Source organism: Pelecanus crispus, chromosome 3, assembly GCF_030463565.1.
Source record: "Pelecanus crispus isolate bPelCri1 chromosome 3, bPelCri1.pri, whole genome shotgun sequence".
NCBI lineage: Eukaryota > Metazoa > Chordata > Aves > Pelecaniformes > Pelecanidae > Pelecanus > Pelecanus crispus.
In genome coordinates, this window is record NC_134645.1 from 7,730,804 (window position 1) to 7,987,724 (window position 256,921).

Consider the following 256,921-nt stretch of genomic DNA (forward strand, 5'->3'; position numbering starts at 1 on the left):
AAACAGCCTCAGAGTTTTTAACCGTGTGAAGAGGTGACTGGAACTAAAACTGCAAGAAGCTGGCCCAAATGCCCTGCCATTTGATCAGACTGGTGAACTATCCAGAAAAAAAAAATACCACCAGCAGCTTCAATAGCAACAATAAGCCCACACATCCCACGTTCTAAGAGAATGACATTATGCACAAGAAAATGCACTGGAAATGTATAAACTGTTATGTGATGTAACTCCATAAAATGAACATCGGTTATAGCCAGTGCACCAGAAAGATAAAGTCTGAGCTTGATCGGCTGGGGCTATGTTGTTATTCCATGGCGCTTGCCCCTTTTTTGTACCAGTCTTTCTAAAGCCTCCCATGAGGATTTGTGTAGGGTTGCACCACCTCCCGAGGACTGGTCTCACTGCACTGGGATGTTATTGATAAACAGAGAAGAAAAATCTCAGTTGTTGATTAGCAGTAAATAACTGTCTCAGGCAGCAAGGTGGAGCTCCAGGTATTGCTTTTTCCATGCCGTTTTGTTTCACACTTGCTGTTGTCTTCAAGGTACTGGAGGAGCAAAAATCTCCTACAGACAGGTCAGCTGCCTTGAATAAACACGTACTTTGATCTTCAGTGATTTCCTCGGTCGCGTGTACCAGATTGCCGCACGCTCAAACTGTTCTCCCTCCCTCCCTCTCTCACAAGTGCTGAGCACTGCTGCAAACCCGCTGTAGCCATGTCAAGAGGAGCCTCCAGCCAGCCCAGCCCTGTGTCTCAGCCGACCAGAGCAATTTCTCCAAGACTTCTGCCTCTGGCAGGACCAGGAAAGACATTCGTGTCTTTTCCCCAGGCACCGGTGGATGCTCTCTCCCCTCTTCACTGGCACGCACCAGGCGTCAGGTCTGCTGCAGAGGCTCTCTGAGCACTTACCTCCAGCTTACCTCTGTGCTCTGACCACCTCACGCAGATCCACTGAGACTTTTACCATCCGACTGTGGAGAGCAGGTGAAGCTGTTGCTAGCCAAACTGTGCTTGAGAGCACCAGCGACGTGCACATTTGTTTGCCAGACACCATGCTTGAAGTTGGGTAGCAGAGAACGTTTTTTCTTAGCATTAAATACTTCAGATGAGAGGCACCAGATTCTCTGTTTTCTTTCTCCATTACTTTATTTGACATAATATCATCCTCCTTTAAAGGCACTTTTCAAATGATTCCTGTCCACTACTGCCTGGGATGTTCCCCAGGGACTCTCTCACTATTTGCTATTATGCTTATCGTTGTAGGTGCTCGGGTATCGCAACCATGGGCACCTCTATGTTAAAAGCTGTACTAAGGGAGGACGCTAAAACCAGCCTGCACTTCAACACTGTGGGAGGAACATCGAATCCAACTGCCCATCCTTAGTCCAGCACAAATGAATTTGAGACCTCAGCGACTTAATAAAAAACATTAAGAGAAGGGACACATGTGCTAGTTTAAATGATTTCTTCACCTGCAGTAATAACTATGAGCCTATTCCCGCTGTTTCCTTACAGCGTGCCAAATGGCTGTGTAACAGATATGCCTTCACCGAGCACGTTGTCACAATCCCTACAGAAGGGAGATTTACTTCCCATAAGAGCTTTTTTCCTGCATCTCAGCAAACATATATGTTTTAAAAGACTGTTGCAGATCATTCAGACATCGCTGCAGGGAATACAGCATTTGTCATCAGGCCCAGATTTGGGGTACCCGATGGGCCTCAGAGAAAGAGGTGAATGGCAGGGAAAAACCTGCCCTTGCTCTCCATGTTTCTGCCACCTTTGTTGGACAAAGTATCTCTAATGACAGGACTGTGGCATTTTTCCACTTGCTTCGGTACGTGGTGTGGAGTATTTATCTGGAAACATTTGCTGGAGATTCCGTTATGGAAAAGAAGAGGATATTTATCACTAATACTATTTAGCTCCTAAAGCACTGGCTCAAAATTGAGCTGAGAAACCTCAGTGTAAATTCAACACTCTAGTACTACAGGCATTAGAATATGCAGGTTTCGAAATGGAATGTTTCATTGATGTGGCATGATTTTGAATTGACAAAGCACTGCACAAAGACACTAGGAAATCCAGCGCATCAGCTGTCAAGTAGAGGAACTGATTTAGGACGAACAATAAAATAAAACCCCTGAAGCCCCTAGCCAGGAGGCATTACTAGACTTACCTATGCCAGTGTGGCAATGCACCAGCAGGAGTCTGAGCCACCTGGCACAGGCTGTGCTGCAGCCGTGTTAAATCACCCAGGTGAAGCCAGGTGACACTTATCACCTGAAGCCATCAAGAAATGAGCTATATTTTCTTTACCTTCTCTGTGTGAATGAAAGCATCCCTGCAATGGAGACAGCTAAACTCTTTTTTTAGGAGACAGTCAGCCCTTCATCTCGGCCACCATCACAGCATTTTCTGTGAAATCTTGCTTTCCTTTACCTGCTGCAGAGCTGTCCTTCAGCCACTCAGCTGGCTTTCTGATTCTTTTTTTTTTTTTTTAATTAAGTTCCTGATCTCCAGAGTCACAAAAGTAGTCTTGAAAAAAAGCCAATTGCAAGCCAGTAATGCAGTGTTTTCCCCGAAGGCTTGAAAACCATAGGTGTGGAAGGTGTGAATTGCTCTGTTTATCTTTATTTCTTTATTTTTTTAGCTACCAGAAAGGCTGCTCATCTGCTACACTGCTGAACATAGGACAAGACTTGTCAGAAGTGATCAGCCAACTCAAGCCTCAAGTCACACAACCACTTACAGTGATTTACAACTTTTTCACCCATCAGCTGGGCCAGGGCCACCTCCTCACTCCGCTCTTAGCTCCCACCAGACAGTGCTCGTGTAAAGCTCCTCCTGCCATGCACCCGCAGACGGCCTACATAGGTATACAGAGGGTGAGCTGCCACATTATTCATTATTATACATAATAATTTAAATTTAATGATAAATTTGGCTGAGCCAATTTAACGGATGAGCCGATTTAATAGCTCACTGCTGCCAAAACACAGGGCTGCCTCCCTGCTCCAGGCCAGGGGGCCAGCTCTGCCACATGGCTGGCACCGCAGCCAGAAAAACCACGAGGAAAGCGCTCACCTCAGCTGATGTGCTGCAACTCGCTGAACCAAGGTAACTCAATCAGGTGTCTGAGCCTTTACTCCGTTTGCAGCACTCGTCTCAGCTCAACCAACCCAGGAACTTCTGCAGCGATAAAATTGTGTGCAGAGGAAAGGGGTTTGCTGGTTTCACTGTATTTCTCTAAAGAGGCAAAAATTGCCTTGTGGCAAGCTCTTATGAAAGTCAGCAGAATTTAGGCTCTTTGGGCACTTTTGAAAAATGTTGCCCAGCGTGCTGATTCCCACAGTCCCATACTGCCGCATCTTGGCAAATACTACAGTGCAGTTGCACATCATCAGTACAAAAATGTGCAGCATATTGAAAAGTGAAAATGTGGAGGAGTGTAAAATAAACAGAATTCGGTATTAAAAAGAAATAAATAACAGGCGGGAAACTGGGCTGGACTGTTTTCTCCATTTCCATATTCCATAATTCAGACTACTCATTATACATTTCCGCTTTTGCTTCAATTTTTAATAAAGTGGATGCTGAATTTCCCGTCTGTCACACAAGGCGCTGCAGAATTCAGAAATCTTGACCCAGCCGTTAGGCCCAGCTGGTGGCAAAATATGTAGACGGGAAGGAAAGCACCAGTCTAGGAGAAGCAGGAAAATGGAGAACTCTAAGCTAATCAGTTCTTTTAAAAAGAGGGTGGTTACTATTCAAATTGTAATTTATTGAGATAAAGGAACCATGCATCACAGAAAGACTTAGGTTTCCTGCAGGGGAAGGTTATTCTTTTTTTTCTTTCTTTTTTTTTCTTTTTGAGAAGACCCTTGTGCGTGCATTTGCAGCTTATAGCTAAGAGGTTGGAGCTAGAAGCTAATCAGCCATTCTGTCTCCTATCTGCTGATCTGCTGGCGTTGGGGGAAGGGGAATGTGGGCAAACAGGCATTAAATTCCACCGGCAGGCGACGGGAAGGTATTCCTTGATAAGCAGCATCCAAGATGATGAGCCGTAAAGCAAAGCCCCTGTGAGGAAGCAGGGGAAGAGGCAGGGAAAGCTTTAGCCATCTGTCTTAACCCAACCTTGCTCAATGCTCACCAGAGCAGAGGTCACCACCAACAATAATAACCCTCGACAAGCCAGACGTATGCTTTCCATTCACCAATAATCTACAAAGCGTCTTAGGGTGAAATCCTGGCTCTTCTGAAGTCAATGGGAGCTTTGCCAACAACTTCAGTGGAGCCAGGTTTTCATCCCAGATAATTTTAAAGCAACCCCCAGGCTTAAAGATAAAACAACGGCATCCTGGGAGTAGGTGCAGGCAGGAGTGAGCTGAGGAGGGCAGATGGGGCTCTACCAGCCACACTCCTCTGAAAATCTATCAATCTTACAGACAGGACGCCTCCACAGTCCTGGAGCAATACGAGGGTTGACAACAAAGGGGTAAAGTGGACAAGCAGATAAGCACCAATATCTTTAACTGCTGGGACAACTGGGGTGCAGGACCCAAGTGAGCCGTGGTGCTCTGACACAAAACCTAGTGGCGTTCACGCCAGTTAATCTATTGCTCCTACCTCTACACCCTCACTTCTGAGGTAAAGCACGTAAAGTGACTTACGTTGTGTTATATCATACTGTATTTTTTGTCTCCACCCCTCCCTCTCCAGCAATTCTCACACTGGCCTTGAAGTACGTCACCTGGCAGCACTCATCCAAAATGAGGATTTTTACACTTGAGCAGGTACAATTGACGTACTGTTCATTTCAGGCACTAGTACCACCCAGACACTGCAAAGTGCTGCGTCTCAGTTAGGCAATGCTTCATTTTTCAGGACTCATAACACCAAGTGTAGGTGCCTGCATGGCAATGTGGTGGGGTCAGTACATGATGTGGTCAACCGAGGTGGCCACAGCGGGAGACAGGAACACCACTAGCAGGACATGCCAGTGAGGACATCGCAAATTCAGCCCCAGACACAATTTTTCAGCCTTGAGCACTGAAGGTGTCATGGTGGCCATGGATAACTGTTCTGCATTTTTGTTGACAGGCTCGTGTAAAGGAGCCCATGGGGCCTTTCACCTGGCAGCACCATGACTAGAGCCAACAGATCCCTAAAACACCTCCCCAGGAAAGAGTCCTCACCACCTGACGGAGGCTGTGACATGGACAGCTGTGCAATGAGGAGAGCAGGATCTGCGGGGCTCGAGAGAGGCAGGACATCAGATGATGAGCTACCATGGCTTACTGACTCCTCATGCACCAGCTGAGCTACACTACCTGACTGTGTAGTGCGCTTGTCGTATCACAAACGCTGCATAAAACGTGTGGATGTAACCCTCTTTCGAAGAGCTTGGGCTCAATGCGTTTCCCCTGGCAGTGGTGAAGGGCTGGGAGTGAACAGGAGCTGAGTCTGCCTTTATCATCAGAGGGAAGAGAAATGGAAGGTATAAGCTGGGGGTGGAGGGGTGAGGTGTGAGCTGTGAACCTTCACAGGGAAGGAGCTATCAAAGGAACACACCTCCCTTACCCCAGCACCACCGTCGGACCCACTTGCTGATTTCCCTCCCTGCTGGCTGCCCATAACCACATCCCAGGAGCAGCATCCCCCCCTCAGGGTACTGATGGATCTCCTCCCCTGGGCGGACCCTGGCTTCATTTTCCAGGGACTGGATGGTAGCTGCTGCAGCAAGTGTTTGCCCAGCCGGGAAAAGCGACCTTTTCTCTTTGCTTTTAAGTCCATCTCCCCTACAGGTTGCGATTCGTTTGTCTGGATTCATCGATGAAGTCATCTGCTGATTTAACAGTGTTTGTAAATTTAAATTGGCATCTACAGTGCACGCGTGTACACACTCTCCGGTTGTTCTCGGCGCAGCCATGCAGGCAGTATCGCTGTACCCAAGTGCTGCTTTTACGCTGACTTTTTCAAGTGGAAAGAGGCTTTGGTTTCTTGCTGCTGTCCACTCGCTGCTAATAGTAGCATCACTCTGTCCCTCGCTGTCTTTGCACAACAGCTTAATGCATAAAACTTAATGTCCCACAAGGAAATGCACACCAGTACGGGCCCATCTCATCTGGATTAAAGATGTCTTTTTGGTTCAGTCTCTTTCATAAGGCGAGGGAGAACTTATATTACCCAGAGCCCGGCGGCAGATCCATGTGTGTGTTTTTCACCAGGCTGTCACTTGGACTGTTTCGCATTACGAGCCTTCAGTCTCGCTCTGGCTGTCAATTTGTACTATTAAGCTCCGAAATACAGAACTCACGTGCCAAGTTTCCACTCTTCTTCAACAGCCGGGCTCCACCAACAGCCACTAGGTAGGGCCAGACTTTGGCAAAGCGGGAGGAAGGCTCTCCTGCCTCTTCACTGCCCATCTACCTGAGCCTGCCTCCTAAACCACCCTGTTTTGTGCCCGCTGCCGCTGGCATGCCTGCCCAGGGACGCAGCCGCCGGCTGCCGGGATCGCAGCAATGGCGGCAGGAGGAGAGCCCAGGCCGAGCGATGACAGCTGAAGTACATCAGTGTTTTTATCTTCTCAATATTTTGATTAGCCCAAGGAATGTTTGGGTTAAAAAAAAAAAAAAAAGCGCACCACATTTTTTAAAAACCACGTGATGGTCCCACAGGCTGTTACAGCTTTATGTAATATTGAATAGCTCTGTGTGATTTGCCGCGTAACCGAGAGCATCGGTGCGATATCAGGTGTTTATCAGCGAGTGATTTCACGAGATGGAGGGGCTAGACCTCGCTGTAACGCATCCAGGGCAGCCCAGCAGGAGCCCCTACCCTGCACAACCATCTGCGCCAATCGTTCCTACTGCAGCGCTAATACGGAACACGTTTGCAGGTTAAAAATCCTTAAATCTGAAGGTTTAGGTTTTGTGGCTTTTAGTCACATCTTTAACAATACTCCAGTGCAATTATTTTAACCGTATTCCTGCCTGATGGTTAATCATTTACAGTGGTTATCACTGGAAGGGAAACCTATCTGACTGGAAGGGTACAAGACATCATTCTGACTCGTTTGTGACCGCAGCCTTCAGATGCACCAAGACCTGCGGGAAACCTCCCACGAACTCCGACTCCCCTCGTGCCCCAAATCTGCCAGCTGCACGGGTCAGGCAGACCGCAGGCAGAGGCTCCCATGACGCGCCTCGGCCCCTGCTGGCACCGCACGCTGGAAGCACAACTCACCTTCACGGCGCAGGAACCCTGCTGAGGACATTGGTCTGAGGCTGAAAACATTGCGGATGGGGAACGCTTTTTCCCCGATTTGCCCATTTAGACATTTTGATACCAGTTCAGCCTGCCAGCTGTCACACACTCCCACAGGCCCTGATCGGGTGTATCCTCATTTTTACACATAACATGCCCAGTTGTGGAAGAACGACAACAAAGATTCCAAAAGTCTTGGGTTTTTGTTCGGTGACTTTATGTTTCAAGTTTATTTGAGCTGCGTTTGTTCTTGTTACAGTGAGCTGCATCTTCAGCGCTCAGAAAGAGGTTTGGCTCCATCAGACCGGATGCAAAGATATTGATTTACAGCAAGTGATAATCCAACCCTCATTTTCAAATTCACGTTAATTTTACATTTGGGGGCCTCCCATGTGAGAGAGAAAGTTTTTTTCCGCTGTACTTACGCAGTCAGCAACCAAGAGGAAGGGAAACGACAGCGAGGAGCACAAAACCCCAGCGGCCCGAGTCCTGCCATGCCTCGTACCCTGCCGGGATGCGGGGACCGGCCGAAGGAGGTGACACTGGAGTGCAGCTCCGTCCCTGCCGAGCGGCGGTGGGAGTCATTAGGCGAGGTGCAGCCGTGAGTGGGATGGGGTGCGGGTGCCGCGGCGGGGTGCCCCGGCCAGCCAGGGCTTGCAGAGGGGCAGGTCGGCACAGGGAGGAGAGGAGCAGGGCGGGGGGGGGGCGATGCTCGGCTGCGGCAGGAGCTGCAGAGAGGGAGAAGGGAAAGGGGGGGAGCGGGGGGGGGGGGGGACACGACAGCAGGGGAGGGAGGCAGGGCAGTATAAAAACATCCGACACGCACCTCTCCCGACACAGAGCGAGGGGGCGAGAAAGTTGGTCTGGAAGCAGGAGCCAGGAGGAGCGCCGGCCGGTTGCACACACGCACGCACGGTGGCAGGAGAGAGTGCGGAGCTGCCCCTGCCAGCCCTAGGGCCACTGGAGGGAAGAGAGAGAGGAGAGATGGAGCCAGGTATCCAGCTCCGACGGAGGGCAGGCAGCTGAAGCTTTTTGCAGCCCCCCGCCCCATTCCCCACGGCCGAGCCGGGGGGCAGAGAGGAGGAGGAAGAGGAGGAGGAGGAGGAAGGGGGGCCGGCGGGGAAGCAGCGCTCTGCCCCTCTTCCCCCCGGGGAGCTCGCAGCCGCCCCGTCGAGGGCTGGCAGCCGGCGGGGGCCGCGGGCGGGGGTGGCGGTGCGGCCCCGCTCCCTCGCACCCCCGCCGCGGGGGGACGGGCCGCGGCCCGGCGGGGCGGGCGGGCCGGGGCGACGCCTCGACGGGCGTCTGAGCGGAGGGGGGAGCCGCGGGGCGGGCGAGGACACGGCGGAGGGGGGAAAGCTGGTCCAGGGGCCACCCCCATCCCCCGGCGAGGAGGGAGGCGATAGCCCCACGCTCTCTCCTCCCCTCGGAGCGTCCCGGCTTCCCCGCCATGTGAGAGTCGTCCCCAGCCCCCCCCCGCCTCTCCCGCCCTCCTCCCTCTCACTCGCACACTCGCTCCCGGCTCCCCCCCGGCCTCGCAGCGTCTCCCCGTCGGCAGCCGAGCCGCGCTGCTCTCCGCCGGCCCGCGGCTCCCCGAGGCGGCGGGGGCTCGGCCCGCCCGCTCCCTCCCTCCCTCCGACGGCCCACGGTGACTCTGGGTTGCAGGGCTGCCCGCAGAGACGCCGCCGGTCCGCGGCCCCGTCGCGGCTACCTGCCGCCCCCCGCCGCAGCCGGGCAGCGCCGGGATTTTCGCCGCCGCCGCCGCGGCGTCCCGCCCCGACGTGGCTCCGCCGTGGTGTGGCGGCCCCCGCTGCTGCTGCTGCTGCTGCTGCCGCCGCTGCCCCGCGCCCGCCGCCCGCCCCGCCGACGCCGAGAGCGGCGCGGTCCCCGCCGCCCGTCCTGCGGCTGCCGCGGCCGGCCCTGGGGCCGGGGACGCTCCGGCGGCGGCGGCCGCGGCCCCGGCGGCGGCGGCGGCGGCGGCGGCCGCCGCGGCTCCTCCTCCTCCTCCGCCTCCTCCACGGCCGCCGCCGCCGCGGGGCCCTAAAGCCGCCCGGCTCAAGAGGATGGTGCGGCTGGCGGCCGAGCTGCTGCTGCTGCTGGGGCTCCTCCTGCTCACCTTGCACATCACCGTGCTGCGCGGCGGCGGCGGCGAGCCCCACGCCCCCACGGGCGCCGGCAACCAGAGCCAGCGGCAGGTGAGTGCCGCCCCGCCCCCCCCCCCCCCCCCCCCCCCCGCGCGCCGCCAACGGCCGCCCCGCCAACGGCCGCTCCCTCGCGCGCGGCCAACCGTCCCCGTCCCCCCCCGCCATCGGGGGCGGCTCGGCCCCGGGGCTGGCGGCAGCCGGCGCCCTGCACCTGCCTCGGCCGCGGCCTCCGCCGCTCAGCGCCGGCCCCCAGCCCGTGCCGCCGGGTATCCACCCGCTCCAGGGCTTGCCTCGCCCGGCGCCCCGCGGGGTGTCTTCCCCCCCCCCCGCCTTGGTTTCACACCCCTTGAGGGGACAGAGGTGGGAAAAGGCGGAGCTGCCCCCCCCCACTCCGCGCCACGTTTTGACACCGCGTTGGAGGCGTCGGGGCGGCTCCCCTGCGCGGTACCGGCGCGTCGCGGACGGGTCGCGGCACACGACGGCCGCCTCACCTGGGCAGCGCGTGTAAGGGGCGGGAGGGGGGCAGGCCGGGCCGGGGCAGGCGCAGCATGTCCCACCCAGGGCCCCCCTTGTGAGGGCGCAGCGTTCCCCGGGGCGACAGGGGACCAAATGGGTGTATGGTGTTGGGAAATATGGGAACAAAATGCATGGCTTTCCTTGGAAGGTGTCAAGGGACAGGTAGAGCTACCCAGGCCTGAAATAGCCAAAACACAGGCTGATAGATGCTTGTGACCGTGAAGGACAGGGCTTGCGACCCCACCAATCTGTTCCCATCTTCTGATCCCACGAAACTAGTCTCCAGCAGAGGTAAAGGACTTTTTTGTTCTGTTTCCTTGTTTTTTGCAGGTGGTTCTTTTTTATTCACTATCAGGTGTTGCCATTCACTTAAAATGGTTAGAGACAGTGATAAAAGCTGCTGAATCCTCAAAATCCCTGGGGCAAAGCCTGTAAATCTCTGCTCAGTTGCATGTGCCCTGACCAACTTTTTTCCCCTGTACCCAAGTGTTAAAGAAAAATCAACTGCCAAATCGTGCAAGGAACTGACAGAAAATGTGTAATTATTATCACCATAAATTCACATAAACCCCTTTATCCTCTCGGAAAGAATCATAGTACCAGCAGAGCACATTTCTATAAAGCATGAGGAAAAATAAGGAGAGCGTGGGCGGTAACACTCACTGTGTTTGCATGGGATCCCCGGCTGGTGGTCCACAAAGTGAAACCACCAGCTACAGGAGGGAGCCCAGATCTGCGGACTCCAACGGCCCAGTCACAAACTGGAATCGGGTCCTCTTAACTCAGAAAACCTCCCGTTGAACTCGGTGGGAGTCCTGCTTGGGAGTGCTCAGCCGCGTCCTTCGGGTAAGGCCCCACGATGCTGTCTGTCTTTGAGCTGCACTTTTATCACCGGCTTGACATTCCAGGATGGTTTTTTTTTTTAATATCTTCAAGATTTCTGGTAATAATGTTTTACAAACGACGCTTTCTTTCCTCTTGGGCACTTGAAATGCCTTTTAAAATGATGTTCCTTGGAAAAGTAAATTTGGAGAGGTTTTTTATGAGGTGTTTGCTATCATTAGAATAACCCTGAATTTGCCTTTTCTTGACAGGCTTGTAACGTAATGAGGGAAACATCTGGGCAAGTGGGAACTCTGGGTGATGCCATTTCCCCGAGGAGCTCTTTTTAGAGCACTGTTGTAAGGTTAGGGTGAAACAAGAGGAAAGTCATCTTCGGATAATTATCCTAGACTATTATCATTGTGGCTGGCTGTCTTGTGAAAATCTGTTGATTGTTGACTTCAAGAATTTTTTCTGTGTGGTGATTTTTTACAGATAACGAAACTCTGTGCCTTTAAGCATCATGATAGCTTTAGCAGTTCATATTTTCATCATGTTTTGCCATTTGTAGAATCAAATTTTTTATATACTTCCCAACTGAATTGATTCTGCAGTTATGTATTTGAGAGAGTGTGTCTGTACAAGACGTTATGGGAGGAAAGTATATTGATTAGAGCAATCGGTTAAACAGATGGAAATCTATCAATTTTTTGGTTTTATAACTTTCAAGGATTCTGTTGCTAGCTGGAAAATACTGTAACCTGCTTTAGAAAATTGTACTCTGACAGGCAGATGCTTCCATTCAGAGCGTCACAATACAGATCTTGATGGCAAGTTTGCACTGGGATCTTCAGATTTTGGGGTTTCTTGGGCTGTTAGCATGGCACATACTGAAGTGAAACGCAGAATCCTGGCACGTTGCATTCCCAGGTAAAGAATCAATGTGGAAAGCAAAACTGCACAAACACAGATTTGTTGGTGCAAGCAAATAGAAATCTCTCAGGTTGCTATTGCTTATGCTGAAAAAAACCCTATTGTTCTTTCTGTCTTGGTAGGTCTGTGGAGAGAAAAGATTGTGAGAAGTGATTAGGTCAGTGTTTCATTTGATGAAGTTTCATTTGACGAAGTCTGTTGCACACGTTGCGGCAAATCCGGGAAAGAGTAATCTTTGCAGCAACTGTTTATAGATGTATTTTGACAGGGCAAATTTGTATAAAAACAAACTGGCTATTATCAAATGCAGGGTATGGTATTTTAGGACTTAAGTGGTCTGTTTGCACAATTACAGCGGCCGTAACGTGGTCCTGTGTGTCTGAAAGACAATCTGAAGTGTTAGTCTTAGTTCCAAAAAAAAAAAAAACCCACAAAAACCCAAACCCCAAAAACTTAGCACATCCTTGACCCTTTTTGCATAAAACGGATTCAGGAGGAATCCTTAGTAATCTTAAAATATTGTTGGAGACTTAAATAGTCTAAAATACAGACTTGTATGCATTTGAAGTCTGATTCGTTAAGGGAGGAAGAGCTTCTCTTTCTCCCATCCCTTGGTCCTTCAAATGAAGGAAGGATTTTGGAGGATAGGTTTTGATTTCTTTTGGTCTCTCAATTATGTTAACCCCTGCAATTAATTAGACTGATAGGTGGAAGAAATCCAGAAAAAACTCCCGTCCTAAAACTAAACAAGTTTTTTCTCCTACCTCTTATTTTCACTCGTCGTGCCCTTCCCCATACTGTGTGTGTCTCTAGAGTTCCCAGATGCCTGGGAGCATGTTGTGCCGCTGTGACTGGCTGTAACGAAGCAGCGGTGAGGAGAAAATCCTGATGTACTTCGCTGGTCCTCTTCGGGATGGGTGAGATACAGGCACAGGTTTCCTCGGTTCACTGCTGCAGAAACAGGCACTGGCCCTCTGCATTGCTGCAGTTTCATGCTGCTGTTAGAATTGCTTTGTGGTAGCGTAAACTAATGCAAAGTGGGAAATCCAGATTGGAGTTGTAAAATATCTCCCAGTTCTGAGTTATGAGAGGGAATCAGCCTTTTGTTTCTCAATCAGATTTTATTCCCTCCTTCCATCCCCCCCAAAGAAATAAAGGAGAACTGGGGAGGGGAGAGATTCTGTTTTTACTGCCGAGAACCCTATTGGGTATAAGTTAATTAGCATCCAGAAACTATTGTGGAGCATATTTTGGAAATAAATAATTACAACCTTTTGCTTCTGAATAAGAGCAAGTGAAGCTATATTAAGAGTGAAAAAATGCTGCTTGGGTATGTTTTTATCTTTTTACATAGTTCTAAAACAAAGGGAAGGCTTGAACATGAATTTTGAAGGACATTCGTAATACTTTACGATGCTCTAAAATCTCTGCTTTCATTCTGAGAGAAAATCTTTAATCAAGAAGTTTATTCCCATCACTTCTAATTTTTCCATAGCAGGCCTTGCACACCAAGAAAAGCAGCGTTCCCACACCAAGAAAAATGACCTTGTAAAATGTAGTAACAGAGCCACCACCAATATATGCCATAGCCCATGAAGTCAGATTCTCCACTGCGGTACTCGCAGCAGTATTACATTAGCACGAAACTCAGTAGTTGTGCATAAAGCTGGAGCCGTATAAGAGAACGTAATTTGAAAAGAAGCACAATGCTGTGAACAGCTTTTTGCTTTTAATCTCCTTGCTCCTGTCCTTGCCTCCCCTCCTCAATAAGCATGCAAGCAATTACAGCGTGTCAGAAATGTTCTCTGAGCCCTACCAGAAGAAACATATTCTGCTGCTTGTAAACAGTTGCACGAGAGTCACTCTCCAAGCCGTGTGAGGAGTCCTTTCCAGGGCTGAGCTCTTCATTTTCTCCCAAGATCCATAGCTCAACACGATGAGAAGTTCAGAAGTGGTGTGCTGTCTGTTACCTTTGCTGAGGTGCGTTTCAGTCTTATTTAGGTCTGTGCATTCCTGCCGCCCCTTGTACTGCATTCAGGCAAATGGCAAAATGATCTCCAGTCAGATACAGTGGTGTATTTCAGCTTTCTGGCTTTCTCAGTTTCAGTATGACTCAAGCTGTTTACTCTGGGAGAGTTTTAGCCTGAGTTTTTTAAAGCTTATTCGAGCTCTGGAGCTTTACATTTCGCTAGTTCTAATAGGAACTGATCATCTAAATCATCTTTGAAAATCTGTCAATTCAACTTTTTGCATTCATAGTTTCCAGACTGTCCTTAGCCTATATAAGGTGCCAATAAGTGGATGTACGTCATATATTTAACACGAGCACTAAATCCTTCTCTGCCTTAAGAGCAGTTTATGCATTACACAAATAACTTTCAGAGCAGGTGGCTTCTGAATGAAGCAGGCTGATTCTCTGAAAACCAAATTCTCTTTTGGTGAGGTTGTTACTCATCACAGAGGATGTTGTTTCGTGCTTTTTGACAGTGACAGTAAAGCCTGCCTGTTCTCAGCAGGCTCTGCTGTATAGGTTCTTAGCTAAAGCTCACCCTTACCATTAGCATATGTTCCTCCAGTTATGCACTAAGCTTTACGAATGACTTACACCATGTGCAGTTCATTCTCTCCTCTCCCAAGGGAGAGAATTATGTGTGCTCTTTAGTGGTTTTGCTAGTGGGCTGTGGCTTGTTCCAGGATCTAGGGGGAAGGAAGGGTGATTAGCTTTACGTGTGCTGCTGCTGCTGCGTGCGTGGAAGCAAAGGATAAAACGGGAAACAAGGGTGAAGGAGTGAGACTGCTGCTCTGAGCAGAGGAGCATTTGCTGTTGTCCGTTGCTCCCAGGAAAGAGTCGTCCACCTTCCAAACCTGGCTTCAGGAAAACTCTGGAAAGTATTAATGAAGCTTCTCTTCATACCTATCACTTCGATTCATTTCCTATCAAACTAAAGCATCTCTGGTGTAAAAGAGCTACCACACCTTCAGGGTAGGACGTGGCAAGCTTCTCAGTATCTAAGACTACTGCAATAATTTCAAACAAGGATTCAGGTTATACTTAGTTATGGCTGCAAGGAGCAATGTCAGGCAGGTACAAATGTAACTTCCTACATTAGATTTGACCAAGATGTTTGGATGGAGGCTTATTTTGCTGAGTGTCAGTTCAGCAGCTAACAATTACTGTACTGCTCGTCTTGGATCATCACTGATAAATACCTGGCATTAAACCACAGGGTGCCTCTCAATTTTGTCTCTGCAACTACAGCTCAGAGCAGATTTCCTGGTGCCTTATACAGAAGAGCCTACTGGCGTACTTTATTTCTGTTTTGAGCAAGGTTTAGAATAATTTTCCAGTTCCTTATAGTATTGGGGTATTTGTATGAAAAAACCCCCAGTGTATGTAATCCTAAATTCATTCTGGGCTGTCATGGTGGCTTTATGTCTACAGACACAAATTACATAGACTACTACAGGGCAGAGGCCCCAGAGCCATTCCTGCCTTTGCCTTTCTCTACTCGCAGTCCATCCTTGCCGGGGGGTGGGGGCAGAGTGGTTAAAGGGAAGCCTGCTAACGCGTGGTTCTGAGCCCTGCGGTGGTCGGGTGGCTGACTCAGGGTAGTGAAAGGAGTGGTAGGTTTGAGTCTGGTTCCTGAGAAGGTCTACAGCTATAATGATCACCCGTGGTGATAACGAGAGTAGGGAAACAAGGCATGGGTACACAGATCCTGGAAGGAGCTGGGTTGGTACTTCTCATGTTAGTTCATCTAACTTGGACAATCAGCATTTGTTCTGGAGTAGCTTTTATTTTGTAGTCTTCAATGGTCGTGTAAAGGGAGAACACAGCTGGTCCATCACAGCTGTAACAGCAGGATAACAGCGGTACAACCGCACTGCTACTGACCCCTCGCTGTTATCTGATTGGCACGAAAATCTCTCCTTCGCTCCTCCAGCTTCAGTTGTCAGCTCTTGGGTTCAGTCACATTTCCCTGCTGTGTCCTTTCTTAATGCCAGCTGTCCACAAAAACAGGAGGCCTAGAGTTGAAGCTCTGCTGTTGGTCTTTATGACCCCAACAATTTCATCATCATTTTAGTGTCTGGAGCTGGTCACTGTACTCCCTTGTGATTTTAATATACGTGCTTGTCGTGGTTTAGCCCCAGCCAGCAACTAAGCACCACGCAGCCGCTCGCTCACTCCCCCTACCCCGATGGGATGGGGGAGAGAATTGGAGGAGTAAGAGTGAGAAACACTCCTGGGTTGACATAAGAACAGTTTAATAATTGAAATAAAGTAAAATAGTAATGATAATAGTAACAGTATAATAATGATAATAATAATGATGATATACGAAGCAAGTGATGCACAATGCAATTGCTCACCACCCGCCGACCGATACTCAGACAGTTCTCGAGCAGCGATCGATGCTCCCTGGCCAACCCCCCCCCCAGTTTCTATACTGAGCATGATGCCATATGGTATGGAATAGCCCTTCGGTCAGTTTGGATCAACTATTCTGGCTGTGCCCCCTCCCAGTTTCTTGTGCGCCTGGCAGAGCATGGGAAGCTGAACAGTCCTTGACTAGCATAAGCAGTACTTAGCAACAACTAAAAACATCAGCGTGTTATCAACATTCTTCTCCTCCTAAATCCAAAACACAGCACTATGCCTGCTATTAGGAAGAAAATTATCCCAGCCGAAACCAGGACAGTGCTATGACCTGCTAATAGGTAACCCAGCCCTAGTGCTTAAAGCTTCAGCATACTAAGCTTTTCGACACCTTGCTCTGCTGTGGAATTCTTTTGCTGGGGAGACATCTGTTTAACCAATCCAGGTTACATGAAATGTAAATTGGGAACCATGTTTTGAATTCAGCAGTTGTTCTTTTGTCTCTACTCATATCTACTACATCTGTCTATTAATAATTGATGCCTCACTCTTCCAAAATGGTGGAAAAATCTTCAAAGAAAACAAAGAACAATGAAAGAATCAACTGGGTGAAAACTCTGGCTGTGCTGTGTCGCAGCATCTGAAAACTTCACAGAAAGTGAGGTGCAGAAGACAGTAGTATTGATAATGATCTTTGCCTGCCAAACTAATACATAAATGTACTAGTCATGTCTGAAAAGCTGTATAATAATATGTGACAGATAGACACGACTTCTGAAAACCCAGTCATTGGTACGTAAAGGTGCACAGAATGCAAGTAATGGTAGGAAATTATTTTGCCGTGCATTTTTTATGCTTACGTTCTTGTGAGTCATCATTTTAAAATCTTGAAATGCACTCATACTTAAAATATATATGCAGACAATTTAGATGTCTCCTTACACAAACATGAACTAAAAAATTGAAGCAATTTAGTTTTTCTTTGTGCTTATATCCTGAAAGTATAGCGATAGACAAGATTTAGCAGCTTTGGCAGGTTTAATTGTCTGAGTTGGTTGCTTTTCGCTCTTCTGTGTGTTTTGCCAGTCTTCCTTGCAAACAAATGTGGTAGTCCCCAGTTGTGCCTCATTTGTTCAGAGTGTGGTTTAGGCTTGTTTGGCCTTTTTGTTACAATTCTTATCTTGCTGTCTGCTTTAAGACTACACTACTGAAAAGCTCTTCGAATTGACTGAATGATAGTCTCCATAAGAGATGACTTCTTTTAAAGCATTATTTTTCAGTGGGAGCAGAGCTAGCTCACTGATGCATTTTATTTTTTATTTTATTTTTTAAATCTCGACCCACGCTCTTGGTGGTTGAGATTCCGTTGTTGTGTTGTTGCTTGCATACAATGTGTAGCGTAACAGGTCTCCAGGCCTGAATGGAGGCTGTAAGCACTGTCACAAATGAATAATGAAGTGATAACTTAGAGCAGAAAAATACAAAGTGCTTTAGTAAGTTGCAAAAGGAAGCATTAAATGATGCAGTGATTACTGTTGCACTTTAATACCATTGTGCCTCCAGGATACTGATTTTACAAGTTTTGAAGACAGAAAATGCCAGGCTAAATTAATAGTCCAAAGCATAGAGATGAATAACATTTCCAAGAAATAAGAGTAGTGAGCTCATTGATACATCAGTAAGAGCAGAATGTTTCCAGTGTTGGTATTTCCATGTACTTTTGAATTGAAATACCAGAAAAAGAAAGAAAACAAAGTAAAATGTAACTTATTATTGTAATAAGTGATGGCTTGCCACAGCGGTCAGTTGTGTGGCATTATAATACTTGGTCAGAGGAGCTGGTGTGGGCGGTACTGGTAAGCAGTTCCTTTATCCTTTTGCCCTTGTTTTTCAGTGCTTGGAGAACTCATAGCAGTAGGTCATATTTTTTTATTCCTCCCTTTTAGCAGTCAGCAGGATGAAAGCAGGCCTGGAGTTGTTCACCTCTAAGCTCTTGTAGACTAATGGCTATTTGGGTGCTTTTAGTCTCACAGAGGTGCTCATAGAGATGAAAAAGGAAAATCAGAGATGAAATCTTTCTCTCGCCACTCGTGGTGGAGTCAGTCCATGTTGAAAGGCAGGAGAAATTCAAACATCCTTGGCTTTTACGCCTCTATGCTAGACCTACATTCTGAGTGTGTTTAAATTGACCTTGCTCCACTGACTTTCATACAGCAAGACAAGTCAATGACTTGCGTCGGCTGCAGACCCAGCTGAAGTTCCTCTTGGATTTGAATCTTTCACAGCCCAGTTTTTCTACAGAACTGATATGCACATAACGCACATAATCTGGACCTCCAGCCATGAAGACAAGCTGGGTTTTGGCGTGTGGTCTTCTTCAGCTTGCATGAATTCATTTCCATCCATTATGTTTCATTGTTAGTTTTATGCACACTGAAAAATCCTGGACTGCTTTGTTCCACAGTCGCTCCTTTTCCTCTGAATGAATGAAGTTTCCTCTTTGCCTGCATGGTTGTTGAGATCCATACTTCTGACAATACCATGATGAGTACAATGTAAGTATCTATAAAAAACACCCAAATAATGTGTTCCATCTTTTTCTCCCACTGTTTACAGTGCCTCTCTAAAAAAGTAGACTCCTCGCTTTCTAAGGAACAGTTACTGGGTTGGTGGTGTCCATGGGCCAGCTCTAACTTCCAGAAAGCTTCCTTCAGGTGTCTTGCCTTTGCATTCCCGCTGAGTTGGGCGTTCAGGTACTGAACAATTGAACACTATCATTGAAACACCTTTTCTTGTACATGCCTGGGAAGGCTGAATAGGAGGTGAGGTCCTTGCACCAGAAGGTCTGTGCTGTAGGCTGCGATGGAAAGAGGAGGTGACTGACAACGGAGCATGACGTTAGGGAAAGAGCAGTGAAGAGGACCCAGCGATAAGACGCCTATTTTTTGAAGCTAGTGCTTCAAAAATCAGTCACATAGCTTTGGTATCTTTCTCACCTTAGAAGTAACCCAGCAGCAGCAGATTTTGCCATGAGGAAACCATAATTACTCCACCGGAACCAGCTGCCAAAGATTACTATAGATGTAACAAAACATGTATTTGCTTGGTTTCATCTGCTACATATATTGCTGCAGGATTTTAAAATCAATATGGACTTGATCTAGATATAACATTAGTAATCAGGTATTTACAAATGTCTGTTTGCACAAGTTACCCAGAGAAACAAAAAGGATTAATAGTTTAAATAGTTTAAAACAAAAACTTCTCATGATAATTGACATATAATTTATTAAAAAATAAAACCCAAAGCTACCTAGTGTGGATTATGTAACACCCCAATATACTCACCTCCTACATCATATGGGTTGCTTAAACACTATTTAATTTCATAGCAAGAAGTTATTTAGCATCTATTTAGCAACACAACAGCAATAAAACTGTCCCTGTCTTTAACGTCTACAGATACAACTCTCATCTGAAAGTGTCTCTTGAAATTACCTCAGTAATCAGACTGGAGTTATTTAAGATGCAGTGTATATATTGGCATTTTGTGCCGCTGATTTTAAGATTCTCTGGACTGAAGAAGTCTGTAAAGGTTCACTGCACAGAGCAGGCTATAACAAAGCAGTTAATGATTCTTGTGACATGAATGCTGCCATTTCAGTTTATTTGAATGACACTGGCATTCTGCCTTAAATATATCACTTTTTATTAGGGGTTTTTTTGGGTTTCTTGGTGGTTTTTGTTGTTGGTTTTTTTTTTTTTTTTTAAATCAACTAGATATTAGGCATGGGTATGCATCTTAGCTAAACTATAACCTAGCCAGTCCATGCCTTTTGCACTGCAGAGTGCCCGGAGTTTTTCAAAACATGTAACCACAGTGATATTTTTATAAAGGAATGTTCACCTCATGGGATTTTTTAAGGTGTTCTATTTTTTTTTCCAAGTTACAGCTTCACTTTATTGTACATGATGTCCAATAAAAAAGATATATGTCTGTGATTGGACTTTGAAAAAGGGCCATGGTGCCTATTCCATTTAAAGGGAATGAAGTCAAGCAGTAAATTTGCTGGTCGCCCTTTTCATATTGACTGTATCTCGGCCAGCAGTTGGTCTTTGATGTTGTAACAATAGAGCAAAGGCAGAGGAGGAGGAGGATTAGGACCTCCATAATATAAAAACAAGTCTGCATTCATCATGATTTTTATAGAGCACAGTCCATGACTATTGGAGGTTTGCAGTATAGCCTCAATGGTCTGCAGAAGAGTGCAGCAATCTTAACATTTGCAGGTGGTTTACAATTCATCCATCATTACTACTACCATCTCTTCTTAATTCAGAGTTTGTTTAGGTGTTCAGCATTTAACTTTTTCTATCTTCTTATTCCTTCCTACAACAGGAAAACAGATGTATGTCAGGATAGAGCTTCTGGAGTATCATTTTCCTTTACAGGGGTTGATTGTCGTGTTATTTATGAAAGGCTTGCTGCAGCTGGCCAATAGAATATCTATTCCTCATCTTGTGCTTTAGAGTCCAAGCTTTTATTAGGAAAGAATAGAGGGCTTGATATGTATAGGTCTAACATTTGTGAAAATATATATCAAAAGGGAACCTAGGGCAGCCACGCTATGCCTGTGTCTTCAGGCGTACTGGAACAATAGCACTAAAGGTTTCAAATGAACTATTTAGCCTGATAGAGTCCTGGAGCTTTTGATATGCATTTAAATGGTAGCAGTGCTAGCTCTTGATCAAAACTTGCAGGCGGGAAAGGCTCGTCCATTTCATGAAAATGTGTAAGGTACCAAGTTGCACTAAGCGCTGGTGGGAGTAGGTAGACTTTGAATTGTGAGCAGAGCTTGGAAACAGCTGAATAATCTGTAATGCGCTGTTGTAGCCATGTGTGTAACATAGCAGATGTGGAAAGCAGGATGAATGGAGCGTTCCCAGGGACGCGACGATGGCAGCAGCAGTGAGCCCGGTGCAAGTGGATCTGCCCAAAGGCAGCTCTTAGGAGACCATCTGGGGATGCACCGGGTGAAATTGCTTTATTACACCCAATTCCAGTGGCTCTTGCTTAAGGCATCATCCTGAAGTGTCCCGACAAGGCAGAACACCTGGAAGCTTCTCTACCAGACTCCAAGGACACCTGACCCAGGGAGGGGAAGCAGCAGGGGGAGAAAGATGCCAATCTGTAGTCCATTTGACAGTTCAGGACCTGATTTAGGGTTGGATCCTGTGCCTTCTGGGTGTTCAGATTAGACCTGTGAGTCCAAACTCATGAGCAAGTCACCACTTGCCGGTTGAGCTGCGTTAACTCCTTAGATTTATCCCACCTTCATCCCACAACAAAATATGAGGTGATTTTATATTTATCAGCAAGTCAGTGCTAAGCAAACAAATCCCGCCCAGGGCTCTCACCAGGGTGACTGCCTTCTGTCCTTGGACAAAGCACTCCACGATATCGGTGTTCGCCAAATGCACAGCTCTTCGGTGAGGGATCTATCCTTTTATTTAACATCTACCATGATGGCCATTAAAAAGGCAACATCTGGTGCAGAAAATGCACACATGCTATTTCTGCGCTCTGCTGTATGTCTCCTTCATCAGGCCCAGATACAGCAGCGTCTTAGCTGTCTCTGCTTTCCCCAGTATGCCAGCTGCTGAAAGCAAACTACGTGAGGCTTAGCCAGTATAAGGTGGGAGTTCTGGCTAGTTGGAGGCATCAAAGGAGTTTGCCCTTGAGGGATCAATAGCTCGGAAAAAGCTGCTGAAATCCTTCAGTGGCAGTGAATTTGATTCTTGCTCTTCTTTGATCTAGCATTCACAGCTTTTTGAATAATGTAAATCAGAGCTGCCTTTCTCACCTACCCATCCCTCCTTCTTCTGTCTCTCTCCTAAGAGGATCATTTTTTCATGTTCTTAGGAATATAGATATGGCAGTCTTAACATCAAAATAAAATGAACTAATTATTTGCATAACATGAGAGTAAGACCAGATTAATACCACCTCTCTGATTTTTTTTTTCCTTTATCCTATTGAAGTCTTCCCACAATAAAATAGGAGTTTGCAGCTGAAATCGTGTGTTTGCACACATATGGACTAAGTGGGGGAAAAGAGCTGTATATGCCAATTCCCCACTACGCGCTGCTGCCATTGATGAAAGGAGCCACAATTACATTGCAGTCAGCTTATAAACCCCATAATGCTCCCATGACAATTATGCAGTTTACTTGTATGAGGAGAAAAGATGTGTATTTATCTCTTTAGCACAGTTAGGTAGCTGGAAGTGAGTTGTGTGCCACAGCCTACCAGGAAATGCTCTTCCAACCTGCTCTGCAGTGTGTCTGCTTTGGAATCTCTCTTTGTACAGAAGCAGCTCCACCTCCCTGGGATCTGGCATATCAGCTAGGGTCTCATCTCTGTTCCTCAACAGAGGAGCTTAGGGTATCTCAAACCTGAACTGCTTATCTTTCTTCTTCTACCTTGCCACTGCGTCTGGCTGCTGGGACTAATCTAAAGATGCATTTGGCCTGCTCCATACAGTTTATTGTCAGTGGCGTCTGGGTGGCTTCAGGCACATGCTAAGATTATAACAAGTTTGAAAAATAAAACCATTTATCCTAAAAATAGCTCAGAACTAACTAGTGATCATGGGGCGGAGGGGAGACAGAAATGAAGATATTTTCTTTTCACGTAAGTGTCAGATTCAAAAGCATCTGCCTTGTTCAATGCATGTATGGTATTCATTTCCTGTCTGCAGTCAATTGGAATGCCCCCCGAGTCGTTTGAAATTGAAAATCGAGTCATGCTTCTTTAATCAGCTCTAGGAAATAGCCCCCCTCCCTTACTGCTCTAAGAAAATTTATCTATACATGCATAGAATTCATAATACAAAAAGCCCACACTTCTCTCCAAGGCAAATCCTTTCTGTCTCCCCTCTTACACAGAGAAGGGTCTTCACATTGTCTTGACACGGCGTACTGCCTATCTGCTCCCTTGCTCTTCTTCCCCATAGTGTCACTGGAGGGAGGCCTTTCTCTTGTGTATCTGCTTCCTCTTGTTCCTTTCTCTTGTTCTGTCATTAGGGCAGTTCATGGAGATGTAGAGAGAGGGCATAATGTCCACTAGCTGATGCCTTGGTGTAAAAATAAGAAGACAGTTATTGCACTGCGTGTACAGATGCCATTTATACTAATGACTTCCAGTTGCCCGTGTATCAGTCTCCCAAGTTTTCTAAATGGAGAGGGTAAAACTGTACACTCGGGCTTGAAAGAATACTTCTCTGCAGGAGCAGAGGTGCGTGGTCCTGGGGCAGCCGCTCAGATTTCTGCTGCTGTTTTGCTGTAAACTCCTGGGTGTAGTAACAGCCCCTTCCAGAGAGCGTTGCGAGGCATGGAGTTGGTGCGTAGATATTGAATGTAAACAAACACTGCTTTTCCTCTGCCTTCACCCTCTTAACTTCCATCACAAGAAAAACGAGTATTGGCAGGGAAGGCAGCTAAGGGAGGGTCAAGTAAGTTATCTCGCAGCAGTTCGATGGTGTGCGTGTTTTGAGCATCAAGGCTCAAGTGATTTGCCTTTTTTCAGGCGCAGAAGTAGTATTGCCAGAAGCACAGGAAACATCATGTTTTTGGAATATAACACTTGTCTGCTTTCTTGCTTTCCCGTTATTAGCTTTTGCTTATGTGATGAAGTCATCATGTAACTTTTAGTCCACAGGGACTAAACACTTTCTAGTCTCTAAAAACATCTGCCAGCTAACACAGCCAGAGTCATAGACACTTTTGAAAGCATAGGGTGGATATTCAGTGGCATATGAGAGGGAGACACAGAGGCTGGGAATAGCTGTTTCTTGGAAACTAACAGCTGAAGGCAACTTTGAAAATTGAAAAGGTTTCAAGTAAGGTTACTCTTTTGGCTAGGGAGAGATGAAAACTTCGTTTATTAAAGCTGGTTCACCTAGTGAAATCCTAGCCGTAGTGATTTAGTGGAATAAACTTGCAAAAGGACCTAGTTTAAAACTCAGGAAAATAATTTCAGATGTATGTTTGTTCTCCTTCATTTACACTGACTTTGTGTGTGCTCACTTGCAAAGCCTGACCGAAAAGTTGTGTACAAAAAGTATTAATATTCTGATTTTTGCTTTTGAAATTTGCTTTTGCGGTTTTGATTGCAGCTTAAGGCGGATTTTCCCATTCTGTTGGAATCCGATACATAAATTATGATGCAGATTTCAAATGATGGGTGAGGTTAGGCTTGTTCAATTAAATTTAGGCATGGTATAAATGGATTCTATTTAAAGCTTTATTATACTGCTGATTTTATGCAAGTGTTTAATAAAGCCTAAAATGAATGAGAACTTTCAAAGAATTTGCATTTTGGCACCACAGGTTATTGGAGTGGAATAGTTGGGCTGCTCTTCAGTTGTACGTTTGCCTGTTCAACTGCTAAATCATTGCGTCCTGTATGGAGAGCTCCAGCCAGGCAGCAATTACAGGGAAGATCTTCAGCGTTGTGAAGAACAACTAAATGTTTACCACCAGCTTAGGCAATTGAAAATATCTGTTAACTACAAGGAAAACTTGGCACTGAACATCTGTCAAAGCCCTACACAATTTTAATTCCGTGCGCTTGGCCATCCCATGGATGGCTGAGTATCTGCTGAAGAACAAAGCACCAGTGTGTACTATGTCAGAAAATTTGCTAAAGGGCCTCTGTTTTTTTCCAGCTATAATCACCACCTTTTTATTATCAAAGTGTTTATACAAACTGGCGGTTCTTCACCTCCAAGCTGAACCATACTGATTGTATTTTCCAGCCGAAGGAAAACATGAAATACAAGCAAACAGAGCATAAAAAAATTGCTGTGCTGTGAAATGTGTGTCCACAACATGTAGCAAAAGGTTGCCAGATCTGAATATAATATGGTTGGTTTTCTCCTTAAGCTCTGAGGAAAAAATACTGCCTGCCAGAGCAGTTCAGATGTGGACTCACTGTTTACTAATGGTGTGGAAGAGACAGGGAGCTTGGTGAGGGGAACTCCCAACCAGAGCCTGAACGAAGGATGGACCAAAGCTTGACGACTGCAAGTGAATGAACAGGCTCAGTAGGGGAGGAATGGTGGCGGGGCTGCCCCGGCACTCAGGATGTATCAGTTCAGATGGTTCAACAAGGCAACAGCCTTCTCCTCCACTGCAGAGGGTCCTGTCGTAGGGTTGGCCGTGTGCCTCGAAAGAGTGGTCTGGGACTTACTAGACCTTAGATGTGAAGGGGGCCTCAACACTACCACCCTAGGATCTCTGCAGTCGTAGCATGTCCTGGCTATATGTGTTCAGTTCTCCAGATCTTCTGTGTAGTTATGAGGGCTAGAAGTTTTTAGTGTAAAAAAACCTAAAATGCAAAAGCTGTGATTCTGAGATAAGTGTGCCCAGATGCTTTCAGATTCTGCTTCTGCTGTATGCAGCTCCTGATTGCTATTGCAGCATACGGCAGAAAATCAGCTGTGGTGGGCTGGGTATGTACTTGGGCATCCCAAGCAGCTCACTGCCTAAACAGTGCTGCCACTGGCACCCAACATTTAAGCTGTCTACAGAAGACCTCTGCTCCAACAGTGACTGCAGATTGCCATGTCTGCTCTGAATTTCTGCTGTCCTAATTGCAACAGTATTTGTGACTCTGTCCTATTCTCCACAGAAACAAAATCACTTCAAGAGCCGTACAGCCCCTGAAGCTGATGTGTCCCATTGCAGTACCCGGTGGGGTGACTGGGTTTGGTCTTCGCATAGCCGCTCAGTCACACATGCAGATGTACTGCAAGTTAGAAAGAACTGGATATAATGTCATTTTACTAATTTTGCAGGACTAAATAGAGAACTATTAAAAAATAGACCCTGATAAACAGAATTCTTTTTCTTTACTACTATTTTTTATTACTGACTGTAATCAGTGATTCATCTTCTGTTTACGCAATGTTTAAAGCAGATGCTATATTTTGGAGTCCCCTAGCGAAAACAATTGTGTACATGCAAGCCAATGTAGTCCATTTTAAATGATTTATGAACAGTGATTATCTAAAACATGCTATTAATTATCACAACAATTTGTGCAGCTTTCTAAAGATGAGTGAGGCCTTTCACTTCATTAATATATGTGAACGTGAGGGACAAGCACATTTTAAGGAAAAATGAGCGTGTCTCAGTAGCTGAGTGGTTGATGTGACAGCCCCCTGGTCTGACTTCTTCTGGAGATAGTCAGTGGCTCCTTGGCGTGAACAGGAGCTGTGGGGCTCAGTACCGCCACATGCTATCAGCTAGTCACACAGAAATTAAATGGGAACCCGAGTGATTTGCCTGCTAAATGAGAAAGCCAGGACTAGAGCTAAGAACAAAACGAGGGTCTTCTGACTGCCTGGACTGTATGTGGCATTCATCATACAAGAAATTTTTCTCGGTGTATCTGATAATACTTTTCAGCTGTTAACTTCACGTGTCTGCTTACCCAACACTGTCCTCATACCTCTTCCTGCTAGGTCCTGTGCTGGTTATACTCATGATAGACAAAAAAATAACTAAAACCCAGGAATTAGATCACCCAAGTTCATTACAGATCTTGGATCTGCAGAGGTGAAAGTCTCATGTAGTATCCCGGTGTGTTACTCAGCCTCCCCAGACCGGTTAATTTTAAAGTGATCATTTAGCACTAACCTGGAAACACACGACAGCCTTCAAAATCAAAACAATCTGTTTAGGCAGGTGGGAAATGAAACCAGTCCTAATGGCTATAATGGTTTTCTGTGAAGGCCCCAGGCCTCATTTTGTCTCTGATAGCAATATAATCTTTTATAGCGTCTGTGAAGTTTCCTAATAAATAAACGTTCCTTGTTCCTGGTGGTTGAAGATGCTGTACAGGTGCATCATGAAAGTGCATTGACAGACTGTCGGTTTTCAATTCAAGACCTCTTGTCAAGATCATTTTACAAGATATTTCAAAGGAGTATACAAGAAATAAAAAAGCAATGTAGCTGCAGCAGGGATTTAGTAATAGATTCCCTTGCTGTCTGGGACCTGTTAGGGATATAAGTTGCATCAGTTTTCCCAAATTCTTTCAACTCCATCATTAGCAGTGCTTGCAAATGTGCCCTTAGTTGGGCAAGAGGGGAGGGAATGAACGAAGGTAAGAAATGTGAGGGACAGAGAAGGAGCAGCTGGTCCAGAATATTTTCTGTAGCTCCAGTCATTCCTCGCTTATTCTCTGTCTTGGTGGTTTTTCCAGAACTGGAAATGGGATTAAAATAAGGAAGAGAGGAGGGAGATGGATTCCTCACTTGCTAAAAATGCAGAGAAATTCCCTTTTTCCCTAGTTTGGTATTTTTACAAGTTCCCATTTCTGTTTAACTTCTCTGGGGAAGAGAAATGGTACACTTCTCTGCAGCTAATCTCTCCTGTGACAGAGGGAGAAGCAAAAGAGGAAGGCAATGGAGGGAGTTAAAATACCTATTTGATTATTGAAAAGTTAAACTGCAGCATCAGGTAGGAAATTTTTCCTGCATGCAGGGATGTCTCTTGGTGCCTTAAGACCTGCCATGGTGCAGTCCCACCTGGATCGCCAACATTTAAAGTTATCCTCACAAAATCCCTGTGCGTTGCTCTTCTTCCCTGGTTTATAGATGGACACAAAGACATTGATATGTACTGAACCACTGCCCTCCCTTTTTCAGTGATGCGTGTGGCAAGGTGTGTTATTCTGTAATGCAAACAATAGGGCAGAGTCTCTCGGATTTATTTCGTTGCCTTGTCACACAGCTATGAATAATGCGTTCCTGCCCTTATAGATTGTCCACACTTGAAATACTCAGAAAAACCAAGCTGGTTTTGTATTAGGAGCTTCTATAAATATCTGATCCTGGGGGGCAGCAGAACTGTAGCTGACAGCAAGCATGAGTAACCCTTAAAATCATCTTAATGGAAAGTTTAAAAGTTGTGAATAATCCTGCTAAATGAAGGGAAAAAAGTGATTTATCTTAAAATATTTAGAGCAGATGCATCGTTTGAGTAAGAAACCAATGTGCCTGAATTAGAAATGTCACAACTTCAAAGAAACTGAGTCAGTAGTTCAGAATGAAGTGACATAGCTTTTAAAGGAAGGCAAGCAACCCTGCTTTCCCAAAAGCAATTGGGAATACAAATTGTGTACCCCTAAAAAAAAATAGTATAAACATGTGAAATAACATAGAAATAAGAAAAGAAGAATATATTTCCACCCCCCCCCCCCCCCCAAAAAAAAATTAAATTTCATCTGTTAGCTTTGGAACACAAACCCTGTTTTCTTCAGGAAGGATGCTGGCATTGCAGTAAGGACACACTTTTTCCTGCTAGATTGGCCTTGGAAGATCCTTTGCCTGAGTTAATGTAGTAGAAAAGAGTGAGCCCATATTCTTCTCTTTCCATGCAGTTCAAGCTCACTTTTTATTGATGGCAGCCTCTTTTATCTTTTCACCAGAAATACACATTTCTAATACTACTGCAGATCAGCTTAGTCACTACACCAAGAATTATCTACCTAAAAAATAGGCATTCTATTCATTTTAGTAACTGGAAGCAAATGGTCTTTTACTCATGGTACTATGGGCAGATAACTGAAATGGTCATGCGTATTGAGCGTTTCTGTTTGCATATGTTGCAGTATGACACAGATGCCCCAAGGAGGCATAGGGTGGGCTTGTCCCAGCGTGAAAGGGACTGCAGGAGATAACGCTGCTTTTAGGCGGAGGACACACTATTTCACCTGTGTCATTCCTGCCAGCCATTAGGCAGCCCTGCTCATAAAGACAAACTCCACATGTCCCCCCCCCCACGAAGTCTGCTCTCGGGCTTGGCTGTCACTGCCATTAGCAACGTGTACCTAACGTTGAACCGGGGTCTTCTGGTCGTGTCCACCCTGAGCAAGCGGAGTGGTCCATTGCCTTCCTCGCTGCAGCAGCCTTTGGTATAGGGCAGTTATCATGTGTCCCCCTCTGTTTTTCTTTTTAACGTTAAACAACCCCAACTCATTCAGTCTGTAATTAATGACAGCCCTGCCCCAAGCAGCTTGGTAGTGGGCCCGATCAGCCTGATGTCATTACTTCACCATGACAATTTTCTAACTAACTCCATGTGATATTCCATCTGTCTGACACTATTAAAAACTTTTTATATAGCCCTTATTATTGTAGTTGCTGAGCTCCCCGCAAACATCACAGTGAGGAAGGGAAGTGCTGTTATCCCCACCGAGGCACAGACGGACCATGACCTGCCAAGATCACACAGCGAGCCTTATCAGAGAATTAAATGTAGGTCTCTAAAGTCCTTCGCCAGCTCTAGCTGTATGGTATGTTAATGTGGAGAATCAAGATGCTCCTGAAGTGGCAAGCAGATAGGGAAAGTATGAAATTGTATGTGAGAATTTTATTATTTTTTAATAAAATCTCACTTTATTTTTAATAAAGGTAAGATTATGGGCATGATACCCCAGAAAAAAGTAGTTAAGTACCACATTTTTTTTTTGGTTCCTGTCTGAAGTAACTTAATAACAGCACAATTACACCTTGTTGTTAGTCAGCCATAACTGAGAAGCCATTGAATCCTCACACGCCGAGAAGTTTGCAGTTAAATTCTGTTTGATAAGTGTTAAGTTACAGCACTAGCACATGGGTAAGGAACCTAAAGTTAGATGAGTGGCCCTTGGTTTTGTTTCCCAGAGCTTGCTGCTGTGTGATTTGCTTTCTACTCTATATTGAATAAGGGGTGTGTTAATGGGTGGCCCACCAAAGGCACCTGAAAGCCCTACCTGGTCTTCAACAAAGAGAAGCATTCTTGGTTTAGCCTTCAAGCAATACAGACGGTCTGGAGCACATATATTTTTAGCTCTGCACATGTACGCTAACTCAGAATGAACCTTTTGCATCTGTGCTGTAGATAGATGTATAACACCTTTTTGGCACTTTCAGAGTGCAGCCATTCAGATCATGAAAGTAGCAAGACAACATTAATTCTGCTAAACCTGATTTTGCTCTTTACAAATGCAGTGCAGCAAGAAGGGGAGAGGAGAACCACCTTAGTGTTTGCTTGAGATGATTTCACTTAGTCCCAGATTAACTCTTAAATCTTGCTTTATTTAACTCACTGAATATTTTCCTGTAATGTGCACAGATTATAGTGTAAAATCTCTTCAAAGGTCAATTTAGAACTTTCTAAGCAAATAAACACGAAATAAAAGAAAAGGCATTGGAACTGTTATCTATCTGAGAGCTTAACAAAAGGTATGCTAGCTTAATTTGAGCCAGGGGAGCTGGATGGAGATTGCGTTTAACCAGAAATGCTGGCAAAAATATGCTTCAGTAGAGCCAGAACCACATGTGGCCATTCCACTTTAATTGTGCTTGTTTTAAAAGATAGGTCTTTAACATTTACCCTCTCCATGCTTGCTGTCTCTTTATGAACTGAAAATGAAAGCTCCCCAGGCAGTCATACTAAGACCTCAAGCCTAAAATTTTTCAGCTGAGTCAAAAGCAAAACCTGTGCTGAATATGCCCCACGCATTTTTTGTAGCCATAAGAAGATTGGGCTTCTCTGCTGTTTTTTTGCCCGAGTCCCCAGGCCAGTCCTAACCCAGGGAGCAAGTATTTTGATATTAAATGTCTCTCCTTGGTGAGGTCAAAGGCAGTGGCAGCAGTGCTACTGGTTCGAAGGCAGCCTGCTGTAATATACTACAAAACCCGAAAGTACGCTCAACAATAACAAAAGCATTAACCGCTGACCCACAACTTGGTGAAATTCAATCCCACCATTAGGCAAACATGAAAATGAGATCCCAGAGGAAAGAAGGTTCAGATGTTCAAGACCAGAGAAATTGGGTGAGGAACACAGACAACGAGATGGAAGTTGTTGCAGGCTGAGAGAGAGGGGGAGGTTGCCAGTCAGCGGTAGGATCTTCTAATACCATAAATTTCAACATGCACTTGGTAGTCAGTGTTTTGGAAGAAAACAATTTGTAATAAAGATACCTTTCACCATTTTAGGGACACATTTAATGTGATACAATTTGATTTCCCAGGAGTTGCTTCAGAGCTTCATGTTTCCAGATTTGCTTTAAGTTAGATGCTTGCGTCAATGCGTAGGTGCTCACTGCAAGCCTGGAATGTTACAGGAACCTGAAAGAGCTAAGCGCCCAAGGCTGACTCAGGTTTATCTTGCGTCAGATGGTTACGGCTTTGCACCACTGTAACTAAGTATATTTCAGTGAGAGTCAGATGCCAACCTCATGAGCACCCTAGGAAATACCAGTCATAAATCCTGCATGTTTCTGTAACGAGCCGTGGGTCTGTGTGCTGTAAGGCTTTCGGTACGCACTCTGCAGCCGTCATTGGCAGGAAGCTGGAGACGGGGGCACAGGCAGGACTGCACGCTCTCTCAGTTGTTGTTATAGTGCGTTGCTTTTTTCCCCAGAACACACTCACTGCAGATGACCGTTCTCCTGAAGACAGCTTCACCTTGAACCCTGAGGACAGAAGAGAATACCCTGATCTCCAGGCTGCCCACCGGCCGTTCCCTAAGCAGCGATTCAGGCAGGAAAACGGGCATACGTCCTTGCAAAGAGATGGACCCAGATCTTTCCTCCTGGACCTCCCAAACTTCCCTGACTTGTCAAAAGCAGATATCAATGGGCAGAATCCCAACATTCAGGTACAAATTTATGATAACGTGATTTTTTTTATGACCCGCACGGAATTATTTTACTGAACCAAGAGAACTTTCAGCCTGGTTTCCATGACGTCCAGTCAGAACACCCTGTCTCTCTATCAATAGCACCAAGAGAGAATGAAAATAATATAATATAATGAAAATAATATAATACATAATATACTTTTTGTATTAAGTGAATGCACAGATTTCAATTTTTTTCTGAATTTCTCTTTGGATAGCATTGATTGCATAAGTGTGGGTATCAATAGGGACCTATATTATGATACTAAAGCCATCTTTGCTATTGCCATTTGAGAACATATTCTCTTCGTTGATACTAAATGGGTATTTTAAATCCTGTTTTCAATTCTCTGTTGCAAAATTTGTCTGTGAACACATTCTCTTTTAGTATGCTATTATAAAATGCAACCATCCCCAAAGGTTCTAAGAGAACAAGTCTTTAAGTTTCAGTTCCAAATGTGGTCCTCTGTATGGAACCGAGACTTAAAGTTAATTTCTGCAACAGCTGCCTGGAGTAAAAAAAAGTCTGCAAGAAACTTTGTTATATGTTATTCCTGAAACTGTACTTGGGTTTGGAATGGCCTCTTACAAGCCACTTGCATCTTGAAACTTCAAGGATTAGAAAGAGGAAAAAATGAGTGATTTGTTTTTAATTCAGAGCCTTAAAGCAAAATTGGCATTAATAAGCAGTCTTTTTTAACCAAAACAATAAATTGAAGTGTTGTTCTGCCTAAGATGTGCTTATAAAAACAGTACACTAATAGAACTGTTTTTCTGGTTAAATTAATTCCTGGCTTCTTATAGTCCGCCAGCCCACAAAATTACCATCTTTTTGATATGTCTAAGAAGTACGTACGTAAAGATAAAATAGATCTGTTGGTGAGAAACCAACATGATCGGGCGAGAACAAGCTGTCTCCAAGTTGACACTCCATTATGTCATAGATGGCTTGCAACTTGAAGAAGCCTAGCAGATTTGGATCGAGTGCGGGGCCAATACTTGACGGGCCAAGGTAGTAAACATGTTCAACATGTGGTGACTGCACACATCCCTCACGCTAGGAGAAGCCTCCCAGAAAGCCTTAGGAAGGGAAGGTAGGGAAGTTATTGGGGCCCCAGGTTGTGGCGTGAGGTAAATAGTGTAACGTTGTTTGAACAGTGTGTAAACCGCAGAGGAGGACAAGAGGAAACAAAAACCTTCTCTGATTGATAACAGCATTTAATGTTTAGACCTAGGGAACAGATAAATGAGATGGAAGCATTTCCCTGGCTTGTCTTTATAGTAACTGCTTCTGCTGTGACCTCTTTTTCCACCACCTGATCTTGGAAATGTGTCAGCCAACTATGTTAGCGGTTTTGCTGTACTCTCAGAAGCCTGGTCCTGTAAACTGGAAAACATTGGGCAGCATGAATCCACAAGGATCAGCTCTTTCAGAAACAGGCTTCCTAAGTTCTGCATTATATTTAGTTTGCTTACTTAGGTGCATAAATAGGGATGTACAAAGCTGCTTTAAGTTCCTGGTTGACAGTCCTGCAGCAGGTTAGGCCTCATGGAGATAAAACTCCCGTTAATTCATTACAGAGTCAATGAAAGATTATTTCTTTGCCTAAAGGTTGTAAAAGCTGGCCTACTCTTTTGGGAAAAACAAGATTATGGGAAATTCTTGCTCGTTAAACAGTACCGTACTGACCTGAATGGAAATAATGACACTTGTTGACTTGCAAATTTCTCATCAGCTGTTTGGCAGGTGAGAGCAGAATCGATATTCATTTTTCTTCTGGCACAATGGCTTCGGGCTCTGTAAGTTACAATTCTGGCGGCGTTAATTTGAAAGTCCTCCTAGGACAGTGAGGTTGGAAAGGAGAAAAAAGCCTGTGTGTGTTAATCTAGCACAATGGCCACATTTACTTCTCAAAGACCCACAACTTTTTTTCCCTTCTACTAGTACAAACCTGCGTAGACCAAAAATAACATTTTTAAGGGAAATTATACCTGGAAATTTAAAAACCCTAATAAACAGACATAAAACTCAGCCTGAAAAAGCAGGTCAAAAAGATACTCCAGTGGGTTCTCTTTATGGGCATTCCTTCTCTGGTTTCCTGTGAGACGGCAATTGCTGTATCATGCCCTGATTTTGTGCTCTTTTCAGGGAGAAAGTGGTGGATATCAGAACACCATCGCAGGGATTCAGAAAATTAACATGTCCCCAGGTACTACTGTATTTATCAGGTGATAATCAAATATAAGTATAGTGGACCATCTTCTGGAAAAACCTCAGAAACAACAGGCGGAGCTGCAGTAATCCAAATGACTCTCTGCACACAAGACCAGGATGACACTTACCGGTCTTTCTAGCCTTGTAAAATCTCCCATCATTTTAAGTGGCATTTTTTTGCTTTAGCATTGCTTCCACGCTGGTTGTTTGAGAGTAACTGCAGTAGCTGTTGTTGAGCAAAGGCTGGCTGTTTGGTTTGGGGTATTTTGTTTTCTTCTTTTTTGTCATTTTAACAATTCTGTCAATGCCTGGAAGGCTTCTGGATGAGAAGGTGATTACAAAAAGTGATCACACATTTTCTTTGGATTTCCTTTCACAAGTGGAAAATCCCTTCTGTGTAGGTTTGCACTCATTTGGTGAACTAGCCGGGGGATGCCTATGCAGACCTTGTACTTGGGCAGGGTTATTATTCAGAGTAAGACAGAATTGTTCTTGCCCCTGAGTAACAGAATGAAGTCACATGGGAGGTGTATGGGAACCTGCTTATTTTCCATTTCTGATGGGTTTTTCTCATCTGTTCCAATCAGCCTTCTACAACCTCTCAGCTCTTCTCTGCAGCTGATCCTCTGCTTGGAGCCAGATGCTTCAACTTGTAATTGAACTCTTGCTCTTGTCCCTCCCCTTTTCTTTTTACTCCTGGTTTCCCAGGCTTGTGTGCTGTAACAGGTAGTGCGCTGCGCTGCTCTCTGTTGTCCCACGGCTTTGCTGCTTTCCTGGCAGTGCTCGACACTCTGACAAATGAGCAGGAAAGGGAAAACTCCTTACTGTTTGTCAGGCAAGGGCATTTTGTTGATATTAATACTCTTCAGAGAACTTGAATCTTGATCAAGCTTCACAACCAGTATACCTGAAACACAGCTGGGCAAGTTCCAGTTGCAATGTATGTGTTAAACATTTTAGATGAGGTGACAGGTTCCAAGTAGAAACTGTGCAGAGTTAGGTAGGATTCCTGTCCTAAAAACAGGTTGATGTGCCCTGGAAAACTGAAGTAAATCAGTACATGATTAAATGTGTTGCGATTATTATCCTTGCGTTTTGTTGCGGGATTGGTAATAATTGATAGGAGTGATTGTAAGCCAGAAGAAGTTAACGCTGCCTGCTTGGTGATGTGTTTGTCTTCATCATTTTGCATGAGGTCTGTGGGCCATATCCACCAGTCATGCCACTCCAGTGCTGCTGTGTTAGCTTTATTTATTCTCTTTGATATCTATTCAGTTTCTACCTTCTCTTAAAAAAAAAATCTATGCAGAACCACCCACTCTAGGAATGTGCACAACTACAGAGAAACAAGACTCTAGGATCTGCTTTTAAAAAAGACCTGTAGACTTCAAACCAACTCTTCTCCAGGTTCATCCATGGCCGTTTTCCTCACCTCCATCTATATCACATGTCACTTTTAACACATTTTATTAGGTAGCATTTATATTTGTCACTTGAAGCTGCTGGTTTCACTGCATTGGAAAGCAACACCCTCTCGGTACCGTCACAAAAGACTCAGCAGTATCTGACCAGTATGTCTGATCCCTAATCTAGTACAGTAGGATTTGGAGGGCTCCAGAGGTGCTTATTTCTTGTAATGCCTTTAAGGCTTAATAGTTTAAAGTAGTAGCAAAGCAATTGTCCCTGACATTAAATTAAGACCCAGAAAAGCAGAGAGCACATGTTCATTTTCTTGGCCCTTGGGCTGGGTCCTTGCCAAGGAGAACTCCCTGCTCCCAGGACCATCTCCCCGGTCAGTATGCCTGCGGCACCGAGCTAGCTGCAGCACTGGCAGCGTGGCGTAGCCGTGCCGGGAGCCAGCTAGTCCTCCTAGCAAGCTGGAGAGACTGGTCTAGGCAGAGCAGGGTGCCCCAGGGCCGCAGTGAAACCACTTTCAATAACCAGGGCTGTTCTTACCTCTGCACTGATTTCTTAATGTCGCGGTGTAACGAGAGCTCACTGCAGAGTGCAAAATTCAGAGCTGGGTTTCGGACCAGATTTTTAATTCTAAGTTCAGTTAGGCCCATCAGAGAGTGCGGCTAGAACTGACAACATTCAATACAAATTTCAGGTTTTGAGTCACGTTGTTTTCTTTGCTCCCAGCAAATTTTGAGGGTCCTTCACTTTTCCTTTCATCGGGTCCATAAAACTGTTCTAAGTGAGCTGTCATGACATAACCGGAAGTAAATTGGTGTCACTGCTGATACCATTTTAACTGAAGTTGTTTTGTGGGGTAAATCTAAATTTACCATTTCAGTTTCTTATAATGAACTCATTTCTGTTCTGCTATTAAGTTACCTCATTGACGACTTGCAGATACCCACCTTATGGAATGGCAAGTTCCGCATTGCAGATTTGCATCAGTTGCATGAAGGAAACGGGATAGAAATGTCATGGAATCCGCTGTATTGCAAATGTAGTTCTTCCTGAAACATAATCTTCCAGTTGCTTAGGGCAATGTTTACACCATTGAAGTGAACTCAGAAACATTGTCTCAGTAAATAGGACAAAGTACACAGCGCTTTTTGTGCGCTCCAACAGGCGGGAAAAATATTTATCTTCTGTGTATTTTTGGCCAGGAGAAAACTGGATGTTGGTGTCTCAAGACATCTGTGCTCGATACATTTGTTTCATTAGAAATTGACTGCAAATCTGTTCTTTTAATGCACCTATGCCAATTGTTCTTAATAATTTTTAGAGGAACATCCTTATTTATAGCTCATACAACCATAAAAGAAGTGGCTTCATTTTAGGTTTGAATACTTCTGGAAATGATTGTGGATTTATACAAGAACGATGTTACCACAGACATTTTGGGACGCTTGAGAAAAAATAAATAATCTTTACAGTTTTGATAATCACTGGAAGAAGAAATCAGAGAAAATTAAGTCTTTAAAACAGTCTCCAAGATAGAAATACTAAGCCAGGTCTATTTTTTAATTTTTGAGAGAATGTGTTTTTGTTGGAGTACTCATACAGCATGAAAGCTTTTCCAGAGCTGCTTTAAATCCCCATTTTTAATGACTCTGGTTCTAGATCTGATTTCTTTTTTCCTTTTTATAAACAAACTCCAGTATAGAAACAGATCAAACAATACATGTTTCTGTATCATGTATATGTATCATGTATATGTGTATGTCATGGGCTAATGTTGTTAAGGCTACCTGTAAGTACTGGGAAGAATTTGGCGAAGGCTGATTTTTCACAATTTTAGACTGGGATAGGGGAGCAATTCCTCACCCAAAGCAGCAGCCTCTTCTCACACCTCTGCCCTAACTTTTGGGTCATACCATGGAGGGATTACTAGGATTACTCACTGATTTTCTCCCTGCCTCTGGAAGGTCCATTACAGTTAAATGGCCTGGGCAGAGCATAGCTGAGTCCCTGAAAGCAAACAGACCTAGAGTCGACTGAAGCTGTCTTTTTTTTTTTATTTCCAAGAGTGGCAGTTCAGACAATCCCAGGATTCTTTATAGAATTTTTCACGCCACGTGTTAAACAAACAACTTGGTAATCAAAGCTTAAAACAGCAGAGAGCGGAATATAGGTGTGTGTCAGACTACCACACTGGATTTTGCATTTGTTACGTTCAGTTTTTAAATAGGCTGTGTGTTGGAAAACTCATTTTAAAGGCCTTTGTCATAAGCCTCCTTGGTAGTAAAAACAGACTGAAGAGGGATATCTGATTGCAGGGGCATGTCTTGAAAGTAAGTTAGTGGCAGTGCTCTTGGAGGTCTCATGAGCCTGGAAGTTTGTGCGTACACCTGCTTCTCGTCCCCAGCGTAGCACACAGCTCGACAGAAGTTTCTCTGTCCCTGCAAACCCTCTTTTGCTTAAACTGACTTGGCACCCCGAATCAGTATTTTAAATCAAATCCCTATGGTTCTTCAACCTGTACCTGGCTGAGATAATGCGAGTTCATTCTGACTCACTGTCTTATAACTACCGATTGCCAAAGCAAATGGAATGATTATCAAGGGCTCCCTGTCTTTTTTCATGAGATATATTTTTCCCCACTTTGCTGAGTCATTCCTTCCAAAGTTAATGTGGTCTTAAAAATACTTGCCACTAAAGTACTGGAGTCATGCTATTTTTCACATGGGCAGTACTAAAGCCCTGCGACTGGCCAGCAGCGCAGTGTTAGCCGCTCAGTAACACTATTTCCTTTCACTTATTGTGAAAACGCTGTTTTGCTTGGATAGATGCAACAATTTTGAATCCCTGACCTAACCCCGATGTTTTCAAACTTATGAAATCCATTTTAATTCCTGGTCTGTAGAAGCTGAGGTTTAATGAAGTAATCATTCCAATTCCATATTTAGTCTGGGAGTAAAATCTCTCTTGTGTAAAGATGCTATTAGGCTGACAACTGCACTTTCCCTCGCTCTTTCTCCCAGTGGAGCTTCTTAGTAGCCTCAAAGTTGTTTCATTTCAATGGCTTGGTCTATGGTCAAATGCAAAGCACGAAGCAGATGCAAAATCTCCTTTCTCCAAAAAAGGATGCGTGGGCATTGTCTTGTCTGCGCAGCTGTGGCTGCAGCTACGAAGCCGTGGCAGCAGTTCTGTTTCACTTCCTACATCACACTCCTCTGTGCATCACAGGTAGCTGAAGAAATGTGGACACGCTTTTCTTCCTTTTTCTTGTGTGTGTCTTGTGATTTTACTAATAACAACTGTATAAAACTAAACCTTTTATCCAAAATGCAAATCCATAGAGCCAAGACTTTTAGCATAACAGTACATTATTCTGGTTTTCCTGGTTTTACACAAGCCAATTTTCAAGGAGTACTGTCTTGAAAGACTGCTTTGTAAAGCTGTAAAACGTGAAGAATACCTCCGTACCAATTAAACATTATCGGTGTGTCTGATAGTCACTTCTGTATCATGGTCATTTAGCCAGCCCAGTGTAATCACTGAACCACATTAGCATGAAGCATCAGAGCATTTTATGATTTATCTGTGGCCACGCAATGCTTGCATGACTCACAGAGCCAAGGTTTCTGGTGGCCAGTTCCTATTTCTACCTAAGTAGGCACCTATATGCACACACAGTATTTATTCAAGAGTTTCATAGTTACACATTGGTCAGCACAGAAAAGGAGTAATCAGGGGTTGTTCCTATACGGAATTATATTTGCATTCATGATGTCTGTGGGGGAATTGGGCAGCAAACTTTGAATCTTGGCTCTGGGCTTCTGTAGAAACCGTAAACGGGTTGTATATCATTATACTCTCCAGCACAGAAAGAGGACCTACTTCAGAGGGCTTAGGAGCAAGTGACTTAACTCGGCGATGGTTGAAAGAGCTGCTGGCTCCCATCGCTGCAGTGTGGTTTCACATAGCAGTGACGGCCCGCGCGTTGTGTGACGGAAACACTGGTGCTGTGGGGAGGCCGTGCGAGGGGATGCACCTAGAGGGCAAGGCAGAGACCCCGGGCTCCACGTCTTCCACCTTGGCACTCGTGGACTTCCTTAGCCTTCTGTTGAGTCAGTCCAAGTTCTTGGAACGGGCTCTGCACGCCGATGTGCTTCATGCTTGCCTCAAATTCAGCCTCAGTGTAATTAGCGTAACAGATTTGGTTTTCTTTTTTCTGGTCATATATGTTTGGGTTTAAACATCTTTTCCCCATAAGGCAGTTTCTGCTTCTGCTGCAAAGGTTTTAGGCACAGCATGGGTTATTATTTTGTGCTGGATTTTTCCTAGCCTTTGTTCCAAGGTCTGATTCGGCAGAGGTAGCAGAAGGAATCATTCAGCCACTGCGTATCTCTGGGCTCGGTAATCCGCATATGGTTTACAACATGCGAACCCTACGGTATTACACAGCCCCTTTGCAAGGCAACACCAGTCATTTGTCTTCGCCGTGTAGAAAGTTCCCCACTGACTAGGAGGGGATACTGACGGGCAGGCTGGCCGATTTTGAATCCCGTAGGTCACCATTGAAGTGGTGGATGGCCCCGACAGCGAGACAGACAAGGACCTGCAGAAGGAGAGCAGCAAGCCCAGCTGGCCAGTCCCATCACCTGACTGGAGAAACTGGTGGCAGAGGTCCTCCACCTTGACTCGCATGAGCAGCGGTGACCAGGACTACAAGTACGACAGCACTACTGAGGACAGCAACTTCCTAAACCCTCTCGGTGGGTGGGATAGTCATGCACCCAGTCACCGGACATTTGAGTCCAAGGAGCAGCCGGAGTATGGTAAGTTTGCGTTCCAGGCCTCTTATGGGCATCTTGGGATTGTAAAAACGAGTTTGGGGGAAATGAGAATGGTGAGGCATCGCTGAAAGTAGGCCAAGCAAAATAGAATTTTTCAACATGTGGCTTTTGTTCATCAGCTTTTAAATACAAATCTGTGCAGATGCACAAGCTGTACTGTGGTAGCTGCATTCCACTAGTAAGTCTATAATCTTGAAAATCATACCAGTTATCCCATAAGAGGGCCTTTTTTTTAGTCCTAAGCGTACTTTTTTTAAAAGCAAAGGAAACAAGGTTTCGTATTTATTTTTAGAGTAAGGATAAGTACAAATTTAGAAGCGTGCGGTGGTTTGGGAACCAAAATATAATTATTGGATAAATAAGCAAGATCTAAAATGTGGTAGTATTTGGTGGATGCACAAATAAGATGAATTATGTTAGTGCATGTGTGGGGAGTGGCATATGCAGCAGGAACATTGTGTATTTGCGTGTGTAATTCTCTTCCAGATGTGTCATGGCGAAAACAATTGTTTTCAGCTTGTTGTATGAAACAGTTGCAGAAACCAAAAACAGAGAGGAGCTACAGTTATTCACTGCCCCAACGGGCTGTAACTACCCTCATGGCAATGACTCAAGGGAGGTGAACTGATATCATAGAATCATATATATGTGCTCACAGGTAGCTCAGAGCCTCTCGGGTTTAAGTTGCATGTAAATACAGAAGATTTTTAGTTAGAGCAGGGTTTCAAAGCCACAGTACTTTTACCCTGGCACTTCCGTTGCGTTCCCTAGATACTGCAGGGTGGCTGTCAGCTACTGATTCAGTCTTATTTTTCCAGTTTTGGCTAACTTTAAGTCCTAGAGCCTTAACAACTGGGAGAAACTTTTCGTGGAATGGTGTATTTAAACACATACATGTGTATTAAATTTTGTGGCCAGAAGATTGAAGTCTATCCCTTCTTTTTGCACCTGCATTTATTTGTGGGCACACTTTATTGCCAAGAATTCCTATCTTAGGTAATTATTCATTCAGGTAAAATAAAATTCCTTTCACAAATAATTGTGGTAGGAAAAAAAATTAGGAGAATTACAAACATAAAAATGGGAAGAACAGGTTGAGCTCCAGCTGAAAATCTAACGTGGTAATTTAATATTTTGTGTGTTTCACAGTGCAGTATAAACACTAGGTAGGTAGGCAGGCCTAAAAATTATCCTAGAGCTCTCTGCCATACTCTAGAGCACCCTGCCAATTGGAAAAGATTCCTGGCCTTCTGACTAACCTAAAATGTCGTGCACCATCGGCCTTGGCCAGGAGGGTGTAGCAGCAGATCCTGCCGAATGGGGCTTTTATGCTAGTTCCACCCATTGACCTGTTCACACGTTTCACGGCTCTATCTCCCTTGTCCTGCCCCGGCCAAAAAACACCGCATGGCTCTGCCTGCCCTTCTGGGGGCTCCCGGGCTGGGCTCTTGGACAAGCATTGCACCTGGCTCACCCTCCCTCTTCCTCGCCAGCCACGTGGAGAAAAAAAAATCAGAGTTGGAAAAGAGCAGGGAAGGAGAGCAGGACCAGGGAGAGAGGGCAGATCACATTTTCCTGAGACGCCTTATGCCTCTTCAGGCCACTGTAGTGCCCGCCTGTTGGCAAATCCCAGAATCGCGGGTCTTTGTACACAGGCAGTAGCCGTGTTCCCACCCACATCACACCACGGACACCTGATTCAAGCGTGGTGGCTTCCCGATCGGCAGCAGTGTAAGAAAAGCCCACGAGGTCCCTGCCACGAGGAACTCACATCTAGGCAGCTTGCTACGAGGGAGATATATAACCTTCCCATACTCCTGGCAATAAATGTTTAATAGCACCCTGCAGAGTTGTCGTCAGTCATTACATATGGTACAAATCAAGTTACGTGTTCTACTAACCAGCTCAGGAAGCCCACAGACAGCATGGCAGTGGGGGGGGGAACGGGAATCGCGTGTAGCACAGAGGCCGGTGCAGGCAGGGATCTGTCCCTGTGTCTGCCCGTACGTACATGTTCAGCCTAGAGCTATAGCAGGGCTGGCTCAGAGTCACTAAACCCGAATTTGCTGTGCTACCAGGGCTGGTTTAATCCAAGTGAGCAAAGGCTGCAAGTTAGGACCACAGGGTCAGTTAAACATCTCCTCTAGGTTGTAGAGAAATCCATTAAGCCAGACATTGCCTAGCGAGAGACAACACTCTGCTGGGGAAGCCAGTGGGAAGGCAAGAAAACTGGGATTGGTTCATGGACTCCGTTTGGTGGCCTTCACGGGGTGGGGTGTGCAACAGTGAACTCGGCAAACAAAGGAGTCTGGTTCTGAGGGGTCTTAGAGTGGCACCACACCACAGTGGTGCAGACTTGGTATCCTTTGCCCTTGGCTGTCTACCAGAAGAGAGTAAAGTCATATTTCGTTTTCAGAAGGTTCCTGCTAGTAAACAGTCAGATTTGATGTTATTTAGTAATTCACATAAAACGCTACAAACTGCATGTTGTTCTGGGTGCAAGATGCATATGCAGTTCCCTGTATTCATGGCAGTAATATCTGTTTCCTGTTAAGGGACCGAAAAACAAAATTGCAATTTTCACGCAGGACCCTCTGCCTCCCATAGTCCAACATTCATTGTGTCCTAAGAATTAATTAAGTGAATATTGTTGTGCTGTTGCTTGTGTTTTGCAAAGAAGAAAAAGAAAACTTCATTTATCCTGTGCCTGATTAGTCTGCGGTCAGAAAACATATTCCTATATAGAGGGAGATTATGTGAATAGATGTGTACTGTTAGTTCATGACCCAGCTTTGCAGCTGAGGATTCTCAGCTGCCAAAAGGTCAAAAGAGAAAGGAAATATTTTTTCAAATAATGTTGCATGCATTTCCCTGAGGAGCATCAAGTGTGAAAACCATTTAAACAGCAGGCTTACGCCTGGCATTTAGCCTGAGCTTCAGGTAGAGACATCTGGATTCCATTCTTGTTTTGCCTTCTTAATAAAAACCACTACACAGTAGTTTTGGGTAGTAGGAGTTTTGTTTCTTCATTTCCTTCCTCATCTTTGTTCTTACACAGATTACATTGATGGCGAGGGAGACTGGAGCCCGTGGTCCCTTTGTAGCGTCACCTGCGGGAGCGGCACTCAGAAGCGGACGAGGTCCTGCGGGTACGCCTGCACTGCCACCGAGTCACGGACCTGCGACAGGCCCAACTGCCCAGGTGTGCTCATGTTCACGTGAGCTGCTGGCGGGGGAGTGGGGAGAGGCGGGCGAGGGCGGGGAGGGGAGCCCTCCTGGACACAAAGCCCAGGGCCTGATTGTTCCCTGGCCAGGTAAGAGTTTTGGCAGGAGGAGACACGCTGGTTTGCAAGGCCATTTATGAAGCGGCAGGTTCGTTGCTAGTAATAATATGCTGCGAGGTGCAGTCTACTATCCCCTGGGACTTAAAAGACAAATACAGGCTTTTTTTAGGGTACGGCAGTCATTTTTGTGCACAGTACGTTTTGTATTCATTCCAAAGGGTGTAATCTACTCTATTGAAACAAATTTGTATTAATTTTAGCATTTCAAAACAGTTGTGCTGACTGTTACCTCAGCGAGCTCATATTTTGCTGTGCAGTGAATGGGTGTTCCTGTGTTGTGAACTAGTAGCTCCCCCCCCAGTTATACGGCTTTGAAGTTTTGTGCCTAATGTGTACAGAGTTGCTGTAAGACTCCGTGTGTATTAATATGAAAAAAATACTTTAAATACCTGCTTTGCATTTCACTCCAGAGATTTTGGGTGCACTGGGCATTAAGCTACAAAATTTCCTGTCCTAGAAAGTCAATGTTAGGGTGGAAATGTCACCTCTGTTTCATTACACGTTGCTTGACAATTAGAGAATTATAAAACACCAAGTTTGGTCCTGCAACAGCTGTGCAGAAAGGGATGAAGGAATGTATAGTTTTGGCTTGAATGTATTCAGAAAATGTGGCCAAGGAGCCTTACCTTAGCTCCTACCCGTCTACAGTCACTGACATTTAAATGCCAGTAACAGAGGTGTCCTTACTATCATCGCGCAGTTTTCGCTTTGGTGAAAGCAGGGCTGAGCACTCAAACCTAGATTGTAAAAATTTAAAGCTGCTATGGAGAACTTTCCCATTATGTTCTTTAAATGCTGCTGTGTGTTTGGATTTAGGCACGTTTGTAATGCAGTGGTGCAGTAGTTGCCACAATGCATGGGATATGGGCAATTTCATTACTTCCCAAGATCGGAGAGAAGTAAAAACACATGCCGTGGTGGTATGCATTTCACTGAGTTTACTTAATGACTCAGAAAGGCAGCAATTCTTAAACTGGAGGTCAGGGTTTTTTGATGGGAAGTGAAATGTCAGCAGTGCTAGAGAGAAGACTTAGGAGCCTCAGCGAGAGTTGGAGAGAAGTTTCTCACTCGCAGATAGATGCGTGCATCCATTGCAAGGTAATGGCTGCTAGGCAGTTCAGGCGAAAAGTGTTTCTGGATGCTCTCATACATCCTGAAACCTCAGTACTAAGGGGTTAATTCAAGAAGAAAGCATGTAGCCCCCAGTTACATTCTCCAGTATTTATTACCAGCTAGCATCAAACAGTGGCAAACTTGAAAGAATATATTATGTCATGTAACAGACCCCCAACGATCAGCAAGCAAAATATATTCACTCTTTGAGGCTGTGCTGACATTTTTAAAATTACAAGGGCAAAGCTCAGCTTCTGCTGTTTATGATTCCAGCAGTGAATTACTGCCTTGTAATGGGTACTTGGGTATCTATTATTCTGCATCTACTGCTGGAGTTAAGGCAAAACCCTATGATAATTTTATTGAAAAGCTGCCTGAGGCTGTTTTGAAGCTTTGCAAGCCACTATTATGCCCCAGTTCAGGAGATCAGGAGAAAGTTCATTGGCAAGAAGATGGATGGTGAACAGACTTCATTATTAACCGTATAGTTATCACGGATTAAAGAGCTTTCTGCTCTCTTTGGAGGTCTTTAATTCAATGGAGAGGGAAAAAAAAACCCCAAACCTGTTCAAATGCTTCTTCCAAGAGACATTTGCTTTAAGGCTACATGGCAGAGAAACATTAGGGAAACTTGAGGCTGGTAGGCAGACCAAACTAAAGCAGCAATGAAAGGATATTTACGTTGGCAAGATCAATTAATGCATTTTCTGGCGATCCATGTTTCACTCTACTGATAGCAAACACTGAAGTGGAGGTTGTTGGAAGATCCTGATATTTCAAGATCCCGATACTTTATTTGATTGCTGTAGGTGGTGGGGGATAGGATCGATTGGAGAGGTTATTTATCTCCCGCCTACTCACACCCTTCAACTCCCTAGCACTGGGAGAGACCAACAAGCGCCAGTCCTCTTGTAATAGCATCACTCTTCCTCGTACTTCCTGAAAAATGGTTGCCCACATATGGCTATGAACTTATTCGCCTGTCTTCAGGCACGTCGCTCTGTTTTAGAAAGTGGCACAAAGGCCGTCTCCTTTAGACAGCCCATTTTACCCAGGGCTTTGGAGTTTCTGTTAGGGCGCTTGTTTTTATCTTGTTGGTCACTTGTGACACATGCTCTGGAGAAGGTGCTGGTCACATAAAGCTGCCCGCGTGGCTGTTGGTGAAGTGCCTGCAAAGCTCCTACCTGAATTACTGGGAGGTGCTGGCAAGCCTTGCATTGGGAAGAGGAGGAACAAAATTGGTCCCCTTGCTGCTGTCCCTGCACTGGGTTCATAACTGACCAGTTTGTTGCTTAAATATAATCTAAGCTCTAAAACTTGAAAACTTTTGACCTTTAGGCTAAGCTTTATCTTCCTAACACCCCAGATTCCTTGGTCATTTTACTTTGAAATGAACGCTCCCTCCAGCAGCAACTTCAGATTACTTCCCTGCCAGACAAAAGCACCTTGCAGAACTGGGGAAGGAGGGCATGGCAGGGAGACAGTTGATTGCGTTGTGTTTTAGTAGGCAAACACCACCAGCACTAACACGTGTTTGTCTTAGGGATCGAAGATACCTTCCGGACAGCTGCCACAGAAGTGAGCTTACTTGCAGGAAGTGAAGACTTCAACGCTACCAAACTGTTTGAAGTTGGTAAGCAGCCTCGTCAATCTTTCAGTAACAGATAACAGACTTCCTTAGATTTTCCTGGTTTGACTCTCGCTGAGGGCCCAAGATTTTGAGTTGACCATTAAAGATGTCAGTAATAATGGCCATCTTGCTTAAGTTTACGATCTGAACCTTAGCTTGTGTCTGTCATAGCATCTTTCTCCTCTGAAGTCTTAGCTGTGCTTCTTTCGTTAGAAAATGGTGACTCCCTGTCCTAGTTCAGAAAAGCTGAGCTGTAAGGCTCCACACTAATGGAGGGAAAAAAAAATCAAACACTGTTTAGCATTTTGCTGAAATAGCCTCAAATGGAAGATACTATAAAAGCATTTTAGGTACAGCTGTCACATTAAAAAAAATGACAACAACTTTTATGAGCATACATAGCTTTTCTAACTGTGTGCTGCAGTGGGGCCAGCCAAAGCACTTTTATAGGGTATACTCGATACTGACCTATCTAAAACTCAGCCCAACCTCCATAATGTTCTGATTTCATCCCTCCAATGAAACCATGCTGTAGCCACTCTGAGACGCTGGATGCTGGACTAACCGGATAAATAATGTAATTCAGCACCTCCCTCCTACGGTGGTAGAGCACAATAGTTAATGATAGCTGGGATCAGACTCTTTAAGGAGATGGACAAACAGGACACAGATCACTAAGTAAATATTTTGCAAGACTGTTTGCTGTAAGTTTTAGGTCCCAGTCTTCGCCTTACTCCAGAGTCCTGTTAAGTAAGTGTGGAGCAAGATGTGCAGGTTTGTTCTGAAAGCCCGTAGCATGATACAGACACCTTAAATAATGTTTTAGGTAGGAGAGGTTTAACTGGATTCCCCCAGGACTCCTGCAAAATAATAAAGCGCCGGTATTAAATATGCTACTAGTCTATAAATCTCTTTAATCCCAGCTATAAGTCATGGCTCTGGTGCCATTAAATCCTCCTAATGTACAGACACTCTGATATTATGTCACATATGCCCTTTTAGAATCTGAATCAGTTTTGGCTGCATTTACCAGCTAAGATGTCAGTCTCCATGTTTGAACTACAGCTGCTTGAAATACCCCTTTGGGAAGATGGAGACCAAATAGAAAAAAATGTTTGTTAGTTAAAAGAAAAGACTGAATTAGGGCTTAATAATGAACTTCAGAAAAGGTAATCCAGGCCTTGCTTGCCATCTTGGTATTTCTAGCGTCATGAGAAACTTAACCCTTCAACACCTGAGTCTGCTGTTCTTCCAAGGTGAGTGAGTGGACTAGGGCTTTAAACAGGAGACTGGCATCAAATCACTGTGATGTCCCAATTTCAGTTCGGTTGTTTGTAAACCCACAATAGTGTCTCTTGTGCTGTGTGGGGATATCGGCAGCTTAATTAGAATTTGCCAGGTAGATGAGATGTCAGAGATTCTTACTGGCACTATAATGCAGACTAGCACTGCCTGAGGCCCTAAAGCCAGTCACACAGGTGATTTCTTTATCTGACAGCGCATTAACACAGCGCAGGCAGGGAGGCAAGCTTTGACTGCCCGCCCTTTCTTAAGCAAAGCACTGGTGCTGAACAGTTACGCTCCACTCATTTGTTATCATTGATCGTACGAACTGGGATGCTGCATAATGTATCTGAAGTTTCCATCTCCTGCCCTTAAACAGATACCGATAGCTGCGAAAGATGGATGAGCTGCAAAAGCGAGTTCTTGAAGAAATACATGCACAAAGTGGTCAATGATCTTCCCAGCTGCCCATGCTCGTACCCCAGAGAAGTTGCCTACAGCACTGCTGAAATCTATGATCGAATTAAGAGGAAAAATTTTCGCTGGAAAGATGCAAGTGGTCCAAAGGAGAAACTGGAGATCTATAAGCCCACTGCACGATACTGCATCCGCTCCATGCTCTCTTTGGAAAGCACAACGCTTGCAGCACAGCACTGCTGCTACGATGACAACATGCAGCTGATTACCAGAGGGAAAGGGGCGGGTACGCCAAACCTGATCAGCATCGAATTCTCAGCAGAACTCCATTACAAAGTGGACATTCTGCCCTGGATTATATGCAAAGGTGACTGGAGCCGATACAATGAAGCACGGCCTCCAAACAATGGGCAGAAGTGTACAGAAAACCCTTCAGATGAAGACTACTACAAGCAATTTCAAGAAGCAAGGGAATACTGAGAAGATTTTCCTACTCTTCAGACACAAAATGGCATTCGTTTCCTGGATGCCAAAGGACTGATAACGGCTGCTGCATTGTCTCCTTGACAGGGGTTGATCAGTTTCTTTCTAATGAATGTATATAGTTGTAATATAATACATAAGTATTTTTCATAGTGTGTGTAATTTATAAACACATATCTCTCTATCTCACACACACCTATTTTTACATACAGACATACATAAAACTTGTCCTGGTAGGATTTTATACTGCAATAATGTTCATTTAATAATGTGCATTTCATTTTATTCCCCAACTGCAACGTAAGTGTGATGTGGTGGGGGGGGCAGCTGCCATCACCATCAGGCCCCAAGGCCCCAGCTGAGGAGGGCACGGATTTAAAAGTTGCTATAAACAATAGGATTGAAGAATGTACTCTTCCATATGGGAATGGTTTACAAGATTAATGCACCTACAGCTTCAGTTTTCTCAATAATTGATTTCATGACTAGTCATATCTAAGAAAGGAAGAAATTTTTTTTTAGCAAGGGTAATACTCAAAAGTGAATCTAGAAAGTTACTAGCAATTTTTTCTTGGAATTCTTCCTGTTACCTTCTAGCTCAGGTCTTTGCAGTCGGTCTGGGACGTAGGGAGACGTAGCTGTGGTTTTCCTACAGAGCAGAAAAAGTCCTGAGGCAGTGGTTCTGCAAGAGGTACAAACAGCCCACTCCTGGAGACATCGCGGGTACGGAGCTGCAGCTGCCAGGGCTTAGGTCTTACGCAGGGGAGCGGGTCTTCAGGGCAGCTACCTGTAAACAAAGCGTGCCCTAAGTCTGTGGAGGAGTGAGGCCAGAGAAGGAAACCATGTCAGAGGGGGGGGGAAAGAAAAAATCACCATTACTTCCCAGTTTTTAATATGAAGAGTGTTTAGATCTGCTTGTTTGTTTCTTTTAAGAAAAGAAAGAAGTTTATTTTTTTAAAGAATGGGAAAAGCAGGCTACATCTTTCAAAGTTCCCCGAGATAAAGCACGCAACCACCCCTTTCCCCCCATTTAACATATGCTGAGTGCACAGTGTCCTACAGAAGGAGCTGTTCTTTAAGGAAGCTGTCTGGGAGGAACTATTGGTGAATTAAAATGTCTTAATTTTTTTAAAAAGCTAGCATTATTTTTGTAAAGTATTTATTGAATTGTAACAATAACTCACATGTGGGATATGACTCTAACATGAAAGGCTTCTGTAGATGGAACTTGATTGCCAAGAATAAGACTGTTGTCAGGCAAAGGTTTTACTTCCAAATTTTTTATAAAGTGCAAGTTTACATACATAATCCTGTAACTAAGCAGCAGATACTGGCATTCTTATGAAAGATAAAAATTACACCATGGGTAAATAAATACTTACAGTTCCATCCTGTAAAGGCTGTCTTGCTGCAAGTCAATGTCTTCATTTGGAAAACTAAGGCTAAATGTTACTAGAGAAACGCCTATTTTCGGGTTGTGCGGTCTGATATGCACATGTGTGCTGCACGTGGAACCTCACACAGCAGTAAAGCCGATCTTGCGTTGCAGTCAGTCTTAGCTGGAAGATTCAAGACAGCCACGAAAGACGATTCCTTCTGCTATATACATGCACACATAAATGCTGTAAATCTTTCCTCTGGCTCGGTTGGCCTTTCAGGTGCTGGTTGAGAGCGACTCCCTGGGCAGAAGCGTGCACCGTTCCCCCCAGCATTAGCATAGGCACAATAAGTCTGCAGAGTCTGGGAGGTGTCAGGCTTGTTTTGGTCCGCCCAGGTGGTGCAAATCAGGGGATAAAAAAGCAGCCGGGGCCTTGGACACCCGCTCTGCCCAAACGTGTGGTGCGTACGCTGCAAAGGCTCTCGCCGCATCTGCCGGACCTAGTCTGACAGGCTGCAGAGCCTCAGCGCTGGGCTGGGGCTCCAGGTTTCCAGAAACACAGCGGTCCAGGCAAAGCTACTGCACATACGCAGCGGCAACTGATCTGCTGAGGTAACTTCAGCAGCTGGAAATCTTGGCCGAGCCCTCGGATCTTCCCAGATGCAGGCTTGAGTCGGGGGTGGGGGGGGGGGGAGACGTGGATATATTCTAGCGCTAGCTGGTAGTAACAAAACATGGTTAGTTGAGCAAGAGGGTAAACATGGGGAATCGCCCCTTAATTTTTATAGAAACCAGGCTTTGTAAATTCTTGCAAGGTCATAAGAAGGAGCCACTAGCTAGCGGAGCCAGTTAAATTGACAGCAGATGGATGAAAGGCGTAAGCAACTCCAGGATCGGTCACTTAATAGGGAAGACAGGTATTTTCTGCAACATGGGGGAGAAAGCTCTGCTTTTTACTTCACTTAGCAGTGGGGGGGGGGGGGGCAACAACAGTCTCGGGTTTCTCTGGGAGGGCGATGAGAGGGCAGTCACAATGCCCGAAACACAAAACACATCCCTGCAGTTCATGGATTAGTAAATTATGGTGCTATTGAGGAATGCTACTACACCAATAATACTGACCATAACAAACAAAGTGTCAGGGAAGAGGAAAAATTATTCTAATAAATGAAATGACGCACAAAGCTTCAAGTGTTACTAGTCAGAATTTACCAAGGCTAGAAACTCTGAGGGAGCCTAATAACCACTGATCAGGACCCACCAGGTTTTTCGTAGGATGAGCCCTGGAGCACAGATCAAGAGCGCAGTCGCACTTCCGCAGTCTTAAGCAATGGTCTTTATTAAAAACGAAGTCAGCCCTATTTTATAATAAGTAGTGATCCATTCAGGGCTGGGCTCCTTTTTTTCTTTTCTGTTTTCTTTATCTCCTTTCCAACAACTCAAATTGTGCCTGGAATGACTTTGTGTAGTAGTCCTTAGCAAGGTGCTGGAGTTTACCACGGCCAAATTTGGCTCAGTCTCTTGAATGTAGAGCTCTTCCTATTACAATATGAAGAAGGGTCTGTGGTCTTGCGTTTCTGAGTTACCACAGAGCAGGCATATTAGAAGAGCCAACCAAAGGTGTGAGGGGGATTGAAACAAGCAGACCTAAACAGGGCTCATGGTCTCAACACTGAAAAGTCCTCAGAGAGTTCCCCCCCACCACCACCACAGCCATCCTGCTTCCCAAAAGGAAACTTGAGATGCAGGCTTCACAGCAACCTCTCCATCGCTGAGCAGTGCCGTTTACCTGTTTCTCATCAGCAAAGCGAGAGTAGGGTGTTTTCACCTCCTGGCCTCTCGCTCCTCTGCACTACCTTTCTCTTGGACAAACACAGCTGTTTGTGCAGCAAAAGGACCCAGCCAAGTCATCCAAGTTATTTTTAACCCCGATCAATCAACAGATAGAGATTACCGCACGGCTTGAGAGTCGAGTTGGCAGGAACGCCTTAAGCTGGCACTGCTGCTGAGAAAGACGTGTGGAGCAGCGCCCCGGGGCAGCCATAAATGGATTGAATGCGTACCTTTGATCGTTAAAAGGATGAGTGGGCCTGGCTTCACATTGCCCAGACAGCTGCCGAGCAGCAAAATTCCACTAACATAACCCGCAGTGATGCATATGGGTTATAGGACAATATAGCCCAAAACAAAAACATACACACATTCGCGAATCCCCACAGTCCTGCATTAGTTACCAGCTGCATTTTTTCCCCCCGCTGTGCAAAATGGTTAGCACTGTCAACACAAGGCTTGCTTTCAAAAAAAAATGCTAGTGAGTTCATAGGACCGCCTTTTCCATATAGAATTTGCATTGAGATCCTGGGGTCGGTTGCAATGAATAACTGATGCACCTGACACTTCCAATTGAGTGGGGTCAGGCGAGTTGAAGGCGGGAGGTGGGGGGGGAACGTAACCTTGCCCGGTTGAGGCATCTGCTGCGTCGCAGCAGGGGACCGCAGTACGTATGTCAGCCATTTCGCGAGGGGCTGCCCCTGCCAGACCACAGAGCCCTCATGCCGCTCGCTCACCTCTGGTGGTCTCCCTGGCCGGCAGCAGGAGGGCAGTGAGGGAGCGCCTGCACCCTACGGCGATGGCCTGGGCCCACGCGGAACCACCGGTGCTCCCCCCGCCCTCCGCTTGCTCCCCTTCCTGCTTTCTCCCTCAGGGAGCCCCCGCAGCCGCCCTGCAGCCAGCGCGGCTCGCTGCGGTGGGTGCCTGCTGCGCGCCGCTGCCTTGGCTTACGCTCAGCAGCGCAGAGGCGCACGTTCAGCCATCTGCAGAGAAAATCGCTTACGCTCGGGCTGGACAGACTACACAGAGACCCGGCCAGTGCCGTTCCTAGCAGGGTCGGGAAGCTGGTGGGGCAGGGAGCCTGTTTGCAACCCACCCAGACAGCGTTACTCTGCAGGCTCCGAACAGTCACCCACACCATCGCTTCACACCACGCGACGGCGTGGCCAGGCGCTCTCTTTTTAATCCAGAAGAGGAAGCCTGCAAAACAGAGCCGGACAAGCTCAGCTCTCTTTCTGCTGACCGCATGCACCTGCACAGGCACAAGCACGGCCACGTCCCGCCCCTGCTACGCGCGGAGCCCAGAGCGCTGAGGAGGGCGGGCGTGAGCGGGAAGACGACCAGCAGTAAGCACCAGAATAAAGATGACACTTTTTCCAGCAAAGTGGTGTATGGTGCTGCCTGGCTGCATGGCATTTATGTGACAGCTGAGGGAGCATGTGTTTTTCTATCACCAGTCCGTCCCCCCCCGCTTCCCTTTGTAACTTTTAACGGAAAAATGTGTGGGCAGTTTCCATTATGCCTGCACTCTTTCAGACAAATTAAGGGGTTGGCTAAGAAATCACTGGTTTCATATTTCATACAAAATACACACACACGCATATATTTATATATCTATGTAAATTAATTTAGGATATCCTCTAGTCATGCGCTTTATAGCAGGACGTTGCCAAGCGTAGAGGGACCTACAGAAGAGCACGGCCTTTCGGCCTGCACGGGGGCGGGGGGGGGTGGTGGGGTGGGGGGGCTGAGGCCATTTTTGCACTTGCAGGGAGGGGAGAAGGGCCGGGAAGCTGAAACGCCAGCAGTCATTCCTCAGCTCTGCCTTTTACTTTCTGAGTGGCAGGTTTATTAATTTTTCCTTTTCAGCTGCATTGCTAAAGCCACATACGCCTTTTATGACTGTGCTAATTTTCTATCAGTTTAGGGAGTTATAAATTTTTTTTCCTTGTTTGTTCTCTATCACAAGAAGGAGCTGGGGGGGGGGGCGTAGATTTTTAAACACACAGAGAAGCTTTTCATTCAGTAAAATGCACAATTTATAAGGGATTCAGAATGTTATACTCTGGAAATGATAGCAATATTACACAGGTCAAACTGGCCAAACCTAACAAAACTAAGTGCGGGTGGCTCTAGTTTTCAGAGGAGCACTTAGATAATATTTCCTTTTTAAAACGGGGCAAACGACATGACGTGTTAAGTGTCAGTTTGCTGTTTATCACAGGCCTGACCAATGCTTCGCTTAGAGCGGAACAGCACTTCACGCTCTGGATTTCAGGAGTGTTCCAGTATGACTGCGAGACATGCCTGGAGCAAGGGACAGCGTCTGCACACCATGGTGGCAGACGCAGGATGTGAGTCAGAAAGTTTGGGGAGCAGAGAAGGCTTGGGAACCAGCCCCCACTCCAAGCACCACCTTCCGGGCTGGCTCCTGCCTCTGCACAACTGTGCTTAACCCCAAAGCTGTCCCCAAAGCCAAGCTGCAGCCATCCCCCTTCCCCACTTCCCAGGGCAGCACTTGAGGGGACGTTGCCCAGCCGCAAAAAAGACAAAGCCAGGGCATGGCTGGCCTTGGGAAAAGCCCTGTCTGGCCGAGTAGGGCTCTCTGAGTCAGGTGAGAAGATGGCAAAGGTGCAAATGTACTTGACCACGCAGGGATTCCTGTGTCCCGCGGTCCTCGGCAGCGTTCACCATCAGGCAGCCACTGGGGAGCACCTTCAAACCACCGCACAGCCTGGCTTCGTACACCTCCCGCCTGCCGAAGCAGCATGAGGGCAAATCTCAAGCAGCTTACCGGTGCCGCCGCAGTCCCTGTCACCCCCCCAAACAGATCGGGGATCCAGCCTGGCACGATGCCTCCATCCAAAGCCAGCCCCCACCAGGAGGCAAACGCAGGTAACAGGAATGGAAATGATTTCTGGCCAGCGTGGAGAGGAAACAGCAGTGCATTAAGTTACAAAGTGGCTTCATTAAGGGGCACCAAAATTTAAATCAGCGTGTGGGTAATGATACCCTGAAGGAGGACGGCCTCAGAGAGGGGAAAGTCAGAAGGAACAAAGCAAGTCTTGAAAGGGAGCCTAGCGAAGGCAGTGCTGAAGCAGAGCCTACGTCCCCAGCAGGCTGAGGGCTTCCCTTGCCTCGCCATACACTCACAGACCCATTCCCCAACTATTTCACCGTGTGTTTAGTCACCACTAGGTACACAACACCAGAAAAGCCAAATTAAGAGGTACAGCCCATAGGTGTAAGGGGAGGAAAAGTACTGATCCTTTTTTCCTGAATAACAGCCCACATGGCCGCATGCTCACAGAGGCCGCAGCACAGCGGTAGCTGCACCACAGCTTTTAGCTGTCTGCGAGAGGTCGCTGGCGGTGGTTAACCGTGACAAATAACTATGTTTTGCCCTTGCCCATAGTGGCACAGCCATCAGTATTCCTGTAATTTAATGTGGCTTTTTGCCCAAAAGGTCAACCCCCTTTCTCTCACGCCCGTAAAAACCACCCAGGACAGTGGGTTTGCCCTCCTCCCAGCACCACCGGCTGCACAACAGAGCAGGGGCATCGGCTTGGGTCACTTTGCAACCAGCCTCTTTCCCCACAGGGAAGGGGAGACCCCATCCTCATCTTCCTAGCACGCAGAGAGGAGGCACGAAGTCACCAGAGGTGCGCAGGCTGGAGCTGGACGAGGATGCTGACTCAACCTCAACCACAACCGCATCTATCATTGCTAGGTTGGGTGGCCTGGTTAGAAACACAGCACTGTTTTTTGCAGCCGGTGGCACTGCCCCGCGGATTCGCTCCGTGAGAAAAAAAGGGCAGCAGCAGCGTGCTCCATGTCTGACCGTCACCAGCACCGACGGGGAGCAGGAAGGGGAGAAGCCCCGAGAGCTACGTACTTGGGCAGTGCAGCAGATGACAGGATCCAATGCTGCCGAGCTGAATCTCAAGTCCTGGGATGGACACAGCACCCAGCAGCCATTCTGGGAGCTGGGCCTCACCCGCCCCAAAGGGACACATGGGAGGAGAGCTGAGCTTTGATAAGTCACTGTCAGGGGGTCTTTGGCCTGCATTAGAAAGGAGATGAGACCAGATCACCCGGCTGTAGAAGAGGAGCTCTGCAAGGCCAGGGAGTCCCGCAGGATGATCTGGTCCATCGGACACCTCCAGGCTGGTAATTAAACCGTGAGCTGCAAAAGTCACTTTAACCAGAGCTGAAGTAGGGAACAGCAAATTTGATAGAAACTGCGAGATTTTTCCCCTCCCAAGAATATCCACCTGTTTCTCCCACAGATTACCTTCTGCAAAATCTTCCACCACTTTCAGCACGCGTATAGCTGCTCTCCAACCTTTTCAAAGCCCTCCAGAGAGGTTCATCATCTGGCAACAAAATAAAGAAAAGGAACAGCAGCAGCTATCAACCCACAGACAGCTAAATGACATAGAATCATAGAATCATAGAATCATAGAATCATCTAGGTTGGAAAAGACCTTTAAGATCATCCAGTCCAACCATTAACCTACACTACCAAGCCCACTCTAGACTAATCAAGGGTAGACCAGACTAAACCATATCCCGAAGTGCCACATCTACCCGTTTTTTAAACGCCTCCAGGGATGGTGACTCCACCACCTCTCTGGGCAGCCTGTTCCAATGCCTGACCACCCTTTCCGTAAAGAAATTCTTCCTAATCTCCAGTCTAAACCTCCCCTGGCGCAGCTTAAGCCCATTTCCTCTTGTCCTATCGCTAGCTACTTGGGAGAAGAGACCAACACCCACCTCACTACAACCTCCTTTCATCTACCACATCGCTGCACCCCAAAAATGCCAAGAGCTGCTGGGCCCTTCCCTGTACCAGCACTCCCAGTTTTTCTACCCACTGGCTGAGTTTTTCAAGTAAAGCCAGGTGTGGACTTCAGTGAATGCCATTGCAACCAGCGAGGACCATTTGAAAGCCTCCTCTGAAAGACACAATGCCAATACATTTGCGGCTCACCCTGGGGCACAGGGGACAAGCGGCAGCACCCCTCCTACCGCTAACTTGTCCTGTATCGGCTTTGCACGAACGCGGTCGCACACGGCACATGCATCACTGCATCTCTGAGCTCTCAGGTCCGACCGTGCAGCTCAGCACCACTGGCAATGGCCACTGCGTTGCCCTGACTCATCCCGAGATACTTGTCATGCCAGATTTTTCTTTTTTTAATGGGAAGAGGCAAAACCAGACCTCCTGCATGAAGACAATTTGTCTCCTCTGGACGAGTTCCAGCATGAGGAGGGTACTTCATACATATGGGCTCCCTTTCATGTTTGATTGCTGGACTAAGATCACATTGTTGTCCAGCTCAAGGGGGGAAAAAAAAGAGCAAAAACCACACAAATCAGGAAAGCATTAGGTAAACTTAGCTAAGAATACATCTTCTGACCAAATGGAGAGCGATGCTCTTTCATATAATTAGACCGTCTGCAGGAAGTCAAAAAGAACAAACTGTGATGCTTTCAGTGCTGTGGGAGACGTGCAATCCCCGGGAGACGATCACGTCTCTTCCCTGAAGCACTGGGTCGGCGTCCCTGGGCAGGTTGCGAAGGGAGAGTGCAGTTTAAAACACCCTCAGAAACTCTGTCATTGCGTTGCAGTTCCAAATGCCATCCCTCATTCAACAGAGACGTGCATACATGAATATAATGTGAAAAAAACCCTGACTGATCAAAAAGTGTTTGAATACTGCCTTTAGATTTGCACAAGGTGAGCAAAATGCTGGTTTTGGCAGTAAAGGGACAGTGGCGCAGCCAGCACAGGAGCGGGTCGATGCATGGGTCTGTATTGCACATTGGAGGGAAAGATACTCTGTACCAACACATAGTGTCGAACAATAAATGATGCCGTCCTTCATATAATGACTCTTTTCATGACAACCTTCTCCTTAATGGGAATGGCACAAACGAACATTGAAACACGCAGGCACGGCAATGGGCACATGGACCTGACACCCTCATTTCTGCTCGGTGCCACCTATGGCGAGCAGTGGGGACACAAAGAGCCCTCCAAAGTCAACAGCAAGGCTCAAATCATCTTTAGCCCAGTCCGTTGTTTCGGGAATGAACTCTTTACCAAAAAGAAACAAGTAAACATTTTCCATTCTCTTCTCTTCCTAGACATTGAGCAAGAGTAACTTGTAAATTGCTTCCAGCAACTTCGAGACAACAAGGGAAAAAACAACTATCAACAAGCATTACACTCGTTGCTTCACACGAAAACAGTTATGAGGCTGAAGGGATCCTGACAGGCAATTGGAAAGCATTCCTTTTTATGCTAATTTTATTGTATTTTAGACCAATTTTCCATGATTTAAAATGTGCGATGTAATAAAGAGATGGAATGCTGCCTTTTGTCATAATATTTCACACCCAAGGTCTCAGAGCACTTTTGTGAATCAAACTCTGCAAAAGTTTTGCAATGCAAATGGATTAGGAAGCAAAGAACTGGATATAGAGGGCAGTTTTCAGAGTTGGTGGTGGTCACAGAAGAGCCTATAACAAAACCAAACCAGCGTCCCAATATTTGGCATCCCCAGTCCCGTGCCAGGACCACGGGCTCTTTCCCTCCTCGGGCAGACGTCTGCTGTCCACACACCAGTTCCCTTCACCTGGCACTGGAGCTCCTCACCGGCACACCCACGCTGTGCTGCGCCCCAGCAATGAAAGAAATTCAGAAAGAAAAGTGAGGCTGTTTTATCAAGGGAGGAAAAAGTAGGAAACGGCCAACCAAACGTTGCGTATTTTGCACTATTTCAGATTGTCCCCAGGAAGGAAACAGCATCAGCTATCTTGGCACCATTGCTAACTGGACCATAGCTAACTGGGACCTTTCGACAGTCCCAGTTCAATTCTCATGGGCAGGCAGCCCCACTGCAAAAGCCAGTTGTAACTGGCGCTGTTAGACAAAGAGCTCAAAGCCTGAGCAAACATAAAGGCTGTGCTGCTTCGTGGAGATCCCACACAGACACATATGGGTGAGGCTTTTTAGTACTTCCATGCAAAGGAACTTGCCTATAACCATAGGCAATGGTAATGCAAACTTCATTAGATTATTGGCACATAACTAAAGGGCTTCAGGGGACTATGAGCTGTTAGCTTAACTATACCCATATAGCAAAGCTCATAGTCCTCCACCGCGAGCAGAATTTCCAGACAAAATGGGGAAGAAGCTGGGGCCTTTCCACTAATACAGCCTTTCTCACATGAGTGTTATGTCAAAAAAAGAAAAAACCCAACCAAAACCCAGATTATCTGCTGATGCTTCTTATGAGCAATAGTCATCCCCTACACACCTTCAGGTGGAACAGGCAGCAGGACCACAGCCGTACCCGGTATGGTTTGCACTGCTCTCCAATACTCAGTACATTTCTACGCCACAACACAAAACCTCTCTAAGTCCCTCTCCAGGAGTCTCAGCGACTACAAATATTCATGAGCTAATTTCCCCCACAGCTTTAAAGCATGAAAATTAATATTATCTTCATGATTTTTAGGGAAACTTGTGGCATCAAGAGAATTAACCTGGCCAAAGTCAGAGAGAAAGGGCTGTGGCAAAACTGGGAAGTGACTGTAAATCACTTTTCCCATAGATCTCCATCTTACTTCTAAAGGCGTAAGCAGTACTAGAGAAGAGCACTAGAATGTAAGTGGTTTTAATGCTGATATTTTATAAGATTTCAGTGATTATGCCTCATTTCCATCATCAGTTTAGACAGAAACTCAGCAGCCACCAGGTTGTGGGAGGCAGAAGCACTCTCCACACCTCAGAGAAGCACACATACAAATCCTCCGTGCCTCGAAGAGCAAGAAACAGGGTGCACGCGGACGATGCAGACGGTGCACGCGTTTGCTCTCAGCGGCTCTCAGGAATGTGCCGCTCACGGGGCAGCGCGATGATACGCCGTCCAGCATCCAGGAGGGCTTTGTTCTCTGTGGGGTGAAACCTCAGCCTTCAGTTTATTAAATGCAATCGCAAAAGCCAAAAGGATGAGTCACAAAGCCAGTTCTGTAAGCATGCATATGATGAAAGCACAGAGGACACGCATTTTCTTCACGGAGGATTGCTTGGGTCTGGCAAAGCCTTTTCGATGGGCATAGGCAGGCGGTTGGGGCATAGCCCCCATCCATCGCCTCCCACCCGATGCCAGCGAGGGCTCAGGCTGGTGGCCCGTGCAGGTATTGGCCACAAACCAGCCACAGAGCGACAAAGCAAGCAGCAGGTACAGACACAGTGGTGGGGACACACTGGCACACAACCTCCCCTGCAAAATCAGCCGTAAAGCACTCTCTGTTGCTAGCCAGGATTTGGCCAAAAGAAAAGGGAGCTGAGTCCCGTCTACCTCCCTTGGATACAGTGCTCTCTTGCCCTGCCTCGCTGGCCACATCAGCTTCCAACCCTCCTTCTCACCGCCCCTGTCCCCTAGCTCCTTTTAAAAGATAAATTAGGAAAAGGGAAGGAAGACGAAGAAGGGTGAGCACCCCTAAAGCTCCACCAACAAAAGCTGCCGGCACAGGACACCTTCGCCAGCGAGCAGACTGCAAACAGCACCGACTGCGGGACACAAAACATACAGAAGCAAGGGCTGCAGCCTGTCCCGGCTCAAGCTGGGCAACATTTTTCTGATTCCTCCGCCCCACTAAGCAGATTTCAAAGCCTTCACCAGGACCAGACACCTGCCCGGCCACAGGAGCCGCAGCGGGGCGGGCGGCCTTTCGCCAGGACTGGATCCTGCGTCTCTTCTGCACTGGGTCTGAGCAACGGGCTTTTGCTTGGGAAAAACAAGGCTGCCTGTGGAGCAGCACCAGGGGAGAGGAAATGGGGAGCAAACACCTGCGGGTGCTGCTGCTGCGGCAGAGATGTCTCGACCTCAGAGAGGGACCTGCTCGTATCCCCACAGGGTCTGGAAGGAAAACAAAAGCTATGGCTTAAAATCAGCTCTGGGGACAGCTGTGCCTTTACGTTGCCATCGCTCACAAGTTTCCACCCCACGGCTGTGAGCTCCTTTGGTGGTGTAGGTAGACCCTCGGAAAAGCGACCAGGGGTCGGATCGGCTTTGTTCTCCTCACCCAGACTGTCTCTTTTCCTTACCCCCTGCCTCCAGCCAGATGTGCTCACTGCCTCACTCCTGCCAGGCCTTGCGTTCACCCTGGTGTTAATTCAGCAATTCAATTCAGGAAGCTGATCCAGCTGAAATCCTCAGCAAGAAAAAAAAGAAGTTTCCAACCAGAATATAAGCGCTGCCTTTGAACACAAAAACCTTCCTAATTTGTTTAAAAAAAAACATAGAAGAAAGTGACTGAAATGTCTTCATAAAAAAAACTCCTTTCAAGTTGAAGAGAAGTGCCATGAAAATACTGACCTCCTAACACTGTAAACTGAGTTGAAGAGGAGATGGTGCCTTTACCAAAAGAGTCATCAGGCTGTATGGAATTCATCACTGGTTGACTCTTTTAAAATAAATCATCTGGCAAAGTTATGACATGACCTACTTAATTTGTTGTCTTGAAACTTGACAAGCATTTAAGATTTGCTCCCAAAGCCTGAAAAGGGGTGGTGGTGGTGGGGGGAAATGCAGGCACCATATCCAAATCCTTGCGTTGAGACATCAGCCTCTTTTAGATGCTACAAAAAGACACCACGACAGCAGTCAGTGGCTGCAGCAGTGCTACTAATGAGAGGAAAATTGGGCTCCAGCAGCCCTCACAAGGAAGTCCAGTCCATTGTCTTGCTTTAAAGTAGGTCAAACGCAGTGTTTCTAGCCGAGATTTGTTCCATATATTTTGAGAAGCTTCCACTGATGGAGGTTTTGCTCCACACCTGAGCAAGCTATCTTCCTCACCAGCAAGTTTTTGCATAAGCCTCCTTCCTTTCTGCTTCAAAGGCCATGCACCCTTTTCTATGGCTAACAGACATGGAGAGCAACGCCTTCCCTTTCTCCTTGCAGCGGTCTTCTACGTAGCCAGAGGTTGTTACTGCACCAAGCCCTTACTCTTGTCTCTCCCAGGCTTGCACTTTCTCTCGTGCTTTCTTCTCACTTCCTCATTTCTTCTCATTTTCCATGAAGCGTGGAGCCCAAACCCACAGGGTTTCACTGCAAGGGTACGCTTTTGTGTACACATTTTTGTCCCTGTGCACCCCAACTCCAACAAACTCCTGCACTTGTTTCAGTTTCAGTGTGTACTACAGAGTACACCTCCCTACTGCCAACCCACCCTTTTGAAAACTTTCCATAATTCATCCAGAATCCACTTTTTCCTCTGTTATTTTTTATGATTTTCATAACGTAAGATTATATAGGCTACAATATCCAAACCAAAAAATAGGCAGTAACACTATACAGCTCCATCAAAAATCCAAAATCTCCTCACTCTTTCCCAGGTGAGACACCGAAAAAACTCCACTGACACCACCAGAAGCACAGCACTGCACAAAAAAATGTGGCCCAAGTGCTCCAGAAACCCAAAGGTTTGGCAAGTATACCTTGGTGCTTTAATTAAAAATCCTTGATAGGTTTAAAAGTGTTTGGGCGTTTGGGGTTTTTTGTTCTTTTTTTTTTTTTTTTTTTTTTTTTGTAGGGGAGACAAATTGATTATATCTACCTGGGTGTATTTATAGCAGCCTAATCTTCTTTGTGATTTCATATTTTCTCTGATTTGATAAGATTGTGGCCCTTTAATAAGTTGAAGTATTCAGATACTTATGACAATCTGGCACTCAAATTGTTTGCTTTAGCATTGCAGATTGCACAAGAGACATGAAAGGTTTCAGTGTAGCTGGAAAGACACTTTTGATGAAATCACACATCGCTCCAGGGGCTGCATTCTTTACAATTTGTGCATACTGATGATATGTGTCTTCAGATGCATTTTGGCAACCCTGTGCCATTTTCAGAAATCCATCTGGGACTCAGGAACAAAGCAAACGCACACGAACATGAGGAAGACAGAGCTGGCACAGCTACCGGATGGAATTTCTTTAAGGAAGCTAAATCGCTTGTTCATTTTGCTGGCAGGAAAAGATAGGAAAATAAGTGTTCCTGTTCTTGATGAACTTTGTGATATTGTTAAATCCTTCAGACAACATATAATTCATGGCAAAGCTGTGGCAGAATTCCTTTGCACTTATCCACAGTGTGGCTCTCCCCCAAAACACAGATCTCTGCCTTCATTTCATACACAAAAAGTTGCCCACAGGAACAATAGCTCTAACTTTAGAGAAAAATCAGAGCACTTGCCTCTATTTTTTTGCTTCAACACTGCCAAAATTTATTGTGACTCCATCAGCTGCATAGTTTTCTTGCCGTAAAAGAAGAAAACACAAAAGCAGACTCCATGCTGTGATACGGATTGGCAGGTGACTTCCAAAGAGAGTTTGCCAGGTAATACCTTGAGCTTTGCCATGCAAAAACCGAAGGGGACAGCACAAACGATGGCCCATAGCTGGCGATGCCCCTCAGCACCGACGGCACCGAGCAGCGCTCCCAAGGCTGCATGACGGCACATCCCTGAGCCCAGAGCAGAATGAGGAGGTGGCACATACTTGAGCTCTGACCACCAAGGCCAGCCCAAATCTCGTTCATAGCTGCCGACGAACATTTGAGTTACACCAGCCGAGGACTTAGCCCGGGACTGCAAATCACAATTAATACCCATCCCAGCTTTGCATTTCTTTTGGAAAAGAGCAGTGAATCACTGAAGTGGAGGCTTGCAGAGGAAATCCTCAGCCACAACAAAAAGATTTCATGCTTTATCTCCCCCTCTCAAGTATTTTAGCAGACAGACGGAGGATTTTCCTCCCAGTGACAACAATAACTACGCTCATTGAAGAAAAATATGTGGAACAGGAAGACCTGCATTCCTTGTGTGAAAAATAAGAGTGGTCTGTGCCAACTGCATTCTTCAGGAACAACTCATCCACATGAAGAAATGGCTGCTGCGATAGTGTCAGGACCAGTGAGGCCTACAGTAACGTGCCATGTAACTGATGGATGGGAAAAGTAGAGAGAGAAATGTGGCTTGGTCTTTGTTTCTTCCAAAATTTCCATTATTAATATGCCTCTTTGACTCACATTTGAATGACTCATGTCTTCCCTGCTCCTTGCTCCTGCTGCTTTGTGTAGCAATTGTACCTTATTCCTAATTGTACCATTCCCAAAAGTTCAGTTATTTTGTCTTTAAGAGAGCCCTTGAAATACATCCTGACATCTTGGGCTCTTCAGGGCAAGGATTTGGAAAGTTCGTCTTGCAGTCATTTAGGCACATTCTTAACTTCATATGTAGGTCCCTAAATTAAGCTTACCAAAGTGATAAGGCTTAAATGCAGTCTGGTAGTCCAGACAACAATATGCCTATTGGATCTTATTATTAATTATCATTATTATTATTATTTTAAAAAGAGAACCCAAAGAGGGGAAAAAAGAGGGGAAAAAAGACACCAGCCTCACATACAAGGTGAGAAAGTGCCCACATTTTACCACACCAGGGAGTTAAGAAGCAAGGACAACACATTTCCCACTCTCCACCTGACCACTATCAACTTCAGAGCAGGAGCCCACAGACACTTCCCAGTTGCAAACTTTCCAAACTTCCTGAAGTCTCCCCCTCCCTGGTGGCACCAGTGCAAGTGCTCCTCCCACATCCAGTGGTTTTGCTCAAGTCACCCGTGGCCGTGACAGCAAAGGGTATTGCCTCCTTTAAACAAGGGTGCCATGACTCTTTCGTTTCCATCATGCCGGATCCGCAGGACACGCGGGGCAAAATCAAAGGCAGAATAAGAGACATCAGTGTGCAAAATTTTGGGATGTGACTGAGGAGTGGCAGAACAGGCAGGCATTTGTGCATGGGGGCTGTGCACATCAGCCCCCTGTCAGCACGCTGTGGGGCTCGCCGCACCATGCTCGCCTGGGTAAGCAGAAGAGGGCATTCGGCGCCAGCCGAAAAAGCAGAGACTGAGCTGTGCCAGTCTCACAGTGTAAAAACACTCAGCTCCCTTTCAGCCATTAAAATGAATGAAGAGCAAGACTGTTTGGATAAACATCAGCCAAAAGAAACCCTGGAGGCAGTTAGAAGGCTACTGCTTCATACAATATAGACCATGTTTCCAAATACAAATATTACACTTGGCAAAGACACTCCTTTGCTTCATGAGTTATGTTGCATTTTTTGTTATGTTTAAGTTTGTGCAAGAGGTATAAATAGCTGGACTGGTATTAAATAAGCTTTTCATTTTTTTTGCAAAATATCAAAATGGTCCCAGCTCTTCATGGAACAAACACACACTATATTCTTGTGCCTGAATTTTCATTGCTCATTACAGAAAGTACCATGTAACTGAAAAACAATGTTCAAGAGCCAGACGTGAAAAATACAACTTTCCTATATGAAGTCATTTTTCAGAAAGCTGTCTGGAGAAGGGCATCTGGTTCACCATATAATTTACATGTGTGCATACATGCTCATTTGCCTCACAGAATAGTAATTAGTTTCTGCTCGCACTACTCTAGGACATGAAAAGCCCCGTGTCTACGCTGAGGAAGAGTGAGTGAGGCAGAGGTAGCTAGTTTTGGTCTTTGGTCACAACTGCTTTGGTTGATCCTGCATTCCCCAAAAACAGCGTTAATAGGCAGTCCTGATTATGGACCTATAGACACAAGACTACACTTCCTAGTGCATCCAGCCAGCTCCCATAGCAAACCTCAGCAACCATCCATGCCTCTCCATCTCATCATGAGAAGATACTACAACCTGGAGGCCCACAAAGCCACTGTAAGCCTATTTCAGGTTAACTCTGGCAGAAATACACCTGGGATCGGAGAGGAAATTCTTCAGTGAGAGAGAGTGAGCAAGTTACTCTAGGTGGTGGTTATTCATCCCAAACTCAAACAGAACCACATACTAATCACCAGAATACGCTGGAGGCCAAATGACACTTTTATTTGTTCTTCGATAAATCTGAGTGTGCATAAACACGAGAGCACAGCAGGGTGAATCCCCAGCTAGAGAGATCCCAGCCATGGCCAGGACCTGCCACTGCTTCTTTATCATCACGACAGCAATGTCTACCTGGTTTAACCAATTCATACCTGAATGGATAAGCAAGTTACTTTTAAAGATGGATATAAATCGAACTCCCCAATAGTGATACAACACTAAAGGACTGTATTAGGTAAACCACAGAGAGGAGTTCAAATGCACCATTAGTTTAGCATTGCAAAGGACTTTCAACTTCAGACAACACAAAGGGCTGTGTATAACCACTGAAAGTCAATATTTACTTCCATTAAAAAAACCTGTCATCAAATATTCCCAAGTATTTTAGAAGTGTTACAAGACCACCATACCAATAGAGCAGACATCAAGTGAAAACATGAGAGTATAATTAATCCTTCTGCAGCCTGCAGGTCCACAGCAAATGCGTCTTGCATACTATTTACTTACAGGGGGGTTAAGGGGAGTGGCCCACAAAATCCTCTGTTAAACCAAAGAGCTTTTGCTTTTGAGTGGAAGTGTTGGACGCCCATCACGAACAGCTATTAGTCAATGTGTTGCGCAGGACCTCTCCATCCATTCATCTGACCTCAGCAGTCAGGCGAGAGCAACCAAAGCAAGTCTTGCACAAATGCCTCCGAGGCTCAGGCGTTGGAACAGCATTAGGCCAAATCTGTAGGTTAACAGTTGAAGTACAAAATTAAACAGAAAGCCATTTTCTTCTCTCATGGTTTTGCTGACGGCCAGAACCTCTCATCAGAAGTAGATGAGTGTGCATTGCAGTACATCTTTATAAACAGCTCGTTTGCCATTCTTCTGGATATTTCCCCTTATACCAATGTAGGGAAAAATATTGACCACAACTGATACAGTGACTGATGGAACACAATAAGAATTACTTTTAAAAACCCCACAGAAATGTCAGTAATTTTAGCTCCTGACACCACTCAGTGGGAGTTGTTGAGCGTTTCAGGAAGTGTCTGACCAGTAATAACCATCCTATGGCAGCGTGGCCAATCTTAATTGAAAGGCCTCTGTTCATCTTGTAATCAATGGTTCTTGACCTCATTTTCAGTTCACATTTTCAGCTGTGAGAAGTACCTTGTTTTTCAGCCAACACGATAATCCCCAGAAAACATACTTAGAAAGAGCTGAGTTAGACTTACCCAGCTTTGTACTCATTTTCTACGAAAACAGCAACTCCCAAAACAAAGGTGCGGGACAAAGCAAACATGCTGTGAATTAGAGAAGAGCCATTCCCTGCATTCTCTTACCACCGCTCCTCATTTGGAAAAACTTATATTTTTAACGCCACAGAATTAGTACAGTGTGGTGAGCCTTAAGCTGTCATTAGAGGCTGCCAAATAAGCCAATGTCCCTTGTGTCAGTAAGTAAATAGGGGTGTACGAGTGTTGAACAAACAAACAAACAGACCAGGCAGGGGTGTCTCTTGGACTCCAGCGTTGGTCAGTGGAGTAGGAGTCAAAAGAAACCCCGTGCTATTTTTTTCTCTTCTTTCACATCAGACACTCATACGGGTGCCTTGGGTCCCTATCTGGACTAGTGAGATCAGTTCAGTTACCTGTTTCGTTGTGGTTAGACCCATCAAAAGATCATCCCACTCCTAGACGAGTTCCTTGCAGTAGTATCGAAGAAGCACAACATGAAGGAAATTCAGCCTCTAGACGAATTACTCTGGTCAGCGAGATTCCTCTACAATCCAGGCAGATGCTGGCCCATCCAGAGCTGCAAAATGTATAAGTAGAGTCGCATGCTTTTTAACAGGTTTTGCTGGCACAGAGCCACATCATAATAGGAGCTGGACCTGAAAGCCCTCCTGTCCAGCCATGGGTGAGGGAAGAAAGCTGGGGCTGCAAAGCCACTTTCTAGAGGCATCGGACCGACAGGAGCGCAAGCAGGTCCAGCATGGTGTGGAGGAGGAGGCATGGTCAGACAAAATTGGGTGAATTGTACCAGTATACCAGTATACAATTCACATACAGACAAACCTGGGCGAATGGTATGAGCTCTGTGCCTGCCCACACAGTGACTTCGAATATGCTCTTCTCAATAAAGCCCTGGGAAGTTAAATGCAAACCAGACTTGTAACACCTGCCTGATGGTGGCCTCACCAGCTGAGCTCAGACAAACTTCCCTGCATTTGCATGCAGAAATAAAAATACCATCCTTCACCTCCCCTCCTCCAAACTGCCCACAAAAGCCTACCAGAATTTCTTCTAAAATTAAAATCTTACTCATGCATAAAGGAGGGAAAAAAAAAAAAAAAAAGAGAGAGACTGAGGAAAATACACAACAATGTACACAGACTTGGCAAACACCCATCTTGGTTTCTGTGTGGGGAACAGGACAGCCCAGCCGGGGTAAGTCCCTCGCTGGTCTCCGGCCCCTCTTACAGCTATGTTTATGGTAGTTGTGACTCTGCTGAAGATTTCACTTTCCCATTCACACAATCTTCCCCACCTCCTTACTCCACCTTCACCCCAAATCCAAAATTGCCCATTTACTTTGAAGCCAGATCACAAGCCCTATTTCCTCTCCTTTGCTAAGATAGTTCTGTTAACAAAGAGTAAGATCTTAAATATCCTTTGACTTTGTTTTTTATGCTTACTATGGACTGAAGAGATAACATGAAAGCTCGCTCTTCTCATTTTTTAAAGTGTAAAAGCACTATCGCATTAAACATATCCATCAAAAGAAATACCGCTTTCACTTGCATATTGTTACCATAAAATGTCTTTAAATGACCTAGAGAACTGCTGACTCTGATTCTCACACAGGCAGCAAGGACAGGGATTTCTTTTAAAGTCATGATCTAAAGGTAGAAAAGAGGTACCAGTTCTCTGTTGATATCCCCACTGCTGTACACTTTTCTAGGGAGTTCCTGCCTCCGCAGACAGACTGCCCTGAGGTTTTTCTCCCCCACTTCTTTGTGTAAAATAAACAAGTGAAAGCAGCCCATAGCCTCCTTCCAGCGCAAAGTGGATCCTCAGTCAAGAAATGGATGTGGGACTTGTGTTCCCTCGTGTTTACAGTGGCTGTTGCCTTTCAGAGGTGAGATGTTTGTTTTCCAAGGGGAGGGAGTTCTTCCCTCCATACATAGACATCCTTCTGGCCATACAGCCATGCCCCCGTGAGCTGCCATCACTCCTGCACCTCTAACTCTTGCAGATTGTGCATAACCCAAGGAGGATTCGGAGGTTTTGCCTGGGCTAAAAACCCAGAGCAGTTTATTGCAAAGCTCTGCAGACCGTCCCAGGTGGGCATGAGGTCTATTAACCAGTTTTGAAGCAGTTTCCCTGCATAACTCAAAGGCATCATTCAACCAAAACTAAACACTTGCCTCCTTTATCCTCCTGAAAACTGTTCTTGCTTCTGCACCAGGGACATGCTTTCATTTAGGTTACTCAAGTTCAGCGTCTTGTCAAAAAGCTCCCAAAGGTCTTGCATTTTGCAGCGGCGGACGGTGCTATGAAAACACAGGAGCAGCGCGGCCGAGTCAGGGATGGGCACCGCCCCCCTGGGACGCCTGACAGCCCCTCATGTTTCCTGCGCTTCGTTCCATCCCATGGGGCCACATGGCTCCAAACTCCCAACATGTTCACAAGTTAGTGACATTTCTACGGGAGAGCACACAGAGTATTAGGCAGCCGTGATTTAGCTGGTGAGGAAGTAATGATTTATAACAACATTTGAAGCAGGTCATTAAATATGACCCCCTCATTGCAAACCCCATGCTGAGCAAGATATTTTCTTGTAAATGATTTACCAGCAAGCTTTTCATACTTCTGCCTAGTAGCTTTTCCATAACCAAAGTCAGACTCACTCACATTTCCCAAGCCCTGGTAGCGGTTTTTCTTCAAACTGTGAAGCCATCTCAAGGCTGCTGCAAATCGGTTAGGGTAGCTCAGCAAAGAGGCAGAATTTGGGGCTGTTTAGAGGACATAGCTGCTTTCTCTGATCTGAACTTCACTTTGTTAGAAATACAATCCCAAAGCTTCTGAAGTGAAAGCAACTCAGTTTTAGTTTTCCTCTTTTTTTCCTGCATCTGCAAGGTGCTCCACCAACTCCACTCCTCATTCTTCTCAAACTCCCAACACAACGTCATCCAAGCACCTTTCAGAAACACACCCACAGCTGCGACTGGCATTTGTCTCTTCAGAACCCAGTTTTCTAGGAAGAATGAGTCCTGAACCCTATGGCCACAGCCATCTCGGGCTGCAGAAGTGCAGAGCATCCTGCAGGAGGTTGGAAATCACACAGCAACATCGGGCAGCTGTGAAAGCACCCAGCAAACCTACTGCCGTCAAAACCCAGCACAGCAGCCTGCCTCCCAACATGGGGAGGCTGAAGTGAGAGAGCAGGGGGAGCAGCTTTCTTATTCCCTTCTTTTCCTTTAATTCACAAAAGGAAAGTCTGCTTTAATAGCAGGGAGACCGAACTGTTGCACTGTTGCCTGTGTTGACAAGCTGCTGGTTTGTAGTGCCAGATTCGAGACTGTCCCAGCGCTGCAACAAGGAATATATAAAAAAGAAGGTTGGTCTTGGGGCACACTTCTTTCTAATTTTCTCTGTCTGACATCGCTGAATCTCTACCTCCCATCTGCCAACGAAGGGATACTGCTCTTCCCTGAACTCTCAGCTACACGGCCAACGCGTTGCTGAGGCCGCAGTGTGGGTCCCTGCCAGCGCGTGAGCATCCAACACGCACAGCAGCCCTGTGCCTGCTAAATGCCGATGCCTTGACTAGTGCAGGGGGGATTTCTGCTGAGGGCTGCCGCTCTTCCTGGCATGGCTGTACCCAAACTCGAGCCAAGGCAACTCAAACCATGCCAGAGGGCAGTAACAGAGCACCCGGAGGTGTTCTCCTTTGTGGGGAAACCTCAAATCCTTCTTGCCCATCCTCTAGGGAGTGGCTGTATCCAACATGGATCTGCAGATACATCTTTTCAAGGCAGAGAAATCTGGAAATCCAAAGTGATCACTGCAGTATTCATAGCCCACTTTTTTCCATCATGAATAAGTTATACTCTTGTCCTTCTGAGAGGCATTTATAGTTTTGCAAAATCACATAGCCCAATCCAAACTCCCGCTGAAGTCCATGGAAGCAATCTATCTTGTGTTATGTCAGCTCCGGGCCAGGCTTCAGTCTCCAAAGGACAATCACAACTGAAGATAAGCAAACAAGCTACACAGTTTTGTTTGGTTTTGCCTTTTAAATATAATTTTTCATCTGTGTAACTAGAACCGTTCCTCCACAAATGAGTCTGGATCATATTGCATGCTGCATTTGATAGCATAAGAAACAAAACGTTTGCATTTATTTAGCTAGCAGATTTCTTTTGCCTTTTATGGAGGCAAAAAAAAGCCTCCACCAAAAAAATCACAGTATTTACTCTCCATCACAAAGTATACTGCTTTCTGATATTCTGAACATCTGATGTCCCTTAAAGAAGATACTTAAAAAACAAATAAGAAGCAGGTACTTAATACTTAAGAAAGCCTCATTCTTGCTTTAGGACCAGGCCACGTATAAAAGGTATCAATACTGAAAACATCCACAATACTGAAAACATCCAATATTTGATGTCGAGCACCGGATGCTCTGTAATCATACCTACACCACAAGCAGCTGGAAGAAGACAACATTTTCAAGAAGGCAGATGGAAGAAGACAACGCTTTCAAGAAGGCAGATAATAATTTCTTTGAAGCAGGAACTCATATAAACCATACAAGGGAAAACTATTTGCTTGTAAGCATGTTTGTAATTTGAATTTTTTTAAATGGCTACAGCTTTGGACAATTACAGGCAACTGAAGCTGCCCTCGTTGATGCCAGCCTTATTCACGCCTAGCACAAGCTATGCAGCTGCTCAAACACAGCCACAGAGTTGACCCCAGCACGTACAGAGCCACCAGAGAGACAACTAGATTTACTGGTGCTCAGCATCGGGCTCTAGGTCCTTAAAAACAGAAGGAAGCATATGTTGAGTTTCAACCTCCCCAAGCAACGTTTTGTGCAAAGACCGCTTTACAATAATAATACATACAATAATATATAATATAAATATAATAATAAATACTTTGTATTTACGAAGCCACGTCAGGAAGCAGCCTCGCTCGCCACGGTTTGTGTGCTGGGCAATCACGCAGCTGTCACAGCATTTTGCTAACGCCTCAAGCAAAACATGAAGGCTTAACCTGGAAGATGCATTCCCAACAGCCCAAGGAAGAAAACACCGGGAGGACTTATACATAAAGGTACAACTGGCTGATGCTCTGCCCAGCTCGGACACCAGCCATGCTCACACCTTCGTCGCAAGCACGCTTGTAGCGGAGGGGCGGGAGGGGATGGAGCAGCAAGATGTGATGTTGCCAGGCTTGCTCCAAGACTGAAGCCGTGTCAGTGGCTGTGGCAGTGTCACTGTCTGTGGTACCCTCCTGTGGCCAGGTCTGACATAGCAATCTCCGTGCACTTCATCCATATGGACCGGCCTGCCACCCGCAATGCTGCTTCACCCCGAGAGATCTCCATGCCGCACCTTCATCCACAGCAAACTCTGCGCCACCCGCAACGCTGCTTCATCCCTCACGATCTCCATGCCACGTGTTCGTCCACAGCAACCTCCAAGCCGCCCACAGCACTTCTTCACCCCCAGCAATCCCTGCACTGCCCTTGAGCCTTGGCCCCTGGTTTCTGAGCACAGCCCTCGGCGAGAACACAGCTCCCCCGGGGCCCCCGGCACAGGGCACAGCAGCTCCTGGCTCTGCTGCTCACTGGAGGCTGCCCAGAGGAATGGAGCTGCCCTTTCCGCAGCTCCCAGCTGGGCGGCTTTGTAGGGATGGCTCCTGCCTCTTTCCACATCTTATAATCCAGCTGCTCCCACAGCTCCCTTCCAGCTGCCGGTGCGCAGCGGGCAGGGCCGGCGGGCCCCCCACCGCCACCGCGCGCTGCCAGCCACCTCCACCTCCTCTGCCCGGCCAGCACAGCCCCCACAGCCCTCGGCCGCACACGGCATGGCAAGCCTGGCCTGGAAGATGAAATGAAATGGTGTGAGGACAAAGGTGCCGAGGGTTTTCCTCCTCATCTCTGCCCAGACCTGCAGCGTGCTCGGCAGGCGTGCGGCGCTCCTGATTTCGGGGGATGCTGCAGACGCAGGGGAGCCCAGGGACGCAGGAGTTTTACCCAGTGGGTTTCAGAGGCAGGCGACTGGTGCGCCAGGCCCCATGCCCACCATTTCACAGTCCAAGTGGAAAGGCGGTTCTTGTTGCTGCTGGGTTTTAGGGGGGGATTTTTTTTGGTAGCCTTTTGTTCGATCGGGTAATGCAATGCCAACAGATGGAGCTGTTCAGAGCAGAGACCGCTCACTTTTGGCAGAGCATGGAGGAAGCAGCGGCCGGTGCATTGCCGCAGTTACTTCCAGAGATGGACTGGAAGCAATAAGAGCAACATCCAACAAGACGAATAACCACAGCGAGTACAACGAGGGAGCAGTTTCATTTTATACCTAATCTGATTTAACATCAGCCAAAAGCGGGTTATCCCATCCTCCCTATCCCTCTTCCAGCCGTGCGCTCCTGTGTTTCCTTTACGTTAGCTCTAATAACCATGCAGCTGCAGGGCACAAAAAATGAGTTTACTGGCTCAAGAGAAAGCTAACCTACCAGAAGAATATCTTGGGCTTAGTCCTGAAGGCAGCTCTGGGTGCAATCGTAATCGAAGCCGTGGTGTGTTGGTCTCGCCCAGCTGCCGGTGCCCACCCAGCCGCTCTCTCCTTCCCCCTCCTCAAAAGGACAGCGGGGGGAGAAATTAAGGTGAAAAAGCTCACGGCTCGAGATAAAGACAGGGAGATCACTTGCCAAGTGCCATCACGGGCAAAACAGACTTGACTTTGGGAAAATTAATTGAATTTATTGCCAACTAGAATAGGTTTGGATAGCGAGAGACAAACGCAAACTAGACCACCACCTGCCTCGCACCCCCTCTTTCCTAGGCTCCAGTTCACCTCCCTACCCCCAAATTCTCCACCCACGCCTGCAAGAAGGACTCACGGAGCTGTTTCTCACATTTTTTTTCCTCACTCCTTGCAGCCGGGCGCTGTTTTGTCCCTTTCTCAAACCGGCTTCCCCCGAGGTGGAGGGGCTGGGCTGCGCCCTGCGGTGCAGCTGTTGGAACCAGCCGGAACCGGCCGGAACCGGCCGGAACCAGCCGGAACCGGCTGCACCTGGTGCGGGGCAGCCCCAGACTCCCCTCGCAGCTCCCTGCCAGCGCCTTGGTACCTGCACACAGTACAGTACCGGAGACGCAAGAGCTTACTTTGAGCCACAAAAAGTAAAGCAGCAACATTTTTCAAATATGGACAATTTGAGCTCAACTTTAAAGCGAATCGCCTCAGGCCCATGGGCAGCGGGGCCGGGAGATTTCCAGCAAAGTGTCACGCTGCCCAGCCGTGTCAGACAGATACAACTCACCTTTTAATGAAACAATTCTAAAAAAGATGTTTAACAGGATTTCTATCGTGGGCACAGTACATACAGAAGATGTTGCAATCTAGGCTGGTATCGTGGTTTATTGGCACTTAACCTTGAACACGGTGGCTTTGCCACAGATGAGTTGTATCGCGGCAAAGCGAAACCCTTGCTCACGTTTGTGCTGTGATGGTATATAGTCTATACCACTCAAACACATGCACCTGAAGTGAAATCGGGGCTGTAGAAATCATAGAATTGTTTAGGTTGGAAAAGACCTTTAAGATCATCCAGTCCAACCATTAACCCAACATTACCAAGTCCACCACTAAACCAATTAAGGGGAGAGTAGCAATTTCATGTTTCCTGGCTTGGTGGCTGGATTATTTATAATGAAAGTAAAAACTAGGAATCATTAAGATTGGAAAGGACCTCTAAGATCATCATTCCAATCATCAACCCAACACCACCATGCCCACTAAACCATGTCCCAAAGTGCCACCTCTACCCGTTTTTTGAACACTTCCAGGGATGGTGACTCCGCCACCTCTCTGGGCAGCCTGTTCCAATGCTTGACTACCCTTTCCGTGAAGAAATTTTTCCTAATATCCAATCTAAACCTCCCCTGGCGCAGCTTGAGCCCATTTCCTCTTGTCCTATCGCTTGTAACTTGGGAGAAGAGACCAACACCCACCTCACTACAACCTCGTTTCAGGTAGCTGTAGAGAGCGATAAGGTCTCCCCTCGGCCTCCTCTTCTCCAGGCTAAACAACCCCAGTTCCCTCAGCTGCTCCTCATAAGGCCTGTGCTCCAGACCCTTCACCTTTAGGAAAACTGTTTAAAATATGAAACTATGCCGAGAGCCCTTGGCTAGTGAAGAGCTCCTTTTAGAGCAGTCATTGCCTGGCTGCATCAGATTGTTTGCCCGGAGTCGTCTGCGGTTTGGTTCTTCCACTTGGCTTTTCAAGCCCTGCATGCCCACCAGATATTCCCAGATAATCAAAAAAATAAGCATGAGTCATCAAAACATCCCGCACCACCTCATTTCTGAAGTCTCCAGTGTTAACATTAAGGGACTTGTAATGTTTGAGTCTAAGAGAGAAATACCTCCAAGGGTGACATCCTGGCTCCGCCGAAGCTGATGGCCAAACTCCAAGTGACCTCACTGGGGACAGGGTCTCACCTTAAATGCTTGCCTTCACACTGTGCTTTCTGAAAACTGCATTTTAACAACTTTGAAAGGCTTTCTATTTTAGAAAGATGCATTAAGGTAGTTTCTTTCTGTATATCTGTGGATATTTACAGCAATATAACTGAGTATAATAAATTTGGCAACTCCAGTGTAAATATCTATTACGATATATTGTAGTTGATAGGCTCCAAGAGGGATGATGAGATAAGCTATGGGGGCCTCTCCTCTGTGAGTCCACCTGGGTATCTGACCAGCACACACCTGCACACCATGCATAGGAACACCCATGCATGCCCGAAGGTGTAGTCTCATGGGGGCTAACCATGCAAGTATGTGAGACCCATAGTCCTCAGCAGACTTGTACAAACTCCAGGATGAGCACTGACACCATGACTTCACAGCTCTTTTCTCTCTGGGATGATTGCACTATGAGCAGGTTGGAGCCTGCCAGCTTTGCCAGATTTACACCCCGCAATCACCCTTGAGGGACTGGTGAACATAGCTTGCTCGCTTTCTCAGATGCTGTTTAAGAAACAAGGAAAAGCAGATGCTCCAAACTCTTGTAGCCTGGACCCTAAAGAAACCATGCTTGCACATTCACGCTGTCCATCTGTACAGTTTCAGCAATTCTTGCATCCATTAGCCAATTTCTACAAATCTGAAGAGCTCTACAGATCTGACAGTTGCTCATTGCCTACAGGAGGCTTGCACAAAGTGTGGCCTGGGCGTTACAGGCAACTCTCGAGACCAGCAGCCAAGAGGTAGGAGCCACGTACACAGTCACCACTCATGCATGCTGTCTCTTGTGTAATGTATGTGGACATATGTGGACACTGGGGCCATGAGGGTTGGCTAAATGTCTTGCAGCAAGTGGAGTCAGAGGAGCCGGGGTAGCTGACATTTCTCTAGTGGGATAGGGAATATGGGAAGAAGAGCAGGATATTACCTTGCAAGGAACCACGAACTCAAGAGTTGGTAAAGGAGCACAGGACATAAAACAAGTGTATTGCATCGCTGTCACACAGGAGACTTCTAAGGTAAGTGAGGGTATTATGGTTAAGGCACAAAGCCATAGGAAAGCAGGTCTCACTGTATCTGTTGCTCATGTGTTCGCTAACATATTTTATTTGGTTCATTAGGCAGAGGGGAGTGGGTAACAAGACAGATGTTTACTATGTTCAAATCACCATCAAGTGATGCTAATGGTCTTTATGGGGATTTATTGTCCAGGTTGAAGATAAATGCTGTGTCACTATAGGATCTAAAACAATAAAAGTCAGTGTACAAGTCCTCCTTATCTTTGTGCTATCTCGTAATAAGAGTGAATAATCAAGCACAGGGCTATTAGAGCAGTACAACCTCCCACAAAGGTGAGTTTTATTAATCAGTAGCACTACCTTTAGACCCACTACAGGAGCTCTCTACCACAAGCTATCGGTGATGTCAGCTTCCATATAAAATCTCAACACAATTTTGTGCAAGTTGTAGGTTCTCAGCATTTCTTGGCGGATCTGCACTCTGATATGAGGCAGTGGCACTTTCTCAACTCACCTGCAAGGCATCTACAAAAAACTCCGCTGACACTCCATGCTAAAAGCCACAGAAATTCTGTGTTTGTCCTCACTTTGCCATAAACCTGAATGAGTCTTTCACATGAAAATCCTAGCCAGGTATAAGGTAAAAGTTTATATACCTTTGTCTCTTCAAATATCCCTTAGAAGATGAGCCTTATTAGCACTGTGAAGGATATATCAATTCTTACCCAGGTTTCTTGGAAGCTCTTACAACTATTTTCTCTTATTCTTTCTCTTCTTTCCTTAAAAATAATTTTGTTTTCCCTCTACCCACTTTACACTGATTCCGGTTCTCCCCTATTATAAAAGTTTCTTTGTATACTCTGCTTTCTAACAAGAGCCTTTATTCCCTTACCTAGACACATTATAAACTTTCCCTTCAACTCTCCAGTTCTTTTCTAAGCCTTCTCCCGCCAATCAAGCTGACCTGAAAGCCAGATTCTTTCCTAAGTCATATTTTAACCTGAAAGGTGCCTCTCTACTGAATTAGAGGATGGGATTGCAGTTACCTAGAATTACATAGGTCCAAATACCGTTAGACTGGCAAACCTTTTGAGATTCGCGAGATGCTTCTGAAATAGGGCTGCCTATAGACTGCAGACAGTGTTCCGTTATTTGCAAACATTAACACTATAAAAACTTTCCATGCAATTCAATGTCTTTGAACAAACGAATCCTGCTACCACTGAACAACTAGAACTCTTTACTCTATCTTGTTGACTCAAAGTAAATGACTCGCTTAACAACCAGAAGAAACAGAAATTATTGTGGAATTCCAAGTTTTCGTTCTTAAAACATGTAGATATGTACTCTAGAACTTCCCATCTAATTCTGCATCGTTCTGCTCAAACCTGAGCTATGGGACTGTCCAGTTGCACCATTAGCACATGCCACTGTGAAATGTTGCACCTGTTTCACCTGTAATACCATAACCAATAGTTTTGGCTCCTTTTTCTAGACTCTGCAATTAACTTACTTTTTAAGTAACGATAGCAGTTACCACAGCCTTGCTAATACCCCTGGATTTATTACCAGCTTTGCTTCCTCTTAGGCTTCCTTCTTTCACAGCTTCTTCCATATTGTCCTTTACAGGTGAACAGCCGGAGTTTCCCTACATCAGGCCTCCTCTTCCTCTTCAGTCAAATCTCTTATGCTTAACAGCATTTCTGGAGGTTAATTCACAAGCAGAGAAGCATACTCTTCATACCTACAGAACACACAAAATGGAATTCAAATCATTTCTAAACTTCTTTTAGCGTAACGTTTCAATGTTTAGCCTCCCCTCTGTGACTTGCTCATCTGCAGCCCTCTGAAGTCACTCATTGCAGGGCCACACTCTTAAGGTACAGAAGCAAAGATAAAGGTACAGGAGCAAAGGAAGGCCAAAAAAAAAAATGGGCTATATGTTAGATTTGGTTTAGGCTATTACAAGCTTGTAGCAGTGAAATTTATTATGGCAGAACACTCTGGCACCAACCTGTCTGCTACAAAATACTCTAGGACACGTAATTGTGTGTTTGAGCATAAAATCAACAGTATTCAAATTGTTTGTATTTATATGCATTTCATCTGGTTGCCCTTCCTTTATAATTTTAGCCAGCTATTGCTGTCAACTGTATAATTTCCTCTTGGACTGTATCTGCTTATGCCAGTGGTAATGGTTACTCATCACGTACAAGAGTTTACAGACCACGTCATTGCAAAGTGTGTCTGTCCTCACCATTTATTTTTCATAAGCCCCTTTCAAGTTCAAAATAGAACTAGTAGCAGAATTAGACCCATAATGAAAGCACTGTAAGATCTTTCATTGGCTTAAGTGGGAGCTGGATGATAGGAAATTCTGCTCCTGCCAGTCTTCACGATTAGTGATACAGAAATTCATATGTGCATAGTTTTCATTTCATAAGCACCTTAGGTTAGAAATTCAGGTCTGTACCTGGTTTGTTCTCTGCACCTTGCTTGTGATTCTCAAGACAAGAGAATCCTTTTTTTGTTTGTTTTTCCTTTTTCCTCTACCTAGACAGAAGGAGAAAAAGCTGGACAATGAAAAAGCACACTGCTTGATTTCAAACAATGATTCCTAAGTAGCTCCCTGAAGAAGCCTGGCTCTTTTTTGACCAAAAAAAAAAAAAAACCCCCAAAACAAAAGAATTGGAGTATTTTATAAACACAAAAGCGAAGTAAAAGCAAAACATATTATCTCCTGTTTGAGTTATGTTTTATACAAACATATGTATGTATGTATGTATACACACAAATAAAATTTTGAGATAGTGTGGGGGAAAAATCATATGCTGGACTTCAAATCTCCATAAAGAGATATTAAGCAAGTAAGGGGAAGAAACAATTTATCAATTTACATGTTACAAGCCATTCTGCCATGCTTATTCCATGAAAGAGCGTATTTATGCCAAAGTTTCTAAGAAGTCGACACTGAAAAGCACTTTTAGAATGAAAGCAGGCTAACACTATTACTTTAGCTTTTCCAAAAACAATGCCATTTTCAAATGTGGGTATGTACAAACCCATACACATGATCTTCAATTTTTCACTCGCCACATAATGAAGCGTCCACACAATCATTTAATGCTGCATGTTAGAACAATTTTAATGGCTGTGACAACACAGCTTCTTTGTTGCAACATTTCTGAAGTGTTGTAGTATAGTTCTTCATTTCATCACACCATGAGCACACTGAGGATCCAGTCATGTATCTCAGCACAAACTATTTCAAGACAGACGCATTCCAATTTTTTTGTTTCTGCAACCTGGAAAGTCCCTGTTTCATATTACTTACAGAACTGTATAGAAATATCTTCAACTATAGGACTACATTGATGCCACAATTAAAAACACAAAGATGACAGTATCTCAATGTACGCTGTAACATAAGAGTGAAAATGACCGCAGGCTATTAAAAAAATTTATTAAGATTTTTTTTTTCCATGAAAGATTGGTACTACAATCAATGTAACCATTTAATCAGTCAAGTATGTCTGTTATAGGCAGGCACAACATTACAAAACAGGCAAGTACAATGCCCGATTAAGCAAATACAGTCTGAATATCTATTCATCCACTATTTCTGAAAACAGAATTATCAAATATCCACCAGGGAAAAAGATGAACTATTTTAGTTTCTCTTTGGCATACTTATCAGAACAATGAATTAATTACAAGAGTCTTCTATTGCTGCCAGTGCTGTGAAGGTACTGAATGGAGGACTGTATGTCAGAACTCACTTTTAGGACTCAGGTGATCTGGCTAACGTGTCAGAACCGGTGACAAACGACATTTCAGCTGCCAATACTTCACAAGGCAGACAAGGATTACATTGTTTTATAATGCAGTTTTGTTGAAGGTATAAAAAGAATTACAGTAAATTTATGCACAGTACATACATATTACACACAGTTATATAAATACCCATGCTGTGGCTGGACTTTAGGAAGTTGCTTTATCAGTAAGAAAGCTAGTATGACCTCCCAACATCCATTTAATACACATTGCACTTCGCATCCAGTAATATGTTCATTTCTGTACCTCTCTTAAAAATAGATTTAAAACAGAAGCGAAGAATAATATCGAATCTTTCCATAAACTTTGTTTTCTTATTTACATTGTAATATTCCATTATACATAAAGACTGCATTACGATACATTATCTTCATATAGCTTTTTGTAATACATACAGCTTGAAGCTATTAACATCTTCGTTTGGGAACAGAGATATGACCTATAAGACTATTTAAAAACAATTCTAGCCTTAATTTTGCTCTAGTTTGTTTCACTGAAACCATTCTTTGACAAAAAAAAGTCCTCCTTATTGGGGAGGAAAAAACCAACCCATGTTTAAACCACCTCTGGATTTCCTTAAACCACTGAGAAACTTAGAAACCATAATAATTTTTGCATAATTATATAGCCACTTCAAAGGCCTGTTACTTTTAAATTTAGAACACGAATGACAATTGTGACCATATCTTTAAATTATTATTTAAAAAAAACCAAAACAAACTTCCGGTTGTTTTTCAAACATAGAACAATGAAAACGCAATCATTAATCATACATAATCTTTGTATAACTGGGAAGAGTTCCTATTTTATTAGGAAAAAAATGAACATGCACACACCCCCATTCACAGAGTGAGAACATAAACTACAGCAGCACTTGTCTCAAGTTATGGTGCACATGGTTGCAATACGGGGTATAAAACAAGAGTAGAATTTTCAACATCTGTTAAAACACAAAAAACTTATTGTACAAAAAAATCATTCACATTCTTTGCAATGAAGTAAGGAATCAGCTGTTCAGCTTTCTGGACTCTCCAGCCGGCAAACTCCTCCTTCTATTGCTACGGACTGTCCTGCCACGGCTCCAGGAGGAAGTCTTGAAATGTGAGTCTGTGGAAAAGTCAAGAGAGTATTACCAAGCGAGGAGAGGCAAAATTATGGAGGACACAAAGCAAGCTTGTAAGTATTGAACAATTAAGCTGTTCCATCACTGAATTCTGAGGGCAAACTACAAAGCAACTGGAAAAGCTGCAAACAACTGGGATTCTTTTTTTATTTTGGTTGCGTTAATGTTTAACACATGAAGAGAAGGACCGTGACAGATGTGTAGAAAAGGTAAACTGGATGACCCAGTGCACTGAACGTAGAAGAAAGGAATATCCAGCGTGAAGACAAAAGAAAAATAACTGTGGTATTGCATGGTTTGTAAGTCTATTTCTTAGGGAGATTCAAAAAGGTTTAGTATTGCATACAGAAATACACCTTCCAGAAATCTTAGACACAAAAAACATGTGGCAGAGATAAACTAACACTTCAGAACATACGGCAACTGCAATGATCGGGATGCAAAGAAGAAATTTCTCTGCATAAAATACCTACTCGTCCACCTAAAGAAACCCAAAGACTTCCTCTAAAATATCTGTTGCCAACTGTCAAATAAATGGACCCAAAGAGCAACTGTGTTTCTGTCAACAGGTATCTTTTCCATGCAAAAGTTTTAAAAGCAGGCCTTTGAGATGGCTCTGTAATATTTCAGCCAGAAAGTAAAAGCCAGAAAGTGGGCACGTGTGTTTGCGTACACAAAACTTCAGCTTGTAATTCAGTTGTAACTCAGTGACACTAAGAATCTGTTAAAGATCCTTCATATTCTGAGGTGCATTTTATTACTGATGGGCAAAAGCATTGACTTATGAAAAGATACTTTGACTTGTTAAAAGTAATGACTTTTTTTTCCCCCCTGCACACATTTTTATACTGTGAAAACTGCTTATGTTTTCATCCCCACTGTTGATTTTGAGCTACAGCAAGAGCCATTTACGGATACATTGATTGCTTTCATATAGGGCCAAGTGGCTAAAGCAGTATTCAAACAGAACAACAAAAGGAGTCAGAAGCATGTTTCTACAAACTTTACTGTTTCCTACTTCCGGAGCTGCTGAGAGGGCTCTGGTAAAACATAAAAAAGAGCCTTAGTTGAAACTCCAAAATGCAATAGGGTTGATAGCAGCATTCGCACAGGCTTGAGGCAGAAAGTGGCAATGCCAGGGACTCACCAGCTCAAGCTACGCTCCAGCCACCCCTCCCACCGAAGCACGAGTGCTGGCCTTCATTCCCCTCATGAGTTACACGTTTCACCAAGTGATTCATTAATGCTCAGACAATATAATGCTTAAATAATTATTAAATTAGGAACTAGAAATTATTCCTACTATGATACAAAGCTCACAACATAGAAGTTGCTGGCATTTAGAAATTACAGCTTCCTCCAAGTGCAGCCAACCACATATTTAAGCTGTTGTACATATATTATCCCATTTAAAAGATTTAAGTGCTGCAAAATGTATAACTTGCAATGAGGCAATGGGTTGTGACAAAAAGTATAGATCTAAAAGTTCGGTATAAATCACTTGCATCAATTGAGCACAGAGTGATTTTAGACTGTAACCACAATTCATTGCATCGAAGAGACATTTTGTATCTCAGAGGCAGCTTCTTTTAATTCCTTTCTTGATAACGGTATCCTGGTGTCTGCTCTTAGGTGGTCTTGTTTGCACTTAAATTACAGAATGAGATTTAATTAAAAACATTTAAAGGTTTTCATTTTACTGCTAAAACTTTGATCTCTGGCCTTCCCGCTTGATATACGAACATCTTCCTACTTTCAGAACAATTTTGGTTACAACTGTGATTTACCACTTCAAGAAGAAAAGATTCTTTTCAAATCTGTTACAGTTTCCCCCAAAATGTAACTGACAATTTTTGGACATGTTATTTCGTAAGTTTAAAGAAAAAAAAAAAAAAGACAAAGAAAGAAAAACAAGTGCAAGAAGGGAATTTTTTATTTTATGACCGACAGACCCAAGACATTTTTCCACGTCTGTGAAAATTTCTAAATGCAAAGTGGGATAGGATGACAGCGTAAAAGCAACAATGTTCAACGGGCACAGTAGCAGATTTCCTCGGTAGAAGAATGCCACTGACTCTTTAGTGAGATACTGCAATCGAAGCAAACCAGCAGTCCACTCTAAGGCAGGCATTATTTATAAGTGAGATTGCTTATACAGTGATCAGTCAGAAGTATTAGCAGATCGTTGTAGCAATCCAGTAAAAAGGACTGAGGCCCAAGGATGCTGCCAAGAGGCATAAGAGAGGAAGCTAGTTACTGAAACAGAAGAAATATTAGCACTATCATGATTATCATGAATCTTATTATCAATTTTTTTCATTATAACTACAACAGACCTGATTTGTATAAATTAGTTTTCTGACTGAAATTATGAATTAACCTTTTGCATAGGCTTGATTTATCCCGCAACCCGAAGTTAAATGCCTAATACACCCTTACGTAATTGCAGGAGCGAAACGTGAGGCTTCATTGAATCCACATGAAATTTATAGTTCCTGTTATTTTAAAAAGTTAGTTAAGCATATTATCCTATTAAGTTTTTGAGCAAGGAAAGAAAAATATACAAGAGGGGATAAGCAGGTAGCCAATATCTATCAATACATTATCAATTAGCTATGCTTAAATAGCTGTCCAAAACATATTTCCTATACAAAAACTCATTTCCTATAAAAGGAAGAACACTTTTCCCATACAAAAGACCCCAAACCACTATACACTGGCATCTGTACGTTTCCATTTACAGAATCACCCAAACCACATATAACAAAATCTTTCTTAAAGCCTTTACTTGCATCCTGTTTATTTGCATCCTTTATACGACGGAGCAAATACAGATGCTGTTTTACACTAACTACTACTTATTACTTTCACCAATGGTTGCATTATGTAGAACAAAAGCGAGACAGATCTAAGATGATAGTGTTTAAAATATGTTACCTAATGAGTAATATGAAAGGATAACTTTGCCATGTCAAGACAACTTCAGACAAACTCCCAAGTGAATTCTTACAATTATATCTCCCTTGTTCTTAGCCATAAGAACAAACTCTAGTAAATAAAAAGAAAGATCAAAGAACATTTAATATTTTTAAATGCAACCACAGAACTTATTTGTACAGTTTGTTACATTTTTATATCCCAACATCATATTTTACATTAAGTCCAGATTGTACGGCGGATTAGGTTTAGATTTTAAAAACAGAAAAATAAAAAGCAAACAAAAAAGAACAACACTGGAAAGCTTTTAATTGAATTTGATTAGTCCATCATCTTTAAAAGTTGAATGAACCCACATCTGGGGGAAATTGTGCCTGGGAGCACAAAAACAGGAAAAGAAAAACTTTTCCTGAATTAATCCTCCACTCAGCTTCATGGAAGCCTCTCTTTGAGGAAGCCATATGCCAAGGAAAGGTAGATTAAGAATGATGGGGCTATCCATATCTTCAGCTCGATAAATAGAAATTTTACTGTCCTTGAGAATATTCTGATTTGATTTGCGTTCCTAGAGCAAAGTGAGGTTGGTGAGGGCCTAGTAGGAGCAGAGGTCCTGACAGCTAGGAAACCACTTAGTCACCACAGGTCTTTGTCTGCAACTGAAAGGAGGAACCTCATGCCCACAGTTCAAAAGGAAAAAAGGTAAATGCTAGACGAAACACCTGGATTTTTGCTTCCCACCCTCCATAAAGCACAGACAAGCTAACCAACCTTCAGACACCAATTCTTGCCCCAGGTACCTGCCATTCAAACACACAACGTTTCCCTCTTTTCCTCCTAACCAAACCAAAACCAGGGAGCAACCAAATCCTCCAACCCCAGTGCTGCAGACACTGCCCGTGGAACTTTATTATCTCTCAGTCCCTTTTGATGCACACTGGAAAGTTTTCTACTACACTTCAAGTCCAAAACTAATAGGTCTTTCTGCCCTGGAATAAGTGTTAACTGCTACAGGGACAATATATGGTTTCATCTTTTCGTCACGAAGATTTGATCTACTTTACAAGTTACCTATTTTTAGTATACCTCTTTAAAAAAAGAAAAAAAAACCCCTACAAGTTGTGCCAAGACTTACTTTACTTCATCTCTCATAGACAAAGATTCTGAAACAACCTTGAGAACAACTAATATCAAAAAGATTTTTTTTAGTCTTTAAAAAGCTAGACGACTCCTTGTATTCACATACAAGTATCAGTTTGTCACAACAGCTTCATATTTTTTTCATTAAAAGCATAAATACAATATAAAATGAATATAAAGTTTAAGCCAAAAGACAGTCCTGCATGCGAAAACTGAAGTCAATCAAACACTGCCAAGAGGACAGAGTACAACTACCAGATGGCAGCACATTCAGTTCTTAAGCAAATCTAGGGAGTACTTCATGTGTTTAGCTTGCTTATTACATGCTGAGTATGTGCTTTGGACAGGATAATTTATAAACCAAACTTTTTCCATTCATTACCCTATTGAGATGAAATACAATGAAAGACCAAGGACATCATATACTTAATGAAATTGCTTTCTACCACCTTACTCCTTAAAGAAAAGTACCACCAAACCCATATATTCTTTAGAAAGTCAGAATCACTCAGAGGTCAAACAGCTTTATAGCTGGGTACATGCTTCCACCACGAGAACCATCTGGCCACCTATTCTCAATCTCAATTCTAGGCAGTAATAGCCCGTTTTGGCAGCAATAGCCATCTTCTGCTGCTCTGCCTCCTGGGAAGCTCTCCTCCAACATGGTTTGAATGTACACCTGCCATACGACAGGAGAAGATGCCCCACAAAATACTGGCAACTGCTGCTATCAGAATATCCCATGTGCAACTTGTTTGGTGAAGCCGAAAAAAAGAAAAAAAGAAAAAAAGAAAAAAAGAAAAAAAGAAAAAAAGAAAAAAAGAAAAAAAGAAAAAAAGAAAAAAAGAAAAAAAGAAAAAAAGAAAAAAAGAAAAAAAGAAAAAAAGAAAAAAAGAAAAAAAGAAAAAAAGAAAAAAAGAAAAAAAGAAAAAAGAAAAAAAGAAAAAAGAAAAAAGAAAAAAGAAAAAAAGAAAAAAGAAAAAAAGAAAAAAGAAAAAAAGAAAAAAAGAAAAAAAGAAAAAAGAAAAAAGAAAAAAGAAAAAAGAAAAAAGAAAAAAGAAAAAAAGAAAAAAGAAAAAAAGAAAAAAAGAAAAAGAGGCTCCAGAATGATTGTCCCTGTGGGCAAAAGACAGAAAGACAGACATCCTGATGGCGTGCTTCTGGCTCTCAGGCACTGAAAATACTGATTCTACATACAGGTTGCTTAGGAAGCTAACAGTTTTCCAAGCTCAGATTCACTCTGTGGGTTAAGTATATTACTATACACCATTTATGTATCTAAAAACATTAATATAATGCATTAGAAAAAATAATATTTTAAGAAAGTTGACAATTAAAGCATTTTAATCTCTCTATATCATCCATACATGTATTTAGACAGTCTAAAGCCATGTATCAACCAGTCATCTATTCAGCTCAGCATCCCAGGCTTTTGTAGAGGTATTCTAGAATACTGCCATATCTTAAAATGTGAATTTTACCATTCTGAATTGCAGGTGCTAAGTCAGGTTATTGCATTTATCTTTGCATACCTGGATATACAATCCCATCTTCTCTGCTCTATTCTAAAATATGTCGGCCAAATATGAGGAGAGTTCCAGAACTACTCGCTTTATGCAAGAACTCAACCCAAAAAACTGAACCTATCTTCCCATCTCAGGGCCCATAATTTCCATCAAGGTCTACGAGACAAATATTTTAACTGGTATCTTAGCACTGAAGGTTATTTCCAACAAACATAAATACCTTCTTTTTAGGAGAGAACTGGATGCTCTACTGTATGCACAGAGTTCTTTTCAAGTGAAAATTTCTGACCGATTCCCCAGTCTCCAGACAAGAGTGCAGATTAAAGAAAAAAAAAAAAGTGTAACAGTGACATATACTTTTCCTGTCTCATGAAGTTAAAAGACTGTCTCTGTAGTCTGAAATGAATGACTGAATTATTTGACTTAGTACATCTGTTAACTAAACAGGCTCAGTAAATTTTTCCACTAATTTTTAAATTAGAATTAGGATTCTTCCAAGATATATTTCTTCACCCAATGAGCACTGGATAACTGCCCTTCTCCTGACAAAGGGCTTTCACAGACCTTTTACTCACAAAGTAAAATACAGAAGCCCATCATCAGAAAACCAACAATAATCACTACAATCAGTGTTTGTCATATATATCACTTCAAACTGAGAGAGAAGTAATTTTGCTAAATTTTACAGTGTTAGTAAAGGTGAATAAATCTGATTACGGCACCTAACATCTCAACAGGGAAAGTGAACTGGAAATGGCCTCCCTGTCCACTATGTTTCCTCATACTGGAAAATGAAATTAACTGTCAAAGATAAAGTTTCTGTTTGCAGATTGCAAGCACAACATTTGGAGAAGACAGCAGTTGCTGCTGATGGATGTTTTCAAACACAGCAATATGGAACACTCTCTGCTACTGTTACCCCATATCTTGCAAAGCAACTTGAATTTGGTTCATTAGAAAATGGAAAGAATGGCATATGTAGCTTTGCAATATTAAAATCTGCCATAACATAAAGCTTACTAATTCGTGTTACAAGAAGTGAGTATCTGCCAAAGAGAGATTTAATTTGGCAACTGAATTGGATTACATTCAATATTACAACTAGATTTTTAGAAATTCATTGACTAGGTCATCTAGCTGTTACAAAAACCTAAAACCTGTGAAGCTGAACTACAGGAGTATCTCAAAAGTATTGCAATGTTTACAATAATTGCAGAAGTTAGCAACATTTATACACAGATCATATAGTTAATGTATATGTACTAAGAACCATACTGAGGTGATAAATTATTTCAAATACCTACACATAACACAGGACCAAAAGTGTACATTGTTGTTACTGAGATTGGATTTTTCACTGGAAAGAAAGCACTCGGACTTCAAACACTACTGAAAACACAGTGAGGAAGTACCTACTTTCAAGCAAAAACATCATCCACCACCAACTACTCTAAATCACTAAGAGAATATAAGAAACTTGGGAGATCCAAGAAAAAAGAACTTGTGGCACATCCTGCCCACTTATACTTTCCGCACACAGAATATCCTGGGACTTGAGTGAACAAATACTCTGCAGACCCTGCCTGAGATAAAAGGGCTCCTGCTTGATTATGCACAGATACACAACACTGAATCAAAGGAAGGCTGCCTACCCATAGCCAGAACCTTCAAGAGATGCAGTTGCTATGTGAACTCACATTGCAGGCACACGCTGCACTGTCATTTGAGATCCAAGAAATTCTTTCCCTTTGCAGCATCCTCCATTGGGCAAGCAGACAAGGAACAAGAAAATGTGAAGACTATGTAACTAAGAGGAGTCAATTAACTTGTAACCTACCCACTAACCTCCTTTCCTTCCTGTGCTCCATTTACATCTAAAATCACATTATGGGTGAATTCAGGGAGTTATTTCTCCCCCTCCCAAATTACGTGGCAGAAGGTCTCAAAGCCCTTCATGCGAAGTGACACTTAAACTGCTCTACCAAATGCTATCCCAACTGTTAAGACCTCAAATATTGCACATCGCCTGCAACAGTATGGACAGAGCTCCAAGAAGCAACGCTGTAGTCATCACAACAGAGCTATTTTCCCAATGGTGACAACACAATTGCTCAAGCTCTCAGAATGTAACCTAATCAGTTCAGGAAAATTGGCACTGATTAATTGAAAGCTGCCAGAGTATCTTTAAAGAGGTAACAGCTCCGGTAACAGGATGACCTTCTTAGCTGATGGTATGATCAGCTGTTGGACCTATTATGGATCCATTAAAAAAAACCATCTGGAAGATTATTCTGAAAACTAGTGTCTCAGAAAGAGAAGAAAGTTTGGGCAGGAAATCTAAAAGAGCTAACTGCTTATCAAAGATCTTGAATTCATATCAAGTAGTTAGTGAGTCAACATCACAATAACAAAAAAGAAAAAACATACCTCCTCAGTTTTTGAAGATATTTAATCTCCCAGTCCTTCAATCTAGAAGTCTTAACCTTTGCTGATGCAGCAATTACTGCTACAAAAGGAGCTGGCTAAGTGCAGAGGAAGTCCACAGACTAATAATGTCTATCTATTCTCACGGCTGCAGCCAGAAACTTCTGCAGCAGTCTAGAATATTCTAACAGCCTAATGGCTAGAAACAGTTGAGTGTCAGCTTATGTGATGATTCTACCATCATATAGACGGCAATGCAGGAACTTGCTTCAGGAGATCTCGGGAAGTCCATTCATCTTCCCAAAGAACAGGCCTAATGCTGAAACAGTCTGTCACGGTATGGCTTCAGGAAGGAAGTCTGGGACTGGCAACTTCTAAAACGGAATGTATCTGTTCCCTTAAGCTCATCACAGCTGAGGCTCCCAGGCACCAGCCCAGATAAGTTGTAGCAATAGGTGGTATAGGTTAGTTCCAAGAAGCATATAAAAGAGTCAAAGCTGTTCAGATGAAAAGTTTTGTTTCCTTCCACATCCAATATGTGACAAACATTGGCACCAAGTGATTATGAAACTGCTCATGTCAAGAGGGATGACAGGAAGCAAGGAAGAGTACAGTTGAACCAGCAAGGATACGCTTTGATCAGCTGCTTGTGGCAGTGATGTAAGGGTTCAAGGGCGTAAGAATCAGAGGGAAGTCAATGAGGTATCCACTATGCAGGTAGTGAAGATGGCATTGCCAGTGCTATCAGTGGTGGAGGAGCTGAAATACTTTTCCAGTGCTGAAAGAGAGCTAAGGGCAAGTAATAGGACACACAACCAGAGATTACTGTGTCAGCAGTAAGGTGTGAACTTAGTTCATCTGGCAAGCCTCCACAGTATTTTTAAAGTAACATTCAACATTTTAAACCAATGTTCGACAGGAAATGGTGACTTTTCCAGGCAACTGGTTTTCCAAAAAAAAGACTGGACACCTTTCCAGAAAGTATGCTTTAAATCAAACAATTATTAGTCACAGTGCAAAATTGTTCCACAGCTCCTGCAGGCTCAGCCATTTTACACATTTAGGCTGGCAAAAGTTAGCACTCAGGCAGTCTAGTTTGGAGGTGAGCGGCCGGCTGCAGGACCCAGTCTTTTCTAAGTCTGGAGGAAACCCCTGTTGCAAGGATACATCCAAATCAGTACTTGGAGAGCTCACAGTGCGAAAAGCCAGAAGCACCGGCAGGTCAGGATGAACAAACCACTTCAGGTCTCCGATTCCGCTTTCCTGTCCCACTCTTCTTTTAAGGAGTTGCTGATAGTTAATTGGTTGAGTAGGTTTCCACCTCTCGAGTATAGCAGTGTCTGCAGGTGAGCTGGTATCTAGCTTGTAAGTGTCTAAGTGTTTGCCTTGTAAGAAAGGCCTCCTATACCTCCACAATCTTTGTCTGGGGTTCAGAATCACCATTTGCTAGGTCCTATTATGAAATCCATTAACCTCCAATGCACAAAGAATCACACCAAGATTGTAAAGCAGGATCCTTTTTTTCCTTAGTATGTACCCCTTTATATAATTATGATTCTAATATTAGTCTAATTCATAACAGTAGACACTTAAAAGGCTTCTCACTTTCTAAAAGTCGTGCTATAAAATACGTTTTCATGTTCATTAAATTGAACCAGCCCAAAATCAGCCACTGTGACAACCCCTTGGTTTAAGAATAAAACTTGAGTCCTAGACTGATGAAAGAAAGAAAAACTGAAGCTCTTTACCACCCTAGAAAAACAGGAAAGCAAGATGTTTCCTTACAAGCCACTGCCTGATCATTTTGCTATGGTGCTCATAAACAAGTGATATTTTATACTTTTATAAATTCTTATACCATTATTCTTTCATGGCAAGCACTCAAAATTAATTGTACCAAAACAGTTAGTCTATTAAAGAAAAGGGATTTTTTTTTTTTTTTACTTGCAATACATTGTGTTCTATTTCAAGCCCAGTTTTCCATCTATAACTTAGTCCTAGTTGTAGCAGAATAAAATTCCAGCTTTTATGACAGAAGACTTTTTTTGATCAATAGAAGTCAGCAGCAAAAGCATTTGTGGTTTTTCTCTGGAAAGCATTTGTGACCACAGACTCAAAGCAGGAAGAAAGGGAGGGGGATTAACTCTTCAATGAAGGTCAAAAACATAATTTAAAAGTGAACCAAGAAGAGCAGCTGTGTCTGTCAGCGCAATCAAGATTACCAGCTGGAGAATTTACCAGCAGTATGAAAACAATGCACACCAGATGTCAAATGTTGCAACTGTGAGTAGGAAAACATCTCTGGGCATGGCACTGTCATGCTAGTACTCATTACCAGACAGATTTCATATTTAGCATTTATTTATTAATTAGACAGACACTACCAGGAAGAAACAATAATATGTTGAGCCTTGCAGTGTGAGCCAGAGGCAGGTGTGCACACTGGAATAATTTAACATCATGCATTCTAATAATTCCCCTTCTTTCACTGCAAACACAAGATAATGATTTTAAAACTGATTAGCGAATACTAGAACATCTGCAGCTGAGCTTGCTTTAGTTTCACTCAGTTCAGTCTGAGCTTTTAGCTTGAGTTTGGATTCTTTTCTAATAATCTGAAATAAATATTAAGAAAACAAGTAAAACCACACTCTATTCCATGGATAATTAACCAGAAAGAACTCTACATAAGTCATGAAAGCGAGTACTTCACTAACACCTCTACCAGCACTTCCTTCACCAGCTGCTTTTTATCTTCCTCCTCCTTCTGGGGCATTCTTGTCTTTTTTTCTATAAATTTTACCCCTTGAGAATGAACTCATCCATTCCCAATTCTTCAAGCAGCATGTTACACCATTCTTGCTGTTTAAAATATCTGATGTCAATTTTCTTTTGTACGTTCTTTTATTGTCTTGCTCACATCCTCCTTTGTATTTACCTCTCAAATGAAATACAAGAAAAAGAAAAGGAGAAAAAAAAAACAAAAAAGAGAGAGAAAGATAGATTTGGGTTTTGTAGTCCTTTCCCCCTCCATTGCTGATGACTAAACTTTCTTCTTCAGCAGATACACAAGCAGCCATTTCTGGAAAGGGCCAACAAATCCAGGCCCTCAAATTCTTTCCTTTTCCAGGCTTTAACAGTCATCCTTCCATCAAAATGCTGGCTGTCTTTCTTGCTCTTATCTGCTGCTATGAACTTGTTGGCTGTCATCTTCTCCTCTAATACATGCAAGTGTTCCAGTAAACACCCCCGCCTCCCCCATTATTTTATCTGTATCAGAGAGCCTTCTTATTCTAGCTCTTTCTCACACTTTCATCACTTCCTTTAACTAGTTCCGATTGCTCTCCGTCTTGAATATTTATGTCTGTACATGTATAAATGTCTACAGAAATTACAATTTTGCCTCTGCTTGCAGCTTCTCCCATGTTCATTCTCATTGTCCAAACACCTCTTCTAAATGCTCTCATTGCTACATCGCAATACCTGCCTTTTTCTCCCTTCAGTGCTATATTCCTAAGAATAGGTGACTCATCCACTTGGTTAATCCCTACTCCTTCATCTTGATGTTAAGGATTTCTCCAGTTTCCATTGCTAAACTCAATTTTAACATACTATTTCTCTCATTGAATAAGAAAAAAAAAATTATTATCAGGCCCCAAGAAACCGAAAACATGGATGTTAATATCCAAATTATTTATCACAGAGGCTATTCTGGGAACTAGCTTGAAGTTTGTTTTATATCCTCTCCCTTCTTCCTTGATGGTGCAACTTGCTTTATCTGAAGGAAGACATACCCACAGAAAAATTCCGTACCACCCTAAATAGCCAGTAAAACTGAACCGAGCTGGATAAAGTTATTCAAATACAATTAATGTCAGCAGAGGGAATGGACATATGTTTGTGGCACCTTTTACATACATTAGCATAGGTTTATTAACTGCTGCATGTAGGTTTGTTAACTGCTGCAATTAATAAAAAAGGGATTAGAAATGCCCAATCAATAGATACATTTAACTGCTTATGCACCCATTATTTTTTCCCTTCTCGTAAGGCAGAAATTACTTGTATATTTTGTTACCATTATTTCATATTCTCCTCAGCTTCTGCACTCATTCTACTGTATAACAACCTATTCTTCATAGCTTACCTTAGCTTTGCCATCCTGTGCAGACATATATCCTACACACATGCTCTCTGTTGTATGGCTCCACAGAAATTCCACTATAAAGGAAAATGCAAGAAGTCACAAAAAATGCATTGGTTTAAAATTTAAGATGTAGTTTAACAAGACTGGAATCTTGAGAAATGAATATAACTTAAAATATAGTTTGGGAAAGGACAACAAGCAAACTTAAAGAACAAAAACTACTTACCAGAATAATTCAATCTCAAAGGAAACAGCTATCAAACAAACAAGATTTTCCTGCACTATTTGCAGTCACACACTGCAGAACTAATACCCAGAATGAGAACATTACTTCAATGATATGGAGCCTCCAAGATGAGAAATACATCAACTGCAACTACAGTTAAAAGATACGACCAACTTTTAAAGCAGAGGCCTGTTCCACCCATAAAGTAGAAGCAGATATAATTTGCATTTGTCTTGAACCCAGACATAAGCACACTACAATAGCATAAACCCAGATGGCATACAAGGATTCTGTAGAACTGTAGCACTATCAACAGCTTAACCACTAACAAGCATTTTTTCACAGAACAGAGCATAGATGTATACATAATATGTAACTACCAATAGGTAAATGGAGATTTGTTGTTTAGCTGCACAAGTAGGATACAGGAAAACATGCAGAAGTAGTAAAGTCTGCGAGATGAGAACTGAAGATATAAAGCAGGCAGGAAAGACATCTGGTGAAAGCAAAATAATCCTGCAGAAGCAGGAGAGATGTCCGATGGAAGCAGAATAACAGCGCACAATAAGGAAGATGCCTGGCAAAATTAGAGCAAGACCTGGTCCCAAAAGTACGCTGAATTACATGGAGAGCATATGCAATCATCCCCTTTCTTTGGGAAAAGAAAGGATGGAGAAAGAAAGATGGAGAAGAAATGAGCCCATTTTGATTTTGGCTTCCCCATCAAAGCACTCTCAGGTCTGATCACCTTGACTTCTAGCACTGGCTATAAAGCATCAGCTCTCTGGTACTGCATACGCACAGCTAATTTAGGATGTAAATGTTAAAGGCCAACTGTTGTGTGTGTAGTGATAATGATTAAGAAAACTAACCACTGCTGACGTGTATTGTTAATGCATGCTAATGCAGTAAGGTGTTGTTCTGAAGTCTGAAAGCGGTCCGATTTATCAACTGTCCAAACAGCCCATTATAGTGATCTTTAATTCCCTGATACACACACAGGTATCTTTATATATACACACACACCCCTACTCAGCTGCAACTCAAAATTCAGACAAAGAGCACATTATTCATACATTTAGCTCCCATCCAGTGGAGCTTTATAAATTACCATGCTGTATTCTTCCTGCTCTATGTCACAGCCATTTGTCTTTGTGTTCATTAAGTACATAATTTGGAAGGGGGGAAAAGAAAGAAAGAGTAGCTGACCAGAATTCAGGGTGTTTCACAGAATACTGTAAAAGGTTTAAAAAATTGCCCTGAACTATAAATTTTTCCTTTGGATTACAGAAGGAGTCTTACATGAATTACACAAGATGCCGTGAAAAGCTATTTCCAGATATTTCATTAGAGACTTTCACATACTGCAAAAGGCTTCATTAGATGGTTTTAAAACTTACTCATTCCTACTCCTCATGTTCCTTTAACATGGTTGACAAAGGTCACAGCATGCTGAGTATGCTTATCCTTTGAACCATTTATCCTTGCATAGCAATTAACCCAGAGTAGAAGATCAAAGTTTAGACAATCCCAGCAAGACTTGAAGATTCTGACAGATATGTAGATATCATCATAAAAGAAAAATGAACTTCATTTAGGTATGCACTTTGCTCCCCGGTAATAGATTCATGACTGATATTGCCAAAGGTTAGTCAAAAGCTTTCAGACGGTGAAACATAATCAGTGCAACGTAACTGCATTCGATGAGGCCAACCCCTCCCTAACACCCTAAAGGTTCAACTGTAAGTGAAATTATTTTTTGGAGACCAATTTAATCTTGCCTTTCAATTTGGAGAAGTTGGGCAATAGTTCAGGCCAAATACCCTCAAAATATTATTTCTTTGCCTTTGATAACTCTAGGCTTTTTTTTTTTTTTTTTTAAGTTTTTAATAATTTTTTTCTTCTACGTTGTCTACCAAAGGTAGCACATACTAGCATAACACATGGCTATTGCTAGCTATTACAAGTACTGGAATTACAATGAAAAACCTAAGTTACATAGTTATCTGAAAACATTTCACATATTTTCAACCATTTAATAAATCACTTTCTTGCAATTTGTTTCAATAGTTAAAACAAACAAAAAGGATCAAAAAAGGATCATCCCTGCAATAAAGACATGAGATTCCATTATTCTATACACTGAGTTCGTCAGTATTACACAACTTATCTTCAATCCAAACAACCCAAATACTACATATGTTTAATTATACATTAATTCAGCATACACTATAAGGCAGGAAATTTCTGTGGTACAGAAAAAAAAAATACCTTTAGAATAAGCCATGCTACCTGAATCTTATTTGAGTGGAAAGAAAACCAAAAATCAATGGACATATAGTCTTTACTTCTGATGTACGATATATGGAGATTTTCTTTATTAATTTTTGATTAAAAAATACAAAATCTTCCTTAATAGGTACATGCTTTCTTACATGAATGACAAGCATTAAATGAATAGAAATATTTCTCTCACTTCCAAACATAAGAAACTGAAGGTTAAGTTGATCTTGTTTGTTCTTATTTAATCAAACTTGTATTTTCATTTTCTTAACTCCTTTTTAGGAACAGAATTTACGTTGTAGGATGCTTTTCCACTAAATCAATCATGTCACAATTATTCCATTCTTAAATCTGAAAACTGTAAATCAAACTTGCAACATTCTCTGCATGTTTAGCAACCCATGCCCTGATTCTGGAGTCAGGATTAGACAGTCTTGGCTTTCAAATAGTTGAAAGGCAAGAGTAAGATGATTGTCAAAGTCTATTTGATAGTCTAATTCTTCAAAAAGACAAGCTATTCAAGTAATAACTCCCTCCAAAATAACATACAAAAGCTATTTCTAAAACCTTTTCCCATCCAAGCCTTCCAAAACCATCATTGGAATTGCAAGGATTCACCTCCCAAATGTCTGGTTCTTTGTCTTCTGGATAAGATCAGATTTTGACCAAAAGCATAAAACACACGTAAACTTCAGCTGTTGGGTAGAGAAACATGAATGTTATTAACTGTATTGAGCAAAATTACTTATTAGAGTGGATGACTGGAGCGGGGGATACAATCAGACTCAAGCCGACCAACACAAAGTAGTACACAATACCTAAAGATTCTTGTAATGCAAACCAGCAAGGTGTAATACGAGAACAAGAACAAAACTGAAAGGTAACATACACCTCATCCTGTGCAACTGTAGTAACTTGACCCTGCCATCCTGGAAGTCACTGAATAGACAGCAATAAATACTGAAGTTTGTGTGGGTTAACCCATCATTAAGAATATATCTGCTGGCTCACCTTTAGCACATGCTCTGCCTGCTACTCCAAGCTGTCTGCAAGCAGGCAAACTCTGGTGACACAATGTTAGGATTTAGCGGGACAAAAGCAGTAATGAATTAAAACAAAGGTGAGGTGTCTTTCTAAACAATAGCCTATAGATTAAAAAGTAATTATGCAGTTCAAGAATTACCAGGCAAGATGCTATCACCTGCCTTAATACACAAAGTTAAATTAGGTGATCAAATTTGTCATGTCAGATCTTAAAAGACATGAAAGCTACTTCAAACCCATAACGCTACTGACAGTGATTCATGAAACACTTGGGGAAACAACCATAAAGCAGAGGATTATACGAAGGAAAAAACCTTTAATTCCGGTAGCATAACATAAATATACATTAGACAGGTCCACGTGACCCAATATATAAGCACATAGCATGACCAGACACATATGCCCACATCTGAGGAGCACCACAGGAAAGGAGTTGGTACAAGTGTCACGCTGAAGGAATTCATATGCCCCCAGTCCCAAATCCCCGCCTTCAAAGAGGAACACGGGCTTTACTGTCTCTGGGTTGTATTTCCACCACCTCTGCTAGTAGCCTACAGCGTTCAGTTTTCTAGCTGTTTATGACAAACCGCATGACAGTTTACTACAATACACTTGTTCCATTGCAAAGCAGCAAGACAGATGAGGACCTTGTTTCTAGGACATAAACAGGGCTGAAGGGCTGTAAAGGTCAGAGCCTTTTAAAACCACTCAGCTACTGATGGAGGCAAAGTACAGTCTTCTGCTGATCTCAATATAAATAGCAAGTACTCCTGTTGTCTGCATATGCAAATAGTAACTGCGACTTATCTGAACAGATTTTCCTGGGCATAACAGAAAATTTCTAAACATAAACCAACCTCCCTTCCAAATTTTATGTCTATCCTCCAAATTTCCACCTTCTATCCTGCAAAAAGGAGGAACAAAGAACTTTTTAGATACCATTTTTAGCATATAAACCACTGAGAAGCAGTAAACAGTCATACGCATTATCCCTAGGTAAAAATGCAATTCTTTCTATGAGAGGCATACCCTGTCTCACCATAAGCAACCGTTACTCCTATGCCATGGTTTTTGAAGGATCCCACACAACCCTCTGAATCACAATTCCACTCAGAAACGACAAGTCAGAAGGAACGCTCTTTTCCGCAGTTTTAGAGAACAAGGCTAATCCTACTATTTCACTTTCTAGAATTTTATAATCCCAAACAATTTCAATTCCTTTTTGTTTTCTCTGTGGCCTTTGAACAAGGGCAAACACGCACAGACAGTTTCTATTTCATCTTTCGCTTTGAGTTAGCTCCTAGCTCAAGTAAAAATTAGTAAGAATTTCTTACCTAGTAAAGTTGGCTTTTCCTGTGATGATTCAGGCTCTGCTGAACACCTGCAAGACCGAAGAACTATCACACCTCCGAGTACACCTTCTTCATTGGCTAGAAAAGGTGAACCTGCATAAAATTGATGGGGAGAATTATTGGCAACAGGAATATTTTCTTGGGTATTTTTTTTATTTCACTTTCCTGCCTTCCCCCTTTAATCTTGTCACTAAGTGTTGAAAACACTGTCAGGTCAACCCGTTTTATTTTTTCTAGTGTTTCTAATAAGTAACTTTCTAAATAGCAATCTACTAATCTACTAGTAATCAGAAAAGGAAAAAGAGCTCCATGGAATAAATAAAAAAAAAAAAATTGGAAATTGAATTTGTGAGTGCAAAACCATTGGTTCTTGGATCAAGGAAGATGTAACAATGAAAAATGGACTGTCAAGTTGAAAAAAAATCATGTCTCAATATTTAGTTCTTTCTGTACTATAATTAATATAAGGATGGCCACATATGAAAAAAATCAAGCAAATTTGGGTCACTTTTACAGTTTATTCATTTTTCCCAATTTAAAGCACTTTGTACAGAGACATCATCAAACTGCTATAGACTGTCTTCCTTGCTGTTTTATGAATATTAGCAGAAAAGCCAAAACACATCCTACTTTTTAAAGTGGCTTTTCTGTTGTTAATTTAACACATATGATATAAAACATCTTCTATCAGAAGCTGGAAAAGTTTTAAAGTTAGCAGAATCATAGAATCATAGAATAGTTTGGGTTGGAAGGGAATCAAGCCGAAGTATTCTTTTTCTGGTTTGTAATTTGAAATGAGATTCCTATAGTTTTAAATGTGGAAACAATGGTATGATTTACATAGGATTTAAAATGTCTTGAGCCACAAAATTAACCAAGTCCTTGCACTTAAGCCCAAATAGACCCTAGTCACACATTTGCAATACACTGTGATTTAAAGTTGAACATACAATTGCAACAGGCATTTCATATATTTCTTTTCAATTATTTTCTTTTAAATAAATCAACATATTATGTCTAGTGCACAGACACTGTAAAAGGATTTGCTGGCCACAAGAGCTTTAGAGCAGATGTACTCATCAGCCTCCTTCAATTTGCCCACAGCTATTCGTATGATTAAAATTACTCCTTTAATGCAAATAACAACTACAAAAAAAACCCAATAAGAACCAACTTCAAACTTTGCTGTAAGGAAGACTAAAAGCTTTACCATGTTCTCTTGCAACATAAAAGCAGCCATGTTTGGAAGTGATACAAGGCGGTCATAGCAACAGAAGCCCATATCACAAGGAGGATAACAAATGTAGCATGCTTAATAAACAGTAATATCTTATTTGACCTAATACAAACAGATATTTTCTTTAAAGTGCCATTTGCTTAGCACAAGAACTATTACTAGGTGCAAATTACACCTACTGTATTACTCATGGCTTGCGACCAGATCCCTGTGAACCAAGAATCCAGCCAATGGTAACATAATAGATAACAAAACAGGAAAATATGTTTGGTTAAAATAGAAATGCAAGGCTTCGAAAATTGTAAAGAGTTCTACCACCCAAATCAAAATCTTTTACTCCATGCTTTCCAAGATGTTAAGTTTCTCTCTTATACTTTTACCGCATTAACCAAATGCTGTTTAAGTATGTGGTATGATTTTTGCAAGCAAATGAACAAAAAAAAAAAATGGTTTTCTTCATAGGGAACATGCATCCTTTAATCTTTATCTCAGAGACTCAGGTACTTCAAAGACAATGTCTTAACTTGAACTTGGTCTGCAGACCTGATCTTATACTCAATTGCACAAATTGCTCAGGCTATAAGCCATGCTGTGGTGAAGTCATTGCAAAGAGACAGAAAAACTTTTGGGGTTTTACTGGCTTGGTTTTTTGGTTTGGTTTTTGTTTGTTTGTTTGTTTACATAAGCAGTGCTTCTCCTGGTTCTTTCAAGGTTCTAGTGAAAAATACTAATCATCTCTTTAATTAGAATGGTTAAAAATGTTCTACTTCAGCGGAACGCAGCCAGCAAACTGGCTATTTAAAGCAGATAGAATATTTAAGGCCATATTAAAACACTAAGACTGTATAAATGTGCATAAAAACAGACAGCAACTACTGATTACAGACTTGATGCCACTAACGTCTGGTTCTAGAAATTATTATATTGGGTTAATCGCTTACTTTTTTTTAGTGTTTTTCTTCCTTCCACACTCGGGTAAGAGTAAATGAAAGAAAAGCTTGTAAATATACCAGTCACAAATTTCTTCATTTTCCCAGTATTGCTGTCAACTATGTGCCATCATCAATGATCAAATTTTCAATAATCTGAACAACTTGCACATGTTAGGCTCTCTCTTTTTAAACTTTAAGAGAAGACTTGGCAGTATATTTCTTTCCATGTAAAGAGTCTGTCTGCAGCAAAACACGTAATGCTACATTTTCGTCAGAATCCTTTCATTTTTACAGGGATTTCTTTGCAGGAACAAAACATTTATCTTCTTCAGTGGACTACAGAATGAGAAAAGTAATCAGTCAAAGTATGTGTTTTGTGAGACTTTTTTTAAAAAGGGCTCTAAGAAAATAATTTAAAACTTGGGCTTCAAGCACGTAAGACAAACTCTTAAGCTTACAATTTAATCCAAAAAGATGTTCTACCTATCATGTACAGCTATGCTCATGAGAATCCCAGTTCTGCCAGCATAAATAGCATTTATTTATTTACTTACTTTAAACATGCTGTCCATCGTATTGCCCTAAATATGTACACAATTGTTTTCTGAACCAAGTTACTTCCTTCAATGATTATGCAACATGGAAGCTTTATTACCAGTCCACAAAATTCAAAGGCTTTGAAGTGCATGCTAAACACTCAAAAGCTAGAAAATTGACTGTATTAATTCAACCTTTCCTGAAGCACATTGCCAGTCTACTGTTATTTCAACTAGAAAACTCCAGAAGAGGATTAATTTAATAGCACTGCGCATGATAAAAGCATGATAAAGTATAGTTTTAACTTCAGCACTCATAAAACACACCAGATAAGCAAGAAGCTGGCTTCTTTAAGAAGAACACAAGTTGGGCCCTTGGAGTAAGGACAAATGTTGGTTATACCAAACAAGACCAGGTCTTACTGCACTAACTTTGTAAGAATCAACCACAACTGTAGCACTGGGGTGATACAGAGATGAGTAAAATGGCTTAGAGAACTTGCAGTGGGTAATCTGAATGGAGTATTAAGCCAGGGAATGTCTTAAAAGTTTGTTATGCAAACAAAGCAAAGACGACAGGATGCATTCTCTCTCTCCTACAGATGGAAACACAGCGTTACTTGCCCAGTGGTGCACACCATCAAAACCCAGAACCTACAGGCTGTCCTCATTTGCAGCACCTTGACCAATATACTACAACACAATGATGAAAACAATGGCATTGTGATGGCTTTCTTGTTGCAGCCAGCCATGCTTTGGAGCTGTAGCAACAAAGATTGAGCCAAAATACAGTTGCAACTCAAGAAATTACTGAGATTTAGTATTTTCAGCTGAGCTATTGAAGATTTGGGGGGTTTGGGGGGGTTTTGTTTGTTTGTTTTTTAAAAAAGCATAATCCACAGCCAAATTTTAATCTTCTACACCATTTTACCATCAGCTGCAGACTGAGCATTATTCTGGAAAGGAGATAAAAAGGTCTGAAACAAGAACATATCCCTTCTTCCCGCCTCTAGACACGAGCAGCAAATGAAAACACAGTTACTTGCAAAACCCCTGCAATAGTTCATGACCTTCTCACCCGCACCACTTCCACGGGCCATCTGTTTCCCCACTTCTGCTGGAGGTTGCCATCCACGGAGCCATCCAAAGCAAATTGTGTGACTACTCCCTCATCCATTCCAATTGCTTTCACCAGCAGTTTCAGCTAAGCTGTCTCCGTGCAAAATCAGCAACAATATGGAATGTGTCTCTAACTCACTGCACTAAGTTGTGGGGAATCAATTTCTAAATAGTGGCAGTAAAAAAAAGTTGCCTACAGTACTAACATTACAGTATTCTACACTACAGTAAATTCAGACAGACTGGTTTCTCCTCTCTTAAAAATCAAGACTCTAAGCCAAATTAAATACACACTGAACAGCACATTCTTTAAAACAGAGAACGTATTTCATTTTCCAATTAAAGCAATTTTAAAAAGTTAGAAGAGGGATTCAAATATATTAATATTTTTTTAAACAAAGATATTTCTGGATATGCAGACTTATTATTGAGGATTACAGTTATGCTAAAGAGTGTATTCTAACACAGCAATACAGTGCAAATGAGTAGGTCTATGTTAAGCAAGATTCTAGACAGCTGAATGCTATGCATCCATTATTAAATCTGTAAAAATAATGGTACAAAAGTAGTATTATACTTTATTTCTAAACAGAATCCATGCACTGTACACAGGAATGAATCTGAGTGTTCTCAAAACACTGTGAATTTGAAGGTCAGGAACATATTTCATTAATTCAGTTCTAAAAAATCATTTTGCTACAGCCAAGCCATTGAGAAAAAGAAATAATAGTGCAGACTCCTGTAAAAAATAACAATATAGGTAATGGCATTTTTTCATATACATTATATTTAATTAGTATTTAAACAGGAACAGTAAAGGTGCAACTGAAATATGGCCATGTATATTAAAGTCGTAATGGTTGCTCATTAGAAGGAAAAAGTAATCTGGCTCCCACACCCCGACATGATTTTTGCTCTTAAGAATGATACGTCTTGCTGTACAACTAAAAATTCAGTAAAAATAAAACAAAATATGCCGACTAGCCAAAAATAATTTTTTGACTGCAATAAAACAGAATTCCTAGACAAATCTTTGATCTAATAGCTTGTTAATGACAAAACTACAAAAACCTGGGGCTTTTAATAGCATTTTATGTCTCATGAAACTCATCGTTCCTTCCCAGTTACACTGGCATAACACTGAAGAATTTGGCATGAAAAATCCAAAGCAAAACTTCAGCTACAGCATTAACTGATGTTAGCACTGACTGGCCCCACCAGAGAGAAGGGGTAGGAAAAAACCAAACAAAAACCATCTTTCAATAGTTTTGGTTTAATCCTCACCTCCCCCCAGTCACAAAATCATATTTTACAATACACATTTCCCTCCTTCAAAGCTCAATTATTCTGTTATTGCTAATTGACATATAGAAAGCATTATCAAGTTTTTATTTATTTTGTACATTATTAATCTGTAGTAACAGCCTCTTAAAAACAAGCAAACATATATCCATAGCAGCTCCACATTCACAGTTCTCATCAAGTTTTGCAAGAGCAACCGCAACTGAACATCAAGACCTGGGTTCAGCCTCAGACCAGGGATAGAGCATACAGATTTCACAAGGGTTATGGCAAATAACGGCCTCAACATTTCACCCTTGCTCTGGAGCAACTACAGCTACAAGCGAAGAACATTTTTACTTCTATGTCTCTTGTAAATTAAACTGCTCCCATGATGAAGATTGCTTCCTCCAGAGCATGCAATCATTAAGAGTCGTTCATTTCCCAATGATCCGGACAGATCCATTCCAGCACAGGTTTGATACTAAACTGTAAAAGAAGTGTTTTATTTACACTTACCGAGCAGAAGGACTACCCAGCTGTTCATCAGATGTTTTACATTCATACTCTTCCACAGCAGAGAAACTATTACCAGCTTCATTGTTTACATTAGCTTTCAAAGTCTTCAGAACTTTGGTCTAAACACTGACTGGGGCATGGTGTAACCAATTAAGTGCTTCACCATTCCCCAGTTTTAACAGAGTGCAGCTAAACAGTTCTAAACCTTCTCATGTTATAATGTGAGTGAAATTCAGACTTCTTCAGGTCAATAATCCATAGCTCACCTATGCCATTGGACTTTGTCAGCGTGTGTACAGAACATGTTTAAAGTGAAGCTGTTTGCCACTCTGCTTCTGCTATGTATCGCACTAAACTTCAAGCTAACAATTTAAATAAACATTAGAGGAATATATAAGCACTAAATGAAGCCTGGTTTTAATTTCATGCACCATTATTTGTTAAATGTTTAAGCGCAAGCTGTCTGACACCAGAGATCTTTATATTTTATGATAAGTAATTTAAAACATCTGTTTAGAATTTTTAAAGAAGCTGCAAGGAAAAGCACCTGTACTTTCAAACTTTACCGGTCAGATTTTAAGAAATTAAATAACTGAGGATACCGCTGTCCAATAAAATCCCAGTGCTTTTGATAAGGAGAAGCACAGTCAGGACCTAGGCAAACCCTTGTGTAAAAGCACCACGTCCTGTTAGTTTTCCAGCTGGTTTTATTGTACAGGTAACAAATAGGCCATTCCATTCTGTCTACCATCAAATACAAACTCGTGAAATCATAAACTTGCAGTGGATAAAATAGGCTATATGAAACTACAGGATCACTTCATTTTCTCCTCAAATCTTTTCCTCCGTTTCATGGAGAAGACATAATAATGCTTCCATAGCACGCTTCCTCCACTATAAAACGACAAAGAATACTACAAAGCTTAGAGTGATGCAGGGCCAAAACATAAAGTAACAATAACACTGTGCAACGACAGTCACTGGCAGTCTTGTAACTGTTTAAGTATGAGGCTTTTTTCCCCCCCAACAAGCATAACTCATAACTGAGAAATTCATATTCCGTGATTCCTATCTGCCCAAACTTCTGCTCCCAAGAGAGGTATTTGGCACAAAATTTCCAAACGAGAAAGTGTCAGCATTATCCTTCTTCTATTACCTTTCTGCAGACATTGCTCATTTGTGAACTGACGCACAACTTAAAAATACAAGAATAGACAAACACATTTCCGCTAAGGAAAGAACAAATATCAGATTCCAACTATGTCTTTCAGCTCATTATTTTCTAATACTTTGTAAGAAGCTTTAAAGTATAATTCGTAACGTTGCCATTGTTAAAAGCCCAGATTTCCCGCCAGTGAGATGACACAAACATTTACTCTAAGTCTACATTCCACAAACTTGGCCACATTTGAAAGGAATGATGAGTAACAAAATCCTCTGTTCTTCTGTTTGGAAGGTATTTGTGTTTACACAACACCATTCTTCGACTGCGTACCAAGCCTTTAGCGCTCTTCAACTAAAGATATCAAGCCCATTTGATTTACTAAAAAAAAAAAAAAAAAAAAAAAAAATCTCTAAAAACTTCTCTCACCTCCAATGCAACCATCATTTGTGCATTATCCATAGTAAGCTGGCTCTGAGAAAGGATGAGAGAAGCACATCTGCCATTAGTTTGCCCATCACCTGCTGTTTAAACAGCACTCACTGTTTAAGCCAGGCATTCCCTAGCTGGAAGGATTCCCAGGGCTCTGTGGAGACTTGGGAGAGTTCTGTAAACAGGAAGCACCAATCCCATGGCAACTGCCAAAATCAGCTGTTCATCCCTCCAATACAAGTATATGCACATTCTGACTTCTGACAAAACATTCTAGCTCTGCTTTGTTAAGGCTTTTTTTTTTTTTTTTGGCCTTGGTCCATTATAATTCTGGTGAAAGTTTGACATGACCACAAAACAGAGCTTTTAGAAAGAGTAGCAAGGGAAGAATCCATGCCATCAGCAAGTAGGCTATTAGCCTGTTTTATCCTATTGTTTCATGCCGGTAAGAAATCCTGCATCGTACCATAAATCCTGAGCTATCAACTAGCACATCAACATCTATGAAAAAAATCAGAGGAAAAAAAAACTATCTAATATAAACCTAATGTTTTAAGTGTAATGCATTTTTTCACTTGTTGCATTATATTAGCAAGACGTAACTTTGCATTCCATCTTCGGAACTACCAAGATCCCCCAAAATTACACTACTAGCTACAAACTTAGTACTATGTCACATGTAAACAGCAAGATGTATCTGGATTCTCAGGTCTCCTTCAATCAGTCTTCATTTGTAGGACAGCTGAGGGCAAACCAAATTTTACATTTGCTAATCAAGACACAGAATTCGAGCACTTCACCTACACAAAAAAGGTGGCTGTATCTTGCATTTTTTCCCCTCTTTTTTTTTTTTTTCCTCTCTCCATTTCAACACTGCCCCAGAGTAGCACTGAGAAAGTAATACACATCCCTACTGTCAGATAACAAAAACCTACAGTAATAAGTTTCTGGAAATACAGGTATGACCCATCACTAATTAAAACATGAAATTTTAAAAAGGAATTATAAAACACTTCTCTTCAAATTTTCATATTATGAAAAGCATTAACTGTCTCTCATTCTTTTCACTTTCCCCTGTTTTGTTGGTTTTAGTCTGATTTCGCAACTAAATTATCAAGTGCAGCCTTCCAATGAGAAGGTCACTTCCCCTCAAATAGTCCAATGTAATGTTGTCAGAAGCAGTTTAATATGGATTCAACATTATAAACAGAAATAAAGAAATTGCAACCCATTTCTTGCCAAGACCAAGGAGAATGGTTCCTGGGTCCCAGAAAGGTATGCATGTGTCCCTCTTTCAGTTCTAATTAAAATACTATAGAAATGAACTTTGGCAACACAGTCTCAACAAGTGTTATGTAGTCTTGTCTGCAAGACATTTTGAAGGTCAAAATTGTCTGTGGATACTAAAGCTTCAAAAAATTTTAAGGGCTATAAAGGCAATGCAAGTAAACATATATGTCAGAAGCCTCACTGGAATCTATGCTATCTTCAAACATTCAAATGTATACAGATATTTTAAATTTCCATAGTCATATTTTGGTTATGACTTGAAGAAAGAAAATAAGATTCATATTCACAAAAAATTAGAGAGGTCTAAGTAGTCATGTAATCCTCTCAAATCAAAGCAAAAAATTGTTTTTACCTTACAGTAGCCTTCAGTGAAGTCTACTTCACTTTCTCAAGAAATCAATTTCATCATGTAAATAGCAAACCAGAATCTGTCCATCCAAAGCATTTAATTAGAACATGCAGTGGTTTTGAGTTCTACTATATTTAAAAGGGTTAACATGAATAATTTTTATTAGCGCTCCTAAACCACCAATTCTAAAATATGCAATTGTACACCACAGCCAGTGATTCAGGCAGGAAGTTCTTTCTTCAAATCTCTCCGGGTATTCTATGACTCACATAACAATTGAGATATTTCCAAGGGTTTTCCTTTAGATTTCTTAAAATATTCTATAGTTTAACATGCTTTACATGTAATACAACACCAAATTTGAAGCCCACTGCAACAGAAGGGTTCAACAGACATCACAAAAATAAGTATCTTAGTTTTATTTAATAAGGTTAGTTGCATTTTAAACAACGTTAAGCAATGTTTAGGCAATTAGCACCATATACTTACCAATAAACTTGTTTTGCATAGTCTCTAGGAGAGCTTGGTGGGCATCTTCCGTTTGCAAAGCACATGAACATTCTCTGGCCAGTATGGTTCGGACGAGGTGCTCCCCACAACCTAAAGAAATTTTAAGATGGGGAATAGTCAAAATACAGATATCACTGAGAAGAAACTCTGTCATTATTTTACACCATCACAGCCAAATTAAAAAAAAAAAAAAGAAAAAAAAAAAAAAGCAGCATGACAGGCATCTGCTTTTTTTAATTTTTATTTTTTTAAAAGAGTGTCACTGAGTCACACGAAAATTCAACAATGTCAGCAGTTTTTCTCACAACTTCCCTGAAATTTCTAGTGCACAAAGTCATAAACCAAAAAGAGTTAAGTATAGAAAGAAAAAACAGAAATAGTGAGAAGAAACAGCGAGACTGTCTCTGACTTGTCATCTTTACCCAGATCCTGCAATTCTCTCTCAAAGAATCCACTTACTAATCATTCTCACAGGAATGATCCTTGGATGCAACTCTCTTCAAACCAAGAACATCTTCAGTGAATGGCACAGTAACTCCTTTGCATGACGTAATCTTCTATTTAGTCCATCTGATTTAGCCTTTTGTCAAAGGAATAAGTGAATTTACCTATGCTTTTTTGACAGGGTGCCTGCTCATTGGACTCCTAATAAAAACTCCTGTAATTTTTACAGGTTTGTCTTTAAGAAACTAAAGAGCTCCAGCAAACAACCACTTATTGCTTCAGTGCTTTCTGTAGCTATCCCCTGCAACCTGTTGATGATGAAGACAGACAGGTCATGAATGCTCCTATTATGTACGAACACTTTCACACCTGCTGTTTTTCTCCCACACCCTTTTCCACTCCTGTAATGTGCTTTGGGACATACAGCTGTGGTCTAATGGTACAGTGCATGTTTATTGGATCAAAGTTTTCTTCGACCGGAAAACACACTGGTGATAACCTTCTGCATATATACAGAAGTCATTATACTATGCCTCCCATTTGTTGACATTTTTCCTTAATGGCAAGGAAGCAGATGAACGAGGTAGAAGAGGTCTAACCAAGCACCAGTTAAGCTGAAATGTGTTATCCCAGTTAGGAAAAAAGGAAAAACACAATTAACTAATGTAACAGCTTGTAATCATAGAATCGTTGAGGTTGGAAAAGACCTTTAAGATCGTCCAGTCCAACCATTAACCTAACACTACCAAGTCCACCACTAAACCAATTAAGGGTAGAGTAGTAATTTCATATATGACAATAATTTTAATTATCTAAATTTAGGTGATTACAGTTTCATCAGGCTTGTAACTTCAGAGTATATCGGGGCGTAAAACTGCATTAGACACCAGAATATATAGAGAGAAGTCAAATACAGTCAATTCCCAATTATCTATATACATTTCTAGCAAATTTCTCATTAACCATGACAAGATGCAAGCACTGTGCCGGCTCCATACAAAAATCTGCTATAATCCAGTTGGACTTATTAGCTCAGGTGCAGAACTACATAAATATACCTACACAGCTTCCAGAGACAATTTATGGCTGGAAACAATCTAGCTGCTTTCATGTGGCAGAGAGCCGGAGCTGGTAAGACATCAGACCTAAGCTGGCTTCAGACAAAGGCAGCTCAGTCTCCACGGATAACATTCACTTTACTGGAAGCACTAACAAGCCCAGAACAGAGAAAACTGAGTGACTCTGGCTGAAGCCAGCCTAGATCTGGCACAAAGAAAACTAATAAATAAACCCAACCCAAACTGGCTCCAGTGCAGCCTGCTGAGCGTCTCATCTCTGTGCTTCCCAATATGCTGAGTTTAGAGCACTGACTGGTTTTGGGCACAACATTGCACGAACACACTTGGGCAGGTCTAGCGCTGCGTCTTAGAGCTACTCACAGACCAGCTTCTTGTTCTTACCACCAATCTTAAGCCCTAATTAACATGGCAACCTACTCCAAGAATCTTTCTGGTTACTTGTCACACAATTGTACCCTTCCCCTTAAAGTCAAAGTGAGTTTACAAACACTGTTCTTCAAAGACTGCTAACACAGAAGGAAGGAAAAAAAAAAAAAAAAAAAAAAAAAAAAAGAAGAGAGACCCCTCATCCCCCTTTTCCAAGATTAAAAAAAGAACCAAAAAACCCTGTGAAGCATTATATATGCATTAGATGTCAGAGAATAACCCAGGGACCAGACTGCAGAAAAACTGTGTGCATATGTCCCAAAATCTTGCTATATTCAACCGTCAAACTTACACCCTAGTTTTCAGTTATGTGCTCCTTCTAATGGGCAGTGTCTCCTGATTAATACAGTTCAGTTAAACTGAATTGTTTGAAGAGGGGTACTTTGGCATTGAATCTACATATGATCGGCACAACAGCAAGACAAAAAATTCTGTGTATAGCAAACAGATTGAGTAAAAAACAGTTATAAATTTAAAGGAAAATGAAAGAGCTGAAATACTACAATTACACTGCAAAGGGAGATGGTTCTTGAGAGCACAAGAAAAAAAAACGGTGCTTTCACTGAGACTGTCAAGCTCTCCAGTTCTTGAAAAAAGTGTCCAGGTTAGGATATTACCTTCAAAAGGCTCACACAATACAGTGTCCTCAACAGCTCCTTACCAGGACGGTCTGTCCATTCATTGACTCATTACTTCCATGCTCAAAAGCTTTTTTCCACAATAGAATTAAGAGTCATCTAATATGTATCCAAGACATAGTAATGTATGAAGGACATGCAAAAACTGCAAGATGCATTTTACCCATAGATCACAACATGGCCGTTGCTTTTTCTTAAACTAAGAAAATTTAATCATTATGAAGTTTTGCTGTAAAGAATAAAACTAAATAAGCATATGCGCCAACAAAAACTTAGCAAGTTGATCTTTCCTTTAAAGAACCCACTAACACCTTTAAATGTAACATTTATACCCTATGTGAGGTAAGAAGCATGGGACTTAGAATGTGAATGGAGCAAATGAGACACAAAAATCAGAGCGAGCCTATGCATCTCCTATGCATCAAGCAATAAAACCAGATGTTACAACTTCACAATTCTAAGTAATTCCTAAATTGGCATCAAAAAGACAATAGCCATTTTTTTGTATGATGTATAATGTTACTTATCCCAAGAGAATGACTTTATTGAAGAGTTCCCATAACATCAAGTCTGCTACAAAAAAAGAAAAAAAATTAAAAGAGAGAAAACTTAATATGGGTTAAGAACAGCTGCAGCCCACTGATGTGATCCAGGATCAACCACAAGGAAAGGAGCCTTGCAATTCTACTAACACATCACACATCTCTACACCCCCACAGACAAAGTAATTCCTTTTTGTCATATTTATGTCAACCTATAAGGCAGCAAACTTACAGACCGCTGCTGGCAGCATATGTAAAAAAATCTTGCAACGTGTCACATGCCAGCAATCTGCAGGGACAGATAACTAAGTAAAATAATCCCCCCATTTTGAAAAGAGAAGTTTGTTACTGCAGTTTTTTATGTAGGAACATCTATTTTTGAACAAGAAAAATAACTAAGCAGTGTTCCACATACTTTGACCAGATAAAGGCGGAAAAAAAGAACTGCCTTAATTATTCCAGTAGAATTGCCCATCCTATTATCTTAAGTTAGAACCAAATACTTAGAACCAAAGACAGTGTGAACTGTCTTGCAGGTTTTGCAACCTGTACGTCTCTACAGTCTCAAACTGGGAAAACACTGTAGAGAATATGAGGGCTAGACACAAAATAAACGTATACAGAATTACAGTAACCGAAACCTAATTTATAAGTTACAACGTAAAGCTGTGGGTTCAAATTTATAGTTCCATTCACTTCTAATCTAACCACCAGCATTACCCAACTTCCAAAAAAGTTTTATTAACATGACTCAAGGCAGCCACTACAGTCAAAGCTACTTTAACACATTTCCAAATCATAAGCTGATGAAAATATAAAGCTGGTTCATTTGCTTAACTATCTCACATTATACTATGTTTAACTGTATGTGTTGTTATACTTTGTGGGTTTTTCACTGAATAATACTGAAACCAAACCAACAGGGACTCCTAATAAGAATTTTTCAACTCTACATTAAAGTCTCAAATGCACTTGTTTCAGCAACTTTCCTGTAAACAGAGTTTGAATCATTTTGTTATCCTTTCCCAGTTAAGATGATGACTTCTTCAGTAACCTGAAGCTCATTGTATCTCAGAGAGACACATTTTGCAATGACAGACCAAAGCTTCCATAAGCCTTCACACAAGAGTGACTCAAATGGAGATCACTATCTGGAAAAATTTACTGGGTTAAATTAGTGCTTCTCACTGAAATAACTGTTTCATATGGTAAACAAACTATTTTCCTAACACAGTAATATTGTGCAAACACCATGTTGCCTACTCATAACCCCTCCACTGACAAAAATACTACTGTTGGAACTACTGTTGTCCATGTTTGCAGAGGTAAGTACGGTCGCCCTCCTCTAGGATCACTACTGGCAAAGTGACCAATGTTTCTACAGGAAATGTATAGTCTATTTTGTAAATAAATACATACATGCATGCATGCGAAGACAGATACTTTGATGCAAGTTTCTAGCCTCCAAGGTTAAGAGGAAAGAAGTTTAAAAAAAAAAAAAAAAGATTCCTAAAGGCTCCGGACTCCTATGACAAGGGAAGCAAAGAAGGACAAGGCTCAACAGTCGTAACATTTATTTTGCACTCAAAACAACATGCTTACTGAGAACCAGAATCTAAAAAAAAAAAAAAAAAAACCAAACAAAAAAAACCCAACACCACCCAAAAAACCTGAACAACCAAAACTACCCCGACCCCTACCAGAAAACCTGTCTTCTAACCCTGCCTGAAAACCACTTGGAGATCATATAGAAAACCCCTGATGATCATACAAAAAGCATCAGAACTGATTTTCAGAGACACCTATCTTCTTGGATCATGCCACAGTACGGCTTCTAATGCAGTGTTTCTTTCAAAGTGAAAAGCTGACCAACAATGAGATATGACTTCCCTCTTCTGTGGGTATTTAAATGTGTAATTTCTGAGAATAATACCACTTTTCCTATTCAGACACTCCTCTGATTCATACAAGATCCCCACAAGAACAATCTGGGAATCTGCAACATCTTCCCCCCCCCCCAGTCTCTCTTCATTCCATTATCCTATTATAACTTAACAGTTATATATGTATAAGTAGCCCTCTCAAGTTACTGTTTTAGTAACATATTTAGTAAAATAGCACAGAAAAGCACAAAGCCCCCAACAGACATTTTTTTGAGCTTCAAGCATAGGAGGGTGGTCATTCCCGCACTCCACGCTCCATGCAGCAGATATTGCCGATGAGTGAATCGGATCAGGAAAATCAAAAGTAGCTGTTGTGTTGTACGGTGCTGTACTACAGGCGAGATGCGTGCATTTTTGCAGAGGAATGAGAAACAGGAATTGGTCATGGAAACCTGTTATTATGCTGACAAATGACAATAATTTTTCCACTGTCATTCACAATGACAGATACTCTAGAGAGTGACTCTTTGGTGCATATATTGACATTCAGGTACAAGGCAAGGAATGTACCAGGGTTGCATACCTTAGCAGGCATAAATGGGAACTGTACACCTTACTGACCCGTTTAAAGATTTAAGAATTTCTTTGTTATAGTCCATAAAGTTACATGGAAGGACATACCTCTATTCACATCTTTAGTGTTTGCTGCATGTACCTGATCATATTAGTAATGAACAAAGCTTAGCAAAAGCAAGTTTTATGAGCATATGAACCACTAGCCATTATGCCATAGAGCCAGGCCCAGTCTTTGCATTTCACGTACTGTTTAGCTGTATGCATACAATGGTTTTTAAGCTCTAAGCTTTTCTGAACATTTTGTTCCGTTTAACTCGTCAGTAAATGAAACCAATGCAATTCAACAGCGCGCCACTGGATAGGCACATACTGCAGCATGGTAGCTATGGAGACAATCCAGAGGCTGGTTGTGAAAGTGGCAGTTGCTGAACTGAGAAAACAGACAAGCCAGTAACATATGAGCTAGAGCTTAAAATTGTGTATTTTTCCTTCCTAAGTGATCTTTAATAGTTAATAGCTCTATTCTGTAGTGATTTGCTAGTTAGCCTATGCACAACTTCCACAACAACCAAGTTACTGGGATTTTTTTGTGGGTTTGGTTTTGTTTTTTTTTTTAATATCATTACCATCTTTAATTTTCAGCTGTTATACTGGATGCTATTTTACACTGCATACTATTTTGAAGAAAAAGTAAGAAATCTGAGCTATAATAATTAAATTTTAAATCTAACCTTCTGTACCAAACAGTAACTAATACTCTACTTAATTCATAGCTTATACAAACCTTAACTTGCTATAGACTTTGGCCTTTAATTTGAGCTTCATGCAAGAAACTAAGGATTAAACTACTGTATTTTCCTCAGCATAGTGACTTCTCAAGTAGATTTCTAACGCTTAGAAATAACCACAAGAAGAGGGGAAAGAACCCAGCACAATGTAAGCTGAACATCCCATACAATGCGTGTTCTGCATCTTATAATGTTCTACCAATAGAACCAAGATGGCAAACGAAAGGAAGGCCTTCTGCAAAGCAAGGGCCTCCGAGCAGCGTGTCAGAAAGAAATTGTTTTTCTGCTTCTTTTGATGGGAGATGCTTTCAAGTCAGGAAATTAGAAACAGGTGTGCCAGAGGGCACACACACTTCCATGCACCACACTGAAAAACACGCGTTTTCAATTTTCAAACATGAAAGAGACTCCTGTTGAATGGAAGGAGAAATGAAAATCTAGCTTTCTTTCTGCAAGCCATAAGCAGAGAGCTTATGGAGCTTTGACAAGCTGCCGGAGCCTGTCTAGCTATTGAAACATACAGTACCTCGACACAAAGTGTTGGAACTTGTTTTAAAGGAATACGAAATGGAAACTTGCATTACTCACATTCATTCGAGAATGGAAAAATTAATCTAGTTTACTCCACTGCCAAAGTATGACTCTTCTCTTTTCAGAAGCTCAAGAGAGAAGTTACAGGTTATCTGTATCTTATTATCTGTTCCATACAGCAGAGTCTGAACCTGGTCCCGTTAAGTTGTTTCAACTTTGATGTTGCTATTTTCAGTTAAATAGTAGTGCCTAGAAAAGAAGTGTCCATTAACAAGTTAAAACCCTACTATTTCTGCTTTGTTTCCTGAATAACTTCTAGTTATGCCTAATGGAAACACAGTGAAACCTGTATTTTAGTCAGCTCTGGTTGTCATTACCAGCATCTCTAAAAAGAGCTGACTGAAAACTTGGAAGCCAATTATTTTAAAAAACAAAATACAGTACAATAAAAATATTTGGCTGGTAAGGTACTGATGCAGTTAGTTACATATTAAAATAAAAATTTAAAGTCTAATTCTGAAAAGACATAAAACGCTACAGTCTAGCATAATGCACTACAGTACTAAATTAAAGTTGCATAACTTTCAGCTTTTTGTACTCCTATCAGCTGCTGCATCTTGCCTTCATACTAACAGGGGAAATTTTTAACTCACTGACCTGCTGCCAGGAAGAACACCTGCAAACAAAGTCCTGTCCAATTCCTAAAGCATTGATCCTAGAAGGATCAATGGAGCACATTCTTGTTGCAGACAGAAAATTCTTAGATGATCTAACTTCCAAACTAACAAACACCTACTAAGAATATGCAAATGGCAATTTTCCAAAAGGTTGTACCTTCAGTAAATTTGGGTAGGTTTCAAGGACAACAAAAGACAAATTCAACATCCAGACAAACTGTGCCTAAAGTATCTTTGCTAAGGAAAGGTGGGAAAACACTTTCTGTATCTTTTAAGTTTTTAATATGGGTAAAATAAACTAAAATCACTCTGAAGAACAACTCATCCAGCTTTTCTACAATTTTACAGATAAGGGAAAATAAAAAAGGCTAAAGAGTTAAAACATGCCCAATGTATGTATCCTTCACTTCTAAATAGTGGGAAATGCCAGATAACTTCATTAAAAAAAGCTATTTGTTTCAATTATCATGAACAAGAAGAATTTCAGGTTTACCTCCAAGAGAGGTCAGAATGAAGAAAAAGTACAGTTCCATTAAAGAGGATGTGCATTTTACATTCTTCTTTACCTTTAATATATTTTGAAAGATTAATTTCAGTTAAGCTGAAAAGGAAAAAGCAAACTCTTTTTTGCCTAGGCCTTCCTCAGAAGCTTTGTTGCTACTGATCTCTTTGTAAAAATACTACACCTTTCCAAACTACATCACTTTTGTCATATAAAACTTACAGGAAAGGAAATACAAGCTACCATCTTACGTGTTAGCTAACTAAATGTATACAACCCATTTTCTCCCAATCACAGAAAAATGTTTAAGACCTAAAAAGAGAGTTCAGTTTGCCACCGTCTCCATTTCACTTTATGTCCTTGCACCTATTTCAAGCCAGCTGGGCAAGGCATGGCAAACAGGAACAGGACTAACAGCGTTCAGAGAAGGAGACCGTGCTGCGCGGCTGGCTGCTGCCCCAGGTTACGAACACCCTGCCCCGTGAGCGGTGGGCCTTCTGCAGGAGACTACCACTTCTAAAAAGCCCACGCAACTTCATGCTTACAATATATTACTATATTAAGTCAAATTAAAATTTCAAGGGGCAATAAGCACTCTTTGATTGTTGCATCCATCCAATTCCGCTTCAAAACAACCCTTCCGAAGGCAATTCAAACAACCATTCTGATTATTTTGCGGACAAAACCCTCAGCTTTGAACGCTGTGGTACTGTGTTTAATTGAGTGCTTCTTAACGCTACCATTCCCACAAATCATCTCTGCCTGTTGCTTCCTCTCTCTTCACACAGCCTTGTGGTGGTAGCGAGTTAGTTCAGACACCACATGCTACAGCACTGGAGCTTCCAAATGGCATCTGGACACAAAGGCTGAACTCTTGACAGAAGCATTCACTTCAGAGGTAAATACTGATCTGTCTGGAGATAGGCCTTTCTTCCTCCACCCTCTGGTTCACTGTTACAATGCCATACCTCTCGTCCATATGCAGCTGCTTCATCTGTGATGCATTAAATTACCTATTATTCCCCAAATCTTACAGGACCAGACTGATTTTGAGAGATAATGCGTATTTCTACAAAGGGATTAACTGTATCATAGTATCTATCTCGCATAGTGTAGCTCAAACAATCTATACGGCATACAAGATATGCATGTGAAATTCCTCTGGACGCTTGGAGCATGGACTCCAGACAGACAAACGGCACCTGCCCAGGCATCGGCAGCCACTGGATTCCAGCGCAGCCACTACTGCCCTCAATGCATGGGGATCACAAAGCCAAAGTCCTACATCACAAGTCAACTTGCATTACAGCTTCCTTGAAAAATATTTACTCCACAGATCTGCACATCACTGTGGTTCCTGTCAAAAATGAGTTTTCAAGTAAGAATCTACGCTTCAGTGGCTTCCAAAAGGAGAGGGGCAAATGCTGGCTGAGGGCACAGCTCAACAACCAATAGCTCAATTTAACAAGCACAAGCCATCTCCCTGTAGGTGTCCTTTCCTATTCCACATTACCTGTTCCATTTTGCCAGCAAAAGCATCCATGAGGCACACAACGGACTGGAAAGAAGAACAGATATGAACGAAAAGGAAAAGTTTGAGCAAAAAAAGGCAGGGGGAGGAAGAGCGAATACACTTACTTTCTTATTGATATGGATTTCAAAAACAAAAGACAACCCTCCCTGAGCAGAGGCTGGACTAGATGTTCATTCCAAGCTAAATAAAAATATGCTATTTTTCACTTCATGGAATGATGCATCATATATATGTATGTATATCCAACACAGCTTTTAAAACAGTTTGACGTAATCCCTGGAATGCCTTTATGAGAACAGAGGCCTCTGCTTCAGTCCTTTAGCATCTTCATGAATTCACCAGCACAAGAAATTGGTTAGGGAGTCGGGCACATTCTGCTTATTTACACAGAATACATACGGTCTCTGCATGCACCCCTAAGACATTGCTGTTACCTGTATCTGACTTTCATTCAGTCAGGAATAGACTCTGGGCAGAGAAGAAGAGCAAGATATCATTGAAAGACTTTTCCCAGACTGAATCCTCAACCGCACCTCAGTTTAGGTCCATAAATCTGATATCCCTACTATTTTCTCAAAAGAACACAACTTTGGGCTCCGTCCTCAAGCCCAATTATATTTGTTACTGTGCTTATTTTTCCTGAAATAACTCAGTATGTGTAAAGATTCTACTCCTTTTTCTTTAGGATTATAAACCATAACTAGGTCCCATTTAAATTCTCCCTAGGACATCACATCACTGTACCTTTCTTGTATCAAATATTTTCCTCAAATGGATTCTAGAGAAAAATGGAGACTTTGCAACTTTGTGGTACAGAATTTCTGCATTTTGTAAATAATGCAAGACCTTCTGTCTATCTTCAGAAATGCAATATTAAAAGGTTTGCTGGATTCAATGGCTGATACACAACCACAAAGCACACCACCCACGCATGAAGAATGGGTAAGCATGTTTTCTACTACCTGCTGTTGTAAAGACGTAAAAAGGAATGCAACACATTATTCTCAGTCTCTACCTTTCCACTCAAAAATTCCACTTACAGTTGCATTTTCAAAGCCTCCTGCATTAGCTGTTCCTGTCAATTTTGTATTCATCTTTGTATTTTGTATTTAAGGTTCTGTATATCCAAAGAGAATTATTACTTTTCAACTTCTCTCTCAGGAAAAACACAGCCTGCCTATTACCCCAATAGTATTACTTTTGGCACAGTTAGTAGACAAATATTCACAATCATCATGGATATTCCAAGTGGGGAGGAGAATCAACGTCACACTTGATATTATTTTGAATTAGAAGAATATACACAAAGTCTTTGATTCTCATTATGTTCAGGAAAAAATAGGAAATGTTTTCTTAAAGTACAGCCAAAAAACGGACTATTGTTTCTCCTGCGGTCGGGTTTTGTTCACAAATGTTTTCCCTCCAAATAATACCCATCTTCCTGTGTTTACATTCATATACCAACAAAAAAACATTCACTAAAGAGTTCCAAGTGGCCTTATGAGTGTTGTTTTGGGCTCTTTTTTTGGGGAGATGGTGGGGGTGCACAAAAGGGAGGCTGTTTTGTTTGTGTCTGTGCGCATGTGCAAATGTGTGCACAGGTGCATGCACAAGCTTTTAAAGACCAAAAATTTGGCTTCTACTATGTTGATCCAAAAACCAGTTTAGCTATTGCTTACATTTATGCTAAATAAGGGCCGCTGGTAATGCTGACCTCATTTAACAAGCTTTCACTCAGTCTCCACCATCATTCTTGCACGGAATGGCGCTTGCATTATGTTGTTAGATGCCACAGTTAAGGTTGCCCAGGTATCTCAGCTATGCCTGCAACTGCAACATTCTCTGAATTTCTTGAATTTTAATACTGGTTTTGAGATACTTACAGAATTCCTGTTGCCAATAAAGTTGCAAATGAAGTCCCACAACTGTATTTTTTTTAAGTATTAATTTTAATATAATTCAGAGTTCATGTGTTGAAATGTCTCCAAAAATTGATACAAAAAAAAAATCAGAAAGATTTTACTCATTTACACAGAAACTGAATTTTAGACTGAGAGTTACAGAATAAACCTTGAATTTAAGGCCCTTTATATTCAGTCATTCCTAAGTTCCACCATCTCCTCCATCCTGTCTTTAGAAAGTCTTCATCATTTGATTTCAGTTTTCCCACCCCCTGTTAAACTATATCCATAAAATACAAGTTTTACAATATCCTGTATTTTATAAACCATGGAGTAACTTTTGAAAAGCCAAAAAAAATAAAACTAAAGACAGTGTGGCTAAACAACAAGGCCAAGAGACTGTTAGAGGTAAGAAAATACTGTTCAAAAAGTTGAAGTCATGCCCAAACAAGTTCAGAACCACCACCTTTGGCACATTCAATATAAAATCACGATAAAAATGGCCAAAAATATTTGAGAAACAACTTGCTAAAGGCATAAGAACTAATACCAAATGCTCCTTGAACACACAAAAGCAGGAAGCCTGCCAGCATCCACAGAGCCAACAGATGATCAAGATGTAAAAGCATGTCTTCAAATAATACATGACCATTGAAAAAAAGCTACATGAATTTGGAAATACTTTTGATGAAGTACTTTTATGGTGATGCCTTCTTTTTCTTTTTTTTTTTTAATGAGGAAGGTATTGAAAGACGTCCCAAACTGAAGCTTCAATAGAAGGATTTTAGAACAAAATTAACAAAAATTCAAGTATAAAACCTACTGAGTTACTAACTGTGGCAATTCAGCTAACACTTTTCTTTTTCCAAGAAAGCTTCTACAAAGGTAAACCATCACAGAATAAGAAACACATTCCCAGCAAAATTTAAATAACTCTGCTCCTAAGTACAAAAAGAAATGAGAAGTCTTGAGAAAGTCATCCTGACCTACTAAAAACAAAAGTATCTCCAGCTTATGAAGTCCCAATATCAGAAATTGTTAGAAGCTTGGATAACATGGTGGAGGTGCTTTTCTCAGTCCTGCACTTTTCCCTGGAGACCCTGAGACACCCTCTATCTGAAACAGGACACCAAACTATCTGGAGGTCTGGTTTAGACCCAACGTGTCCATTCTTACATTCCTGCCAATTCTGCACGGATTTCAATGTGCAAGAGTTTGTTTTCTGTACACTCTGAATTACTATTCCAAACTCTCCTTTCCCCACACCACAGGTTTTCCCCAACCTGTCTGCTCTCTTGCTTATCATAGCCTCCAAAAACCAAAGACATGAGCAATTTCATAGGCATGGAACTAAAATTGTTTACAAAACCTGGCCCGTAAATATTGCTTGTAGGAAACTAATGCCAACGGAACATCCTTTTTCAAGACTGAATATGGAGCCAGATATAACAAACTCTCAAGGCTTGAATTTCTATCCCCAGCTATCACTAAAAAAAGTTAACAAGTCCAAACCAGCGCAAATGTGAAACCTTTTATTTCCCAAAGAATCCTTAAGTTAAAATTATTTGGTTTAGCATACCTTGATACTTAATAACTTAGAGCATACTTTTGATAAAGCTTTAAGGGAATCATAGTTAAACTTTTCATTCAAGATTTTTTTTAAATTCCAAATGTGATTTGATGATATGAAGTCATTTAACAATAAATATTAAAAGCCTACACATACAGTACTCAAGACACACAGCAACCAAAGCCTAATTTTATCCTTTTTTTGTCCCCCCATACAAGAGAAAAAAAATTCCCTGTAGAAAATGTTAGGATAAATTTGTGCCAAATTTACCACTTAAAGACTAGTTAAAATGAAAAGACGTGAAATTAAACCAATAAAATACTATATTGTGAAAACCACAGAAATCAAAACTGATTTTAAATTTCAGTTGTTTTATGTACTTATTTTAAATGCTTTTACATACAAGTGTATATGTATCTATGTAAAATGAAATATGAAATTAATGTGCATGCACACACAGTTTTTATTTATACTTAACATGCAAGTTTCATTTGTTGCTGTTTTCTTAAAATGTATGTCCACACAAAACCAATTTAGAAACCTACAAGAGTGGGGTATAATCACTGTTACAAATACAGTCTAGTCTGATTTTAGGTATACCGAGTGACAACACTTATCCTCTCTTAGGAAGCACTGTCAATCTTAGAGCTTTCCAAATCAAGGCATCTTCTAGAGTTTAGGCAGTACCTTTATTTTCTAAAAATTTCATCCAACAATGATGTATGTTAACGTATTATTTTCTTGCTTAGCCTTGCAATTTCACCTTTTGAATATTTGCAGATGTTTATGCCCCCATTCCCATCTCATGTTGTGATCCAGCCAAGTTGTAAGTTTCATTCTTTCAAGCTTTCCTGTAATTTAATTTCTCCATCCCTCTACCCCTTAATTAACTTCATGGTTTGCATTGTTGGATGCTCATATTTTAAACAAGAGTCAGGCATCAATATATTTTAAACTGCACTAAAAACTGCACTAAACATAAATTACATTATAAAATAAAACATTATGAGCTTCTGAAAATGGAAAAAAGAATGGTATTGATTACAGAAGAATTCTCACTTCCTGTAAACATTTCTATCTCCCTCTCTCTCACACACACACACATATACACACACACACTTTAAAGGAAAGCCAGAAACAAGAGTTTAATTAAACACCGCTACTCTGAATTTCAAATCACTGAATAAACAGATGGCCATGCTTCATAGACCGCCAGCATTCTATTTCAATTAACTGAGATTTGTATTAATGTAATGTCATGGAACCTAAAAGATTTGAACAAAATAAATAAATAAATACTTTAAAAATATATATATGTGTGTTTGTGTGACAGTTATACATAGTATAACATTAAAGTGTTTACCACTATATAAAATTGGTACCGGCAAAAAGAAAGGAGACTTCTATTTAAGGCCATCATTAAACCCAGACATCTCCTTTAAGTATATTAGGATGCTTGCCTGTACTTGCATTGACTTCAACTCCAGCCGACTTCGTAAAGAAATTTTAAAAAAACTAAAGGTGTCCACCTCAGCTTTTCCACAAATGATCTCTAATATTGGGCTTATACTCACTAATTATTATCATCCCAAATACTGCAATATTTAAATATATTTGCTTACACAGGTAAGCATTTATTAAACTAAAATCAATATGGTGTTCCCTGAGTAGAAGTATCTTCTGACACTTCTGCATTCAGTAGGACTTTCCTTTGCGTAAGTACTAAAAAGGACACTTACTAACATTGAACTTAAGGGTGAACACACAAATTTTCAACAGCACAAGACAGACTTAAATACAGGGGAAATTAGAAAGGTATATGACTTCAAAAGCAACACAAGATATTTCTGATGCTCTTCAGCCTCTGTCAAGTTTTAGTTCTACACCCCGTTACCTTGCACCCCCCACTATTTCTGTAACAGGACTCTAACTCTGCAGTACTCTTGGGATATAGTTTACATTACCTAAAACTGAACTCTGCCGATTTTTTCCTCCCTCCCTATACTGAATGCTGATAACTCTGACCATTAACCAGTGGTCCAGATCACAAATTTTGCCTCCTGACATAAGCATCTACGAAAAAGTGTTAAAACGAGTTTTTCTGTTTGAGACTGTTCATACAACTACGAAAAAAAATGAGATGAAATGCAATCCTTTCAACTGCTTTTATGTGGGAGCTGCAAAGCAAAAGCAACTCCCGCGTAACTTCACCTTAAGGCTTTTGTGTTCTACAGTATTCACCCAGTATCACGTAACAATACAGTTATCTTTTCAATGTCTGTTCCTGACAAGTTAAAAACATCCTGGCTTACATTCTCAATTCTTACATTGCAGTGTGAGCTATCTTCCTTAGTTATCTTTTGGTTGGGTTTTGTGGGGTTTTTTTTTTCTTTTTAATTTTTCCTATTTCTTCAGTCCTGTTGCATTTAGCAGACCTGTTGACAAACTTGGTCTTTTTTCCACAATCGGTATCTCCAGTGCTCAGCGTGCCAACTGACAGAAAAGCTCTGTGTGACAGCTGGCTGATAGGCATCAAATGAATAAAATACTTTTGTGTATCTGGGATCCCAAGACTTCCAAAGAAGAGAAGAGAAGCTACCCTAATTCTTACGTGACTTTCACAATTTCTGAATAAATAATTTCCAAAACACTTATTCTAGTCATAAGGTCAAGGTTTTGCATTTTCCCCCTCCTTTTGAGAGGAAAAGAGAGATGAAGAACAAATTCACTTAAATATTCACTTAAAGTAGTACTTCAATACTTTTGGAAGGAAAAATGCAATTTTGTAGCAGTTTTGTATTGAATCTGTTCTTATGTTAAAAGGACCTCTAATTAGCTTACTCCTTTACAGAAGGCTTCCAGTCACAGAAGTATACCGTGTTTAACACACTATTAGGCTTATAACAACACTTGTTTACAGGAGGACAAGTCCCTTAATACCTAACAAACAGAATACATCCTTTTTAGTGCAACACAAAATCTTCCGAACAGGATAAAAGTTCATGCGGTTGTTAAAAAAAAAAAAAAAAAAAAAAAGTAAAATGACCAATGTAAGCAACCAACGGAGATAAATTCATAGATTTCAAGACAATACTGACACATATATGTTTTATATGTAAATAAATGATACGCATGTAGAATGTAGTCTGGAAGTAATGTTACTATGTTAATCCACCACTCACAGAAATACTTTATTTGGAGTTTGTAAATTAATTACAGAGAAAGATAGCAACTTTTTGAAATATTTATAAAAGTAGCAAATACCTGAAGTACTCACAGCAGTGGAGTAAGGGGTATGAGCTCCTGTATTTTCAGCCCAGCAGCCGCAACCATAAAGAGCTGCCTAAAGAAAGAAGTGCATCTTCCATAAATTTAAGTATACAGGGGTTTTGGTCTGTTCCCTTCCCTTAAAAAAACAAAACAAAAACCAACCAACATCAAAAAACCCCAAACCAACCAAAAAAACCCACAAGAAAAATCCAAGTATTAATACAAAAGATAACTAAGAAAATTGTAACAGTCAAAATTGCATCCAGTCCATTTTGCTACATCTTCTTTTACTATTCTTCAGAACTGAGTGATTATCATAGATGTATGGTATTCTAACCTAACTTTCCAGAAAATGAGGGTAGATATCAAAAGACAAAATATATAAATAGGGAACAGCTAGAATTAAAGTTCCTTTCACTCTACTATTCCAAAAGAAAATCATAAATACATTTCAAAAGAGAACTGCTTTTAGGACAGTGACAAAAGTCAACCAAAAATACAGCTGTACAGCAATGGAGTATGACATTTCTGATGCACCTCAAAATTTCCTCACCTAATAACAATAAGGAATGCCTATACCGGATGTGTTCTTTTAATACCTTTGTTACTTCTATGAATTCACAAGATCATTTGAAAATTAAATTAGGACAGCTTCCCTAAATATTGATGAAAAACTTATTTAAAAACACTCTAAGCATTTAAGAGACTATTTGTGGTATTAAGGAGGTATTTAAGCTCAAGAAATTAACTTATCAATAGCTCTGGCAAAAGGTAACTAATGACAGAACAACTTCTTACCTATCAATGTTTTATAACACCGATGGAGGACACTAAAAACAAAACTTGCATCCCAATGAAGTTAATGCCTTCAGAGTTTAATGGGAAGGAAGGGAGGACATCAGTTTGCTATCACAGCTCTTGCTTAGTGTCACAATTGCTGAACAATCATTCCCAACTGAAAGTGTATAATCACCTGACCAACTCTTCCAGGATGCTTTAGTGCTAAACCTCCACTGGAGACAGCAGCAGCAACATTTCCTTCTTGGTCAACAACAACCGCACCAACCGTATCCAATGTTCCTGAGTCATTCTCCTGCAAGACACACAAACAGAAACAACTACTAAAAATAGTATATTAAAGTCAGATTATACTTCTTAGGAATGTGCAAACTAACGTGCACAAGATTAAGTGACAGGCCGATCAACAAAACAGATTTGTTATCATGCATTTTGTACCAATTGTGCTGCCATAAATCTTCCCAAAATGCTCTCTTGCCTCAGACAGAACCCGAAGAAAACTCCTCTGGAAACAAGAGGGTAATAAACATCTCAGAACTTATCTAATGCTTAGATTACCTGCCTTTACTCACGGAAGTGCCAAAAATTCTGTTTTCTTAGTGGTGGGCACTTGACCAGTAAGAAATGATTCAGCAACACATTCCAAAGATGCCATATCCAAAGGCCTTTCCCAAAAGCTTTGAGATGGCATTTTCAGAGACTCTGATCTTTAAAGCTATGTATGCTTAAAAAAAAAAAAATCCACAAGAAGCCACTTACCATATAAAGAGAAAATTCTGATATTCTGAGCAAGACTAAATAGAAACCTTGAGAAGAAATCTCCCCCAGGGCAGATTCTTCCTCCCAGACTTGTTTTCAGTTCAGCAATCTTTAGTGGCTTCCTGGTCAAATTACCCTTCGCTCCCCCTGGGTCACTAGAAAAGTGTCCTTACTTCCACCACTGCTACTGAGGCAGGTTTGCTCCCCTAAGGAGCAGGGGTCTTTCAGCATTCATTCCTGATGCAAGCTCTCTGGTTACTGTCTCACCTTGGATCTTTCTGTCCTTCCCCTCTCCCTTAATACACCATGTTCAGTCGCTCTAAGAGAAAGAGCAGTTTTCCCCTCTCTGCCTAGGCTTGCCCTAGATTCCCTTCTCTGCAGAACCCAGGCCAAGGCACTCTGATTTCATGCCCAATCACACACTTTTGATGGGACACAGCATGCAGTGTACATAAAATGAATAAACAAAACCGATACATCATCCATCACATACTCCAAAGAAGAATGCCGCTGTTGCACAAGCCCTCAAGCTTTTAGCTTATCAGTCCTTCATGTACAAAAAAACCCAAAAAAAACAACCCAACTTACCTGTATTAAAAAAATCCTATTTAAACTTACCCAAGCAAATAATCCCAAAGGATATTAAGCTATTCATACAAATTTATATTTTCTGGACTAGGATCCAGAGGGAGGAAGGAAAAAAAAAAAAGAGATCTACACCCACCTATTCAATTTCGAATTATCAAGTTCCTATCCTCTATTAAAATTTCCTTGGGCATGCAACGTCACTTGTCAAGCAGAATTCTTAAGACACTCATGCTGATGATACTCTGGCCGTGCTCAATTTAAGAGATAACACTGGAGTTAATACTGCGGAAAGGAAAAATATGCAATGCAGCACTGTAGTGTTCTACAGTATTTTTCAAGCAACTGGAACTCCTAAGCAGGAGTGTCATCCTTGGCTTTTAGTAACAGGAACTTTCTTCTCTTTACCTACACCTAGATCTTCCTGAACAAGTTCTACACTCAGAAGCTGGCACTAACCATATTCAACATTAAAACAAACAGCAAAGGGGGTAAGAAAAGAGCAAGTTCCCTTCCAAGTTGTAAAGATAAAAGACGATTAAGGAACCTTCCCTTCCTTAACATCTCATGGGCAAATGTATTTCACATCTCCCAGGACTGCCAGCCACAACCTAATTCAGGTATTATTAACTCAGTTAGAACGACACTGTTTGGTGGATTGGAAAGATCTTACGCAGCAGAGCAGGCTGCACACTGGAGGTGCAGAGTCCCATCCTTGGAAGTTTCCAAGATCAGACTGGATAAAGCTCTTCCCAATATGAATTTTCCTATGATCTTATCATTTCTATATAGAGAAGAACTACTAATATGATGCAGGTTTTGTTGTCCATCCCCTGTCCCTGTTATCAAAGGAAATTATACCCACAACAAAAAACTTGATTAATAGATAACTACAGATATGAAAATCAAGGCCAAGGTTAGGAAATGCCAGAATTAAGGCCACCTGTGTAATCTTAATTCACATTAAATCAAACACTTGGGGCTCCCATAATGGACAGAAATACATTTTAGAAGGATGAGGCTCAGTATGGATCAGTATGTTTTCCATATCATCTGACAGCAAAGAAAAAAATGCTTGTAACCTTCTTTGCAGCATCTGTAAAACTATTTACTCAGTCTGCCATCCATCTTCTCCTCTAGATCTCACATGCTTAAATATTTGCCTTCAGTAGCTATATAACTAATTTCTTTTTTTAAGAGATATTTTAATCAAAAAAACACAAGCATGGACAAGTATATGTTGCATGGAAACTTTCTTCAACATTATTTCCTTCAAAAGAAGATCTATTTCATATCAGTATTTGCTGTCAGTTCAGTGGTACACTTTGCCTGCTTTGGCTTATTTTATTTTTAGATGGGGCAACTTAGGAGGCTGGAAACCTTTTCTAAGGAAAGCATTTTTTTTAACCTGTCCCACACAACCTTATGAAGCAAATCTTTATCACTGAAGCAAAGGAATTCCATATTTTCCTTCTCAGTAATATAAGTTTGGGATTTTTTTGTGATCAGAAAAAGAATCACTGCTGATTCTATATTTATCCTTACTGAACAAACTGAAAACCAGTGAGGACCAGTTCTATTCCATACCCAATGGGAAAAATATGTTGTTGGATCTATTCTAGACCTGTTTTTGTTTGCTCCCATTTCAACATTACTGATTTCACACACTTGCAAATGACACCATGAATCAATTCTACAGTTCGGTACTAAAAGTCTTCTACATAGGTAAATGGTACCAACAACCCTATTTCTGAACTAGTGAATGAAGAGTTCATCGCAATTTAACAAAGATACTCCCTGCACCTCTCCACACAAAAAGGCATTATGCACCTGAGGAAGAATGCAGCTGGTGAGAAGACTTTCAATATCACACGTTTCAGCTTTTCAAACCATATGAATGTTGACAAATACAGGATCCTGTCAAGCTAATATTCAGACAATCAATAGAAATACATTAAACACTACAATTCCCGAAGTTGTTTTAAAATTTAAAAAAAAAAAAAAAAAAGTAGGCAAATTTAACATACTGTCAAAAGTCTAAAATAAGTTCAAATTTTATATGGGTTCAGCAGGGACTAAACGAGATCCAGCTTGCTTGCCCTTACCTTTTCATGTATTTGATTCGTTAATTTAGCACCTTAGATTTCAAAATTTTGCAAGTCCCAAATGAAACTTGATTATTACGTGGTGATATCTGTTAACTAATTCCATATCTGACTTCAGCTAACAATTTATACTAAGATATCCATTGCAAAAGCAGTTTGGGGGTTTTAACAATGTAGTATTGCAACCTAAAAATAATCTATTATGCAGTTAATATTTTACATGGAAACAACCGAAAATCAATGTCTAAAGTAAGATCTCACATTACTGAATTAATTTGCACCTTGTGACAGGAAAGGAAGTTAATTTCGTGAAATCACAGACCAAATATTCAAACTTAGCTAGGAACATGCACACAAAGCAGGAAGATGCTCATCCGCACAAATGCAGAGCTTTGTTGAATATTTTAGAAATCTCAGCCTTCCCTTCTTCTGCACATTAAAAAAAAAAAAAAAAACCACCCATAAATAGTCATCATTTTACAAGCCCCTAAGGAAGGGCTTAATGGTTTAGGAGACCTCTACCCAGTGCCTGCTGAAAGATACCTACACACAGAGCCTTCTCCATCTCGCCTTGAGATTGTTCTGAAATTCTGTGAAAGGTAATTACCATTAAATCTCATCTCTGAGTATCATAACTGACAAAATGCAAAATGAATCAGATTGAAACAATTAACATCTATATGCTATCACCCAACTATCCATACAAATAAATAGGATTTGATACTTGATGATAATTAGATCAAGTAGATCCCCCTGAAAATATGGGGGTTCTTACAGCATCCTCCTACTCAGAACAGGGCAACAGATAAAGCTTCTAGGATGTCCCATGTTGGCCGTTTACAGATCAAGAGGGAACAGAGAGGAGCACAATAGTGGTCAGCATGATCTAGAAAACAATATATCAACAATCAATATACTTTGGACTTCCAAAATTTCAGATTTGAGGTGCCTTGATGGAGCGCTTCTGCTGATTACAGAGTATTTAGCAAGGTGAGAGGCGATCTTTTAAGCAAAATTTTATTTATTAAAGTATTTTAAAGAAATACTTATAAATCCATCTAAGTCAAGGGAAGACGTCACTATTCTGTGAGCACTGGGACCAATTAATACGTACCAATTTCTAGAAATGTTTTCCTCTAGGGCAACTGACAGCATAGCGTGATGTACTCTCATAGCAATCTAATCTTGACAGAGTATGCATGATTAGTGCAACATTCATATGTTTGAAAAGAGGCAGTTAACGATCTAATCACACAAAGCTCGATAAACAACCATAGTCTTTCCAATTTAATAGTTGTTTGGTATGTAAACAGAACACTTTGTCTGACCTCCATGTTCAAGATGAGGGAATTATTTCATACTGTATTCCACAGATGAGTTTTGTTGGTTTGTTTTGGTTTTTTTAACTGGTATGGATGAAAAGTATTTAGGTTTCTTTTCCCATATTAAATGGATTTTGAAGTATAGTTTTGAAGTCTAAAAAGTATTATGACCAAAGACCATTTCAGCATGGATGTGGGACAGAAAATTTATTCTTTTTTTAAGGAGAAGGAAATGCATAAAATCCAAACTCCTGTTCAAACTGCAAGAATAAATAAGACACTAGGACTGCCATAACTGACTGCTACACTTACAATCACCCTCACACAGCCATAAAAAAATTTGATTTGAAGAAAAAGTGATTGAAATTCACCATATATAATGGGAATGATGCATATTGCTATGCGTTGACTGTTGCTCACCTAAAGAGTACAAAAGCTGGAACTGGCTAAAAGTTCACATGGTATATTCAAGATGATCAGTGACAAAAAATATAATGCACAAAATACTTCAAAGAAAAGAAGCTATTTCTGTGCAACAAGGAGAGACATATTTTTCTTTTCTAAATATGTTCAGTGTTATTGTCTCAATATAGTAGCTGAAGAATATGAAACTGCTGTTTCCATACATATAACTCAAACTGTTGTGCACCTACTTGAGTACGTATGTTAAGCTAGATAAAAAACAAATCAGTTTTAATAAACCTCAAACTAAATAAATGTTATTTATGGAATTAAATAACTAGCCTATAAAAAAAATAACCTATAAACACTAACCTATAAAAAAAAAATTCATGTGCACTGTAAATTCTTAGTGCCACTACTATTCAAATCAAGGAGAGGACAGCTCCTCTTACAAGTAACTTCAGCGTAGTTGTAAAAAAAGTTTGTAATAACAGATGAGAAATTAAAAATAAGGCTTTTAGCCATACTCTACTAAGCTATTTTCAATGACAATTGCCTCTGGTAAAAGACAGGTCAACAGTAAGAAGACAAACATTTACTTCTGATGTTTACTGGTGCTTGAGGTGAGAACTTCAGAATGGTATCTGGTTGAATTAACACATCATAGCCAGTCTCCCTATGAATAAGTTTAGTTAATTCACACTCAAACAAAAATGATTTCTTAACTATGTAAATCGATACATGTCACCACTACTTCAAAGAAAAAAAAAAAAAGTCTCAATTTTCACACCTTCAAAATTCAGTGAAGTTCTTAACGGATCTCCCTATGTGCAATCACATAACCCTCTACAAATGGTTCATTGGCCAAACAATGAAAAATACAGCAAAGAGAACATTCCATTTACTGGGAAGAGTCCTTTAGTAAGTTACACTGCCTAGTTTTTCCATACAATCTTCATTAAACAGCCTCTTATTCTTTTTGAGCTTGGTATAATTTAACTTTTATTGAAAAGTAATTTTTAAAACTGTATGTTGATTTTTAGCTAGTGAAATTTATCAGCAGCTAAAACTTCCAGGTAATTTCAGCCTATTTTGGTCTACAATACTATCTCTTCACATAGGCCTTTTAGTTATGATTTCCATTCAACTTCAACTTTGTTAACATCCTTTCTACCTTGCTCTTCCCAACTTCTAAAATTTCTAGACAAAAAAATGACCAGAATTTTTAACAACTGTGCAGTACCGGCACCAGAGGCACATAAGCTAAGCTGCACCATAGGGTTGAAGCAGGTGAGAGTCAAACTAGACAATGCAACAGCTATCAAGCCCTGCTGAAAGGGACAGGTGTGCAGCGCCATAGAAGGACAGCAAATAAAAAAAGCTAAATGAGCATTTATCAATTAAAGCTTAACTTTGACAAGAAGATTAACTTTTAATTATTCAAGTATATAAATGGTTTTTAAACAATTATTTTTAAATCTTTTTTGAGAGCTCAGTTTTGACAGTACAAGTTTTGGGATGACAGATCATGTGCCTCATCCTTGCTAAATGACCCTTTTCTAATAGCTTAGAGAGAATTATTCTACTTTTTTTTAGAATTTGCTCTTGTAGAATTTGATTTTTCATTTCTATTTCATTTTGAAAAACTAAACTTCCAGTAAGGCTGCAATTATCTTACGCTCTGTGGATAAGAGCGATAACACAAGCAGTCCACATTGTTAGCACGGTTTGGTTTTCATCCCCCCTCCATGGACAGGATGTGCCCAGAAAGCTGACAAAACCAGTGTGTTACGTTACTGGATTACTTACCGGTGAGTAGAGCTCTATTTGATCACCTCCTTTACCTACCATCATTGGCCTTTGGGGGTCTCCCACAAGCGCTGCACATGACTCTGGAGCCCTTGAAATTTCAAATTGCAGGTCGGTAAGCTCATGCATTGGCATATGTTTCAAGCATTGACTTGCCCCTTATTACATGAACATCAATACTGCAGAGAGACCCCTCCTCCCTCAGTTACATTTTAACACCGTTAGTTTCACAAGGAGGTACGTGAAGTTCTGTAAACAGGAAAAGTTCCAAAACAAGTACTAATTTCTTCCCCCCTCTATCCTTACTGTCTTTACAGGTCTTACCTCCTTGAAAATGGGAAAAATTAGCACCCTGCTAGGGAAAACTTCTTACATAAGAACATGGAAGAAAAATACCTAATTTATCACTGGTTTGCATTTGCACAGACTACAGAGAATAAGCTTTTTTGCCAATTCTCTGGGATTTATACGTTATTTATACCAGAATATGCAACTACGTAAGGCAGTGGTCAGTCAGCTTACCAAAGCAAAGAGAAATGGCCAATCCGAAAGGCTACAGGCCCAAATAAAGCATAGGCATTTAATTGAATGAGCTATACTTCGATATTCAACAGTAAACACAAATACTGTGATTGACATTCTCAAATGGTAACAAAGGCTCTAAATTCAAACTAAGAGTGAGGGGAACAGAGGGAATCCTAATAGTTTTGTAGTACAAGTAATATGGGCCAGGTCAATGCTAGATGCATGCACAGATGCACATGTTTACCTACCTGATATTTCAAATTTCACCAATTCCAGCTCCATAATGCAGTGCGCTCAGGAAACATTAAAAAGTGGGAAACAGTGACAGAGATCCCAAGCTAAAGAAAATGTTTCAGTAAATAATTATCTGTTTGTGTTTACATTTGTCACATTTCCAGTTCAAAATGAGCAAAATGTTTTTCACAGCACAAACAAGATACAAAGTGACAGTTTGGTTTTCAAATAGCAAGGCAGAAAGTTTTAATTGCACTAAGTTATCATTATATCATCTAAATATTAGGGTGGTCAGGGAGAAGTGGCTTCTGATGCTACATTAGTCTCATATACAACATGAAATTTATTAGCAATCAGCTGTAAGTTTAGGTTCACGCAACAAAATTTTAAACAGGAACTAACCTTTTCATTTGATTGTCGTCTTTTCTTTAGTTGAATGAGATCTGTTTCCACCTTTTCAGCCAACTCCAGCTTCCTCTTGTTCCTCTTAAAAGCTGCTAAACTAAACCCTATAAAAATAATTCAAAAGCATTTAACTAAGTAAAACTTACTGATTAAACAGATATTTATAAGTTTACATTTTGGAGGTCATGCCCCCCCAAGTATTTTTATTGATGCAAAAAGCATCAATAAAAAAAGACAACAACAAAGTATTTAAGTTTCAGTACAACATGTTTACTTATTTTCCTAAGAGAAAAAACTGCTACTATTGTTCAGCACCAGTGATGGGTAAAAAATCTAGTAGAAACAAGTCGCTGAACACATATGGAAGCTATGTTGGTCTAAATATCTCTGTTTGGCAAAGAAGCAGCACTGCACAGAAGAGAATGGAATAAGCGGCTTGTGTTAAAAATTATTGTTTTTGACTGCTGACAAGTAAATAGATACCATGTGAGCTCATTCTGATATCCATAAAATTAGGCTACTATTTTATTACCTTAATTGCATATCTGTATGTTTACCCATATATTTAAAGCCACACAATAGTCTAGCAATATTTTTATGTTCCATAACGCAACACAGTATAAAGACCACCTAGGTCTTGAAAAGACAAACATGTATTTTCCACATCTAAGTCCCACATTCAGAAAGGAAGTGTTCTCTAAAGTGGAGTAAAAAAAAAAAATTGTCATGCTTCAGAGACCAAAATGACATGTTCCCATTTTAGAAGTTTCAGTTCATGAAAAAAATTACAGATATTGACATATTTAGTTTAAATTAGTTTTGACTTAATATCATCCACAGATTGTCTTAACATCCCCTTTGAAATGTAGAGAAAAGAGGAGGGGGAAAAATGTCTTTTGTCACTTGTTCAGTCATGCAAAATCAAGCTATTAGGAGGGCAGAGGTACACACAGGTAAATCACAAATTCAATGGAAGTTAAAAAGCACAGGTTTCCTATTTAATCTATTAGACTTAAAAAAAAATGTCATTTTAAATGAAATTCTGATATAGCTACATCACTATTATTCAGAAGACTGGAACAGCTGCAAGAACAGTCTATGAAGAAAATCAATATTGCAGAGCCAACAGAACACAAAGCTTTCATTTACAATTCTCAGTGTACACAGACAGTGAGCATTTTACTTCTTTGACTTCCCCATGCAGGTGCCAAATTCACCTAGTGAAGTCTCCTTTAAACCTGTTTTTAAGTACATAAAACTGGACCTTGAACTACCAGTTATTCAAGTGTATAACCTGAAAGTAATGAGAAAGCTGACATTTCTCTCCAAAAACCTAGTGAATACCAGTTTCTTAAAACTGTAAACACATATTAATCTGCCATCACCAAGAAAGGAACTCTTTCTACCATACAGAGCTGATTAATGCAGCTACTTTGGACAACACATTTCTATGTTTGAAATGAGGTCCAAGAGGTAAAAGCAAGCACTTGATAAGGGGGAACAGGCAAAGAATCATTTTAATCTAGTACTAATTGGGGATGGGGAGGAACAAACAAAAAACCCCACACAGATCAAGAATTTATTAAACAGAAGTGCCCCAAAATAAACCAAGCCAGCACATTGTTTTTAAAAAAATCTGTTAAACAGAACTTGTAAGTTGACAGGAGTTCAATAAATATAGCAAATACCTCTGGGCAGAGCCAGAGTGTGGATAAGTAAGAATGGTGCCTGGCCTTGGCCTACATCAAAAGTAGGTATCACACAGGGATAAATATGCCTGTTACCTACTGCCACCATTGCCTCCTGCCAATTCAGAAAAAAGGTGTACAAGGGTGCAGGAGCCCATACATGAAAACTTCAACATGAGAGGTGTTCCTCGTACTCCAGAATCTAATGCTAGCAGTGTCCTGAAACCTGCAATATTTGTATATTCACCAGTTCAAATACATGCACAAAGATCACGTCAAAACTAGAGAACACATGGGCTAGTTCCAAGCTGCCCTGCCAGCTACACAGAGTGCTGCTATATGGCCTCTCAGCATTATCGCTCCAACTATACCTTGGTTGCTACTTATCCTGCCATTTTTTCCACAACATATGAAATTCTCCAAGCTTAAGAGAGATGTTTCATTCACTTCAGTCCTCTGTCTCTAGCTAAGCAATTAAACAATTTTCAGATTTTACCTTGTGCTTTAAGACTATTTGTCTTTTTAAAACAAGAAAAAACCTGAAGGATTTGCTTTGAAGGATCTAATTGTTCACAGTAACTTCTTATCTGCATTGTTAATTCAAAGTGGTATCAGTAAGCTAGGAAACACAGGGCAGAAAACAGTTCACTATTAACACAGAAGTATATGTTTTACTAGGTAGTAAGAAACACTACATATGAAATTAGGCTACCAATGTACCACCTTGTCCATGTTTACAGAATGGATGACTATCCTACAAAGCAATAATTTTGGCTAACAAAAAACTGTGCCTAGTCCCCAGGTGTCAGAAATATTTTCAAATTCCTAGGTAGCCTAACTGCCTTTCAACTGTATGCCAGGATAAAGACTTGTTATGCATTTTTTTTCTCTATTGCTTTTCTTACTTTGCTGATCTCATAAGTGGGAGAAGTGGTGCAGTGCATCAAGGACTCTTTTACTGGATGATCAGATACCCAGAGCCCCAGGAGATGCTGTGGTATGCATTTTTTGCATATCTTAGTCAGACAGACAGATGAAGAAAGTTTTCAAGCAACATACAATGATGTATGTTGGAAAGGACCTTAGGAGGTTGTGTAGTCCAACCTCGTAAGAAAAGCAAGTCCAGTTTGAAAGAGCTGCATAGGGACTTGTCAAGTTTTGAATATCTTCAAGGGTGGAGATTTCACAGCTCCTCTGGGCCTCTGTTCCAATATTTGATCAACCTGACATTAAAAAAAAAATTTTTTTTTTAAATTAGTCAAAACCTCACATATTCTAATTTATGTCAGTCCTCTAGGATCCTATCCCTGTGCATTAACCATAACTAATATAGCACTTAAATGCACAATTACAGAACAGTCTACATTAGAGTACTAGCATGTTTGCCAAGTAAAATACTTTCCCAGCTTCCTCCATCACAATATCTACAAAACGTAATCATCAGCTCCTATTTGTGACAGATACTGTGATATTCGCCACATTAGAAAGTTCACACTGTTAGACCAGATAGAGATACTAAAGAGGTGCCAGTCATAGTTCTGTACTTCCGGATGACATGAACTTCGATGAGAATATTCTGAGGGGCGGGGCGGGAGGATTGTTTTGGGGAAGTTCTTTTTCAGGGGTGGAAGAGGATAGTTTTTTTAATATCATGCCTCCTTTCCCAGAGTTACTTATATGAAATAATACATTAATTCAATAACTGCTAAGTTGTATTCAGTTTAACATGAAACATTATACCTTTCAATACTGTGAAGGAAAGACAGTCTATTCAGACTTCCCCTAGAGTGGAAATTCTTGCACTCAGGCTACCTTCCACTTCAGAAGAGTTATTAGGAATAATATTCATTTGAAAGTTGAAGATTTTGGTTTAGCAAGGACTGACAAATAACTGACTTTCATTATTTAGGGGAAATAATTATTATCAGTCATTATCAATTCCTCCTGGCAGGATAAAACAGCTGATACCTCCAAAGTGACCAAAGAATTGTGAAATAAAGGACCGGTTTGTAAAACAAAGCCTAGCAATTTCTCTTTTTTCCTCTGACATAGATTTATGCCCAACTTCAGATAATCAGTTAAAAAATAAATTGTCTTGAATCTCCCCCCCGCCGAATAAGGGAATAAAGACTAATAGCAAGTGAAAGGCTGCCTGCCCTCAGTTTATCCCTGCCTTTGAGATGTGCTATCTATGTAAAACCACTATAAATGCCATTAAACTGGCTAGTAGCCTGGTCATTTTGTCTTGCTCTACAAGTGACAAAAGAAACTAGAAAACACAAGCGAGCTTCATACTAAACAAATGAAAGATGACATTAAAGTTTTCTGAAAACATTCTGTAAGTTTGGTCCTTGTCAAAGAATATATTATGGGATTTTAAGTTCAATAAAACATTTTATGAACTAAAAAACCCCCAGGATTCAAATGTGCTTGGTTAATGATGCATACATAACATGGAAAAACAACCCACTGAAAAATTATTTTGAAAATAAGCACTACACATAGAAGGAAAAAGCCTACACACAGTTTAAGGTCATAATTCACATTAAAACAAAACCACAACTTTGTGGTGCAAGGATGCTAAGAAATTTCATTTGTCCTAAATGACAGTGCAAAAACCACTCTCACCTTCTCCAACAAGACAGCATATTCCAAGCTTGAGAAGAGGAAAAGGACACAACACAGTGTTGAAGACAGGCATGTTTTCCTAAAACAAATGCAATATAGCTACATCAGCCTGATGCCTGGGCCAAGGAGAAAGGGAAGCAAGAGAGAGCGAGCTTGTTGACTGGGGAGGGGCGGAAGCCAGAAAAACAGAGGTAAGGGAGTACATGGAATTTTAGTTTGAAAAATTCTTGAATCACAGCCCAGAGGTATTGTTGTTGAAATCTATGGAAAGGTATTTAGTACAACATCCTTTGATTTTGTTCAAGAATTTAAAAGTTTAGATGAAAATCAAATATGTGCTTTCATATAAAAGACCCTGACAATTTCTACCCTACACAGTAACAGCATGTACACTCAAACTCATTCTTAACTGCATCTCGGAAGCCACAGAGTACAACCAGCCCTTCTCTTTTGCTTTCTCATTTATGTACATACTATCATAAATAAAGCTGCTTCAGAGCTGCTGGGAGAGGGGAAAAAAAAAAAAAGAACAAAAAACCCCACAGCTTTACAAAATGATTGTCTGTTAGTGTTTAAATGCCATACTCAGGCCTCATCCAGATTAAAGACATGCAATGACAGACAGCAGAAGCATTTCAGAACTAGAACATTATTAAAAGCTCAGGACTTCAGTCTCGCATTTACGGTATTTATCACATGTCCCTGAAATGCAGCATGGGGTGCCTCTAAGAGCGAAGAATCTTCAAGGACCCAAAAAGATCTTCCCAAACCTCCCCATTCTCCCTTCAACCCCACAAGGTCCCAACAGGAGCTACCCACATGTACTCTGTACTTAAATGCACTGCATTTTGGGTCTAACTGTGCTAGACAGCAGAAGCACTGGATGGAAAACTTGACCATGGCAGAGTTGTAGAAGTTGAGACAAGTGTATGGGTTTGCTGTGGAGAAAGCTCAGCGGCTGAGCACAGAACAGGTGGAAGTAGCTCCTGCTCAACTCCACCTGCCTGCACGAGAGGTTGGTATTAGTGGACGTGGTGTCAGAATGTGTGCTTGATAATACGATGTATTGTTTATGAATGCAGAAGAAAAATCTCATAGGCACATTCTGCTCAAAAAAGTTACGACTGTTACAGATTTTTCCCACTTTCAAAAGGTTCTAGTGTTACTGGGTACCCTGATGAGAAAGGCCACAAGACCTTCATTACATAATTCATTAGCACAAGCTCCACCTCCTACATTTTCATGGCTAGGTAATAAATACAGCTTTTGTACAGGCTTTTTATATTGTTATCACCACTTTACAGAAAGAGATGAGAAAGCAATTTTCAGCAAGCAGGTCAGTAGAAGAAAAAGAAACAGAACATTGGTTTCTGAGTCAGTTCAGATATGTCATCTGTGTGCCACTTGTTTGCCATGAAACTTCCACATCATTCACTTGTCTCTTGTACTAATCCTGTTGGCAGTCTGATCGTTCCTATAACTCCTTTTACCATTATACTATGTACAAGTGAAAATTTAACAAAAAAATCTTGACAGTTCTATTATATAATGATACAGTGACTAAGTAAATGAAAGATGACTGTATTCCCCATTCTACATAGCTCCTCTTAGTCACCTTTCACAGCCCCTTACAAATGATCCAGAGAGCAGAGGTACAAGAAAAATTATTCGAGACAAAATTAGAATTGTCCTATTGATGGACTCTTGAAACTACTGAACTGTACACACAGAACAAAATGCAAGACTAAGGCACTTTTTTCTTCTAATAATGTTAAAATTCATACATATTTACTTGTTAATTCTAGGTCTGTGTACTTTAAGTAAGCCTGTAGCTGACAGGCTGTTTATTATAGTACACTAACATTTCTAGTCCAAAGTTAATGCACGAAGTTTTTAGTAAAAAGTGTATGTTTCCTTGAAATTCCCATGCTTTTATAAGCCGCATCTATTCCCTTACATATTTTCAGGTTAGGTAAAAAAAATATTTAAGAGAACAAATAAGTTTTTAAATGGAAGTTAACAAATACAAATTTCTAATACTACTAAATCACAAATCAAGTTCATGACAACACTCAAACCTTTGTATTTACAGTGGTGGAACAGCAAGCTGGGAACACAAATTCCAGTGTTTCTATTACAGTCATAACAAATGATTGTGCAAAAAAACATTATGCAACCTATGACTGTTCAGCAATCCTCGTTTAAAAGCAAACTGTAAATTGAAAATGCTAAGAAAAGTCAAACAATATTTTTAAATCTTTGGAGTACAGATCGAGCTCTGACCAATCATATAGCACCCCCTGGCAGACATTTCTTGGAGTCAACTGAAAGAACCAGACCAGAGAACTTTCTACATTTTATCTTTCTATTCCGTATTAAAAGAGTACGCAACTATTGGAGGGAAGCAAATTAAAAAGGAATATACAAGCAAATTCGTTAACCCACAGGAATTAAAATGATCCAGTGAAGAATTCTGTTGAGCAGTTGCTAAAATAAATGGCACAAACGAAAACAGACAGATGCAAATAAATTTAATTTTAACAAAGCTATTTTAAATGACAAATTAACACCACTTATGCTTGTGTTGGGACCAAAGACTACTAGCACTACTTCCCATGTTGCCATACTTTGACAGAGACAGCCACATGACTGGAAAAAAACCGCACTCAGCATCAAAAGCATATAAAAAAAGTTAATCTATATTTCTCAAGAGCATTACTATATAGATCTGTTCTTCATAACAAGAACTCAGGGTAAACTGTTGCTGGACATACCATTTCTCACTACTTCCTGGAAGAAATCTCTTTTTTTCCTCCCCCCACCCCCCACCCCCCCCTCCATCAAGCAGCCTTTCCTGCTCCCTGGAGGATTTTCATTCAAGGCATCTTCTGGGTACTTCAGCCCAACTTTTCTTCCTGGCTGATTTGTAGCCATTCTATTGGCTGCAGTTAGCTGTTCAGATTTCAGAACTGCAAGTGAACCTACAATTTTATGTCCAATTCCAGGGAGGATTTACTTCATGTCTAGCCTTTTTTTTTTTAATTCCCCTTTTCTTTTGTTTATTGCCAGTGAAACACATGAATTTACCAGAGCTCATTTACTTTGCGTATTATGAACAGAGGTAGCAACTTTCACTGTTAGGAGACAAGCATCTTCTATCTGAGAGATACCTCTTAGTTTCCTAAAACCAGATGTGCCTTCAGATTAACCAAGCTTCCTAATCAAATCCCCCAAACCCTTGAGCTTCTCTTGAGATCTCTTTCATTCTCACCCTAAAAACAAAGGAACAAAACAGGGTCTAAGCCACTGCCCTGAGCCACTGACTGAACCTCGTAGCACAGTTCCAGCAACATGGCAAATGTTTTTCTTAACTCAGTAACAGTGAAGTGGAGGAGAGGACTGGGGGTGAGGTGAGATTTGGGGGTTTGGAGGACAGGCAGGCTAGGCAGGCAATATTGGTGGGCAGGGAGACATACAGTGTCACTAGAAGTATGACAATCTGCATAACTTATCTAGAAAAGGCTCTCCCTCATTAAAGCAGCCATAAGATAAAAAGGAATATCCTTGCACACACAAAATTTGTTAAAAAAATAGAAAACAAAGTCAGAGTAAATAAACATCTTGTTACAAGTGGAATGCCAAATCAACCTATAGTACCACCTACTCTATTCAACAACATGATGTGATTTTACTGATGACACTAAGTTATTCAAGGTAATAAGAGGACTTGAGTGAAGAAGGATTCTTAGCGACCTGACAATAAAACAGCAGGTTTTATTCAGCAAGTCTCAAAATAATGAAAAAGGGGTAGTTCTTCACACAACTCATAGTTAAGCAGTAAAGGTTTTTGCAGATGCTGGAAATTAATATGGGCTCAAGAGGAAACAATTTCATGGCAGAAAATGCCACTGATTACCTCCGTGTATGCAGGAACCAGTCATGACTCAGGAATGTAGGGTCTGGGATAACAAATGGAGTAGGGAAAGGGAAGTATATGTTTGCTCTGTTCTTATAGTCTTCCTTAAGCATCATTTGTGGCTACTCTTAGATTCCAGTTATCAAGCTATGTGGATCCACTGCAGCTGCTTTTGTTCGTATGTACTATAAATTACTGAAGTACTTACGTCACTTCCACATTATTAAGAGTTAGAGGTACAAGCTTGCTGTATGAGTAGTTACCTCGCTTCTCTTTCCCTTTGAAGACTTAACATCGTAAGCAATTGTAAGATGCTGTCTTACATCACGTTGTCTTTGCCAAATCAATTGCTTTGCATCTACTATAGGCTGAACAGAAAAATTCAGATAAAAGTGGTTCAGTTATTACTAGTGCAGGCACAGATACTGACAGTTGAAGCTGTACCTTAAATTTACATTGCCTATTTAAAGTATCCTTTTAACATTTTTAAGAGGTTGCATGATACAGTAAATTAGCATTTCTGAACTGTAATTACACTCTTAAAACTTTGATCACACTTTAAAAGCAGTCTCTCTTGCACAGGGTAACAAAGCTCTAGCATAAGCTAGCAAGGGCTCTAGTACTGGCAGGAATTAAGCTTTAGTATGGGCAGGAATTAATAAATTCAGCTTTCTTGCACACTGTAGGCAATACAGGCAGATCACATTTCAGTTTTTTTTTTAAAAAAAAAAAAAAACCATACAAAAAACCCCAAACCACTCACTACACTGGAAAGCCACCAGATTTCTCAAAACAGTAGAAATCCCATTTCCTCGCACACTTGGCAAACCAAAGACGACAAAGCAGGTGAGCCTTGACATAACCTTGATGTAGTTCAACAAGTAACATGGTTTAAAACATCATTTCAGTTTGGTGCTCACATACTGTGATAGTTCCAAGAGAATTATGGAGTGTGACCACAAAGCTGATCATGCAACTTTCTTTGTAACTGAACATATGGAGAGCTCCATCCGTGCAAAACCAACCACACAATCCCACAGCCTTAGAGCATGTCTAACATTACTCTGGCCGTCTCAGGTCCGGGAAAAGGGAGACAGAATAACGCGACTTCAAGAATACATTTTCCATGTGCAGCACAGAGAAGCCAAAACATATGCACCTAGTTCTCCCTGCTGATACTTATTGCAAGTACATGTCCAAGATTTGGATTAGGGTTTTTGGGGGGTTGGGTTTGGTTTTTTGTAATTAAGTTACTAAACGTATTTTCCTGATGTTTGGCAATTACTTCAGTTCTTCATAGGATCATAGAATAGTTTGGGTTGGAAGGGACCTTTAAAGGTCATCTACTCCAACCCCCTCATTTTACAGAGCTATTCAACAGTCATGCAATTTCAAGTTAATTTACCCCCAATTCTCCATGCAAACTCTACCACAGCAATTGTAGCAAGCATAATCAAAAAGTCTCCCCCCCTTTTTTTTTTTTAAAGTCTGTTACACTATTTAATGCAGATCTTTAGTGGTTGCTTGGAAACAACATTCTCTTTAATTGTTTCTGAAGCACATCTAACTTTCCCTCCCCTGGTAACACTGGAAAAAACATTTTGGCTTTCTTACATGTTACCTGTGAGACAGTTTCCAATTTCTTTTCAGCTGTAACAATCCTATGTTGTCACACATGGTGTTAATGATCACTTTCCAGCCTCACTGACCAGAAGTCTACACATTACAAGGCTAGCTTTGCTAAGGACTGGCATGGAAATCAGCATAACATATTCTGGAACTGATTTTTCAGGTTTTTGTTTGATCTTACCATTAATGTTTATAGTGCAAAATTGAGTGTACCCAAATCTTAGGAAAAATGACAAATTAAGTTGCTCAAGCACTCTTTTCCCAGGTGCCTCTCAGAATGGTTAATAATGCAGTCTTAATGTAAGCTAGTATTGTTTTCCTGCGTATCCATTTCAGGCATTTAAATAGCAGACACTGCCATCTCATCTTTTTTGAGAAGGAAACTGAAGCACAAGACTATAATAGTCAAATACCTCCTTTCTGCAAATCCAGTTAAACATAGACATAAACATTTATGCTAAGGTCAAGCAACAGAATTAGAGAACATCTGTGAAGAATTCAGTTTTAAGTAATTTGCTCAGTATTACAAAGAATATCTCTGCCACTGATTTTTCAGCATATCCTTCAACTACCCTAATCTGAAATCATTCTTCCAGCAAAACATTCACAATCTACACTCAAGTCTTAACAGTCACAGCCTGCTTCAGAGCACCAGTTCATTCCTAGAGCAGGTCCATCCTGTGCAATGGCTCAAGCATATAGCCATGTAGGTGTGTGTTTCAGTATGTACAAACCTGGGTGGAAACAGGGGATGTGGAGAACAGAGGAGGGCTGGCAACTTCAATACCAGTATTTTTTTCATTGACATTGCACTGGCAAATGGCATTTCTGCATTGACTTTGCAATAGGATTAACTTCCCAGTCCTGGTTATTTTAATTGTTTTAATGCAAATTGTTTTGCTAAACAGAACTATGCTGAATGTACTGAGGAGACAAAAAGAAGTCACTGGTGTTTTGGAACAGGTTTGTGAAAGTACATTGGCTGGGATTATTCTTCTCATGTTTCTCCAACACAAATTCATAGTCTGGGTTAGGTAAACCAAACCAGGGTGCATTTTACCTAGTAAGATATCATCTGACAATTAATGTTACAATCTCATCATCTCTGTCACAACAGAAACACACTGGTACTAGAAACAATGGAAATGTTTATGCATGCAAACAGAATTAGTCAACAAACCTCTCCTCTGGAGTATCTCCTACACATAAGTAGCAACTACTTTGTTAAAAAAAAAAAAAAAAAACAAAAAACAAACCAACCACACAACTCCCCCCATTTAAATGTCTTTCTAGAGTCACAGAAATAAAGGCATTCTGCTTAACTGAGCCCAAAAGTTGGTCTGCAAATGCTGTTCTGGACAGCAGATGGATAGGGCAAAAGTTTCAGTCATGTGGAACTAGAAATCAAGACTTTCTGTTCAAAATGAAATGTATCATGAGTATGTATGAAAACTGGCATGATCCAAGTAAAATGGTGCCACTGTTTCAGGGATTACATTTAAGCATTGAGTACTAGAAACTTTGAACTACCTTCTGGATGTTTATCTACATTTAGAACTAGACACAATAAAAGCCTTAATGGGAGCCCTGGGTTTCAATCTCTGGTTTATGGACTACTCATATATTTTATGCAGTAATACTGTTTAGTGTAAAATAAAGAAACATTCGGTAATTTTCTGTGTTCTCCTTCTTCTTTGCATAATGACCTCTGATTTCTTTCCTGCATAACTTCAACAGGAAGTGTAGGGCATGCTTTCATCTATAGCAAACTACAGACTAGCAGTTAAGTGCACTTTCCCAAAGGGAGGGGACTGCAGAAGAGAAGGAAGGGGAACCACATCCTCCCTTCAATGGGTTAGTGGACTAATTTTTAGCCTACTTTATAGATGGTGTATCAATATAACATAATCACTTCTTTTATTTTAAGAAAAAAAGTTTTTGTAAAAGACCTGACTACTGCTAGTATACAGTATAATCCAAGTCTATTTTCTGGATTGGGGTATTCCACCATATTAGATGAAGCAAAGCCTACCTAGGTTTAAAAAAAAAAAAAAAAAAAAAAAAGGCAAATGAATTTGACAGCCTATTTACACCAGAGCAGTTCTGGACTCAGACTCAGAGACAGGTGTAACTATAGAATCTGAGAGTCACACTGGCACCTGCTGAATTTAGATACACGGCTAGTTCGTGCTTTTAGGATCCAAGATGGATCACAACTGTAGACTTGCAGGACTGAGCTGTTAAAGAGCCTAGGTGTCGGTTAAAAAAGTCCTTCATTGGATTTAATCCTAGAGTCACAAAGTCACTTGAATTAGATGTTGCTAAAACGCAGCCGAAGTAGTTGTTCATAATTTTTTCTATTTAGATACTTAATAGAAAGTTAGTAAACTTAAACCATCCTTATATACCATAATACCATAAGCTAGTTGAATGTTAAGAACAGTGAAGTGATGTACACCTCAAAATATGAGGCACTATTTAAAATTACTCTGTCCTGTTCTTCCTACTGACACCACCAGTTTACTCACTTGTAGCCATGATACCTGGAGGACATGCTGGTATCCCGTGATCAACTGCCCATCTGTAAGCTCCTTCACCAACTAAAAAGCTAGGAGACACAGAAGAGGGAGTTTAAACAAAACCATAAAACAAATCCCCCTTTTTCTTGCAATTATTTTAGCTATTTGGTTTGGTCATTTTAAAACTGTAAGCTGTCTACATTTCACAGAAATGTCAGCTATAATTACATTTGGCAACCTTATGTAGCTTTATTATAAGATTATGCAGCTCTGACATTAAATTTACTATTGGATAAAAACATGTGCTATTAAATTTGAAATTAATTACCAAATAGCACCAGCTTTTCATTGCAGCTAAACCAGGACAAAGCCGTCTACAGTCTTGCTCTCTGTAACAACTTAGTAAGATCCTGAAGACATGGGATGAATGAGGCGAGAATGGTAAGGTATTTCCAGTAAAGTCAGCCAATGCCACAGGAATATCAAGAAGTCCTTTGCGAAGTACAACACAAGCTAAAAATAAGCCTTATTTAGAAGGATAAAGGTCTGTCTCATGGAGTTTTATCAAGCATTTGCAAATGAGTCATCTACTGAATTTTTAATATATTTGCAAAAAAACCCAACAGTTTGAGAAGTTGTTTTCTAGTCCGTACTGAACATTTTACAGTATAGAGACAGTACACACTACCATGACAATGGGCAACAGCAAAAAAATTATACATAGACATGTAAATTTAGGGGAAAAAAACCCCACACCTCAGTATACTGTTTCCCCTTAAATAAATTAATCTGATTCCCTGAAAAGGGGAATGTGGTAGTTGGAAATCACACATCTTCAGAAAGCTGCTGCACAACAGTACCAACAACAGCAACACAGTAAAGGACCAACTACTTCCAATCATAACTTCATATCTCTCTTTTAAAATAAGAATAAAACAACTGCCTAATGGACACAAGAAGTAGAGACTGAGGATTTACAGCAATTTCAAAAAGTTTGACAGAAAAACCAGAATTATGAATATGAGGCTAAAGAAGTTATTTCAGCTACAAAGAAGTCCCTGGGGCCACACAGTACTATGATTTCTGAGAATGTTACTGATACAGCAAATTCATTGGCATTAATGCTCTTGGAAGTTTTCTTAACAGTGCTGTATCTGATGCCTGCAGCTTTCAGAATGTAGTATTTTGAGGTGGTACTTTCCATCTTCTCTAGGACTTAACCAATACAAGAGGTATATCCGGTCTTTCCTTACAAAAAAAACTCTCAAAAAAAGTTCATCTAGATAAGAATTTGAATTGTTAAATACATATTTCTTACCATCATTAGTGCAGTTCCAGATAAATATTGTTCATGTTGCAATATACTGTAGAATAAGTTACTGGGTACTTGGCAGAACTCAAGCATCTCCTATTAGGTAAACTAGCACTCAAGAAACAACCTGTCACTTTTGTTAACTTAACAGAGAAATGCAAGCTGTAGACAAACCTAACTAAGTAGTATTCTCCATTGACTAAAAGAAGATGGTTTTAGTTTTTAAAAGAAAAGTTTTCTATCAACAATACATTCTCAGGAAAAGTGAATAAGCACTTCCTGTTCAATAAAACAATTCACACAGAAAGGAAGGGTAGGTGGAGAAAGCATCAAGCTCAAATATTAGGATTTTTATATACAATAACTTGAGTAGCACAGATCAGTCAGAAACACTGCATTTTACAAGCAATCTCACAATTGCTTTTTTAATACTTGAACACACAGCAACAGCCACGATTATGTACGAAGAATGCAAAAAAAGCACCCAAGAATGTCTCAAAACTTAAGTAACATGACTTTTACTTTGCTTACACTTGCATTCTTAATTCCTAGATTCCTCTCCCTCCTATAAGATGGGCACAAAGTATTTTCCAGTTCTGGTCCCAAAGAATGTTAGATTAGTTGAAACGGACATCTCTTGCTGACATGTAATTGAGGCCCCGTAACACCACAGAGATCATCCACCTTTTTTAAGCTTTTCAGTTCAGATGTCTTGAAAGGACAGCATAATCATAGAAAAGTTAAAATAAACAGTTTACCAAAAAAAAAAAAAAAAATCAGGATCTCAGTGCTTTGCTGTCTGTACTACCTACACTGTTATCTCCTATAAATTGATATAGAATTAGTTGGTAAGAGACTCCTACAGGACATACAGCAGGAACTCAGTTCTGCAGGTAGCCAAATATGCATAATTTAAGCAAGACTAAACAGTCTTTACACCATCCAAAAAAGCAAGTTCTGCGATCCAGTTCAGCACACAGCCACACACACAATTGTACCAGCCACAGATGATACGGTGGCGAGAAGGTGGGAACCAGCAGTCTGGGACTAGGGAACTGCTTTAGCTGCCAGAAGAATCATGCATGTAGCCATGTAGAAAAGCTGCAGCAGGCAAGAATGAACAGGGCAATACTTTAAGCTGACATAAAACCAAAACTACCTCTAAACAGCTATGACCAAGCTTGCTTTACTGGGGGAGAGGGCAAATAGGGAATAAAGCCAGTGGGCTATAGAATGCAGCCAAACCCCCACCAAATCTCAAAAGCCTTTAGGCTAATTCAAAATACAATTTTCCAAAGGGGGGGGGGGGGGGAAACAAACAAAACCAAAGGATGAATGACTTTGTGGTCTGCTACTCTGAAAGTTGGTTCTGCACAAACTTGATAAAAAGATCTTTCTTGCAAATATATCAAACAAAGAGTACTCCATAGTTGTTAACAAGCTCAGAACACACAGAAGACGAAAACATGCTGCCAGCAAGGAGCCGATGCTTGAATGCACTTTCCCGTTCCAGGCAAACTAGACCATATTCATGGAAAATGCAAGTAAAGGTCTCCAAAAATGGTCTTTTTAGGCAATTTTCTCCAAGAACATGGTTATCCTGGTGGTGTTTGTTCCAAACGGGACCATTTAATATGGGCTGTAGGGAGACAGGCCACACCAAGCTAAACAAGTGGCAGAAAGTTCATTAAAGATGGTCAAGGCGATCGTGAATGTAACAAACTCACTTTGTAACATTTATTGTAAAATGCAGCAATCACTCTGAAGTCACAAAGGAGAAATTGTTCTGAAGAAACATAGGACAGAGATAAAAGGTGGTGCAAGTCTTCATTCACTCTAGGCACTTTTCTTGACTACGCACTGCCCTACAAGTTACACAATGTACATACCCTGCCTACAGGACTGTAAAACTGTGAAGCAATTGCAAATCCCTGTATACCCAAAGGGGGGGCGGACCTAAGAAGGGATTCTTTCTATATGGCTTACTATTAATATGGAAAAAGGGATACAGACATGAACTTTGATATCAGTAGTACTAGGGAGTTCTATGAAAGGACACATTTAGGTGTATCTGTACCATCCTGCAATTCTTACATATCTACACTTAATAGTAAACAGAGGTATATAAATAAGCCTTTTCCCTTAGTAAGGTCAAGGTTTCAGCATAAGAAGTAGAAAATCTTCAAACCCATTACTACAAAACATCTAATACATTATTCTGTGACCAAAAACCACTTCCAAAGATCCATCCAATATGTAACTGTGCAATTATAATAGTGCTTTCTTTTGTAAAGTTATACAATGAACAGGAATATCTTGTATGATAATATGTAACATTTACAAGTTCAGTACTTGCTGTTCCTGCCTACATAGGCAGAGAAAATCCTGACAACAATCGAGCTAAATAAAATATGACTGAAAGATGCAAGGACCTTAGAAGTTTCAACAAATGCACTCATGCATTCAGGGATTCTCTACTTTAAACTTTTTAAATTTTAATTTGGATAGTGGGATTCTGTGTTTTAAACAAGATGACAAGATATTGACCCAGAATGACATACTTTACAGAGCGATTTACAGCAAATTGGATACATCAGTTAGGATACCTGATCACTCCTTCCCAATAAGCTTACCATCTCAGAATAAATTAATTCACACTCATTAGAATTTCTTCTACTGAAAATAAGTGTACCACTTTGAATTAGTTTTGAACTGTCACTATAAAAACTGGTGCTGAATAGGGATAAACAGGCCAAACTAACTTCCTCCATGTGTTCTTTTATAGACAAGAATCTCCATAACACCACTTCTATTGATCTCACAGTTCCTAAATTTTTCTTGTGTGGTCATGTGCCAAACATTCCGGCCAGAAAACATTAAACTATCTTAGAGCATGTTATAGAAACAGTCTCTACCGCTAGGTTTCTTTAACAAGACAGGTTTTTAAGCTAAGTAGTATCAGGCAGATTCCCCAATACACTATTTTCCCCACAAGAAACAAGATAAAACTTGCATATCTTTACAAATAAAAATCAGTTACTAAAATACTGACACTTGGTAGGAATGCCAAAATACAGCTGCTCTCTTGTCATTTGACTATATATATTTCCACCTTGTGCAGGAATGTATTTCAGTCCCAAAACAATGTGTCATGCCAAACCCTGCCAGAAAGGCAAGGCATGAAATTGCCAATAGTCATCACCTACAGTGAACATGAACTCTATCATTCTGAACTTGGGACACCCTGTATATACAAGAGCATCTACCAAAGCAAGTCTAAAGCATGACCCATCATATCCCACTAGTATAGATCGTTCCCAGGGTAACTAATTAGCTCTAATAAAATATACATTCAAAATCCAGAATGGGAAAAAGGAAAAGAAAATATGTATTAGGTAACTCAGGTCCACAACACTTGCACAGTAAACTGTATGCATTGGCTCCAACGACAGTTTGCCTCTCACCTCGAGTTTGAGCTCCCTTGCCTTTAAACATCTGTTAGCTAAGACCCTGCACAGTGTTTGAAAGATTTAGTCTTGTCCTTTGAGGGCAGGCAGATATAGTTTCTTTTCCATTCAGTTATTTTTAAAATAATAGCAGCATAAACTAGGACATGAAGTTACAGCAAACATGCTAAAATGCCCAAGTGCTCTTCCTTACAACAATTTGAGAAAACACTGTGATGATACAGACAAAACTAAATCACAAGTGCTTGCTCCTGTAGCTGGCTTCAGTACTAGTTCTGGAACACCAAAAAACCCCACCTCATTTGACACACTCTTTAATGTACAGCAGCTAGGCCCCACTTTCTCCTGACATCTGAAGAAATGAGCTCCTAACAGCAATTGAAATTCAAATTCCTTAGTAAACTTCTCTGAAAAAAAAAGTTGCCTCACTAACTACAGTTACTCTTTTTTTTCTTCATTAAAGAAAAGAGTTTTAAATGCAAAATCTACTTGTTGATGGTTTGGTTTCAGGATGGGTTTTTTTGATCTATGAACTTTCTTTGCAGCATGATAGAACACTGAAATAGTGTCTTCCTCACTGTTTAAATCGGAATACTATACCATCCAGCTACAGACTATTTGGCTAATTTTACAGAATAAAAATAACATAGTAAGGCAAGTAAAATTAATGAATCTAAACATACATATTTTAAATTACATAAATGCTGGTTTCATACATTTGCAAATACCGTAGTCCATTAGTTAGCAAATGGTAGCAACCTTCTGCAATAGATACAATAACTGAGGATAGCAGTCAACTAATATGAATGAATCATTCGAGTTCTCTACTTGTCAATTTAAGCTGCTAATGAAGATAAGGTGGTTTTAAGAGCAATCAGTTCTGACACATTTCTTGGATTCTTCCCAAAATTATGCAATAATATTTAAAATTGTTATGCATTTAACAGTTACCTCTTCCATCTCAGTATTATGGCCATCTCAATAAAGGAGTGCATGTTTTCATTGTTGTTGTAAATACTATTAAATTTATCTTTAGAATAACTTCCCGTTTTGGCGAAGATAAGAGGAAGTTACTAAACACTGCACACCTCCACACGATAGCTACAAAATAAAGCCAAAGACAGGCAGTATAGTAGGATTCTTTTATATACTTGTTAAACTATGTTGCTTTTCATAAAGGAAGACAGAGTCAATGGCAGTAGAATTTCATATTAATCTTGATGTATTTAGGGATTTGTCAAAGTGCTACAGTAACAAATGTAAGAATTCAGTGTGACATAACTGGAAATAATCACACAGATTATCACAAAATGATGTTGCCATCTAATCACAATAGTTCATTCTACCCACAGCTTCATCAAGTGCACAAGATGTTTCAAGATCAGAGAACAGAGCTTATCTTCTTTTTAAAGGCAAACTATAACTGGTATGTAAAACAGCACCTGCCTTCTTGGGATAAGATTATAACCTTCAAATATTGCATGCAGTAGAGACGAAAGACCAAAGTAAAGTCAAGCAGAACAAAGCAATTACCAAGGTGGAATTCTGCCAGCAGAGAGTTTTCCCTTCTGCCCTTCACACAACAATCTATTTGCAACTGAAACTGGATTCTTGATTCCTGAAAAGAAAAATTAGCAAAAAATGGGAACAAAACATTAAAATATTTTTCCACATAGCATTGTAATGCTCATTTTGGCAATGGAACTCAGCTTCCTTTAATTTCCAAGGCTTTGCCAAGTCATTAAGAGACACCTTATGTTATGCTTCAATTTAACAACTGTATCAGTTTTTCCTTCACATGTCCTACCAGTAGCAACAAAGCCTTCTAATCAACACCCCATACCTTTTTTTTTTTTTTTTTTAAAATGAATCATATTTAAAAAAGAATGAATCATATTGAAATATTAGGAGTGACCTCCTACCACAGACATCTCAAATTAAGTCTATGGTATTCTACAGGCCAAAGATGTTTTATGAGCATTAATTTTTCAAGATGGAAAGAGCTTCCATTTGGATCTATCTGGCCAGAACAGGGATTATACGATTCAGGCTTAGCTTTCTCTCACTCCCTCATTTCCTCCTTCCCCATGGTTGGAAGGATAGGATACATTTTGTGACAAACAAGCCTTGAAACACTTAATTTTACTATTTATTTTAGATTTATATCTACATGAGGATGTTATTACCAGGGTTTGGAACTATTCTAGGATAAAGAACAAAGCGCGATATGTTGTCAGAAAAGCTATTCAACAGTAACAGTTAAGGCTGTTCCATGTACTTAAGACAAAACCTCAACAATCCCTATTTGGGACTATATACCTGTATTTGTTTTGTACTGAAAGCTAAAACCAGACAACAACAACAAAAAAAAAAAAGAGAAGCACATTAGTTCTCAGATTAAATAAATCCCATACACAAACGTATCTAACCTTGTGACAGTAACACGCATCATAAATCTAAATGTAACTGATCACGTGAGAGAAATTATAATGAAAAAATCTACAGTATACAGAAATTTTACATCCCAAGCAAACAGCTCAACAGAAGAGCAGCTGCACCCATTCTCAAGAATATATGAGGGGCTTCAGTTTGGAGGCTAGCACCCTGCATAGCCTTCTGACACTATAAACGAAACTTTGGTCCCTTATGATCCTAATTTGACTAACTTGACTAAGAGACCAAAATATCAATTGACCTTATGATTGAATTACAGACCAGTAAGGATTGAAGATGGAGAACAAAACCAAATATAAAGCCTAATTTAAGTGCTTGTAATATTCTTTTAATAATTGCATTTTATAATAAAGTTATCATTCTACAAATCCATCTGAGCAAACTCACTCCCATTGTGAATACTGTATAGTATCATATGATTGTTCTGCATGAAAGGATTACCAGTGAACTAATAAGACAATATGTTACACAGAACAAACTCACACAAAACAGTCTTTCAGGGACCATGAATGCCCCCCTCTTTTTTAAAGGCGGCAGAATTTATTTGAACAGGGCAGTATTTACAACGCCCCCCCGCCTCTGAAAAAGTAACAAAAAAGAACAAAATTGATCTTTGCACTTAAATCAGTACTTAGCTTTATAATATATAGTTAACATACCACTCAGTGCTCCAACTGCTCCAAAATTTAATGACTTTCCATCCATTATACTGGCATCACATTCTATCTCACCCAGAAGGTTTAGGTTAGACCCCAATCCTGCATTTGTAAAAGGAGAATCCTAAAAACAAGAACAAAACACTATAAGGCCACATCCTTAACAAACTAGATCAAAACTTTTGCATAACTGAACTGACAATACTGATCTTGGTGCAGTGCACTTTCTTAGTCTAGTAGATTAATCTTCCACAACAAAATCAACAGCAATTTGAACACGGCATCTCAAATTACTATAACGGACACCTTACACCCTATAAAGGGTGTGATATATCTCAAGTGTAATAATGCGCTAATGTAAAAACCAATCACCCAGCAACTTAAGATGATCATTTATATGCAAGCAAAAGCCTTACAACACAAGTGAAAATCTCTTTCTTCTTCCCTCCCCCAACATACACACTTCATTTGGTCCCTAACCTGTCAGTCAATTTAAGGAACATCTAATAATCACTGCACAGACCACAGTCTACCTTTGAAACTCTGAAGTATGACACAGCAGCAAAACACAACTGTACCTTTCATCAAGATTCTAAGCCTATGTTTGTAGCTCTGCACACAGAAATTAAGAATCGGCACCAGTAACAATTCACGTTGTAAAATATCTATTCGATCATTAGCATAAGGACAGTCATTACTGTGATCAGGAATTTTAACCAAAACATATTTCATAGAAAGCACAGAACAGCATTTAATAAACTAATTAAAAACTAACTTCTCTTTTATAAGCACCCTTTGTAGCTTTTTGCAAACTCAAGGTTCTCAAACAGGAAGTTTTACATGCTAGAATTAAAAGCACCCATTTTTGCCCCCCCATTTCATCAGAGCATTCCCATGACTTTAAAAACACAAAGTTTTAAAGTAGTGCAGTTCAGGAGTCTCACTGTTAGCTCAATATAACCCCCTCTTTCTAGACGCAAGCACAAAATGGAGTACAGGACAAAGAAAGAGAACAGCCCAGAACAGCCAAACATTAACATTTCAGAGAGATGCTGCACGCTTTCAGAGTTTCATATCTGTTTTTATTACAACAGCATAACAACCTGATGCGATGAAGAAAATGGCTGTCTAGAACACATGTGAACACGTCAATGAAACTGGATGGTCATACTATTACAGTACAGGTAATATAAGCTGAATCAGGAAAGAAATCTACTGGAAACAGCTCGACGTTCTGTCTTAACATTTAAGTGAACTGGTTCTTTTTGTACATACTAATTTGTAATGAATACAAGGAAACAGAGAGAACACAGAAATGAAAAAGAAGTTTGATGTTAGTCAGTTAGCTTTTGTTAGCTTTCAAACGAGCAAGAAGTGAGTAAATTCAAAACCTGTCTTGCGAGATGTTGATTCTAATTTACAGAGGTATTTAAAACGTTCTTAGCGTGAGTCACCAAAATGCTATCTTCCTGAAGAATCATGAATACGTAATACACAATTAATACATAATCACGAGACAGACTGTAATCTCTCCATGTTCATTTCATACTACGCATCTTTACTTCCTGCTTTTTCCTTCTGCATCCAAGAAGTAGCACAAGATTTAACCCATTTTATCCCACACCGCAACAGATCTTCAAATTCACTGTGTATATTCATTGCATTGTTCATTTTGACAGCTAGGCCTCACATCAAATAAGTAAATTTGAAAAGATTTTAGGATAATGAAACATTTGCAGTTTAGTGCACAGGGAATAACTTTCCCTGGGGCAAGGGGAGGGATATGATTAAAAAAACGCTACCAAGATGATGGCCTTGAAAATGTGGAAGGCTGCAGAACAGCCGCTGGGTTAAGCGACTTCATTGCTCCCCAGGCTCTACAAGTACAAAGACAATTAAGTCAGTGAAGTTTTGAACAAAAGGAGCAGAGAAGTGATGGAAGGAATCTGAACGCGAACGGTGAAAGGTACTTGGAGGACAAAAGTAAAAACAGGAATGTGTTAGGATGAACTATGCTTACTCCCAGTGCTGTCCAAGTTCCTTGCCCATGGGTAATCAGAGTGCATAGACCTGCAAGCCTGGAGACAAATTTCCAATGTTCTGTTCCAAAAACATTCACTCAGTGCATTATACTCAAAAGCATTAGCAAAGAGGAAGAATTTCATGCTCGACAGATTTGTCACTGCCACAAAGCAAAGACAGCTGTTATCTTAAGAGCAGATGTCATGGCCAAATAAAGGGAGTAAGAAGGACCCATCAGAACAGAAGTCCTGGTAACACTGTCCAGAACCCTCCCGCAGCCAAGACACAAAGCTCTCTACCACCTGATAAACATAACAATCAAAAGAGGGTAGGGAAAAAATACAAGATACAAAAATACAAGTGGCACTGTTCACCTTAGTTCTAAAAAATCTAGATGTGCTTGATGCTTTGACATAGCACCTTCACTGGCACAACATCAAGGATGCACTAAGAGAAAACTTATTCAGAGGATCTCAAGACAAAGGGAATGCCACCTGTTTCTCCCTACAGAGTATTTATCAGACTACTACAGAATATTGGATAAATAAGAACTCCACACCAACAAAATTGTAGATGCCTCTTTGGTGGCATAAGTCTTTCATTTTAGGACTCGGAATCTTAACAGTACAACCGGTCGCAACACAAGTAACTTCTCCAGTAAAAAGAAATGAAGACCAAATTCCAAGCACAAAATTTCTGTGGAGCTTTACTTAGCTTCACAATCAGACTGAATTCAGTCAAGTAGATGGTCGCACAATTGCCAAGAGGAAGATGGTCTACTCTAACTTCACAGATCCGAAAGATGATCTCATAACAGCTTTAGACAGTGCAAGAACTGGGTGTGAACGCATGGAATTTTTGATACCTATCTGAGTGTCTCTGAGATGAGATATAAAGCCTTTGAAAGGAGGCAGGGAAAAACCTTTATAAAAAAAATGGAAACAGAAATTCACACCTACTTCTGTGAATAGGCAAGGACATGAAATGCACCACACAAATACCTCTCCTTTTGAAAACATGAATCTCTGCAACATCTGACCAAAAGATTTCAAGACTCTGATATACAAATGGAGGAATACAACTTACGAAAATTAAGGTGTATTTTGAAATGAAAATTCAAAGCCTTCAAGGAATGCAGAAACATTATTAAAACAGAGGCCTGCACGCTTTCAAAGGGGGAAGAAAATAAACTGAGCCAACTGAAGCAGCCTTTCCACACCCTCAGACAGAAAAATACAGTACTGCAAGAACTATATGACTACTGTAGGATGGGGAAGGATCCAATCAAAGCACATATCCAAGAAGAAGGAGGAAGGGAAAGGAGGAAAATGTTTATAATACAGAAGGTATCTTCAGGAAAATACTTCTATTTAAAAACACAAGCAGAGATCAGCCTTTATATTTCTAAGGAGACTGAAAAAAAGACAAGAAAGCAAACCAAGCATGAGCTTTGCATGTTAACAGCAAGCCCTACTACCATAGAAAGTTAAAAAAGAAGAAGGAAAAGACAAACGAACGGCTATTCAAAGCATTTAACAAAACATAAGCTTTCAGTTATGTGAAGAATACTAGACTACCCGGCGATTACTCCACCACTGAAGTATCTCTAACTTACAAGGTAAGCCTGTAGCAAAGGAGACAATACAAAGCTTTAAGACGTGAAATGAGTTTCATTTCCCCAAGTTACCCATCTTGTAAGAACTCTGAAGCTACTGAGGGTACCATTTTATTTTTAGAATCCTTTTTACTTCAAGATGTATTTATAAATGTTCTGGCAGCAAACACAGGCATGCTGAAGTTTCTAGCTGCGGTCAAAGTTGGAACGCTTGAAGAAGTTACTCAACACCATAACACTAATAGTCCTGAATTACATCTAGGCAAATAGTTAAAACACTCTATTTTCAACATGCATTAAATAACATTCCATCCATCTTCAATACAGTTTTGGCCATGGTTTATTTGCAACTTTTGAAAGGGAGTCGAAGTCTACAGACATTTCTTTTTACACACTGTAATTTTAAAATTTATTTTTCTGTGGGAATTTAGTGACAAGAAGTAATAGTCTACAAGGATGAGTCATGTCCCTTTCAATTACACCAGCTAAAATGTTTTCAAAGAACACTTTTGTCACAGATTACTGTTAGCCACTCTGCTACAAAACATCATAGTACTGCTTTTAACTAGAATTAACAACTTCCAGTTCATTACCCATTAAAAGTTCATCTATGGTGACTGCCTTAATACAACAAGGCTGCTGGCATTCTGCTTTCATCTTTAAAGAGAAGTCCTTGCGACTAAGATTGTATATTCAAAAATCTTAATTACTATAAAATTAATAAATAAAGAAAAAAGAATTCAACAAGAAACAAGTTCTTTCACTGCAAAATTTCGCTGACAGCCATGCAAGCCCACTGCTTGAGTATACTAACAAGTTCAAAATACCCTTTGCATTGATCCACAACCACCAAAAAAAAAAAAAAAAAGCAAAGTAAATTGAGCAATTCCAGTAGCAAGGAGATCTAAACCCAAAATGCGACATCTGCTTCCCCATCAGTCATGTTAACTTCCCATTTAAATGATGTGCATTTAAACATTATACTGAAGTCAGATTAAAGAAACAAGTGATCTACACACAGTATTAACAAACTTAGACAAAACTTCGAAAAAGTTTGAAATCTTCATCCTCCTTTACAACAAACTTATGTTCTTGCCTCCAGTACGTGAACAGTAGACTTTCTGAAGTGCTCTATAGTCAAAGAAAAGCTTGAAATGGCACATCGTTCTCACAGCCAGCCATAAATGCAATCAGCATGTGGTTTTGTTGAAAACTGCAAGTTTTAAGGGGGGGCATGTGTGGAGGGAGACCTCCTCCCCCCCAAAGAAAAAGCTGCCCAAATCCCTTTGTGTTTCAAGAGAAACTCAGACTTCATATGGTGGCCAACAACAAGAGCGCAAAAAGAAACGGTACGGCAGTAACATCTTTGTAGAAGCATACAGTGTAAATGATAAGTCTTATGAAGCACCTTGTCCAGACCCATTTTATTACCAAAAGCTGAAAGAGGTAACGTGTTCATTTGTTTTTCTGCAATGACAGAGTTCACAAACTGGAAAACATAACTGCCTTTAATCAGCTTATCAAACACAGCTGATGCTCACAAAGACCAGCACAGTTATTTTAACAGTATTCTGGGTCAGCTGCTCTTGTTACTTTGCAAAAGAAATCCATCTTTTCTCTAGTGGACTGTTAGCATTATTATCTTAATCACAGAACACTATTTCACTTGAGATTCATATAGTCCAACAAAGAAAGGCTGTTCTTTCTCCATTTAGAGCCTGCAAAAATAAAACAAAAAACAGACAGCATACCACAAGCAAACTGTCAGCTTGCTCATAAAAGATCAAGAGCAAGTCTTGCGCCTCAACAAGTCTTTGAAGTGATGCCTCTTGGATTAGCTGAAATTCTGTGTAATAGGAGTTGTGTAATTGAGCGGAACTGAGGAACAAAATTCATCTTTTGTGACACTTCCACGAAAAATTATTTGTGCCTTGCAAAGACTACAGATTTTTGGAATACAGCATTAAAAGTCCTAGAGAACTGTAGAAGTGATTAAGTATTTCAGATAAACTCACAGCAATGTGTTCTACAGCAATCAAAATATCAAGAAGTTGCAAAGACTACTCCACAATGGAATATGTTACCACATGTTACGCAAACTGTTGTTGTTCTGTATCTTAATCTGTATTACAGTGACACATGTAAACAAACATTGTTTTCATACAGATTTTCCCTATGTATTTGCCAACTTGAAATGCTAAAGTAATTTACAAAAAGTCACTATTTTTTCCTGCGTAAACAGTGTAGTGATAGCTCATTAGAGAGACAGTCAACATATAAACGTACATTTTTACCCATAAAATTTTGTAATTGATGAGAAAGACTATTCTGTTTGCTTTATTGACTTGCCACGTACAGTTTCTGTTTTCCACAGATGAAAAACATCAGAATTAAAACAGAAGATGCAGCTCCAGAAACGACAAGAGATGTCTGGAGGTAGTGTTCAGAATGAGATATGAGTAGATACAAAGCTTTCAGCATTTTGAAGCTGACAGTCTAACACTTTGGAATTTCTCATACCAGATCCAAAAAACTACCACTGCAAACTACACTATTTTCCGTTTTGAGTATACCTTTGATTTTTTTCCTCAATGTAACTGCATAGCTACATACTTTAATTTAAAAGAAGCCCAAATCCCAAATTCAATATTCTTTACCCCAGTAACAGAGAACAACCCACGATTAAGAGGTTATATAAATCACTTAATGAATAAATGAACGCCAATAATTAATGGCAGCAGTACAACCTGAACAAAATAATACTTAATCTTAAAAACAGGAAAAAGGAAAAAAAACAGGTTTTGTGCCACAGTGCACACAAAAATACTACCTAAGAAAATTATAAAACCAGGAAGTGGAATGATAGCAGGCATCACCACAATAGTAGCAAGACAGATGAGGAGAAAAAGGTTTCTGATTGGAGTAATTTCATAAAAAGGTTTTAATTTTACCTTCTTACACAGATGTCACTTCAGAGTATTTAAATCTACTAAAGTAAAAGAAAAAAAGTCTCTTGGGGATAACAAAACCAGATAAAATATTTACCCCAGGCACAGCTGCAAAGAGATTCATAACTGTTAAGCTTCTTAAAATATGTTTTCTTCTGTGTAGCTCAGGAACACGATAAAACTCACAACAAAAAGATTCCCCCCACACACACACACTGAGGAGGGAACTGACACACAAAACAATCTTGTGGAGTAACAGCAGCCTCAGTTAGTTTATGGAAGTGCATTATAAATAATTCCATTAGAAAGATATCTTTTGTTTTCACCTAGCTATATTTTAATGTGTAAGATAACACATGAAAGCATATTTGAACAGTTCAGTGGAGAACAAAAGTACTGTTTAAAGCCAAGAAGCTTGCCAAGTTAAAAGTATGACCGAAGTCTTGGCTCCCAGTCAGCATGTCTAACACATATTAAAGTATGTACTGCCTGCCTTACGCTAACCCTATCAAGTATGTTAATTAACACTTTCCCAACATATGTGTAAGCAAATCCACTGCTAATCCTCTCAGAATACTACCATAAATTTCAAACCCAGGAAATTATTTTTACAGCACACCACTTACCTTGCTTTCCTTCTTTACTAATAAAGTTGGATAGGAAGAAGCAATTACTCCTTACAGGAGAAGAGGAATACCTGTTTCAATCATTACTACCATGAGAGACTAGTGGACCTGGGACAATAACCAAACTGCCTCATTTATAGCCCAGAAATTCTTTTAGCTTTACTCTCTTCTACATTATTTCATTAGGGGACCCTTCACTAAAGTCAGATGGTATAAAAACATAACCACTTCAAAAAGACACTTTTCCAAAAACCTCACAAACAGCTGCTCATCTCTTTATGATTATCAAGACTTTCTATCTTTATTAACAAGTACCATTTTGAAATAAAAGCATTACTTGCCCTACTCCTCTACACGTTTCGTCATAAAAATCAGAAAAAAGCATTACCTTACACTGAAGTCCTATTTCTCTGAACACCCTGCTTCTAGTCTCTTATTCTACCAGAGATCATACAGATACAAAGTAAAAAAATGTAAGAAAAGCCTTTGGGAACTGCATTAATTTAAGCGCATAGCAGAAGTATGTTGTGGGACAAATGAGAACTTAAAATTTCTACTTCTTTTTCACAGAGTCCTTTAACTGGATGGAGAGACAAGCAGTGTTAAATTTATGCAATCACTTTTGTAGCATTATCCTGAAGAACTGAAAAAGGTGTGAATAACACAACCCAAGAAAGCATACTCGGAGACAGTTACCTCAATAAAATTACTACATGACAGTGTTAGTAGAACTACTAAAGACTAACTACATCTAAACTCTTTGGATCATAATTTCAAGAAATGAAGCATAACTTCACATGAGATTTTAATGCAAACAAAAGCAATGAGGACTAATCCCAGAACTTCTAGTTAACATATGTGACCAGTAGCATGATTTTTTTTCCCTAAGAAGCAGAGCCAGTACAATCTGCCTGTAGCTCGGTAAGTCAGAAAAAGTTCCCTAGAACGTGTACAATAAGTCTTTAATGACTGTACTTATTCCTGAAAGTTAAAGACTATCTGATAAGGCATACCTAAGATGACAACCAAATAGCACCAACTAGACAACTTTTATTCAGTTTGCATTTTTAGAAAGTCTTTAAATAAATTTACTCCAAAATATAGTAGAAAAGCAAAAGATAAAATTAGGGTAGCACAAAAATGGAAATCTCAGTCGATTTCCTGTATGAATTAATACCTTCTTACAGAAAAATCTGGCAATGTACCCGAGAGACATATTTACTACTAGTAAGAAATTCATACCTCTAATTCTATAAGTGCTGCAGTCACTGCATCTGTTGCAAGAGCACCAGCCTGTAGCTTTTCAATTGCCTGTAAAGCAGAATTTTTCATTGATTATTAGGAAATTCTAATATTCTGTGACTAAGCCCTACATTTTCCTAGTCCTGTACAAAACAAAAATCATCACCAAATTAGTTTTACAATGTAAGAGGACATAAAAACAAGAGGGACTGGACATAGTCAGTGTGCACCGTGTGAGGGCAGATCTGAGGGCATGATTTTACTACTCCGACACTGGGACACTGCATTTAGTAGCAGATTCCTGCATGGTCAAATTTATAGCAAAATAAATTCTTATACCTGCTGTCTTCAAACACTTAATGTTTCAGTCAAGAAGTTTCTAATTTGCCTTCCAAGATTCAACAAAAATCCCTAGTATCATATCATATATGGCAATTCTCATGAAATTTAACAGAATATACACGGAAGCTCATCTAAAAGCCAACACACGAAAACAAATCAAATCAGATAATGTTATCTTCAAATTATATACACACAGAGAAATGAAATTCTAGACCCTAATGATTTGTTAGATCCATACTGGACAAGACCTTGCAGTCATGTTCTCTCAGGAAACCCCAGAAAACAACTATGGCTACATCTTCAGTTGCAAGACAAACCTGCGACTGTTTGTTCTTCATGCAAGATGTGTATGTGGGCTACCTAGCTTAAGGAACCAAATGGAATCTCCAATTAGACTTAAATTCAACAGCAAACAACCTTTTTTCATACATAATTAGCTGGAAACGAATATCATCAGGGCTAATGCACAACTTCAATAAAGCTAGTATTAAGTTTGGATGATTTCTGGGGCTTCTCATTACAAAATTTAGATCGGTATTAGGATTGAGCAACAGAACTGTAAAATGAAGTGATAATTATCAGAGGCCAACTCTGAGACTCTTCTAAAAAGCCTGCCAAGCTCCCCAGCTCCTTCTCCCTGGAGAAAGCAAAAGACATGAGAAATTTTGGAGACACGCCTTCCAGCTTCTCATTCAACACTTAGGAGACAGGACTTGCCAGTTCCAAAGCTAAGTTCTTGGAGCAGATTAAAAAAAAATAATTTCAATGGAAATTAAAGTCTTGCCATTTCTCCTTTTCCAGCTTTGGGAAGAGGGGTTTGATTTTTTGTTTTGTTTTTCCTGGTTCTACCTCCCCTCCTATTAAGAAGTTAACAGCTATCAAGAAGAAAAGAATTATAGAAATCCCTGCATTCATGGAGCAATCTGGATGCTAGTTTTAAATACATTCCAAAAAGAGTAGATATTGATGAAAGAAAAATCCAGACACCATACCGAGCTCCAGAAATCCCAGAGCCTTGGGAACAGTGCAGGAAGTTGTAGGAATACTCTGTGTAGGTACCACTGTGACCTTCTCCTGTTCCCCATTGTTCCTTTAGCATCTGCTGTTTACCACCACTGATGAGAATGTTGCTGCACTTCATGGCCACGTACTCTATTGACTCTACATCATGTTAACTGTTGCTGCTCCGTTTTTCCTCTAGAAACGCAGACAGCCTGGGTAGCTAAACCCAGATATGCCCATTCATACTGAAGGGACAGTGCTACTGAATATATTTCTTGTACACCTACCACAAGAGTGTGGAGCTGGTAAGACATACCTTCTGACAGGCTCTTTTGCACACATGCTTGTATTCTTTAGCTTTGGATTCGGAATGATAACCTGCACCTACAATTAAGGCAAAAGGAAAAGAGATGACACTACCTGCCAAACTACAGCCTAGAGTTCACATAAAGAATTAACATACAGATACAGCCTTCCTTATTCTGGATTACATTGGCATTTCCTTTTTGTACTGACGACTGACAACTTTACGCATCCCAACATTAATTCAAATACACTCTGTAAACTACAGGATACAAAGCAAATATGCAGAAGCATACAGGTATAAATCTGTGTCATACAATCTGTTCCTATAAACATTCTCCAAGAGATTCCAGTTTTGCCCATTCTTATTCCAGCATAGCTTTTCTACTTATTGTCCATATTGGGCAAAACCTTACTTTTAAGTCAAACTCCAATTTTCCTATTACTGCTGACTTGCAAGTTTGCAATTACCATCCTGTTCATCTTCTCATGTTTATGCTACATTTTTAGAGCTCATTACTCCTGCTTTAGAACCAGAAGAGTTCCTGGAAATAAAGATCATACAATTTTTTTTCACCTTTTTCCTCATTTTCAGGCTTTATGTCTATCCTGTTGCATCTAACCATTTTTCCCTGGTTCGTAGCCACTGCCCCCTACTTCCATACCTGAAAAATTTATCAGTGCCCACTATTTGACTAAATACAGCATCAGAAAAATAACAGAGAAGACTAGCACACTGATATTTAAATTCCATCTTCTGTTTTCTTGGTTTTTGAACTTGAAAAATATGCTTGTATTTATCTCAACTTCCCTTTCCTCACCTCTAGAAATGTTAGCTTTGAGAAACTCTAACAAAATAAGTTTTAACACTACTAGTGAAAGAAAAAGAATTTTAAACAAAGTAACCCAGTAAAGGACCACATATTGAACAACTCTATTTGCTATTAAGACAGAATACCAGGGTCATCAAATATCAAACCAGAGTAAGTTCTTTGAAGGTTTCGGTGGGGTTTTTTTAGCTTAAGGATTTTATAAGCCAAGTAGCACGTTGGTTTCTCCAATATTTTAGGTGTCACCAGGCTATTTTGCTCAATTTCACCTCATGTCATCACACATATGCTAAAGACAAATATACAGCCCGATATAAGCATCACTAATATTTTCAAGATTAACAGTATTTAAGAAAGAACCTATTAGAAAAGAATTTATGAACAAGACACACATAACACATCATTTTTGTATCACATCTAAGTAGATGACCTCTTCATTACATGTGGAAAAAATAAATAGCAATTCACTTAAATACGAACAATATAAAAAAAAAATTAGGCTTGGAGGAAAACTTTCAAAAAGGTAAAAAAAAGTGAAATTCTGCAACAAATAGCCTAAGGAGGTTTCAAAAAGTCTTAACTAGACTGTCCTTATGGACAAGCTAGACAAGAAACTGTCAGTAATGAAACAGCTATGTCTGACCTTTCTGTAGGGTAAGGAAACAGACTGAAAGATTTCTCACATTTTGCAGATTTCCCAAGCTTAGCAGATAACTCCAGTATCTGACATTTTATAACCATTTGCTTCAGGGATTTTGTTTGTGGTTTTCTTTGTCAAGGAGGGGAAAAAAAAAAAAAAAATCCCATTCAGAACACCCAAACCCCTACATTTTTATAACAATTTCCAAGATCCTCCAGTCTCCAACTTCCAATCAAATTCTTCACTCCCAGATTTACACCCAAAGTTAATGTCACTTCATTAACATACTAGTAGTCTGAAGTCAATATAAAATTTTAGTCGATATTTAGTTTGTATATGCATTATTTCCATTCCAGCTGTTATGCTTCTGCATCTTACCTGCATGGACAAGCACAAATCCCACTCTTTTTCCTCTTTGGGTTTGCTTTGTTTCGGGCTCTTTGACTACCACTTTTACAGCTGTAACCTGAGACGATTTGGAAGGTAACACTTCTACTGAACTTATCCCCTTCTCCATGATCATACATTAGGATCACCATCTTCTACTGGAAAAGAGCATCCTTCCATTCAAAAATAAACTCTGGAGAGGAATCATCCTAAAACCAAATCACATGCAGACGTTAGATACTGATTTCAAGAGATGAATTCCATACAAATAACTTCAGAAAGAACTTCTGGAAGAGAGGTTTGAAACAAGGAGAGTATGCCTCCTGAAAGAAGAGCTTCTAAGTTCTGCCTCTTTCCTAGCTAACAGTATTAATGAGACTTAAAATAATCAAAGTCCATGTTGCAAGTTGAAAGCACCCTTTTCATTACAACTTAACTTGAACCTAATAACCTCTCCAGACATTGTAGGGAATTGTTGATATACGGATTGCCCATTACTCAGAGAAAGCTGCTCTCCATGGTCTCCTTTTATTCAACACTACAACTTACTTCTCCACCCATCGTGCCTAACTAGTTTTTAACGTGATGATGCTCCATAGCCACAATCTTTGCTTCTTCAAAGTGTCATTCCCTGCTTGTGTGGAAAGTCCTAAGCAGCACTGTAGCAATGCTGGCAAAAGCCAAAAGACAGTATATATGGTTGCACGGCAGAATCTCCTATCCTCAGATCACATACTTGCATCTGCCTGCGTGATTTTGTGTCTACATTTTATGTACGGGATGTAGAATCCATGCATTAAGACAAATTCAATGGTCACATAAGAAGTCATGAATATGTACTCCAGAGAATTGCAGCATATGAGCAACACTTAAAAATGCCATACCTTTTCCATTCTTTTGCAGGAAATAGCTGTTTAAGATCCTACAATGAACTCCTACTCTTCCATACTTTTTCATTCCTTACCCTTATTATTCTCCACTCATTTGCGGGGGCGGGGGGGGAAGAAATTAACTTTTTTTAATGCCAAAGTATTTCTAAAAAAATGCCAAATAAGCCTAAAGCAGTGAAAGAATGTTTGCCTAGATAAGTGTAAGGTTAGCTACCATGATTATTAGTGAACCACAACATGCTTAAGTCGATCTCAAATAATGTAGTAACCCTATTTGGTTTTGATCTTAACCCTTAAGATGTTTATAGAAAGTTAATGGAAAAACTGTCAGCATTTTCTAGTATACAAAACAAAAAAGCTCCCAAGTTAAAGTACAGAACTACGTATTTTTCAGGAGTCAGAAAACAAATTCACTGTATTTACTGCTCCTCTTATCCACAGCCTAATACATGTCAATCCCGACACAGTACCGTTTCTCTAGTTCAGCAGGTAAAATTAAAAACAGAGACATTCTACATGTTGAGTTAATTCAGGAAGTGAAGAAGCCTATAGTGTTAATGCATGAATGGAGAAAACCTCTATAACATATTAAGACATTCTAATATGACGTCTATCACTCCTACCACCTCGAAAGGGACTACTTGTAACCTAAGGATACTAGAAAGTTAATAGAAGTGAAAAAAATGAGATGTTTAATATGTAGGATTTAAACCACAGATTTGGCAAATGCTATATGGCTCACTCTAGTAATTAAATACCACTCCATTTAAACAACCAAAACAATGCAAATGATGTTTAGCAAGATTCAGCACTGGCACAGAACAGTCAAACTTGCTGGTTTACCACAACCACCCTTCCAATAATGAAAATTAGCACAGCTTTCTGGGATGTTATTTCTGCTCATTTTTTCTTAGATGCTAAATGTATATAGGTATCTTCATATATCTATAAATTTACATTTTAAAATTAACTATGAACTTATCATTGTAATTATAAATATATATATTTATACAAAATGAAAGACCACTACAATACATAGACTCTATAGAGAAAAAAAGCATTTACGGACTACATCCAATTGTAATGGTCTCCTGTGTAAACTTCAGAGCTAAAATTAAAGTCCTAATCACTGCATTTACTTCCTTTTTGCTAATAATAACAAAGAACACTCCAGCAGCCGTTGGTACAGGCAGTAAGCCGAAACACACTCTGTTTCCTCCAAATTCCGCTTTGCTGCAGCTTATTACACCACACGGAGTGTCATTATGGCAACAGGGGCACACCAAAGACTTAAGCAAAATGACAGAGGAGTGAGTAAGGAAGCTATATTCTTGCAAAAATCGTAGAAATAGTGTGGTTGTAGGGAAAGTAATAATGATGGTAGTTAAGCTGTTTTTGAAGATGAAGATACAGATGCCACTTAAAGACTAATTAATAGCATAACTCCAGACTGGAAACCCTAATTAGGCCTTTACATACACTTGGGTCTGAGGATACGTTTATTTTTACCAGACAACATATAGTCAATCTATCTCAACAATTTTCTTCAGTTCATAACACTTCCTCCGCATCAATTCAATTTTGTTAAATCCCTTCCATCTCAAACTGTTCTTCAAGTCCTTTCAAACTTCATTCACAAACCCGCTGCTTCCATTTTGTAAGCTCCCGTTGCACCAACCTTTCCCTTTCTAGCTTCTTCTAGGATTTAGCCGTTCTCTTTCCTGGCTGTTGTACATTCATCACTTCTGATCTCGTCTCTCCTTGTTACACAGTTCACTGTTCTAGATCTGCACAGCTACAGAAACGGTGGAGGAATATACTCTGGTTCAACTCCTGAAGGACACGAACCATCATGAGTTTATCAAAGCAGCCCAAAGCACTTACTGCACTGAAAAAGTAACGCTGAATCCTACACAGGCACTCAGAAAAGTGTAAATAATTTGAGTGTTGCACCCAATGTAGAAAAGTTGCTCAGTCTTTCAGTGCGCTTGCATAGATGCCTCAGCAATTTTATCAGCCAAGAGGCGACCCTCACCATTCCCCTCCGATCCAAAGCTCTGCCTAGCGCTCACCACACAGAAACTAGCGTTTGCCGCGGAGCAAACGCTTACAAACGCGGCAGAGGGATGAGGGAAGGAAGGGATGTACGCACCGATGTCTCCGCCTCAACACTGGCAAGATGGAAGAGTTTATTTTTACGAGCTTTTGGGTGTTACAGTAAGAGGCCCGAGGGGTGCTGGAGGACGAAGAGCAACGGGGCGAGAGGAGAGCGCTTCGCCCCGCGAGCGAGCGGCCCAGCCCCCGCCGGGGAGCGCTTCGGCCAGCGGGGGGAAGAGCCGCGACCGAGCGGCTGACGAGGAAACCAGCAGCCACGAAACGAAAAGTAGAAAACAAACTTTTAGTCGGGGAAAAAAAAAAACCTCCAGGCAGACCGGCCGCGGCCGCTGCCGCCCCACCGAAGCGCCCCGGGGAGGGCCGGGCGGCCCCTCGCCGGCACGGCGGCAGGAACCCGCGCCTCGCCGAAGCCCCCGGTGAGGGCCCGCCGCGCCCTCCGCCCCGCCACCGCCTCAGGGAGGCCACGGCCACCCCGGGCCCCGTCGCCATGGCGACACCGGGGGCCTCGCCGCCCCCCCCCCTCCCCCCCGGGAGGTGGGGCCGCAGCGGCGGGGGTGACGTCACCCAGGGGAGCCCCCACCGGCGGCGCGCGGACCGCTCGAGCCCGCGCGGCCGCCTCACGGCGCGGCCGTTACCGCCCCGCCAGCGCCCGCGGAGCCCCGGGGCGGGGGAAAGGACGAGCGGGCGCAGGGAGAGAGGGCAGGCCGGGGAGAGGCGGGGACCGGCGCGCTAAGGCGGGGCAGGGCGGAACCAGGCGCGAAGCACTCACCCTCCGCCGCCGTCAGCCTCGCGCACACCCGGAACCGTCCGCCCGCCCGTTGCCTCGGTGAGGATGAGGCGTCCCGCCCACCGCCTCCCTCCGATTGGGCGAGGAGAGCCAGGCGACCGGAAATGGCGTAAGCGCGGATTGGCGGCTCGGAAGGCGAATGCCGCGCCAGCTTGCCGCGGGAGCGCCAATCGCGGCGGGGGGCGGGGGCGCAGGCCGGGGGAGGGCGTTGTGGGTGCAGGTAAAGAGCAGGGCGCCCCCGCTTCCCCTCTCAGGCTGGGCGGACCGAGCCGTGGCTGCCGCAGCTTCGTGTTGCCGCCCGTCAGGCGGGCGCTGCTGGCCGGGGGGCGGTCAGAGGGTGCCGGCGAGAGAATGGACGGCAGCCGTCGACTTCCCCGTGGGGTGGGGAAAAGTAGCGGCCGCGGCTTCCCCGAGGGGAAGGCGCTGCCCGGGCGAGGGGAGCCGGGCCCGGGGCTGTGGGGCGGGAGGCGGGCATGGCCCGGCCCCTGCCTGCGAGCAGCTCCGCGCCGCCGGCCCCCAGCCGGCTTCTCGGCCCTTTCCCGGGCTGCTGGGCCTTCGGGCTGCTCTTCTCTCCCTCGCCTTCGGTAGTCTCCTCTCAAACGGCTGTTGACACTGAGCAAAACCTAATGAAAAATTGCACCAACGGCTGATGCGTTTTGCATGAGGATTTGGGTAGTTTTTGCTACTTAGTTTTTACTTTCATTATAAACGATCCAGCCACCAGGTCAGGAGGCGTGGGGTTGCTACTCTCCCCTTAATTGGTTTAGTGGTGGACTTGGTAATGTTAGGTTAACGGTTGAACCGCATGATCTTAAAGGTCTTCTCCAACCTAAATGATTCTTGCTCCCAGCAGCCATACAACTTAAGATCTCTGGCCTGAACAAAACCAAACTTACTGGTTACAAGTAAATGTTTTTCATAATAGTCCTGTCAGGAAATCTTCATGCTAGTCAGATACTTTGCATCTCCCTCCTTCAATGGGCATTTGACTCTTGTGTACTGTTACAGGAATATTGAGTTCCTATTCGTTTCTGTCCATTTTGCTGTCAAGGGGACTCAATGTCAACTCTCCCAGCATGATTTTTCTAAAGCTACCTTCCCAGAAATGAGGGCAGCCGCATCTAAATCCCATTTCCTTCACACCTTCTCCGATGATTGTTACCGTCGGTCTTGGGAACCAGCTGCACACGTACGTGCCACTTCGTTTATCCCAGTCCACCTTGTCTACAGTTCCCAAAGTGCCTTCACACTTACAGCCCCTGCTCTTCTTTGTAGCACTCCGAAACTAGACCAGACGTTCTTACGGACTTAGATCATACAGTACATTTATCATAGCTGACGCCTCAAATTTTCATTTGCAAAGGTCAGCTTTTTCAAGTTTAAACTGTCAAAATTTTTATAAGATCAAAACACAGTTGTTCTTTTTGCAGGATTCAGTAAGGAGTTTTCTCCGATCTCTTGCTCAGGCTCCAATGTGAGAAGTGGTAGGATATATTTCTCCTGAGATTGACTCAACCCCGGCCCCTGCCTGCGAGCAGCTCCGCGCCGCCGGCCCCCAGCCGGCTTCCCGGCCCTTTCCTGGGCTGCTGGGCCTTCGGGCTGCTCTTCTCTCCCTCGCCTTCAGTAGTCTCCTCTCAAACGGCTGTTGACACTGAGCAAAACCTAATGAAAAATTGCACCAACGGCTGATGCGTTTTGCATGCAGCTGGTTCCCAAGACCGACGGTAACGATCATCGGAGAAGGTGTGAAGGAAATGGGATTTAGATGCGGCTGCCCTCATTTCTGGGAAGGTAGCTTTAGAAAAATCAATCTTCTCCTAAGATTCTCCTGACCCCTCTAGATGAAACAGATTTCAACTCCTCTACCTTTTTCTTTTCCTAAAAGCTAGTACAGCGTGTAGCTGTTGCAATGATTCCTACCACAGTGGACAATATCCTTCATTCTCTGCAAACAAGCTGTCAGAAAATCACCTGCTTCAGCCCAAGTACATCATTTAAAGGGGATTTTTACAAATTAAGTTTCTACGGTTACTTTTCAAAGCAAATAACTCATAATACATCAGTTACACTTCTTACCATCACCACCATGTAAGACAAACGTAATTTGGTCTCCCTCACATTTGTAGTGAATATACTTCAGCCTGTGGCCACCATCTTGTACACGTTATATCGTATATTAAACATTAACAGAAATTTGAGCACTGAACCGTCGAGACCCAAATAAAAAAATCTGGAAACTAACCTTTCTCCCCCCAGGCTTTATTCCATCTCCACTGTGTCCTAATCTTCCTATGTAGGATCTTCCCCAGGCATTCAGGATGATCCTTCCTGGCCTGCCTTACAATCATAGAAATCCCTTTTATGGCTTTTTTCCCAATAAATAACAATATGCTTCCATTAATTTTTGCATTATTGACATTTTTTTTCACAGACCAGCCTTAAATTTTTGTAATGATGCAAAAAACATCGAGAACAAATGCAAGTCTCCTTTTTCAGCACACGTTTTTGGCACACAAAAGTATGTGGCTTATGGAGATCGGCTTTTGTCTTCTACATTACCAGGTGCTTCCTCTTCTGTTGGATAAAACTACAAGGAAATAATGTGAAGTCCACAAACCCTTAGAAAAATCTTTGGCCTCCTTTCACAGATTTTAATGTGGAGTCCAAATCCCAGTTGCGAGTTGCTCTGTTGCCAGGGTTTTTTTTTTGAAGTCCTCGTTATTCTTGACAGTAATGCTGAAGTGAACCAACGAGACTCCACAAAGTACTTTTTTTGCCTCTCAGATGGCAATAGTTACATTTGAGCTAGGACAATCTGATTTTTGGGGAAAGGGAGGGTGTTGTGTGGAAGTGTTGCAACACACTTGCCTTCTGGCTGCAGCCTTTCTTGGACGCACAGCATTGGCCGCTACCAAAGAAGCTTCGATTTGACCTTGTGCATTCATCTCTGTGTCCTGTGTAAGGTCCTACGCACCTTCTGCCCCCCGTTTTCCTTCTCTCTGTCCCCCTCTCCTGTCTGTCGGCTAAGAACGAGGCAGCACAACATGTGGCTGACTCTAAGCTACACATATTTTGACTTGACACTTCCATCAAATCTCCTTGAAGTTGGCCAGCAGGTTCAAATTATGAAGGTAGGCTGACAGACTGATGGATGGACAGCGTGATCATGGAGCCCTTCTTTCTTTAGAGGGGAAGCTAAAAGCAGCATCAATGTTTGGTCCTACCCTGTTCTCCAGAATTCGCTTTCAAATGCAGATGTCTGTTTTCACTTGTGTTTTGAAGCTTCTACTTAACTTGTCCCTTGCTGCCGTTGACAGTTTCCAAACTAGCCAAATATTTCTTGGTTTTTCCTATTTTCTGGTCCTCACTCTTCTCTAGATTTGTGGTGCTACTCCAATAAAAAGGTGATCTCATTCTGTAAATCATTCCTCAGCGTACAGGTTTGAAGTGAAAGGCTTCCTTTATTCCTTTTACAAAGTTTCCAGCTGTGTTTTAATGCCTGCTTTTGGTTTTGTTCTATTTCTTGTTGATTATCTTAGGTTTCTTCTTGCATGTTGTGTTTTGAAGCAGTTTTACTGCCAGTTTTACTTCCTAATTTGATAAAGAGCTTATCTGCTGCTTTAATTTATTCTGAATAAAAATGGCTGTCCAAGCCCAGAGGCTTCAGTGAGGCTTCATCTCGCTTGCTGTACTATAATGAAACCATTAATTAGATAAAATCTGAGGTAAGAATGCAGACACGTATGCCACCGTTTAATTACTTCTTGGAACTTGAAGTATTGTTTTAATACTAACATCCTCCATTTCCTGGAAGAAAAGCTCAGAGAGTGGATACTTTTTGGGTTTTTTTGACCAAATGTTGAATGGGGTGATCCCATGTACTCAGTAAGAAAAATTTAAATGCGTTTGCAGCCAGGCAGACCCACGGACATTCACGCGGGTAGAAGCACATCCCTACAAGAAGCACTTAACACAACACAGCTGGAAATTTCTCCTTCAACCAGGGTTTTGAGAAGCATTCTGCTCCAGAGGCGTGAGCGACACTCGGTTAGGAGCCATGTGCAAGGGCCATGCGTTTGCTGTTAAACTCAGCGAGTTGCTTAACACCGTGCCAAGCAAAATGATTTGCCTCAGCTTGGGGAAACAAGATGAAGTCCAACCTGTCTCTGCTGCCTCACAACTCCCGTTGCAGACTCAGGATCACAAACTCTTGTCAAACAGGGTTAGGGTGGATGCCCTATACATGCCCTGTAGTTCCTCCACTGAGGAAATTCTTTGCAGAGGTAAATTCTGGAGCTTCTTTGAGTAAGTCTGGGCAACACAGTATACCTCAATGAGGTTCTGTCAAATCAGGCCCACGTATCTGACAACATGCATTCAGATATACTGTTTTGTCACAATGATGAGGACAGAGTACAAAGAAAAGGGAGAACCCATTTCATACCTCCGCTAGTTACAACCCTCCAGGACTGCTGATTTTTATTAGGTTTTTATAGGTTTCTTCAAACCTATAGCGAAGTCATTCAGCTACTTCACTTCAAGGCAGACTAGAATTTGGAGTTGGAGATGCTAAGCTGTGGCCTTCAGGTGCAATGAAGGAGAATATTTAATAGTAGGTGACGAGAAAGGCAGGCTTTTCGTCGCAGTTTCGATCTCCTATCTAATAATTCTTTAGCTTTATTTGTGGGGCAACAGGAGAGCTGCTTTGAATAAAGTGATCCTGACCTCACAAATCCACTTTATCCTTGCTTTACAAAAGGCAGTGTTCCAGGCAACAAATAGCTGAACCTTTCGTTTGGGAGGTTTCAATGCTTTTGGACACCTGTTAAAGGACAGAGATGCTGAGAAAAGGCAGGAGAAGAGGAGAAGACTCACACCCCTTTCCTATCCCTTTTGACCCAGATGAGAGGACAACCTTAAACAATGAATTCAAGACAAATTTAACACTTTAACAAAGAATTTTTCTGGGAAGTGGCCATGTGAAGGGGGGAAGAAAAAAAAAAAAGGCAAGCACATAGATATACAGCCCCATATCGACCATTCCAGTTTAGTTTAGGAACTTTGCAACTCGTTTCTCTGGTCAACAGAAAAAGCAGCTGAATGCACCAACAAATATGAACAGGAATTGTTATCTGAATGATTGCATGCAAAAGGAGAATAGCATCCAAAGGCCACTGTGAAGGCTGGAATCAATCCACTCAGATACCACATTATTAATCCCACTGAAAGAGTGGCTGATCTTTGCAGGTAGCATAAATAAGCCTGCAGTCTTCTCCAGGCATGCTTGTTGTTTCCTCTGCATACGAAGAGGCCCCTTCTTTGACTTCCTGCCAGAAAAATAATGTTTTTTCCAGATAATGAGCCACTTTACATGAGAAAAATACTCTAGCATCCTGGACCTGTCTAAATAGCATTCCATGTACTCCCAGCTGCTCAACGCCCACACACAGTTATTTCCAACACTTGTTCCATCACATCTCAAAAAACTCTTAACTCGATGTGATTGTGATCTTCTCTCAGCCAGCTTTCACAGTTGTAACGAGATGGGGGCCAAATCATAAGACACAGGACTTTTGAGAAATGAAACTTCAAATATGCATTCATCAGCCATTGCCAAGATAACCACTGGTAGTAAATCCCTGCAAGGTTTTGTCTTTATTCCTTAAAGATGGAAAGTGAGTTATATGCGTACTGGGTACGTACTGGCCATTGTAGCAGGATAGTCATCTCCCCATCAACCGCGATGGGAAATCAGGAAGCCAGGACTCACAGAACAGTGGTTTTCAGAGTCAGAGATCATTTGTCTTCACACCCACACAAAGCATGATGCAGATTTAAATATGACAGTTTAAAAGTACATATTTTGGCAAAACGGGCCAAGTTGGTGACTAAGTAAATCCTGGACGAGATTTGCTCCACAGGTTTTATCATCTCACTGTTTTTATGGGTTTTGACCTGCACGGTTGCTTTCTGCAGCTCTCTGTAGGTAATGATTTAGTCCAAACCAAAGTTGTTTTATTGCATTCAAGGTGTGATACAATTTCAGTAGGGCAGCCTTCGCAACATCCTCCTCTTCAAATTCTGTGATACTGATCCAAGTGCAACAAAGAAAGTTCAGGATACTTAAATTCACTGTGAAGCTATAAGAATAATTGGCAGAATCAGATCTTAAAGGTCTTTTCCAACCTAAATGATTCTATGATTCTAAGTTCTGATCTTCAGGACGTAAAACGAGGAAGAAAAAAAAAAAAAAATCCATTCTCATCCCTCCAACTAGCTCATGAGCTCTATCAGCAAATCCATAAACATGCAGAGGTTGAGATCGGTACAAAAATTGATGCAAGTTTATTTCAGGACCAAATTTGCATTTTTAACCCACAGCTCTTCTAATACGTGCATTTAAATTCATTACTGTTACCCCTCTTCTGTATATTGTACCTTTTACCTTTCAAAAATTTGACTAACAGCAAAGTAAGGCAGCCATTCTGTGACAAATGCATCTTTGCTTAACAAGGCAACTTGCTTCTCTGTCAATGTAAATTTTGGGCCCCTTAAGAAAGCCAGACAACTTTTAACTTCAGCGATAGATTGATATTCCTTTTAGGTGTCACTGGTCTGCTGCACCTGTTTTGATGCTAATATACGAGTGTTGCAAGCAGCTCTGTAGCCATCACCTCGTGCAGCATCCCTTTGACTCGGTAAACTCCACAGAGGGCCATGCGCAGCACGCTACCGTTCACTGCTAACAACTGGGACGTGCACCGAAGTGGTCAGTCTGGTCTTCTGGATTGAGAAGGTGGTAATCCATACCTGAGGCAGATGGGCTTCCATGGAGCGTATGAGTTGTGGGGTTTATTTAATTATAATAAATTAAAATAAAAAGACACCTGCTAACAAAAGAGTCATTTCACAAAGTGGAGCACTTGGACACCAAAATACAGAATAATGAAGACTGCTTCCCTTCATGGCATTTTCCTGTCAGACTACAGCTCAAAGAAAAGCATCCGTTTATGTAAGTGAAACAAAAGTCAGAGCTGATTTCACACGTACCATGCTTGATTTTCTGTCTGACATGGGTTTCGTTCCTAGGCATTCATATTTAGTTTCCTCATACAGAGCTCTAACATTCACCAAATAAGAAACATGCGAAAAAAAATGCGTAACTTGCAGTTGGTTTGGCAATTACCGTCCTTCTTTCCCACCTCCGGCTGTTAGGACACCCTTCAGAACAACTCTTGGTCAACACCAAGAGTTCATCGTCATTCATCACTGTGTATCTTCTCAGGCTCTCTCCCTGCTGGTGCTGCTCAGTCGTTACTTTTACGGAACTCTTTTAAGGAAAAGGACTGAGGGCTCAGGCTGTCCTGCCCTGCCCCAAAATCCTGCTCAAGCCCAAGGCATCCGTTCTTGGGGCAGCTCACGCACCCACTCCCCCTTTGATTGCCCGAGCATTAACCTAAGGGGAAAAGGAGATGGGAGAACGAGGAAGGGAAGAAGCTTATGCTTAAGGGGTTTGCACTCCACAGAAATGATTTTAACCCTTAATCACCTGTAAAAATCACAAGCATCCTAAAACAGTTACTTTGCTATTCTTAGTCCTTTTGGTAACCACTTCTGTTAAGACTTACATTTTCCATGGAGAAACTGCCAAGCCACTCGAGCAGCGGTTCAGCCACACACGTTGCTGACTGCAACAGGCAATTTTTCTGTTGTAGTTCAGACTTACAATGTCAATCTTTGACTCACGGGGTCGGAAGTCAATACAAACCGTATCTGCCTCAATTGCCCTTTCCTTCTTTCCTTGCCCCAGAAATAGAAAAAGATCTAAGTGCATTGGGCAGGATTTCAGTGCAAAGCCAAGGGATTTGCGCGGTGCCAAGGAGCGCGTGGGACGCAGTCCAAGAGCATTTGCCCATGAAAATGTGGCAACCAGCCTTTGGATCGGGTGTCTCGGAGAATGGGACAGGAGCGAGACTTGCCAGGGCGCGCACTGGAGGCTAGAAGCAATGTTTAAAACTTGCAGAGTCTCGCATGGCTGAAATACAGAGCTGGAACACTACTGAGCAGGGATTACTCATATGCTAGTGATGAGGAGGATATAAAGTAATAATGACCTTAAGCGACATTAATCTAGATTGGATCCAGAGCCCAGACCAAAATGTTCCCATTTATAACACCGTATGTCAAGCACAGAAAAATACACAAGACAATAGACCTTTCTGCCACCTTGTCTGGCTTTTTTACAGGAATACGGTAACACAGTCCTGTGCATGAAAAGGTACATTTTTACATTCAAAGGGTTGCAGGGTTTTTTGAAGTCTTTTAATGATATAAAGAATAATGAAAATTACTGTGCCAGAACTACTACTTTTGTTGTTCTTTTCATAGCTACAAAACGGAGGTTGAGGTATTTAACTCATGATTTAAGACAAGTGCAAACCAACCTAATTACTCTAGTAGTTTTACATATATATTATATATAACGTGAGTTTCTAAGACTTTATTTAAAAAAAAAAAACAGTACTTTGGTTGGTTGTTTTGTTTGCTAAAAAAAATATGCGACAGCACAACTTACTGTTATTTTTGGGCACTACTGACATATGAAAAGAACAAAAAGCCAACTTGCTATTAATTGGCAATAATACATTTAATTTTTAGAAGGAAGGCATAATAGAAAACATACGTGGCTCTTCATCTCTGGTTGTCTGATGTTTCTTGGTTTTTAAATAAATCAAACCCTCTTGTGATTTCCACTTGTAATATTAGATCTTTAAATGTCTGGCTAACACTCTGGCATGAGCTCTGATGGCTGCCAACTTGGAGACAAACGACTTTATACCAGGCCTCCATAAGTTGCTACAAAAACCAGTGCTGGTTTATGTGTTATTTTACTTAATTGCCGTCACTTTTGCGGGTTACATGACATTTAGTGAAAGGGAAAAATAAAATTACATTTTAAAGTTCAGAGGTTAGAACTTCTAGATCCTATTTTTATGTTTAAAAGGATGAGACGGTCAAAAACGTCCTTTATTTTGTTTACACAAAGGGTAATGAATTGCAAGGAATTCTAGATGAGACATGACCACTTCTTACCAGACTTCTGAAATACATTTCTGCTGAAAACACAGAAAGAAATCAGGTTTTTCTAGCATTATTCTGGAATTATGGAGATTAGATGATGGGCTTTGAGCCATTAACACATAGTAGTTACTGATTTTTTTTTTTTAAAAAAAAAGGTTAAAAAAAAAAAGTGGATTTAGACCTAAACATTTTATAAACAGACCAAAAACTTCCATCTAAGATGCATGCTGGAACAGATCCTGCAGTTCTTCCCAACCAAGATGCCCCCTCAGGACTAAGCAACTTGAGAACAACAGAAAACACCCCCCTCTTAACAGCCAATTGGATAAAATTATCATACATTTACATGATAGCAAGTACACATTACCACACAGAAAAATATTTTTTTTTTAACCGGTAGTTAAATCACTGTCAAAGTCTGCCTTCACGTTTTTATGCATTTTGTCTCACTCTGACTTCCAAGTACCAGCTAGGCTTCCGAAGTGGACATCTCAGAGTATCTTCAGATGCTTCCACCAAAGAAGGTAGGCAGCACATGGACACGTGAAGAAAAGACACAACTTACACCATCTAATTTCAATAAGAAGTCATCACTATTTGTAAATTTTTAATTTTACAACAATTTTTTTTTTTTTCAAGTTAGTCCTCTAGCAAAGTTACTGTAAAGGACAGATACATTGCAGAAGTACAGAAGTTCTGTTGGGAGAGTTTTTACTTTTTGTTGGAGAGTTTTACCAGCAAGTTATTCAGCATATCTGGGCATTCTGGAGGCACGGAGATTCACCGATGCCACGCATTGTTTTCCAGTAAAAGCATAAAAAGCACTCAGCCGAAAAGAAAAGCACTGATAATTTAAGTGACTCTACGCAGCTCCTGCCAGGAAGTCAAACACAGTAGGCTATGCCTACTGCTAGTGCACAAACGTGGAACGCGCCTTTGTAAGAGCACGCGCATCGAATGCGTCAAACCAGAAGTATTTGGTAGATATTGGCAGGGCGAGAGGATTCAAGAGGCAGTGCAGTTTGCTGCCTTCATCCCCCACCGAATTTGCTGTTCCATACAAATTATTAAATAATGTTATGGGATACTCTCTGTGGACCCCGTATTAAAACAGAATTTGTAAGCACACTAACACAGAACGAAACTCTGTGTTGGTCCTACAGCTACAAAAGGGTGCTGTTACAAAGTAAGTACCTACAACAATTGTATTACTGTATTTCTGAAAGAAACAGTTAAAACCGTTATGAACTCATCCACTTCCCCACTGACCAGGTGTAATATTCTAAGCGCACCATTAGTATCTCCCGTTACTGGCCACTGTCAGAGAGCATTGGGCTAGGTGGATCCTTCATTTGACTCATGTTTCTGTCCAGACCTTTTGCTTTTGTTCTTAGCTGTCCAATTTTCCACACACTTTATACATAAATGCTTGCCCTTCTGTCAGCACTAACGTTAGTACCTCCAATCTCTAAATCTCACTCAGTTCAAGCTACTGTCCCTAGTGCGTATCACAGGCCTACAATATATAAGCCATACAATGAATCATATTTAGAAAAAATCTGTACAAATACATGGTATGTCTAAATTTTACCCTTTCAGCTTGGTGTCACTACTTTGTGCCTGGAAATCGTTATCATATGTGCCAGTCTTAAGAAATCGCATTGAAGACACCTACTTAGTTTTCCGTGCTGCAAATTTTATTAAAAAATGAATATGATCTTTCATTATGGGAGGAGCTTGTCTCCTTATCTACTGTCTGTATCAGATGCATATGTGTACACTTTTATATGACAAAACATTTTCTTAGGTAGTAACCATTGGCTCTCCTGTTTGATGCAGGGACACTTCCCTTGGTGGAAAAATCTATTTCCCAAAGCATCTTTCTTTCTTTTATAAATCCTGTAAGTCCTTTCCATCTTTCTTTATAAATCTGTGTTTTGCTGAATATCATTATGCTGTTCTCCACTGTACAAACATGTTCAGAAGCTTCCTGCCACTTCCAGCGGGACAAGTTTTCCTTGTTCTCCATCACAGCTGGTCAGTTCAAACTACAAAACCTTGGTTTGTTGGGTCCTGCCATATTGCTTGGAAGGCTAAAAAGCCACAGAAGCTGGATCAAAGTTATGTACAAAAGACTGTAGCATCTCCTCAACTTTTTCTGTTAGCTGCTTAAAATGAATCTGAAGATGTTCAATGTTTATGAAGAGCAATTACATTTAAAATATTCAAGGTCTGCAAGTATTCCTCAGGCACATCATTGCAAAGCACTCTTGCAGAAACCATCTCCACCTGTGTTTCTATACTGTGTCCCTTAACTACTTTGTCCATTTTGGCCATTAGGTATACAGCCTCTCATGAGCTAAATCTCACTCAGTAATCGCCTTTAAATATTGACATGTATTTTCTTCTTATGAACACTAGTTTGGTTATCTAGTTTCTAACCTCTTTTAATATAATTCTTTGTTTAAATTAATAGAATGTCTTAGAAATTAACAATACTTCTTTACAATTACAAATTATCTTTCAGCTCCTTGTTCCTAATACTTTTGTTATTTTTTGATACAATGTTCTATTTCCACTAGAGCTAATATAGCAAACACTTAAAAAAAACCCCAAACAACACAAAACTTAGACAAATCAATTTCCACACCCCAGGGAAGAAAGATCATTTTCTATCTACTGTATTTTCCCTGCACTGTTGATATCTTCATCACCAACACTAATACTAATTACTGGCCAAACAACAGGGTTTCTAAAATTGTACCATCTAATCAACCTTAGACCTTTTTTTTTTTTTTTTTTTTTAAATTTTAAAACACTTGCAACGCTGGAAGATTTTGTATAAGTGGAACTGTATTAATGAGAATTCAATATGAATAGGAGAAAGCTTAATTTTGACATAGTTTCATTTAGGCGCAGAGGAAGAAAACACAGTTAAGTGCCCAAAATTCCTATGGGCCAATTTAAACCATTTATTTCCAATATATATTAATGAAACACTTCTAAACGGCACTTTTTTCATTAATTAGTTCTAATATTACCCACAAAGTCTTCAAGTATTTAAAGAAGAAATTAATGAAGCATATATGAAATCTTTTAAAAATATACAAAAACCATGTATACAAAATTTCTTCCATTTTTAGTTATATTACTACCTTCTTTAGCAACAGAGATATGTTTTACAGACTTCTGTGGAATTAAAAACATTAAGACTGCTTAGTCTCAGCAATAAACCTCTGCAGAAGTGTTTTTCTTATTTATAAATAAAAACATAATTACGATTACTTTTTGTAGCCATCTTCAGCACTTCTATTATGTTTAAGAGATGGCACAATACCAAACAAACTCCCCTAAAACCATCAATTCCTTCCTTACGTGTTTTCAAGGTGTAGTTTTTCAACAATAGGACAAAACAGTATTTGTTGTGGCAGAAGGAAAGAGTGGTTATTACTCTAGTTACTTCAAAACTCACCACCATGATTAAGAGACTTTTCAGGAAATTTTAGGTGGATAGGAATCAGAGCAGGCTGTAGTAACTTTAATAGATGTCGCCAGTTAGAACAACTGAGACTAAAGTAAAGTCTGAGTAAAACCAAAGTTCAGTTATTTGAATTTCTGCTTTTTCCTTGCCTGAAACTCTTCGGTTTTATTTTTGACAGATTTTATTAGCATTGACAAGGCAGGATCTATGGCTTTCTTCGCAACCTCTCCTTTCTTTGCCATCTTGTTCTCCTGTCCCTTGCTAGCCTCCTTAAGATCTTGTTCCTTTTCTTCTCTTCGGCGAGCTTTCTCTTCCAAGATCTTTTCTACTGCTTTTGTCTTCTTGAAATTTGGATCTGAAGGATCCAAATTAAACAGGGGAGAAGTAAACATGGCTTGGAATCTTGTATCAGCAACATTTACCTGAAGGCAGAAACAGAATATTTACTTTAGGTAATCTTTACCCACGATAGCAAAGCTTTTAAACACAATAAAATATGAGCTCCTTAAGGAGTCATAGCTCATAAGAGTGTTCACCATTCCTGGAACTGCTCCAGTCACAAAACCCCAGTGAGTGTGAAGTAGAGAACCAGAAGATACTGTTGGTAAAACAGACAAGTGAATGCTTGTACAAATCCTGTATAAGCCTCCATCGGCAGGCCAAGGAAAGGTTTGTTGTTCAGAACTGACCAGGATGAAAGCAGAATCAGAACAAACACACCCATGAGTATTTTAGGCAATGAGTTGTACAAGGCCTTGCATAAATAGCATCTTGTTATCTTACACAGAGTTTGAATCTGTTCCCCTTCAACCTGGTATCAGAATATTTCTTGCTTTTTGAAAACAGTGTGTAACTCCCTAAAAAGGTAGATCTGGGTTGTTCTCCTTCAGATAGAGTAAGGAAGAAGGATATGAGACCACCAAATTTGTCCTGAAAATAACTACCAAAGGTTCTAGCTGAGCCTCAAAATCAAGAGTATACCATTACCTGAAAGTCATCTTCTAGTAGTTCTTTCTTTTTCATTAAGAGTTTCTTTTTCTTCTTGCTCAAATTCTGTTGTTCTACAATCTTTTTATAATTAAAATGTTTCCTGGCATCTTCCTCATCATCCATCATAAGTAGGGCCATTTCAGCCTGTTACAAAATAAGAAAGTCCATGTACACAATGAAATTAACTTTTCTATGAAAAATATAGCAGCCCATTAATAAAGTGTGTATGAGTCTACATATATATAAATGAGCTGAAATAGGGTTGTCAGGGCAGTATTATTTCATCCATAACAACATTCTTTCAATGTTTTGAGGTGTAATATTAAATATGATAGTTGATTTCCTTTTTATTAGATATAAAATAAATGCAATTATCCACGTTCAACTTTCAAATGTACTAATAATCTAATTTGAAAGTTGTACACCGTAACTTAAAAAATCACAAACGGATACAAATTTATATTGAAATTTATATAGCAAAATAAAAATGAACATATATGAATTTAATACATTAACTTGTTCTGAGAACAAATGAAAAGTAAACACGCAACAGCAAACAATTCAATCTTCAAGGTTAAAAGTCTACAGGCCACGGTTTGAACACACAAATGTGTGATGTTAAAAGTAAACATTCAGCACCACCAAACACGCAAACATACTGGGATAGCTTTAAAGGTAGAGGGACAATGAGCTCACCCTGTGGGGCTCCTGTGCCCTTACATTTCAGTGTTACCTAACCCTGTTGAGCTGTGTTCAGCCATAATCTTCCAGAAAGATACCATGGTGTAATCTTAGAACATCAAAGCATTGACCATCTACCATTCATCTTGAGTAATTTTTGTTCCAAAAGCTCTTGCTATTAAAATTACACAGTTCCCTTCTATTGCTGTCCTACGGATTTTAGTAGTTCCACTCACAAGCACATAACAAATATTTGCAGAATTCAGGCAATGCGACATCTGTGATTCTTAACATTTTAAACCACTTTACCTTCTGTTTTTCAACTTCATCTTCATCTTCTGAGGTACTTTCAACCGATTCTGGCTGCTTCTTTAGTCCTAAGTGCAAAATATAGGACGTGCACACATTTATTCAAGCTTATGCATAAGAGCAGAATTTACCTATGAAGCGCCTCTCATTTTCTTGTAATCAATACTTAAATGTCAGATGTGGAAATACGCTGAAAGGTTAAGAAAAACCAGCTAGACTTAAAGCAATAGAAATCTAACTAAAAACTGAATATGTGTTTAACTTAAAGAAGCAGCAATATTCAAATGGCATAAACAAAAAAGAACAGTTAGAAAAAATGGTTTTACTGTATTTTTCACAGAGCAGTAGAGAGAAGTATCACCACAGTGCAGGCAAACATGACATCACTCCACTTCCAGGGCATTTTAAAGAGAAATTAGTTTATATACTCATAAATGTAACTGAAGTGTCCTGCAGTTCTCAAATTGTTCATTCTTTCTACTTCAGTAGACAATGCAGTAAATACTTCAGAAAAAAAAAAGGAAATGTGCATCTCTTCTCTGTATCCAGAATACAAGTCTGCCAGCTGAATAAGAGTACATCAGTCAAAAAGAAAAAAAAAAAAAAAACAAAACCAAACCCGGACAAACCAGGACAGTTTTTAAAATTTACAGGTAAGGCTAAAAGACCACATTGTGCTAGCCATGCTAGTGCAAAAAACCCTCGCAAAAAAGACCTGAACAGAATCACAGGAATGAAAATATGATTCACTCTTCAGACTGAATTGAAAATTCTTCTGATGAAACTTTCTTACTCGCTTAGAATTTCCTTTAGATACACAGTGCTGATTAGACAGACATAATGAATAGTAACAGCATAAGACATTAGTCAAATGTAAATTTTAATGAAAACAGACCTGTTTATAAACCCTATGAAATCAAATTATTCTCTTTGGAATGCCTGTAGACCTCGATCAAGAAGGAGCAGGAAAAGCAGAAGGTTTCCTGACCTGAACCACATACTCTGACCTTTGAGCTTGGAATTACATTCCCAGGCAATTTATTACAGTCCACTGGGGGTACTCTGAAGGAAGATATTTGGCCTCATTTGGTTAAGCCAGATTTGTAGTCAGACTAGAAATACAAACATGCCAGAAAAATGTCAAGTTATATCACTAAGTATACTCTGGAACAGGACACATTTCTTGAAGAACAATTTTTCCTCCCTTGACTAGTCTCTTGACTATTTCTAAATGGATTCCAAGCTGGAAATGGATTTCTAGAAGAAACAAACCACCACCATCAAAAAATAAACTATCCAGATGCCCAATGTCATCAGCTCAAGAACTAAATGGTTGATTTAGGAGTTCCAGAATATGTGCAGGAAAATCAGATTCAGATATAATATTGTTACCTAACCTACACAATTTATGTTAGTATGTAGAAGGGAGAAATAAATGTCTCATGTAAGACTTCAACAACTATGAAGTCTTTTGTATCTTCCCAGAACTGGCTAAACTACAGAAAAGGAAACAGGGCACAGAGATACGAATTGGAGACAATTACTAGACAACTAACTAGAAGTTAAAACAGTAAATCTCTTAGCCTTCCACCCATCCCTGAAAGAAGGGCTTGTCTTTCACTCTATGTAGAATTACAGAAGTGAAGATAGCTTATCTTCATGCCTTCAGAGACTTCTGTTGCTGCAGATGGGGGTGAACCAGGTGCTAGTATCAAACTCTTTATTTCTTACTATGACCCTATGCAGCTAATAAAACCAGCCTGGTACCAGAAATCACCCTGAGCACTAAAAAGTTTGCATCACACTGAAAATAATTTGGTTTCAGAATTCACAAATACATCATTTTCTCTTTCTCCTGATGTAGTCCCTCTCCCCACACACATTCTGGAAGTCCCCTCCGCCTTTTGCACACATATGAACTTAAAAACTATGATAAGAGTCCTCCCCAACTGATTCCAAACCCTCAGATTTTACCTACCACCTAATCCCCCCCGGCCATCTTTTAATCAGATTTGGTCCACCCTACAGATACTTGTCTTCAATGCTATGCAGAACTGATAGCTGCCACCAGCCAGTGAGAAAAGCTCAGCCGCTGCAAGCTCCCCTCAAGCTGCCATTTGGCTCTTTCTCAGCTCAAGAATTTAGTTTGCAACATTCATTTTGCACATCAGCAACTTCCCAGTGCTAACCGTAAAAGCTAATCATAATTTTGAGACTTCAAATACAGAGACCGACCCGAGACCAAACACTCCTCTCACAAGACCTCTCATCTGTCTTACTCAGCAGCTTGAAAGTCAGTCTCAAAACCCTTGCAAAGACACACAGTAATGAGTCAGTAAAAGTTAAGACCTTTGTCTTCCAAGTGCAAATTCTACAACTATACTCAGATTTTGCTGTTAACCTCTTATGCCCCCACAGTTGTACTGCTACCTTCCAGCATTAAAAAGCCATCAATTCCTACATATATCATAAATTAGACCATGAGAAAGCATCCAAATGGTTTGGAACCTACAGGAGTTATAAGAATGTGTAAAGACACGTAGCTCTTTTCCTCAAAGAAGGATCACACAGTCTAAAGCATTCCAAAACTACTTGGTGATCTCCAAAAGCAGGACATTGCTCTCATGTTAATAAGCAATGACACTATCCAGCTATTAATCTTACAGCAGTTTAAGCTACAAAAGTCATTCTGTCCTATGCGAACCTTTTCTGAGACCCCACAGAAACAGATGGAGTAAGACTGAAACTGGCCAAGTCAAATGAAAGATTTACGACACTTTTTGAAACAATATAAACCAAAAGCAACAAGTGCTTTTTTTCTTGACAATATCAAACTAGAATCAGGCTTCTGAAATGCAACGTCAAGGCTCAAATATATGCAGCATTTGCATTTTAGTCCATGGTACTACTGAAAAAGCACGTAGGGATTATGTGCATATGAAAACTTTGTGCAAAGCAAGCACCATCACGAATGGCAGGAGTGCTAATCTGCACACACCCTCTTTGGGTATAGCAGGCACAAAGAATTTGCTCTACCTTGCCTCTCTTACACTTATCCACAGTGTAAGAACCACTGCCTGCTTTACAAACAGTTTTCTGGAACAAAGACAAACCTGATGAATATACACTTAAGTAGACTTCCCATAACCTCCAGTTTTCCTGTCACAGCACTCGGATTTGTTGGGCCGTTTGTCTAACAGCTCCTAACAGCCTTGCTTCCCTTCAATTGCCTCAGCTTCTCAAAAACTGACTTATACAAGACCCATACATGTTACAGTCAACACGTGAATCCAGCACAGGAGCAAATACACCACTGCAAAACCCTAACAGCACTACTGTATCCTCAGTTTCTGCTCTGATCCACCTGAGTCTGCAAACATATCCTGTCATATGCTTTTTCAGCATAATCTAAGATCATCTGACAGTCAGTTTAAGGGAGAAATTTCAATCTTTCAGGGGAATTGTGGAAGGCTTATGAAAAATTACCATCATTCAAGTTATTGCTGCCTGTACCCTAAATACAAAGTTGGCAGAGCTACAGCCTAGTTCAAAGAAGATTGTAACCCATTTTCCCCAACTGGATAAGCTAGCTGTGCTTAAAAACAACGCCAACTATGAGACAGAGGCTGTTCTGGGTAAACTTGGTGAAAGCCAAAGTTGTTCTGTGTAATCATCGTTAAAATGTCAACTGGCTTGCAGCCAACCACTGTACTCTCCCTTTAAAACTTCTCCAGGGCTAGCCACATTCTGTTTTTCTCCTGTTTCTCAGTAGATTATCAGTAATCTTGCAGACAAAAGCTTCACTTTCTTAACCTTTACGTCTATTTTACTATCCTCAAAGACTCCACAAATACTAAAAGTCTATTCTCCATATTATGGACACAAAGGTTTAAGGATCTGCAGATACAACTGCTCTCTGCTGAGCCCCTCCATGGCACAAAGAACTCCTTACATAATGAAGAAAACATTTTTTCAGAGATTTCACATAAAACATTGAAACATCAGTGTGAGACATAATATGAGCACATAATCTTGCTATTAAAGAAAAATAAAAAAAAAAAAAGTGGTGGAAGGAATGGCGTCTCTGTAACGAGTTCTGAAATAACCTACACACAACTCACCAGTAAAGCATGGCAGAAAACAGCATTGCATGAGACCTTAAATTGTGGTATTTTCTATAAAACACGGATAGGACTCACCCTACTGCTCTGTACTTCAGACTATTAAGACATATACATAAGCACATTAAGAACACAAAGTTTGGGTTTTTAATTATTTACTTTCTCCTAATACAAACGTCAAACAATCAGGACAGAAGCCTATGCTGGCTGGTATCAAATTGAAACTAATTTACTTTTTTTAAATGGAACTGGGATCTGCTCTGCCATACTCAAAAAAACCAACCAAAACAACAGACTGGCGATATTTGTAAATCTATTGCTATCTGCATTTTGTTTGTTTGTTTGTTTTCTTACTACTTTTTTTTTCTCCTTTCTTTTTTTCTTCTTTTAATATACAATAGTATGAGCCACCCTTAGGTTTTGGCTCTCAAAAGCACAGAAAGCCAGGAACTCACACTTACTGATTATCCCTACCTTAAAATTTTAACCAGCAAAACCATACTCAAAATCAATTTGCTGTTACCACAGCAAAAGCTAGCTTAAACATCAGACTAAAAAGCTTGCAAAAAAGGTATCCTAAAAATCTAAACTGGACAAATTATTTCCTAAAATATTACATTTCACTATTTGGGTTTCTAGGCAGCCAGAGTACACTAGTAAAAACATGTATCAGACTAAGAGACAAGAAAATTGATTTCTTCTGAAAGACAACTTTGTTTATGATGCAAAAACATTTGACATTTATGTAGTTGGCTCATACATATCGGGCTCCTCCTATACAAAAGGATACAGGCTTTGACGGCAATGAAGTTCTTTTCTCTGGAATATTTAGGGGAGCATCTGGTCATCTTGTTTCTAACAGCCATCCCCAGAAACTGGCTAAATAATCATCTCTGGTGAAAGCTAAGAAAACAACGTTCCCTACCATTCCACATATCACGACATGCATCATTTTACAAGAACAGCACCTGCAATTTTAGGCAAATGACACCTACTTTATTTCATTCTGAACATGCTATCTCTGCATTTACTCTAGCTCAACTTTGTTTCTAAAGCTCATTATTTAAAGAAAGGGCAGATTTATTCCACAAGTCACCCCTCTTGACTCACCTGTTTTCTCAAACTCTTCGGCAAAATATGCGTCATTAAGATCAACATCAGATGGAAGTTCATCTTCACTCAGTTCTCTCTCAGCAGCAGCCTGTAACAAAGCACAAACATTATTTCAATCAATGTACAGACAGCTACTAAAGTTTCACTGGAATTAAGTGTTCCTTCTGTTAGTAACTATGAACATGAAAACATGAACTGAAATATTGCATGCTGAACATCATAAAACTAGAATACACTAAAAATTGCTAGTAAAGACAAATCAACAATTTCAAATCCATTTCACAGACTGAAAGCGTTTTGTGTACCTGAAGAAGGGCTACTTACATATGCCAAAGATCTTTTTTAGATGTACCCACAAACTCTGATGCATTAGCTAACTATACCAACAAATTACAGGATCACAGCATTGTTATGTCCTCACTTTATTTTCCACAAAAGCTCTACTTAGGGAAAATTTGAGCAAGGAGCTTCATTTTGTGCTCCAAAAATCAAAAAGAATGAGTTTGGATTTAAAAGAACAAATTTTATTACTGGAAGTACTGTGTCATACACCTTGTCCCTTGACTTAATTTATCAGACTGAACAAGAGTATTATGCTAGCAAAAGTTGCTCTACTACCTAACAGTGCTACTTACTCTGTCCAGGTTTAAGAAGTTACTCATCAAATGCCAGTTAAAACTAACTGGAATGCACAGCATAACTCAAATTGTAGAGATTACTCTTGAAAACGTTATTCTGGAACATGAATTATATTCAGAGTAATTTAAGAATTTAGGGAAGCTAGATTCTGTGCGCCACATGCTTTTTTCCCTAGCATATCCACAAACATTTCATTTAGCCACCTACTTCTGCACATTACTGCCACAGGAGTCACTTACTTCACAATTACTTTCTACGTGTGGAAAGATGAAGCAACAGCAATTTTCACATTATTATAGGACCATTTTGTTATTCATCCACCGAACTATTTACCAAATTTGCTCTTGCAATTTGAAATGTGAATAGTTCTTCGTGGCTATTAATTCTTTGCCGTTACAGCTCTAGGAAACAAGTCTGTATTATTTTAGGCCAAAAATTTCCAAAACTACAATTATCACTATGATAACAACTTCAAACTGATATGCATACAGTAGCAAAAAGACCCTTCCTAATGCATTCAAAAATGTAAATTAAAAAACAACTGTTATTAGGACTCATTCATCTTTAAAACAGCACAAGTAGATAAATGAAATGTGTAAGCGTATGTATGAGCAGTAGTATCCTGAATATCCTTTTGCTCTGTAGGTTTGATGAGGCACTCTCGGCCTTTCCACGTGAGCAACTACTGCACAGTCTAACCTTAAAATAATACTGGAAGCTATACAATTTTTTATTTAGTTTATCCAAAAAAAACAACAACAGCAACTTAAGAAAACAAACAACACTGGCCCCCAAGCAGCCAATGCAAACATTACCTTTCTCTTTTTTTTAAGAATTCTTTTTTCTTTCTTCTTCTCTAGATATTTTTGCCATGGAGTTAGGTTATCCTTTCCTTCTAACCTGTTTTTGACCATTTCTTCAGCAGTTTCTTTGAGGCCTAGAACAAAAAATAGTAAGTTAAAGAAGTGAGATGAATCTGATTTTTTTTTTAAATCGTTTTCTCCTTTGTAAAAGAAAAATCAAGTTTGTTGTTGTGAAAACAACATAAACACTACTTAAAACAACATTTTTACAAATAAGATCACTGTACAGGATGTGTTTTTCCAAATAAAACATGCCTTCAGTAATAAATTGTACAAGAGTCAGAAAAGAGGTTGCTTATGTGATATCTAATTCCCAACGCTCCTGCTATTCCTTAGAAAGGTCTCCTCTCCAGACATTAGGCTGTGCAGTCTACCGATGCCACTTTTTAAGGATGAGAGTAACACAATAATAACAACAGACATATACAGAGCCCTTATATTTAATGCACCTCACTACAGCTAGTTAAGATTCATAAAAATATTTCGAAGACAGTCCAGTCATTCCCATTTTTTGTACATGGCAAAACAAAAGTATAAAAGACGAAGTGACTTGACAATGATTCTGGAATGTTAAATCACTATCAGAATACAGGGGCAACTCACAGCTGGCCTGAACCTCTACAGCTGGTGCTCTCCATTTCACACAGAGATACTATCTGGTTGTTGCTGTATCAGTGTGCCTCGCTTACATGAGAAAGTTGCTATATATAAAGCATCTCCATTGCTGAAACTTTGCCTGTGTGACAACACTATGACAATGCTGCAGTATCTCTGATGACCAGTGTATTTTTTGTCCATCACTGTACAAGAGAACGATAAGCTATTATTTGAATACATTTAAAGTAAAAATAAATCCACAGCTAGAAAGCACAGAACAATGTAAACAAAAAACCCAAATAATTTCTTGCATTATATACTAATGTCATAACATGACCTGCATTAAGTTAAACTAGACAAGTTATTTTCAAGTCATCTAGCCTTTTAAAGCTACTTAGTACCACTCTGCTTTAACAGCAGAAAACTACCTAAAATTAAAAAGCAGTACACACCCAGTATGACAGTAAACCTAGATTCAGATTCAGTGCTCAAGGTAAATAGCTTTTTTTTTTTTAAAAAACAAAAAAAAAGTATTTGTTAACAAGAACCAGAGATTAAGGGCATAGACTGCTTGAAACACACCAGCCTCTCAAAGAAGCAAAAAAAAATTTGAAAGAATGTTTTGTGTTATCACTGATTACCAGTTCAAATGGTAGTAACTCAAGATTTAAAAACAAACAAACAAACAAACAAAAACCCACACCAAAGCCAGCAGCAAGAGAAATAAACCGTCCTCTTATTTGCTTAGCACACCAAGTTACCAAAAGTCATTTTTGTACTTCACAGCTATGTGAACTGAAAGATGGAAGAAGAAAAGTACCATTCTCTCCCCAGATTCAGTGAGGAACTGTAACTATTAGAGCATTAACTCAGGTCTGCACCTCTTCTGTATCCTTTTGTTGCAGGTATGGTATAAGAGAAGCCCTCAAGTTTGTGTTTCCTGACCTGCCAATGCCTGGGAAAGGTGACTAAATGCTTTGCTGAAGGAAGTTTCCTCTTTCAGAGCACGACAGTTTTCCGAGGGTCCTAGAAAAGTAAACCCCACAGAAGTGCAACATATCTGGCTCTAAGTAATTCTCACATAACAAGATCAGACAGTTAAGTTTGGAGGTGTTAATGAGGTTTACAAATGTAGCACAGACTGCCACCGTTCCAATGCCTAGCACTTGAAGCTGCATGCACAAGTACGTCCTACTCTTTAATCTAGCCTTTTCATAAATATGCATTCTGATAGTTTGTCATCACATGATCACATTTTACCTTTTCCAGAGGATCTTAACTGTTTGATCATGAACATGTAGCTACTTGGTATTTTGTGTTACTGTTCACCGTATAGCTAAGTTACTGAACATAATTACGTATAGCAAAATTACTGAACATAATTGAACCCTACTCTAGAAACAGAGTGGAGTTTTCTATAATGTGTATCATTACCATACCCAGTGGTGCAAAACCATCACCTTAAGAAGGAATCCATTAAATAACTGGAGCATCCCCATTTTACATCTAGACTATTTAAACCTAGAATAAGCACTGAATTTAAAAGCAGTCTTCATTTTTCGGTGAAAAATTCTACACACTTCAGGAACACTTTTTCAAAAGTCTTTACATCACACAGTGTTTACATGTTACGATGATAACTACCGACTGACTTCAGATGCAGCTTATACACTTTCAGCCCCTTCTTCACAAGACAGACACTTGCAAAAACAAAACTTCATGATGTAAAGAGATTAACTGACTTGCCTTGCAACACACTGGAGCAGAATTCAGTGGCAGAAAGACAGAATCCACTTCCCTGGCAGGACGTAACAGCCTGAGCAATGAAGTATTTTTCTCCTACCTGCAATTCCTTGCTTCATTCACTACACAATTCTTTTTTTTTAACTTCTGGAACAAATGCATCAGATATCCTATAGTTAGCATCCTGTTTTACGACATGACTGACAGATCTTGGGAGCGTGCAGGAATCATGTTTCTGCTTCCCCCTCCAAGTCTGATATTTTCCGTCTCTTCCCCAGTTCTACATTCTAATTTTCTCTCTTCAGCATCCCTTTTTCACCAGCCCAGCCTAGCCCTCACCTAACCAAATCCTACTCTCCCGCCCCTCATACCAGTTTTACTGCTCGGAAATCATACTCAGACCTCTCCAGATGTCCTAGACAAGATCCCATTCTTTCTCCCAACACCTAGGTTTCTCATTTGGCCAGTCCCCGCTCCTCATCACTCCTTCCAGCTCTCCTCAGTAACGAGGAACTGAAAACAGAGTTCATAATGGAAAAACTGGGCAGCCTTCATGGACAGTTCTACCCGTCCTCCAAAAAGCAAGCAGAACACTTTTCTGAAAAACTGCAAACACCAATTCCTGTTCTCGTGCTTGTCTACACTCCAAAAATAATTCAAAGGCTGGAGAGCTGGTTACAACATGTCTGAAACACAAAGTGTGGACAAGATCTGAAATCTTATTAAACCATGCCTTATAGGAAGAAAAGAGTGGATGGGGGCGGGGAGAGGGGGAGAGAGAGAGAGAGAGAGAGAAAGATAAAGCGTCCTTCTACTATCCTGGAAAGAAGTGGCAAACGGTGACCGCAAAAACTGGGTCCTCAACCAGCAAACAAATGCAAAGCCACAATAAAGTAGAGGAAGGATATTGTACAGGTTCACTAAAAACATGCCACTAAAACCCTCTCGTACAAGATGAACAAATGTTCAGTTATTTCCAACTGTACACCTCTTCATCTCCAAAGTCAATGAAAGAGAGTCATCAGCTTCCCAGAATTGAACTACTATTACTTTGGATATTATTTTGCAGTTTTGTGGAAAAAATTACTGGTCAGGTAGCAACCTTGCAGATTGTCTCTGAAGATAGTAAATACTGGATTAAAAAAAAAAAAAGTCACATCTCCAGAAAAACACAGACCCAAAAATCTCAAAGGAGGTTACAAGATTTCTGATTTATTTGCCTGGAAAATGGAATCATTTGATCCATCTGGCACAGAAGGACTTGGAGGAAAATACAGCCCTTTCTTGTGGTATTTGGCAGTCTCATGAAAGGCATTAGAGTTTCTCCACAGATTAGAATGGCTTAGAAACTACTGTCCAGACCACTTCCCGAGAATAAGAGTGTATTTAAGTGGTCAAAAGGCTTTTGATTGCAGAAGGGGAAAAGGAATTGTCTACTTTAGGTAGAATTATTAACTGGCCATAGAAAAGGCTAACCTATACCCTGATCAATATAGATTTTTTTAGAATAAATGAATTGGACTAGTTTTATTTACCTTCACAAATAAGGGCCAAGAAAAGAGGAGGAAAAGGTCATCTCTATTAACATACAACTAAATCATACCTGAACTAAAGGATTAAAAGTGTGATAAATGCTACAACAAACCTAAATATATTGCTTCTCACGTTGGTAGGAGAGTGAGGGAGGGTGGGCAGGCCAGAATTTTTACTTCTCTAAACACTTAGTTTTGCAAACTTTTGGAAGTTTAATGGCATGCAACTATCACAATTATTAGAAGCGAAGACGACACTTCTCTGTTCGCAGGAAATCTAAACAAGGAAGTTCATCTTGCATGTAATGTCTTACCAGAAAAAAGAAACACCTTGTTGCAGGTAGCTAAAAGGAATGGCAGACAGAAACACTCTGATAACATTAGAATTTGTCATCCCTGAAGATATGACACCTCAAGTGAAGACAGTTTCCCTAACATAGGGTAAGTGCCTGAAAAAAACCCAGCACACTTAGCAGCTAAGGTGTCAGGTGTGAAGAACTGCGGTGCTGAGCCCACACGCAGCTCAGCACATACTGCTTCGTGCTGCAAAAGGTAAGGCTGCTTCAGTCAGAGAACACACTAGGCAATGGTATAGATTGAAATATATATCCATATGAGCATTTTTGTGCTCCATATAATCTGTAACAACATGCAGTTGGGGTTTACTATACACTTTACAGAGACATGATTGCCTGCTATTCCACTTCTGATGAAAATGAATTTTAAATTTTCCTTTAAGCCTAGCTAAATATTTACATCTCATTCTTCCCAAAGGAAGAATTTTTAAGTCCAATAAAAAAAAAAACCTGTATTGAAAACTGGCTGAATATCATCAAGAAATGCAGTTGTGGTCTTCTCCCTCTTCACCTTCTAAAGGGAGCTTTGGGAGCTGGATAAGGATGCATAGTAATTGTTGCTCAAATCAGATATGATTAAGAAAACAGATGGATGCTTAAATATAACACTGATTTTGTGCCTAAAAGAAACAGACCAAAGAGAGTTGGAACTACATCTAATTTATTTTCGCTGGCACTGTGGTTTATTTAAAACTATTATGATTCAAGAATAACTGAATCATTCACAAAGTATGCTTTCTATAACCATGTGTAAATATTTGTGCCAAAACTCAAATTTTTAAATCAATTCAAATCTCTGCCTTTCAATTGAAAAGCTTCCTAGATTTAACTGTTGTAACTCTCTGTATATTAAACATTTGGGCAGGAAAAAGATTTTGCAATAAGTCAAGCAGACTAAGGCAGAGCTTGGTAATAAAAATATTTCAACAGACATAAACTAGTTCCGAAAAAATTAAGGAGTCTTAAGAGATTATAACAAAACCTATTTTTGAATTCCCAGTACACTCCAACTGCACACAATTAAATTCTTTTGGAATTTAAATAAGTGCATTTGTTCAAGAAAAAAAATAACATAGTAACTAATGTACTTCTCTCCTGTAAGAAAGCACAGCCTCAACTGCATATATATTGCCAGAACTATAAACTACTGTTCAGCATGTGCTGACTATGCTCCACTATAAAAAATAAAATAAAATAAAAAAACCAAACTCCCTTTCAGGTGTGCAGGACCTCCTCTCCAAATGCTGACTGAAATCAGTAACTGCTAACATGTTCCCATACCTTAGACTTGAAAGCAAAGTTAAGACATTCATCTTCACTTTTAGGACTTTTGTTTTGGACAAAACCGTATTCCAGGGGCTAACAGCTAGTAGTGGTAATGACTGACCTCCTGGAGGTGAAGAGTCTAACTAGCAAAAGGATGTGAACGCTTCTGTGATTTCCAGAACCTCTGCTCTTTGATAACACTCTAACTTTTTCAGGGTAAGAAATGAGGAAACACTAATATATGCAGCAAAATCATAGTTGCTGAACTTACATCAAATACTATAAAGTACCAATGTAAACTTCATTCTACACACACGCACATTTAACCCATCATTATCTGAATAAATCTGGCCCAGTGCACAGACATCCACCTGACTCTACACAAAGTAGGTCATATTTATCAGGATAGGGGGTTTTTGTTTGGTTGGTTTTTTTTTCCCATCCCTCCCTCAAAAAAAGATGAGGCTTTAGCAAAAGTCCTAGGAGCCCTGCAAGAACATGCAATAAGGAGAGGGTTGGACTAGATGTAGTATGGAACAAATCCAGTTTTCTAAATTCAGTTGCAAAGAAACAGGGAGCCCCTGTATTAGGGAACTGGATTCCATCTCTACTACAGTTCCTAAACATTAACATAATTCACTTGTAACACGCAAGGCAGTTTTAAGAGGCCAAGCCCTTCAGAAAACTTCTTGCTCTCCCTGCACTACTAAGTTTCCTTTAGTCTCTCTCAAAACAATTTTCCATCTCCTCCAATGAAAGGTTTGCTACAGATTCCTGACTATGTCACCAAACTATGTTGCTTAGTCTTTTTTAATTTACAGAACTTCATTCATACAATTTGCAAGATTCTTTGCAAGACAGACTGTATAACAAACAAAAAAAAACCCAAACGTGTTTTCCAAACCAACACAAAAAATGGTAGCTTTTAACTGTTTAAACTACACCTGGCCTATATAAACACAGAACACATTCCTAGCCGCAATTGTTTCGACTGTGGTTTCCACCTTCAGTCTGAAAGGTGGCAACAACAAATCTTCGTAAAAAATCTTTTGATAGCTACCTATGTATGAAAACTCATCTGCCTTGAACACTCAGTGACACAATGAATTAGATACTAAGCGAGCAACTTCAAGAATGCAAATACTGACACGCTGTGGACAAATGAAGTAAAACGTGACAATACAGCTGCGTTAGCAAGCACTTGTCCTATCGCGCAGGACATAACGCTTTTTCTACAGAATTTTGGGAGAACTCATGTCAGAAATTATTGGAATTATATAGGCACGGCTGAAAGCACACAACTATTTTTAATGCCAGTGTATACTTTCGAATACAGATCTTATGGAGAACTAGGAATAAAACTGTTCCGTTCAGTTCAATCAATTTCACTGATCAGTACAGACCAGAACAAGATTTAAAAAGCAAGCATTTATATTCAACAGAAGTTACCTGAGTGAATTCAGGAATAATATTAGTGTAAATCAGATAATCAGATATGCATTCCTAGCTGGAATTAACACATCAGCGGTGAAGGGGCTGGATTCTAGCATGTCTCTGGTCTCAGTATTTACAATAACAGACCAGGCTGTGTCTTACGTAGCCTGCAGTCCTACACCTACTGAGCCAATACAGCACCTTGCTGCTCCCAAAAAGGTAACGTCACACTTCCCGAGTCTTTGGACTGCATAATTCAACCCTCTGAGCATTCACCAAATGCTTCCCTTTGACTATCTGACTCACTAGCCCAGCAGAAAAGATCCAGATTTTTTTCTTCTTTTCCAGAGTAGTTCTGCCATTTTAGCAAATGAAATTAAGCTTGCAAAGAGATATAACAAGTGCCAGGGCTGGTACGGGCACTCACAGTGCGCTCTGGGCCAGGACCAAGATGGAGAGGCCACAGTGAAAACCCTTCCCTTCTTGGATATAGCGAGTTGTTAAACTGGCTCATTATATCTCAGGGAAAATACACACCCATAAACAAAATATAAAAATCAGTCTGAATATCTTTGCATCATAAGAGTAAAAAAAAAAAAAAAAAAAAAAAAACACAAAAAACCTAGACATTGGTTTTCAGATGTCAGGATGAGTTCTGCTGGGACACTATTTGGTGAAGTTATCTTTTTTCATTTCCACGTGAAAATCTGGATATCACTAAATACAACCAAATATCCCCCAACTTTTCTTCCTGGTAGCTTTCTTTCCCACAGAGCAGTCTTACTGGAAGGTCAGACTTCTCCCTTCTCTGTTCCCTCAAATCTTCAGCATTTTGCAAGCAAGATTTTCCAACCATTCTCCTCTAATTTTATGCTATGTTTCCAAATCATACTGGTTTTCATTTTTAAAAGTGTAGATATGTTTTATGACTCTATGGCAAACACCTGACTTGGAAAACCTATAAAGTGATAAATGAAAAAGCAAGCACAAAAACAACCTGGCGAAAAAATAAGCTACAAAGAGAAGCTTACAGCTGAGAAACTGAGCTCAGTCATATAATTTCTTTTATTTCCCTCATTGTAATCCATCTGGATTTCCATTTATGGAAAAAAAGGTCAGTTTCTACTACTATAAATTCGACACCTTACCTACATCTCTATTAGCAGACCAATACTGCATGTCCTCCAAGTTAGTAAAAGAAAAAAGTAAAGCTTACCTGGAACCCATTTAATCTCCATTCCTATATCCTTTTCTTCCTGTTTTTTCTCTTTTTCTTGGATACTTTGCAAAAGTTCTCTGTACTTGGCAATTTGTTCTTCGTCATCTTTTTGGCTTTTCCTGGGTTTGTCATCTTCCATTTCATGAGCTACATCACCACCTAGAAAGAGAGAGTAAAGCTATCAAAGGCAGCCTCAAGAAAGTGATCACTTTCAAAGTTAATGATTAGGAAACACACCTAAGGCACAGACATTGTTTCTAAAAAAACAATCTAAAATATTTTAATGTATTACTCCCCCAAAGAGTAACTAGTTGTAGAATTCCCCTACTTAAATGACAAAAATAGTATCTGAAAAGACAAAAGAAAATTTGTCCAGCAAAGGAAATCACTGATTGGACATAGCATCCTTTACTGCATTTTAAAATTACTAGTTTCAGAAACCCTTACAGCAGAGTAGTACCTAAATCTCAAAAAACAGTTACGTAAAGCATTTTGAAAATGGAGTGCTACATTTTAACAAATAAACCTTGCAAGATTCTGTAACAGAGATAATTATTCAATGCCTTAATCTTCAGCAACTTGCTGAATTAACAAATGGAGACAGACAGAGGGTTTTTCCTTCCTTTTTTTAGAAAAACACAATTACAATGTGACTTACAATAAGCTTTTAAACAAACGTTTCGCAGACAACAAGCTTTTAAGGCTTTAAAGGTGCTGCAGCTCCTTGAACTGTAGGAAACTCGGTGTGGGGCAGGCTCCTTTTTTCTTTTTCTCTGGTTTAGCAGTAAAGCTGTGCTTCCTGCAGTACCGAGTTGCACGGACAGCATAACTGCTGTCTAGAAAGGCAGACTGCAGTTGCAAGTTACCGCAGAGTGACCTCTGCTCTTTGGCTAAAACTTAGGTATGACACTTGTTCTCTTCCACAGTTATGGGCTGGGAGCAGAAATCTTTACTGTTCAGTTGACTGCATCTGCTTCTCCACTGTCCTCATCAGTAGCTGGGATCCCCTAAGAGGAAAGTATCTACTCGCACAGCAAGCGGAAGGCATTCGGTTTTGAAGACTGAGAAGAGAAATAAGCCATTTTTGTTGTATCTTCTTCCTGGTATCATGTGAAATGAGAAGTAAAGCTATACTGGATGGCAAGTGAAGAAATCCTTAAGCTAAGAAAGGCTCCCTTGAAACTGGATAAATAAGGGGCTACCGATTTGTATTTATGACTGTCTACTAATTTTGCTAGGAGAAATTTAAGTGGCAATACATATTGTCATACTTTCTCATTTAGATAAAACCATTTCTTCTGTCAAATGTTCGCCATCACCTTCAAAAAACCCTTAGGAGCCTTTTCATTCTGTAAGCAAATAAAGAACACTTGACAACAGCTGCAAGAAAGGAAAATGAGCTGAATGTCTTCTCAAAGTTTGTTCAGAGTTCAAATAACCTTGTAACTAGCTTTCAAGTATCACGCTGTATTGCACAACATGAGGAACCACTTTCTGATGGATATTAAGGCAGTAATGCTTCCTGCCAATAGCTTGTTCAAAGACCTTTTGAACAAAACACACAAACAAAAAGTTCTGGTGCATTAACAGCTGCACTGCAAGAGAAATACAGTCAAGAGAAAAAAAAGCTTAACCTGTGAAGGAAGAAAATGCAAAAGCAGATGAAATTTAGAATACAAGTATATTCTTCATTTTTTTAAAAGGAGACAGTAAGAGAAGTGCTAAAAGAACTAAGAAGAAAAAAAGTGAAAATCCCAAGGCAGGTCAGAAACATTCCAGTACAATAGTTTGTAGGGTTTGTTTTTAAACCCTGTAATTCATCAAAAATATAAACAAGTGCAACAGCTTAATATATTAAATTGCTGATTGGCAGTTGTGTTAGCTGAGATCACATTCTTGTCATCACAGTGTTTTGAAGAGACAGTATTCTTAGTTTAAGAAGATTATCTTGCAATGGCTGAGTAGATGATTCCTTTTTTTTTGGTTGATTTTTTCTTAGCTCAGCATTACCAACCAAAGAGAGCAAAAAAACATTATAGCAGACACAACATTTAACAAGAGCTCTGCTGCAAAGCTGAGTTTATTTTAAAGATAAAATTCCCCCTCATGATGTAATGGCACACCAGAAAATTCAGCTACTGACCTGGACACTGATGGCCATACCATAAAAATACACTGTCTCAATTCTATCCAGGGGAGTTACTCAAATTCAGACAGACACAAAAAAAAACCCTACAATGCATGTAGATGAGCAGAATGAAAAATAAAAAGCTCTACACTCCAGAATTCAAGAAGCAAGTCTGAGGTAGAGGTTATTGCACTGTACTACGGCAATGTTATGAAAAATTAATGCATTGACCTCAGTCTTGAGCCAGGAAATAGTGACAAAGAAAGAAAAACTTTGAGTTTTAACCCCACTTTCCCACATTCTCAGCACTCTCTGAACAAAAAGTTGTGCAAATCCCATTAATTCACCCAAATGATAATAAAAAAGGAAAAATATAGAATTCAGGGTGTTCAAAATAAGCTTATTCAAAGCATATCACAGTAGACATCTTTTTGTAAAATATTTTTCAGGGAGAAGACAGATACTGGAAGAAGAGAATGTGAACAGATAACAATAAATGAATGGTAAGCATGACATTCTGGCTTTTTTAGTTTTTGTATTTTTTCCAGGTCAGAGTAGCCTAACCACTTGAGTGGTGTGCACCGGATGCAGTTTTTCAAACTTACTTCACAAACCAGGTGACTGTGCCTGCTGCAGCCTTTACGCACCTGGCTGCGCACGAGAGGCGACTGGGCATTCCTATAACCAGGCTTCTGAGCCAGACAGCTGTAAGCCCAGACGAACACGCTCGCAATCAGAGCTGGCTCCCATCTACTCATTTCTGAGTAGGGACATGCTGGCCTGCAAATGCACACACAAACGTGTTCTTCAATTCTAAATTACTGGACACCTCCAACAGCTTGTATGAACTTCTTAGAAAGCAAGCTGAGGTGACCCTTGATCCTGGCCTTCCAAGCACTTTTTAAAAAAAAAAAAAAAAAAAAAAATTAAAAAACAAACCAAACACAAAAGCTCCTGCAAACATGCTTTGGAAAAGTATCCAACACCTGCATCAGTTGTATCAAGCTTCCGATGCTGACAGAAAGAAAAGAACCAGGTTGTGGTATTTCTAGTCTGTCCCATGTAATTCCACCCACACTTGGCTAAGTCATAAACTGCTAACTCCTCTTGCTAGCTTGTTTCCTTAGGAAATATTTTAGCAATATGCCAAAACTAACCCAACAAAAATACTCCAGAAAGTCAGATCCTTGTAGCTGTCAAAGCAGCAGTAATGCCTGACAGTGTCCAAAGCAACTATACAGGAGTAAGAGACTGAAGCTAACCCAAATAATATCCTATCCAATGCATTTTATAAACACCCACTGGATTCAGGGACAATATTAAATAATTGCATGTTCTACATCTGTCACCTTCCACTCCTTAGCCTTCTGTAATAGCTTGAGCAAATATAAACACATATCAATACTGTTCATTCTTAAGACAGCACAAGCAGGACTGTACTGTTATGTGATAAAATGCTAAAGATGCATTTAAATTTATATATGTAGTCAGAGTTACTGCGCCAAATAGATTTCAAAATTGTAAAAAGATTTAATAAATGGTCTAATTTTATTTAACATTAATCACTAAAAATAAGATTAGCAGCATTATTAAAAAAAATAAAGACTCCACCCAGCAACTCTTCTTCCCCAACAACTACACTGTCTTGCTCTACACTTGTGCACCTCCGGCATTAGTGCAGCAGCACAAAACGAAACATCTGCTGACTTCATAGAGTCTTGTGTTGGAAGAATAATACCACAAGAGACTGTGCCCCCTGCTCAAACTCCTAATGTGGAGAACAAGGCTCTACACAGAGTTCCCTTCAAGCCTGTTGGTGTTGAAGAAGTGTTTGGACAACTCTTACATATGTGGTTTAACTTTTAGGTTGCCCCGTGTGGAGTCAGGACTGTGGACTCGATCCTCGTGGGTCCCTTCCAACTCAGGATATTCTATGATTCTGTGCTTATACCATCAGGAACAGCGAATTAAAAATATACCGATAAAAGCATTTTGTCATATAGTCTATTCATGTATTCTGCGTGGCTGTCCAGAACAGCAGAAAAGATGCCGCTCTTGCAAAGACAAAAAAGCAGAACAAAAGCTTAGGCATAAAAACCATAATGCTTAATTTGAAGCATCATTTAAAATGCCATACACTAAGTCACTACTGCTTATGGTCAAAATAGCAATAATGGGCTGGATTTGATGCACACCACAAACGCTTCCTAACTGGAACAAATGCATCCAAGTAACAGAAAATTCAGAAGCAATGTAAAAGAGATACTTTGTGCTATGAACCACAACATACCAGGTCACCGAAATACTTGACATTACAAAACTGTTGTATAATTTTAAGACTAACATTCATGGCACACATATTTTAAGTTGAAAAATTCCATAAAAAACATCTTAAAACAGGACAACAAAAACCTGTTTATAAATAAAACATTTTAGTAAGTTAAAAAAATATGACTAAAAGTCCAAGACATTTTTTTTCCCTTCTTATCACACTCCTACATTTCCATTCAAGCAGCTGACATTGATTTTTCCCATTTGTGCATAGTGCCACATAATTCTGCTGGATGGAATCCTGTCAGATGGAATCCTGTTTTGCATCACATAACTGAATGCATAAAAGGTCAGGAACACGTTAAAGACATGGCAACATAATTCCTCTCTTAATAACTTACTTTTCAAAACAACATTAGAATCTAGACATTTCCAGGTTTAAAATTTATTAGCATGATAAGATTACTTAAGGTCAATTTCTTTTCTTTCCCAGCAACAGAAATTTACTTTTGAAAATTTCTGAAGTGTTGCTCACTTATAGATGTTCGCTTTCATCACCACCCTATTACAGATGCTATTCTTTAACGTAGCATAACATGCACATAACTTGTACATAATAATAAGATGGAAATGCCTTCCTCTACATCTGCTGCTCCCATTTAGATACTTTACTAAACATTACTAGAGAAACTAAAGCTCACAGACATGCAGTTTATAAGTGCGTTTTTATGTAAGATGAGAAACAAATGGACATTAATCCTGCCAAGATATTGCCAAGCTGAGTTTGCTGCCAGAAGATTTCCCAACACTATAACTAGAAAAATCTGTAATGTTCTTTTGCACGCTCCAAACTCATCTCCGATTGCAACAACCTGCTTTAATGCGGTATAAATCAATTTTAACATCTGTTTGAAAGACCTGATTAAGGCTTAATGACATTCTCTTTGTCTTGTAATTTAGGCTATATATATATATATTATTAATTAAGAGCAGACTGAATTTTAGAGTGAAAACAAGCAATGTAATTCAGGAATTTGCATGTTGGTCCACCATACACAGAAGATTTATGTACCTTATGAAGTTACATGACATTCGCTTTATATTCCTAAGAAGTTATGTGAATCAAAAAGCATTTGAGAGATGTTAGTACTACTACACTCTAAAGTTCCCTTAAATATGTTCTGCTGCTTACCTTTCCCCTCGCTACATAAGGCCTATAGCTTAGGAGTACCAGAAGGCCCGTAAACACAGGTTTTCTCCACTGCCATTTACAGTCCCCTGGTTACCCAAGAAGAGCTACCGCTGGAGTGAAGAAGCTCTGCACAATCTGCATCTCCCTCCGGAGGTCTGGAGTGCATTCAACAGCCTGTCTAGGCCATTCCAACAAGCACAGTCTTAGGGCAGCTGCTTCAGCATCTCCTTGCCCTGCAGAGACTTTAGTATGTATATAGAGCACCATGAAGAGGGCAAAATACTGTATTAACCTACAAACAGATTTCTGCAGTGAGCACTGTACCTAATACACTTAGTCATTAACCAGTTCACATTTCAAAGGAGGACTTCTGCTCTGAAAAGGAAGCACCTCCTGTTCTGTTGAAAATAATTTTGGCTCAGAAATGAAGAGATCAAACTTGACAAAGAAATGTTAAGGTACCCTGAAAAAAAGAAAAAGAGGAGTAGGAAGGGAAAAAAAAAAAAAAAGGGAAGAAAATTATTTTACACACAGAGGTGCAAGATCCTATTCAGAAAGCAGCTACTCAGAGGCTCAAACATTAGGATAACTCCTAATCACCTACCATTTGGTAACTTTTGAATGAACAGAATAGCTACCACATTCTCTATATAAATCATTCAAATGTATGATGAAAAGCAACTTTTCTTTAACAGACTTATCATATCAGCAATAAAGAAAATATGCCATGATTTAGATCACCTGTGATCGTGCTTCTTGAAATCACTCAAATTATAATCATTATACTTGGCTTAATCAAACATTAATTACACCAGGTAAAGAGACTTTGCAGTACAGAAATTAAAAGCAGAAAGCTGTTTTAAAGCGAGGGTGATAACACTTAAGTCAAACTCTCACCAATGAATCTTCTAAGTAAGCTGTAACTCCAAATTCAGCTAACATACTTTGCCTTCAAAAAGAATGTAGTAATTTTGGGGTCATACAAGTGATACTACTTACTTGGAGAATCAGGTTTGCATAATGACACTCAACTATGGCTTTAGAGATACCATTTTAAAAACTTGTACATGTGTTTTCTCATCATGTATAAAGAACACTGGAAAAGTGTATTTAACTCAAATAAACAAAAAAGAAAAAAGGAATGTCAAGTTCCAGTAAATTTAAAGAACTCTACAGCTTCCATGTTAACATGCCTAACTTATGAATCTTTTCAAAAAAATTTTTAGCATCTGTCAATGTTCTGTCATCAATCCATTTATTTCCTAACTGAAAAGAGTGAACAAAAAAATAGCAACGTGCTCACCACCAATTTCCCCGCCACCTTTAGGTCACACACACAAAAAGTAAGTATATGCCACTTTTGGAGATGTTTAGCTCTGGAGGAAAAGTAGGTTATTTTCATAGTAGAACCTGACCACAGCTTTTACACGACGAGCATAATATTGCTCCTGTAAGAAGTGACATTCAAAGCATTTTCTAAAGATATGGAATTTACATATTGAAATAACTTGTGTTCAAAACACTGCAGCTAATGACTTTGTGGACAACATTTATTAACATAAGTACCTTGCTGCTGTTCTTCCTCTTCTTCACTAGATGAAGCCAAATAAGCTTGAAAATCCATGTCAAGAAGTTCTTCTTTTTTAAAAGTTCTGTTAAGTGACATTACTCGTTCATGATCTGTCTCATCCCATGTGATGTTTACCTTAAAAACAGGAATGACACTTGTAGAAGCTGAAACACTAAAATTAAACATTTCAACTCTGTATTTTTAGGGAAAATTATTTGATACCTTCCATTTAAGAAGCAATGTAAACCTGTTGCTAGTGTTTTCTACAACAGTTAGCTATAATAACCATTTACTGAAATAAATGTAATTACAACTTTTTGGAATGTGTTCTACAATGAGTTTCAAGGAGTTTTAACTACATGAAAGAATGAAGTCTCCTCATGCACTGAAGGGTATGGTAACGGCGGGTCACACAACACGACATCTCTGCAAGCCACACTTCTCTGCAAGCATCAGCAGATGCTGGTGTTGAAGCAGCCACCAACTCCTCTCCTTTCCTCTTCCGGCAGCAACTCATTCCTGGAATCACGCATGGATTGCAATGGGGACAACGAAAGTGTTTGTGCAACTGCACCTTCAACCGGAAGGTGAAACAGAGCTCACTGAAAAATGATCCAGCAGAAATGACTTATTTCTCAACTAATCACTTCTCCAATCCGGTTCCCTTCATGGCCAGATGGAAGTTTTGGCTGTCACATAAGACTGTAGGAATGAATAGCTACAAGGAGGGGAAGCAACTGTTTAAGCCTGGCACTACCACCAAAAGGCTCTTATTAAGCTACACACAAACACCCATTTTAGGCAAATTGGAAGATTTAACTGTGAGTAACAAAGTAATTCCATGTGCAAATTGTAATAGAAGTATAATGAGGTCTAGTATTTAATTTGTAACAAAGAAGCCAAATCTCTTTTAAAATCCAAAACTCAAGCTTATTTATGGGGTTGCAACTCGTGGCTCCGTAACATGCTTACATCTTTTAATATGTTTGATGTCTTCATTTTGAAATGGTTAAGATAATCAGGATCTTTTCCCCACTACTTATATAATTTACAAGCTGACAATAAAACTAAACAAATTAGAAAAACATTACAAAAACATTTTAAAGATACCTTTGAGGTTCCCATAGCAGCAGATGTGAAATACTTTGGCTTATATACAGCTACGCTCACTTCTGAGGCTTCATCTTTTGGCTTATCGTCAAATGTAACGTTATCTGGAATAAATCTTAAAGGCAAATAAAACATGTTATTATTCAAATACACTGGGAAATTTCATAGTATAAACAGTCTAAGCTTTTCATGAGTATGGTACATCAGCGCAAAAGAATTTGCTAAAATAAAAAGTTGGTAACCCTGAAAGGAAACAAAACAAATGGACAAGTACTCCACACCTGTAAGATTAACTGTCTGGCTTCTGCACAGCTATCCCACAGGTTCTCGATGTATAACACCACCATGTTGGGGACGTAAACTAAACTTTCAGTCTGGTATTAGCAGGGCCAGCCATGGCTTTTGGGGTGTTTTTGTTTGTTTTAAGAATCATCTTTTCAGAAAGCTTAATATTAAAAATTCAAAAGAAAAAAGTGAATAAAACAGAATTTGGAAACAGATAAAGGAAAAATTTCAAAACATTTTAAGAAAGCCTGGCACATCTTTAACATTACCATTAGTAGGGAAAAAAAATGTTAAAAGGAACGAAGTCATGTGTAACAACAGAAGAAATTAGATAAAAAACAACCCTTTGTACACTACATGAGCAATTACTTGGGCTTTTTTTTTTTTAAAACCATTGCAAATGTCATCTGATGAGTACTATTCAACATTAAAATTTAACAAAGGAGAACATTAGGAAGAGCACTGGAGAATTTTAAACAGCTGTGTCTGTTGTAAAACATTATCTTTCTACATTTAAAAGCATGAAAAGTTACATGTTCATTTGGCAGAGATCATCTGCTCCAAAACAGTTCAAAGCAAATGAACTAAGTTCCTCTAGAAAATGATCCAAAGCAAAAAACTTATCTTTCACTGCCTTCCAAGAGTGCCCGTAACACAGGCCCCAGCAAAGCCAGCTTCTGTCAAAACTTACTATGATTTAGTAACTTCTCTTCTGCTCAGACTAGAAGGCTTTTTGTAACAAAAGGAAATAGTAACAATAAAGCTAAACTGTAATTTAGAAGTCTGTCTTTCCTAAACACGACTTTTGAAATATTAGAGCTTCCAGCTCATTCATAGGGGCTAGCATAGTAATCTACTGCAGCTTCATGACAATAGCAGCAATATTCTTGCCCTGTGGTAAGGAATTCTGAAGAAGAGCCACTTCTGGAGCCTTGGGGAAAGGAAAAAAAAAAAAAAAAAGAAGAAAAAAAGCAGCAGTATGTTGTTTTGTTTCCTAAATCTTACCGCTTTACTTAATTGTACCAAAAGATTGAAGATGCAACCACAACATTTTACCTGACTTCTCTGAGAATAATCTCTCTATGCAGAAATCCTCTCAAACTTTCCATATTCCAGTAAAAATGCTCAGAAAGAAAAAAGAATCAAAGCAAAACCTGACAACTCACTGGATGCCTAATTTATTTACATATCTCATTTTGGTTACAGAATAAAGACAATACAGTTTACTCCAAATTATTTTAAATTGGCTTTAATTCTCCCTCCCCTCCCCGGCCCAACATGTAAAAAAGTCACCGCTGGAGTTACCTCAGGTCTATAAAAGAACAGCTACTTTCAAATTCCAGTCCATCGCATTCCTCATAAATTTTATTGGCTGTTTCAGGAGAATCACATTCTACAACTGCATAGAAGTATTTCAGTCGCTTAAATTGATACTCCCGCAATTTTTCCCTATAAAGCCTGCAAGAGTGGAAAACACCACAATCAAGTGAGTTGGCTTTAACAACTTTTCCTTTGCAAAATATTTTAATTCAACTCATTAAAAATATGCACCATTCAAACATTCCCCTGATCTTGTAAGATTAGATGTTAAACAGCATGAAGTTCCACCAGTATCTATTCACTTTTACTCAAGACTAATTTACACAGTTTTATTAAGTGTACACTTCCTGTATCTGACCTTGTTTCCCACGGGCATTGTAAGGTCAGAATCCCTGTGCAGGGCATAGAGTAGCATCTCTGTATGCCTCTGTGCAGGCCACAGAAAGTAGTGTTTAATTGTTCCTATCAAGTTGTTTGCAATTACCCTGGCTCTTAACAAGGCTGATGAAAAGGATGTTCAGACATAAATAAGGGTATGTGTTAAGAACATAAGAGAAGCTGGGAGACCGTGTGGACAGGATTGCAGATCCTCATGCTAGAGACAGGCAGTGTAACAGTGATAAATAAGAAAGCGATGCAGGTGAGGAAAGGAATCGGGATATCAACTTGGCTAGCACAGGTGGTGGTGGTGTCATAAAAGATGACAACAAGAGAAAAAGAAAAGCAGAAAAGAGATTGAGAAGTGGATGAATTGGTGGAAGGATGCAGGAGAGAGATCGCAGGGCTGAGGTCCTGTCCCGTGAATTTGAAGGGTATCACTGAGGTATCTCAGGGATACCTGAATTTCTCTGTTGTATTCCAGATGCTCTAGAACCCACTGAGCAGTAAATCTAATGCTTCAGGATGCACCTTCATGCACACAGTGAAGCTGACTTCAGAATGCACTGCAAGTTCAGCATACACTTCCCTGATGCACTAGAGACTTTCTTCAAAGGGATCTACACTTATTGTAGAAGCATCCAGATTTTCCAAATATAGGGCAGTCCAGTGGGATGTATTATACAAAAGTGACCCCAGTCAGGCTGCCAAACATCTGGAAATTCTGGAAAAATATAAAAGCAAAACCTGTCAAGTTCCATACAGACAAGATTTTCAAACAGAACAAAAGGGGGGAAAAAAAAAAAGACATGCCTGACGAAGCCTGCACAATGGTAGGCCTGATGAGCTCAGCCTAGTAAGCCAGGGCTGCTGCTGGTGGCATTCAAGAAATGTCAATCTGGGAATTCTTGGCCTAAGTTAAGGTCCCTGTTGATTATGCAGATAAAAATTTTGACAGTAAGCAACAAACGGAGTTTACTGCATGAATGGCAATGTAGAGGAGAAATGCTATATTAAGCTCTCCACACATTTGTTCCACTTATTAGTCCAGCGAGCTACATAATAAAAATTTTGAATTCACTTATCAACAAGCAAATCTTCTCAAGTTTCATCACAACACATTTATTCAGTGCATTGACAATGAACCAGGGCCAAGTGTAAAACATCCCTTGAAAAAGCTATAAAATTAAGGCATCCACAGGAGACTTCCACATATGAACTTCTGGAAACAGAAGCTGATTGGGATTTTCACTGAGAATTAGACATATTATATCTCTCATTTGAAGATAAAGTTAATACCCGTCATTCTCCGTGGTATTCTCTGGAAGATCAAATAGTTCCACAGGTCCTCTTTGTTCTTCCTCTTTCAATCTCTCTTTTCCAAACTCCGAAGGATAAATCTACAAATACAGCAACACAAAAGTAAATTTTTAACTGTAGCGGCATAATGTACACCAACTAAGAAAAAATATCACACCGAGCCTTTTAGACTTTATGGTTTTTATCTAAAATCGGTAAAGGGATCAATTCCATAAACTTTAATACTCTCTTAATTTTAATTTACAGAAAAGACAGTAGAATAAACAATCTGCCTGTTCAGAACGAGAATATTTTGAGACAGATGAAGAACAGGAACCCTGGCTTCGTTCATTTCACTGCAGCCCTTTTCAGAAAGGGGTATTTGACTAACATTTCTCAGAAAGCTGGAGGCAGACACTAAAAATGGAAAAATATAACTTAACTGATCAGAATTCAACCAGTTTATTAATAACTCAAAAGCAGTGAAAAACAAGAAGTGTTCTGCAATGGTAAAAGGGGTTGGAAGGCATTTAGAAATAGCCAGATTTAAGGTTGGATTATCTACCATAAAGACCACTGAAAATTAAACTAGCCAAGGAAATATAGTCTCCCCCTATTAGACTTTGAGAACTTCACTATTAGTCTCAGAAAAACAACACTTAGAACCAACCTCATACACACAAGAGGTTAACAGCTTCAGGATTTGACTCTACGAAATACATTCCCCTTGCTGAAAAGCAGCACATGTTTATTTCTAACTCAGCAAGTTAAATTGCAACCCAGTTTCTCATTTATCATGTTATTATCTCTTTTGGTTCTCCACAGAACTGTCTTACTTTGTCGTAATATTTTGTAGTCCTTTTTTTTTCTAAACAGTAAAAGCCAGTACTTTTAGAAATCAGGTCTTACCTTAACAGAAAATATCGTTCCTCCTTTGGGTGTGAAAGAATTAAATAGAGCCAGCAAATCCTTAGCCTTCAACCTATCCCAATCCATATTACAAACTGCCAATCTACTTGTAATCTGAACGGGGGGGGGGGGGGGGCGGGGGGAAAAAAAAAAAAAAAAAAAAAGACATGAAGTTCATACGTTTAATTCCTGACTGCTATGGGGAATATACAATTCCATAGCAGCTATCCTTGGTAAAAACCAAAGTCAGCAACAAACTCTACTGAAAAAATAAAAGCATTCTTCTCAAGACTTTGTACCACTTAAACTAGCAAAGGTCAGAAGCAGCAATCACCAGAGCAGATAAAAAGGGCATAAATAGTGAAGCACCACAGAATGGATTGCACTAATCACAGATTTAGGACTGCAGTTATAACATCAGCACTTAGGATTTTGTTATCATCATATGGTTAGTCACAATAGCAACTAGAATCCTAGTACTGTAACAGCACTAGAGTACTGTGATTTCTTATACACTAATTGTGCTCAGTTTTAAAGTCCTACTTCACTGTCTAATGATTTCTTAATTTCTTAAAACACAAGTTAAAAAATTAAATTAAAAAAAGTGAAAAAAAATCAGTAGCGAACAAAAGCAGTACTACTAGAATTCTGGAATTTCTGAAAAGCTCAATTCTGTGTGTTCTTTTACTTATAGATAGCGTATCTATCTACAGGTAAGCTGCTGCTTAGAGAGAAAAGGAGGCAGCAGTGAAAGCTGCAAGTCTCTCGTTCTCAGCCAATTTCATCATCACATGCATTCTGTAACTAAAAGGCTGAAAAACCTTTATAAAAAATACTTTCAAAAAATATTTCTTAGATGAAGGTCTATAATGAACTCACAACACTGTACGTTTCTGAGTTTGTCATGCAGCAACTTTTCACATGCAGAAGTATTGTTACCTCATCTGCACGAGGGGCATCTTTATCTAGCTCGCGCCATGAATGCTCTATCTCTGGCTCCTTTGGAAATATGTCATTTAAATCCTCGTCATCCTCTGAGCTCGTTTCAATGTTCCCTATGCCTCTAGCTAGATCAGGCCCACTATCACTTTCTTCATCATCTTCTGAATCACTGTCATCTTCGCTTGTTTCCCCATCATCTTCTGGCTTCAAAACATCCTCACTTGTTTCCCTGTCATCTTCTGGCTCCTCTTCTTCTGATTCTGCACACTCAAAATCGTCACTTGCAGACATTTCTTCCTCTAATTGGCTTTTACTGATGTCACGTTGATCATAGGTGTCTGTGCATACAGTAACTGAAAGATAAACATCAGGCATCTATTTTTATGCTGTAATTACATATGATCCTTCACAAAGAGGAAAAAAACTCAGATTACAAAACCGCTGAAATGCATAATGATGCAGGAAAAAGTTACATCAAGGAAGTGCAAACATAAATTATCAGTATCGGCTCTTCAGCTCGTCTAATCTATTGCTCTGTAGGCCTACAATTGTATCATCAATCTCAAACTCTGAGAAAATATTATTCTGTTATTCTATTTATATGTATAGAATCAATAGGTAGAAATTAGATTTCAATAACGTAGGCTATATACACCGACAAGCAATATAAAGAAAGTTTTTCTTCCAGTCACCTGTTCTCTCTAATGCCATCTTATATTAACGGCTTGGTGCTGCCACTCTTACACGTTCACTCACCAAGTGCAGACCTTATATTTGATATTCAGTTTGATAAATAAGGTATATGCTACTATACATTTTACTTTTCTAACCACACTAAGCAACAATTTCAGCTCCAACAATTAAAAGGACATGGATGTTCACAATCTTACTGAAGAACCAGCACTGATTCTGTAAAGAGCTGACCATCTCTGGTCCTTCAGCAACACTCAATCCAAGTCAGTCAGCTATTTTATGACTGATCTTGCAAAAGATCTTCCATGGATAAAACAAAAGCAACAACATTCAAGTAAACATAGCTGAATTCTGCTTGTTATTTGAACAACTAACCTGATTCTTTTATTTTTCCTCCTAGGGAAGAGTCCCTCCTGAGAGCATTAACTGATTTAGTACCACTGAGTTGTGATGACTTTTGCTTGTTTTGAATTGCAATTGATCTTCCTCCTGATGCATCTCTTTGCTTGTTTTCCCTTTCATGTAAAAGGCCCTTGTTTCCCCGAGAGCAATCAATTTCTGTTGCAGTTTTCTTAGAGTCCTCTTTCAAGTTGAATTTAGATGTAATTTTTTGTCCTTCATTTTTAAGGTCACCTCGTTTTGTCACCACTTCACATGTTTGGTCCACCCCTTGTTTGTTTATTTTGCTCTCCTCCTTAGGGAGGCCATCGGCCAGTAGTTTTGCAGAATCCGCTTCTCCTTTAGGTTTGGCTTTTTTTTTCTTTTTTTTCTTTTTTTCCTTTTCAGTATGTTCATTTTCTGAAAGATCAGAGTCAGACTCTGACAGGGCGTAAAATTTCCTGAGGTTCTCTGTAGAAGTATAGTGAACAGGGCGACCTCTTTTATCCACTGTATATTTCAGCTTAAACTTCTTGTCATGGAACATAGCTCGGAATCGTTTGTCAATCTTAACTTTACGTTCTTTTTCGGGCATCTCCCAAAACCTGGGATCCCTAGTAACGCAGCTAAACCGCCCATCGCTCAGTATTTCCTCTTGGGATGACATTTTTGGTGCTGTTGAAGACTTGGACATCTGCAATATGGGAAAAAAACCAAAGCACTTCTGATTAAAAAACCCAATTACCATAGATTTACATACATAATTGAAAAAAAATTACAGAATTAAGCAAAGTTAGATTTCTAACCTATACCTGAAAAGGTCTTTCCAAAAGCACATTCGGCAATTTAAATAAGCCACAAGTAATCCTGTAACTACCGCAGTTTTGACCATGCATCTTAGCTTCCTCTGATAAAGAATATACAGCTATAAAAACCATACCGGCTGCAGGTACAGCCTTAAATGACCCCCTATCAATCCCGAACACGACCTCAAACAGTTTCACTGTCAGCCAGACCCTCAGGCTCGTGTTTCCCATAGGATTAGGGTACTGCACGCTTTAAAGCACCAGTGAGGAACGAAATCAGCAAAAGCACGAGTGCTTTGCCGAGCTCAGGCCCGCGCCACCGGCAGCTCGGGCGCAGGCAGAGACGCAGCGGCAGCACCCGAGCCTTCTCCCCCGCCCGCTGCCTCGCCGACCCCAGCGACAGACGAGGCCCCACGAAGGCGCCCCAGCGAGAGGCCCCGCTCGCACCGCCCGGCCGGCCCGAGCCCACCAACCGTTAACGGTTGCTGCTACGGTTGCTGTTGTTGCTGCTGCTCGCTCCTTCTTCTTCTTCTTCTTCTTCTTCTTCTTCCTCCTCCTCCTCCTCCTTTCTCCTCGCCGCCCGGCCGCACTCCCTCACGCGGCGGCCCACCACCCCCCTCCGTCACGCGCCGACGCAGCCACTTCCGGCGGCGCTACGGCAGCCGCGGCAGGACAAACCGCTCCCAACCAATCAGGCGGCGCGACCGGCGGGAAGGCTGGCGGCGGGGCGGCAGCGCGCATGCGCGGAGGGGGCCGAGGGCAAGCCGGGCGGCTGCGGGGCGGGATTTTCCCGCGCATGCGCCGGGCGCGCGGCTGAGGCCATGGGGGCTGCGGCCGTTGGAGGCGCTGCGGCGGCCGTTGGGGCGCGAGCCCTGAGGGGGCCCGGGCGCCCGGTGCTGCGGGCGGGGGGCGGAGGCTGTCGCTGGCTCTGGGCGCCGTCGGGACCGGCCGCGGCCGCCGCTTCTCCTCCCACCGGCGCGTCCTCGGCTTCGGGCGCGCTGAGCCCCTTCGACCGGCGGCTGAAGCGGAAGCAGAAGAACTGGGCGGCGCTGCAGGCCGAGCCCGCCAAGTGCGACTACCTGCGGGAGGAGGTGGGGGCGGCGGCCGGCGGCCCGGGGCGGCCCCCTCGGCAAGGTGGGGGAGGCGTCAGCCAGGCGCCGAGGGGACGGGACGGGGCTGCCCCGCGGCGCTGACCGGCGGGCTTTCCCCCTAGGTCGGCGGCAGGATAGCGGACAGGGTGTTTGACATCACCAGGTAAGCCTCGCCGCCGGGGAAAGCTGTGAAGTAACAAGTGATAGGACGAGAGGAAATGGCCTTAAGCTGTGTCAGGGGAGGTTTAGATGGGATATTAGGAAAAATTTCTTCACGGAAAGGGTAGTCAAGCATTGGAACAGGCTGCCCAGAGAGGTGGTGGAGTCACCATCCCTGGAAGTGTTCAGAAAACAGGCAGATGTAGCGCTCTGGGACATGGTTTAGGGGACATGGTGGTGTTGGGTTGACAGTTGGACTGATGATCTTAGAGGTCCTTTCCAATCTTAATGATTCCTAGTTTTCACTTTCATTAAAAAATAATCCAGCCACCAAACCAGGAAACATGAAATTACCAATCAACCCTTAATTGGTTTAGTGGTGGACTTGGTAGTGTTAGGTTAATGGTTGGACTGGATGACCTTCAAGGTCTTTTCCAAGCTAAATGACTCTCAGTGGGGCTCCGCTCCCTGCCCCGCACACTGCCCTGCAGCTGCTGGGGTGCAGGCAGGGGACCTGATCCTCGGGAAGAAACGCTGCCTTGTCAGCGCCTTTCTCTGTGCTTTCTCGTAGTGGTAACCGCAGCAGCGTGCTCGATGGGTTTAGTTCGAAAAGGTGTTGGGAAACAAGCAGACAAAACTTAACGTAGGCTAAAACTTAAAATAGCTTAAGTCTTGATTATGTTTTATGTTGCTAAACTTATCCTTTAGAACATTTCCTCTCGCTTTGGATGTTGGCTCTGGAAGAGGTTACATAGCTCAACATTTAACCAAGGTACTGTCTCTTCATACTTCAAAGTGTTTAAAATACAGGTGTATTTATTCCTCTGTTTTCAGATAGGGCTCTATTGTAACTTAAAACAATCCTCTGAATCTTGATGAGCTAACTTCTTTTTTTTTTTTTCCTCTCATATCTGTAGCTACAGTCCAAAGATGTGTGTTATGCAGTCTGTTATATTGTCACCAAAGACTAGACAGATAGTAGTGCAAGGCAAGCTATCTGTTGTATGACAGGTAACCTTTAGTATTGAGTAGGGAGGTGCATATTTTTCGATCAATATTTGTTGGATGCACTTAGTTATTAAAGAGAAGTATCATTATGGAGACTTCTAAAGGGTGAGCAGTTTACCCCTGCTGAACGGTGTTGTAAGTAAAGGTACTTCAGTGGCTCTTAATCCATGGTTTATATCTGACTGAACTTACATGTAAAAATGCAGAATGTGTTTTTTGTTTTACCTCAGCTGTTCTCTGTGGGAGCAATTATTATGTTGGGGGGAAAAATGCTTTCTGCTTTACGTAAAGTTTTATCAAAGAGATTTATTAGAGTGATTCCTTCTAACTTCTTATAAATATGTGTAAGCGTTCCAAAAAATGGCTAATGTGAACTTGTAAGACAACTTAAATATTTCATAGACTATTAAAATTTTTTTTCAGGAAACCATTGAAAAACTTATTCAAGTTGATATTGCAGAGAATGCTTTAGTAAGTAGCTTTCTGAATGCTCATGTGCTTCAATTCCATAATACGGGAAAGCAAAAGAAGTGAGTTTCTGATGTTGTTTTTCTTCTAACCCAACATTAGAAGAATGCTGTAGAATCTGAAATCCCTACGGTCAAGGTTGTAGCTGATGAGGAATTCCTTCCTTTCAAAGAAGATACGTTTGATCTTGTTATTAGCAGCTTAAGGTATGTGATAATCATTTATTTACATTTTATTTTTTAGCTAAAGATGCAAAATAATGTTCTTTTCAGAGTAACTTTAAGGAAGAAAAAAGAGAACTACTAATGGTCCATTAAACAGCAATAAGAAATGTACTTGCATAGTTAATATTAGTGTACATTCGGAAAATCTGCTGTCCTGGTGGCTCTTACTGGTTTGTTTGTTTTTCCTTCAGAACACATATAGCTTCTTTCTTTCCTGCGTTTTGACAAACTAGTCTCCAGGACTTCCACCTTCTCAGCTTCAGGAAAAAAAGAAAAAAAATCCAAACAGCTATTCATACAAACTTTTTTATTTAGTACCACTTTTAGGGCAGGCATTTCAGAACTTTTGCAGTTTGAGAAACTAGTTCGTTGGTCTGGCTTCTGAAACGTACTTAGGTAATGTAACAATTATTTGCATTTCCTAAATTTTATTTAATATACAATTATAAAATGTACGCTTCTGTTATTTCAGTTTGCATTGGGTGAATGACCTTCCTAAAGCTTTTAGAGAGGTAAGAAACTGGTTTTTAATACTAAAAATCAACACTTGCCATTAATTGCATTCAGAGCACTCTGTATTTCCAGGTCATCTTTAAATAAGGGGTATAGAAATAGCTCGTGTTGCACACAAGTATTTTTTATTGGAAAACTGAAACTGTTACTGAAAAAAAATCTGATTCAGGGTTATTTCAGCTCCTTCCTGCAAGTGAAAACCTTTTTTCAAATCAGCTAACTTGGGAGCAAGAGCAAGGAATATTTTAACTAGTTTGTTGTGTTTTCATTTATTTCAAATTGGTCATTTGTTATAGTGCTATTCTATCACCTGCTAGTATGAATAGGAGTACCCTGCTGTTATGGAAATAATAAAAATAGAAATTGGAATGCATTCAGTACTTCAAGACATTTTCTCTGGAATTTAAGTATTTTATGGAGTGTCAAATATTTTTACCTCCACGGTAAAAGTAACTGACTCATTATAATGTCCCACAAAGGGGAGGGAACTGGGGTTCTTGGCCAACTTTTATCGTAAATGCTCATTTCCTACTTCGGGATTACTGGCTTTAACTAACGGAAACTGCCTTAAAGGCTTCTTTATTAGCATGGAAAAGGTAGCTTGATCAATACTTAATTAAAAACCTGTTTAAAAGGCTTTTGTTTCAAGTTAGTAAGGTAAACTGTAGCTTTTGCTGTCTTGTTAGCCTGATTAGGTAATATGGCTCTTCTGGATATCTAAACCAGGGATCATTGCCAATTCTTAAGGGAAAAAGAAAGTATGAATTTGTTGGCTTTCTCAGTAAGAAGGGGGCTAGAACTTGGTAGACAAGAAAGCAGTTTGTCAACCTCTGCGTTTGAGTCATGATATTGCTATTCTGGCTAGTTAAAAATAAGCAGGGGTAGACATAATAAGAGTTGCATTACTCTGTTGTGCATTCAGAAGTGCAATGATCACTATAGGAAACTAAGGCCTCCATTTCTCTTAAATCAAGCCATTAAAGAGTATTTTTGCTGCCCTCATCTGAGAAACTAAAAGTAAGCAGAAAGTGTCTTAATCTACCTTATTTTCAGAAGTAAATTGGGGATATTGTTTTAGGAGTATCCCATTGAAAATAGTTTTACCCTAGATTTCCACAGTGCCTTTTGCGTTTCCTGACTCTTAAGTGTAATTTCTGGGGATGCGCTCTTTCTTAAGAACAAATAGTTTCTTTTTCAGACAGATTATTTAGTTGCAGTGTTACCAAAAGCTTTGGTGAAGCTTGCCTGTCAGAATACAGTCAATGTTAAAAACCTATTACAACTATTAAAATGATTTCTTTTAAGTTCATTTAAAAAAAAGGTCCTGAGAACTTCTTAGTTACATAGGCTTAATAACAAAAAAACTTTTTTTTTTCCTGTGTTGTAGATTCACCAAGTGCTTAAGCCAGATGGAGTATTCATTGGTGCCATGCTGGGAGGAGACACTCTGTATGAGCTTCGCTGCTCTTTGCAGCTAGCAGAATTGGAGAGGGAAGGGGGATTTTCTCCTCACGTATCACCGTTCACTGCTGTCTCTGATTTGGGACATCTGCTGTCGAGAGCTGGCTTTAACACCCTGACTGTGGTAATTTTAAATAACAGAACAATCAGGCAGAACAATCCAGAACATCAGAGCTGCTGGTAGATAAAAAATACTGTTTACGAATGTATTAGTAATGTACCGCTTCCTTCTGCATGTTGTGCACCTTGCTGAATAAGTTTCTGAAGTAGCCTGGACTGCCTCTGCTCTCGGCTTCAGTGTGATTAATGAAACCAACTGAAGTGTATCTTTGGCTAGTGGCCTAGTAGAATTTGGATGGTCTTCTTGGAGAAATGTCAGAGTATGTTAGACCTGCTTGAAAAAACTTTAGACACTCTTGCTGTTTCTTTTAAAACCAAGAAGAAAATGGCATTTCAATTAAAATTTAATTGCATTTGGGCTACTAAACAGAACTTTTTAGAAATGTTAAGACAGTATATTCTTCTGAGAAATACGCAGCTTGAACAGAAATAGCAGATGAATAATCCATTAGCAGCTCTGAAGGCTAGCATAATGCTACTGTTCTAGCTTGATATGCTCTAAAACTAAGCTTCTCAATTCTCTTAGGATACTGATGAAATTCAAGTCAACTACCCAGGGTTGTTTGAGGTTATGGAAGACTTGCAAGGCAAGTATATACTTTGTGGAAACATCAATGTTTTCTATGCCAGTGATGCAGACACAGAAGAGTTTCACTGTGTTCCTTAACTCCAAATCATAGAATAGTTTGGGTTGGAAGGGACCTTTAAAGGTCATCTAGCCCAACCCCCCTGCAATGAGCAGGGACAGCTTCAACTAGACCAGGTTGCTCAGAGCCCCGTCCAGCCTGACCTTGAATGTTTCCAGGGATGGGGCATCTACCACCTCTCTGGGCAACCTGTTCCAGTGTTTTACCATCCTCATCATAAAAAATTTCTTCCTTTAAAAAAAAAAAAACTTACTGTAACAGTGGGAGCATTACTTTTTTTTCCTGATCTCTAGTGAGTCAGGAGACTATGCCTATTGGCAGATTTGTGTTGGGAAGCAGAAGTCAAAGATTTGCTACTTTGTGGCCTGCTATGAATCTTCTGCTTCCCTTGTATTCCCATTCTTTGTGAGCCTGTTCAGTGTAAGCTGCTGAAAAGCCCTGAAAGGGAGACAGAAACATATATCCTACATACTAACTTTTCCTGCGAGCCTCCCTAATTATCAGGACATTCAGGAAATTGCTTTGGAATGAGAATAAATAGAACCTCAAATTGGAGTCTGCTGAGGAAGCAAAAAACAATTGTGATGCTTAACAATTGAGTTAGTATTCTGATTGCATTTGTCATGGATTGTAAAGTAGTCATTCATACGCAGTCAGTTGTTACCTACAGAGCAATTCAGTGCATCTTCTTACACTGGATCAGCTGCTGTTGTTTAGAGTAATTCCTTAATGGAAATAAAACTTCCATTCTCTGCAGAAACATTCAGATGTAGTAAGTGATTAAAGAGATTAGAATTGTGGTTATTTTATTTCTTATTAAAAATCTCTTGGGATACTCATTTTGATGCTTATCTGTTCAAAAAATGTTTGAGTTGTGTGTCTGAATAAACACATTGTACTCATGCTTAAAACAAATTATACTAGAAAACCTAAATGTTTGCAGATTCAGGCTGAAGAAGTAATAATTTGAAATCATTCCTAGCAATACAAACTGTAAATTGCAAAGCATTGGCATTAAAAGGCTTTGATTCTTGTAGGTAAGAAACTTGCCTAATTATTTGCAGTGTGTTGTTCTCTCTTACAGCAAGATTCAGAGGATTCTGTACTTATTTTGGTTTAGTAAAGATCTGTCATTAGTGCATGACACTTAACTCATGGTATATGCTGTATCTTCTTTTTCTTAAAGCTAAACCATATTTTTAGGTATGGGGGAAAGTAATTGCTCTTGGAATAGAAAACCGCTGCTACACAGGGAGACAATGTTGGCAGCTGCTGCAATATATCGAGGTAAGTATTTGGGAGATAAAGAGTTAATCTGAAATGACTTTAAGAACATATTTTCTATGTCTTTTTCTCTGACTTCTGTGTAAAAACAAACAAACAAAACCTCCACCACCCAAAAACCCCCACCATTTTGGTACAGAACAAAATATCATTACCATACAGATATTTTTAACCTTAATTGTAGTGACAGGTTTTGAACCATGTCAATGCACCAGTATGAGATATTTCTATTGTCCCAAGTCTTTCACCAAGAGTCATTATGATGAATATGTCATACTTAGTTCTAATGTTCTGAGAACTAAGTATTTCTTAGAACTGACATTCTGTGTACCTTTTCTTTTCCTCTCCCTTCCTGCCCTGACAGAAATGTATGGAAATAGCGATGGCTCAGTGCCTGCCACGTTTCAGATCTACTACATGATTGGCTGGAAGTTCCATGAATCACAGGTAACATGAAACTGAACTATTTTCTGTTTGAAGGTACTTTTTAAATTACTGGTGCTTTAAAAGCTTTTTACAAAATATTTTCACTTAAAATTAGCCCTATATATAAAAAAAATTTTTTTTTTTTTTCTTCTTTTATTTCTTAGGCAAGACCAGCGCAGAGAGGTTCTGCAACAGTTTCATTTGGAGATCTGGCAAAAATAGGTGGAATTCTTTCAAGAGGAAAGAAATAGTTCTTCATCAGAAATAATAGTTTTGAAGCTTCTATAAAACTTCTCACTGCAGATAGTCTTCACTTGTGTTTATTTTGTGACGATACTCTGAAATAATAATCTGCACGCAGCAGGGTTTTTTGGGTTTTTACTGCCTATGCTACATCATCAGCTGTGTAAAATGGTGTTCATTTTTTTTCTAGAGAAATATTTGAGCAGTATTCTAAGTGACTACGTGCTCTCCCAACTTTTGATTAAATTACTATTCTCAAATGTAACGCCTCTTCAAGCCCCAAAGCTAGAAATGTTTCTGAACACAAATAGTAGAGCTCAGCCATAAAGTTGGATGCTTCATTGTAGCTCTAACAGAATGTATGTATCGTGATTTGACTTAATTTACTGAAAGGGCTAGCAAGCAGAAAAGTCACTAGCATTTGGATGGATGTGTATGTTTCAAATTAGTTCATTAGCTTAGAACTGGCATTCTCTGGAGTTGTTACTGTTTTGGAGTTCCATGGCTTTTTTTACCTGTTTTATGTCATAGCATTTGAAAAATTAATGATGATACTTTTCTAAATAGTAGTAAAAAATGACATTTACATGTTACTTTCTGCTTTTCTATTATCAGTGGCGGAAAAACGTGGAGTATACTCTTTTCTCCTTAGCTATGACATGGAGCTATGACGTTTTTTGTATGTAACTGCGTTACCAGACACTGATATTAGTTACAAATATCGCCCATTAACCTGAGGTGTTTAGAAAAAATATCTACCCAGAGATTTCACTTGATTGTATTACTGATAGCGAATGGTAGAAAAGAAAAGCATGAAGAATATATAATCAGGTATACCATTCAGTCAGTTTTCTCCTTGTGTCTAGGTGTCAATACTGGTGAAATGAAATCTTCTCTAGGCTTGTTTTAAGATTATCCAGCAGGTGGAGTTTGACAGAATGGTGTGGCACAGACCAAATAGGCAAGGTAGGCAGAAGCCTTCATATTCTGTCAAGGATTACTGAATTATGATTCAAAGACTAGCACAGATATTGAAGTTACCTCCTACTGCTTAACAATGTTCAATTTTCAAAATAACAGAAGTGCTGTTTAAAAAATAAACTATTCATGCAGTATTCCGCTGGCTAGAAGATCAATTTAAGGGCCTAATTTGGGGCTTTATTTTACCTACCAGGCTTTGACTTTGAAAAAGAAATGGGCAGAGAAGGTACAAAACATCATGATAAGGAGGGTAGGAAAATTCTGTCCTGCTTTTGCTTACAAGCCTAACCCATAGTTATTCAAAGGAAATGAGTTCATCTTTCATTTTCCTTAGAAAAGAACCCTCCTGGAAAAAGAGGAAGAGGCTGTAAGTGGACTGATAACCTTTATAGCCATCTTAAGACTAAATCTAAAACAAGAGCTTGCTTCTCTGAAAGCCTGCTTTTTTTTTTTTTTTTTTTTTTTTAAATAGTGCATCAATGGACTTGATACAAGATGCTGCATCTCTACAGATCTTCTCTGGCTTAAATAAAATGCACTTATTTCAAGGGGAAGCTTTCCAGTTTCCTAGATGTAGGTTTCTATGAAATTACGTGTCAGATGACTGTAACTTTATGCATTTTTGCTTTAGTAGGTTAATTTGTAGTCACTTGAGCTGGTGGTTGTGACTCAGATGTGTTAAGGGAATGAGGAGGTGGTATGTGCTGGGTAAATGTTAACTAGAGAAGTGCTCCTACTGTGCTTGCTTGAAGCACTCAGTTAAGTTACAGAATAAAGGAAGGATTTCCAGTTCTTTGATTCCATATTCCAGGGATGGAATATGTAAACAGTAAAGTAGGTAAGAATGTGGTTTGGTAATGGGGAAATGTACCTTCTGAACAGGGAGAAATAGAAGAGTAGTTTTGTTCCTAGCACTTGGTGGGGGGGGACCAAAACATTTAGATACTCTGTTAACTTGGAAGAGGGCTATGGAGTAGTAGAAGTGAGGAGTAATAAATATGGCATTGGAGCAGCGTTGGTTGGAATTAGGGGGCATGCAACTGACAGCTAAGGTGTTCATTTCCCTGGCTGCCTATATTTGAATAACTGCCTTTTATGTGTCTTTTTAACTGCAATTATTTTTTTTTTTCCCTGTAGTATTTCTTCTTGGAATTCTAGGTTGCTCTGGTTTCCGCTAGTCACTTTCTTTGCATGGTACTTGAATGAATAGCTTTGAAAACAGTTTACTATGAACACATTTTTGTCACATAGGCTCTGTAATATTTTAATTCTCTTTTTCAGATTGAAGTCTTTATGGCTTTCTAAAAGAGTAATGAAGAAAAATGTGGTTGCCAGTTGCTAGTCTAGAAATTATTTTTAAGTGCAAGTTAAAAATCAGCTTTTGAAGAGTAAGTAACTTCTAAAAAGTAGTTGCTAAGGTGACATAATGTCTCTTGTAAGCTTAGTTGGTTTTAAAAATCTTTATGCATAATACAGAATGTTTTTTCTCCTGATTACAGAAGAATGGAAAAAGAATTCTGGGAGATTGTTATTTTGACTAATCAAAAGTTAGGAGCTCACAAATAAGAAAAAGCTTAGAAGCAGTACATTTACACTTAATGAACGTTAGTATTTTTGAGCCTCAAAAAGGTTCTGAGTCACAGATCAGTTTGCATGCTTGTTCAGTGTCTTTGATTACAAGATCTGTCAATGCATAGTTTTATGCAAGTCTGCTTAAGATACAGGGATGGTAATGAGGCTCTACATTTTGTAACCCAGGCATTAGATTTTGCCAGTCTTATGGTTTCAAAAGACTCTGAGAATTTGTGAAGTTAAAATGTGGGAAAGGATTCTTGATTACCTCTAATTTATAAAAATGTCATCAGCAGAAGTACAGAAGTGAACCATACAATATGAAATTTAACTGTATTTTTTTACTCTGCCTAAAGAAGAAATAAATATGAATGACACTTTTTCCAGTGTTTTCTAGAAGTAGGCTAAAACTAAACTTTGTCAGTTGCGGGGGGAGAAACATGCCATCTTTCATATGGTGTTTAATTGGAATTTCCTGATGCAAAGATCTCATCTAGTGGATTCAATTCATTAGAACATCATGTTCAAGAAGCCACATTAAGAAAGTTAGCATATATGTTAAACCTTTTAAATTTTAAATTTTCATTTGCCTAACCCAAGAACGTAATAGCCACTTTTGGAAGACATGATCTATTTTGGTCGAGGTTTTGGAGCCATAATTTTGGGCGAGTACAGTTACTGTAGTAGTTGGATTGGAATCAGTCAGAGTACTGAAGCAAATGTGACCTGTATAGGTAGCTGGTTGATTTCCTGAATATCTCAGGTGCCCTCAGGTGAAGGAAAAGTAAAAAGAGAATAAAGAAAAAGAAAAACACGAGACAGTTAAATTTTAGCCAAAGGCTGCGTATCGGTGTGAGGTAGGAAACGCTGAAGAGAGTGCATGTGCTTGTTGTAGGGGAAAACAACTTGTGGCTTAAATCAAGTTAGAATTAAAGTGGTTTGTTGATCTAATAATAGCTTGTAATTTACTGTTAGTGCATGAACTATACTTGCAGGATTAATAGCAGCAATATAACAGATAAATGACTCTACAAAATTACAAATTACAATGATTTGCAAAACCTTAGTAAACACCTTCAGATATCTAAATGCCCTTTTACAGCAATCCCCCACAAGTTTGCAGTTACGTGTTCACCTCTATGCTTTTAACAGGAGGTTTGTATTATAAGAGCCCACCCTTCTAGGAGTATTATCGTATTTATACACATCTCTGGAGACGTGGATGCTGTAGCTGCACGCTACCTGCGCTGTTCCCTGTGCTCCACTAACGCACCCCCCTGTTGGGATAGCACCCCAGGAGGTGATGTGCAGACGCCCCAGGAGTGGTCAGTGCTTCTTGCGCCCTGTACTGTCAGCCCACTGGCAGGCACGCAGGCTACTCCTGGCTGCTGGGGAGGGCGCTCCTTCAGGCCTCAGCAGAGCTTGAGATGCCAGGAGGGCATCTTCTCCACGTCAGACCAGTTTTGACTGCTTCTTTCTTCTCACTGTTAGAAATGTTAGTGCTTTTGATACTTGATTTTAGGCTGACTTTTTTCCTACCCAAGGTCTCTTGGTAACTGCCTGGTTACTGCTTAACGTGGCTGGTGGTTGTCTTCATTTTCAGTCTTACCAGACTTTGAGCAAACACCTGCTCAGTTCTGGATATTCTGTTCACACACATTACGTTTGTATTTCTATCTTGGCAGCTGATGTTTTCCAGTCTTTTTTTGCCAAGAGGAGGCTGTGTGGATTTCCCCCACGATTTGAGCTGTTTCTTGGGGTACAAGGTACATTTATAAAGTACGAGACTACGTCCTTCTTGGAAGAAATGTTTCTGTTTGGAACCTTACGTTGGAGCAGTGGTGACAAACGCTGGGGAATCTTACTTGGCCTCAAAGCAGTCATGATAGGCCGGAATGTATCACAATATAGCAATTTTCTAATGATGATGCGTAAAACAAGGAAGCTTCATTTTTGCTGCTCTAATGAATCCCAATTCATGCATTTGTTTTTCTGCATTCTGTAGAGATTCCTTACACTTTGTACAAGTAGAACTGCAACTTGAAGTTGGGATCTGCACGTTATGTGTGACTTCTGATCATTGACCTATTCTTTTAATATTGCACCCAGAGTTTGTGTGAGTACACTAAGAAAACAAAGAATAAAACTATCCTTGTGCATAGATGTATTTACTATGAAATTTCCATACTTCTGATCAAATATAATACCTGGTTTCATAGATGGCAAAACTACAGGGACAGAAACACGTTGGATACATTATTGCTGTATATAATACCACCTTTTTAGCCAAATGAGCAACCTAAAAAAAGTGACTGTTTTACTCAGTACACGCATTAAGATTAGAGCTTCAAACCATGTCAATTAAACTTTTTACTTCTACAGTGAAGTACCCTAATATTAAGAAATCACTTATTCTATGGAGATACTATCCAAAATTAACAATTTACTGAGGGAATCTAATGGGTAACAGGTCTAATAATTAGTAACTTCAAATTTATGTTCATACTGGAATTGCTGCACTGTTTTCTACCTGAACTGTTCCACTGATGGATGCATGTAATGCCCCTTTTTTAATTCCTCCGTCATCTCATCTCTACAAAGTATGTACTGCTTTAGCATGTAGGTGGCAGGAGCATCCATTCTTACCAAAAGCTACTTGAGGGATGTTGTTAAGTCTCCCGCTGCTTTTCTACTGTGTATTCTATTTTTCTTTCTGTGAAGGTCTGTCAGTTTGTTCAAGTTCTAGGATTATTCACTGCTTTAATTTGATGCAGAACTTACTGACATTTGATACAGGAGTTCTGATGTTATTTCCTAATAACAGAGTTGCTTTCACTTTTGTACTTTATGGGAATTACATTTTTAATTACCACTTTAGATCTGATGACTGTATTCCAAGTCAGTGCCTTTCCTGAGTCAACAGCAGAATGCCCAGACTTCCAGGAGTAATATTGCTGTTCTCGGGCAACAGCTGTAGCAAGATTTAGTTGGTAAGCTAATGCTGAACTTCATAGGTAGCCAGGTTCAAAATACAAATCAAGTCATAGCTCGGTATCCAAGTAACATGCATTTGCATAGCATCCCATCTATGTCTGATGTTTTGCCTGTGAATTTCTGTAGTTACCTATAGTTGCTTCTGGAATTCCAAAAAATAGCAGAGATGTAGCTACTGCCAAGAGATTTTGTTAGTCACATCTCAAACAAAGCATTCCTTAGAATATTTTGCCTACAGGAGTCAACTTAGAAGGCATTCTCAGGAGGAGCTGTGGTGCTGTCACAGCGTTGTTCAGTCAACAGACGTAGAGCACTTGTTTGATGCATGCATGACTGATCTTCGATTACCACCTCTCACAAAACAAACTAAAACATCTGTTTTATTTATATGTGAGCTTTCCAAATAGTAGCTTACAGGTTTGGTTTGTTGTTGTTGTTGTTTTTTTTCCCTCGTGGCTCAGTGAATCTTTATTGTATGGAAAGTGGAACTTTGAACACTGAATGGATTGGGTGATGCATCTATATTCGGGACACTTTGCAGCATCGTGGCTGGTACTTTCTGGTAGCTGGGAGTTAATTATCCCTTAATCAGAAGACAATTTAATTTATAGCTTCTATAACTCTGGTTAGCTATCTCAAAGATATGGAATTAAAAGATAATAGTATGATTATTTATTGGCCTCTGAGATATGTTTGGAGTAGACTTAGTTGTTCCATTTCGGGAAAGGATTCAGATTTATGAACCCAAAGGTTTCATAAGTGCAGGGAAGTGTTTCCCTGCAGAGAGTTAGTGGATCTTCACAAATTTAAAATTACTCTGTCTCTGCGCTCCTTGCTGGTATTTTCTACTGGACAGCTTGGCTTTGTTATACTGGCTTTCCTAGATCTCTGAACAGTCACATAGAGACTGTGTGTAGTTTTAGAAATGTTGAGCATGGAAGGCAGAGTCCCTTAGCTGTAAAAGGATCTGAGAGTTAGATTTTACAGTACTGAGTGCTGCAGCATACAAACGCTTCTGTGCACCTACCTTTTCAGATTCTGCTTTTGAGTATTGCCAAATAACTCACTCCATTTAACTGCACTGTAAATATTATTTGTTTTCTAACAGTTAACTGTCTTGAAAACACATCAACATGACTTAGTAAGTGTAACACTTGAGCTGAATTTACAAATGAATCTTGGCATAAGACAAATGTATCTTAACACTGCAGTTTGTATGCCTGCTCCCTGCGTATTTATTTTCAACCTCCAGTTGATTAGCTGCTTTGTCTTGTGTACAGAAATGGCTTGTTTAATGCAGTGGGAAGTCGAGTAGAAGCCAGCGTTTATTAATGGATGCTTAGAACAGGCACAGTCAGACGTTTTAAATTATTCTAACTAAGCAGTAATTCTAATTTATTTCTAAAGATAGAAGTATAACAACCTAATTACCTAGTTTCCTCACAGACTGTAATGAGTACAGTTAGCATAAAATCGGTCTATAAATTTAATGGGCAATTTCTTGTTCTGTGGGCATTGAAAACACTAGCAAAAATGTGGCAAGCCATGTTAGAGTCTGTATAGCAACTTGCTCCAATTGGGTGCTTCCTTGACAAAATGCATTACTGTAAAATATCTATCAAATCTGTTCAGTACAAGGAGTGTTTGAAGTATTGGCTCGAACAGGGATGGCAGTAGACTTGAAGGTTCCTTCAAGAAAAAAAACTTCTTTTTTTGTCTGGGTTAGCAGTAGGGGGTTTTCCCTTTTTCATGTGGTATTATGACTATATATTCAACCTTGTCATGTATGTCAGGGTGTGGCTAGTGTCAGGCCAGTTTTGTATGTGCAGCCTCATAAGAATAGTTGGATCGGTTCTTCTAAATGTAGAATATACACATAGATGATAAAGATAAAAAAAAATACACGTTAATACTCTGCTGAAAGGGGAAGGGGGTGCTGGAGTCGCACAGCTGATACAGAGATTCTCAAACCATGATTCAGGCAGCTGCTGCTGCACACAGGTGCCAGCCGTTGTGCAGTTTGTTGGATATAACCAGGTGTGGGGCAATTCTAGCTGGTAGAATCCAAAGGACACTTTTCCCTCCATTCTAGAGCCGATTTGTTTATGAGGGGAAATTATCTTTGTGACCATATTTTCATACAGTAAAGAAAACTGAGAAAAATGGCTAAGTTGCAGTGACTTGCCAAAACTGAAGTGGTGAAAATTACAGGCAATGAGAACACATACTTAGTAAAACATGAAGTTTCTTCTATTTTGCCTGTTCCTAGAGAGTGAGTGAGCAAACAAAAAACCCCAAGGCCTGAAGAATAGAACCAAGTTTTTCAAAGTATGTTTTCATGATGGACTTCGGATTTCACCTCTCCTATGCAAGCAGGCATTACTGGAAAGAGGGGTGAATGTAAGAGACTGTTCCCTATCACAGACCTCTTGATCATGAAAATGCTTTAATTACTTCAAGAGTGCATCTGTTTTAAAAGTACTTTTATTACAGCATTCTCTTAAGTACAATGAATAAAATTATAACTGCGACTGTGAAAGTAGCAGCAAGTTATTTCTTGTGCATTAGAACACCGACTTCGTGGCACTGACTTTCCTAGGGATTTATGCCCTACCATGCTTTTTCCTACCTAATAATTTTCTACAGCACACTTGCCTGCCTTCCTCTTTTGCCTTATAATGCTAACTGAGCAAATGGAATAGTGTGGCTGATCCTGGGCTGCTTTTGTGAACTGGTGGGCCACTGTGTATACTCTGTGGCTAGCAGCCTGCCAAACGAAACAGGCAGTGTGTTCAATTTACTTGTTCGCAGGTCCATTAAAAGATGTATCTCTACATTTCTAGGATTTAACTCAGGGCAATGTAAATTATTTTATTAAAATGTATTATTTGCTTAAATAATATAAAGAAATAGGATCTTTCAGTTTCCAAAGTACGTAATGTTGGATGTTCTTATTGGTCTCGGATTAACAATTGTGTTCCAGGTTAGACCCAAAGAATTTTAATCTTGTGAGACTTCCAACTTTAGTTTATTCAAGAAATAGTATTTAAAAGCAGATATTGGAATAAAAAATTTTTTTAAGTTCCTGAACTCAATGTGAACCCCTTAGCAAGGGGAGAAAAGCATGGAGCAGTCCATTGCTGGCCTCCATCAAACTCAGCTGTACTTTTCTAAAACAGAAATTCTTACACAGGAGAAGTGTACTCAGGACTTTTGTTCAGAGAGGGTCACTGAAAAGGTAGGTCAAAGTTTTAAATAAATCTCATTAGCGAGTGTATTCATATCCAGTAAATCAGTACATCTCTCTTCACTAGTAGCTAAAGACTAATGATCTTAATAAAGTGGAAATTAAAATGTGTTTCTTCTGTAAAATGCTTTGGGACTGGCAAAATAGAAGGGGTAAGCACAAAGCAAAGCCCTGTTCTAAGAAGTTTCAGATGTAAAAAATGGACACATGGGTATGTGTGGAAGCTGGCTGCAAGGCCAGGTAAGTAAAGCAACATTATTGTTTATAAGAATATTTGTGTTGCAGTCCAAAACTTGATTTTTCTCTTCCATAACTTTTTTTATAGCACAGGTTTTCACCACCTATTAGAACACTTGCGCTCTGTAATGAATGTAAATATCTGTTGAAATACACATCATAGGTATGTGCTGTGTCACTACTGTCTTCCGCTTGCCTTCTCTTACATAACAGAGAAATTACAACTAAAAGGAGGGAAAAGTTACTGAATCCCGTACACAACTTTAACTTTTAAGTGAAAATAAGAATGTGATGTCAAGGAGATACTGCTTGGGAAAGATGCTTCAGTGTTGCAATGATGGGAACAGTAAAATAATCTATGTTTGTAAAACTTTCTTAGGTCAGAGTTTTTCTGTAGAGTTCTTCTCATAGTTTTTGGGTTGCATACGACTTACAGCTCAAGATTTGCAATGTAAACCCTGGCACACTGCTGTACATGTATGCAATCCTCTTCATGCAAGAGTTGGCATTCAGAACAGGCACCTACAGTGACCCCCATCAGCTACCCACTGAAAGTCCTACATAAATCTGATCTTAGTGTTTTCCTAGTAATCACATTTTCAGCAGTGTTCTTAGGGAACAGACTTTCTGAGCATACTTCATTTAAAAAAAAAAAATTAAACTCCAATACAGTGCCAGAACTGACAATATTTTTACTAAATGGTACACCTGAGAAGAAAATCATTTAATGATAATGAGAACATTAAAATCGGTAATCCATGGGCCACACACAGGTTGTATTTTAGTAAAGCATGCATCTTTGATTTTTTATAACGTATTTTGCAGAAATAGAGAATGCAATTACTCTTTAGCCTCTGTATTTGCAGTTATTGTCACTTGTATTAAGTAGTTTTGCGGCTTGTCCAGCTCTGTAGAATACAGCTAACTGCATGTTGCTGACTATTTAACTTTTTTCTCAAAAGGCAAAAAAGCATAATTACTTACAAAGCAAAGTGTGAAAATTCCTGTTCTGGTAAATTTTACTCAACAGCACAGTCTAAATTGACCATAGGAGAATAAAGTTTGTGATGGAAGAGAAATGTAGCTTGAAAAGGTACAGCTGTAGTACGTGAATGTGTGTGATAACCATGAAGACTTGCCTCTTGTACCAAGAACTAGAATAGCAAAGACAAGAGAAGGAAACTAAGGAAAGAAAGATGGCTCACAACTTGTATATTGAAGTTCACATTCAAAACTAATGACAAAAAAGTATTACCAACTTCAGATTAAAAAAGCAAAAAGTCATATTTTTCTTTAAACTTATTTAATAATTTAGATTTCTGTATGTATTTTTCCATTTCACCTTTTCATGCCCTGCCTTCCCCTTTATATACTGTAAACAACTCTCTGCTAGTTTTTCATTTTCAGGCTTTGTTGCTTAGAGGTACTCAATCATAAATCACAATGGTGTATTTCTTTCCATTTACTAAATGAAAGAGTACACATCATTTCTGGATTGAATGATAAGTTTGATTGCCACAAATGCTTTGGCTTAAGACCTTGACATTCATTCCCTCTCCACAGGCATTTATGTCAGGAAAACTCAATTGTTTGAGCACTCATGGAAAGTAAATGCAAGAAGTGCCCCAGTCTGACTAAAGCAAATTCACTGAAAAAATGTAAGTCTGTAGATGTTTTTCAGTACTTTCTGCAACAGCCAGAGCTAACAACAAACCGGAAATTCCCTAACTGGTAACACGGCTGTGATCTGTGGTGTTTTTTTTAATTTAAAAAAAAAATGGATAATGACAAGAAAAAAAGCCAAAAACTGAAGATGTGTGGCTACAGGACTGGAATGTGATTAGACATGGAAATAAGCCTTGTAGCTGGCTTGAGCTCAGGTTTTTTTATTCTGCAGAAATTAGTTGCACAGTTGCATGTGAAGTCTTGACAGTAAGTCACAAGTCTGGCTGCAGCAGGTCTGGAACTTTGACCTCCAGAGGGAGTTATCGCAATCTGTGTTTTCCTTTGTTGAATCAATTTCTTACTGTTTTTTAAGGCTGGTGATTATTACCATATGCTACCCTGAAAGGGAATAATGGGTATAGCTACAAACAGGGAAGCTGGCATTTATGGCCAGTATACAAATAATGTCGCTGTTCTAAGCGGTCCTAGATAGTTACAGGGCTGGAAGTTCCAGTTTAAGGCAGCAGCCTCATGAGTGTGCCTCTGCAAAGGAACAGCAGGAGGCACAAAGAATTGAATGAAGAATTTTACTCATAGTTTGTTTGCCCTTTGTTGCTCAGACCCTGAGATGCAAAGCTTGCAAAGTGGCTTGAAAGTTTCTGCTGCTTTTTTTTTTTTTTTCCCCCCCAAACGGTATGAAAGTAGCTGTCCAGGGCAGCATATTTGTTATAGTTGTGTATTCAGTTTGAAAGTAGAGGGGCCTCTGAGGGCAAAGCCTTTGTTTTGGGACGTGACTCCAGATAGGATTTTTGCTTCCTCGTCTTGTTACCAAAAATAAAGAGTATTATTAAACTAGTAATGTTTGCAGCTATGCCAGGGAAACTGTATTGCTTTCATGGGATTCCACATGTGTAACTACTTAAAACTCAGGGGGAAAAAACTAAAAGTGGATGGAATCTCACTCCATTTATCATAGTTACCTTAGCTCCACAAGGCTAACTGGAGTAAGGAGTCAGAAAATTCCCTTTCATCACTGAATGGTAGGTAGAGCCAGAATACTACAAATGTATCCAGAGCACAACTCTGAATTCAGATTTTGTGGGTTTACAGTTCTGTTTTAAATTGAGTTCTCTGCCCTTGCAAATAGGTCCGGGAAGTGGACTAAGACAAAAGTTTGAGGGGACAGATGGTTGAGAGACACTAAAGATATGTCCATTTTCGCCATGTTTCCCAGAGGGAGGCAACTATCCTAGATTTTACTTAGTTGGTCATACAGGGGTTACTCTGAAACCATCCAATCCCCTTTTGGCTCAATTTATTTAATACTGACTCTACAGCAATTACCTCATTTCTTGGGGAAATGCTAAGTGAGAATTGTCAAAGGGAGAGGCTAGTCCATGGAGTATCAGAGAACCAAAGAGCCAAAAGACTTTGACACAACTGACTTTATGACATGCATTTCAGTGTGTACCTGTCTATTGTGGCCACTTCATCCTCCCTTTTTACTTTTACCTTGTATGGGAGATTGTGCCTCACCAGGCCTCTTAAATCATAATAATCAATCAGCTGTAAAAATTCAAATTACCAATTCCTGCTTTTTTCCTTGTTAATTTTACATATGTTCAGCTTCACCATGGTCCAACGTTACTCATGGAAAGACCTAAACCATGTTCTTTGATACATACCAAACTGAACGTGGATTGACTGCTGCTGTGGTAAACTGTAATATAATCTGTTCTGCAAATGTAGGAGTCATAATTGCTGATTTCAAATTTAGAAATTATTTCTGGGGAAAAAAAAAAGTTTTAAACTATTTTTTCTGCAGAACTTAGCAAAGTTTTCTTCCTTTTACTGGTGTTAAAATGAAGATACATGGAGAATTACACTTTCTAGGATAAGAATCCTATGTTTTATGATCAATAGGAGAGACATGAAGAAAGGGGAAAAAAAAAAAATAGTCTTAACCTAAAATCTGTAGAGGTTATTCCAAACAGAAGAATAGTATTGGATAAAGGTGTCAAAGTACTGACAGAGAGCACTATGAAAAGGACTCGGAAACAGGGCATTGGGAATGGAGAACTCAGACAGCACCATAGGCTAAACTAAAGTCTGAGATGTCAGTTTAGGTAGGAGTCGGAGAGTTCTGAAGCTGAAAATGAAAAGCCCGAATGTGATGTGAAAGATAAAGAAATGACAAAACCAGGTGCCAAGGGCAGGGGATGGTTAACAGCTGTATTCCCAAAAGACCAAAGAATGCAGGGTGACAAGCAGGAGAACGGGTAATGTCAAAAGTATCTACTATGGTTTCAGAATCAGAGAAAAGAAAACAGATTTAGAGAACAACGTGAAAGGAAAGCAGATAGGATTTAGCAGTTGCTTAACTAAAGGAGAAATAGGTTTGAGTGTTCTGATGATGGAAGGAAAAAAGTTTGACAGAAGAGAAAGATCTAACAAGCTTGAAACTTCTTTTTTTTTTGGTTAGCTGGAAGTGACAAGGCACACCTTCGATTCTACTGCTAAAAATGGGAGCTGGGAGTACGGCAAGCAGAGATTTAGATCGCTCAAAGGCAGAAATGACTTCTGGAAATAGTGAGAATAGGGGATGTCATTTAGGTGAAAGAGACAAACTGCACCCAAAGAGCTCCCCGTGAGGCTGCAGGAAAAGGAAATTTGTCTTTTACCAGCTTATTCTATGAGATTAAGTTGGAGGAGGAGTTGTTATTACTTCTCCTTTCTTCTTTGACATTATATAGATTGATAGGTGCAATCATTGGAAAGATTAAAAAAATATTATGAAGATAAGATTTGGACTTTGTCAGTGTTGCCCTGGTCACTTGGGTAAGTCAAATGTCAGTGAAGGAAGGGGAAAAGTATGCTGTAGATTCAAAAGGTTTAGAACTAGTGGAGCAACAGGAATTACTTTGCTATACAAAACACTGAAAAAGTTTTGGAGAGGTTCACTGGAACAAGTTCGGTAGTGAAGATGAGACTGAAAATGAGAGTGTGGAGGGTGGTGTAGGCTGACGCTACTGTGTGTGAAATTCAGGGTAAGCTCAGTATTTATCGGCAATGTGAACGAGGTTGAGTTTTAATGCCCAGGAGGTGAGGGGAAAATAAATTTCCTCTCCCAGATCGGACAAAAAGTGACTCGTGGCTGCTCCTACCTGCCTGAGAGAGGGCAAGTTCTACAGCCATTGTAGACAAGTCAGACACTGTGCCATGGCAACTGCTACAAGACCTAGCAAGTCTGTCTCTTCTTGCCTTCTTATGTTATGCTTTTTCCACCCCATTGGTCTGAAAGGTTATTTTCTTTTCTATTCCCTCCCCTCCCCCCCGTTAATTGCTTGCTTTGCTAATAAGTGAATAAAAAATGAGGAAATGTCATACAAATTGTTGGACAGAGGTAAGAAGACACACAGGGATGAAATCACTTGAGAAGGCATCAACAGCAAAATTGACTGGTTTTAATGAGCAGATGAGAAGGCATGTTTCTGTTGTCAGAGTAAATATTTTACTATCTAGAAGGAAAAGTTAAATCCAGCAGTAGGAGTTATTATTACAGATTGATTTAAGGATACAGGTGAGGAAGTACTTAAGTATCTGTTTGCCTCATACTGGCAGCTTCATACAGTACAGCCCATTAGTTTTTGAAGGCTCCAGTGGAGTCCTGTTTGCTTGAAAATAACTTGGATTTTTTCGTGTTGATTGGCAAAGCTCTTTGTGCCTAGGGTCTTGACTATTTCAGGGGCCTGATATCCATCTTTGTGGCATCATTCATAATACCATACAAGCCTGAATGACTTCAGTAAAGGACCCAAAAGACATTTAATCCTGATCTGAGAGGGTAATTTCTCTGGCATTTCTCAAATGCCAGAGAACCTACTACAGACCTTATTTGCAATGGTTAATTGCTTTCACTTTTTAAAAAGGTGAGCTTTACCTTCAGCCTTAAATCTTGACCTTCCAGCTGTTGAATTGATTGTGGATTGCTGTATTAGACTGTAGTCCTTCAGAGTCAAAATTTATGCAAGAGTGGATGGTGATCAAATTATATTTTAACACACTTGGATGGAGAATCAAGTAAATGTTTTTAGAACTGCTTATTCTTGAAATAGTATTTAATTGAACTAAGTACTGTATATTTAACGAGGAACATCTTTTTACCTGTTTCCCTCAATTTTTATGCTTAATTTCCTTCAATTTTTTTGACGGAACAAGATGACATTTTTTTCTAGAAGAGACTCATTTAGCTAAAGACAACTTTTTTTTTACAGCTTTACTGATTGTAGATATACAGACTGTACATGGTAGATAACTTTTGATGCAAAGAATATTCATGTATGATGATGTAAATGAGTAGTATGGTTGTACAACCTGAGGATGTGAAAACCTACTATCTGTCCATTGTTTTTAATATGCTTAAGGCTTTATAGTACATCTTATTTTGTGAACTGATGCAAGAATACATCCTTTGATGATAGAATAACTGCAGTTCGTAGTACCAAACCAAATGTGGATTGATTTCACCAATTTGGGAAAGAAAATATGCAGTACAGAAGTTCTCAGAGCAGCCTTCCAGTTCAAAAGCTGGATGGAAAACTAACAGTAGAACTAAATGAGATCTTACACTTCTGCAGCACATCTGAGCAATCAGCCAGACCTTAGTGTTTTAATATGCATAATCTATTCTATGGTTTAATGAGAGCTTGAGCTATTGGCTCTGAAGATTGTTAGTACCCTGGTGAATAGCCCTTCAGACTTCAGGGATACAAAGATAATTTGCTTCCTCTTTCAATTCTTCAACTTCTTGGATAGAATTTATTGTTTCCCTAAACATAAGCAGCTGCCAAAATTCATTATATATTATAGTACTCCTTTCTGCTATATTTAACGCTGTCTCATTAAGCGGATTACATAGTTTCCTCTGATAATTAAGTGCAGATCAAATATTAGATTGCAATATTATATTAAAAACATAAGAAATGACACCTTTTCAGCTGCCATTCTGAAAGTCTTAAAGACAGAAGAGCTACTCTAATGCTGATTTTTTTTTTTTTTTTTCAAGAAATATCTGGTCAATATAAAAACTATATCTTCTCCTTATAGATGCGATAGTAAAGCCAGAAATTCACAGATGAAATGTGCTCTCTTCTTTCCCACTTGAATTCCTTTTAAAGAGAATTCTTTCTTTGCCTATTTTATCCTTTCAGTCTCTGGGTAATAATGACTTCCTTCAAAAATTTCTGTTGGATATGGGTTGTCTGGACACCAGCAAACTTAAATATTAGTAGAGCTCAGGGAACGGAGAAAAAAAATGTAAATCTATTAGGGGCTTATGTATTAATTCGGTAAGTAAATAACATTTCTATTTCCACTAGGTACTTAGGGTCTAATCAGTCTATGAGAATTACTTTTAAAAGTTGTCTTGCATGTTTTAAAATTTGATCAAGACAAGCATTGTGAACCCAAACTTTTCTTCATATGAACTTGCAGAGTCCCAAATCTAAATTCAACCCATTTAACATCACTCATGTAACTAAGGGTCTTCAGTTAAGACCCTCCATAGAAATAAGAGAGGGATTAGTTGTTCTAGAGATTTGATTCCCACCTAAGACTTGCATCACCCTTGAAAGCACTTCTCTCCCTTTATTGAGCATGAGGCAGCACAAGGCAGCCACGCTCCTGATCTGGGTGCCGCTGTTAATGCCTAAAGTTGGGGGACATAAGGTCAGTGATCTCCACTGAGCTCAATGTAACCAAAATGCTCAGTGTAAATTGGTCCAGTATTTTTGGAGTTAAGTAGTAGGCAAACACGCAGCATTTCTCCGAGTTTAGTTCAGATATGATTTAAGTATAAACTGAGTGTATGTTATTAGTTATCTCAATCTGTAACCTAGAGAGATTTCTTTGGCTGGTACTGTCAGTAATTCTAATTTATCTGGCTTCAAACCGAGTCACTAATTACATGATTTCTAAGAGCTAAATTCTGTTTCCCAGCTCTAAGGGTAAGTAGAGGTGAGAAGAAAGTCAGTTTACTACTGGGCGTATAAGAAAACAATTCCTATTATGCATACGTGCTGGCTCTGTTCTGCTCAACTCTGCCCTTTACTCTTTTGTACCTTTTCCATCCTACATGGTGGTGATGTAGTGGCAATCAGCCCGTTCTGTCACCAGTGCTTGAGTCAAGCTACAGCACTTTCTCAAAAAGAACAAAAAGAGCAGGCATCATACTACTCTTTATTTACCTGCATTAGACCTAGCCATTATGAAGTCCTTAATTATGGCAATTTATCAAATTAGCCTTAAAATAATACGTCCCTTTTCCCAAATGCCATATCATTAGCATGCCCTGTTTTGGCTGCCTTTGTGAAATAGTAGAAAGCTTTCTTTAAAATAAAAGTCTTCCCACCCACCCCCAAAAGCTGATACAAGCTTGATATAGTGTACACTTTTGCTTTGTTTTATATGGATTGAAAAGGATTAAAATGCACAAAAATGGGTTGCCCTGATTAGGTTCTTAATCTGTAATTTCTTGCAAAAAGTGATTATTGCATGTGCAGTCCCATGAAACGCTGTTAGAGCAGATGGCTGAAACACATCCATATAAACACCCAAACCAGTGTTTCCTTTTGTACAGCTCCCTTTTTGCCCCGCACCCCTGAACAATTTTAACAAAATATTTGACAGTGTCCCCGAAACCCTGTTACCCAAGACATAGCTTAGTGGTTAAAGGCTCAACTTTTTAAACTTTTATCTTTTAAAAGATCTTCAATCTTTCTAACCTAACAGCATTTGTTAATAAACTGTGAGACCTAAAGTTGAGATGAAATAGCAGTATATAGTTTCAAAAAAAAAAAAATCTCAAAACAGCCAGCTTATGTTAAACATAATGAAACTGTGCATAAACTTGTTAACTAGAATAAACATGCACAAGAAAATATTTTCAATGCTCTTAATTTCTCCTTTTAGTAGCTATTGGATGGTTCAGAAAAACAAGAGCAGTATCTTTGTGTAAGATCACTTCTTACTAATGGCAGAATTCCTGAACAAGTCAGCACAGAGTGGGTTGTTTTTGGGGGGGATGGTGGAGGGTACATAGATAGGTTTCTTTGTTAAGAAATAATGCCTTGGCTCTACTGTTATTGTTGTATGATTCAGGATAAGTGGCCTGCCTCCTGTCCTGTGTACCCAAGAGTACTGGTGAAATGTGAAAAGCTACCAAAAAGTCTCTAACAAATCATCATACTGATTGTTTCGCTAATGGCGCAGCAGGAGCTGGATCTAAGAATGAGAGAAGCAGACAGAACCTCCGCTGTTTTGCCCTCTATGAAAGTAAGTAAGTAAGAATTAAAAGTTGGAAGAAGAGTAAGTGCCAGGGCTTACACTGGAAATTATCAACAGTTTACCCTTCAGGTGGCTGCAGATACAAGGCCAATAAGAAGTGAGAAATAATGATCATATTTACCAAAATGTAGGGTGTTTCTGTGAGCTCTGTATCTACTGTTGCTACACTAATGGAACAATTTCAAGACTGGTGGTTTGCAAAATAATACTTTCATATTATCATCACTCATGTAAACTTGATGTTCTGCTGATGATGATTAAGGATAAAATTATCTTTTGCAAAACCAGAATAATATAAGAAAACTCAAGTTTATTATATTAACTTCAGATGGTAAAATATGGTTTCAGCCATTACAAATACAATTTCTTATGAAGCTTACTATACTTTAGAAACAAAATTAAAAGTAAAAATATCTGACCTAAGGTACAACATGACTACATTTTTAAGTACAGTATAATCTTGTGAATTAGGGAAACTTCTAGTTAACACTGCAAGTAGCGGGGTCAGCGTTGCTCCTATCTCTACCTACCTGCCACCTGCAGAGTGGAGCTCATCACCAGTTCCTACAGGAAGCTTAGTCAGCTCTGTTAAATTGCAATAGCATGGTTTTAAATTGTATGATAAAACTTAGCACAAACTCTTGCAGTTAATGTAGAGTACAATAATTTGTAAAGAAAAAAAGTATTTGGGGAACTCGTAACTCAAATGGCTGAGCAGATTTTCCTTATAACTTCAGTGAAGCAGTACAGGTCTCATGAGCTATGGCTCTGCTGGCTGAGCTTGATTTCTATGAAATCTTAAATGTTGTTCTCGTGCTTTGCAAGACTAAATAGGGTGTAAGTCTAATCAAATGTGAAGCCATTAAAGCTGCAAAGTTCTACAGTTAGATTCATTTCTTGGCTTAAAGCACTAGTGTGCAGTTGAAATTTTGAGATGCAAGTCTACAGTGGCACAAAATGCATCAAACTGTATCTGGTGGAAGCTCTGCAAACTTTTTCTTAGAATATGTCAGCTACTCAAACCAGAAACATTTTTTCTGGAAGAAATATACCCATTTGATTTAGTAAAGATTTCATAGGCACACTTTGGAAATTTTGATGAAGAATGGGAAAAGACAATTTGCTGGTGGTGAAATCCAAGTTCCCCCTCTGTGTGAGTCATCTTTTTCATTAAAAAACACCAAACAAAAAACCACCTCAAAACCTCAACTTTTGATTTCAGTCTAGAATAAAAATGTTTTTGATATCTTAAAAACATCAGCATTGTTTCCAGTGTAGGTTACTGAGAACTGGACATAGTCCAGTAAACTGGTGGCAATAGCTCAGAAATGGACATAATCACATAATCATAAAGTCTGGGAATGCACAAATCAAGCCTGTAATAGAAACCAATATGGAATCTGGGCTATGTCATTTTTGCCATGTATTCCAAGTTTTTTGGTAGCTACCATCTGGAATTAAAAACATTAATGATGTTTATGAGATTAGAAGGATAAAAAGCTACAGCAGCTCCTGCAGATATTATAGCAAAGCTTCTTCCTTGTACCCAAGGAAATAGTACTGTACCATGTGTAAAATATTCTCAGAGATAAATTATTTTTTTATTTTTATTTAATTGATTTTCATTTTATGTATATAATATAGTTTTTGTAAGGAAGAAACAGTTCTTCAGAGCCTTTAGAATGGATGAAGGGGAAAGATGAGTGCATAATTCATGTACCATTTGTAGCCTACCATCCTGCACCAGAGGGAAGGTTCAGAGGGAAAAAACCCAAACAAACAAACAAAAAACCCCCCCACACACCTGTACAGTTTAAAAGAAGATGCTGGGATGTTACATGAGGAAGAAATAGAACTTCTTTTCCACAGCTGGAACTCTGAAATGTTAGTTAAGTATAAAGGAAAAACATGCTGAAGCACTTGAGAGACTTTTGAGCAAGGCAGTGGAAGCTTTGTAGTTAAGAATGACAATATCTAAATATGACTGCAACGTGCTATGCTGTTTCGTTCAAAGCTATAATAAACTGCTGTCCTAACAATCTTTTATTGTACGATTGCAGCTTAAATTGTTACCTAGTACAGAACTCCTTGTTGGTCGTGGTATTTTGTTTCTTTTTAATCTTGTCTACTGTAAAACTACAGGAAATGTTGCAAAGGAATTACATGAAAAGAAACGTATTCTTCAGGCTCTCTGCAGGAGACTGGAGCAGGCTGCCAGGCAGAACTTTCAAAAGAAGCCTTGCTATGTGAGATGCTATGGGAGTGCAGAGCAGCTGAGGAACAGAGAATTACCATGGTACAAACCTTCTAGTTCCTGCCTGAAGAAGACAGATTTCTTGTAGAAACTGAAGTTATGAGCTAATGCAAATCTCTAACATGTGTGACAAAGAAGTGTCACAGCGAAGTGGGAAGAGGCACCCAGTGTTGGAGCTCTGGCAGGATGAACCCAAGAGGGACAGCTGCCACAAGCGTGTGTCAATGGGGTGCATCAAATGAAGTGTACGTGAGTGAAATTGTTTTACTGACAGAAAAAAACCCAAACTGGTGCCCAGAAAGTGGAACGAGCAGGTCTGACTTTTAGGGACAAGGGAAAGAAGTGAATGGTGCTGGACCTTTTCTTCTCTCCACCTGATGCTGTCCAAGGCAGTTTGCATCAGCTCCCCTGCAGTGGGATGCAGTCACGGGTAGGTACCAAACTGTGCCAGGTGTGGTATCCCACTCCTCTGAAACGCAAACTTCATGGGGAAGAGCAAACAGAGATCCTGCCAGGGTACTCGGTGGATTCAGTTCAGCCTCGAATACTTGTTTGTTCCATCTTAAGAAGGAAGAAAAAAAAGGCAAAATAAGTGGAGAGAGAGCCCTCGCTTTGGAAAAAGAAATTCTTGCTCAGTCCAAGAGGTGGGCAAAGTTGATACAAGTCTTGGTTTGATTAGCATGTATATGAGTCATTTACAGTCATTTATCTGCTTTTTCCCTGGTGCTTTTGTCCCAAACTTATTTCACTCTGCAAAAGTGAGGCAGTGATCAGCTGCTTTTCTGTTATCCTCTGAGGGAAGAGTTCTGCAGGTGCTGAATTGCACTCTGAACAGTGGAGAATGATCACCATGATTTACAAGGAGGCTGCAGGTCAATACCCTGCTGAGGAAGAGACGGAACAGGTTCTGATCAGAGAAAGATAACTGCTTCTGCCTGAAAGTTAAACGGGTGCCCTTGAGGGGAGACCACACAGGGATCACAGGTTCAATCAGTTCCAGAGTTGTGGTAATCACTAGATGGGTCATTTACCTAAGTAGTCTAAAGGTAGCAATAACTATTCATTACTGCAGAGCTATCAAAATGATGCTTCTCTTTTTTTTTTTTTTTTTTCCCCTTCTTTTCATGGGCTTCCTTCCCTTCCCTGAGCATATAGAGAATGAAACGGGAAAGCCATTATATTAAATAGCTCTTAAATAACGTGGAACAATGAGCTTGCTTATAAGTAGTGTTTATAAAATGGGACTGAAGAAGAAAAAAATCCACAGAGGACAGTCTACAGCTATTAACACAAATGATTTCCACTCATGGGTTTGGAAAGTTCTTAGTCCAAATTAACCTAACTTCCTACATCTGAGTAATGTCACAAGAGATTGATTGAGAGTCTTTCCTTTTGAGCACAGGAGTAAAAGAAGAAGAAAGATGGGCATTTAAATCGGTGTCATCTGATGAAAGGTAGACTCATGCCAAGGAAATCTGGAAGTTGAAACTGCCTGAGATACACCCTGGCACAACAGTCAAAACAAGTTTTTCAAAGCCACATGGTTAAAGAGGATAGGTTAAGGAGGCCAGACCACTGATACCCATTAAAGAGAGAGCTGTTCCTGTGTTGGTAGTCTGTTCACTTAGGCATTCAGCTGGGTTGCAGAAGACTTGTATTCAGTTCCAGGTTTTATAAAGACAGCCCATGCTCCCTGTACAGTCAGTTATTCAACCCGTTCTGTGGTTCCTGTATGAGAAATTGGTGTAATAGTTCTTTTGCTCATGGTCACGTGCTGGTAACCAACAGAAAAGGTCACTGCTAAGGTGCTCTAACTCCATGCTTCATCCACTAAAAGATAGTTCAGAGAGACAAGAATGGATGTTTTCTTTCTGTAAGCTTTGCTCATAAAATATGTTCTCACTGGAAGCTGTTAATCAAAACATCATTTGATGCATGGTTATGTGCTTGATCTAATGTTTACTGAAGTCAGCAGAAATCTTTCACTGGATATTTAATGTCTTCCCCCCGTCTTGCTGCGATGCTTTATGGTCAGTGGACCAGCTGAGGAAAAATGCTCAAGAGTAAAAGCCCTTGGGCTGAGTATGAGGCAACAAAGATCCAGAAAAAATTATCTGAAGGGTTACATAGTTCATAGTTTAAAAGTAATCATAACCCTACAGTAAAGAGACAGTGTTAGTGTAAGTACTGTTGCAGCCGCGATGGCTCAAAGGTATAAGGGGAATAAGATTTATTTAACTTATGTTCTAAATCAACTTTAAATGCGTTTGTTCTTACTTTTATTACACTTAACCCCATAGTCTGAACAGCAGAATAGAGTGCCCAAGAAGCTGAACACTGACCCAATAAATCTTTGTATTTCATCAGGTAAAGCAATTGAATTTTGAAGTTGTAGTGCCATTGTTTGAACTTCTGGAATTCTCTGCTTGAGACATAACCTTCATTAGATAACACTGTCTTGAATTTACCTTATTTTCCCAAAGGCTGATAATAACCTAGAACGCAGCCTGTAGGTAAGGAACAGAAGCCGGAGCAGCACGTGCTACAAGGAAGGGTTGTGTCCAGCCAGCTCCGCTCCAGCACAAGTAATGGTTGTCTTAGCCGCTTGCTTGTCGAGGAGAGCTCAAGGCCATAGCCTCGCAGTGGTGACGTTCCCGCTCTGGGAACACCACACAAACTTCATGTGCAAGGATGTGGGCAACGCTGAGGGAAGGCAGGGAGGTAGTTCCTGAAATTGCAGGATTCGGTTTTGATGGGAATGAGGATTTCAGTTTTTGCCACTCCTGGAAAAAGTAAAATTTTAGTGTAGTCTGCTTTTCTCCCACTCCTGTTCTGTGATTCACATATCCTGACTTATTTTATTATAAATAAGAGCTACATGATGAACTTCTCTAGTCTTCATTTTGGTGCGTTTAGCTCTTTTCATGTCAAGTGCTTATTTAGTAAATAAATGGAACACAATTTGTAATTACTGGGACAAATTCAGTATGTCCACAGTGTGTTTTAAGGGGATTCATTATAATCTACTTGTTTTGTCTTTCTGCTAATAGTTTGCAGAGCGATTTTTTTTTTTTTTTTTTTTTTTTTTAATGCCTCTAAGACAAATTACCTGGTGAACCTGGATTGAAAAGTAGGATTTAGTTCTAAAGAGCAAAATTCCTAAAAGGTCTTAAATTCTACAGCTCTGGGATTTTTATGAATGAAATAAGGAGCAGCACACAAGAGGGGTTCAGGTAAAACACTTTCAATAGTATGTGTAGTAAGTGAAAATGTGTCTTGAAAATTCTGCCCTTGCTTGTTATTTATTCTACTATCCATTATGCGTTGTCTTTAGGACTATATTTTCTATACCATATTATTGCACAGTGATAAACGGTTCAACAACATTAAAAATTAATATAATGAAAGATGGGAATAAGATTACGTACTTTTGCTATGACTTGTCTGGTTTGTACAGATAAGGGAGTATATGAAATATAATGTTATCAGTTTAATCTATGTTACTTTGGACATTACCATACTTATAGCTCATTAACAGTAACGTTTTTGCTGTGTAGGTTTTATACCGGTTAAGTTGCTTAGCAACCTTAACTCCAAGATAATGATGTCTTGCTGCCTGTGATTAAAGAACCTTTTTTCCTGTATTCTGTTTATGATATATCTAGCTCACTTATTTTCTTGTTTGCAAACTCTGTTCCTCATTTTTCATTCTAAATATAGCAAGGTATGTATATGTTCCTTGAATAATTTTATATTTAAAATTCACCACATAGTCATCTACTCAAGTGAATGCAAATAGCACAATAGTATTATGAAAAAACCCCACACTGTACAGTAATGCAAATAACATAAAATGGAGAAGCAGTCTGTAGAACTACTACTGATACTGCTGAATAAATCCTTAAAACCTTTTCAGCAGAACTGCATTGCTAATAACTGTGGATAATGCTCTGGTTCTATGGTTTAATTCTCCTCTTAAATAAATAAATAGAAAGCTATGGGACTTGCCCATATGCAATGCTACACTTTGGAACTGGTCCAAAAAAGTGAAATGCTATACTTTAAGTGGTAGCAAATGTCTCCTGATATTGCTAGTAGATGATCAATTACTTTAATAGTATTTATGGAAGTCCATTGGACCTCAACACTAACGGTGTTCTGAGTTAATATCTGAAGGATGGCATGCATTAAAATGGATACTGGGTGACATTATCTATTTAATATATTTCAGATGATTCTTTTAATTCCTGCAGAGCTTATCACCATGGTTACCATGACAGAAATTAAATAAACAGGAAAAATTTTAAATTAATCCATCCTGAATAAGATTCCAATGGGATCTAGAGTCTCATTTAAGCATTGGGAGCCACACTGAAGAGTGACAGCTCTTTAGCTAATAGTATAGCCCATGCCTGCTGGAAGGAGGGGTTTTGTCCCCGGATTTGGTGTCTCTATCATAAATGACATTCCAGATTGCACTATTTAGGAAGTGGTGGGTTTGGAATGGAGGGCTAGATAGGAGCTACTGATGTAAATTGTCTGCTTCCAATAGACTGGAATTAAATCAATAATACTTCATGGTGTAGAGATTTATAAGTGAAGTACTAATATTGGTATGGATGCAATATAAATGGAAATACACATGTATGTGACAGCACCAGAAGTTACAGCAAAGTAAATGTTACAAGACTGGGACTTGTATTGAATTCTCAGGACACTGCTCACAGGACACTGTACCCAGTAGTAACATTGAGGAATATGCTGTTTAAATCCAAATGAGAAAGCTTGCGCTCTAATAAGAGCACAGCACAGATGCTTCCTCAGTGCAAGACCCTCCATCCTAAACCCAGAAGGATGGCAACAAGTTGCAGAATATCACATATGCCAGTCCTTTCCTTTTTCCCCAGTGGGAAAACAAATATTTCAAACAAAAAAAAAAAAAAAGAGAAAAAGGAAAAACAGACAATGTATAGTGAGCTTAGCTAAGGCTTATGGAGCTACTGGAGTCAAAAGCAAAGCACCAGCTGCCAAAATGGGTAAGTGGCTTGTCTTTGTGCTGCAGTATCACTTTCATTCTAAATTCAACTATCTTCATCCAAGAGATGTGGGCAACCCCTGTAGTATGGCATTTACCTACCATTTTGAAGGGCTTCTAATATATCAAGTTGCTTATGGTTCCTAACTGCTTCTTTTTACTTCAACAACTATCATTATTTAGAAATACAGAAATTCTGATCTGACTGAGCATTTGGAGTAGGTTTTTAGTTACTGAACTTGACTGACTTTCACTGCAATGTTGGGTATGTGAGGATGTTACAGAAAGCAGGAGGGGAAGGTATCTGTAATACACAATTATGTTAATGTCTATAGTGAACTTACTGTTACAGTAGTTTCTTTAGACTGATGGTGTAAAATCTCAGTGTTTGTGCAGTGAATTCCTGCTGGATCAGTCTGGTATTGCCTAAATATTTTTGTAAAGAATACTTTAAAAACCAAATTTGTTTCCTCAGTAGAAGTTGGAAGTTGTCCCACGTAGGATATAGTCCCTCTACAGGAAGCATTTGTTTCAAATGTCTACCTCCCAGATGTATAACAAATTTGAGATTGTGTTTGATGCTTAGTTTGGACAGGAAACCCTGTCTGCTTGTCCTTTATTGTCATAGTTGCCATGGGATCTGAAGCAAATTTTAAAAGTATTCTTCACAAGGAAATTTGTGCAACCAAAATGCAAACCCTTAATAAGAGCAATACCAAGGCATGACAGGAATATAGTAATGTCAATTAAAATACCCTCTTGAGTGACCAGGAATTCTGCTAAGTTTAGTTCACATTTACTTTACTCTGTATCTTCCACCAAATAAGCATGCTTATACAAATAAATCTTTGGCATCTGGAGATCCCCCTTTACTTGAAATCAGGTATCAATTAAAACACTTTAGCTTATGCTGGACTAAATATTAGTCTGTACAAAAAAGTACAGTGAGAAACATCCAGGAAGCTGTTAACAGGATGTAGAAGGTTGAGGACCTCATCCACTGATAATTATGAATGAAATTAATAGAATCTGGAGCACCTGATTTCTTTTCGTAATGAGATCCCCAATGGTGTGTTCACAGTGGTAATGTTGGCTGGCTCTGGAGTTGAAGGCACACTAAAGTATAGCGAGTTGTAATGGGATGTGAATCTTGTATGAATCATCAGAAAACAGCAACTGGGAATAATGCAGTATTTTTAAGGGAATCCCTATAATTCGTGTAGCTAGTGTATATGTAGTCAAAAAGGAGTTTTACTCAGCCCAAAATTCTTTTAAATGACATCTGGTATGTACGAAACTTGAGCAAATCAGAAAGCTTGCATTGTGATAAATTGAAATATTTTCTAATTATAGCTTATGTTTTTTCACTGGAAAACATTTTGCACAGGAAAACATTTTGACCTTGGTAACATTTAAAGACAAACCTGTAACTTCAACAGCTAAATATAGTTTTCAGTGGTAGTGTAGAACATCTGAAATAAAATAGTCAAAATAACTCTCACATTATACAGTCACTCAAAATTCCGGTTTAAAACCTTCATCGCGAATCATATTTAATATTTAGTTAAACATTGCCAATTATCTTTGGAGCCACAGAATAAAACAGAACTCTATACTTGTCACAAAAAGTGACATGGAGCAGCCTATTCCAATATAAATGAGGCTCTGAACATAAGTAATCCTTTTAAAGAATAAAAAGGAAGTACATTAAAGGTTCAGTGGCTCTCATTAAAGTTAGTTATTCCCAACACTGATCAGAAAATGTGATCCTCTTAAAACGATCTCAAAGAGGATACTGTCATTTTGATAATTACATGTTGACCCCAATTTATGCTAAGATATATGTATAAGTAAACTACATCTTACTGCTATTCAAATATTTATAAGCTTTCCAGCTGAGTAGTGCTAATTAAAGCTTTATACACTTAAAAAGAAAATTTAAAGTAGTACTTTTACTTTTACTTGGCTTTTACAAAATCCTTTTTTTTCTTTTTTTTTTTTTTTTCACCAAGATGTCATACAGCAGCACATCTGCAGTGGCATTATGTGCAGAGGACCGTCATAACTGAAGAGTAAATCAGGAGCTGCTATTTCCATTGCATTCAGATTTCCCACGACTTGTTTTGTTGGCATTGGTAGAGTCTAATTCAGAATTGTGGGGTTCAAATTTAACTATTTAATTTGAGTGTTTCCCAAGGCCTTTAAGAGTAGTTACAGAGCGCAGAGCACTGGTCTGAACACCAACAGCTGTTATTCCACTTCTGTGAGCTAACTACAATACATTTTTGGGGCAACAGAGATCTTTCAAGTTCTGTTTCTCCTCCTGCACTCTCAGAGCAGTAGTTTCAACTTAATGTGACTATTACTTGGTAACATTAATATTAATATCAGGTTAGGGTTAATAACATTAAAGGAATAAGAAAGATGAATTGGAAGCTCACTTTTAGAGATAAAATGTCTAGTTCAGGCTTACATAAAGCCTCTGGTGAGAGAGGTGGGTCCTAAAACCTTTTGCATTTATTAAAGCCAGAGCTGGGTTTACACTGAAAGCTGCAGAAACCAAAAAAGGAAGCCACCAGAAGGGCCAGTAAAATACTGTCAGGTTACCGATAACCCAGATGAGTTTCTTCACCCAGATCAACCCTTGCGCCAGCACAGCAGGAGGATGTCATGGGGTAAGAACAAGGGACTGAGGTGGAGATGATTCTTTCTTTTGGCACCAATGCTCTTGGTAATACCAGCACTGCCAACTTAAACTTCATGTGGAACTATAAGGTAGTTGTGTTTGGCATAAAGGTAATTCTGCTTGAGGATTAAGCAGAAGAGGAAAACCAACCATTTTCCCCTATTCTACCACCAGTAATTCCTCTGGCTGGAAATGTACTGTTCTGAAACTTGACTTCTGGGTAGGAAGTATGTGGTTTGGAGGCCTTGTTTTTACCATGCCCATGGAGGTTTTTCTTTGAGGAGAAAGAGGAGGGACAGAGTATGTACACAAGTGTGCGTCTGCGTATGTGTGTGTGCTACACAACTGCTTTGCACCTTGGTTGTCAGTTGGGCTGTTCTGGGGAATAAATGGGGAAGTACTTACTTGAAAAGGAAAAACACCCACCCTGAAACTGGTGGTTTCAAGCGTTTGTCACTAGCTAAAATAAAATTGCTCGGCGATATTATTACTTGATAAAGGTGACATTAGGCAACAGTACCGCAGAAGTTTAAGTGGAGGAGTATTCTCCCTCTTGTAGGTGCTACAGCCATGAGTGCTCTCTCTGTAGAGAGTGCTGTGCATCAGACAGCAGCTTTTTATAGGCAAGTGCCTTGCGTACTAAAATCTTTCAATGCATGTGTCTTACATTCTTATTGAGCGTGTTGGATGCTTATTTTTCCATAATAAAGATGAGTGAGGGTATGCTGCCACAGGTTATTTCTTGAGTTGTTTAGCAGATGCTCGTACTGTGAATGGCTACTAGAGGTGTGCAAATTGCTGCCTTATTATGAAGAACACACTTCCTTCTCAGTCTACCTTCCCTCATCTTCAAGTTCGAAATGAGATTTTCAGCTATTTTTGTGTGTGTTTTTAAGGATTAAAAGTTAACATTATCTTTCATATTTCTTCCGTTGTTTTTTTTTATGTTAAAACCTGCAATTACTTTAAGGAAATACTTACATCAAAGATTAGTACTTATAAAATCTATTAAAGCTAAATGTAGTATTTTATTCAGGTATTGCTGTGCTTGTTTTTAGCTAAGCTGCATTCTAATTGAATATCACTGGGTTTTAAAAGCTTTATTTCAATACTATAAGGTCTTTGACATATATAATAGTTTTATAGAGCTATTTAACTTGTAATAGTAATGCATCGATGTGATACAAATTAATAACATTATTTATAATTTGGGTAATTGCATTCATATAACTGCATAAAGTACCATTATCTTATCACAATAATATTGTAAAATGATACATCTTATCAGACTTACTGTGCAGTTTATACTATGTTTGACATTTGGCAATGGTCATACAGTTCAAACCACAGACCATGTGGTCCCAGACCACTGTGCAGTGTTCACCAGACTATGTATGCTTGATATGCTTGAAGAGAGCAGTGAGTGCTGTCAGGGGTGGTCTGGATCTCTTCCAGTTCCCGTTTTTTTACTTTATTTTTTTCTCCTTACTTTTTGACCTTCCCCTCCACCTTTTCTGTTTGCTCTTTTCTGTAATTATTTGTTTCTTCCTGCATTGCTCAGGAAGGACACTTCAGCCTTGGCAGCAGACTTCTGCTTGTCCTTAAGAGGAGACTCAAAGGAACAGTGGCCAAATGAGAATGTTTCTGAACGATTAAAAACAGGGTAAGTACATAGGATACTTTCTAGCCTCCATCTAGTGAGTAGCTCAAAGATTTCTTGACCTAGACATAGTGCCTGAGTATTTAATAACCCTCAGTGGTTTTATTCTCTATGACGTTGTCCCGTCTCCTCTAGTGCTCCTGTAAGCTTTTGGCACTCACCATACCTTTTGGCAAGTAGTTCCTTAAATCTACTCTCTGCTACAAGAAGAAAACTCTCATTTGTTTCCAGTGTAGCTCCTAATAGCTTAATTTGATCCCCCACAGTTTTTGTTTTGGAAGAGGCAATGAATACTTGTTCTCTATCCAACCTCTCTATACCAGTCATGATTTTGCAGATCTTTGTCATACCCCTTTTTAGTCATCACTTCCTCAGACTAGAGAAAAATACGTATTTGACAAATTTAAAAAAAAAAACAAACCAAAACCAAACCCCAAAAAGCTTATAAAAACATTTTTAAGACTTTCAGAAAACACTACTGCTTATGAAAGACACCATTCATTCTGTAGAATGATGGGCAGTATTCTGCTTTGCTCTGTGATTAATAGATGGTTGAGCTGTCTGCTTTTATGTTTGGTACGCCTTTATCATCGCTAGCAGGGAACTGTTCCTTTACTTGCATGGTAGTAATCCTTACTATAATGAGGTTCGCTGTGGTCTGCCAGGCTGTTCTGCAGGCAAACAGAACCACCCAAATAAATTACAGCACCGATAATAGGTAAGAGACATTTTCTTCTTCTCTATCTAATATCTTACTGAAACAGCTTTAGTAATAAATAGTTAACAGAAACAGACTTTTCAATGTATTTAAAAAGGACTGTCAGTCACAATGGAAGCAATACTGTTCTATCTGCTGGCTGTAGTTACTGTTCAGAAAATGACATGTTCATTGAATCTTCTTGTAGACACAAAATAGGAGTCTTTGCCAAACTTGGAAAGAATCTACAATCTCAGCATGTGACAGTAAAGTAGAAACAAGCAAACAGACAACATCAACTTGACATAATGAGAAGAATTGCACTGGCAATGCACTACTTGGAAAAATCCAGCAGTTAATTTTAATAAGAGATTATTATTCTTTTGGGGTACTTCAGTATAGATTAGATTACATTAAGGGAAAAATACTGTGATTCTGGCTTTTGTCTTTTGTAATAGAGGCAATTAGCTTTCTTTGCTTAATTTTGTCATAGAATCACAGAATGGATGAGGTTGGCTGGGGCCTGTGGAGATCAGCTGGTGCAGTGCCCCTCCTCAGGCATGGTCACGCGGAGCAGGTTGCCCAGGACCCTGCCCTATCAGGTTTTGATTATCTCCAAGGCTGGAGCCTCTACAACCTCTCCTGGCAACCTGTTCTTGTGTTCAAACACCTTCCCATAAATAAGCATTTTCTTATATTTAGCTGCAGTTTCCTATATGTTAACATGCCTCTTGTCCTGTCTAGATACCACTGAGAAGAGCGTGGCAGTTTTCTTTACTGAAGGTCAGTTGTAACAGGGAAGACTGAAGTGAAGAAGGCATTGAGTACTTTGGTCTTTTCTGTGTCCTTTGTCATCAGGTCCCTGACCCATTCGGCAGCAGGCCCCCATTTTCCCTAGATGACTTCTTGCCGCTGATCTACTTGTAGAAGCCCCTCTTTTTGCACTTCACATCCTTCAACAGATCCAAGTCCAGATGGGCCTCAGTTTAAATGTAACAGATGATTTTAGATAGATTTAGCTGATTCCAAAGCCTCTTGCAAATTAGTCTGGCTCTAGCAGAGGTTTCAAGACAGAGTTTTACAGATGCTGCCTGTTACTTGAAGAACCAGGAGTTTAAGAAAAGTAAAATTGCAATTTCCAAACCAACACAGATATTGGTTGGGACCTCACTTTCCTGAAATGTAGGAAATCTTATTTTCAAACTTGTTTCTGCCAGCCAAGCAAATCAAACTCTCCTGGACCTGGTATAGCTGAAAAAGCACTTAGAAATGGAGTGACCCATATGAAAACTGTAGTAACTTGTTACATTGTTCAAACTGTCTGCCTCTGGTTTTTGCCGTTCTCTATAATTTGCCCTTAAAAGAATGCATAGTACTAACTGAGGAGACAAAATGTCATTGTTGCTCAACTTAGCTGGAGCTTATGTGAAACAGGTAGATTATTAGAATTAGCTTGTACTTAGTGTAAATTTTGCTAACTATAAATATTTAATTGATTTCTGAGTAGGCAGTAAAAAAATACATGGTATTGAGGGTTCAGTGCTCTAAAAGCACTAGGTCAGAAAATTTCTTTGCCCCGCAAATCTCTCTGACACATACTATACAGCACTGAAAATTACTATTGACCACAATATAGATCTAAAGTCTGTGTATTTCACAGTTAAAATATGTGGAATGTTTAAGATTTTAAGAACTCTTCATGTTTTTCCTCTAACTGTGGCTGTTTCTTCGTTTCAGTGAGCTGACTGCACACTTTCCCCCACTGAGTCACTTACTTGTATCATAAAACAATCAATAATCTGTATTTTAGAGAAAGGTTTTCAAAAATAACAATCTACTTCCAAATGCAAATTAAGTAAACAATGATGAATTGGGCCCACGTTCAATTAAAAGTTTAAGCAAATGCTCAAACATTTTACCATATGGAAGCACCTCAGAGCAGGAATTAAAAATTAACCCTGTATTGGATTAACATGCTGAACCGGGAAAGCAGGTCATGTTTGTAGGACAAAAATGCAAGCACCCAGAAGTCAAGTGTAACGCTTCTATTTACCGACTGATTCATTGTCCTCTTTTACAGCGATAGTAAGGAAGATGAGACTGGGGAATGCAGTCCTCCACGCTTGATCTGCAGGCAAAGAGGTATTCCATGTATACGTATGCTTTACTTGCAACTAGTAGTTTTTTGATGCATGCGTGAAAAAATTTTTATACCATATGTGTGAAATGAGAGGCAGAAATGACCTTTTGCTATGATTTCCATGGTGACAATCCTCATTTTGGTGTCATTAAACAGCTTATTAATATTCAGTTAACGACAAGGGACATCTGGAGTGGACATGCTATAATAAGTAAAAGTAGAAGAAAGTGAAACTTCGTTAAAGATTGTGCTTTAAATTTTTTAGAGACATCTGTTTTAGAAAAGCTTTGCAATTCTATTGTCTTACACTGTCAGCGTGCTTTCCACAAGGCATGTGGGGAAAACAAGTACTCACAGCCAATGCTGTTAACTTGCAGAAGGTTATGTCTTACATTCTTAATCTTTGAATTTCGTTTGGTGTGTCCTGGATATGAGAAGAAAAGAAATTATGCACCATTTCTTTCAAAACCATTTTTATTTTTGAGGTATACATAGATTTCTGTGCATTTCTAGATATCATACATCATTCACATTAGCAATAACTGAAATAAAATGTCACTCAATTCTCCACTTTTATTCTTAGTATATAGGGTATAAATTAAACAGCCTTGTTATGCTGCTGTGTGAGCTACTGAGCTGTATTTGCAACATTTGTTGAGACTGGAATCCCATAAATAAAACATCTAAGAACTCAGCTTATCTACTTTGAGATGGCACGAATAGTTTCACGTATTGTATGAGCTGAAGGAATCTGGGCTTCTTAGATTGAAGAAAAATAGGTTATAATGGGTAGTAGCAAATAGTGTGATCATCAAGATAATGCACACTGTGTGTATTGACTTTTAATAAACAGGAGTAATGGCCCATTCTCTGTTTAGCAGAAGGCACTTCAATAAGCATTTAAAGATTCTGCTTTATTAGCACTAGGAATTTAGTAATAATAGGTATGAGAACACCAGTGTTACCTATGAAATCTCATATTTAATTATATTTAATATTTGTTAGATTTCGTAGAAAACAAAGTAAAAGAAGGAATGGTGCTGTAGTAAACATTTACGTCTTCCATTTGTTACTGTTAATAATTTTGCATCTGTGCTTCTGGTTTTTGGGTTGTTTGTTGTTGGGTTCCCCCCCGCCCCGGAATTGTTCTCATTCCAGGAGCCTGCTCTTTTCCAGACTAATGCATTTGCTTACATTTATGCACCACTATTATTTCACTCAAGTCAACATGTTTCTAGAATTTGCAAACCTGGAACTAAAGCATGTGCCTCAATAAGCAAGTAAATCTGGTAGACTCTTTCCAATGTAGACTCTGTCAAATGTAATGTGAATACAATTATTTTGGAGGGGCTTTCTCTTGAGGAGGTGTGTCGGTCATTACTACTTAGTAATGTGTTGTGAAATGTTACCATCTTGCTACTTAGATAAGCCCCAGGTGAAGCTGTTCCCCATCTCATCGTAGCTGGGCCACTGCAGAGGTTCCTAGCCCTGGCCGTTCACAGCAAATCAGACTTCTAGCCAGGCGCTTGTGGTTAATGTTTGCAGATCTAGAGGACTTTGCTGTTGACCACTCAGCTAAATGTATGCTGTGAAATGCCTTCACTTCAGAGCAAGAGTTTGTTTTGGAGTAGTGTCCAGGATTTCTTTGGCAATTATTAATTTTGCTAAACAAAATATCAAAATAGCGTATTTAAAAGTAAAGATCACTTTTGCTATGAATTCTTCTACTTAAAACCACTATGTATCTTCTTTTTGGTACTGTCAAGAGTCTCTGACTTAAAGCTGAAGAGATCTTATTTTGAGCCACCATATGGCTGTGAATTAAAATTTCTTAGGTAGGCAAAAAAAAAAGACAGAATAACTGAGGTCTAGTCTATAGTTGTTGATTTGTATCAGTCCTTACAAGCATGACAGGCATGGCGTGAAAGCTGTTTTTCTTGGGGATGATTGTTCCATCTTATGCTAACGTTGCCCACGTTTAGTGACATCCTTCACTATATACTTTGAAGAGTCTTACATTCCTGGTTAAAGCACATAAAAGTTAACTGAAATTCTTTCAAACTATTGTTTCATTTAGAGTACGTGCCATGGGCATCACGATCACTTAAACTTTAAATGTTTGCCTGGCTGTATTTCACATTAACCTGACCTAACTTACCCACATCTGAAAGGTCGTGTCAGGTTTCATTCACTGTAGGTCAGTATAGCCTCTACTGACAGCCTGGGGATATGTATAGATCTAGTGAAAGTAGCTATATGCCTTGCTTGCTTTATTATTGCTGGAATTGGACCTATAAGAAACCTTCTGTTTTTATCCTGCAGAACCTGTTTCTTAAGCCAAGGAACCCAAAGTGTGTTTTTCCCTGTAGTTCTTTTCTTTCTCATATATGAGCTGACTACTGAAATATTTCTGTGGTTTCTGCAAAGCATAGTGTTTTTTTCCTTTTTAAAAAACCCAAAACACATGCACAATTTCTGACACCCCCCCCCTCATTGAGATACTACTGTCCGTGACTACTGATAGAAATCTTGTTAATGCCCCTCATTGTTACTTCCTGTTTGGAGCTCTTCTTGATCTACTTTTTCTTCTAGAAGGAAACTCTTATAAAATTTTTTTCTATAAAGGGAAAATATTGTAATTCTTCAAAGAAATAAAATTTCAACATCCTCATTATCATTTCATCAGAATTTGGAGCACAACATCTTGTGTTCAGGTAGTTACTTATCCCATTTTAGTTTTCCCTTTCAAGGTATTACTTTTTCGATTGGAACTTGACATCACTTTTGAAATAGCTTTTATGACCATGGACTGTATTCAACCATCATTAAAGGCAGCAGGCACTTTTGCCT

General features: G+C 40.2%; 4 protein-coding genes across 5 annotated transcripts; 2 read left to right on the forward strand and 2 right to left on the reverse strand.

Annotated features, from left to right (window-relative positions):
- Positions 1-8,254: 8,254 nt before the first annotated feature.
- Positions 8,255-48,538, forward strand: ISM1 (isthmin 1). Its single transcript, XM_075708318.1, has 7 exons — positions 8,255-8,264; positions 8,933-9,462; positions 31,544-31,780; positions 39,985-40,252; positions 43,329-43,472; positions 46,271-46,360; positions 48,021-48,538. The coding sequence occupies exons 1-7, from the start codon at positions 8,255-8,257 to the stop codon at positions 48,536-48,538; spliced, it is 1,797 nt and encodes a 598-aa protein (XP_075564433.1).
- Positions 48,539-80,023: 31,485 nt separating this feature from the next.
- On the reverse strand, positions 80,024-169,223 carry TASP1 (taspase 1). The gene is made up of 14 exons (XM_075707280.1): positions 169,192-169,223; positions 165,409-165,626; positions 163,574-163,641; positions 161,914-161,982; positions 153,464-153,584; positions 151,884-151,968; positions 145,581-145,660; positions 133,189-133,295; positions 125,221-125,340; positions 124,242-124,320; positions 107,866-107,976; positions 98,502-98,612; positions 93,615-93,688; positions 80,024-81,427 (listed from the first exon to the last, which is right to left on the reverse strand). Exons 2-14 carry the CDS (start codon positions 165,551-165,553, stop codon positions 81,335-81,337), a joined length of 1,263 nt encoding a protein of 420 aa, XP_075563395.1. The 5' UTR covers positions 165,554-165,626; positions 169,192-169,223; the 3' UTR covers positions 80,024-81,334.
- A 12,043-nt stretch (positions 169,224-181,266) lies between these two features.
- On the reverse strand, positions 181,267-214,427 carry ESF1 (ESF1 nucleolar pre-rRNA processing protein). Its single transcript, XM_075707877.1, has 14 exons — positions 214,389-214,427; positions 213,107-213,803; positions 212,036-212,391; positions 211,097-211,210; positions 210,188-210,288; positions 208,496-208,648; positions 206,906-207,020; positions 205,792-205,930; positions 198,632-198,793; positions 190,440-190,561; positions 188,983-189,073; positions 183,752-183,819; positions 182,759-182,905; positions 181,267-182,193 (listed from the first exon to the last, which is right to left on the reverse strand). Exons 2-14 carry the CDS (start codon positions 213,801-213,803, stop codon positions 181,894-181,896), a joined length of 2,565 nt encoding a protein of 854 aa, XP_075563992.1. The 5' UTR covers positions 214,389-214,427; the 3' UTR covers positions 181,267-181,893.
- A 309-nt stretch (positions 214,428-214,736) lies between these two features.
- NDUFAF5 (NADH:ubiquinone oxidoreductase complex assembly factor 5) lies at positions 214,737-221,681 on the forward strand. Of its 2 annotated transcripts, XM_075707375.1 has the most exons (11): positions 214,737-215,006; positions 215,129-215,169; positions 215,874-215,937; positions 216,597-216,644; positions 216,744-216,847; positions 217,338-217,377; positions 218,766-218,963; positions 219,486-219,546; positions 220,810-220,893; positions 221,255-221,337; positions 221,481-221,681. In XM_075707375.1, exons 1-11 carry the CDS (start codon positions 214,737-214,739, stop codon positions 221,565-221,567), a joined length of 1,080 nt encoding a protein of 359 aa, XP_075563490.1. In that variant the 3' UTR covers positions 221,568-221,681. The 2 variants fall into 2 exon arrangements, with proteins under 2 accessions (XP_075563490.1, XP_075563491.1); XM_075707376.1 differs by lacking the exons at positions 214,737-215,006; positions 215,129-215,169; positions 215,874-215,937; positions 216,597-216,644; positions 217,338-217,377 and having other exon boundaries at positions 216,812-216,847.
- Positions 221,682-256,921: the final 35,240 nt, after the last annotated feature.

Bases quoted from the DNA above. Each gene is read 5' to 3' on its own strand.
- ISM1 (XM_075708318.1), top strand. The intron at 31,781-39,984 runs GTACAAATTTAT...TGAATCCCGTAG, and splicing joins GGCAGAATCCCAACATTCAG to GTCACCATTGAAGTGGTGGA. The intron at 46,361-48,020 runs GTAAGCAGCCTC...GCCCTTAAACAG, and splicing joins TACCAAACTGTTTGAAGTTG to ATACCGATAGCTGCGAAAGA.
- TASP1 (XM_075707280.1), bottom strand. From the start codon at position 165,553: ATGATCATGGAGAAGGGGATAAGTTCAGTAGAAGTGTTACCTTCCAAA. The intron at 163,642-165,408 runs GTAAGATGCAGA...CCTTAATTGTAG, and splicing joins ATTTGTGCTTGTCCATGCAG to GTGCAGGTTATCATTCCGAA. The intron at 125,341-133,188 runs GTTAGTTCCTGT...TGTGTCTTGCAG, and splicing joins GACGACAATCAAATGAAAAG to GAGAATGACTCAGGAACATT.
- ESF1 (XM_075707877.1), bottom strand. From the start codon at position 213,803: ATGTCCAAGTCTTCAACAGCACCAAAAATGTCATCCCAAGAGGAAATA. The intron at 208,649-210,187 runs GTATTAACTTTA...CCACTCTTGCAG, and splicing joins AATACCACGGAGAATGACGG to GCTTTATAGGGAAAAATTGC. The intron at 198,794-205,791 runs GTACTTATGTTA...CTCTCTTTCTAG, and splicing joins AGAGGAAGAACAGCAGCAAG to GTGGTGATGTAGCTCATGAA.
- NDUFAF5 (XM_075707375.1), top strand. From the start codon at position 214,737: ATGGGGGCTGCGGCCGTTGGAGGCGCTGCGGCGGCCGTTGGGGCGCGA. The intron at 216,848-217,337 runs GTATGTGATAAT...CTGTTATTTCAG, and splicing joins CTTGTTATTAGCAGCTTAAG to TTTGCATTGGGTGAATGACC. The intron at 217,378-218,765 runs GTAAGAAACTGG...CCTGTGTTGTAG, and splicing joins TTCCTAAAGCTTTTAGAGAG to ATTCACCAAGTGCTTAAGCC.